At 39.5% G+C, this 288,358-nt stretch overlaps 2 protein-coding genes, 1 long non-coding RNA gene, 1 other non-coding gene and 1 pseudogene across 4 annotated transcripts; 3 read left to right on the forward strand and 2 right to left on the reverse strand.

Moving 5' to 3' along the window:
• Positions 1-9,916: 9,916 nt before the first annotated feature.
• On the forward strand, positions 9,917-13,662 carry LOC131227419 (uncharacterized). Its single transcript, XR_009162255.1, has 2 exons — positions 9,917-10,056; positions 13,425-13,662. It is a non-coding gene; the product is annotated as an uncharacterized LOC131227419 (long non-coding RNA).
• A 22,221-nt stretch (positions 13,663-35,883) lies between these two features.
• Positions 35,884-36,301, reverse strand: LOC131227048 (metallothionein-like protein 2; annotated as a pseudogene).
• Positions 36,302-42,597: 6,296 nt separating this feature from the next.
• Positions 42,598-181,611, forward strand: LOC131227858 (protein LONG AFTER FAR-RED 3). Its single transcript, XM_058223686.1, has 15 exons — positions 42,598-42,860; positions 42,972-43,108; positions 70,228-70,329; positions 73,531-73,603; positions 123,290-123,396; positions 123,656-123,779; positions 151,085-151,279; positions 151,439-151,524; positions 171,264-171,371; positions 175,238-175,333; positions 175,446-175,544; positions 175,666-175,740; positions 178,130-178,261; positions 178,398-178,513; positions 181,173-181,611. Exons 1-15 carry the CDS (start codon positions 42,764-42,766, stop codon positions 181,342-181,344), a joined length of 1,719 nt encoding a protein of 572 aa, XP_058079669.1. The 5' UTR covers positions 42,598-42,763; the 3' UTR covers positions 181,345-181,611.
• A 71,271-nt stretch (positions 181,612-252,882) lies between these two features.
• On the reverse strand, positions 252,883-252,989 carry LOC131228257 (small nucleolar RNA R71). Its single transcript, XR_009162769.1, has one exon. It is a non-coding gene; the product is annotated as a small nucleolar RNA R71 (small nucleolar RNA).
• A 30,839-nt stretch (positions 252,990-283,828) lies between these two features.
• LOC131227211 (uncharacterized) lies at positions 283,829-284,655 on the forward strand. The gene has a single exon (XM_058222957.1). It carries the CDS (start codon positions 283,904-283,906, stop codon positions 284,507-284,509), a length of 606 nt encoding a protein of 201 aa, XP_058078940.1. The 5' UTR covers positions 283,829-283,903; the 3' UTR covers positions 284,510-284,655.
• Positions 284,656-288,358: the final 3,703 nt, after the last annotated feature.

The following is a 288,358-nucleotide window of genomic DNA, read 5'->3' on the forward strand; positions in this document are numbered from 1 at the left end:
ATTTTCCTATTTTAATTTCATTTTTACTACAAATAGTAAGTTTTAGTTTGATTATAACTCTTCATCCGTTGGGCTTTAGGAGTTGCATCCGACGTGAAAAGAGCTTAGAAAAATTAGGAGAATAGCTTGGTAAAACCAAATAGGACACTTACTAGTTTTGGCCGAAAACCTTGCAACTAGTAGACATCACGACCGTCTATAAAAATTAAGTTTACTATTTATAGTAAGTTGCGAATTCTAGGAGTTTTAGATGTAGTTTGATTTTGATTTCTTTCCCATTGCTTAGTACCCCTATTTAAAGGGTTGTGAACTCGTTTTTATTCATTCATTAATCAATTTTGAATTTATTAGATTTTATTTCTATTTTCTGCTTTCTTTCCTTGTGGATTCAAGAAGTCTCTGTAAGGAGTCCAGAGAAGTTCTGTGGATTCGGAATAGTTATCCTCTTGAGGAAGACGGTGCTCGACCTCACGTCCTTCCTTGGGTCAATTTGGTATCAAAGAGAGGTTTTTCCTCGGATAGATGGCTTCTAACGATAAGTCAGGCAACAATCCCATGGGTGGTACTCTAGGGAATTTACCTTTAATGGCGGCAACTTTCGAAGCAACGTAGCAAGAGAATCGGCAAGCCATGCAAGGGCTGCAGGCTTCTATCGACCACATAGCGAATCTCTTTGCGGAAACCCTAGGGCAACTCCGTGTTCCTGGTGGTAATCTTCCACCGCCAATTGCTGAAACTCGTAATCATCATGATCGCAGGATAGTACTGGTAGTGCATCCAAGGGTCATTCCTGAGGAAGGGGATCCAGTGAGGAGGAGATCAACGTTACAATCTTCCAACACCCCAAATAAGGTGGCGATTAAGTAGATCGAACAGATCAAGAATTCAAAATGCAGGTTGATATTCCTAACTTCAATGGCCAACTACACATTGAGGATTTCATCGACTGACTTTCTGAAGTTGAGCGATTTTTCGACTATATGGACATCCCTGGAGCAAAGAAGGTCAAGCTTGTGGCCTACAAGTTGAAAGGAGAAGCTTCAGCTTGGTGGGAACAACTGCTACTCACATGAATCATGTAGATGAAAGCACCAATCCGCACATGACAGTGGATGAAGCAGCTACTACATGTTTGATTCCTCCCTAGCGATTACGATCAGGTATTATTCCAACAATACCAAAATTGTCGACGGGGTAGTCAGTCGGTGAGAGAATACATAAGAATTTTACCGCTTAGTGGCGCATAATGATTTGGTCGAGACTGAATCGTAGTAAGTCGCCCGATTCAACGGTGGATTACATATAGCGATCCAAGATCGGGTCCAGATGCAGTCCGTCTGAACGATGAATGATGTGATCAAGTTGGCTACTCAGGCAAAAGTGTGACTTGAACGTCCTAATACACGGCCCTATCTTACCGCAAGGATCGCTACGGCAAGTCCGCCCCAAGGAGCTCCACAGTCCAAGGGGAAAGAGCCTGTAGGAGCACGCACTCAACCTCCTACGTCTGAGAACCAAGCTTAGGGAAGCAGGTAAGCTAGACCCCAAAGGGGCATATCAACTGCAGCTGGTCCAAGTAGAATCCCAAACCCCTATACTCAACCAAGGCCCAACAACTGCTATCGTTGTGGCCAACCGGGCCACCTATCAAATACTTGTCCCTAATAAAAAGTGGCGAACCTTGCCATCAATGATGGTAGTGCTGATAATGCCTATGAAGATCCAGATGTCAAAGAACAAGAGCATACCATCGAGGACGAGGCAGATGATTCAAGTTGAGTTTAGCAAGATTACGGCGAGTTACTTGTCGTGAGGCGGCTATTATATGTGCTAAGAAAGAAATGCATCCACAGCGGTATAACATCTTTCACACTAGGTATACAGTGAATCGAAAGGTTTGTGACATGATCATTGACAGTGGAAGCAGCGAGAACATCGTCTCCAAGGTCATGGTGGAAAAATTACACTTAAAAACAGAGCGTCATCCCTCTCCATATACAATCATTTGGATCAAGAAGGTCAACGAAACAAAGGTAACTGAACGGTACATCATATCCTTTTCAATTGGCAAGCATTATAAGGATGAAGTAGTATGCGATGTGGTTGACATGGAAGCATGTCACATACTACTCGGTTGACCTTGGCAATTTGACCATGATGCCACTCATAAAGGGCGAGATAACATATATATCTTCGTCAAGGATGGCTGGAAGACCATATTGGCCCCTATGGATCCAGAGAGACCACCTAAAACTTCTAAGTGGAGGGTCATTTTCTCTTAACCAAACAGGACTTCGTGGAAGAATCCAAAGAAACAGGACAGGCTTATGTATTAATTATAAAAGGAGAATAACTCGAGCCTACCATTATCCCTGAAAGTTTAAGGCCCTTGTTACATGAATTCAATGAAATCTGGCCCGATGACTTTCCCGATGGGTTACCCCCCATGCAGGATATCTAACACCATATCGACTTTGTTCCCGAGTCTAGCTTACCCAATCGTCCTCATTATCAAATGAGTCCGAATGAGTGCGAGATTCTGCAGGGGCAAGTGGAGGAGCTAATTCGTAAATGTCTTATTCGAGAAAACATGAGCCCATGTGTCGTACCAACTCTATTAACTCCAAAGAAAGATGGGAGTTGGCGCATGTGTGTCGACCGCCGGGCCATCAACAAAATCACCATAAAATACAGGTTTCCTATACCACGGTTAGACAATATGCTGGACATGTTAGAGGGTATAAAAATATTCTCTAAATTGGACTTAAGGAGCGGCTACAATCAGATTTAAATACGGCCGGGTGATGAGTGAAAAACGGCCTTTAAGACCAAGGAGGGATTGTACGAATGGATGGTCATGCCCTTCGATCTTTTGAATGCGCCTAGCACATTCATGAGATTGATGAACCAAGTTCTGAAACCTTTTATTGAGCGGTTCGTTGTGGATTATTTCGATGATATTTTGATATACAGTCAAGATAAAACCACCCAGATGGAACATCAAGAAGCTCCTTCAAGTGCTCACTGAAAATAAACTGTATCTCAATTTTAAAAAGTGCAGCTTCTTGACTGATAGCTGATTGTTTCTTGGTTTTGTCATAACATCGACGGGTATTCGGGTGGATGAGGAAAAGGTGAAGGCAATCAGAGAATGGCCGGTTCCCACAAATATCCACGAAGTGCGAATTTTTCATGGACTAACGACATTCTATCGTCGGTTCATGAAAAATTTCAGTACAATTGTGTCACCAATCACAGATTGCATGAAAAAAGGGCAGTTTCAGTGGACTAACGAAGCCGACAGGAGCTTTGCCGAAATCAAGTACAGATTATCTATGACCCCGGTTCTTGTACTTCTCAACTTCGACAAACTGTTTGAAGTCGAATATGATGCCTCATATGTCAGGGTTGGAGGAGTTTTGTCTTAAGAAGGTAGGCCGATAGCCTTCTACAGTGAGAAACTTAGCGATGCACGCAAGAAGTGGTTTACGTATGAGATCGAGTTGTACGCGGTGGTTCAGGTACTTCGACACTGACGATATTATTTGATTTAAAGGGAATTCATACTTTACATGGACCATCAAGATCTCAAATTCATTAATAGTCAAGCTAACATTAACCGTGTGCATGCTAGATGGATTTCATTTTTGCAGAAATTCACGTTCGTACTAAAACATAAGTCAGGACAACAGAACAAAGTAGCTGATGCGCTGAGTCACCATGCAACTTTGTTAGTCACTATGAGTAATGAGGTTGTCGGGTTCAAGTGCCTCAAAGACATATATGCCACCGACGACGAGTTCAAGGACGCATGGGTTAGATGCTAAGAAGGTCACCCTGGTGACATACATATGCAAGACGAGTTCCTTTTTAAGGGAAATCGACTGTGCATCCCCAACAGTTCACTAAGGGAACAGACAATCCAAGAGCTACGTAGATGTGGTGTTAGTGGACACCTTGGGCGAGACAAGACGCGAGCTCTTGTGGAAGAACGGTATTACTGGCTGTAATTGGTATGTGATGTGGGAAAGACAGTTCAACGTTGTTATATTTGTCAAACCTCTAAGGGGCATTCTCATAATATGGGCCTTTATACCTTGTTACCCATGCCTAACGGCCCTTGGGATAATTTATATATGGACTTCATACTTGGTCTCCCACGAACACAATGCGGCATGAATTCGGTGTTCGTGATAGTAAATCGTTTCTCCAAGATGGTGCACATTATTCCATGCAAGAAGACTCTCGATGCAACACACGTGGTGAATCTATTCTTCAGAGAAATTGTGCGGCTACAAGGGGTTCCCAAGACTATTACTTTTGACCGTGACATGAAGTTCATAAGCCACTTTTGGCGGACTTTGTGGACTTGATTCGATATACGACTTCAGTTTAGCAGCGCCTACCACCCATAGACTGACGGGCAAACCGAGGGTGTGAATGGCACATTGGGAAACCTCCTTCGATGTATTTTAGGAAAAAAATTGAAGTAGTGGGATTTGGCCTTGTCTCAAGCGAAGTTTGCATTCAACAACATGGTGAACCACTTGACAGGAAAATCCTCGTTCCAGGTTATTTATGGACGAGTACCTCGCCACACACTAGACTTGGTCTCTCTGCCCAAGCTCCTGGCATGAGCATTGCAGCAAAATATATAGTAGACAAGATCACGGGCATTCATGTAGAGGTACAAACTAAGCTAAATGCCTCGAACAAAAAGTATAAGGAGCAAACGGACAAGCATCGGCGACAAAAGGTGTTCGAGGTGGGCGACCAAGTAATGGTCTATCGGCGCTGTAACACCCCGTATCTTTGATACTCGGGTGTTACCCCTGATAAACCCGGTTATAGGAATTAAAGATGATTAAACTTAAACTCTACACGTGTAGGTTGGAGCTCCCACTCAATGATAAAAGCTGGCCACCATGATCTAAATGAGCCAAGTCGAACATAACACCAACCAGGAAGGTAAAACTCAGAAAATCCTTAGATTAAAGCAAGGTTATGGACAAAATTTCTAAGACACAATGACACCATACACCTTTACACGATAAATTATGGCCAACTAGGTACTTGGAACCCCTCAAATATCTATTCCACTGTTAAAACAAAACCTCGTACCCATTTGACCATTGGATCACAACATATGGGAAAATGAGGCCTTAAATGGTATAATATGGCCCACCTGGGCCTAACCTGTTTCCCAAACTGGACCAGGGGCCCTATATAGGGACCCCTACACAAATGATCGGTGTAGATTTATCACAAACATCACAATAAACCCCACACAAGGTGCATGTGCACCTTGAGCTATTGTGCAGGATGTGCACCGAACCAAGCAGCTCGGTCAAATGGCCTTTGACCAAGCCACAAACGAGAGAAGTCCCTCCCGCCATTAGAATTTTGAAATTGGAAGATTTTGAGTCCTAAAGTGGGCCACCATAGCCACTTTCCAGACGATCCAAACCGTCCATTTTAATCACGTGGGTCCGCTGAACAAAATGATATAAGATCTTACACCCATGCATTGAAACTGTGAAGATCAGTCTCAGCCGTCCAAGCCCTTCAAGCGTGGCTAACTTTCAATGCTAGACTTGAGATGCATGCTATGTAAGACCCGTGTCCTAGTCCGTACCATTCCGTTGGCTTCCGCAGTCCTTTCGGTCAAATTTCGGTAACCATCGCACCGTATCCGACGATTGCGCGCGATCCTAAACCAGGTCCCGCACACCGACGTCGACTCGATCCGAAACTTGTATCATAGCGACCGCGTCATCGCTGCGGTTCTAACGCCATGACTTGCGCACCGAACCGATACCCAGGAAAGAAGATGTCGATCTGCGTTTGTTCCGAAGAAATACCTCGCGTTGCGAATTTCGAGAGAATCTCTGTAATTAGTCCTATCAATCAACCATTAATGCAAGCCTTACCTCAAGTACAACAACCCATTCCCTCATTTTTCAAAAGTCTACCCTCTTTCCACCTCACCATTCCTCTTTTTCCAAATTTCAACAACAACGATACCCCTTTTTCAAAATTTTCAACCCAACCCATCACTCATCACACCTCACCCATCTATATCAACTCTCTCTCTCTCTCTCTCTCATTTCTCAAATCTCCAAGCAACTCAAGCCTCTCACGTCCAGGCTTTCCTCTCGCTCCCAAGTGTGGTCCACCTTCTCATCTTCCATCTACACCCTCTCATCTTTCATCTACACCATTAATCTCCCATCATCCACCGTCCAAGGTAAAGGCAAGGAGCATTTGAGGCCAAGGGAGCAAGGAGGAGGCTTAAAGATGGGTGATCCACCGTTGAAATCTTGATCTTTAGGACCCACTTGTTGTGGGACTCATTTTGATGTATGTGTTGTATCAATGGAGGGCCCATAGTGGCGGGGTTTCCTCCTCTCTATCTCACCGTATATTTCTCTCTCTTTCGTTCTGATGGTGTGGATCCCACCAATATGTGTTACATCTACCCCGTCCATTTACATCAGACGGTGTGGCCCACTCTATTACAGGTGATGATCCACACCATCCATTGTTTGGATGGGCCCAATGTATCTTTTTATATATATGTATATATATATGTTATATTTTATATAATATATATAATATAATATGTATTTATATATATATATATGTATAATATAAGATATATATTATGTGTATATGTACATATATTGGTGGGTCACGTCCACGTGGGACCCACCACAATGATGTGAATATGTAAGTCGTCCAGCGTCCCTGGACGCTGGACGTTGCAAACAGTGAAGTGTTAACTGGCATGGGTGTGTACTTTAAAAAAAAGAGAGAGAGAAAGAAGTGGTGGGCCTCTCATGCAAGCCCCACCTTGATGTATAAGTCAAATCTAAGCCGTCCATCCTCTTCCTCAGATCATTTTAGGCGTTGAGCTAAAAAATGATCTCAATCTAAACTTATGGTGGGCCATAGCATAGCGAACAAGTTTCCTACCATTGAAATACACCCCGATGTTGTTGTACATTAGAAATCTATTCAATATTGGTCTCGATAGATTTGTATCGAGCTACAGGGGCCAATGACTGGTGTGGATCTTGCTGATGTGGGCCTCGCCTGTGGAAAACCACAGAAAAACGTTAATTTCATTAAAAAAAAACAACAACAGCAACTGCTGCCGCCACTGACAGCAGGCGCAGGCAGCGCCTGCGCTGGACCGTCTGACGGACGGACGGGCTGGGGCTCACGGCCCTAGTTGTGGGCCCCACCTTGATGCCTTTCGACCATCAACACCGTGCATTTGATGGGTCCCCACGAACCAGCCGTCCATACCAAAAGTCAGCCTTATACGGAACTCATGTGGGCCACACCATTTAAAATCATGTGAAGACATGCCAAAACATATAAAATCACTTGGTGGGTCCTACCTGAGTTATAGATGTTGCTGAAACTTGGTTTGGACCGTCAGCCAGATGGGACCCACATAATGGGTGGGCTGGATTTGTGAACCACATTTCGGTGGGCCCCACGTCCACCCCAAGGTCCAATGACCTTATCAACAGGTTGGACGCCGAAGAGCGTCACGGTGGGCTCCCTGCCCACGTGACCTCATCAACAGGTTGTATGGAAAATAAACATTACGGTGGGCCCCTCCCTGACCGCATGGCCCTGTGAACGCGTTGGGTGCACCTAAACATTCCAGTGGGCCCTTGGTCCACACCACCCTATCAACAGGTTGTATGGAAAATAAACATTACAGTGGGCCCTATCCAGGCCCACCTGACCTTATGAATACATTGGATGATAAATGAATATTACAGTGGGCCCTACCCTGGTCCACGTGGCTTTATGACCAGTTGGGTGGAAAATAAACATTATATTGGGCCCTAGGCTGGGTGGAAAATAAGCATTATGGTGGGCCCCACTTATGTATGTATTGTAAACCACACCCTCCATTAGTGTGGGCTCCATCATGATGCATGTGTTTCATCCAACTGTCCAACCATTTTGGAGATAATTTAAGGCCCATTGTGGAGGCCCATCTTCATGTATTAGTGGTCCTTATTGAGGCCCACCTTGATTTGTATTAGGCCCATATTATGAGGCCTATTTGATGTACTGGAGGCCCATGGGTCAAGGCCCAATAGGAGGTACACAAGGCCCATTGTAGTGTGATTCCACCATGATATATATATTGATTTTATAATGGGTTATACCTTGGGAGCAATGATGGTTTGAGGTCCACATTGTGAGGATGATGTTGGTTAAATGTCCGCATTGCCACTCTCTCCCTAGGGCCCATTAATAGGCCCATACCTGTAGCATATACTCCGTCTAGGCCCATATTCGTTTTGATCAGAGCACATCACCACATAACATGCTTAGCATAGATTCATGATTCATGATCATACGCAACATATGTATGCCTGATATAAGGATTGATTGATCATTACACATGCCTTTAGGTAGATGGTTTATGGGCTCCCTGATAGGCGGAGTTGCCCCATATAAGTACATGGTACACGCAGGACTGTTGCATGACTGATAGTGTGACTCATGCACTTGCATTCGTGTGATTGTAGTTACTGTATGCCCTAGCGACATCAGGGCCATAGCTTCCATAGACACATCGTGGATGGCAAGATTGGATACCGAAAATATTTAGTTTTAGCATACAGGTGCCATAGACGTCCCTGGGTGAAAATCCCTAAACCCGATGGTACTAGAGGATGACTCCAACGTCGAGACCGAGTGGATATATGAGTGCACGAGGGCCGAATACCAGGAGGCCACGTCTCCCACTGTGTCGTGGTCAGTTGGAAAGGAGTGTGGCCTTACTCGCCCGAGGGTAGGGGGCAATACTAGGCTGAGTTTGACCAGCTCGCGAATGGGTCCACTATCGATGTGCCGGATAGGTATTGGAAGACTATTGGCTAGGCAGATAGTGAGATTTCTTATGCTCACTTGGACTATGCGGCTAGGAGAGCGACAGTGTCATTTGGAGTGTATTGAACCCCGGTGATTATCCAGAATGAGAACTGTACTGATATATGATGAGGTTTGGCATGCTTGAGTTACATCTCGCATCGCATGGCCGTGTTATGGCCGATGACATTCATATCTTGCACCGCATAGCCTTGGTACGGCTGATTACATTCATGTACTCATCATCATGATTTCGCATTATTCTGACCTTGCGTTCTGAGCACGCATATATTGTGCACACACTTACACCACCCTCTAAGCTTCCTATAAGCTTATGCATGATTGATGCGTGCAGGTGATACAAGGACGCAGCTGTAGCCTTGTCAGAGTTGGAGCATGCAGTCGAGCTTTGGAGTTTTTATCTTTTGCATTATCTTGTATTTTCCCCTTTCAGATGCATTGTACTCAAAAGTTTTTTATCATTGTGGATTTTGTGGTGGTGTTCTTATGTTTATTGTTCGTGGGTTATGCTTTTGTTATGCTCATTATGAATCAGACTGATGATTATAAATCCTCCTTGTAGTATCCCAGGATCGGAACCTGGTGAATGGGTGCCGGGAGCCGAGAATGGGGTATTACGGAGGCTGTCGATGCCGGATTCGGCGATCAAGAATTTTGTGAGCCGGTTTTTGAGTTCGGGGCGTGACACGCTAGCATGCCGTTATCCATGGGATTTCAGCCGCCTGGTCGCTTGCACGCGAGCTACCAAGTTCCCCTCATGCCTGAAATGGCTAGACAAGGCCAACTGAGGTCTCCTTTTCTAGGTTGGGGAGGGCAGCGACGCAGCTGCTGTCTCCTGGCCGCATTCAAGACCCAACGCCAAGCCTCCTCTCTCTCTACCTATATAAGGAGAGGCCCAGCCCTCTCAAACCTCACACAGAAAGAAAAGTGAGGGAGAAAACAGAGTGAAAGCGTGCGCACCCTTGGTGAGCTTGGAGCACACTACCCCATCTCAGTCCGTGAAAACCGGACCGAGCTGAGTCACTGTAGGACGACAACAGCACCATTTGAGGAAGAAAAGAGAGGAAGAAGGAGAAGGAAGTAGTTATGTGCGTGCCAGCCCAAGCCTGGAGTCGAAACGGACTGTAGCAGGTAAAGGCCTTTCCCTCCACTCCGTTAAAACTCTAAGAGAGCTCACAAACTAAGGCTCTATCACACCCTACTACACACCACATTTAGGACCAAGAGAACCGGCTGTTTTGAAGCTGAAAACGGACCAAATGCAGCCCCTGTTTCGGGCTGAGCATGGCCTGAATGTAGCCTTGTTTGGGGGCCGAATATGGCCAGGGTACAGGCCTTGTTTGGAACCTAACAATGACATATAAATGGCACCATTGGAGGCTGAACCACGGCCCAGAAATGGGCCGCACGGGGATAAAAAATCAGACTCCTAATAGACACAAAAACAGTAAGTTCCTTAGCTGAAAGGCGGCTGAGAAACGACCGATTTTTGGCATGTGAGCGACCTCGTTTTGGGTCATTTTCTTGTTGGGAAAAACGGTAGCCACCATGCCACCAACATGGGTGGAAATGTGGCCAGAGATGGGCCGTTTTGGAGCCAGAACCATGGCAGGAGGTAAGCCCTGTTCAAGTCCTCAACCGCCTGCAAAAAAAAAAGAAAAAAAAAGAAAAAAAGAAGAGCCAACTGGGCTCCACCAAAATGCAGGTGGGCCTCGTCCAAAGCAGATTTATGCACTGACCGTGGACCCCACTAAAAAGTTGGTGGCCTGCTCTGCTAGTGGGTCGCACCATGATCAAACGCCCACGAAGGGATGGTGTGTCTGGGCCGTCCATCAAAGGTCTGGCCTGGACGTAAGCTCCTGCACTTTTTCAAAACAAAGAAAAATAATATATATATATATATATATATATATATATATATATATATATATATATATATATTTATATATATAATACATGCATGCATGCATGCACCTGTACGCGCATGTAAATATTAGATTACATGTACCTTTGATAAATGCAACCTGGAGTATGTAGATTTCATCCAGACCGTCCATCCATTTCCTCCGGCCCTGGACACCACAAAAAAAAAAAAGAAGAAGGAGAAAGTATGTATGAAGAGGCACGGAACACTCATCTGCGAACCAGTCCGCACGGGCTACCTACGAACGTTTTTGAGAACTCATCATATCTTATGATTATCAAAAATCTGAACGGTCCACATGAAGCAGAACCTCATGAAACCCTCCTAGTACCAATTTTTACTTTGAACCAAAATCCGGGTGGGCCATAAAAATGCAAACAATTTCTTCCCTTGATTTGAATTTCTCTTTACTAATGGCCCACCAGAATCTTAGATTAAGGTGAAAACTCACCACCTAAGATTTCATGAGATTCCACATCTTGTGGACCGCTCGGATTCGACACCCATGTCACGTGTGGAAAGGTGTGCATGGGCCTAGGTGCATAGGAGAGCATGCCTCATGTAGATATACTACATGCATGAGAATAAATTATTATATACAACCATGCATGACTAGGGTATCTCCAGTACATGTAATAAGATATTACATGTGGGCCCCACATCCACGTGGGACCCACTAGGTATACATGTTATATAAATATATTACATATATATGTATATGTCCTACGTAGGCCTCAGTACATGGGGAATCCACCACAGATGAGTGTGTTCGATCCTAGCCGTCTATTCATTCAACAAGCTTGTCCTAGCAGTGGGCCTCACCCTGATACATATGATTCATCCAGGCCATCCATCAACACAGTAGGTCCCACCATGGTAGAGTGCTTTATCCGCACCGGTTGTACAGTATATCCCAGCCTAATGTAAGTATTCACGCCACTCATATGACGGTTAGGCCTTCCATTAACCCATGTGCCCTACCTTCATCCACACCATCCAATAGGTGCTGGACAATGTTTAGAACAGTGCCTAACTGCATTTGAGCAGCATTGAACCACCTCCACTGCCATTGGGCGGTGCCAATTCACATAAACAACATTCAAACAACACTGGTTTACATGTGACAATGCTAATCATCATTAATAAGCCATGTGCCCCAAAAGGGTGATAGAGCACAGTGACACACATGGAAACCTCTCTTCGTGTAAACCAACCCTCACCTGAACCCAACCATGGGACCCACCAGGTACATATGGGGTCCATTTGGGAGGACCAATCCAACCCCTGGTAAGGACGAGCTGCAATCCTGTTAGATCACCTTGTTGAAATACATGGCATGCCTAACACAAGCCTAGAAGGCCTTGTGATGTACCCCTTTAAACTTTTGTTAGATGTACAAAGCCATACCCGACAAAGATAAATTGTAATCTTAGGAGATTCCTTGAGCAACCGCGAGCCACAAGAAGACCCGGACTGAGTACGTGGACACTACCATATAGGTGATGATTCTTCCCCTTGAGCTTTCCATCTTCTCATTAGCTTAAGTTATAGTTTTTATTTATATTTAATATCTCTCTCTTATATCACATGTGTTAGCTGGTGGAAATTGAATTGCTATATTGCCTGCTTAATGTTCATCTTGTATAATTGTTCATGGATTATTTGTGGATTGCTTATGGAACTTGAATTGGTACACCAGTGGGAAACCCCCACCTATATGTGTACACCCATACTTGGGATGTAACCCGACTGGTTGTGATAGTAATGGACCTTCGGCTTAGTGGTTATTGAATGATGATTTAAAGTAAGCATTGATGTGGGCCTACCATCCAGGGTTGTTGTGTCCAATGGTTTTCAAGGATGGTCTTTTATCGAGTGGTTTTGATACTCGCCATATGTGGCTTATTTTGACATCTGTCTATGTGGCTTGTTTCAATATCGCCCTATGTGGCTTTATTTTGGTATTTGCCTTATATGGGCTCGATGTTTTATACTACACAACCATGCGATGGTAAGCCCCATATGTTGTAATATGATTGACTACTAGTCGACGGTTTTCCATTAAACATCCTAAGGTGGTAGCCTCATGGGCCGGGGATGGTGGTAATGGGACACTATGCCCGAGCCGTCGGCCTACGCTGGGCCATGTGCTCCCCGTAGTGACCGTGAGCCTATTTAAATTGGCTGATTGTAACTGGACTAATAACGGTTTGGCTAATCATGTATCTATAGCATGTTGACGATGACGGATGGCTAATCTGGATGTTGTAGCACGTGCCCTTAGGATGTTCGGGGTATCGTTTCGCTAGCTCCCAGTCCACCGACTATCGACCCCTGTCCGGCTGGATGATTTTCTCAAGTCGATGATTTGCATGGGTGACGAGCCCAAGTCCGGCTGGATGTGCATTCCCAGGCCGATGTGCATCCATGCATCCATGCATTTAAAAAGATTGCATCATGTATTGTTTGATTACTTTGTTGTTTTATAACTTGCTTACCTAATGCGGCGGTGTGTAATCTTGAGGGGAATTCACACTGAGCTGGCCACTCATCCATCAAATATACAACCATACAGGTAAAGCAGGTGGCCCAGATGATGTATATGATCAGACTTGATGAGGAGTTGTGCAGGTGCCATGGACGCACAGCCATGTTGCTAAGAGGAGCTGCGTGGTCATGCGGCTTACATTTATATGTTTTCTATTAGTTCTTATGTATGCAAATCTTGTAATCGTTAATGTTGAGACATTGGGTTGTATAAGTCATTATGGGCTGCTTGTATAATTGAATGATAATGAAATTTCCCTTATGTTGATTTATTCACTCTACGCTCATCTGCTTACTCTGATAAAGAAAAAAAAATACGTGAATTTGACCATCCTTTAAGGTTAACACTCGTGTTTTTGGGAAACGAGTCATATACTCGGGTCCTGAAAATACGGGGTGTTACAGGCGCAAAGAATGATTTTCGATCGGAACATACAACAAGTTGAAGAATAAAAGGATTGGAACGGTACCAATCATTCGAAAGATCAATGACAATGCTTATGTTGTTGTTCTTCCAGATGACATGGCAATCTCACGGACTTTCAATGTTCCCGACCTGACCGAGTATCATGAACTAGAGCAAGACAAGAACTCGAGGACGAGTTCTTTTGATGTAGAGTGGGTCACGGATAGTTACAAGGCCAAGATGGATTAGAAAAGGCCCGGTCAACGACAGAAGTGATCCAGACCATCGGACCTTAAATCGGGCGTATCTTGCAATCTGAAATGAGTTATCTGACGTAAAATATATGATTTTGGGGTAGAACGAGCTATTTTAGCCAACCAACCTAGCTATGACAGGTTACTCAAGACGGATTTGAGAAATACCGCCAGATCGATGGTCATTTCCCTATTTTAATTTCATTTTTACTACAAATAGTAAGTTTTAGTTTGATTATAACTCTTCATTAGTTGGGCTTTGGGAGTTGCATCCAACGTGAAAAGAGCTTAGAAAAATTAGGAGAATAGCTTGGTAAAACCAACTAGGACACTTACTATTTTTGACCGAAAACCTTGTGCACTAGTAGACATCACAACCGTCTATAAATAGTAAGTTTACTATTTATAGTAAGTCGCAAATTCTAGGAGTTTTAGTTGTAGTTTGATTCTGATTTCTTTCCTATTGCTTGGTACCCCTATTTAAAGGGTTGTGAACTCATTTTTATTCATTCATTAATTAATTTCAAATTTATTAGAATTTATTTCTATTTTCTGCTTTCTTTTCTCGTGGATTCGAGAAGTCTCTGTGAGGAGTCCAGAGAAGTTCCGTGGATTCGGAATAGTTATCCTCTTGAGGAAGATGGTGCTCGACCTGATGTCCTTCCTTGCATCAGCTAGCAAGGGAAACATACAAACATCATTGAGGGCCTTAGGAAGGTTTAAATGGTGGGTGTCCAATTTGGACGAGATGGTACGACCCACTAAGACTTACATTAATTATCCCCTATATCGGGCTCACCTTACTAAAATGATCTTGCAAAACGGATGGCTATCGAGGATAAAACATATACAACATGGTGTGGTCATTATGTGGGGTCCACCTGGGCCACAAATCTGCCTCACTTTTAGGTCCAATCTCTAAAATGAACTGATAAAATAGATGGACAACGTCAATAAAACACATGCATCAAGGTGGGTTCCACCTCTGGCCCAACTGTTGGGTAGTGTGAATAAGACACATACATGTGGTGGGGTCCACTTAGGATGGTAGGGATAAAACACATAGTGCATGGTGGGGTTCACACTGAGCCCCACAGACAGGTTGGATAGCGGAAAAAAAAAAAAAACTTCACAGTGAGCTTTAAGAAGTTTTCAATGATAAATATGCATCCAATCACCACTGTTTCCTGGGTGTGGTCTATCAAAAAATCAGGTCCCACACGCTCCATTGTGCTAACAAGATGGATGGTCAACATGGATATAACAAATACACCAAGGTGGGACCCCATAGTGTGTACAATATGCTTTGTAAATTTCCTTCATCCATGTCTAATTGACCTTTTTAACAAGTTTTACTGTGGATAAACATCATGGCGGGCCACTCAACATGTCCACACTGTCTGGACAACGTGCCCTCGCATGCTGTCTTGACAGTGTGGACCACCGAGGGTGGACCCCACTCGAGTTAGCAAAATAGGACTGGAGAGGGAAAAATGAGAGACGGGGGAGCATGCACATAGTGAGTCCCTGCCACTATGGGCCCACGTAGATTTACACACGTACACCCAGATGGGTCCCATCCTCAACAAAATGGAGGGACAACATGGATATACAACATACATCAAGGTGGGGTCCCACCCTAGTGGGCCCACTTTTAAACAAAAGGATGACAAATTAGGTATATCAACCCGATGCACTCACGTCAACGATCAGATCGAAGGTGGGGTTAACTCGAACGGTTGGATCTGCTCTAAGCTCATCTCCTAATTCCTCTAACTCTCTTTCAACTCTCTTTTAATTCCTCCAATTCTCTCTTAATCTCTCTTTCTTCCTTTCCTTTGTCTTTATCTCATTTCTCTCATTTTCTCTTCTCTCTCTCTTTCTTTTCTTCACTTTTTCCTCTTTCTTGGCTAGAAAATTATGGACAACTAAGGCTATGGCTTGGGGTGTGTGTTTGTAGGATAGAATGAGATAGAGAGGAAAAAAGGAAAAGGCGGGTTAGAATGTGGAGAGGGAAAGGGGGAGAGGTAAGGTTTGGCATGGGAGAGAGTGGGATAGCATGGGCTAGCTTGACTTTGGTGGAGAGATTGATGGGGTGTGTTGACTAGAGTGATGAGAGGGGTATGGGAGGTAGGGGTAGTTTGGGAAAGCAGTGGTTGTCAGCGTAATTTGTAGGGGTGGTTTGGGTCAATTGGCAAAGGAATGGGTGTGGTGGGTGAAAAAGGTGTGAGCAGTATAGTCTTGAAATTATGAAAAGACACCTTTTAGAGATTCCTTGCAAGTGTGCCCACACGCATACACACATCATAGTGCCTACCTGCCTCAATTTACACAGATGCACGGATCTCACACAACGAATATCGAAACGAAGTGTTTAGTGCAAGGTTGAAATTGCAGTGCTCACACGATCGTTAGAGTATAAGTCTCGAGTCATTGTGGTATAAAACACAAGCGCGATCGACGATTGATAATCCAATCGATCCTAACATAAGAAATAGGCGTACGAAAGGTTCTAGCAGAACATGGGTCTCACATTATCAATAGAAACAATAGTTGTGGTTGATTTCTTTTAATTGATCAGGTCTTGGACAACATGCTTCAAGGTAAAGCAACTATCCATTAAATTGCCTGTGATTGGTGGTCCATGCAAAATCAATTTGATTGTAGTTATAAGTCAAAAGATTCAGCACGGAGCTTTGATGGAGAGGGGTGAGGATTTGTTTATGGATTAGTGCGACCAACACATCGTTATAGGGTTGAGCCAACGATCTTGTTAAACCAATTTTGAGATCGGCACACGAAATCCGTGATATTTCAATTCAGGGATTTTCACAATCATTCATGGAATATTCACCAACATAAAGAGGAAAGAGGCAAGAAGACTAAAGGCCATTTTTATTTCTCTGGGTTCGTGTATAATTCGAGTGTGATACAATGCAACTGTAATTGAGTGTGATACAACGCTACCATTAATTACATTTCAGGAGAATAAACCTTGATTCTAAAGTGAAGCTTGATGAGTTGTCATGAGATGTACGAGGCTATGTTTATGTTATGTATTGATAGCCTCGTTGTCAAGGGGATCCCTCTAGCCATTTAAGGTCTAACATCACTAGCTCAAGGCTTTAACATGCTCTCTTAATGGAGTGGATAACAATCGTGGGGCTCGAAATTTAAGTGATCACTCGATGAGCGATATGCCTAGTCTTGATAAACTACAAGAGTCGGCTTACTTCTTGAGTATAGCTAAAGTGATGTGTTTTGACAAGAAACAAATGCATTTTGATTAGGGGATCTTATTCAATAACAACAAAGAATCAATAAAAGAACAATCATCATAAAATATTTTATTGATTTAATAGTTCATTTACATCCTCATATTTCCCTTGATTCCAATACAAAGTATGTCAAATAGATGAAACAATGTAAAACATATAATAATTCAAATAAAGATCTCAGCAGCATTTCGGCTTATAATGCACTCTTTTTTATGGAGGATACATTGTGCGGATCTAGGAATCCTTCAAAGATCCTTTATCTCTGTATTGATTTGTCTAAAGTGACAATCCCGAAAATGATGAATTTCCATCATGAAAGACTACAACAATGTAGAAATGACAAATACATGGGCCTCTTGAAAGGGATTGCGTGTGCAACAGGGTAATTGCATGGTGCGTAAAAGCTCCATGTTATGCACCAGTCACGCAATAGGGGATCTCCTTGTCTTCTTCTTCTTCTTCTCATTTTGCTCCTCTGGAATACCTAAAGCGCTTCTTTAGAATCCTCTGGAGCTTTAGACTTGCAAATGGAATGGAATGAGATGTGTGAAGGGGTATTTACAGGCATCTCACATGTGTGGCTCGATCCATGTGCCACATACTCCCATTGCACGGCCCCATACAAGGGCTTATTGCGTTGTGCAATGGATCGCACAACACATCCATTGCACGCTAGCAATGGGTCTCTCTTTTCTATTCTTTTGAAAATCTTTCTCTTCTCTCTTTCTTTTCTGCTTGGATTCTTTTACTCTTTCTACTTCTTTTCTTTCTGATTTTGTGCCCCAACATGATATTAGCCTCATTGGCTCATCACATAATAGCATAGAGAATGATTGTGTCAATACAATAGACAGGGAGCTTCCTTGCTTTGTTAGACTGGTTAAGCTTGTGGCCATGCAACAGGGAGCCAGGGTTCGTGGGTCGTAGATTCATACCTTTTTTTAGTTAGCCTTTTCTTAGTCCATCATATGAGTAGGCATATGTGTGAGGGCCAATTATATGATAAAGCATGCATGTGTCAAGTGATCACAAACTTTCAGAGGTATGTGTGCTACTGGCCGTAATGGAGGACATAAGGAGTCAGCCAAGGTGATCAGGAGGCCTTGTGCTGTTAGAGGGCAAGGTTGGATGGTCCCGTCTTCAGGCAGCTCGAGGGTCATGAATGGGATGAGATGTGATAGAGTATACATAGTTACAAATGCATGAGATGGTATGGTATGCATGATGATGTATAAGCATAGCTTATAAAGTCGTAAAAAGTGGTGACGGAAGCCGTGTCATGCTCGAAATCCAGGCACCCATGTAAGGCTTTTCAAGACCTGAATCCTAAGTTCGTGAACTTATTTAATTAATATGGACTATAATCTATACCATCCATTTGAGTTCAATAGACATTCAAAGCCATCTAAAAGGAAAATATTGTTGAAATAAATCATATTCACAAACTGTTAATAATTTCAAGTGTCTATTATTAATCAATATTTTTTTATTACATTAAAAATTCAAATCAAACTAAACCTACTGAACAAAAAAAGAAAACTAGTAGTAGAGTCCAACTTGCTCATAGTCTTCTAACACGGTACTTGTAAAATTGTTAAAGTGGGGTGAGCATAACAATCTAGTGGGATCATATATTGGTAACTTCTAAAAACTTTTGGGTTTATATAGTTAACAAAATAAATTGAAGAAAAGTAATATCATGAATCATAATGCAAGAGATGCTATGCATGTAATGCTTTTCATGAATCACATAAATTAAACAATCATCATCATCACTTTACATAATCACTTATCAGTCACTTGTCCATGTGTACCATCAGGGAAACGTTCAAGTCGATGCACTAACCGAGACCTTTTAGGACGATCCTGGGGCATCTAAGGTAGTGCACCGATCAAGACATTTTAGGAGCCCAACATGACATACATCTAAATCGAACATTGTATTGCTTTTGATATTGTTTAACATGAAATTCGGTCGTTGGTACATTTGTATGGTACCGGGTGTGCCAAAGCTTTTTATAGCTAGGTCCAAACCGAACGCCTATGATTCGAAGCGTCGTGATAGACAGAAATCATGAGTAGTCGTCTATGACTGAGAAATGAGATAGTTTGACTATCTATTCAGCCACATGTAAATGAAATTAGCAATTTGCAAATGGGAGTTTTTCCTTCTAATAAGTTCTTTTTGCCTTTTAGTTGAAAGGATTTTTTTCTCACCGTGATAGCAAAAGTAATCAATTTGGGCAATGTGAGAGTAAAAGGAGGTCAGTTGTATTGAATTAACATGAAAATTAAAAACTTATGATAAAATCCATCGGCAATTCAACGTTTATGGTGTAGATGGCGAGGCCTTAAATCTAAGTCTTCATTGGTCCAGTGACTTGGGTGTGTAAGAAGGGAATTATATTACTTAAAGTAAAAGAAAAGAGGTCTTCCTTGTAATCCAACGCTTGATGTCTATGGAAGGAAATCATACTACTGAAAATAAAATAAAAAGGTTTTATTTGTAATCCAATATTGGCATAGATGGAAAGGAATTATATTACTACTAATGTAGGCATGTTCAGCAGAGCAGCATAAATTGCACTACTACTATGCTAAAGTTGGTTAAGCGTACCAACGCAGATGTGTTGTCTTAGTTTAGGATAAATTATGTTAAGATGAAATAAAAGATAAGCAACATTGTGTTGTAAATTTGATTTGATGTATTGGGTTGGCGAGGACCTAGAGCTCTTCAGTGTTTTTCTTATTTATATAATTTTAGGGCAATTGCTAAAGAGAGTTCTTCATAACCCACTTCTCCTATTTTTTGACATGAAAATAATCATCTAGGTTGGAAGAGAGTCATGGCCTATTAAATGATATCAAGTATGTTAATCGTTTATCATGTGTTGACCTTTGGTTGCCTACACATCCTGCTTTTGGTAAGTGGATGAGAGTCTCTCTTAACTTGCCATGTGTTGGTCATAGCTATCCTTTGCTCCGCACAAATGTAAATAATGCATTGTGAAATTCAATGAACTAATGTAGTTATTATTCTATTCCTCAAACATTTTCGACCATAAAGTTTTTATACGGTGCCATGGTGCATCGGTTGAATTTGTAACTTACTGCGACCGTGTTTTGGTTGAAACCCAACTTCAGTCATGAGGCAACTATGATGATTAGTTGCCTTTGCCATGTGAATGAGGTACACAACACATGTGTTATCACTATAGCCATGAAATAAATATTTTGCCCATCTCTCATTGAGATGTCGCTGCCACGTGGCACCATGCGAGTCACTAGATATGAAGTGGTCAGATAAGGGAAAAGCAGATACCTGAGTAGCACATGGTTTTGATGATTCTAATTGAGTGATTTATAATCATAAACAATGGACAACTATAAACAATTGGTCTCATTGGAAGGGTAAGGATCATCGGATTGGAGTGGTTCTTTCTCCATGGCTCTCGTGGTACTATTGAATGAACTAGCTCGATTATTGATTGGGCATTTCACGTGGCATTAAAATTTTTTATGCATCTCATGTGGCATTTAAAAAGTGTGGGGATGTTGTTATCTTGGCCATAAGTTGGAAGACATTAGCAAAACCCATAACTTTATATTGTTGCTATTTACTAATCTAATGGGGACATATGACAACTTTACATGTCGTTGAACGGTTTGTAGGCCCCCTCCTAAAGTCTGTGTGGCATTAAAACCGTGCATCGGGCATGCCCCATTGCGAAGGCAAGACACCAAAAAAATCAAAACTCAGGTGGAAGACACCAAAAGGAAATAATCTATAATTGAGCCCTAAACGTCTAAATGCAATTGGAATGGCCCACCTTAGTTTTTGATATGCATTATTTTTTGGATTTCCTTTCATCTTAGTAACTTAAACCTTATGAATGGTTATATGGTAGGTAAAAGGACACCACCATGCGTGCCTGGCAATAGTCCAATCTTCTTTCTGCAGTGGGTATCCTCCCAATCATTTCGACTACTGTGGGTAGACGCGGATTGCCCGGGACATCCTCCAACAGGAAGTTCCTTTAGTAGAAGCTAGGTGCAATAATCCAAAATTTTTGTACGTAGGCAGGACACACATATACCCTCCTCATAAACAAATAAACTAGTTAAAATATATAATTCTCTCTTTAGAAAACAAAATTACCCAGCTAGTCAAGTAGTAAAAATTTTGTAGTTGATTAATAGGTTGAATGATTGATATTTATTACGACATTAAAATAACCCTTTTTGTAAAATTCTAAAATAAATTAAAATTTTAAACTTAAATTTTAAAAGGAAGAGATGGAATCAGTGGGTCCCAACTTCTTCCCTTATCTTGGAGTCGTTTTAACTTCTTAAGGGAAAAATGACTGAATTCTCTAGATTTATATTAAAAAGAAAAATAGAGGGAGATAATTTTAGGGTAGGAGAAAGGAAAAGCTCCTCTAGGTTAGTATTAGTAATTATGGGTAGTTTAGATTAGCCGTGGAGCCATCACATGCACATATGTAGTGACAAGGGTGTATCTGTTTGGTGTACAATGAAGCACAACACACGTGAAACCCCAAATCTCAATGTAGTTGCTTTTTGGCCTTTTTGGCATGGGAAACCATGTCGGACTCACTCTGACGTTTGGGGTCTGATCCACATAGTCCATCTAATTGTTGAGGTCAACATATGCTAGAACCTCGGAGATCAGGTCGATCTGACTGCAGGTGGACCATATCGATCAAATGGTTCTTGTTAGGAAGTGACATTTAAAACATGTTTAATCAATCTAATATTTAACCATATTCTGTAACCATCATTTGGCAGACCATTGATATAACGCCCTGAAAATCGGGGGTCGAGCAAATCTGAACTCCCGAGGTTCAGAACATCACTTATGCAACATAGATAATGATGTTTGAATGTTGTCCATATTAATGCATTTAAACATAAGTGAGATTATACTAAAACAACTTGTCATACTTCATAGTTAATGTAATTTGGCAAGCAAAAGACTGAGATAGATATATAAAGTATATAAGTGTTTCATAATCTCCAGAGTATGAGTATGTTACCGGGCTGAATATATACATGTATTGGTTCAAAATAGAGAAATTATCAAATGTAAGGTGTTTGACTAAATCATAAGTCTCTGTAAACCTGTCGATCAGTACATGGTTTACATAGACCCGCCTGATAGCTGAGCATAGGAGAACTCCTCCTCCTCGTCTATGTAGTCCTGCTCCATAACATAGACTACCTCAGTACCTGCATCTAAACCAGAGTCTGGTTGGTATTTTAAAACACCATCCTAGGTGAAAATGAGTAGCTAATTCAGTGGAACTATAAAGCAAAGGTTAACATGTTATCAATTTAGTCAAGCAGTAATGATAAAGGAATACATCAAACAATCATAGCTATTATTATTAATGCAGGGATGATATGTATTAATGATGCATGCCCTCGCCTGCACTCCTTCTGCGACATCATCTCACGATTGCGGCATATACCCCTTCCTCTGTGCTCAACTCCAATGCCAAAGGCACATGCAAATGCGGTGTATGTAGGTGATTAGCCAATTTCTTAATTAGACTTATTCATACATCAGGTTTGGGAAGCTAAGGTACCTCCCTTTATATTATTTACCCAAACAATGATCCATCTAGGGTCGTCAGTCCTAATTAATCTCATACATTAGCAGTTCTAGGTCGCTACAGAGAGGCTTGTCACCTCAGCGCAGGCCTAGTTTATACTCGAGGTCACTACGGAAATGCTCATCACCTTAGCGTAGTCCTAGTGTATACTCGAGGTCACTCCACCAACGCCCTACCAACTGGCAGTCTATTTTTGAAGGCTCGTTCCCAACCTGAATGGGGACCACAACCAGGCTGCGCCAATGTAGACCGACAGCTCGAATACAGTGTCCCATACCACTGTATTTGGCTCACAAGTTTGGGTTACTCACTGGTCACTATGGGGAGGCTCGTCACCCCAACGTAGGCCGACAGCTTGACCACGGTGTCCCATACCACCATGCCTGGCTCATGAGTCTTAGCGGATCGTGGTACCAAGGTTAAACGGGCTTTGCTCTGGTAAGTTGGTACCTTAGATTCAAGCAGTAGTGTCCATACATGGTAAACACCCATTAGGCCAATCGGGTTAGTTGACAAGTTCGATTGGTATGAGTATATGTTAAATTAATCGACATGGTACCACTGTCGACAATCATCGTACGACTCGGATTCACCGAACGTATCCAATGTGGCGAAACTAGTTTGGCCACTCAAACGGGAACCGTTACCGATTGCCTGGACTATGTAGTAGTCCCAATCATACTCAATTACAACAGGTATTCATATGTGACAGTCAAACAGCATGCAACAACCAAATCACAAACAAATCTCATTTGAGCATATTGACGAACACATAGTGCACATGTTATTCTACATGCACATGTTATACATAAATCACAAAATAGCAATGCACATTATATGAAGGAATCTATTTATATAGTGAACGTAATTGAGAATCATATCTCAACACCTTTAATAAATACATTTCATCATACGATTACTCATTCAAACATTTTATCAAACACTTAGACTACACACTTCAACATACATATCATAAATTTATCATAACATGTATTATGGCAGATCCTTTCATAACAGAGATGTCACACATACAACAATCAGGTATTCACAATTAGTAATCATAGCAAGCACAAATCATAATTTCATATCCATTCAAATATTTCAACAAACACATGGAATACACAATACTCAACATAATTCATGTAAAGGTATAATACACAGAAAGCACCATATCTAAGCACATGTGATAGCAATCAAGTCAGTCATAAACCATTACTGACATTGAAAGCCTTGAAAACCATAACCTAAACATTTATAGTATGCACCTTTCGTCGGTAGACTCATAACAAGCTTAGTTTGAACACTGTGTCTTTGCCTACGATACAACGACAACCTATAGCATGAAATAGGTAAGCTATTTCATCACTTACGCTATTTGGATCCCTCAAACAAATTAGGGTTAGGATTTTTTACCCAAGAACGGAGTCGAAATCGCCAGAATAGCGATACGGGAAGGATGATTCGGCATGTGGAGTGGTGGGATCGAAGCCCAGCAATGATCTCTAACTCTCTCTCTCTCCTCTCCTCACTTTCTCCTTCTCCTTTTCCTCTCTTTTCTCTCCTAGGGTTTGAAATTCATATGGAATGAGAGAGGGGTGAGTTAAGGCCCTTATATAGGGCCAGAACTGATGCAAATGGCCCCAGGGCCATGCTATACATAGGTGATAGCTAAAGAGTGGTTGTTTCTTTCCAACGGAGCTCGTCTGAAGGCCCCTTTTCTGCATACGATCTGGAGTAAGTTCCCTGACGATGGATCTACGTCAGGTTAAGTTTTCGGTCCTATCAGATTTGTGGATCGACTGCAAGGACCTGTTTCAGTTAAACGGTCATTTTTACTCAATTAGGGCCACAAGTACACTGACATGTGTTGGAAATTTTTCCTGATCCGAGGGTATAGTTTGGTCAGAAACTGACGGTCTGAAACCTTATATTTAGCTTGCAAGCGAACGGCTCAAATCACTTAAGTTTGAGTTCATTTTCTAAAGATATTCACGTTTCTCATACACTTCGCTATGGGCTCAAGTTGTGCGCTTCTGGATGCTTTTAGGACTTGATTTTCGAGATGGTTGTCAAGCCCAGTAAGGCGGTCATAACCGTATAGTTTCGCGGTAATCGAACTTTCGACGCGCGGTTCAGGTCCGATACGGAGTTTCAATGTGCTCCCGAGAGCAACTGGGTTTTGAGATTTATCCTAGGTTTTTAGGTAATGTTGGGTTAGCGATTCTAATGGTTTTGGGTCTTGTAGTTCTTATAGAAAGTGGTTCAAGTAAATTTCATTGATTATTTAGTTTAGTACTTAATTAATTTTCGTCTAATTTCTACATAATTTGACCCTTAGTGATTTCTGCTTGAAGTGGTACTCAGGTCATTGTACGGATTTTTTCGGGATGTTAAAATTGATCGGTTGGGATTTGACCTGTGTATCTCAGTGAATCCTAAATCTAGAATAATAAAAATCTAAAAACTTTGATTTGGTTCGGCAAACCGAAGAAGACTTTCGGAGTTTGTCAGTTCGACCCTCAAAATCGTCGATTCGACCGACAGAGCAATTTTAACAAAAAAAATGAATAGAGTATATACTCCATTGATCTGACAGATAGATAGGTAGTCCGACCGACAAAAGGTAAATCATAATTAATTAGAAATATTAATTAGATCATTTAATTTGTTACTCATAATGAATTATAATTGATAAGTTAGTTAAATATCAATGGAATGGTGTAGATTACTTTGATTGATCAAGTGAGTTTCATATTTCGGAGTTTGTCAGTTCGACCCTCAGAATCGTCAATTCGACCGACAGAACAATTTTAACAAATGAATGGAGTATATACTCCGTTGATCCGATAGATAGATAGGTAGTCCGACCGACAAAGGGTAAATCATAATTAATTAGAAATATTAATTAGATCATTTAATTTGTTACTCATAATGAATTATAATTGATAAGTTAGTTAAATATCAATGGAATGGTATAGATTACTTTGATTGATCAAGTGAGTTTCATATGATATAGTGATGAATACAAACCTTGTGTCAAGGGCTGGATATGAAATGATCCAATTTGATCATGTAGTGGACCTCAATCATGATCTCGATCAGTTAAAGGTGGGCTCCATAATATGAATTAATATAAATTAATTAGAAAAATGATTTTTATTTGCATTCTATATTTTAAGAGTTTATAAATTCTTTTAGTTCAATTATTCTAAAAATTTTCAAGACTTTGAATCAAGATAGTATTTATTTGATATATGATAAATCTCGTTTAATATTTTTGTTTTGATAATTGTTTCGGTTATGTTAAATTGGAGCTGTATTTATTGGTAACACTTGTTCACATGTATAGATGTCTTTAAAAAATAAACTTTGGTATTTATAAGTTCGTTGTCATACATGTACATGCTAGTAAACTTGTTGTAATTGTAAATCTACAAATGAATGGTGGAACGTAAACATGATGCATGCATTACACATTCATAGTTGTTCTTGGGGGGCCTCCCTAGATGAATTGTTGTTTCTGGTAGCTTAACTTCCCGATGCAGGTTTTACCATGCTTACCTTCATGGTGGACGCCTTCCCTAGAGGCAAGTATTTGTTGAAGAAGTTTCGATCCATGCAAGTAGATACATCCCTTACCTAGTGCACACATGTATTTTATGCATTTAATAAGATTAATGGATATTAAATGTGTTTATGTTTCTTTTACTATTTTTGGTTTTAATGTGGATGAACCTTAGTGGGAAATTTCACTGGGCTTGGCCAACTCACCCTTTTATTAATGAAAAACAAATAGATGTAACTAAGTTTGAGCAGTTGGCGCAAGAGCATGAAGATATGGTTGAGCCAATGAACGACCCTCGGGACATGTGGTTGTATTTTAATAAAGAATAACTTGCAGCTCTGGATTGATTATCATGTTATTCATTTTGATTTACTTGGGACATGATGTTTTGTTTTTTGTTTTTCATTTGATTAGGGTAGGCAAGAACTTGTGATTCTTTGAGTTTGAATATTGGATATTACGTTTGCATAATAATCCAAATTAGTTCGTCATTGGATGGTTTATAGATAAGGACAATGGATGGAACTTAGACTTGATATCATTTAGATGATCATTAATGGATGAACCTTAGATTTGATATCATTTATACATGATTGTTGCATGTAATATATATATATATATAATTTGTTTAAGTACACTCAGTGTATGAGTGGCACTGTGGAACTCAGGACAGGGATGCGCTCTTGCTCTCTAAATTTTGGGTAGTGACACTATGTGAGGTCTACCTTATTGTTGAGGAGAAATCCACCCCATCCAGCCGTTTTGCAAGCTCATGTTAGAACATGAGCCTCCTAGTATCCACCTTGATTTTTATGTGCCATCCAAACCATTCAAAGGTCATTCCTATTAGGATGATTGAAAGCAAAAAACTACTAACCTGGTCCAAAACTTCTGTGGCCACTCAAACGTTTCAAGGGTGTATGCTCAATCCTCAATATTTCTGTCGTTGGACTCACTTGAGTTTTGGATATGCTTATTTTTGGGCTCATGTTCTAATATAATCTGGAAAATCTCACAGGCAGAGTAGATTTCTCGCGAACATCACAATGAGCCCTACGTAGCTTTCACAGGAACTTCATGGGACAGGGTGTTGCCGGCAATCCACGTGGATTGGGGTTCACATTGAGTTCTATGTGGGCTGATTTCTGGTCCACGGTCCAAACATTAAACATTGGCAGAAATGATTCCCTCCACACAGCCATTTTCTACAAGTCTGGCCCAGTCCTGAATGGGAGACTCAGGTCCAAAACAAGTACGTATTGGCTACGATTGAATTGGGTGAGGGCCTTGCCGCGGGGCCACCTCAATGTATGCATTGTATGTCGACACTGTTCAGTGAATGAGCCCAAATACGAAGCAGATCCAAATCTTGAGTAAACCATACTTGAAGAAGCAGTCGTGGTTGAACATCCACCGTTAAAAACCTCTTATGGCCAACTGTAATGTTTTGGTAATGTCTATTTTCAATTAAAAAAAAACCTGGTTGAAAGGGAAAAGAAGTATCAGCTTGATCCAAAACTTATTTGGCCTACACAAAAAATTTAATGGTCAATCACCACCCTTTCCTACACTATGGTCCACCTGAGATTTGGATCTACTTATTTTTTGTCTTATGCCCTAAAACAGATCCGTAAAAACTGATCGACAGTGTGGATATACAATATGTACATCAGGTTGGCCCCACGGTAAGGGCCACACCGTCTTTGGTAAGGGAGCGGATCGGATATTGAACGCTTGAGAAGCAAGTGATGTGGCAAAAGGCCATTGGTTAGATACCATTGGTATGTTCCCTTGGTATAAATGCTACTCCGTTAGATTCGTTAACGGATCTTTCTCCGTTTCCGGCGTGCACCCATTCAGCCATGAAATCGGAAATTGGATTGCATACTAAGTTACTCAGTACGCTCTTATGGTACTGAGTAAACTCAGTTGGCCCCACTGTGAATGTATGTCTTATCCACTTTGCCCATCTATTTTTTCAAATCATTTTAGTGGTTGAGCCCAAAATTAAGGTATATCTAAAGCTCAAGTGGACCATACCACAGGAAACCGTGGGAATAATGATTTCCGCCGTTGAAACCTTTCCATGGCCCACATTGATGTTTATTTGTCATCCAACCTGTTCATAATATCACAAAGACATGGATGAAGTGAAAACACAAATATCAGATTGATCTAAAACTTCCGTGGCCCCGACAAAATTTTCAATGGTAGATGTTCAATTCACACTGTTTCATGTGGTGTGGTCCATTTGAGGTTTGAATATTCTTCATTTTTGGGTTAATGACCTAAACTTATCTGCTAAAATGTATGGACGCGCGGAGTGGATAAAATGCATGAATGACTATGGGACCCACAGAGTTTACTCAGTACGCTAAGTCCGCTTCCATGAAATCGGATTGTCGTACTGAGTAAATTTAGTTGGGCCCACCGTGAATTTATGTGATTTATCCACACCTTCCATCAGTTTTCCATCTAATTTTAGGCGTTGAGCCCAAAATTGAAGCTTATGAAAATCTCAAGTGGACCATACCACAAGAAACAATGGAAATAATGATTTCCACAATTGAAACCTTTCCAGGCCCCACAATGATGTTTATTTTTCATCCAAACTGTTTAAAAAACATGGATGAAGGTAAAAAAAACAAATATAATCTTGATCCTAAACTTCTGTGGCCCCCTAGAATTTTTCAACGGTATAAATTTAATTCACACTGTTTCCTCTGGTGTGGTCCATTTTAGCTTTTATATGCTTAGGTTTTGAGCTAAGGCCCTAAAATTATCTTATAAAATGGATGGACAGACCAGATAAAATACATAAATCACAGTGGATCCCACAGAGTTTACTCAGTACACAATCCGCTTCCCTTGGCCACATATAGGTAAACTCCATTTTCAAGTTTTTTTTTTTTCTTCACTCTCTCTCAATTTTCTTACCACCCACCTTGCATCCTAATCTCCATCCACTGATCACTATATTATCTCTCATTTCTTTTATTTCTTTTGATTGAGGCTCTCGACAAAACCCACCTACCATTTGTCTAAATCAGGTTGGTGCGTGTGATACACGAGAGGAGACCCCATTTATGTTGATGATTCAACCCTTGCCAACCAATGATGGGACGCATTAGATCACATTATCTTGGGTATGCAATGTCTGCACCTACACTAAAAACCATTGTTCCTCTTAAGTGGGATCCATTCATTTACAATGTGGTTTTTTTTTTTTTTGGCCCTTTTCTTAATGTAGATACAAGTTGAAGGTAAGCCAATGGAAGCTTTGAAACTAGCGAAATGCCTGCAGTGCAATCTGCACAATATAAAAGGGAGCAATTTCAGCCCTTTCAAACACCTCAATGGCACAAAAACACATCGCAAAATCCAAGTGCAACCTACACAATAGAAAAGGGAGCAATTTCAGCCCTTTCGACCTGCACAATAGAGAATGGAGCAATTTCAGCCCTTTCAAACACGTCAATGGCAGAAGAACACATCACAAAAGCACAAATAAAAGTAGTTGTTCTTTCTTCTGTTTAGACTTAGTTTTCTTTTAGCTTACATTAATTATAAGCTATTGTTTATATTTAGGAAATAATGCCCCTAAATTGTTTCTACTGGCTTTCATCGACAAAGTCATGAAAAAATGTTCCTTGTAGTCTCTCTCTCTCTCTCTCTCTCTCTCTCTCTCTCTCTCTCTCTCTCCCCCTGTTTAGGTCTATTGCAAGTGAAATTGTCTCATTCAAGCTATTCTCATCAAGTAAATGAGACTATGATGACTCTGTTTTGCTGGCTCGAATAATCATGACTGTCTATATTTTTTTCAGGGACTGTGATACCCAACATATAACAAGGCATATACAAGGCCTATAAGAAAAAACTTAATTGTGCGCTCAACTTTTGTTGCATGTGCACCCACCAGATAATATAACTGGACTATCCTTCAGGTTCGCCCTATTTGTAATGAACCCGAAAATAAAAAAAGAAAAAAAAAAGGAAAAAAGAGGCAAGGCAAAGGATGGAAGGATTGACTGTTAAAACAACAAATGATTCATCTTGAATCAAATACCAAACTAGTGGCATTTTCATAAATATGCCGCTGTTGAGAATCAAGATACCACCTACAAGGGTCATTTCATAACTTATATTATTGTACCTTATTATAGAAAAACAAAGTCTTTGCTGCATCCCACTCAGATACGTAAACAATCTATATTCTTCTATATTCAATCCACATGTACAAAAAAATTCATTTCCATTCCACAATTGACACATAGAAAAAAAATAAGAACAATAATATTACTAATAATCCATGTTCTTTCCACACTAGTCTATTTATATATAATACCAACCATTCGAGGCGAGCATTAAAAAATAAAAAAAATAAAAAACCGAGGTCACGCCTATTATATGTATCTAGCAGAAAAAAAATGCAGAAAAAAGAGCAATCTATCCAACCATTTAGACGGGCAAAAAAAAAAAAAGAAAAAAAAAGAAAAGAAAAGAAAAGAAAGAGGAGGAGGCACCATACCTATCATTTATATCTAATTGAAGAAATTGCCTAAAAAGAAACATCTATACAATTATTCGGGTAGGCGCAAAAAAAAAAAGAAGAAGAAGAAGAAGAAAAGAAAACCAGAGCCACACCTTTCATATAATCCAAAAAAAAAAAAAAAAAACGGCACAAAAAGATCCATCCATCCAACGATTTTGATGTACGCCAATAAAAAAACTAGGGCCATGGAAGTTCCATATATATTGCTCATGAATGAATGTCATTGTCCTGCATAACAAAATTCACACTTAAATGAATAAGATATCTTGCAATATCTAAATTGATAAGGTTTATTCAATATCATGGGAGTTAGAAATTTTCAATTTTACCTGGCTAACCACAATGTTTCCTTAAGATGAGTCTTGACATAAATGTAATAATTGCGGGTTGCTTGGGTGAATTTGTTGGTATAAGTTTATGTTTGGTTGGTAGCCAGAAGTTACCAAAGGAACATTCATGAATCCACTAGGTCCAATCTCAGGTATTCTGAGTCCGATAACATTCAAACTCTAGTAAAGTAAAAACATAACAATGGAAATTCCAATAAGCATAAGTGATATGAATGTTAAATGTAATATAGCAAGTCAACTACATTAAAACTCATGTTTACCTGATTCCCAGTTGTCTAAGGGTTATGTTGAAACATGCTAACATGAGGTGGTTGGTACCCGCATTGAGTGTAGCCCACCACCTTATTATGACCATATCCTACATGGGATCCACTTGGTAATTCAAAAGGACTCACCACCGTAACATGTGATCCCTAATAAAGAAAAAAAAGAATAAGGAATTTAAATAATGATAACATATGATATAACAAGCTTTTGTAAATATGTTTTCTATAATACCTTATTAAAATGATGTAATTGGGGGATTGTAAATGTATAATGTGAAGGTTGAAACGAAAAATAGTGCATGATGTTCGGTGCTTGGGCCATTTTCCGTCTCTCTCGATTTTCTTGTAGTTGCACAGATTCATGTCGGGATCTTTTTTTCTTTAATTTATCTAGCAGATTTTTATACACACGGGAGTTGCCCCCAACTCTAAGCTTTACTTTAATTCCACTTATAGTTTGTGAACTCAGACTATCAACAAAAGTAATCTTTTTTTCCATCGACTCATGGCATGCATGCTTATTATGTAGAGATTCAGTCGGCTGAAGGCTTGCACATTCAGTATCTATACTTTCATCAATAAGTTGAACTAACCGTAGTGGAGGTTCCTTGATCCCTTTTATACATTCTATCACTACATCATGAAATTTATCTGCATATCTATCAACCACTTTGAAAACCTCGTCATGTTCTCCAATCATTGCCGCAATTTTAAGAAGCTCGCAAGATAAATATTAGTACCACTTGCCTAAAGTAACATTGAGCTCGACTTATATTCTTGAACCATTAAGATCTCTAGCAACACTTATCTTTGCATCTCTTTGCCATATCTTCATAACATAACGAGGATGAAGCACCTTTATATTATAATAATCTAATACTTTCAATGCATGACTACAAAAGATTCCCACGAACTCAAACCTCTTACAACGACATGTCAAAGAACTGTCTAATGAATTAAATCTAATAGTCCGTCCTTCATCTCTGTTGTTATAAATAACTTGAAACTGTGTAACTGTGTCAGACTTACCACATTTATAAATTGCAGCATTAAGAATTTTCTTATACTCATTTTGAAATATCTCAAATACTTCTGGGGTGTACACTTTTGTCATTTCCTTTAACATATTTGCATCAACAAACGTTAGAGTTGGGCATGTCTGACCCGATCTGAACCGAACCGATGGCCTGGATCGGTGCAAATCAAGTTGGGCCATTCAAATCTGAATGTTTTACGGATCGAGTTCGAATCATGGTCAATCCAAACCGATCCGATCCGAATGAATCTGATCCGACCCGATCCGGAGTGGATAAACCACATGCATTCACGGTGGGCCCCAACAGAGTTTACTCAATACCACACACCAGCTATATAGTTGTTGTAGCCTGTAGGTACGTGTCATGTGAAGACGAGTACTGACGCTCCTCAAGCTCTGAGTTGTACAAATGGTTCAAAGGAGATCAAAGTTATATTGGCCCCACAATGATGTATTTATTATATCTACACCGTTCATATATTTTTAGAGATCATTATAGAGCATTATCCAAAAAATGAATAATATCCAAAGATCATCTGGACCACACCACAAATAGCAGCAGAGATATGATTTTCACCGTTAAACAATTCATGTGGTCCACTTGATAGGTAGATTTGTCTTATTTTTCATCTCAAGCCTTAAGACGAGCTCATCAAAAGGATGAACGGTTTGGATATAACACATACCCCATGATCAGTCCCACAAAACTTGCTAACATCAATACAACAATGCAAACTCAAAGTTCACGTCAACACTCAACACAGCTGCCTTTCGTGATATGCATGTTAACACAGCTATGCGCCTCGAGCTCCGAGTTGTACGAACGGCTCAGATGAGATCAAAATTACATGGGCCCCACAATGATGTATTTATTATATCCATACCGTTGAATCATATCTAAAGCTCAAATGGACCACACTGAAAATAGCAATGAAGATAATGATTTTCACCATTAAAAAATTCGATTTGAATTCGACCCAACTTGATCCGACTCGGTTTCCCTGACCGAGTCAAACTCGGTTTGGGTTAGGCCAATTGTGCATTGCATCGGTTCGAGTCAAATGTCCCGAACTCGGTCCTGGATCGTTTCGAGTTCAGGTCAACCTATATAGATTTCGGACCGAATCAAGTTGGACCCAATCCGATCCTACTCAGTCTGATGCCCAGCTTTAACAAACATTACAAGGGTACTTTGCCTCATTCTGAAATCAGCCATGGATTCATGGTATCGTCGATCAGTCACCACCCGTTCATATTGAGTAAAGAAACACGAGAGATTGTGTTTAGATTTCAAATATTGTTTTAATAAACTATTCATGCTCTTACTTCGTTGAGTGCTCTTCATATCAGCATAAAATGTATTTCGTCCATAAACTAAAGTCCATTTTTCTCTCACTTTAAACAAATCATGTAACCACTTATTTTGTACTAAATCATACTTCTCAAGCATAGCATTCCATGTAGTCATAAATCTTGCTCCCTCTCACAATCATATACACACTTACCGAAATCAATTTCAAAACCTTTTGAACCTTTAAATAGATGATTAAGGTGCTTGGCAATATTTTAGTAAATATGCCATATACACAGACGATGATATGATTCTGGCATCGCTGAAGCTATCATATTAGCCATTGCAGCATCTTGATCTATTAGAATTGTTATTGGTTGTTTTCTAAACATCGATCTTAAAAATGTTTGAAACAACCCTTTGAAAGATTCAATCGTTTCATTATATAGTAAGGCCGCGCCAAATATTATAATTTGCTTATGATGATTTACCCCAATCAATGGGGCAAATGGCCGCCCATAACTATTTACTCTATATGCGGTATCAAAGCAAACCACATCTCCAAAAATGCTCTGTGTATTATTAACTTTACATTTGCCCAGAACATATTCGTAATCTGATCATCTTCATCTACTTGTATTACGTTAAAGAAAGATGGATCCTCTACTTGCATTTTCTGAAAGTATTCTAAAATAGCTCCTGCATCACTCTTTTCTATTGTTTTCATCAACTTTTTCCATAAGTAATTTTTATAATCAATGGGTAGGAAACGTAGATTTTCCCGACCACCATATTGTTTACTTAGATAATCTACAGTTGCTTTAGGTGTTATTCCTAAATCATCCGCCATATCAGCTTCAGCTTTTTGAATGTCAGTCAAGCCTCTTTGTGATCTTAATATATGTACCTTTGATGGTGAAACAACCTCATGGTTATGCAATATTTTTCATTTGCTTAAAGCTTCAAACTCATGCTTGCTTCACATTCAGTTCTTGTAATTAGATGAATAAACTTCGGTTGATTGATTTGTTTCTTTTCATATTTTCGACCTTCTCTAGAACAACAAAATCTTCTTTGAAGTATGACCCTATCATCTGATTTCTTACCCAATCCTTTCGAACACTAAATCCTATCTTCCCAGCATAACTATTGTAATACTTATATGCACTCTATTCAGAAACGAACTCCATTCCTACTTTTGGTTCTTCATCAAACTTTTCATATGCATTGACTAGTACATCTTGTCCTGCTTCTTGATCCTCTATTTGCTGGCTTGCTTTTTGATTATATATTTCAACATCAAATTCTAACCTTTGACATGGTTGAAAAAATAATTGACTTTTAAAAGCGTTATCATCCATTTCACTACGTACAAAAGTAAAAATCACAAAATAGAGTAAACTTAGAATCATTCAAATGCTAACCCAAAGAAATGGAAATAATATTTTTTTAGATTTATCGAACCTTAATTTGGTTAAATTTCAAGAGATGAATATCCATATTTATAAGGCTAATGCAAATACAAGATATCATTGTTGTGTAAGTTTTTGGATAAAGAAATAAAGGAAAATAAAAATGTCTTGACGATAGAGTGAAGTGATAGGTATGTTAATTGGTGTGCCAAGGCCGGCAATGGGCCGGGCATGTAGGATTTAGCCCGTAAACTTGGCCTAAGGACTAATGAGGGTTTTTTATTTTTTATTTTTTTTTAAATTACAAAGAAACTGCTAGTATTGATATTTCATACAAGAAAATGGACAGGACAATAAACAACAACCCCAGTAATGATGATTGAGGGACATGGTCAACATAATGTAAGGCTATGCTTGCATCATGAAAGCCATGACCCACTTATTCTAAGCTTAGCATAAAGTCCTAAGACACTACCATAACAGAGCCACATGAAATTATTTCAAACATTGTTGGAGCTTCTCATTTGTAGGTGCATGGGTCATAGGTGCAGTTAGATCCGCATTTGCAACCTCCATTCTCGGATCCACCATTCATCTCAGACCCTTCAAAGTATCCCTTCTAAGGAGCGACCCCAACAATCATAGTTTCAATGGTGATGGTTTCTCCAGAGAAAGAGAAATCAGGATACATCTTGCATCCTCCACAACCAGAGCCGCACTTGCAAGCAGATACACATCCGCAGTTTCCATCAATGCAAGACATTTTTAATAGGAAATGAAAGAAAAATGCAGCAAATGAATAGAAGGAGAGGATAAGCTTTCAAGACTATAACCAACGCTGTGATCCGACTAGTGCGGGTTTATGATTGTTGGTGTCTAGGCCTAAGTCAGCAGTGAATTGCCCATTCCAACCATCAAGGGACCATTGCAATTGGGGCTTGGCCCTACTTAAAAAAAATAAAAAAAAAATTGTAATTTCTTTGAGGTTATGTTTGGTTGCACCAACTATCATGAAATCGCATGATATTTTGAACCAATTTTGACATATTAATCGCAAAATATCCAAAATTTCATGACAACTTGAAGACAGATTAATGGCATGAGTGATTTCATCTTTTTTTTTATAAAAAAAATAAATTATTTTATTCTTTTAGTTCCATTGAATTTTTGAATGGTTGGTGTAAAGCATGTCATCAGTCCATCACCTTAGATTGAATGGAGATAACATCTTAAGATGAATATTGACACACTAATTAAGCAATTGCAATTGATATGTTATCTTTATGAACCTTTCATATTTCATAAAGATAACAGGGCAACAATTTGAATGGCTTGAAGTATCCTAATGTTGCAAATTTTCAGGCATAATTCACTCACAACAGAGCTTAAATATGTTGCAAATAAACTAAAATATCAAGAAAAATATATGCACATGCAAGGATTATCAACATAAATGGGGTCCCCTCTCAGACCGAGCACACGCACGAACCTGATTTGGACGCACGGCAGAGGTGGGTGGGTGGTGATTAGGATGCAAGGTGGGTTTGCGTTGTCAGGAGACTGGATCAAGAGGAAGATAATGAGGATGTTATGAAGTGGGTAATGTTGATTGTAAGAAGCAGAGAGAGAGAGAGAGAGAGAGAGAGAGAGAGAGAGAGAGAGAGAGAGAGAGAGAGAGAGAGAGATGTTGATGGCAAGAAGTAGAGACAGAAGAAAAAACATGAAAATGAAGTTTACCTATGCGTGGCCGAGTGCGTTAACAGCCTAAACGGAAAAACATCCTCTAACGGATCTCTGTTGGAAGAGCATTTATTGGAAGGAAACAGCCGATTGGTATCCACCAATGCCATTTTGCCATGTTACTTTAATAGCCTTTTAGCTACTGAAGTGTTCAGTATCCTATAGACGACATTATGAACCCTAAGAAGACAACACTATCAGACAAGAACGAACATTTCTTAAGGTTCGCACATAACCTCTCTGCCCTCAGGACACTACAGACCTGCCTCAAGTGGTCAAGATGCAGCTCTTTAGTGGTACTATATATGAGTATGTCATCAAAATAGATCACTAAGAACTTCCCCATAAAGGGTCTCAAAACCTGGGTCATCACATGCATAAAAGTATTGCGTGCATTTGTCAAGCCAAAGGGCATGACCAACCACTCGTACAACCCATCCTTCATCTTGAAGGCTGTCTTCCACTCATCTCCAGGGCGTATATGTATCTAGTGATACCCGCTCTTGAGGTCTATCTTGAAAAAAATGGTGGATCTAGCCATCATGTCTAACATATCATCAAGCCTCGGTATCGAAAACCGATACTTAATCGTGATCTTATTAATAGCCCTACTGTCCACATACATCCACCACGTACCATCTTTCTTAGGCGTTAATAGTGCTGGTACGGCACACAGACTTATGCTATCAAGGATGAAACCCTTTCGCAGGAGCTCATTTATCTGCCTATGCAATTCTGCATGCTCTGCAGGATTCATCCTGTAATGAGAAAGGTTCGGTAAAGTAGACCCCGGGACGAGATCAGTGATATGCTGGATGTCCCGTATAGGTGGAAGCTCATCCGGTAAATCCTTAGGGATGAGATCGAGTTTGGTCCGAAATCTATATAGGCTGACCCGAACTCGATTCGATCCGGGACTGAGTCCGGGACATCTGACTCGAATAGATCCAATGCATGGTTGGCCTGACCTGAACCAAGTCCGACTCGGTCAGGGAAACCCAGTCAAATCGGGTTGGGTACGATTTGGATCGAATTTTTTAACGGTGAAAATCACTGTCCTTACTGCTATTTTCAGTGTGGTCCATTTGAGCTTTAGATATAATTCAAGGCTATGGATAGAATAAATACATCATTGTGGGGCCCATGTAATTTTGATCTCATTTGAGTCGTTCGTAGAACTTGGAGCTCGAGGCGCGTAGCTGTGTTGATGTGCACAACACGAAAGCAGCTGTGTTGAGTGTTGACGTGAACTTTAAGTTTACATTGTTGTATTGATGTTAACAAGTTCCATGGATCTAATCATGGGGTATGTGTTATATCCAAACCATCCATCCATTTGGCGAGCTCGTCTTAAGGCTTGAGACAAAAAATAAGATAGATCTAACTATCAAGTGGACCACACAAATTGTTTAATGGTGAAAATCATTATCTCTGCTGCTATTTGTGGTGTGGTCCAAATGATCTTTGGATATTATTTATTTTTTGGATAATACTCTATAATGATCTCTAAAAATATATGAACAGTGTAGATACAATAAATACATCACCGTGGGGCCCATCTAATTTGATCTTCTTTGAACCATTCGTACAACTCAGAGCTTGAGGAGCGTCAGTACTCGTCTTCGCACGACACGTACCTACAGGCTACAAGAGCTATATAGCTGGTGTGTGGTACTGAGTAAACTCTGTTGGGACCCACCATGAATGCATGTGGTTTATCCACTCCGGATCGAGTCGGATCGGGTTTCGGATCGGATCGGTCCGGATTGACCACGATCTGAACTCGATTCGAAAAACATTCGGATTTGAATGGCCTAACTCGATCCGCACCGATCCAGGCCATGGGTTCGGATCGAGTCGGATCCACCGGATCGGGTTAGACATGCCCAGCTCTAATGTTTGTTGATGTAAATATGTTAAAGGAAGCGGCAAAAGTGTACACCCCAGAAGTGTTTGAAATATTTCCAAATGAGTATAAGAAAACTATGTAACTATAAGAAAATCGAGAGAGACGGGAAATCTATGCAACTACAAGAAAATCGAGAGAGACGGGAAATGGCCCAAGCACCAAACATCATGCACCATTTTTCGTTTCAACCTTCACATTATACATTTACAATCCCTCAATTACATCATTTCAATCAGGTATTATAGAAAACATATTTACTAAAGCTGGTTATATCATATTTTATTATTGTTTAAATTTCTTATTCTTTTTTTTTTTCTTCTTTAATAGGGATCACATGTTACGGTGGCGAGTCCTTTTGAATTACCAAGTGGATCCCATGTAGGACATGGTCATAATACGGTGGTGGGCTACACTCAATGCAGGTACCAACCACCTCATGTTAGCATGTTTCAACATAACCCTTTGACAATTGAGAATCAGGTAAATATGAGTTTTAATGTAGTTGACTTGCTATATTACATTTAACATTCATATCACCCATGCTTATTGGAATTTCCATTGTTATGTTTTTACTTTACTAGAGTTTGAATGTTACCGGACTTAGAGTACCTGAGAGTGGCCCTAGTGTATTCAAGAATGTTCCTTTGGTTACTTCTAGCTACCAACCAAACATAAACTTATACCACCAAATTCACTCAAGCAACCCGCAATTATTACATTTATGTCAAGACTCATTTCAAGGAAACATCATGGTTAGTCTGGTAAAATTGAAAATTTCTAACTCCCATGATATTGAATAAACCTTATTAATTTATATATTGCAAGATATCTTATTCATTTAAGTGTGAATTTTGTTATGCAAGACAATGACATGCATTCATCGGCAATATATATGGAACTTCCGTAGCCCCAGTTTTTTTTTATTAGTGCGCATTGAAATCGTTGGATGGATGGCTCTTTTTGTGCAGTTTTTTTCATTGGATATATATGATAGGTGTGGCTCTTTTTTTTTTTTTTGTTGGCGCCTACCTGAATAATTGGATAGATGTTTCTTTTTGGGTAATTTCTTTAATCGGATATAAATGATAGGCATGGTGCCTCCTCCCTTTTTTTTTTTTTTTTTTAAAATTTTAATTTTTTAATGCTCGTCTAAATGGTTGGATAGATTGCTTTTTTTTTTTGATGCCCGCCTCGAATGGCCGGTATTATATATAGATAGACTAGTATGGAAAGAACATGGATTATTATTTCTATATATTATTGTTCAATTTTTTTCTATGTGTCAATTGTGGAATGGAAGTGAATTTTTTGTACACGTGGATTGAATGTTGAAGAATGTAGATTGTTTACGTATTTGAGTGGGATGCAACAAAGACTTCTTTTATTTATTTATTTATTTATTTAAATTTTCTATAATAAGGTACTATAATATAGGTTACCAAATGACCCTTGTAGGTGGTATCTTGATTCTCGACAGCGGCATTTTTATGAAAATGCCGCTAGTTTAGTTTTTAATTTAAGATGGATCATTTCTTGTTTTAACAGTCAATCCTTCCATCCTTTGCCTTGCCTCTATTTTTTTTTTCGTTTTCAAGTTCATTACAATAGGGTGAACTCGATGGATAGTCTAGTTATATTATTTGGTGGGTCCACATGCTAAAATGGCATGAACAAACAAGTATCCATAAGCCCTTGTGGCAGTTACTTGCACATGGATTTCTTTCTAGCCATTAGGCAAATGGAGAGATTGTCCACTTTGGTGCTTTGAAAAATGTGGACAATCAAATCAGCCATCCAGATAGTATTAAAATCACTTTTGCACGGGTTATCATGAAAAACACACTACTAGAGCTCTCAGATTGTAGTGATCTTTGATTTCTCATTTTTCGTTGGTAGCAACAAAAGTTGAGCACACAATTAAGTTTTTTCTTATAGGCCTTGTCTATGCCTTGTTATATTATGGGTATCACAGTCCCTGAAAAAAATATAGACAATCTTGATTATTCGGGCCAATAAAAACAGAGTCATCCTAGTCTCATTTACTTGATGAGAATAGCTTGAATGGGACAATTTCTCTTGCAACAAACCTAAATAGGAGAGAGAGAGAGAGACTATAAGGAACATTTTTTCGTGAATTTGTCGATGAAAGTCAATAGAAACAATTTAGGGGCATTATTTCCTAAATATAAACAATAGCTTATAACTAATGTAAACTAAAAGAAAGCTAAGTCTAACAGAAGAAAGAACAACTGCCTTTATTTGTGCTTTTGTGATGTGTTCTTGTGCCATTGATGTGTTTGAAAGGGCTGAAATTGCTCCATTCTCTATTGTGCAAGTCGAAAGGGCAGAAATTGCTCCCTTTCGAATTGTGCAGGTTGCACCGCAGGCATTTCGCTAGTTTCAAAGCTTCCATTGGCTTACCTTCAGCCTGTATCTACATTAAGAAAAGGGCAAAAAAAAAAAAAAACCACATTGTAAATGAATGGATCCCACTTAAGAGGAGCAATGTTTTTTAGTGTAGGTGCAGACATTGCATAGGCAATATAATGTGATCTAATGCGTCCCATCATTGGTTGGCAAGGGTTGAATCATCGACATAAATGGGGCCCCCTCTCATGTATCACACGGCACGAACCTGATTTGGGTAGGTGGATATCGTCAAGAGGATCAATTGAAAGAAATAAAAGAAATGAGAGATAATATAGTGATCAGTGGATGTAGATTAGGATGCAAGGTGGGTGGCAAGAAAATTGAGAGAGTGAAGAAAAAAAAAAGACCTGAAAATGGAGTTTACCAGTATGTGGCCGAGGCAAGCGGATTGTGTACTGAGTAAACTCTGTGGGGTCCACCATGATTTATGTATTTTATCCGGTCTGTCCATCCATTTAATAAGATAATTTTAGGACCTTAGCTTAAAACCTTAGCATATAAAAGCTAAAATGGACCACACCAAAGGAAACAGTGTGAATTAAATTTATAAAGTTTAAAAATTATTAAGGCCACAGAAGTCTTGGATCAAGATTATATTTGTTTTTTTTACCGTCATCCATGTTTTTTAATCCTTTGAGCTGTTTGGATGAAAAATAAACATCACTGTGGGGCCTGGAAAGGTTTCAACGGTGGAAATCATTATTTCCACTGTTTCATGTGGTATAGTCCACTTGAGATTTTTATAAGCTTCAATTTTGGGCTCAAGCCTGAAATTAGATGGAAAAACTGATGGAAGGTGTGGATAAATCATATAAATTCACAGTGAGCCCAACTGAATTTACTCGGTATGACAATTTGATTTCGTGGCCGAGTGGGTGCACGGCGGAAACGGAGAAAGATCCGTTAACGGATCTAACGGAGTAGCATTTATACCAACGGAACATACCATTGGTATATAACTAATGGCCTTTTGCCACATCACTTCAGTAGCCTTTTGGCTACTGAAGCGCTCGGTATCCAATCCGCTCCCCTTTGCCAAGGCCGGGGCTGCACGTAATCCTCTCCCGTATCGGCCAAAGGGTGTCCGTCGGACAGTTGTGATTTAAGACATTTCTCAGTGACAGAGCATAAACCAGTAGTCTCTGCCAGAATAAGAACCTGTCCTTGAGTTTTCCTCTTCTCAGCGGCGGCAGCGGCGGCAGCAGCAGCAGCAGCTACTTCCACTTCCCACTGCCAGCGACGATGACTATAATAGGGAAGAAAAATCTCATCATCTTCTTCTCTGCCTCTGTTGCTGCTCTACTTGCCATCGTATTGCTCCCTGCCTTCAACACTCCTCGTATGTATAAAAAAGAATCTCATCCTCTCATGTCATCTTCATTCCTTTATGTTTTCTTTTATGCATGGACAGATTTTAAAATTTCCTTCCCTCTCTCTCCATCAATTACAGGTTCGCCACCTGCTGTGGCTGATTTGGTGGTCACGAATGCCGTCATCTACACCAGCGATTCCTCTCACCCTTTTGCACAAGCCATGGCCGTTCGAAGTGGCAGAATCCTCCATGTTGGGAATCAATCCTCCGTTCGGGTATGCTCTTCTATTTCTTCTCTTTTCCTTTCCATTTTTTTTTGGAAGCCGTCTCCTTGATGAATTCCACCTGAAAGAAACTGTTTCTTTGGTTATACCTACATGAAGTGTGACAAATGTTGCCACGATTTTGAAAATATCGTGACAAATTCACTGAATGATGTTGTTGCGATATTTTCAAAATATTGGCAGATTTTATGAGATCGTGATAATATCACAAAATAAGAACTTTCAAGAATTTGTTTTATAAACATATATTCAAATTTTAATAAATATATTATTAATTTACAATAAATATTTTTAATTTTTGAGAAGAAAAAAACCTGAGAAAAACTTCAAAATTGGAAAATCTCTTGAGAAAATTTTGGGCCAAGAAATTCCCGAGAATGAGTTTGTCAATATGCATACACACATGCATGCGTACAAAGGGGGTAGACTAGTAGCAATTATTCAGATTAGTGAATTAATATAAAACGAGATCTTGACTTGATGCATTCAACAAAACCAAATGTTGTACGGATTGGAGCGCATACCTGGTACAATTAAACTAGATGATGAAGCTTGATGGTGACGAGCCATTGCTTGAATGATTTCAAGGGTCAAGATCTACAGCACGCAACACCTCTAGCCTAACCAACTTGATTTTCTCTCTCCTTAACTCACTATAATCCGTGAATTGAGATATGCAATGTTGAGTTGAAGAGAGGGACCAAGAACCTTAAAATATATAGATGATCTGATTCCAACATATAAAAGATACTAATTAATTTTGTGGCTGTCTCGTCCTATTTATAAGAAAATTCAATGTAATTACGGAATGCCAAGAGTTTTTCTACTAAAAAGGAATCTCCTTAGAATTGTAAAAGACATCCTTAGAATGTGAAAGGACATCCTTGGAATATAAAAAGTCATTTTCGGAGCATGAGGAGTCATTTTTGGAATATGAAGATTGTGGTCAAGTGGGCCACTCCTTATTGTATATATAGTCCAACATTCTCCCACTTGGCCTATATGATCATAGTATGAAGACTTCTCTTGTGATTTTATTTTTTTTTAAAAAAGCAATAGAACTGATTCATTAATCAGAGGAAAATAGATTACAAGGAAAGCGAAAACAGAAAGCAAGAAAAGCGAAAGATACAAGAGGCGCCGATCTGCTGAGATAGCAGAAAGCCCCTAACCGCCTTAAAAAGAAAAATCCACACTAATCAGATCCTTAACATTGACAGCCCATTCTACAACCATCTTTTTAGCCCTAGCCCCCACCGCTTTAACAGTAGAGGATCTATCGTTGAAGTAGTGATTGTTTCTTTCAGTCCAAACTGCCCACCAAATTGCCAGAATAATCATATGCTAGATCATTAATTTGCTTTTTCAAAGATTACCCCGTTCCACACTATCAACAACTCCGCAGTGGACTCCGGGACACACCAAGATAGGGAGAAGAGGTCGCAAACATGAGAGAGAATGAAAGAAGTAAAGGAGCATTGAACCAGCAGATGATTAATCGATTCCGCCTGACGCATGCAGCATAGACAAATGTTAACTATCTGCATGCCACGCTTAGCGAGATTGTTGATAGTAAGAATCCTGTTTTTGGCTGCTAGCCACTGCAAACATCTGGCCTTAGGAGGAACGTGATATTTCCAGACGAAAGGAGTCGCATCACTTGGAGGAGTGCCCGCAGAGTAAAGAACGGTATATAGAGATCTGACAGAAAACGTCGCTGATTTATCAAGCCTCCACTCAATACTATCCGGCTGAGAGGGAGCAATCTTGGAATTGGAAATATAATCGTGAAGTGCCATAAATTCCTCTACCTCGTCGTCATATAGGTTTCTTGTGCAATTAATGTCCCAGACATATTGAGCTGAGGAAGCAAAACCACATTTGTGAATGAGGATATGCCTATCAGGAGAGAGCCGATGAATCCGCGGGAATAAGAATTTGAGGGGTTGTTCTCCAAGCCATAGATCTTCCCAGAAACGAGTTGAGAAACCATTACCCAACATGTACCTACTGTTAGCAATGACGGGGTTTTTGTTCTTAATGATTCCTTTCCAAATGTGAGATGCCTTATAATAAGAACTATCTTTAGGCCACCAATTCCCATGAGTTGCACCGTATTTACCACTAACTAACAAATTCCACAAAGCATCTTTTTCCACAGCAAAATGCCAAGCCCATTTACCCAACAGAGCGGAATTCATTAGCTTCAGGTTTTTCACATTGGCACCGCCGTCATTGAAGACTTTGCAAACTTGGGACCAATCAAGCAGATGAAACTTGCGCTGATTTTCTTCACCAAACCATAGGAACTCCCTTCGAGCTTTCTCCATGGACTTAAGCACCAACCCTGGGCATTTAAACAACGACATGAAATAGAGGGGGAGATTGGATAGGGCAGCTTTGATCAGCGTCAACCGACCACCCAAAGAGAGATACCTGCATTTCCAGGATGCCAGATACTTGTGAAATTTACTGGTGACCCTCTCCCACATGCTCCTTGGCGGGGGACCCATAGAGAGAGGAAGACCTACAAAGTAAGTAGGAAAAGAGTCAATGTGACAACCAAGCGTGGAGGCAAATTTCTGAATGGACTGCTATGGGACATTAATTCCAAGAAGCTTTGATTTGTTCAGATTGATCCTTAGACCTGAGTCTGCTTTGAAACAGTGAAGAGTAATGAGAAGGTTTTCGATTTTATCATCCGAGGCTTCAGAAAATATAAGGGTGTGATCGGCGAACTGAATGTGGCTAAGAGGGTCAGGAATACCGGGCATCGTAATGCCACGTAGGAGGCCTTGATCCTGACCCTTATTTAACATTTGGGATAAAGCCTCGCCCACTATTAGGAAAAGAAAAGGGGAGAGGGGATCCCCCTGACGCAATACTCTGGAACTCTGGAAGAAACCAAAAGGCGATCCGTTTAAAAGGATGGAGAAGTGCGCTGGTCTGATGCAAGTCACGATCCAGCTTCTCCACTTGACCCCGAAGCCCATCCGACCCAGCATGTAGGCCAGGAAATCCCAGTCCACGTGATCACAGGCCTTGGCAATGTCAAGTTTACAGAAAATAGCTTGAAGCTTCCACTTATGACGTGTGTAGGACTTCATTAGCTATGAGAGCACCATCCATGATCTGTCTGCCTCTGATGAAGGCATTTTGAGTGTTTGAAATGATGCTGCCAATGACTTTAGATAAACGAACAGATAAGATCTTCACCAAAATTTTATAGGGGCTTCCTATGAGACTAATAGGCCGAAACTGGGCGAAAGAGGAGGCACCCATCATTTTAGGGATGAGAGAGATGAAAGTGGCACCCAAGCCTTTCGACAGTCTGCCTCTTGTGTGGAATTCGTGAAGAAACTAGAGCACATCCAGGCGAACCATGTCCCAGAATTCATGATAAAAAGAAATCAGGAAGCCATCTGGACCTGGAGACTTATCTCCCCCCCCCCCCCCCAAAAGCATTCACTGCTGCCTTAGCCTCCTCTTCCGTGAATTGAGCTTCCAATAAATTAACGTCCTCAGTCTGCAACTTACTGAAGGAAATATTGTCTAGAGTCGGTCTCACCCAGTTATCGGCGGAGAGAAGATGTTTAAAGTGAGAAATCGCAAGATTTTCTATCTCCTTTCGGTCCTCAATTTTGTTACCTTGATCAGAGATGCTAAGAATTGCCTTAGCCCGAGAATGCACGTTGGCCATATGATGAAAAAATTGTGTTTTTGTCCCCTTCAGCAATCCATTTGGCTCGAGATTTTATCCTCTAAGACGCCTCTTCTTCCAAAGCGTTGTTAGAAAGAATTTGGATAATGGCGATACACCTGGACAAAACCTCTTTCGACATCGGAACGTCTTCAAAATCGACATCAATGCGCTGAAGCTCAAGCAGAAGATCTTCCATATCAACCTCCCTCTTCCGAGATTCCTCCTTATGTCATTCCTTCAACTTCTCCTTGAGGAACCTGAGTTTACAAAGAAGCTTGTGACCCGCAAAACCCTTCAGCTGAAAAGAAGACCACCAGTCTGTAATCTGTTGACGAAGCCCTTCGGAGCGAAGCCAAGAGGAGTTGAAGCGGAAAGGTTTCGGTCCCTAGTTAACTTCATCAGCTGATAACAAAATAGGACGATGGTTCGAAGTGGTTCTCGGCATGGCGATTTGATTTACGGATGGAAATGACTCGAGCCACTCCGCAGAAAGAAGGAATCTATCCAAACGGGATAGAATAGGGGCCGCCCGACCATTTATCCAAGTATACCGCGAACCCAGAAGCTGCAAGTCAATCAGCTGCTCTTGCTCGATCCAACTGGAGAATTGGGCCATAGCAGTAGTGGGTCTTCTGAATCTGTAATGATCCTCCTGAAGGTGAGTGACATTAAAGTCCCCCACCACACACGAAGGTCCAGGAAAGGATTGCCTAGCCTGCGACAACTCATCCCAGAAGGCTTCCCTGGGAGAAGGATTGTTAGGACCATAAATGGCGGTCAACAGACATTGAGAGGAAGAAGACTTATCTTGGAGAGTAACTGTCAAGGAAAAAATGCCCGAAGACGAGGAGATGAGATCCCATTTGGAAGATTTCCAAGCGAGGAGAATACCACCCGAGCTCCCAATAGCGTCGACCGTTAGCCACTTCGCATCATTGGCCTTCCATAAGGAAGCCACGAGATAATCTTTAAAAGTAGAGACCTTAGTTTCCTGAAAACAGAGGACATTAGGATTTTTACTGCTAATTGTTGCCTTGATGAGACTCCTTTTGTGTTTGGAGCCAACCCCCCTCACGTTCTTCATGGATTCACTACGCTTCCCCAATTGCCCTGTCTCCTAGATTTAGAAACCGCAGCTGCGATGAACCCTGGGCTGGCTTCCAGTCGTTGCAGTTCACAAGAAGGAGAGATCTTGACTAAATGTTTCGCTGACGTTGTTCGCTTCTCTATCAGTTTGCCCCTGTCTTCAATACATTGAAATAAAGCGAGATAGTCTTCCAATCTATCCCCAAATGATAGACCTAGAGATCTTCCCACCTTTCCAATAGCCTCATGGATCCACCTTTTGTTCTGAATCTTGGCCAACAGCTCAGATCTGTTGGGTTCGGAGGCCGTAGGGTCGCACAGAGGATCAACTATCATTTGCAACGGTTCCGGCATGAGAAGCTCAGAAGACATATTGTCTTGAAAGCGGGTGATCGGACCCATGTCCAGCGCTTCGACGGATGGGGGATGGGAGACAGAAGGAGAGAGGAAAGAAGAAGACCGGGATTGGGTCTCAGACAGGCTACAAAAGGACTCGGGGCGAGAGTCAGAATGACGGTCAGATCCGGAGAAAAGACTGAGATCGTGTGGGGGCAAAGGTGTGAGGTAGGAAGGAGAGGGAAGGGGTAGGGATAAGAGCTTGGAAGATGAAGTGAAAGAAACTGGAATGGAATGCAGGACTGGATTCGAGTTGGGCCCAACTGACGAGATGAGCGCCAGGGGAGGAGAGAAGAGAGGGGACGCCATCTGTCCCTGTTTCTCCCGAAATTCTGCCGAGTCGCCCTCCACGTGTTCCTCGCGGAGCCATTCATCAGAAAGGATGGCACCCTCTTTGAGTTCCACGCGTCCTTCTCTAACACTCCTGTAATGCGCCACGCGTCCCAAGCTTTCAGACGAGTACGGAGATAACAATAATGCCCCTGACGATGGAGAGGGAGTCTCCTGGATAGAAGGCTGATCTTTGTGAGGGACTGATGGACTGACCGAAGGAACTGTAGGATACTCGGTGCAATGGGAGTCGAAGGACCTTTGAATAGTGCGGATCGTGCCACGCGTCGACCCCCACAGTTTGCTCGCCAGACGAAGGTCTGAATCAGGCAGCTGAGAAATCTGATCAGATCCATGTGTCGACTCCCTCGGCATGCTCTCCAGACGAGGGATTGGAGTAGGCGGCTAGAACGTCAGATCGGGACCACGTTTCGAGGCTAGGGCGATCGCCTGGTCATAGCATCTGCTGGCGGAGATGACGTTGTCAGGCTGAATGGATGGTGCTCCGCCGGAGCATGGGGTCGTCGTGCAAACTTGCCGCGAAACCAGCGAAGCCATCGATTGCTTTGGCGCTGGGCCTTCTCGGATTCTCCAGAGATCGCTCCACCGAGGGAGCGGATCATCTGGAGCCTCCTTAATCACCGAAAAATCGAAGCAACGGTCTTCCACCATGACCTTCACCGACGAAGGCGAATCCGCACCTTTCTTCCTTTTGACTTTGATTCGAATAACACCAAGTTCCTCTCTAAGCTTCGTTTTAGCGTCGAGCTCAACGTAAGAACCCAGAAAATCTGCCACTGCGATGAAGAACTCATCGAACCATAATTCAAGAGGAATTCCTCAAACTTGGAACCACACACATTCCATACTGAACATGGAGAATTCATCCCATCTCAACACTGTCGCTACCGGACCACCAGAGTGGAAGTGAGCGGCCATGATCACCATTTCGGAATTGATCCCCGGACATGGCTTGAGCCATAACTCATTATAACCCAATGGTTTAAGCCTGTAATTTCCTGGGTGAAAATCTGTGGTCTCTGCTAACCAGTCCTTCACCTGGGAGATCGACGCACCTTCTTTGCAGACTAGCACAACCGATTCAACCGATTCCTTTAAATCTTCCTTGGCGCTGTGGAAGAGCGTAGAGTCGATGATAATGGGGACACCCAGAAGGGGGGGGGGGGGGGGGGGATGAAGGGGAGGGGATGGTAGTGGGGGAGATCGATGAAGGACGAGGATGGCAAGGCTGGAGATGCAGGAGAACCTCCTTAAAGGAAGGGTTCGCAGAGATGGGAGAGGGAGGAGGAATAGGAGGTTGAGGGAGAGCAGGGTTGGGAGGAGAGGGCAGAACAGGTTTGGGGCGATAAACCGGTGGAGGAGGTAGGCGAGGTTTGGGAGGATGGGGAATGGGAGGACCAAATCTAGCTCTTTGCACCAGCAACGGACACCTCGCAAATCGAACACCATGCAACATAGTAACAGCCCTTGCAAGCTCCACCTCGGAAGACATGCGGACAAGCGCAAATCCTCGGTAAGCACCGGTTTTACGGTCCCGGGGCATGACTATGTCCATGACTGCCCCCGCCCTGCCAAATATCCTTTCCATGTTGAGGGGGAACCATCCAGACGGGAATCCTTTAACAAATAAAGTAGGGAAGTCGACCCGGTTCGTCGCTGCCGCCGCAAAGGTAGCAGTTTTCCAATGATGAACCTCCTGCCAGCCCGATTCTTCCCGTTCCACCACTTGACCTTCCTTCGCTGAACGTTTTGAGTTTTTTGCATGTTCCTGGTTTCTGTTTTTACCGACTTCGCGATTGCTTTCGTTTGTCGAGGAGTCCCCCCAACGGCGTTTTGAGAAATGTTGACGATTGTCGTGACCGTTCTGATTATTAGAGTCCTCCTGTTTCTTTCGATCTGTCTGCTGTGCATGATTCTGGTCGAGGCCCCTTTCAGAAACGCGTCTTGTCATTCTCACTGTCTCACCGTCCCATTCTCTCACAGGAGTGTTCTCTCACTCCTTTTCATGCATAGTCACAATTTAAGCACATGTCTTGTTGATCGATGCAGTTGACTTCTCCTGTGATTTATTTTTAAAGTTTTGAAAACATTAATTTTGTAAAACACTCTTCTTGGATTCATGCATTTAAAAAATACATTTCTTGTGATGCGACACTTAAAAAAGCCATTCTTATTCATTGAACTTTTCTAATCAAACATTATATATTGATTAAATGAAACTACTAATGTGAATTATGGCTGTCATACGTCATTTAATGACATATATTACAACATCAACAACTGCATCTAACCTGGTGCTTAATGAGGAAACTAATAGCCTAAGTGTTAGGCCGGTTCAACATAATGGTCCAAAAGTTATATCTTATTTATACCCATTTGAATGTATATACACAAAGATCAATAAAAAATTAGATTGGAAATGTGATCACATGTAGGTAGGGTCTATTACATAAGATTAATGACCAAAGTATATCATATTCTAATTAGGCCTATTTAAGCTACATAGCCTTTTAAGTGCTTGGCGGTAAGTCATTGGTCATTAGGTCTACAATTATCTGGTTTGACCCTATATGTTCAATAGACATTAGATGATTTTGACCACTTTCCTTGACAAATTATATTTAACTCTAATATGCTTCCTCGACCAGAATGCTTGTCATTTTTGGAGTAAGATACTGTTATGGAATTATTACAATAAATTCCTAGTGGCTTCGAAATGGAGTTGACAACCCAAAGACTTGAGATGAAGTTCTACAACCATATTGCGTGGGTAGTGGTCTCAAAGCATGCCATAAACTCTGCTTCCATCATAGAAGTATAGACACAAGTCCGTGTTACACTTTTCCACAAATGGATCTGTCAGCAACAAAAAAGACACAATCATATGTCGACGTTTTTCTTTTTACTCACACCCACACACACCACATGGGTAGTCCAACCCTTGACCTTAGTGTTGAAATTCATAGAGTCTACCACTGAGCCATGAATAGGGACCCTACTTTTTTTTTTTGAAAGGTAGGGGACATGACCTTTTGCTTCCAATGTAGGCATAATCAGAGTCAGAATATCCAATCACTTCTAACTAATCAGATACTTTATAGGTGAATGTGTATTTTTTGGTTCTCTGATAGATTTTCAGTGATCCAGCCTAATATTACTCTGATATGCCCAAGATCCCAACAAAAAAGATGATATCAAGTTGAGTGCAAGTCCATGCTTGCATAAGGCTCTCGACTGGAAAAGCATAACGTGTCTTTTATTTGCTCTTTCTCTACATCGTCCTTTGGGCATTGGTCCTAACTAAATTTGTTTCCTTTAACAATGGGTGCATCACAATTCCGACAGTCTTCATATTATATCTTTGGATAATTTTATCAATGTATGCCTTTTGTTATAGTTCAAGTAGTTGGTGATATCTATCTCAATATATTTAGATGCCAATGACGAAAGAGGCTGCACCCATTTCTTTCAATTCGAAGTTCTTAGAGAAAATCTTTCATTTTTCGCAATATGACTAGGTTGTTACTAACAAGCAAAATATCATCAACATATAACACTAAAAATATAAACTTACTGTCACTAACCTTTAGATATATACACAGATCTCCAGTGTTTTCTTGAAAACCCAATGATGGGGACATCACGGGCACACGCGCACTCACGCCGCCACCCCTACGCACGTACGTACGTAGATGGAGGACCCCACCATCGATCTGCCTCGATGACGACGTCCAGGGAGGGCCTCCTAGCTAGAAGTCAAGTTTTGGTTCAGAAAAGTGGCCCGATAGTCAAGAAAAGCCCACCATGGGATCTCATGATCGTGGCCCACTCGTCAGATTGGTTTTATATTTTAGGTTTTGCTTATTGTTATTATTTAGAACATCGTGAACGCTTTAGATTTTCTCGTTTGGTTTTTATTTTAGTTTACTTCATCGCCAAGTAATAGGTGTCGCACATGGTGCGAGTTTTTGGGTATAGGGTTCTCCCTATAAATAGGCACCCCTTGTAGTTCTTTTCATTGATTGAAGTTAATAAAAAAATTCCTGCTTTATTTTTTTGCTCTCTTCATGAGTTGTGGAAGAATTCAAAAGTGGGTGCGAAGCCCTCCCTTTTCGAAGGGCTAACTACCGTGGTGCGAAGCCACATCGATCCCCATTCACCCCCATCTTCCATCATCTTTTTTTTTCCATCTTCCCCCACCATCCGTACTCCGAATTTGTCCTTTTGTTGCATCAGATTTCTTCATTGAAGCAGGTTTCCAGATTTCGGCCCGCAGGCGAGCTGAAACTTCGGCGGAGCACCACACAAACCGTACATCGGATCGAGCTGAAATTTGGAGGTTTTGGAGTCCATCCCTGGCCGACCAGGGTCAAGGTGGCATTTTTCTGAATAGTGGGCCCCACACACGTGCGGCCGGGATCACGCGCACGTCCGTTTGGGCCATTGTTGCTGTCCACACGCGGGATCATCTTTTGGCTCAGGTTTTTATCCTCTTTTATCCTCTCATAGCCATTTTTCATGAATCATAACCCTAGATTACATGATCCCTAATTGATTTGCCCCTTTCTATCACCTTAGGGTTCCTTGAATTGAAATTAGGGAATCCCTTGGATTAGGGACTGATTTTTTATGCATGAGTAGTTGATTTTATTTCCCTTTGATATCGTTTGGTTTCTAATTTTTATTGGTCCAGTCCTAGCCTGTGTCGGCTTGGACCCGCATAGATTCCCCTTTAATTGAATCTTTGGATTTTCATGTGGGATGTGGAATTTGCGTGATTATTTCTGAATTGGTGTGATCTAAGCCTGAAATCTTTCATATCATATTTAATTTTCCATGTCCTGCATCACCCAAGGTAATAATTGTATGGTTAAATTTAAAATACCACTATTTGGAAGCTGGTTTAAGTCTATATATGGATTTATTTAGCTTGCATACTAGTTGGTCATTACCTTGTTCCATAAAGTCCTCTAGGTGGTTAATGTAGACTTATTTATTTAAATTCCCATTCAAAAATGTCGTTTTCACATCTATTTGATGTAGCTCGAGATCATATGAGCTACCAGTGCCAAAATGATTCTAAGTGAATCCTTCTTGGATACAGGAGAGAAGGTCTCTGTGAGTAAAACCCTTGCCAACTAATATGACTTTATCCATTCTATTTTTCCACTTGAGCTGCATTTGGTTGTATACCTATTTAATTGAATGAGATCTCAGACTTTGTTGTCGTTCATAGATTTCAACTCATCTTTCATCGCATTAAGCCATTTATCGGAATCCTTATCATTCACGGCTTGTGAGAACATTAGTGGATCATTCATTACTCCTATATCAAACTCTGATTCCTGAAGGCAAACCATGTAATCATCCATAGTTGTAGATCTCCTTACCTTATGAGATCTCCTTCGCACTTACGGTTGAGGCACTTCATCTGCCGATTCTATAGCGACGTTTTCGTCATGGAGTGGTTCATTTTCCATGATTTGTTCATTCTCGTTATTATGGACAATGTCTTGTGGGACAATAGTACTTTCAAAAGGTGTGGGTAACGAGATTGATACCCGTCTTTCTTCTAATACCACATTGTGTAGTTCATCATCGCCACTTTCATCACCAATTTTAAAGAATCGGTACCACATTCAGACACTTCATCTAGCTGTCCGAGTTTCAACAATCCTGGTGCTATATGTGGGACAATAAAACTTGTAATCCTCTGAGCTCTAATAATATTCGATGAAAAACAACTCATAGTTTTGATATCATTTTTTTTTTTTCTTATGGATTGTACGATTTGGCCTCTAAAGCAAAAGCTTAAGATGTGTAAGTGTCTCAAGCTAGGTTCCCTACTTGTCCGTAACTTGAAAGGAGTTTTAGAGACAACCTTGCTAGGAACCCAGTTCAAGATATACATTGATGTCTTTAGGGCTTCACTTTAAATTAATTTGGGCAATGAGGAATTACTAATCATGCTACGCATCATATCCGTGAGGGTTCGATTATCCCTTTCAGCAACACCATTTTGTTGAGGTTTACCCGATGTTGTATATTTGGGAACTATTTCTTTTGATTTGAGAAAACTAGTAAATGTGCCTTCACTTTGGCACAAGTTAGTGTGCCTACCATTTATTGACCACATCTATTTGATCTCACAACCTTATCTTTCTGTTTAGTTCATTTGTCACTTCATACCAAAACACTGAAAAAATGTTTATGACTTTTGACTTTTCCTTTAGTAGATAGATATTATAGTATCATGAATTGTCATTAATAAATGCGATGAAGCACTTTTTTTTTCCCCAGTATTATAAGGTGAAAATTGTCTACAAATAGAGGGTATGTATTAATGCAAGAGTTTTTACTATGTGTGGCGCCTTTCTTGTTAGTTTTAGGTTGCTTGACTTTTATACAATCTAAATAGATACCGAAGTCCATAAAGTCAAGAGTGGCTAGTAGCACCTTCCTCACTAAGCTTGTAATTTTGTCTTTGGATATGTGACCTAAACTAGGTATCACAACATCGAGGATTTTTATTAGGCGAGTTGTTTTGATCCAACATTTACATGCAGAGTACGGAGAGATTGTACAAATGTGGAATCCAAATTTAGTTGATAAAGACCATCGCTTAAATATCCAATATCAACTAAAACATTATCCTTGTATGAATCAAAATGATTGTTTGCAAAGTGAAAGGTAACGCTTTCTTTGTTGAATTTAACGCGCTTATATTTTTAGAGATAGAAGGTACCAATAAAGTATTGTTCAGGTCTAACTGACAGTTGGTAGCCAAAATGAGTTTATAGGTGTCGATTGTTCGTATTTCGGATCCAATTGGTTTCCTATATAAACGTTCTTCTCTCCATTACTTGAATTCTAGCTTAAAAGGAATCCATGCATTGAATTTGAAACGTGGACAATTGCACTGGAGTCAACTCCAAGTGTTTGAAGGAATGTTGAAAAAATTGATTTTAAAACATACAAAGGTTAGATTATTACCCTTGATTTGAACCAATTGTTTTATTTTTGACAATTTTTCTGGAGGTGTCCCTTCTTTTTATTAAAGAAATATCTCACTTCGTCAGGGTTATTATTGTCCTTCTTTGCATCAGATGCAGGGTTTTTATTCTTCTTTATGGACTCCTCTTTCCTTTTCCAGACTTTCCAGTTTTCATTTTTAAGCTCCTATGATACTAAGTGGATGATGTGTTGTCTCTCCTATTTAAGTCGCGACTGCTCTTGTGCACATATGCTTGTAATTCATTAAGATTCTATTTTTCTTTATTGGTGTTGTAATAGATCTTAAATGGTTCGAATTGTTGACTAAGCGAGCTTAGAATAACTTGCGCGAGGAAAGGATTGTTTACCTTCATGTCTAGGGCATTAAGTTGTGTTGCTATTGTGCCATTTCAAGAATGTGCTCTTACACCATTTAGTCTGTCATATTTCATAGTTGCTAGCTTTGCCGTGAGAGTTCAAGCTAGTGATTTGTCTACTGACACAAAATGTTTTTCAACTGATGCAAGGTATTCTTTTGCTTTTGTGGACAATGGTATGGATCCATGTATATTTTTAGCGATTGGCATCTTTATATACATGAGACTCAACCGTATCGATCACTCTCACTTTTCATATAAAATCTTAACTTTACGGGAACTCCTATTTGCGGGTTGAGCTAGCACATCAATGCATAGAGCCAAGTCAAAATCCATGGTATCCTGTGCGATCGGAATTTGCTCGTTCCAATCTAAATAATTAGGTGCAGTTAACATAGGAACATTATGAGGAATTGGTGTTGGTGTGGAGCCCATTGGAAAATATCAACATGCTCAATAATTACCAAAATTGCTTTAAGATTCATGCTAATTCAATAATCCAGATTGATTTTAAAAGTCATTTATAGACTTTATTGAGTGACCTATTGCATCGATGTCATCTCTTATTTGGATCGAGGCCACAACTTGTTATTGGTTCATTCAATGGATGAGCAACATCACCCATAAGGCTAATTGATCGATCATATCGTAATTGAGAATGGTTTATACCTTTGGATGTTCCAACCCAAACTCAATCAGGATGTTCTTTCTCATTACGCTATTCTGGTCTTTCAATTGCTTGAAAGACGATCGTACATTTGGGCAATTGGTCCTCAATCTCCTAATTGAAAAACCACTGCATTCTGGCTCATGGGCCAAAATATGTACATGGTAAGTCCTATAAGGTGATAATCATAATCCAAACAAGACACTTTTGTATTAGGTGAAAAAAAAACATTCCATGTGTGGACATGAAGATCATCATATATATGTTTGTGCGTAGCAAAAGGTGCAAAATTATGTCATTGAACGTGAGCCCAGATTCATATGTGTAGAATCTTACAGAAAGGGCCTGTTGTTGAGTTCACTGTAATGGTCAAACATTTAACCAATAAACATTCATATATTGGGTTTACAAACAGGAACACTACTTAACGATAAAACTTGAGAAAGAGCTTTACTTTGAATAGGCCCAACAACATAACATTCTAGTTCACATGGAGATCATAAGTAAATGGTTTGTCAAATGCATTAGTCAAAACTTGGCTCTGATACTAAATGATAGCAATTATTTTATTAGTAAAACGATATAAACTGAAAGGATTTTTTTTCTGAGAGATAACTGAAATTATTAGAAAGCCGCATGAAGGCAGAAAGAATACAATGAAACTACAAAAAGAACCAGGAGGATAAATTAGTGTCAATCGCTGATTTAATAAAAGGAACCCATTCCGAAATGGCGAATTTGATAAGGTAAATAGACTCCCTGGCAGAAGATGACTTGTTCTGAAAACATTGGCCATTTCGAGCCCTCCAAATAAACCGAAGGCTTCCTTTGCAACAAGTCTCCAAATTGCCTTTCGGGATTTACCACCCCACTCCTGTGCCAAGCCCATAGAAACTGATCAAATGAACTTGTCATCGCCCATGACATATGGAATATATCGAAGAAGTGGTTCCAAATCGAGTGAGTGAAGGGACAATGGATAAACAGATGATCGATTGACCCCTCATGCACATTAAGCTAGTATTGGGTAAAACCAAAGATCTTCTTTGAAGATTGTTGATCGTTAGAACTTTCTTCCTACCAAAGAGCCACACAAATGTGGCAATCCGTGGGGGTGAGGTTGGTGACCGCGGCTTGGAGATGAGGCTATAAAACAATCTCACTGAAAAAATACAAGATCTATGAACTTTACAAATCATCAAATTTTCCTCTTGAGGGGAAGGCATGTAGAGTGTAACATAATCAAGTAATCTAAGAGATTCCTCGAATTCCTCATCCGAAAGGTTCTGCCAGCATAGAGGAGACCAAACTATGGTGCCACTAGAATTGGAGTAGCAAGAATCCACCGTAACATACCTATTTGGAGCAAGATTAACCAATCTCAGGAAAATCTCCTACAATTGCCTGTCACTCACAAAATATCAATCCAAAAACGGATTCAGTTCCCCCTATCGATAGAGAAAGATGTTCCTTCACGAAATAAATGCTCTATTGCCACCACTGCTTTCCGAACGTTTGGAGAACGACAGAGAGATGGAGATTTTATGCTCTAATCCCCTGATCGGGTACCGTATTTAGTGGCAATGAGATCTCTTCACAATTTACCCACTTCAAAGCCAAATCTCCAGTGCCATTTCCCGAGAAGAGCAACATTCATGGGGCCCAAATCCTTCAAACCAGCCCCTCCTTCCTTGAGAGGTTTACAAACATCCTCCCACTTAAGCGGATTGAATGTTCTTTTTTCTTCCGCCCCTTACCACAAGAAGTCTCTTCTCATTTTATCAAGATGCTCCAATACTGATTTTAGGCACCTAAACAAAGACATAAAATAAATAGGTAAGTTTGAGAGGGCCGCTTTAAGAAGAGTCAACCTAGCTCCCATAGAAAGATATCAACGTTTCCAAGTTGAAAGTCTACTTTCGATCCTTCTTATGACTTTATCCCATAAGTCTTTCGCTTGTTTTCCAATACATAGGTAACCCAAGATAAGAGGGGAAGGAACCTTTCTTGTAGCCAAAGTTGCTTCCCAGTTGTGTGAGAATCTCTCGCTGAACATGTATACCTAGCATTTTGCTTTTAGTGACACTCACATTTAGGCCCAAGGTGTTTCGTAGCGGTAACGGTGGCAGTAACGACCACCACCGTTACCTTTACGATACGGGGCATAACGGCTGTTACAGCCCTATAACGGCCGTGATGGTCTCTCTTTTTATTTATTTATTTATTGAAAAAACCCCTGAAAAACCTATATATGCCCTGTAATGTTGATTAAAAAGTATGAAAAACTTGTATTTGTCTGGTAAAAGGCCATTATCGGGCTATTATGGCCTTTATAGGGGACATAACATGCCGTCAACGGCAATTACGGGCCATTTTTTTCCATAACGGCTGTTACGGTTGTTATGACCCCGTAACGTGTAACGGTTGCCACCGTTACCTTTACGTAATGGCCTTTACGGCACGCCATGTTTAGGCCTGAAACTGCATCGAAGGAGAAAACAAGTTTTTGGAGATTGTCAACGGACTTGTATCTGCATCGCAAAAAAGAATTGTATCATCCACATTGATGGTGAGAAACTTGCACTCCTGCATATATCACTTTGATGCTACGAATAAGATTATTATCTTCAGCTTTATGAAACATCGCTCTGAAAGCTTCCCTATTGACAACAAATAGATATGGTGATAAAGGATCGCCTTGTATAATATTGCGGTAGGCCTTAAAATAGCAGAACGGAGATCCATTGATAAATTAAGGACTGGGAATGAAGGGGATAGAATGTAGGCCCGGATCCAACCTCTCCATCTAATACCACATCCAAGCCTTTGAAGCATATAGTCAAAAAATTTCCAGTCAACATGATCATAGGCTTTCTGAATGTTGAGCTTGCAAACCAACCCAATCTTCACTTCCCCGTGCCTTGAGTCGATACATTCACGGGCTAGTAGGGATGTATACAGAACTCGGCTGCTAGCTATGAATGCGCCTTGATTTTCGGAGATGATCTTGGGTAAGACACCCTTAAACCTCATCAAGAGAGCTTTAGCTATAATCTTGTAAGGACTCTCGATAAGACTTACTAGCCTAAAATCTTTTGGAGACTTTGCCCCTTCTACCTTGGGAATTAGGGGCAATGAAAGTAGCACCAAGGTCATTAGGAAGATGGCTTCTTGCATAGGATTATGAAATGAAATCCATCACATCTTTTCTCGCTATCGACCAAAAATTCTGAAAGAACATTATGGGGAGATCGTCAGGGCCGGGAGCCGTATCACCGCACAACGCATTGTTTGCAAGCTCGATTTCTTCTTCCATACAAGGCTGATCAAGAGACTTAGCCTCTTGTAAAGATAGCGATGAGAACTGAAGATCATCAAGAGTTGGCTTTCTCCAATAATTGCAAGAAAGTCCTTATAATATCGAACAATAGCTTTAGAAATCTTCTCTTTATCCGAAGTTCCGACTCCAGGCTTGAGCATTTGCCATATTGTGAAAAAATGAGTGTTTTTATCCCCATGTTTCAGCCACAAAGCCCTAGATATTTGATGCCATTTAATTTCTTCTTTGGAGAAAGAATTGTACTTTGCTAACAAATCAATCCTTTCAACCCTCTCTTCTTTCGACAAGTTGCTCGCTTCTTCTTTAAGTTCGAGATCATGAATTCTAGCCAAGATCGATTCAAATTCGATCTCCCTAGAGCCCAAGACTTCTTTCTTCTAGATCTTGATATTTTCTTTTAACAATTTGAGCTTGCGACCTAGTTTGAACCCATCAAAACCTATAGCCGAAAAGAAGACCACCATTCCGAGATCAAGTTGTTGAACCCTTTAATTTCCAGCCAAGACAGCTCGAATCTAAAAGGTTTAGGGACCCAATTGTCATTAATAACTAAAATAATTAGCCTATGATTAGATATCACTCTCAGTAAACCGCGTTGGTTGGTAAGGGGGAACTTTTTGATCCAGTTGTGGGAGACAAGGAATCTATCAAGCCTAGAGAGGATTGCATTTGATTGGTTATTAGACCAGGTAAATTTGGCACCCCTAAGTGGAAGGTTTACTAAGTCATGTGAAACAACCCAGTTTGAAAATTTTTGCATGCTACTAGTTACCTTGCCCTCCATTGGATAGGAGAAGCGCACTCCGTTGAAATCACCTCCAATGCACCATGGGAAATCCCATCACTGCCGAATTGACGAGAGCTCATCCCAAATCTAGTCATGTGGAGAGGAAGATAAGGACCATAAACCGTCGTGAAAGTCCAATAAAAAAAATCCTCAATGCAACCCTGAAGAACGACGGAGACATAAAAGGAACCAGGAAAACTATCCACCATCCTCCAAACATCTGTATTCCAAGCGACAAGAATTCCGCCCGCAGTCCCACTAACATCCAGAGTTGCTCGGTTAGAGTTCTGAACACCCCAAATTGACTTTAGCGTACTTCTGTCGAAAGATTGGAGCTTTGTCTCTTGTAAAGCAATAACATCTGCGTTCGGTTTCTTGCATATCTTCTTAATCTGGGCTCTCTTAAGATTTTAGCCCAATCCTCTATCATTGAATACCTACTCTTCCCGTTCCTCACCCTTTTATTGTTTTGCTTGAGTTGCTTGCTGAGTCATAATTGATCGAACATTCCAAACTGAGTAACTCTCTCCAGCCCCTGGGAGATTTTCTGGCTTTCAAAAGATGTTCTTCATGAATCCTTTGAGCCCCTTTACTCTTTGCAAAATAAAGAAAATCATGCACATCTTCCTCCCTGACACCTAAGACATACCCCCATTCCTCTGAATCTCTCGAGAATATCCTTAGACCAATTGAGTTGAGCCTCAGAAAGACTGATGTCACTGGGAATGTTGGGATGAGAAGACAATGAATCAACTACCATTGGTGGAGAGATCACGATGGAGTCATTTGAACCCATCGTGACATATAACGGATTAACGACTAAAGCATCCTCCAATATGTTTCTCTGAGGATACATTGCTTCCATTGTTAAAGGCTCTTCATTTAGGCCTTCTACCATATCATCGAGGATCAATTAACTATTGGTCGGTATTTGTTTGCTCTGAATATGGATCCTCTTCAGAGTCGGATTCATCAGATTGGGTGGAGTATGCTTCTTTGATCTGGGTTGCATCTATCTTCGAAATTAGGTTACTTTTGTCAAGAGGGAGAATCAAAAGTTCTTGTCGCAAGCACGAAGTGTTGTCTACCTTCAGAGCGTTCGAATAGTCGATAAGGGGTGTAGCAACTTGATTAAGAAGGTTGGAAGGGCCCCATGTGCGAGTTTTAATCGCACACATCAGAAAGGAGGAAGCTTCCGCATTGGGGGAAACACACATGAGTGCGGGCAATTTCGTCAAGTTATAGCAGTGAGGACTCACACATGTTGAAAGAAACAGTGCCTCTAGTTGCCTTGGTGTGGAAGTTAGGTTCTGATGAGCTCCGAACCACCTTTTTTTGGTGCGGGATAAGATAAATCCCACCATGTCTCCCAAGCCTTGTGTCCAAGATGCTTGCATTCGACAGCAGAATTCGAGCCTGCTACCTGAACCAGATTTAATATATATGAGCCTTCCTAAGGCTGTTGCATGGGGATAGAGCACGAGAACTTTTCTCTCGCAGTCCATTGAGCCTTTTGTAATGAGATCTTATCCATCTGATGCTCACCTACCACCATCCTACTAATGAGGTTTTGACAAGCTGCTTGCGGATGAGCAGTTGTAGAGGAGCATGGAATAAGTGCACTTTCGTCTGCATCTTGCCAAAACTGCATAGCTGCCAAAGAGTTTTTAGTCTCCCTACTCCTCCAAATTTCCCCCACTGCTACGGAACTCCCCAAAAAGATTCACGTTGAACGTTCAACTTCAATTACTTGTCTTTGGTTATCACTTTAATGGTGTCTGGGTCGGTGATGCTCTTCTTCTTCTTCACACGCAGTTGAAATACACCAATCTCTTCTCCCCCTTCTGTCGCTGGGTCAATAGCGAGAAGCTCACCGGAACACAAACCAATTTCCAGGAACATGTCTTTGAACAGAAGTTCCATCGTGACTTCCCAAACTAAAAACTAGAACTCCTCCCTCCCGAAATGGGTCTTTTCCGACCATCTCATGAGGCTTCTGATAGGACCCTTAAGAGATGAAGTGCCTGTCATGAGAACTTTATGAAGAGGCTCTTCCGTGTCAAAATGAATCCATAGCTTGTTTTCACCGATAGGCCTCACTGAAAAGCTTGAGTAGGAGATGTCGCATTCTTGAATCCAACAATGAACTTCAAAAAGAGTCACACTGGGGATTGTCTCTATGAGAAGGGGCCATTGTAGTTTGACGAGTGCATTGTTGATAACCTTCGGTCTCACATTGACAATTGGTCCTTTAGAAGAAGCTTGGGACCACACCCACTCGGAGGGTTCTGTTTTCTCCGACACCACTTTTTGACGTTCTACTTCCTTTAAATGATGAATGCCTTCCTTGTTTTGTTGAGATTTACTGGGTATTTAGATTGGTATTTTGCAAGTTCCCTACCTACTCCCCTTTAGTCAAAGAGCTTTTGCACAATCTATTGCTTTCACGCTCTTTGTTTTTCACATTTGGCCTAAATCGAGCCCTCCGAACTCGAAGCTTCTTGCTCCCAATACTCTCTCTATCCAGCAACTTGATTGCGCATTCGATCTCCCCTTTCGAGCTCATGCTAACAAAGGCAAAACATCTGTAGCGAGATGTCACGCGGTCCGGTGGAATGTAGACTTCCATGACGATGCTTGATTTCCCGAAAACTCTTGAAAAGTTGATTGAGAGCCATCCCTCCAGGAAGCCATCCACATATAGCGGAGGGTATTTCGGGAGCTTGGAAGTGTGAGAAGTTTTCTTCCCAGAGGATGTCAACTTCTGACGAATATCTTGCCAGCTTCTCTCTTCTCTGTCACCTCGTTCTTCCCATGTCGCAGCATCCCTTTACCTTCACGATCTGAACCTTGTCCTTTGTTTGCCCCCGTGATGGATTTCCACTTATCTTGTTTTTCTCTCCACTCATTTTTCTCCACAATCATTAACTAATGCATTCAACAAAACCAAATGTTGTACAACTTAAAGGGTGTATCTTGGACCATTGAACCAGATGATGAAGCTTGATGCTGATGAGTTACTGCTTGAATGATTTTAACGGTTAAGATCTTCACCATGCAACCCCTCTAGCTTGATCAACACCAGAGATAAACTGGGTTTGATCTCTCTGCTCAACTTGTTATGGTGCATGAATGGAGATGTGTGTATTTCACTGCAATGTTGAGTTGGAGAGAGGGATCAAGAGTCCTAGAGTATATAGATCATTTGGTTCCAACCCATCAAAGGAACCAATTAATCATGTGACTCTTTGTATCCTCCAATTAATTAGAAAATTCAATGTAATTATGGAATTCCAAGAGTTTTTCTACTAAAAAAGGTATCTCTTTGGAATTGGAAAAGTCACCTCATTGGAGTAGGAGAAAACATCTTCGGCATGTGAAAGGACATCCTTGGAATGTGAAGAGTCATCTTCATTCTCGGAATGTAAACTCATCTTCGGAATATGAGGCATATTCGGAGTGGTCATGTAAGCTACTCCTCACACACGCGTGTGTGGGTGGGTTGGAAAGGGTGGCCTATATATATAAACTACTGTTAGAAATTAGCGCTTCACTTGCTTGGCTACATATATATATATATATATATATATATATATATATATATATATATATATATATATATATCAGGCGAGTAGTATTTGGCCAATTTTACCCCTACAATTAATTGTGGGGAGGGGTGTCAATAAGTAGATTTTGGGTGTGGTTGACACTTCAACTGTGGGGTATTTTTTTCTTTTCAAATCATTGATGAGAGTAGCTCGCTTTCACTTCTCTTCCTCTTTACATCTAGTCCACCATAAATGTGGTATGAGGGAGACCATGCAATAAAGGCTTTGTGGGGCCCACCACAATGACTATATGACATGTAAATGTAACTCTCTTGTGTCGGCTCATGTCAGGACGTCAACCCAAAAAAGAGATTCATCTAGAGCTCCAGTGGGCCTTAACCCTAGAAAAAAGTGGGCATTGGTCACCTGCCCATTTAAATCCTTCTCTCTCTCTCTCTCTCTCTCTCTCTCTCTCTCTCTCTCTCTCTCCGTGTAGCTTGCGCTGCATGTAGCCACATCCTTAAGTCAATCTCTCCGTTTTTCTCTCACCTACCCTCTCCATGTGCATTACATGTGCCATGCCCTATTTTTTAATTATCTTATCAAGAGGGATTATAGGATCCTCTACCCAAATATTATGCAAATTATAGTTTGCTTAGGTTTTTCTCTATTTTGTTTTGGTTTCTATTTTTGTTTTGTTTTGGTTCTGCTTGTTTTCTTTGTTGCCTTTGGCGTTTTTCAATAAATTTTGCAGTCTTAAAATAAAAAATAAAAAATAAAAAAGAAAAAGAAAAAGAAAAGGAAAGATCAACTGCTTGCTAGCAAACTCATCTGTTTGATTATTAGTCATTTTGACATTGCATATGCAGTCAGTGTAGTAAGTTTATTCATGCGTGCTCTCCATCAGAATCACTTGGCAGCTTACCGTATTTTAAAGTATATCAAAGGTTCACCTGCACAGGGAATTCTTTATTCTCCACATTCATCTTCATGTTGAGGCCCATGTGATGAAAACTACGCTGGCTCTCCCTTTGTAGCCAATCTACTTCCAGTTATTGCACCTTGGTTGGTGGGAATCTATTGACATGGAAGGGCAAAAAGCAATATGTTGTGGCCTATTCAAGTACTGAAGCAGAGTATCGGGCGATGGCTCCAGGTGTATGCGAGCTACTTTGGCTGAAGATCTTTTTGATTGAAATCGTTTAATTAAGTCTCCATCTTTCTTCTCCCATGATTAATGTTTAGAGTGTTGATATCGTTACATGTATCAATGACTGGGGATGTAGAAACATGTATTGGTTTTGCTGATATTCGAAAAACGTATTGCTATCCAAGGGAAACATTTGGAAAAAGGTGGATTTTTCAATGAAAATTTAGGAGATGTTAAAACACACATGTTTACACATGTAACAAACAAAATATTGCAATATATTATAAGTTTCCATTTTACAGGGGCCTAATGATGTGTTGTTGAAAAAATCACTATAAAATAAAAAACACTCATTAATATCTAAAATTTCCACATTAATTAACAGTGAAGAACACTTATTTTATTTCTAATATTAAAAAAAAATGGATTTCCCCAATTTCCCCTAATTTTCACTTAAATTTAAATTTTCACTGCAACTCTATGTTAACGTATGAGAATCATGCATAAACATGGATTCACATTGTAATCCATGCTAACATTTAGAAAAAAAAAGAATGAAGTTTCTATGGATTTTTCGTTATCTTTGAGTTCTAGCTTGTCTTCATTTCAAGTCAAGATTTCTCCTCAAATCCAAACTTTGACTCAATAAAAACCAAGAATGATCAAAATCACCAAAAGAACAAAATAAAAAACCCAAAAAAATAAAGATTTTTTTTTTGAGTTTTTGGAAAATTTCCTAATTTGTTTTGTCAATTTTCACATATTTACAGATCTTTCTCTAGTATTTGGGATATTATTGCTAGTATCAGGGATATTATGGATGGGCGTCGACACAAATTACATCCGAATTGATGAAATCAACAACAAAATAGTTCTCAAATGAAATGAATCGAATAACGTATTCAACAAACATTAAATTAGATAGTTTCAAATTAGCCAAAACAATAAAATAAAATGAAACGAAACATTAAATTGTATATAACAGATACAGTGAAGCTATCGTAACTCTAATGGAGAGGAAACATGTTGGATCACTCACCTGTAACTCGGTAATGTTGATTCTAATATATTACCTGAATTTGAACGAATTAAAAATCCATAATATAACATATAAGTAAAATCATTTTGCTGATTATATTAATTCATATGGTGGGGCCCACCTTTGATTGATTAGTTCTATATTTGGGGTCCATACATTGTCCAATTGGATTCCTTCAAATCCAACCCTGAACACAAGATTTGTGATCACCCCAACCTAATGTAGGACCCATTAGATCAAAGCAAAGTCATCATCCATCATCTTGCGAAATTTAAATTGTCTGGACATTCATAATATATTTGAATTTATAAGTATAATTGATTCATTAATCCAGATTTTCAATTTTGGATTCGAACAGATCTGATCCATAATTTGTCGATCGGATCAACCGCATTGTCGATCAAATTGAATGTCGAATGTCGAATCGATGGTCTCTGGACTCAATTCGGTTTTGATGAACCGAATTATAAATTGAGGATTTTTCTACATCTTGATTTTAGAATCCAATTATATATGTTGGTTAGATCCAAACCAACCATTGGCCCTCTCATGATTAATTAAGAAAGGTCCATTTATCAGCTCGATCTGAAACCTCCATGGCCCACATAATTCAGGATTACATGATTTATCTAGGATTTTCATTTGATTGGTGTGGCCCATCTGATGGTCGGATCAATATGATATGCGGGGTCCCGGCATATTTCGACCTCGACGATCAAATGATCCGTGTGGATCTATTCCCACACATCAAGGTGGCTCAACTCAATTCCCTACGCCAATTCACAAAAGAAATTGCGCAGAGGTTTGTGTCTCTTCACCTAATATACCGAATACATCAATGCAATGAACGTACGGTTGATCCGAACTGTTCATTACGTTGATTAGGTGGGAATAATCAAAAGTACCAAAAATAAAAGAACACCCAGATCACTGTCCACCTTTACGGTCCATCTAATGATTAGATTAGTCCGTTCCTTGAGGTTCTTGTCTTTTCCAACCTCTGAAAGCAGATAGACCACACGGATCAAATCATCCACATATGCATGGCTAGGACAAATTCCCTATGTAGAAAGCCAAAGGCCACTGTGCAGATATTTGAATCTTCTTGCATATGTCACGTATACATAGATGATGGACGAACGACTAATTCGAGCCATCCATCACTAAGATTTGAGACCATACAACAATTAGCTAAAAAACATTAAAGGTACCAACTTAGATCGAGAGCCTTCTTCCTGTGCTCTCTCTCTCTCTCTCTCTCTCTCTCTCTCTCTCTGCTTTTCTCTTGGGTTTCCTCTGGTTCTCTTTTGGTAGAGGTCTGGAGGAATACTCTGTCTTTAGAAGAGACTTGGAGCAATCCAAATTCCTCTCCTTAAGAAGAGGAATACTCTACGAGATAGGGAAGAGAGATTACAACCAATCATACTCTCTCTACTCTTGTTTAAAAAATTGAATTTAAATTCGAATTTAGAATTTAAAAAAAATTGGGTCGTTATAGCATGTGTATTCTATTGATGTATTCTTGCGAAGCATTATATATTAATGGGTGTGTTTGTTTATTTAAGAGGGATTAATGCAAGTCTTGTATTTCTCTAAAAAGTCTTCTCTTCTTTTCCTTCTTCTCTTGTTCCTCTTCACTCACTCTCCATCTCTCTCCTCTCTCTCTCTCTATCTTATCTCTCTTCTTTCTACTCTTTCTACTTTGATCGAGTTTTAAAGTCAACTTGACTCGATGGACCTTAAAGTCAAGTTTGAGTTCCTGAGTTTTTGAACTATGGTGTGTGGTTTTTACTTTGTTAAGCTGCTCTTGAAAGTCTAAGATTGATTGATTTAAAAGTAAGGCTTGTATACAATGATTATAATGGTTATTTTATTTTATTTTTATTTTTTTGAATGATTTTACATGATGAGGACATCCGAGCACTATACCAGAGGAGGGCTGAGCTAGTCTCCTTATAGCTAGACGACCATTACATGGGGCCCGCTTTGTTAGACAACCATTATATGGGGCCCACTTGGCCCAATTCACATTCGTAGCCACGTTGAAGACCCCACGTGCATGTTCGTGAATCTTTAAAGATCCCACATTGGGAAGATGCATGTGGGTTGCATATAGGAGCTTGATGGACACATAGAATCGTTGGATCGAATGAACACGATGATTGGACTGTTGGATTTCGACCGTAGACCATTCTGGAGGTTGGATCATCATTATTAGACATCTTAGTTGTGGACCCTCGTGGGCCACGAAATTGTTTAGTTTAGTTTGTTTACATGTTTTGTTATTTTTGGTATAACTCATATTTGTGTTGAGATTAGGGAGTTAAGAACAATTTTTAATTCATTAAGTGTCTTTATATGGAGAATCTTATTTGAGTGTGCCTTTTTGTAAAAGTTCTTTTTTGAGACTATAAAGGGTTGGACGTTCCCACCCTAGCCAATATGCATGTTATGAATGAAAGAGATTTCTCTCCTTTCGTTTTGAGATTGAGCAAAAAAATTTCATCCTGTGATTGCATTGGTGGTGCGAAACTACGGGGAACGATTCTGTAATTATCTTTTCTAGTTTTCTCTCTTCTCAACAAGGTATCATCTTCTTCTTTTCATATCTTTTTTTTCCCCTTCTTCTTCTTTGAACCTTCATTCTTCTTTCTATAATACCTAACCCATCCAAACCTAGTTCTCAAAACCCTAAATCCCTAAAACCTTAACCCTAAATCTCTAAAACCCTAATCCTAATCTCTCCAAAATCCTAACCCTAAAATTCCCAAATTCCAAAGTCTTTTGTCCACATCATAAATACCTAGTTCCCTCAACTGAAACCCATATTCTCAATTCTAGAAACCCTAAATCCTAAATCCCTTAAACCCAAAATCTGAAATCCTAATCCGCCATCTCCCAAAGGCCAAAACCTCAACCTTAATGTTCCAACCCCTAATTCCTCTAAGCCTAGATACCCCAAACTCATTTCCCACATTCCCTAGCCTTTAACTAGCCCTAACATGTCAAAACTCTTACAAGGCATGATTTCCACTGAATTCAGATTTATCCCTATGTTAGGATGGGGGTTCTATCTCCCATAGGTCCTGGTTAATCAGTAATTTACGAGATTTGCATTGCAGGACTGTCGTAGGCTTAACTTTGGACATGACATGAATCTGAAATTTCTGAATTTATGGTAAATTAGCTTTATTTTGTCTTTCTATTTCTCTAGTTAATCTGTCTTTTAATTTCATGGTATCATATTATGTTAGATCATTCCGTCCTACATCATTACGCTTTTAGCCCTATGCCGTCATGTCACCCCTACATAGTGTGCAACTGTATAACGGATGACAGCAACTACTATGTTACTTTAGCAGATTCTAAAATGTGTTTCCTGTAAAGGAAAGTTAGCACTGACTTTTAACTACTATATTACTTTAGTAGCTTCTAAAATGTCCCGTGAAGGAAAGTTGGCACTGATTTTTAACATGCAATATATCTTACATGCTACTAAATCGTATCGTTATGATTTATCTACAAAAGGGCATCATTTAGATTTTCGAACTGCTCTATACATCATTCATTGTTCTTATGTTGTAACCACTCTCTCATATTCCATGCCAAATTTGAAATTCTGTTACTGGTTGTAGGGGTTCTTTCATCTCATGCATTCTTCATGTTAATGCAGGAATTAATAGGTCATGGAACTCGAGAGTTGAATCTCGAAGGGAAAGTTGTTGTTCCCGGATTTATTGACTCTCATGTGCACATGATTTTTGGAGGTTTGCAGGTTGTATGATTATGCCATCCTTTGTGTTAATGTTTCTCCAAATATACTTGTTTTTATTATATTGGTTGATTATGGTTTTTAAGCTGCATTATACATTTGCATTAGTTACATTATGCTTGTTGGGTATGAAATCTTAAATAGTGGGACGGGTGCCATATATTGGGTGAATTTTGGGCTGATGTTGGGGGGCATTCGAGTGGTCCCCCAAATGGTGACACTACTCATTCGAATTTAATTTCAATTTTTGTCTTTTTTTTTTTTTTGTTGGGATAATGATGTCAGATGCTTAGGGATATGCTTTAGTGGGATGAGCGCCATTGATGTATGAATTTGTGGTCAATTTGGGGCATTCGTGTGGTTTCCCAAATTGGCGATACTATTGATTCGAATTTAATTTAATTTTTCCTTGGTAGGAATGATGTCAAATGCATAAGGATATGCATTAGTGGGATGAAAGACATAGCTTGTATGAATTTCGAGCCAATTTGGGGTCAATCTAAGCCTATCGAGTTAATAAAATCATCAGACAGGCCGGGACAACATTCTTACCAAGGAGTGGACCGTTACACCATCATAAAGATGTACAAAACCACAAAAGAAAACATATTTCGAATACTCTCAATATTCCAGATTTTTCTGACATATTTTTGTTGAATTTATTTATTTATTATTATTATTAATTATTTTTAATTTTATTTTTACCGTTACGGGGGTATAAAAATCGTTATGCATATCGGTAACGGTAGGGACTGTTACTCCCACCATTATCATTACGGCATACCTTATGTACAATAGATTAGGGACAAGAGAGGGTGAGAAAGATTTCTTCAAACTTGCAAAAGTGAGAGAGGAAGGCTAGGGACGTAGATTGGGTTAGATGTATTAATATCGATAACTAGCGGGTTCTGGTAAAAGACTAAATCAATGGAAGCTCGAGAAGCTATTTTTAGAATTCGTTAAATTTCAAGCACTCTAAGAGCATAGAAATAGTAGGAACCATAAACTCAAATGACATAAGATATCATAGATACTTTCGTAGTATTAGGATATGTAAAGTGAAAAAGCTTTGAGAAAGATGAAAACAAGAAAGGCCCTTGGACCAGATGGTATACTAATAGAGGTTTTGAAGTGTATGGGAGATACTTGGTTATTTTGCTTAGCAAAGTTATTCAACAAGATTGTAAGATAGAAGAAAATGCCTTATGAATGGATGAAAGTACCGTTGTATCTATTTAGAAGAAAAAAGGAGACATACAAAGCTGCACTTACTATTGTGTGATTCAACTTATGAGCCATAGTATGAAACTTTAAGAGAGTGATTGAGTAAATACCAAGGCATGAGACTAATATATTAGAAAATTAGTTTGGTTTCATGCCCAGGAGGTCTGCCACTGAAGCTATTTTCCTAAGCCAATTGATGGAGAAATATAGGGAGAGGAGGAAGGATCTCCACATGGTCTTTATTGACTTGGAGAAAGCATACGATAGGGTACCCAGAGAATTAATGTGGTGGATGCTGGGAAAGAGAGGATTTTCAAGAGGATATATTGAAATGATTAAGGATATTTCTGAGGGAGTGGCAACAAATGTGACGATCACTAGTCGAGAGACAAGTTAGTTCCCAATTACTGTTGGCTTGCACCAGGGATTGCCATTGAGCCTGCACCTTTTTGATTGGTTATGTACGAGTTGATGGGGCATTTGCAGGAAGATCCCATGGTGTATGTTGTTTGTAGATGACAAGCTTTTGATTGAAAATACGAGGGAGGATGTTAACACAAAGCTAGACTTATGGAAGGGCCCTTTAGAATCTAAAGTATTTAAAATTAGTTGGGAGCAGTGACCCTAGTTTGATAAGGAGACTGATTGATTCTTAAGTCTCTTCCTTCATTTGGTAACTACTAATAGAGGAGATTTTGGTTCTATGCTCCTCTCTCCATTCTATTCCTCCTTGGAAAGTAAACTGAAGGGACCTTCAGGAAGCTTCTTGCAGTGGTTAGGGGAATTCCCATATCCTTACCCACTTCATTGAAAATGTGGTAATCGCCTCTAACTTAAGGGGCAATCATCCTTTCTATGTAATAATGATCAATATGGTGCCAACCAAGAACTATGTATTGCAACGAGGGTCTATGGCTTGCAATTTTAGTAACAATACGAGTGAAAATGAGAAATTGGTTAAGATTACTGACCAAGAAGTTTCCAAAGACTACTTTTGATACCTTGGGTCAATAATTCATGAGAGTGGAGAGATTGAGAAGGATCTTTCCATAGAATTTAAGTTGGGTGGAAGAAGTGGAGATGTGCCTCTGTAGTTTTTGTGATTGTTGTGTACCACTCAAACTGATAGGAAAAAATTATACGATGGCTATACGACCAGCCATGCTTTATGGGACATGATGTTGGGTAGTTAAGGAACAACGTGTTCATAGGATGAATATCAAAATGAGGATGTTGAGATGGATGGGTGGTAAGATGAGGAAAGATAGAATTAGAAATGAATACATTTGAGGGAACTTAGTAGTAGTATCAATAGGTAATAAGATGAGGGAACTTAGTAGTAGTAGACTTGGATGGCGTGGTCATGTGCAGTGGAGACTAATAACTGCCCCAGTTAGGAGATGGTATGAGTTGGAGCTCTAAAAGAGCAAGGGAAAGGCCCTAAAGGATGTTGATGGAGGCAGTAAGAAAAGATTTGATGAGTATGGTCTAACTGAAAGTGTGGCCCTTGATAGAGTGGAATGGTGAAGCAGGATTCATGTAGTGCCCCAATTAATTCTAGAAGTAGATGATGATGATGATGCACACACGTTGTATGCCTTGACCTAGCTAATTGTTGAATCATTTTTCCAGTGTTATTTATGGCCTAGGCGATTTCTCTTAGTTTGTGGGAATGGACTGGGAATGCGTGCATATTGCGGAAGGCAGTGACTAACTCCATGATGTTTCCTTCTTTGCCAATGCCACTTGTTATGTGTTCTTGACATGCAATATGTCATCTTCTCTCTTTGCAAAAATTTATGCAATGATTTACTTTCTTAATCTACATATAAGAATCCGCTTGCCTGGTTAATTTCCACTATATTTTTGGTAAATTTTGGTCTAGCTTGTATTTATATGTTTCTGTCTTATTGCTGTATGTGTTCACTTTTTCTTTAGATATAATGTGTTGATTGGGTGTGAATTGGGCACATAAATCAGATGGTACGAGTAGTACTTCGAGATGTGAAAAGCCAAGATGAGTTTGTGAGAAAGGTCAAAGAAGCTGTAAGAGGTAAACTTTGCCTCAAACTTGTTTATAATTAGTGTCTTAAATAGGGAGCAGCTCAACAAATTCATCTCAGTGTAGCATAAGTTCGGCCAGAAGTAAAACAAAAGTATGTTGTTTTGAAGAATGGTTGGGTTGATCTTGGTGTTGGCTAGGTATCTCTTTCAAATAGGAATTTTTCCCTTAAGCTAGTCCTTTTGCAATAAAATTCTATTATCTTCTCAAAAAAAAAAAAAGAAAAAAAAAGAAAAAGGAAAAAGAAAAAAGAAAATAAAAGAAAATAAAAGGAGGAAATAAAAAATTGGGTCAATCCATTGTTCCTTCAAGAAGGAAATATGCTGGAGCACTTGTTTCAATTGTTTCTGTTTTGCCCTAATTAGTTTTTTTTTTTTTTTTTTTTTTTGTTTTTGGCCCGAAATAGTTATGTATAATAGTTTTGAGTGGGAACCTAATGTAATTATGATCACGGATGATTGTACCTCATCACCATCATCATTATCATCATAAACATCATTGTTATAGCCTCCTCTAGCTATAGAGGTTTGGTTTACGCATCCTGTTTTGCCAATTATAACATTTGAAACATGAATTTTTTGTGATTGCTTGCAAAAGTTCAATGATCGGCTGCATACATGACATCAGCCCTTCTCTACCCTAGGTAGGGATTGGTTGGTGCATTGCTACCAGGGGAGTTGAAGAGAATTAGAAACATCATTATAAATTGAGGGCAGGTTATAGATATATCCACGCAAGTAAAAAAAAATTTCCATATATGCATGTACACGTGTGTGAGCGCATGCGGTGCATGCTTGGGTGGGCATTCATGTGTTTGTGTGCGCGCATGTGCGTGCGCTGGCATGTGTTTTCCTCTGTGTGTGTGTTTGCTTGTGCTGTTGCCTAAGCGTGTGCGTGTGTGAAGATTGGCTCCATCACGAGGATCTCCTGGTGCAAAAGTCAGCCCAATCCACTCATCAGGTGGGCCACAAGCTATTGATTCCATTATAGAAGACCATCAAACCACCAGTCGGCCACAGGCTGTCAATTGTAGCCATCCATAATATACATGCAGATATATAAATATATATATATATATATATATATATATATATATATATATATATATATATATATATATATATGTGTGTGTGTGTGTGTGTGTGTGTGTGTGTGTGTGTGAATGTATGTGTATACATATATGCATACAAATGTATGTATGTATGTATACATATACATGTGAATGTGTACAATTGGTAAATAAGTGCGATTCTTATCTACGTCATACATCTCATGCAGAGTCCCAAATCTCCTTGGCAGAGTCCCAAGGCTGAGGGTTTCATACCATTTCACAACCAGGCCACAGGATATGTCGTCTTGAATCCATTAATTATATTTAGTAGCATCTTCAGATTATTTGCAATTAAGTACTTAGGAGTATACATTAGGTAGCTAAGAACAATGTTTTAAATATTGATGATTTGGCCGATATGTCCCACGATATATCTTGTATCCCACCCTTGTGATACAAAACGCACAAGTAGTACCGATATATCCCACATGTTCGATCCGATGAGCATTTTCAATTTCCTATCTCTCTCTCTCTTTATTTTATTTTATTTTATTTTATTTTTGTTGTTGTTGTTGTTGTTGTTGAAATTATGTTGAATCAGTGTCAAATGGTTACAAATCCATTGGTTCTTCATGTTTTGCATGAAAAATCATGGAGTTGTAGCTTTGGTTTCAATATCCATTGGCTCTTCATGTTCTCCATGATTTTTTTTTTGAAAATTTCCTTCAATCAGCTGTCAATTGAAACTAATTTTGAAGTATTTAGGAGTATTTGATGAAACGATCATTACATACACTCTAATTTCGAAATTTGAGTGTAGGTGGTCTGATTCGGGGAAAATTTGAAGTTGCCTTAATTTCTCCCAAATTACTTGTAATGTTGCACTCCAAACATGAAATCAAGCATGTATGAGGGCTAATATGCTGATTTGTTAAGTTCTTGTCAATTTTCGAAAAATAAAAATCATTTTAAAATTAAAAATTAATAAAAAATATTAAAAAAGATATAATTTTGAAATTTCCCTTCAACTAGCTGTCAATTGAGATTAATTTCGAAGTATTTAGGAGTGTTTGATGAAATGATCATCACATACACTCTAAATGTTATGCATTCAATTTGAATATAGTTGCATTAATTCAGTCAGACAGAGCATAGCTTAGGATCCTATACAAAGGCATCCTATTATATGCACTTCTTTTTGGAGATGTTATGATTTAAAAGTGTGTATTAAGGTCTTTTTTAACAATCCTTGAAGTTTCATTGTAAAATTTAGCCATTTTTCTCAATGTTTCCCCATATTTCCAAAGTGCGATAAATTACCTGATACAAATGATATTACCATCCGATACCCGATACTGTTGGAACATAAATTAAAAGGAAATGAAGAAAAATAGAAAGTAAAGAATTTGGGGTTTTGTTGCGCGGCGCGCAATGAAGACTAGAAGAGTGGACTGTGTTACGTAGGGCGCAATATGTACTTGTGACTCATGAAAGAAAGATTGATGGAGTCATTGTGCCCCGCGCAATGACAATCAGTAGCCCGCGCAGTGAGGCTCTGTTGTGCTGAAATAGGGTTTTGCACGTGTGGTTGCCTTTAAATACCCCTTCTCCTTCTTTATTTGATTTATTCAAACTGTTTAGAGGTCCGGAAGAACCAGCAAAGAATCCCAGAATTTTCCTAGGTATTGCGTGGGAAGAACACCAAGGAGGTGATGATTATTGCGCCAGGCGCAATGGAAGAACCATACTCCATCGCGCGCGTGTGCAATAAGGCTCATGCTCTAAAGATCGAGTCAAAGTTGCTTTTGAACAACGATCTCTTAACAATTTATTCAAGAAGATGATCAATCTAAGGATCCTTGAGTTAAAGAGAAAAAAAAAAAGACTCCTAAAGATCCACACAATGACTCTGTTATTAATTAGATCGCATTTCAAGCCAAAACGTTGCCGAAAGTCATATATGAATATATTCTATTTCATTATAATTGTATATTTTACCTAGGAATCAAGAGAAATATGAGGATGTAAACAAACTTTAAATCAATAAAATACCTCATCATGATTGTTCTTCTATTTTTCTTTGTCAATATTGAACAATATTCCCCAATTGCAATACATTCGTTTCTTGTCGAAACAAATTGCTGACTCCACTGGGGACTTATTAACTTATTCAATATCGACTTAAAAATTATCTGGAGAACTTTTATCATCAAACGATGCCATCATGACGCCAAAATGGCAACTCTCAACGGGAACATCCTCCCCTTCATCCCCAAGATCAAATATACAATTGTTAAAGTTCTCGATATTGATATATAACTAAACTATTTTTCCCAGGAACTTGAAACTTTTGAAGCTTTGATTGTAATGGCTTTTGCTTCTGACCAGACAATCTTCTACTTCACACCCATGGGCTTCATTATCGACTACGCCTGTAATAAGCAGATATCATCTTGATCCTTAAATCAGGAAATCCGATCGACCTTGACTAAAGCTGCAGCTGGAGTGATATTTGTGTCACCCGTGCACCAGGATGATAAGGATGAGTGGACTATGGTATCGCCATGAAGATCAAGGGCTCGATCTTGCGCTATTGCTAGCCCAGTCCCGTTACAGATGATTAGAGGGCCGATCACGCGTAATGCTACGAAGTGAAATCCTGCACTTGCCCCACCTTCATTATATCCAGGACAATCCGCCAGCTCCTTCACTCTGCAAGATTTCCTGACTCTTTCTGCCACAGCTACTCGATGAACTAGAACAGAAAACGGAAAGTCTCCCATAGAGAATGAATCATTATCTCCAAAGTTCGCTGCTCTCTCGTCATCACAAACGGTGTCTTCATGAATCATCACGACTAAATCATCAGGATCCTGTGAAAGTATCAAGGGATCTAATGGGAGTTCTTTTTCACCGAACTCTTCTGCAACCCCCACTTCGATAACAACACAATCAAGAAGTATAGAAATTGCTGACAGTATGGCAGATGCGAGCCAAAATCCATTACCGTCTACGGACGAATGTTTTGCTGAAATGGCTCGTGCACAGATGGCTTTATTGGAGGAATGCAGAAGTCTTTGAGAAGCACTAACCACCTTAGCGCACAATGTAGCACATGTCATAACTCCTCTCGTGATGGCCACATGAAACGGCCAGGAACAACAACCGGAAGGATGACAGCTGCCAAGATCACATGGGTCAACTCCAGCCGCAAGAGCAATTACACAATAAGAAATACGGCAGGTGATAACAGAGGTCGTTAGAACTGAAAGTGATCGAGAGCACCCGGGAAGGTTTAGGTTCAGAACGCCATATCCCCGTGAAGTTGAGGACATACCATTTCCTACAAATTTCAAATATCCAGATTTTCAGAAATTTAAAGGAGACGGATCCCCAGAAGAAGACCTCATGCATTTTATCACAACAATGGGCAATTTTTCCACGGTCCCACAGTATTGTTTATGACTGTTTGGGTCCTCTCTGATCGGAAAGGCATTCCGATGGTATTCCAGTTTGGCGGCAGAATCCATACGTACATGGGATCAAATACAAGACACTTTGTAACGTCTCGGAAAAATCCGTAGCTAGTGCTAAACTAGACTACCTGTGAAATTAGCACTAATCACTTTAAATATGATCTGCAAGACCCAAAACGTGCAGAATCATTACCGCTACATTACCGTAAAACTTAGGATCAATCTTTAATCCCAGTTGCTCTCGGGAGTACACTGAAACTCCGTATCGAACCTGGACCGTGCGTCGAAAGTCTGATTACGACGAAACCATACGGTTATGACCGCCTTGTTGGACTTGACTACCACGTCAGAAATCAAGTCCTAATAGTATCCAGAAACGCACAACTTGAGTTCGGAGCAAAGTGTGTGAGAAACGCGAATACCTTTAGAAAGAGAACTGAAACTTAAGTGAATTGAGTCGTCTCACTTGCGGGCCAAATCTAAGGATTTAGACCGTCAGAATCTGACCCAATTACACCCTCGGATCAAGGGAAATTTCCAACCCATGTCAGTGCACTTGTGACCCTGATCGAGTACCGGTGATCGTTGAATTGAAACTGGTCCGCCGCGGTCGATCTGTAAATCCGATCGGACCGAAAACTTAGCCTGACCTAGACCAATATCAGGGAGCTTAAGTCCGACCGCATGCAGAAAAGGGGCCTCCAGAAGTGCTCCGTTGAGCCGAAACAGATGGGTTTTGGCTATAATATAAGTATACCATGGCCCTGGGGCCATTGAGCTCACGTTTGAGCCTATATAAGGGCCTTAAACCCTCTCTCTCCCTTCACATACGAATTTGCAAACCCTAGGGAGAGAAGAGAGAAAAGAGAAGGAAAGAGAGAGAAAGAGAGAGAGAGAGTGTGGGAGATTGTTCTCGGGACTCAATCTCGCCGTTCCACGTGCTTAGTTACCACTACCATATCGCTATTCTGGCGATTCTGATTCCGTTTTTGGGTAAGAAATCCTAACCCTAATCTGTTTTAGGGATTCAGATAGGGTATGTGATGAAATAGCTAACCTATTTCATACTATAGGTTGCCGTTGTGCCGTAGACGAAGGCGGAGTGTTCAAACTGAATCCGTTACGAGTTTACCGGTGAAAGGTGCGGACTATAAACGTATAGGTTATGGTTTTTAAGGCTTTCAATGTCGGTTAATGATTTATAATAGACTAGGTTGCCGTTTCGCATGTTAGATATGCTGCTTTCCTCGCTTTATGATTATATATGAACTATGTTGAATATAGGCTATTCCATGTGTAGGTTGAAATGACGGGATATATCGGGAATTTGGTTTTGTGCTTGCCATGATTATTCACTGTGAACATATGATTGTTGAATTCGTGACAACTCCTTATGAAAGGATGTGCCCTAATATAGCTTATAACTGAGTTGTACTGTGTAGGTTGAAGTGTGTAGTCTAAGTGTTTGTGGAAATGATTGAATGAGTATGGAATTTGAATCCCTGCTTGCCATGATTATCCGTCGTGGATATATGCGTGTTGTATTTATGACAACTCCTTAGTGAAAGGATTTGCCCTAATACATGTTGTGAGCAACATACGTCATGTATGTTGATGTGTGTAGTCTAAGTGTTTGTGAAAATGTCTGGATGAGTAAATATTTAGTAAAGTGTATGTTATATAGGTGTTGAGGTGAGATTCTCAACTACCTTAGCTATGTGTATATATCCCTTCATGTAACTTAGATTAAATTTGTGTGATTTAGCATGAAATGCATTTGTGCGTATGTTTACCTTGTATTTTGTGAAATGTTCAATTAGTTACGTTACTTGAATTAATTGTTTAACTTTGATATGCCTATCACATGTGTTATCCTGTTATATTTACATGCGTTTGGGACTACTACGTAGTCCAGGCTATTGGTAACGGTTCTCGAACGAGTGGCTGAGTTAGCTTCGCCACAACAGATGTGTTCGAGGAATTCGAGTCGTACGGAGTTTGTCGATAGTGGTTAGGCCACACGGAGTGCTTACGCACTTCATGTCGATCATCTTGATGTACGCTCGTACTAGTCGAGCTCGTCAAGTAACCCAATTGACCCGATGTATGTTCATCATGTATGGACGCTATTGCTTGAACCTAAGGTACTAAACTCACCAGTGGAAACCCCGTTAACCTTGGTACCTCGATCCGTTAAGACTCATGAGTTGGACATGATGGTATGGGACACCGTGGTCTAGCTGTCGGCCTACGCTGGGGCAACGAGCCTCCCCGTAATAACCAGTGAGCAACACCGCCTCGTGAGCCAAATACGGTGGTATGGGACACTGTATTCGAGCTATCGGCCTACACTGATCAGGTGACGAACCCTTTGTAGTGACCTTGAGCATACTCTGAGACTGCGTTCAGGCGACGAGCCTTTCCGTAACAGCTAGAGTATAAACTAGGCCTACATTGATTAGGTGATGAGCCCTTTGTAGCGACCTAGAACCGCAACATCGTATGAGACTAGCTAGGACTGACGACCCTAGAATAGATCATTGTTTGGGAAATGATACAAGGGAGGTACCTTAGCTTCCCAAAACTGCTGTATGAATAAATCTAATTAAGTATTGGCTAACATGAGCATGCACCGCATTGCATGTGCTTTGGCGAGGAAGAACACTTTCGGGTGGTTGCCATGCGCGCCGTAAGATGAAGACGCCGATGGAGTGCAGGCGAGGGCATGCATTATTATCGCATGCATTATTATCGCATATCATTCTTGTATTAACAAGAATATCTAGGACATGTTTGCTGTACTGTTTTATCATTACTGCTTGATTAAATTGATAACATGTTAACCTTTGCTTTATAGTTCCATTGAGTTGATCACTCACTCCCACGTTCTGGGACGGTGTTTTAAACACCAACCAGACTATGTCTTAGCTGCAGGTGATGACGATGCCTACGAGGCGGAGCCAGACTTCGAGGATGACGGGGAGGTGTTCTCCTACATGCAGTTATCGGGCGGGTTCATGTGAGCCGTGTCCTGATCACTGGGGCTACAGGGACACTGACTAGATGCCCTTGCACTGTTGTTCTGTATTTTGGGACACACTTGTATATTCATTTTGATCACTTTGGGAGTATACATGTATATGGTTAACCTGGTGACATTTTCACTCTGGAGATCTATAACAACTTATATGTTATATTTATTAATCACAGTCTTCCGCTTGCGTAAATTTATTCATCTCTGGAGTGTGATATGCTGTTTTGGCTTAATCCCATTCATCTTTAATGCACTAACACGGACAACATTAAATCATCATTGTCTATGTTGCATAAGTGATGCGTTGGAACTCGGGAGTTGAGTATATGTTCGACCCCCGATTTTCAGGGTCTTACACACTTTCATAGCAAATTTCTTCTCGTTTGATCGAGATGTTAGCATCACAGAATTGGCTTCCGTACGACAAAGAGAGAACGAGTCGGTGGAGAGGTTTACCGAACGATGGAAGACTCTAGGGGCATCATGCAAACAACTGCCTGAAGAAAAAGAACAAGTGAAAATGTGTCTGAATTCAATGGAAACAGGAATTGCGTTCGGGTTGACAAGCACGGGCATACGAACTTTTCGTGACCTCGCCACGAAACCTCACGCGCTTGAAATAATGACTAAAAGAATGCCCGTGTTTCAGAACGAAACAGGATGAAGAGGATTGAACAGATTAATAGCAAATGTTGTCGACCGAGAGAAGAAAAGTTGAATAAACGACAAACGACCTTGACCGTACGATTCTCATGATGGATACGCATTCGAGAAAGAAGACGTCATTCCCATGACGAACCAATTACTTACTGCCGGGACAATTGAATTGCCCCAGTCCATGCATCCTGAAGAAGCAGAAAAGACGAAAGAAAATAATTACTGTCATTATCATCTCTTGCTAGGACATCCGACAGAAAACTGCTTTATGTTGAAAAATATATTGCAGAGGATGATAAACAGAGGTGAAATCATAATAGGAAAAGAGAAAGGAAGAAACAGAAAAGAAATTGTGAATGCGTTATCTATTCGAGATACTGCGCACGAAGAGACAGAATACGAAAAGAGCAAACATGGACAGCATTTGCTGCCTGAATGCCGCGAAGGGAAGAAGAGAGAAAGTTGCAATATGATTACCATCAAATCTTCTGAGGAATCGACCAAAATACCGCTAGCAGATACATGCAAAGCGGCAGTAGTCACGTTACGTTTAGGGAAGAAAGTAACAAGCCCATTTCAAATACAAAGGCTTGAAGTAATGTGAAGTGAGACGCCCGAAATATCACCTGGTGATGAAAAAGAAGGGAAGAATAAAGTTGAAAAAGTAACCTATGATGTTGTGAGTCATCTGAAATGTATCCCTGCTCGTTTAAGTATATACGACGCGTTACGTCTATCAAAAGACTTCAGGCAAACGTTGATCCAAGCTCTGTCAGATAACAACATCAGAGAAGTGCTACTTATTGAAATGGAAAATGCGGAGTTAGCATGACCGGATATGCCCAGAACGACAGAAGTAAATGACTGTATATCCGTTATTACCTTTTTTGATAGTGATCTGATCTGCGACAAAGAACATAACAGACCGCTGATGATTATTGGCCATATTCGTGACAAGCAAATCAAGCGAATAATGCTAGATAATGGTCCCGCAGTAAATTTATTACCCCTGAAGGTATTAAACAAGTAATGATATTGCTGCTCTCATTTATGTCCTAGCGGGATGATGATACAACGCTTCAATCAAAACGGACGTGCGTTGGGAAAAATCACGTTGACACTGGACATAGGTGAATTGGCTACGAATGTCATATGTCATGTTGTAAATGCAGTGACGACATATAACCTCCTCTTGAGAAGGCCCCTGATGCATTAATATGATATCATACCATCTACTCTGCATTGATGCTTCAAATATTGTCGAAATGGAATTCAGTATAAAGTGATGGCCAATGCGAAACCGTACACGAAAGTAGAATCTTTCTTCGCAGATGTAAGCTACTACAGTGAGTTCACATTAGAGAATAGTAAAGAAGGAAGTGAAGAAAATACGAAATCGAGAGACAACACGGAATCAACAATTGAAAACAGAGTTGCAAAAATGGAATTGTCTGAGAAGATAGATAAGAAGAAGAAATTTTATTTCGTTCAAAAACATCTAAGGCAGCTCGGCCAACCCCCACTAACATTAGTGTCACTGGCACAGATGGAGATTACAATGCCAACACCCCATGCCGAAAGAAGGAAGCCGTTTTCCGTCATGCCAAAACGGTTTTATGTCAAGCCCAATTCAAAGAATCCTGAGCCAATAGAATTCTATGCTCCATCAGAGAAGAGAATAGAAGAAGAAATTAATGACAATGTGACTCGCGACAAATTAACATCAGAAGATTTGAAGAGATATAGTCTAATCAACTGGAAAATTATGCAGAATATGGGTTTCGATTGCGAAGAATCAACGGGGTTAAACAACGGCATGGGTATGCAGATCTCAATTGGTGTAAATGAAAAGAAACAAGACAAATTTCATGGATTGGGAACATCTTCATACGTGCAAGTAAATTTGATTAATACAAACCCGACAATCAGTCAAGAGACAGATTCTGAAATGATTAAGTGTCATGAAGTATCTCCAAAATAGATAGAAGACGGAGGACAACTGATGGTCGACACTATGTGAGAGATAAAGTTGGGAACAGAAGAAGAACCACGACATACATATATAAACGCCAGTTTGTCTGAATAGGAAGCCGATCGATATATCAAGTTGTTGAAAGAAAACAGAGTTGTATTTGCTTGGACATATGCGGAGATGCCAGGTTTGCAACCATCAGCAGCGCTGAACCAGCTTAATATTTATAAAGATAAGAACCCAATCAAACAAGCGCAAAGGCGATTTCATCCAGATCTAATACCTCTAATAGAAGAAGAGGTGAACAAACTAATCAAAGTCAGTTTCATAAGAGAGGTCAAATATCCTAAATGGATATCCAGTATTGTCCCAGTAAAAAAGAAAAGTGGACAAATCACAGTATGTGTCGATTTTAGAGATTTAAATGAAGCATGCCCAAAAGATGACTTTCTGTTGCCTATAACAGAGTTGCTAATCGATAGCACAACAAAGTATGCGATCATGTCCTTTGTGGATGGATACGCTAGATATAATCAGATACGCATGGCACCTGAAGATGAGGAAGCAAAAACATTCAAAACTTCTCTAGGAATCTACTGTTATAAGGTCATGCCATTCGGTCTTAAGAACGTCGGCGGGTGATGCAAAATATCTTTCAAGACATGATGCATAGACACGTAGAATGTTATGTCGATGATTTGGTAGTCAGGTCAAACAATCATGAAGAACATTGTGAACATCTGTCTTCAGTTTTTCGTCAGCTCAGAAAGAAACAATTAAAAATGAATTTGACAAAATGTGCTTTTGGTATGTCGTCTGGTAAATTTCTTAGATTTATCGTCTGACATCGGGGAATTGAAATTGATCCATGAAAGATTAAGACTATACAAGAAATGCCGCCTCCAAGAAATTTGAAAGAACTTGAAAGTTTGTAAGGAAAGTCGGCATATGTACAACGCTTCATCTCTAATCTGGTTGGTAAATGTCAGCCATTTTCTCATCTCATGAAGGAACATAATTTGAATGGGATCAATCATGCCAAAGCGCATTCAACTCTATCAAAGAGTTATTAAAGCAACCCCCAGTACTAGCAACCCCTATAAACGATAAACCCTAGCTTCTATACATCTCTGCATTCGAAAAGTCCTTGGGAGCTCTATTAGCCCAAGCAAATGAACAAGGGAGAGAAATCGCTCTCTATTATCTGAGCCGAACTTTGATAGGTGCAGAGTGTAATTACTCTCCTATTGAGAAGATAATGTTTGGCCTTAGTGTTTGCAGTACAGAAGTTACAACACTATGTCTTTCCCATGACATAATCCTGATCTTACGAGCCGACCCAATAAAGTTCTTAATGACGAGACCAATGTTGTCTGGAAGGTTAGCTAAATGGATGTTCCTCTCGGAGTATACGATATCTTATGAACCGGCAAAAGCAGTGAAAGGACAAGCAGTGGTGGATTTTTTAGCAGCTTATCCCGTTTTAGATGGTGAAGTGATCTCTGATGAACTTCCAGATGAGCAAGTACTGTTGATTGAATCGCCTAATTCATGGCAAATGTACTTCGACGTCGCTTCCCGGATTTTAGGAGTAGGTGCTGGAATAATATTTCTTAGCCCTCAAGGTGATCTGTTATTATATTCCTTCACATTGGGTGCCACATGTACCAATAATGAAGCTGAGTATAATTGTAACAGCCCAACCAACACAGTATGATATCGTCCGCTCTGGGCACAGCCTGCACGGTTTTGTTCTCGGGGTCGCCCCCAAAAGGCCTTATACTATGAAGGTTCTAACTTCACATATAACCATCACAACTTCGGATAGTGCTTCCGATGTGGGACAAGTTCAACCTCCCACTGCGTACACAGTAGCTTGCCAGCACAGTAGCCTGCCAACCACTGGTAGCTCGCCCAAGCCCTTAGGCCCCGCCCACATGTGCCCGCCCACGTGCAACAATGACGGGGCGTCACAATATCCCCCACCGAGGGCAGAGCCGTCTTCGGTTCTGATACCATTTGTAACAGCCCGACCAACACAGTATGATATTGTCCGCTCTGGGCACAGCCCGCACGGTTTTGTTCTCGGGGTTGCCCCCAAAAGGCCTCATACTATGGTGGTTCTAACTCCACATATAACCATCACAACTTTGGACAGCGCTTCCGATGTGGGACAAGTTCAACCTCCCACTGCGTACACAGTAGCCTGCCAGCACAGTAGCCTGCCAACCACTGGTAGCTCGCCTAGGCCCTTAGGCCCCGCCCACATCAGCGTCCGCCCACGTGTGCCCGCCCACATGTGTAACAGTGACGGGGCGTCACAATAATGCTCTCATCATAGGAATGGAAATAGCACAAGAGATGAAAATAAGTCTTATAAATATTTGAGGACTCTAAACTGGTGATAAATCAGTTACCAACAAAGTTTGAAATAAGAAAACAAGAACTGTTACCCTATTGTCGTCAAGCATAACAGTTGTTGGAATGGTTTTATAATGTTGAAATCAGGCATATACCGTGATGTGAGAATGCAAAGGCAGATGCTTTAGCCAGTTTAGCTGCAGCTTTATCCCGCCCCGACCGGAGCCCTCTCCAAGTAACGATTGAAGAGCGAAGATTTTTGCTGTCATCAGAACTTTTAAATGAGAATCTTGAAGCAATACCGGTGTCCTGCTTAGAGATTATTGTAGATGATTGGCGTCAGCCTTTTATCGATTATCTCAAATACAACATTCTTCCAGAAGATCTGTCGCAGAAGTTACAGATCAAATAAAGATAAAAAAGGTTTGTTATACACGATGAAATATTATATAGGAAGTCTTATAATGAAATGTTGTTATGATGTCTGGATACAGAAGAAGCAAGCCGTATACTACAAGAAGGCCATTCTGATGCAAGACATGAAAGTTAAATATGATATGCAAGATTTTAGGCTTTAGATCATACTAATTTAGAAACAATCACAAAAATTCCACATCCCACATAAGATCAAGCATTCAACAAGGGGAATCTACGAGGGTCCAAGCCTATACATGTTAGGGCTGGATCAATTAAAAATTATAGACCAAAAAATGCTCGAAGGAGAGTAGATTCATCCACTCTTGCAAAGGATTATTACGCAATCCAAGGGATTCACCATGTTTCAATTCGGGAAAGCCTAGGGTTTGCAAAAGTGGAATAGAACTTGGAATTTAGGATTATCTAGGGTTAGGGTTAGAGATTTAAGGTGAGAGAGAGGGGAGGATTAAAGGAAAGAGAAGAACCTGAAAATAGTCCACGCGTGTGGATAACAATCTGGCCCAGGCGCACATGTGTGGGGCCCACGAATCCGGGATTAGCCACCTAGGGTGTAGTCAGCCAGGGATGGGCCACCCACACACCAAATTCCAAGCCGATCGGGTGTTCGGTCTATGCACGGTGCTCCGCCGAAGTTTCAGTCCTCTTGGAGGGCCTGATTCTGCAAATCTGCTGTAGAGGAAGGATTGGCTGCAAAAGGGGGTGGATTTGAAGATTGGATGGCTATGGGAGATGATAAATATTGAGGGTAGGAGGTGGGGGCGATTTGGGATGGGTGTGGCTTCGCACCACGGTAGTTAGCCCTTCGAAGAAGGGAGGGTTTCGCACCCAATAAGATTTTCTCAACTCAGAGAATTAGAGAAGCAGGAAAATGCAGAATTTTATTCATAATCTTCAATGAGAAAAACCTACATGGGGCTGCCTATTTATAAGAAAACCCTAAACTCCAAAAGCCGCGCCATGTGCGCACGCTATTATTAGAGACGAAATAACAAAAATAACAACTAATTAATACAATCAAAACCGTTGATGTTCCTAATAACGATAATAACCAAAATTCAAAGTTCTAGATTATCTAGGGTAGTGGGCCACGATCATGAGATCCAATGGTGAGATCCACACGATGATCGGGTCCACTCCAAGGAACCATAGCACAACCCTCTAACTAAGAGGCCGTCCATGGATGTTGTCATCGATCCAGATCGATGGTTGGGCCTTCCTCCTTGCGTACGTGCGTAGGGGGGCATGCCTGTGCGCGTGATGTCCCCATCAACTCTCTTCGGCTGCGAAGATTTCGCCATTAGCGAAACAAAACTCCTGAATTGTTCCAAGATGTCAGGATCAATTCGTTGAAGCTCTTCCTCAGTGAGCCACGTATTATCTGAAGCTGGGCGTGACTTTCACTTAACTAGGTACTTTTGAAACCCGCCGTCCGACGTTGATATTATCTGATGGTCCAGAATATCCTCTATCTCCTCTTTGGGTGTGGAAAGGGTAGGTATGGGAGGTAGAGGCTGGGAAGAAGGGTCGGGAAGAGGTCATGGATCGAAGGAAAGGTTTGGGGAATCAGGATGGTTAGGCGAAAGGCTGGACAATGTATCAGTGGCCCCCTGAAATGCAACTAGATCCTCCACATCGAATGTGGAACTAATTCCCATGGAAGGTGGAAGATCTACCACATACGCATTGAGATTATTTCGTTTTATAATTTTGAATGGTCTAGTGCTACGTACGTGTAATTTACGAACGACTCCCTGAGGGTATCGCTCTGGCCTGATGCTGACCATCACAGAGTCCCCTACGTTGAATTCCTTAAAACGTTTATGCTGGTTTGCAGAAAATTTGTAATGTTCATTACTAGTAGTGATCTTTCGCCTGATTTCTTAATGCAATGAATGAATGTGATGTGCAATGGACTCTGCAGACTCTGATGGCCTATGGGATAGTGACATAGGGACAAGATCAATAGGCTTCCTAGGTTTATAACCAGTAACGACTTCAAAAGGACTTAAACCTATGGACTTATTGATAGAACTATTAAATTCAACCTCGACTATAGGTAGTGTGGTCTCCCACGTCCTGGTGTGCTACCCCACTAAATATCTAAACAAACTCCCTAGGCTCCTATTGACCACCTCAGTCTGACCATCAGTCTGAGGGTGGTAGGCAGAAGAAAATTGGAGCTTAGTATTCATCATATGCCATAGTGTCTTCCAAAAATAACTCATGAATTGCACGTCACGGTCAGATACTATGGTTTTTGGTAACCTGTGAAGTTTGACGACCTTACTGAAGAACAGCTTGGCAACATGAGATGCATCAGAGGTCTTAGAACAAGGAATGAGGTGGGCCATTTTAGAAAAACGGTCCACGATAACAAATATGAAATCGTGTTTCCGAATAGTCTTGGGGAGCCCAAGCACGAAGTCCACACTGATGTCCTGCTAAGGGATGAATGGAACTGGCAAAGGTGTGTATAGTCCCGTATTTTGCTTTTTCTGCTTTGCCAGTTGACAAGTACGACATTGCTGTATAATTTTGGCCACGTCTCGCTTGAGGCTTGGCTAATAGAACCTATCATCCAATAGGGCAATGGTCTTGTCTCGACCAAAATGACCTGTGACCTCTCTTGAATGTAATTCCCAGACAAGAAAATCGCGGAGGGAGGTGCGTGGTATGCATAAGCGATCACTCCTAAACAAATATCCGTCTAAAATCAAGTACTCACTGCTAGCTCCTGATGGACTCTCTAACAATGATGCGTACACAACTCCAAAATCTGGGCATTTAGAATAATCCTCCCCAACACGCTCGAGGCTCGTGACTTTGACACTCATGGAATTGAGTAACGCGACTTGACAACTCAACGCGTCGGCAGACTTATTCTCTACACTGGCCTTGTGCTTAAGTACAAAAGTTTTCTCTTGAAGGAATTGGATCCACTTGGCGTGCCTAGGGTTTAATTTCTTCTGAGAGTTCAGATAGCTCAAGGCATCGTGATCTGAGAACAAGACGATTCTTGCGGCAATAGATAATGACACCAGTGGTGCAGCGATTGCATTACCGCGTAGAATTCTTTGTCATAGGTGGAGTATTTTTGCTTCTCCTTATTCAATTTCTTATTAAAAAAGGCGACACGGTGCCCTTCCTGACTAAGTACTCCTATGCCGACTCATGACGCGTCGCATGCGACTTCAAAAACCGAAAGTCACGTGATTGGAGCTTCGGTAATCTTGACCTTATCTTCTTGAAGGCTTTCGAGGCTGCCTTCGTCCATTGAAACTCTTTTTTTTTTTTTTTTAAATGCAATCTGTGATGGGGGCCATAATGGAACTGAAGCCTTGAATGAACCGCCTATAAAAGGTGTTTAAGTCTTAAAAGCTGCACACCTTGTGAATATTGCGTGGTTCAGGCCAATCGACAATGGCTTTGACCTTCTCGGGATCCGCCGACACACCCTCAACTGACATAACAAAATCTAAGAAGATAACACTACTAGACATAAACGCACACTTCTTTAGGTTGGCGTACAATTTCTCGGCTCTAAGGATCCCACAAACCTGCCTCAAATGGTTGAGGTGATGTTCCTTGGTCATGCTATAAATCAAGATAGCATCAAAGTAGATGACCAGGAATTTCCCCATGAAGGGCCTTGACACTTGGGTCATCACATGCATGAAAGTACTTTGGGCATTAGTCAGCCCAAAAGGTATGACTAGCCACTCGTATAGCCCATCCTTCGTCTTGAAGGTTGTCTTCCACTCATCACCAGGGTGTACATGGATTTGGTGGTAACCACTTTTGAAGTCAATTTTTGAGAAGATAGTAGTATTGGCCATCATATCCAACATGTCATCAAGATGCGGTATGGGAAACTGATACTTGACTGTGATTTTGTTGATGGCGCTACTATCAACACACATCCTCCATGTGCCATCTTTCTTAGGTGTGAGAAGGGTGGGCACGATACACGGGTTCATGCTCTCTTAAATAAAACCCTTTTCTAGGAGCTCATCAATCTGTCTTTTCAACTCTGCATGCTCCTTTGGGTTCATTCTGTAATGTGGGAGGTTTGGTAGAGTCGTCCCAGAGACTAATTCAATGGCATGCTGTATATCTGTAACACCCTGAAAATTGGGGGTCGAGCAAGAGCCCAACTCTCGAGTTCCAACGCATCACTTACGCAACATAGATAATGATGATTAAATGTTGTCCGTATTAGTGCATTAAACATGAGTGAGATTATACCAAATCAACATATCATACTCCAGAGACAGTTAAATTTCGCAAGCGGAAGACTGTGATAAGTACATATAAGCATATAAGTGATTGTAAGCCCCCCAGAGTATGAACGTCACCAGGTCAAATAGTTACATGTACTATACCAAAATTTACAAAATGATCAAGTATAATGTCATCTAGCCCATATCCCTGTAGCCCCAATGGCGCAACTCCAGGTCTACATAGACCAGCCCGAGAGTTGCATATAGGAGAACTCCTCATCATCATTAAAGTCAGGCTCCGCTTCGTCAGCATCGCCATCATCTGCAATTACAATAGTCTGGTTGGTGTTTTAAAACACCGTCCCAGAGTGGGAGTGAGTGATCAACTCAGTGGAGCTATAAGGCAAAGGTTAACATGTTATCAATTCAGTTAAACAGTAATGATAAAGCAATACAACAAGCATTCCTAAGTACTCTGTTTAATGCAAGGATGTGTTAATGATGCATGCCCTCGCCTGCACTCCCTCTGCGACATCATCTCACGATCGCGACATGCATCCCTTCCACTGTGCTCAACTCCTACGCCAAAAGCGGTGCATGATCGTGATTGCCAAGTTCTTAATTAGTCTTATTCATACAGCAGGTTGGGAAGCTAAGTCACCTCCCTTTATATCATTTACCTAAACAATGATCCATCTAGGGTCGTCAATCGTAGTTACTCACATACGATGGCAGTTCCAAGTCGCTACGGAGAGGCTCGTCACCTCAACGCAGGCTTGGTTTATACTCGAAGTTACTACGGAAAGGCTCGTCACCTTAACGTAGTCCTAGTGTACACTCGAGGTCACTAAGAGAGGCTCGTCACTTGATCGTAGGCCGACGGCTCGAATACAGTGTCCCATACTACCGTATTCGGCTCACGAGTTTGGTTTGCTCACTGGACACTACGGGGAGGCTCGTCACCCCAGCGTATAGGCCGACAGCTCGACCACGGTGTCCCATATTACCATGCCCGGCTCATAAGTCTTTGCGGATCATGGTACTAAGGTTAAACGGGCTTTACGCTGGTAAGTGGTACCTTAGATTCAAACAGTAGCGTCCATACATGGTGAACATACGTTAGGTCAATCGGGTTATTTGACAAGCTCGACTGGTACGAGCGTACGTGAATTAATCAACATGGAGCGCATACGCACTCCTCGTGGTCTAAACATTGTTGATAATCACCGTATGACTCGGATCCATTGAACGTATCCGTCGTGGCTAAATAGTTCGGCCGCCGATCGTAAACCGTTACCGATTGCCTGGAGTACATTGTAGCCTCAATCACATTCCAAAACAATAGCATTCACATGTGATAGTCAAAGACAGCATGTGACAACCAATCTAAATATAAACCTCATGTGAGCATTTCAACAAATAAATAGTACACATGTTATCATACATAGGCATTCCATCCATAAATCACATTGTAGTAAGATAGGTTACATAAAGGAAACTGTAACTATAGATAAGGGAATTGAGAATCCTATCTTAACACCCTGATTAAACATATCTCAACAAGCATTCTCTCCTTTAGGCATTTTATCAAACACTTGTACTACACATCACATACATGTAATAATTTAGTTATAACACATATTATAGCAAATCCTTCCACATAGGAGTTGCCACATGTGTAACAATCATGTATGCCCAAACAACAATCATGGCAAGCACAAATCATAATTTCATACTCATACAAAAATTTAAACAAACACCTGGAATGCATTATTTTTCACATAGTTCATATATATGTGTAATATATGGAAGACATTGTATCTTAGCACATGCAATAGCAATCAAGTCAGTCATAAATCATTAACTGACATTGAAAGTCTTGAAAACCATAACCTAAACGTTTATAGTCTGCACCTTTCATTGGTAAACTAGAATCGAATTCAGTTTGAACACTATGCCTTCGTCTACGGCACAACGGCTACCTGAATCACGAAATAGGTTAGCTATTTTGCCATTTACTCTATCTGGATACCTAAAACAGGTTAGGGTTAGGATTTCTTACCCAACAACGGAATCGGAATCGCTGGTGTAGCGACACGGGAATAGGCGATTCAGCACGTAGAGCGGTGGGATCGAATCCCAGCAACTATCTCCCACTTTCTCTCACTTCTCCTCACCTTTTTCTCCTCTTTTCTCTCCTCTCTCCTAGGGTTTAGAAATTTCGTATGGAACGAGAGAGGGGTGGGTAAAGGCCCTTATATAGGCCCAGAACTGGTCTCAATAGCCCCACGGCCATGGTATACTTAGGTTATAGCCAAAAAGTGGCTGTTTCGGGCCAACGAAGCTCATTTGGAGGCCCATTTTCTGCATACGGTCCGATGAAAGTTCCCTTACAATGGATCTATGTCAGGTTAAGTTCTCGGTTCGATCGGATTGACGGATCGACCGCGGAGGACCAGTTTCAGTTCAATGGTCATCGCCACTCGATCAGGGCCATAAGTATACTAACCTGTGTTGGGAAATTTCCCTGATCCGAGGGTGTAGTTGGGTCAGAATCTGACGGTCTGAAGCTTTAACGTTGGCCTGCAAGTGAACGGCCCAATTCACTTAAGTTTGAGTTTGTTTTCTTAAGATTTCGCGTTTTTCACACACTTCGCTCTGGGCACAAGTTTTGCGTTTCTGGATACTATTTGGACTTGATTTCCGAGATGGTTGTCAAGCCCAGTAAGGCAGTCATAACCATATAGTTTCGCGGTAATCGGACTTTCGACGCACGGTCCAGGTCAGATACGGAGTTTCAAAATGCTCCCAAGAGCAACTGGGTTTTGAGATTGATCCTAGGTTTTCAAGTAGAGTTAGTGATTCTACTGGTGTTGAGTCTTGCAGTTCGTATAGAGAGTGATTCGAGCTAATCTACCGATTAATTTAGTTTAATACTTAATTACTCTTCGTCTAATTTCTAAAGGATTCGGTCTTTAGCGATTTCTACCTGAGGTAGTACTCAGGTCTTGTACGGATTTTTCCGAGACGTTACAATATCCCTCATAGGGGGAAGCTCATTTGTTAGATTCGCAAGAAAGACATCACGAAACTCATCCACTACCGGAATAGCCTCAATGGGTAACTCTACACTAGCCTCTGGTGCACTCTCCCTAGCCACAAGGGTGTACACTATCGAGTTCGACTCAGTCTCTCGCTAAAAAGTCTTTGGCATTTAGAATATGGAGAGGCTTAGACTTGGACTTCGATTCCTTCAATTCCTTCGAGCCGTTCATACCTCTTTGTGGTAGACTCCTTTCCAGTCGTGTTCTTGGGTGGAAGTGGATTTAGCTTGACTTTCTTGCCCTAAAACCAGAACGTACACATATTCGAACGACAAAAAATAGTGATATCTCTGTCATAAGAGCCAGGGCCTACCCAAAATAATATGGCCAACATCCGTGGGAACAACATCACACCAAAGTGTCTTTATATGATCCAAACTGAATAGGAACAAGACAGTGATGCGGGACTGGAATGGAAGTCTCATCAACCCAAGAAACTCTATAGGGTTGAGGATGGGCTTTAAGCTTCAAGCCCAAACGACTCACAGTGCAAGTTGATGCCACATTGGCACAATTACCACTATCCACGATCATCTTGGAACTCTTATCATCACATTTTGCATAAGTATAGAAGATCATGTTGCAGCGCCAATCGTCGGTATTCTTTACTTGGGCAAAGGCGCAACACACAACTGATACGGGCGCAAACTCTTGTGCTCCCTCTTCCTCATCACTAGGGGTCTCTGCTGGCTAATACTCTTCCTCCTCATCGTCACTTTTCGGGGGCACTACTTCTACTTGCCCATCAATAAGGAGCACCTTGGTGCCCTCTTTCATTCCACACTAGTGGATAAAGTGACCAGTCCCTTGACATCTAAAACACCTAGTTGCATCACTTCTGTGCGAGCTAGACCCGACAATTACTTTCCCCTTATCATCCTCGGGCCTAGACCGAGAACTACTGGAAGGTTTGTTTTGATATCCAGTGTTGGGCTTAGCCCCAGAAGGGTTGGCCTTAGCGCCAGAATCGCGAAACTCAAACCGTCTTCCCACAGATGCTTTGAGGTGTTGCTCAACCTCCAACACTACTTGATACATCTGTTCAAGAGTGTCTATGTCCTTGGCGAGCAACTCTCTCTTAATGTCAGAATGAAGGCCTGTCTTAAATCAAGCAAGAGTGAGTACGGGATCCTCATCAACTTCACATCGATTAAGTACTCTTCGAACTTCTCAATGTATTCCGCCACACTCTTGGAACCTTGTTGAAGAGACTGCCATACCTTAACTAACCTCAAGTGATAAGAGAAAGGGAGGTACTTTTCCTTAAGAGTTTCTTTCATTTCTTCCCAATGGACTATTGGGGGCTCCCTCAACCTTTCTTTCCTTCGCTCAACAGTAGCCCAAAACCTCTTCGCTTGGCCCACAAGCTTCATCTTGGCGAATCGGACTCGATGAGCATCCGACATGTCATACGACTCAAAATAGTGGTCCATATCCGCCAACCAATCTAGAAAAGCTTTAGGGTCTAAGTGGCAATCAAACGTAGGGGCATCTACTCTAACTCCCTTGAGGAGTTGCGCATTTGGGTTATAATGATCCTGATGTCCCTCGCGTGGTGGGTGCACGGGTGCGCGCTTATGATCTTTTCTTTGGCCACCTCCATTCCTTTGTCTATCCTCTTGACCACCTGCTTGCGATTAGGCTTCTTTCTCAATGGTGGTCTCTAGTTGGGTAACGTGCACATTCAGCTGAACCAAGCGTTGGTCATTATGTTGTTCAAAGTGCCTACCCAAAGACTCAAACTGCCAGGTTAGGTCGTTCATGGATTCTTGCAATTGCTCCATGTTTAGTATAGGGTGCAAACCAAAACCACGACCAGTATGCGTGGGCATACAACCACTCACTCAAAGATCCTCTAATGCAACTATATGCGTCTAAATGGGACTAAATGATCCTATAGGACTATATGTGGGAAACTACACAACGCTACTAAAATTCCAGCAACATAAATGCCCAAATAGTTTGTTAATAGAAAATTCAGCCATGAAAATTGGGGATTTTCTGACAACAAAAAATTCAGCAGTCCATGTTGTGAATGATGGGTCCTAAATAACCCTATATGATGAGACTTGTGGCAAAATAAACATGAATAGACTAAACCCTAAACACGTAATGCATTTCCCTATGAAAAACCTAGGCTTTGATACCAAATTTGATGCAGGACATGAAAGTTAAATATGATATGCAAGATTTCAGGCTTTAGATCGTACCAATTTAGAAATAATCACAAAAATTTCACTTCCCACATAAGATCAAGCATTCAGCAGGGGGAATCTACAATGGTCCAAGCCTAAACATGTTAGGGCTGGATCAATTAAAAATTATAGACCAAACAATGATCAAAGGAGAGTAGATTCATCCACCCTTGCAAAGGATTATTCCCCAATCCAAGGGATTCACCATGTTTCAATTTGGGAAAGCCTAGGTTTTGCAAAAGTAGAATAAAACTTGGAATTTAGGATTATCTAGGGTCAGGGTTAGAGATTTAAGGTGAGAAAGGAGAGGATTAGAGGAGGGAGAAGAACCTGAAAATAATCCACACGTGTGGACAACAATCTGGCCCAGGCGCACGTGCTTGGGTTTCTGCCCGCACGTGTGTGGGGCCTACGAATCCGGGATTGGCCACTTAGGGTGTGGTCGGCCAGGGATGGGCCACCCACACACCAAATTCCAGGCTAATCGGGTGTTCGGTCTGTGCACGGTGCTCCGCCGAAGTTTCAGTCCTCCTGGAATGCCTGATTCTGCAAATCTGCTGTAGAGGAAGGATTGGCTGCGAAAGGGGGTGGATTTGAAGATTGGATGGCTGTGGGAGATGATGAATATTGCGGGTAGGAGGTGGGGGCGATTTGGGATGGGTGCGGCTTCGTACCACGGTAGTTAGCCCTTCGAAAAGGGGAGGGTTTCGCACCCAATTAGATTTCCTCAACTCAGAGAATTAGAGAAGCAGGAAAACGCAGAATTTTATTCATAATCTTCAATGAGAAAAACCTACATGGGGCTTCCTATTTATAAGAAAACCCTAAACCCCAAAAGTAGCACCATGTGCGCGCACTATTACTTAGAGACGAAGTAACAAAAATAACAACTAATCAATGCAATCAAAACCGTTGATGATGTTCCGAATAACGATAATAACCAAAATTCAAAGTCCTAGATTATCTACGGTAGTGGGCCACGATCATGAGATCTAATGGTGGGATCCACATGATGATCGGGTCCACTCGAACTAAGAGGCCGTCCATGGATTTTGTCATCGATCCAGATCGATGGTGGGGCCTTCCTTGCGTACGTGCATAGGGGGGGCGTGTGTGTGCGCGTGATGCCCCCATCACATTCAGGTGAATGTGGAGCCCATCAAGCCGTCGAAATTTGTTTAATCGCGTACATCGTATGGGATATTATTGGCCTTCCATGTTCAAAGACGCGATAGCTTACGCAAAGCGATGTCATTAATGCCAAGTGCATGGCGATATCATACATTTGCCTCTTGAAGATCTACATCAGTCAGTAGCTTCTTGGCCCTTTGCAGCCTGGGGATTGGATGTCGTCGGACCTATCAATCCTTCATCCAAGGGACGACAATATATTTTGGCTGCAACAAATTATTTCTCCGAGTGGGCTGAAGCAATCGTGCTGCGCAATGTTAAAGAGAAAGATGTCATAAAATTTATTCGCCACGCAATCATATACCGTCACGGGATTCCAAGGAAGATCATTACTGATAACGGCACTCCTTTGAAAAATAGGGGCATGGAGAAATTATGCCAATAGTTCGGTATTCAGCATTCATTGTTGATGCTTTATTATCCCCCGGCCAATGGATTGGCATAGGCCTTCAATAAGACGATAGTCAAAATAGTGAAGAAGATTGTCATGGGGAATAAACGTGACTGGGATGAAAAATTGCAAGAAGCCTTGTGAGCTTATCGAATGACCCAATCGGATAGTGAATAAAGCCACGCCGTTTTCGCTCGTTTATGGTGTTGAAACTGTCATTGCCATTGAAATACAAGTCGCGTCACTGAGGGTAGCAATACATGAATCAATCATAGATGATGAAAATGCCAAGATAAGGCTGATGGAGCTGGATACACTTGACGAAAAACGATTAGCGGCGCAGCGATGATTGGAACTGTATCAAGCACGAATATCCACCGCTTTCGACAAGAAAGTCAAATGTCGCTCCTTCAAGAAAGGCGATATAGTATTAATGTTGAAAAGACCTGTCGTGGTCACTCGCAGAACTGGGGTGCAAGTTCGTTCTTAAATGGGACAGGCCATATGTTATAATTGAAGTATACTCGAATGGGGCATATCGTGTTGTAAATCAGAATAGACAGGCCATCAGAATACCTGTCAACGCCCGCTTTATCAAGAAATATCATCCTTAAACGCCGATACAATTTTGATTATGAAGATAGCTCGAGCAATCTGTCCCAATCAAAAGGGGGCAAGACAAGTAGAATGATGAAAAAGCCTCAACAGGCAGCTGGCTAAAAGCCATGTATTCCTCTCTATACATCGAATGAAGAACAAATTCATACAACATATGGTTATTCCTCTAAAAGCCCTCCAAATCAACGATATTGAATATTTATCGCCAAGAATGGTATTATCGTCAAAGCTGATATACCACGCTAATCTCACTACAGATATATATATATATATATATATATATATATATATATATATATATATATATATATATATATATCATTTATGGTAGTAGACCACCCACGAGGCCAACCACACGTGAGCCCTACATTATTAGCGATGGCGATATATCATTTACCGCGGCGGAAAGCACATTAGACCTATTATATCAGCAACTCGCCAAACATTTATATGGGCAATAGTGAAAAGTCAGTCGCCCTAAAAAAGCCGCAAAGGCAATCACATGCTTAGACCCATGCGGGTAGCGGAGAGCGCCCATGGGCCAACCACGCGTAAGACCAATGCCGTCTGCTTAGCTTCTGGCAGCGTTACGAGGGAAGGTGAAAAAATGCCCTCTCATGAATGGGTCAGACCTTGCAGGCAAAGAAAAAGAGGATTGTAGCGTGCGCTCTTTGGCCTGTCCATAGATAGGCCAACCATGCGTAAGACCCCCAAGATTCTTGGCTTGATTTTAGTAGAAACTCATGGAGAAGGGTCGACCTCTAGATGAGCTGCCCCCCATTGATGGAATGGCGACCTTAGATTTGGTACCCCGACAGGTAACCGTGCACACCCCTTGAACTCTAGAGAGTTACTATGGCCAACCTTGTGCGTAAATCCTATCGAGTTCACGGCCCCGGTAGCTTCACTGTGCCCCTCTGATGGGTAGTGGTCTGTGAACTCCTCGGCTGCGGTGGTTCATCAAACTCAGAAGAGTTACAAAGACCATTTGCAAATTACATACCCTGTGAAGCGTGTAATCATAAGTCTTGAACTGATGAATGAAAATTTTAACATGAATATATGTCCATCTTACCATGCTCTTAATTCATAAAGAACATGCTACTTATCATGCTATAATTATAATAAAAGAGAAGTCATTATGAAGAAGGTATTGAAAATTCATTTATGTGGAGCTGTATTACATGATCAAAATAAAAATTATTACAAGTTCTCCGAAACACCTAAAGTTGTTATATATCTTTGCAAATCTTGTTTTAATTGAACTCGAGCGGCATCACTCGTCAGTTCGGCTTCAAGGATAATCTTACCCTGATCAGGTGCATTAGCTAGTTCTTTCTCCAAAGAAATGACCATTTCTTCATTCTTGGCAATCTTTGAGTTCTCAAGCTCAGTGATGCCAACATTAACCTCCATATCCTCGACTTTATGTTCAACTCCTCCTCTTGCTCTCGAATCTCGAGCTGGACAATCTACTCTTTAAGATAGGCTATCTGCTCTCCGATAATCTTCTTGTTTTGTTCAGAAGCCTTCAGATGTTCTTGAAGAGACTTGTATTCATCATTATAGCCAGAAATGACAGTTGTAGCTCGGGAAACTCTTTCCTTAAGAGATAGCGATTCTTTCTGACGCTCCAAAATCTTCGGAGTGACGACCACATTACGTGCTGATACCAGATGATGCAATGAGGAAAAAAATGGGTCAAAGAGTCGTGCAAAGGTAGGATATTTATGTTTGCTACCTTCACCGCATGATCAAGAATGACTAATGTGCTGCTCAGAAAAGGCTACCGTTTAGGATCTTTGAACATACAAACGGCAGCCGAACAAGCATCCTTAATGAAGACTAGCATATAGGGAGGAACCTTTGCCAGTGTGAGCCTGTTTGACATTGTGGCTAGAATTCGAACTTGCTGAACCACTGGAAGAAGGCATAACTGCAATAAAAAAGAGAGGAGGATGTAATAGTAACAAAAGTATAGAGAAGTAAAAGTAAAAAATAATATACTTAAGAAGAAAATATACCAGTTCTGGGGGTAGGATGAGAGATAATTGGTGATATCGCAGCCCCTACTTCTGAGGAATCTGGAACATCTGCAGTAATACCTACGACATTGAAGGATAACTCTCTGACTCCAGTACTAGAGTCTAGAGTTGTCGGCGTCGCCACATCAACAGGATCAGAAGGAAACTGGAGACCTCAAGCGACTGGTTGAAGAATGGAAGATCGTGCAATTGCCAATCTTTCAGTACGAACATGCTCAGTAGTAGTCCTATAACTCTTGATTTCGTCAACAACTGGTGGGATATCTAGAGTATCTTTATTTACCTCCACGTTGCGTGACGAAATCAATGCTTCCGTTGTTGTCCGTACTTCTGGTACAAAGATTTTGGCTTCTCTTGATGACGAAACTTTCGTGATAATAGGTTCATGTTGAGGCATCTCAGTAACGGGCACAGGTGAAGGATAATATAAAGCATCGAAAGATACAAAAATGTTTGCATAAGGAGAACAACTGAGATCTCCATAGTCAAGTTGCTCTTCCTCAACAGGTGTGCTTGTTCGGACAATTGACGAAGGAGCATCCTGAAGTTCTCGTTGAATTTCCATAACTGGAGCATCTCCAATTTCACCCTCTTCACCAATGTCTACTTCTTTGTCCTCTCCTTGATTATCATCTCTCAATGCGTCACCTTCTTCAGTATAGCTTTCGCTAGAAGATGATTTGCTGGTCTCAGTTTCTTCAGAATAGTTAGACGAGCACTCTTCAGAAACCACTTGTTTGCCTTTGGCTGAAAGACTTGTTCCAACCGGAGAAGATCAAATATTCCTTGGAGAAGGAGAAGCACGTTGCTGAGTTTGTACTTGAGGTGAATGAGATCTCGTCTGAGAATGAGTTCTTGGAGAAAGGTGCACTGACCTAGTTGTAGGAGATGCTGTAGTAATAGTCCTATCTTCGATGTCTCCTCTCTCTCTCTCTCTCTCTCTCTCTCTTTAATATTTTAAACACACGCACCCAATGCACACCCACGCACGCCGTAGTGGGATTTCACCACCTATGGGTATTGAACCCAAGACCTCGTGTTGAAACTCCTCAGAGTCTACCACTGAGGTAAGGACTCGAACCCAATACATGGAAGTGGTCGGAACTTTAGAGACTTCTAATGGGTCTGGAATAATAGCCTCAACAAACCGTCTTTCTGACTGCCTTAGAAGGTCCAGGGAAGCCCCCCCAAGCAATCCATCCTTCCAATGTATTGGCAGGCTTTATTTGCCCAATAGGCTCTTCCAATGAAATTTTCAAACAAATTGGGTTGGGTGCAGCAGCATGATCTCTTTCAATTATGTAGCCAATGCCTTGCTTTGGTCTATAGTTCCTTATTCTGGGAGGAGGAATCCAAACAGGCCGACCTACTAGAAAACAATTGTGTACAAGGTGGAATTGATGTGTCCGCCACCGCATCCAAATGAAGCTTGAACTTGATGGTTATAACTGGGGAGGGTGAAACGAGAGCCGAAGTTTCTGGCTAGAAGTTGCTTCCATATTAAAGCTCAATTATAAGGGCCTACTCCATAACTTCTCATTGTCCGGGTAACAACTTCTCCATCTTGTGGCACAGTTTGGTTGTAACCAAGTTGTCGAGCAAATCTGTTTGGGTAGTAGGGTTCGCGCTAGAACTCACTCCCTTCTCTCAAAGGAAGAGTGCTCAATCTGATACATATGAAAAATGTTCGCTCGATCGGTTGCAAATTGTTATCATCTATTGCATCTCTGTCTTCAGCCTGATGGGATAGAGGAATTTGGAAATGGTCGATGGATTTGGTGCTCTCAATCTTGTCGACTATCCAATCATACGTCTTCTTTGTCATTTTACGCTGTTGATAGTGACATAAAGAAAGTCATTGTGGATTGATGTAAGCTTTTTCAGGGTCATCGTATGCCCATGGGAAATATACGCCCAGCCAGCCAGAGAAATAATGCCAGGCCGTATATGCAGACGAAGCTCCAACAGCTGGACTCGAACAGGGCCTCGTTACATCCCCAAATGCTCTATAGAAAGAGCAAAGAACTGGAGGAGCCAATGAATGTTTCGTGCCTTCGGCCATTGCTCCAGCGACTACGAATAGGGTCGGCCGGATGGCATTCGCCCATTTCGAGCTCGACAACACCACTAAGCTGAGCCAGTTGGCTAGGAAAGTAGCTAATTTAGCATTGGAACTATAATCTGTTAGACTTCTTATCTTGCATTTGAGCTTCTCCAGATCTTGTGAATGGCTGCCCGAAAAACTGTAAAAGGATAAGAATATGAAGTAGAATGTAACGTGAAGACGTGTTTTGGGTATATAAATGGAAAAAGAAAAAATAAAATAAAATACCACAAGTTTCTTGTGAAATGCGTGAGCCATTGAAGAGGTGATATCTTTAGAATGTTAGGGAATTTAGACATTTCTAGAAAGAGTTCCATAGTTGTCTCAGAGATTGAGGGCGTTCTTTGGGGAGGCTCGAAGTAAGCAAACTCCTCATTAGTGGGAACAAATTTGTCGAAGAAGCGCTCTGTGATTGGAAGTCCCACCATACGATGGAGATCCCATAAAGTTATGCTCACTTCACCTATGGGAAGGTGAAAAGAGTTTGTCGTTGGAGACCAATATTTCAAGAAAACCTTATATATCATGGTATCTTTGAAAAATTGATCAGAGTTGCCTTCTGTGGCACTGTTCAAGTCGATGTCGGCCAAGACTTGCTTATATCTCTTCAAGATAGCCTTCGCCCATGCGTTATAGTGGACGCGGTGAGATAAGAAGCCGTGCATCCGAAACTCCTCATTACCCCATAAGGAATCCCTGTTACGAAAGTGTTGTTGGATAGTCTCGAAATAATGTGTGGAGTAAAGAGTGTGCGGGTTATAGCGGGGAATAAAAAATCGCATATAAGATATCTTGCCCGGCTTTTGTTGCAGTCCTTTCTCCAAAACAAAGCCTTCTAAGATTTTCGGCTCCTTGATGACCCAATAGGCAGTGAAAAGAAGCCTGTTCTGTGTCATTGGTCGGTCGGCTCGCTATGGAGTATTGATAGATGACGATGAAGACTTATAGGGATTATGATTGTCTCGTCCTCATAAAGATTTCTGAATTTAATTACTTCCTGATGAATCTTCAAGCCATCCCAGGTATTCTGGAAGCGCTTCTTGCTATGTTCTTTGATTTGTTCTTGAAGAATCTCTCCTTTGCTCGTCGGCTTCTTCTTTTTTGAAAATGGAGGGGTGGATTCTGTATTGCCAGGGCGGGAACTATCAGTGCAGAAGTTGGCTGTTGATTTCAACCAAGTCTCCCAATTAGATTCGTGGCCTTCTCTCGACGGCTTTTTAATGTCTCCCATTATAATAGCATTCCGAATCAGACTGGCTAAGAGGAGTATGCGATCGGAGAAATCAAGGGTTGGAAGGATCGATTCTCTTAAAAGGGAAGATCGCTCGCTGGTCACTTGTGTTCTCTTCTTAGGGCGGTCTTCGACAGAGTGAGATTGGGGGTTAAAAGATTCAGAGTGCTGGGAAGGAGTGGTTTGTTCCTTGGGAGGAGTATGACGTTTCTTAGAGCGAGCCATGGAAGAGTTATAAGAAAATTTGGCAGGGTTTGGTGACTTGGAAAATTTCTGCAAAATGCAGAGGTGTTGCGCCCTGGGATTTGTTCCGCGTAGGGATTTGTTGCGCGAGAAGGTAGTAGCGCGCAAGATGGTGCTAGCTCTAGAAATGAAGTGATTGGGTGATCCGCCAACTCCTGCTTGTATGGTTGGCCGGACTCGCAGTCTGTTGCGTGGACTCGATAATGCAATGGACACATCGGGCACACAATAGATTTTATGAAGCAAATTTTGAAACATGGGTTGATCCTCCATTTAACCTAAAATGAGGATTGAACGAAGGACCAAGGGGGCATCTATTGGAGCATAAATTAAAAGGAAATGAAGAAAAATAGAAAGGAAAGAATTTGGGGTTTTGTTGCGCAGCGCGCAATGAAGACTAGAAAGGTGGACTGTTGTGCAGGGCGCAATATGTACTTGTGACTCATGAAAGAAAGATTGATGAAGGAGTCATTGCGGCCCGCACAATGACAATCAGTAGCCCACGCAATGAGGCTCTGTTGTGCGGAAATAGGGTTTTGCACGTGTGGTTGCCTATAAATACCCCTTCTCCTTCTTTATCTGATTCATTCAAACTGTTTAGAGCTCCAGAAGAACCAGCAGAGAATCCCAGAAATTTCCCAGGTATTGCGCGGGAAGAACACCAAGGAGGTGATGATCATTGCACCAGGCGCAATGGAAGAACCATACTCCACTGCACGTGCACAATAGGCCTATTGCACACACAATAAGGCTCAGGCTCAGGCTCTAAAGATTGAGTCAAAGTTGCTTTCGAACAACGATCTCTTAACAATTTATTCAAGAAGACAATCAATCTAAGGATCCTTGAGTTAAAGAGAAAAACATAAGAGTCCTAAAGATCCGCACAATGACTCTGTCATTAATAAGATCACATTTCAAGCCGAAACGCTGCCGAGATTCATATTTGAATGTATTTTATTTCATTATAATTGCATATTTTACCTTGGAATCTAGGGAAATATGAGGATGTAAACGAACTTTAAATCTATAAAATACCTCATGATGATTGTTCTTCTATTTTTCTTTGTCAATATTGAATAATATTCCCCAATTGCAATACATTCGTTTCTTGTCAAAACAGATACTTATCTGTATCCCAAGGATGCGATACGTAACGCGATACCGATAGTTTGAATACTGGATAAGAACACCACCAATCGAAAATGTCATGTCAATGGGCTGCTAGAATGATGCAATCAAATGGGCACACAAGTTGTTTGATATAAGATATGATTAATCCAATTGTTTAGATTGTTTGGATTGATGACTTGACTAAATCAATGGTCTAATTATCAATTGGATGGGATCAATGATCAACTTAAATTGTGGGGCCCATGGGATCAACCACATTGTCATCAATCCATAGGTTTTATTTATTTAGTTATTCGTTAGATGAATTTGAGTCGTGATTTAGTTAATAAATCTCTGTCGTATTTTTGTCTCTTTCTTGGTGGGCCACTTTTGGGTAAGTAATTGATGTCCGAATAATATCATATTGGTCTCGTTTAATCGCCAATTGATTAACTTTCAAATGAGCCCAAGATCATGCAATTCTGAGGCTGTATGAGTGAGTTATGGCCCATTTATAGAAGGTCCGTATGACGGTGATAGAAATCAGGGGCAATTTGGTGCCTTTTTTTTTCTTTTATTATGGCTTCTATTTTTGTTTTATGCGTACATAAGGCTATGCTACGAACATGTAATAGATTATTATGAGCATTATGTTGAGATGAAATACAATTTCTTTGGTTTTGGTGTTTATTTTTTTTGGAAGAAGAATTGGAGAGGGCAAGGGGCTTTGATTTCTAGCATTTGGCTAGAGAATTGTTAGGGTTCTTTACTACAATCTTGTTTTTCTTCCTTTGATCCATTTGCATTCCCTTCGGGGTTTGCATCACAAAAACACAACCTATTGAAGAAGGGCTGTCAATGGGCTATCGTAAGCACTCCCAATCACTTCCCCATCACATCATAGCCGTACAATACACCTAGCGCTCATCAATGGTACATCTGGGAGAATGCTTGGTATTAGTTTGACAATACTCGATTCATCTTTATGTTTGATGTTGAAAAGAGGAAAACATCACTACCATACACCTGCTTCCAAAATAGACAAACGACATGTTTTTTTGACACGAAAAGGAAGGAAAACTCTAGATTTCCTAAAATGGAAACCAATCTTGGGTAGGTCTAAGGTTTCAATAATCGAAAAAAGTAGATGAAAGAAAAGTTTGGGACAAAGAAGAAAGGAAAATATTGGATGACTTGTGCTATGGTACTATGTAAGTTTTAGTTATTGAATGATTGAGGAGTAGAGGACGAGAAAAGATAAAAGAGGAAGAAGAAAGGGAAGAAGAACATGTGGGTTGTCCTCACCTTCCTCTTAGTTTGCTATTTTAACTAAGAAACAAAAATGACTAACATGCCCTGTAACGCCTTGAAAATCGCGGGGTCGAGCAGGTACCCAACTCCTGAGTTCCAACGCATCACTTATGCAACATAGATAATGATAATTTAATGTTGTCCATGTTAGAGCATAAAACATGAATGATATTAAGCTAAGTCAACAAATCATACTCCAGGGACAGTTGAATTTACGCAAGCGAAAGACTGTGATAAGTGTATAAAACGTATAAACCATCGTAGGTCCCCAAAGTATGAATGCATTGCCAGGTCAAATAGTTACAAGTATTGTTTCAAAATACAAAATATCAAAAGTGATGGTCCACTACAAGTATAAGCCCTGAAGCCCCGTCGATCAGAACGGTCTATAGAAATCCGCTTGAATACTGCATATATGGGAATGCCTCCTCATCATCCTCAAAGTCCGGCTCCACCTCGCAGGCTGCACCATCATCTGAAACTACAACAGGGTCTGGTTGGTGTTTAAAATACCATCCCGTAACATGGGAGTGAGTGATCAACTCAGCGGAACAATAAAGCAAAGGTTAACATGTTATCAATTCAGTCAAGCAGTAATGATAACGCAATACAACAATCAGGTCCTAAGTACTCTTGTTAATGCAAGAATGATTTGAAATAATGATGCATGCCCTTGCCTGCACTCCCTCAGCAACTTCATCTCACGATCGCAATATGAAACACTTCCTTAGTGCTTGACCTGCTACGCCAAAGGCACACATACTACGGTGCATGCACGTGTTTAGCCATATTGCTTACTTAGGTTTATTCATACAGCAGGATTGGGAAGCTAAGGTACCTCCCTTATATCAGTTTACTTAAGTTTGGGTTTATTTCTTAAAGGTATTCGCGTTTCTCACACACTTCGCTCCGGGCTCAAGTTGTGCGTTTCTGGATACTATTAGGACTTGATTTCCGGGATGGTTGTCAAGTCCAACGAGGCGGTCATATTCGTATAGTTTCGCAGTTACCGGACTTTCGACGTGTGGTCCAGGTCCGATACGGAGTTTCGATGTGCTCCCAAGAGCAACTGAGACTTGAGAATGATCCTAAGTCTTAAGGTAATGAAGCAGTAATGATTCTGCATGGTTTGGGTCTTGCAGATCATATTTAAAGTGATTAGTGCTAATTTCACAGATAAGCTAGTTTAGCACTTGTTAATTCCCGCCTAATTTCTAAAGGATTTGGTCCTATGTGATTTCTGCCTGAGGTGGTACTCGGGCCTTTGTCCGGATTTTTCCGAGACGTTACATGCCCTTTTTGGGCTTACATCATATGAAAGATGTCCTAGCTTATAGTTTGTGCCATATGGCGCAGATGATGTGTTGTGGCACAAGATATGAATAACAGATGGTTGCACTCCATGATCGGTTAATATAATGTGCCACATGACATATACAATCACAATGGGTTATGCCGCAACCAATGTTCGTATATTGGTATCGTTACTTGCATAATTGGCTGGGGATACGGAAACATCTATCGATATCGCCGATATTATTGCTGATACCCTAAAATGTATCGATGACTGAGGAAACATTGGGGAAACATGAGGGAATGATGGAATTTCTCAATGAAACTTCAGTAGATGCTACAATACACATTTGCATATTTAGGAATCAAATAATTGTAAATAAGACGCATACATAACAAGTTTTTCTTTAATGGGGGCCTAAAAGTGTGTAATGTTGACTTCGGGAAACATTAGAGAAACATGGGGAAAATTGTTAAATTTTTCAATGATACTTCAAGAGATGATAAAATACACATATTTGTATATTTAAGAATCAAATACTTGCAAAAAAGATTCATATTTGCATATTTAGGAATCAAATAATGAGTTTCCCTTTAATGGGGGCCTAAAAGCATGTATCGTTGACTTAGGGAAACAGTGGGGAAAAATGGGGAAAATGGTGGATCCATCCATCCATGATTCATCTGACCATTCCTCCATGCATGCACATAGACACATACATACATACAAACACATGCATGATCCATCCATCCATCCATCCATGCATGCATGCGTGCACATGCACACACAGACACATACACATCCATCCATCCATCCAACCAACCATCCAACCAACCAACCAACCAACCATCTATCCATCCATCCATACATGCGCGCTCGCGCACACACACATAAACATGCATTTCATCATATAACCATGCAACCATAAAAAAAAAAATTTGAAATGGATTTTTTTTTTTAATAAATAGATTTTTGGCAAAATCGATACATTGGTGACATTATTGAAATGTTGCTGATACATTAGTGGTACAAGCAACACCGGGAATTTACATAGTTGAAAATGTTGGAGATACATTGGCAACATCGGTACATTGGCGATATAAGCGACACTTGGAATTTACATAGTTGAAAATATTGGTGATACATTGGCAATACTTGGTGATATCTCTTTGATACCTGGAATTTCTGATACTACTAGTATTATTGGTATCGCCGAGTTGGAGATATGGATAATATCGGGGATATTATCAACCATATCGGGATACTCTGAACAACGCGCACAACCCATCAATTCTTTCTTTCCAAGTTGGCATGAGGGATGTTGAGGTCCCAAAGGAAAATATTGTGGGCTATCCCTTTTGTTAGGTTTGCGGTCGATTTGGTTGAGAGGAATGATAGAGATTTTCACATTCTAACATGTAGTCTTGTTGAGTGTTTGAGAGAGCCAAATTGAAGTAGTTGCCTAGGCTGTCTCTAAAACAGCTCGAGTGTTTTCCTTATGATTATTTTGATGATTGTTTTTATGCTTGCTTTGTTGTTTTGGAGTGATGATTCCTCAACATCTTCCTCTCTGTATAATCCTTTCTGCTTGTTTATATAATTCATTGTTCATCATCATCATCATCATCATCTAGGCCTTATCCCAACTAATTGGGTCAACACATGAATCCTATTTCACCTTTCCACTCTATCATGGACCATATCCTCGGTTAAACCATAGGTCCTTGTGTTGTTCCTTACTACTTCCACCCTAACCGGTGTGGTTCTTAGTCTTTGGTTGTACATGGCTAAACCATCTAAGTATGCTTTCCCTCATCTTATTGCCTATTGGTGCGATGCCGTTCCCACGAACATTCATTTTTAATTCTATCCTTAGTCTTGCCACTCATCTCAATGTCCTCTCAGTTGCGCTCATCCCATGAGCGTGTTGTCCCGTAACTGCCTAAAATTTTGTCCAATAAAGCATGGTTGGTCTTATAGCTATCCTATAAAATCTCCCCTTCAGTTTGATTGGCGATGATGACATGAAACTCTAAAGAACATATCCCCACTTCTATTACGCAAGTTGAATTCTATGAGCAACATCCTTCTCAATCTCTCTGCTCTCATGAATTATTGACACTAGATATTGAAAATGGTCATTCTGGGGTACGTTGTGGTCAACAATCTTTAACGAATTTTTCATTTCCAATCCTTTTGTTGCTAAAAAATGCATTCCATATACACTATTTTACTTGCACAACCTTTAGATTCCAAGGCATCCCTTCATATACACACTCCTTTGTTTTGTAAATTAAAACTATGTTATCTGTTATCAACATACACCACAAGACCTCTTTTAAATGCCTTATTAACTAAGAGCTCAACACTGACCCTTAGTGCAAGCCTAGGAAACTCACTTGTTTCTCCACTAGTGGCTCTCACATTTGTTATTGCTCCCTCATATATATCCTTCTTATGTCAGTGTATCCGCTTAAGATTCTTTTCTTTCCCAACACCCATTATATTATCTCTCTTGGATTCTATAGTATACTTTCTTGAAGTCAATAAAGACAATGTGGAAATTCTTCCTCTTGCCCTATATTTCTCCATTAATTGATTAAGTAGGAAAATATCCTCAATAGTTGGCCTTCCTTGCATCAGTGTTCAGAGTATCGGTATTGTTACATGTATTAAGTGTTCAGAGTATTGGTATCGTTACATGTATCAATGACTGGGGATATAGAAACATGTATTGATGTTGCTAATGTTAGCACCAATACTTGGAAAAATATCGAACATTGGGAAAAAGGTGGAATTTTTCAATGAAACTTTAAGAGATGTTAAAAGACACATGTTTACACGTGTAAGAATCAAAATATTGTAAAAAACAACTATACATAATAAGTTTCCATTTACAGGGGCCTAATCATGTGTTGTTGAAAAAATTAGTATAGAATAAATTATAAAAATTTGTAGCCAATCAATAGATTGGCCAACACATTAATATATAAAATTTCCACATTAATTAACAATAAAGAACACATTTTCCAATATTAAAATGAAACAATTAGGATTTCCCAATTTCCCACAATTTTCCCTTTAATGTTAATTTTTTTCACCACATGTCCAAGTCAATGCATGAGAAACATGCACAGATATGGATTTCCATTGCAGTCTATGCCAACATTTGAAAAAAAAAAAAGTTTCCATGGATTTTCCGTTCCCTTTGAGTTCCAGGCTGTCTTCGTTTCTAGTCAAGATTTCTCCACAAATGCACACTTTTATTTAATAAATACCAGGAGTGAATAATATCACGTAAGGTAAAAAAATTCCCAAAAAAAAAAAACGAAAAAATGAGATTTTTTGGGTTCTTGAAAATTTTTCCCAATTTTGTCAATTTTTGCTTAGTTACATATGTTTCCTTGGTATCGAGGATATTATCGATGATATTAGGGATATTATGATGGTATCACCGATATGAGGGAAATTTTTAAGTGATTTTTCTCAAAGTATATAATATCGTCAAGTATTGCTGATATTATTGAAAAATATCGGTGATATTTGGGAATTTTTATACTGCCAATAGTTTCGATATCCTTGGCCTGGCGTTACCGATAATATCGACAATCTTGTTGATAATATCGGCGATATTTGGATCTGCATGTATTGATGACCGGGGATACCGAAACGTGTATTGTCATTGCCAATATTATTGCTAATGCTTGAAAAATATTGTTGTCTGAGGGAAATATCAGAGAAATATTGGGAAAAAAGGTGGAATTTTTTGGTGATTTGTCAAGGGATGTTAAAAGATACATGTTTACACATGTAGGAATCAAAATATTGCAAAAAACAACTATACATAATAAGTTTCCATTTTATAGGGGCCTAACCATGTGTTGTCGAACAATCGATATAAAATAAATATATATAATTTGTAGCCAATCTATTAATATATGAAAATTCCACTTTAATTAACAATGAAACACATGTTCTAAATAACAATGAAAAAAAAAAAAGGATTTCACCCATTTCCCTCATTTTCACTTAAAAATTAATTTTTTCGCTACAAATCCATGTCAATGCTTGAGAATCATGCAGAGACATGGATTTTCATTGCAATCCATGCTAACATTGAAAAAGAAGGATTTCTTATCACCTTTGAGTGAGTTCCGGCCTGTGTTCATTTCGAGTTAAGACTTCTCTTGATTCAATAAAATCGGCAGTGATCAAATCCAAACTTTGAAAATATTGATGATATTTGGAAACTTTTCAATTTTCAGAGTTTCAGTATTGTTGACCTGACGATACTGATAATATCGTGAGATTATAGATAATATTGTCAATATTTGGAATAACCTAGCACCATTATTTGCAATATCAATAGTATTGTTTGATATATTGTATTGACAATACGAAACATTGACATCATATATCAACCAATACTATTAGTATCAACATTGGCCTATACAAAACAATATGAAAATATCGTTAGATATCGCATTGTATTGACAATATATCAATACAATGTGATATTTCAAAATATTGCCATCACAAGTAATAGTGTATTGTCAATACTTGTGATGCCGATAGCTCTTTCCCTTTTTTTTTTTGGTTAAAAAAAAAAATCTACAAAATTCCCATTTTTTTTCAAATCTTTCCCTTTTAATCCATTCATGAGGTGCATCTGTCCAACCTAATTCGTTTATTTAGAGAAAAAAACGGATTTTTTTATATAGAAATCAAGATTGGGCCGCGAGTGGCACGATAATCAAACAATAAAGTTTTCTTTATTGTTTTAATTTATTCTGTTGTTCTAAATCACTTAGAATCTATAGAATTGAGATGAAAATCTATTTGCATGTTTTGCATCTACTCCATCATGGATTTCAACATCCAATTTGCGAATTTGGGAAAATTTGAAAATTTCCCCATTTTACCCATTTAAATTGCAATTAGAGTATGGAAAAATCACATTGGATACGTTGGAGGCTGATCTATAGATTGATGGAGGTTTTTAGATTTCTTGGAAAAAATGATATTTTTAATTAAAAATATCAACAAATAATTTAAAAAAATTCCATATTGATTAGCAATAATATAGCCTTAGTTTTCAAGTTTTTATGAGTGTTTATTGATCTTTATATCAGTTACACTCTAATCTGTGAGGTTGGGAAAAGTTGGGGAGAATATGAAAATTTCCTCGTTTCACCCATTTAAATTGCAATTAGAGTGTAGGAAAATAACATCAGACCTATTGGGGGTTGAACTACAGATTGACGGAGGTTTTTGAATTTCTTGAAAAAATTATTCTTTAATTAATATTAAAAAAATTGATAGTAAGTGTTTTTAAAAGTACAGATTGATCAACGGTTATTTAGCCTTAATATGTATGTATTTAGCGAATGTGCGAACATTTTCTTTGCTTAATGCTGTTTGTTATTTGCAGGTAGAAAATATATGGAAAATGGAGGCATCTTGACATTTGTTTGCAGTACGGGAGTCTGCTTCTCGACAATCATGGAGCCAAGTCCAATTATTAGGGGCAGGGGCACGTGTTGAATAGTTGTGTGTGTGTGTGGGGGGGGGGGGAGATGGGGATCAGAATGTTGTTGATTGCCAAGGGTTTTGAAGGAGGTAAAAACGAAGATGAAGGAGATGTTGATGAAAGAGGTGAAGATTAGAGATGGTTGTGCTAAGCGTGAGAGGGAGTTTAGGGAGGAGTTAGTGCAACTAGCGCAAGGTGTAGATTATGTAGAGGAGGTGGACAAGTATGAAGATCTTGACCATAGACACGCTGTTGATGAATCATTGTGGAAACAATGGGATATGGATAAGATGAGGCGGTGGGAGGTGAGTAGGCCCACTTTTGACATCTCTACATAGGATGGTTGTGGGAGGGTAGTTTTCACCATAGTGGCTGTAGGCAAATGGCAATTTATTTATTTATTTATGAGCACATGCCAACCAATGTAGTTGTGATGTCACCCCTTAAAGAATATTATCACTATAGCGCAGTGTGGGGACGAGGGTGTGGTGTCACCTATGACATGTGAAATTCTGAAATTATGGGGCAATAGTTTGGAAACGAGGTTGTTGACACTCGTTGCTATATTGATGAGTTATGGCTGTTGTGGGAGACATGGGGTCACGTTCATGTGTAACAGGTGGACAAGACCAACGAGGAAGTCCATCATAAATTTTCTGGTCTATTCATTGTTCGAAATATCGGTATCGCATTATGTGTTGCACCTTTGAGATACAAAAACGTATCGGTTATCGCATGGGATATATCGGTTGTATCGCGTAATGTATCGTTGTTGTTGAAACATGGGGAAATTGGTTGATTTTTTCAATGAAACTTCAGTGATTGTTAAAAACACATCAACACACACTTATAAATCAAAACATTACAAAAAATAAGGGCATATAATAGGTTTTCTTTCTATGGGCTCCTAATCTATGCGTCGTCAAACTGAATTGATGCAAGTATATTCGAAGTTCATTCATATAATTTATAAATATAAGAAGACATGTGGAAACACAAGCAATACATTCAAAAGCAAAAGAAGAATCACTAGATTAGGTTACATACGTGTTTGATTTTATGTTTGGACACAAGGATTGCAATCGATTTGCGAGCAAGTGGGAAATTTTGATTTTTTCAACTTTCCGCAACTCGGGCCATCTCCTCCAAATCTCAAAATTGAAGCTCCCGATCCATGCTTTTTCACGCAAAACATGAAAAACCATGTATTTGTAACAATTTGATGCTTATTTAACATGATTTGCAGAAAAAAAGGATTGAAAATAAAAAATGCTCATCGAATCGAACATGTGAGATATATCGCACTACTTGCGAGTTTCGTATTGCACATGTGGGATATAAGGTATATCGTGGGATTTATTGGCCAATATTGTTGATATTTAAAACACTGGGTCTATTATAGGGGGAGGACTGTATTCCTAAAGTCCATTGATGCGTCGAATGAGACAAAAAACTCAAGTTATATCTATGGGTTGATGAAGGAAGTTGCAGGGAAGAATATGATACTACTTGTCATTGATATTATTGGGAGTGCATTTGTGAAGGCAGGGAAGGAGTTAAGGAAGAAGTATAACCTGTATCGGACCTCGTGCACAACACATTGCATTGATTCGATGCTTGAGGCGATAGGTCAGAGGCCTACGGTTAAGAGTGTGATTGCCGATGCCCGGGAAAATTAAAAATTTCATTTACAGTCACACCTAGCTATTAGCCGAGATATGTGATAGGTGTGGTGATGATTTTGTGTGGCTTGGGGTGACACGGTTCACCAATAATTATATTGCTTAGAAATCTTCCTAAAACACAAGCATGGACTGAGAGAACTCTTAAGCTCTAGGGAGTATCCACAATGGATTCAAAGCGTTAAAAGTGCGGCGTGGAGGATGAAGGAGATTGTTTCGAGCAACTACTTTTGGGACCACATACGTAATGTGGTAGGTATCCTAGAGCTCATATATAAGTGCTAAGGATGTTGGATAAAGAGATGGATATGTAGATGGGTTCCATGTACATGTCCATGCGGTCATGAAAGAAGCCATTAATGGCAAATTCATATCAATGAGTGTACAAAATAATTGATGACTTGATGAGAAAGGACTCTTGAGTAACCACTGCACAAGGCTGGTAATTAATTAGATATAATTTTCTATATGTTTCAATACTTTACTGGTTGCTTCCATAGTGTGTTTCTTTCCTTAGCACTAATATTTGAATACATGCACTATGTAAGGCTTCAACATACTTCTTGAATCCCAATTACCACTATAGTTGTAGATGTAGTGAGGATAGTGACTTAAAGAGGGCGCTACATGAAGTCTATGAGAAGTTATTACCTAATTCTCTAAGGAAAGCTCATTTTGGGAATGAGGTAAATATGTTTTGCATTTAATTCTTGTCTAAGTTATGGCAATGTTTTATACTGATAGTTACCATTAAATGCCATCAACAAGTCACTTTTTGGGATGCAGAGGGCATATTTGGGTGCAAGGCCACGAGAGAGTTGAGGAAGATGATGACGCCATGTGAGTTGTTGCTTAGTTAAAAGTTAGTTTTGATGCTTTAAAATTACATGTGGGGCTAATGAAAAAAAGGATCGATTTCGCAAGCGAATGGTGGGGCCATGTAAGGGAGTGACTATGAGATATTGCAATGACTAGCTATCCGCATACTTGCACAGGTGGTGTCTTTATTATTATGTGAGTGAAATTGGAGCACATTCTCTCTCATTTGTAGGAAGATGCGAAATAAATTGGGTCATGAGAGGCTCTAGAAGTTACTAATTTGCCACTATATGAAACTTCTAGAGAGGCTGCTACTAACAGAAGATGCAAGAAAAGTAGAGGAGGACCCGTTGGATTTAATTATGATTGGTTGTCATTAGAGCTGGACATGGGACGACTCGACTTGTCCAACTCATTCTGACCCGATTCGACCCGATCCGAATGGGTGAGTCGATCCGAATAGAGTATGCTTCACCCAATCCGAACTCAAATAGAGACGAGTCCGAGTTACCCAGTAACTCGACCTAACTTGACCCGAAACTCGATCTGGTCAGACTCGACTTGATTCGAAACCCAACTCGACTTAGATTCGGGTATAAAAAACCCTAATTTCAAAGTATCTCTAACCCTACTGCCGCATCCGACCCCGACCTCGACCCTAACCCGATCCCAAACTCTCTCTCTCTCTCTCCCTCCCTCCCTCGTCCTCCTCTTCCAAGCCTGACATCCACCCACCACCATTACCCCCCCCCCCCCCCCCCCCCCTCTCTACTCCCTCCCTCATCTCTCGATCCGACTCGATGCCAACTCGACCCGACTCGGTACTTTTGACCGGGTCGGACTCGGTCCGGATTAGTCCAGGCTAGATTTGGACTCGGATCGAGTCAGGCATGTTGGACTCGGTAGTAAGTCGGATCGAGTTTGGGTCAGGCCTATTTCAAAATCGGATCAAGTCAGGTCAGCCCTAACTCGGTCTGACTCGACTCGATGTCTAGCTCTAGTTGTCATGCATACGAAAGAAATGAAGATGACCCACTTTACGAGTGGGTTAAGTCAAATAATCAAGATCAAGCAGATGGCCGACCAGAAATGAATATCGTAGAGGAGGTAACATCACGGGGTATCAATGTTGATGAGTTTGTAGAGGAGGATGGTTCTCCCTTTGAAGCTTTCAACCCATTGACGAGTAAGGAGGTAGCCAGTAACAGTCATTATCTCATGGGACACGTGGTGGCCACACCACCAACAACACTAAGAGTGACGAAGGTGTAGGCTTGGTGGTGGTGATGATGATGGCGGTGGTGACAGGAATTGCGGCTATGGCGATGTACGTGACTAGAGTCAAACTCAAGCGTCAAACTCAAACTCAGAGACCTCTCAGCCCGTTCACCGTGGAGATGCATTTTGAACTTGCCACCTAAGACGAAGAGCATGGTTCTCATCCTTGTATTAAGGCTTAGAATCATTGGATAAAGAAACAATTGAGTGGAGCTAGGAGGACTTTAGCATGAAGCTTGGGATCCATGGATGTCGGTAGTAGGTAGTGCAACTCTAGTTCTGTGCTATAGTATGATTATGGATCATATGTTTATGGACCACATGGATATGTGATGAGCGGCTCCAATAGTTATGGTAAACAATTATTCAATCACGGGCATGAGCATGCTTTTGCGTATGGGCAGGGATATCCATATGGGCAACAAATGTATTCAAGAGCTTCATATATACCCACACCGTATCCAGCTCTAGATCCATATCACCCACAAACGGTGATGATTTTGTAGTCCCCACAGATGGGCATACTAATCTAGTTTGGAGTGGAGGAGAATGAATGATATGTTAGATAAATCTTCATTGGTATCATTCTACTAGGACCTAGGCACAATATTATTGGTTCGTGAAGGAGCAATACTATGGTTAGCCTTGTTGAGATGGAAATGATAATTTTGATACCCTGTGAAATTCTGTGGGTCTATGGCATAGCCGCACATTCATGTTGAGGGTTCATTGTAGGTATATTTCTACATCTTCTTTGACTTTTGAATGTATTGGTGGTGTTTTAATAGATGCCTTCTTAGATTTATAAATGATATGAACTGATTTCGAATAAAGTTGCATAATTTCTGTCAGCACATAGTTTGCCCTATACAAAGGAAACTTATTATGTGCACTTATTTTTTGTGATATTTTGATTTCTAAGTGTAACGATGTCTTTTTTAACACATCCTAAAGTTTCATCGGAAAATTCGACCAATTTCCCAATGTTTCTTTAAAAAAAACGATACTTTATTCGACACATGATACACTAAATATTTCCCATGCGATACCTGAGATTTTATTGTATCCCATGGGTGTGATGCATCCATTGATACCAATACTGAAAACATTGCATAGCATAAATTTGAAGTTAGTTTCCGATACATTCATCTCACACTCTAGCCTTTTCTCGATCAAAATCTCTCAAAGTTTCATAGTATGACTTATGAGTTTAATCCTGCAATAGTTAATAAATTTGTATGCTCCTTAATTCTTGTAGATAGGTACAACAATACTTTTCCTCCATTCGTTTGGCATTTTCTTTGATCTTACAATCTTGTTGGACTACTTTGCCAACCAAAATAATCCAGTATCTCCCATGCAATTCTAAATCTCTACCGATATACCATATGTTTGTAGGCCCTTTCCTATCTTAATCTTTCTTAGAGCTTCTTTCACTTAGATATCTTAATCCTATGAAAATGCCTATGGTCTCTGGTGTCATTTGGGTCTGTGATTCCTTATATCCCTATGCTCTGAGTGATCGTCATTTTATAGGTTTTGGAAATAGCTTTCCAACCTCTTATTGATCTCATCTTCCTTAACCAATATCCTTGGTCATCGCCCTTAATGCATCTAACATGATCTAAGTTTCCACCCCCTCTCCCTTTCTCACCTTCTTTTGTTCCCAATCTATTGTAAAGATCATCATATGCCTTAAGTTTGGCCTCACTACTTTCCTAACATTCTTTTCGGCGTTTCTATATTGCTCTAAAGATTTCCTCGTTTCTAGTCCCTTGCTAGGCTTTGAAACATAATCTTTTCTTGCTAATAGCCTTTTGTACTTTGCATTCCACCACCAAGTTTCCTCATACAAGTGTCTTTTCCCTCTAGATACTCCTAGAACTTCTTTTGTCACTTTTCTAATGCACTCAACCACCTCATTCCACATATTATTAACTTCTTCCTCGACATTCCACTATCCTTTATCAATCAATTTGTTACTATATGGCATTGTTTTCCCGGCCCTTTTTAAATTCCACCACCTCATTTTTGAACACCTATTGATTTCACTCCATTTATTCCAATATTAAATCTCATTGTTATCTTATAAAATAAAAAGAAGAACATTGAACAATGATGAGATTTCATATAAAAAGGCTGAAGCCAAAATGTACAAATATACAAACATACAATTGTACCAATAGAAGTTGCCCCCCCAAAAGACCTAAAGAGGAGATTGTAGAACTACACTTCTGCCCACTCCTTCATATTACGAATTGCCCGGTTAAAGACTTGCATTGCTCCACTCATTTTGTTTATGAAGCATAGGTCATTTCTTTCCCACCATTACACCCATAGAGTCGCTAGTAAACTTAATTGCCACATCCCTTTCCCTTCTTTCCCCATCCCCTCGCCGTGCCAAGCAATGAGGAATTCCTCTATCGTATTCGGAAACACCCATAGCACCCCAACAAATTGGAGCAAAAGATCCCACACCTCCCTCGCATATTCGTAGTGAATGAATTAGTGATCCTCAGATTCTGCATCTTTGTAGCACATCAAGTAAACGTTAGGGAAAATCATGTTCCGCTTACACAAATTGTCTACCGTTACCACCTTATTCCTCTCTACTAACCAACCAAAAGCCACCACCATTGAAGGTGCATCATAGTGCGAAAGCCGTTGAAGATACCTCATAGTTTTCGTCACTCCCACTAAAAAACTGATAGAAGGACCTAACTGAGAATGAACCTGACTTAGTTTTTAACCACCTTATGGAGTCCGCCTTTGATAACACTGGAGATATCTTTGCTAACATCTCAAGCAATTGAACCAACTCTTCAATCTCCCCGTCTGACAAATTCCTTCTAAAAGTAGGGGCCCATATTACCTCTTCCCCACTAATTGATAGTTACTTGAATTCTCCCCCATCTATCCTAGATAACCTTGCTAAAGATGGAAACCTCTTACCCAATCTCTCATCTCCCACCCACCTATCATCCCAAAATATGATATTCTTTCCTTCCCCCAGCTAGAAGCCCATTCCCTCCCACGCTCTCTTTTAGGGACGCTACTGATTTCCACCAATAAGAACTTTGGTACAAAGATGATGCATTCGTTCCCCACCCCCTTCCTCTACCCCATATTTTTTTCGATATTATCTCCCTCCGACCCAAATCTTCAAACCCATTTTCCCAACAATGCTAGATTCGTCTCTTCTAACTTTAAGATTCCCGCTCCTCCTTGTCTTGTTGGTTTACAAACTTCATCCCATTTCATAAGATGGAACTTGTGTTTCTCTCCACACCCTTCCCAGAAGTTCCCTCCTTCATCTCTCCAAAGTGTTCAGAATAGATTTATGGCATTTGAAAAGAGACAAAATAAACCGGTACCTCGACTACCACTTTGACATCTTTCTATAACTTTGTCCCACATTTTCTTGGCCGGTCTCCCTATATACAACGGTAAACCCAAATATGTAGTTGGAAAAGAAGCTTCTCTGCAATCAAATACTTTTGTAAAAGCCCAAACTCTTTCGTTGGAAATGCCTACCCTTAAGATCTTGCTTTTGGATATGTTGACTTTCAAACTGGAAACCACCTCGAAACTTACTACAATTGAACAAAGATTTTCCACAAAGAAATCATCTGCCTTACACAACAAAAGGGTATCATTTGCATATTGGATGTGAGAAATCTGAAAGTTCGTGTTATCTATCCCAAAGCCTTTGACTAGTCCAACATGAACACCTCTGTCTATTATTTTATTAAGAGCCTCCATTATTGTGACAAAAAGGATCGCCTTGAAGAAGACCATGAGAAGCAACAAAAAAATCTTTAGGCAATCCATTCACCAATATGGAAAATTTTTGCCGATTTGAAACAAGCCTGAATCTAAAAGCGTCATTTTGGTCCACCTCTTAACCTGCCCAACATATAATCTAGAAATGCCCAGTCAACGTGGTCGTAGGCTTTTTCAACATCCAACTTGCATACCATGCCTCCTCCCCTTTTCTATAACAAGAATCAAATGCATTCATTGGCCAAGAGAGAACAATTGGGGATTTGTCTTCCTTCCACAAAAGCCCCTTGAGATCCTGAGATAACGCCTCCCAACACATTACTGAATCTTGATGCCAACACCCTTGTTAATATCTTATATGGACCCCTAGTAGACCGATCGGCCTAAAGTCTTTCAAACATTCAAGTCCTTCCTTTTTGGGAATCATTGCTATAAATGTATCCCCTAATTGCAACGCGATTAAGCCTTTCTAAAAAAATTATTGCATGAAGCCAATCATGTCTCCCTTCACACACTTCCAAAATTTATGATAAAATGCTATCAGAAAGCCATCTGGCCCGGCGCCTTATCATCACCCAATTCTGCCACTGCTTTCTTAATTTCATATTATGAAAAAGCTGGCTTTAACAAGTCCACCTCTTCGGTCAAAATTGATTCAAACTGCAAATTATTGAGCGACGACCTAATTCCCCCATCCTTATACAACAGTTCTTTGTAGAATTGGACTATAGCTTCGCAGATTTTTGACTTCTCCTCAATCCTTTAATCTTCCACCACTAACGAAGAGATTTTATTTATTCACTCTCTCGCACTAGCCATCGCATGAAAGAATTTGTTATTTTTATCCCCCACTTTCAACCAGGTTTCCTTGGACCTTTGTTGCCATTTGATCTCTTCCTTTTTTAGCCTAGTGTTATATTTTGCTTTGTATGCTTCCTTCCATGCCTTTTCCTCCTCTGATAGTTCATGTATCTCTTCTTTGGAATCTAATCTTTGAATCTTTGAAAGGATATTGGTCTTTTCCTCCTCTCGGCCGTAAAGAACCTCATTTTTCCACTCCCTTATCTTTTGTTTCGACCGCTTTAATTTTTGAAAGAGTGAAGCACTGACGCTCCCTTCAACTGAAAAAGATAACCACTCAACAATTTTTGTGCCAAAACCCTCGATCTCTAAACATCCTCCTCATCCACTTCCAAAAGAACCGGGCAGTGATCTAAAAAAGGTCTAGGAAAACCCCTTTGATTGATCAACCGATATTTATCTTCCCAATCTAATGATATTAGGAATTTGTCTAACCTGTGTTGCTTGCCCGTTCAACCATGTGAATTTTGCACCACCTAATGGGAGGTCCATCATTTCATTTTTGAATATCCAATTGGAGAAGTTTTCATGCTTTTAAAGATTTGATCCGCATTCGACTTCCCATGAAGCACTCTAATAATGTTGAGATCCTCCCATGCACCACGGCAAGTCCCACCTATTACAACATGCATCCAATTCAGTCCAAAATTCGATGCGATATTTCGATTTGCACAGCCCATAAACAGAAATGAAGCACCATCTGAAACCGGACCCCCGTTCCTTTAGTACCACTGACACTGCGTATTTTCCTATCTATCCTCTTTTCTCTAGATCGCCAAATTCCATATCAGAAGAGTAACTCCAGCCGCTACAATTGAATCCACTGCTAATCGTTGACTTTTCTTGCCCCACCAAATCGAGTTAATCAGCCGTTGGCCTGTTTCTGGCTGTTTAGTTTCCTGAAATGCTGCCAGCTGAATTTTGTACCTTTTGCACATATCTTTTAGTTGTCCTCTTTTTTGCGCACACCCCAACCCCCGAACATTCCAATTCATGATCTTCATTTACAAGTTATTTGTCCCCACCTGTTGCCCATGTTCTGTAACGAATGTTACACTATTAACGGTCCTGCCATTATCTTCGAAGCTCACTATTTATCTATCACAATTTTGGACCTGTCTTTGGATGCTCGGTCTGCCCCTTTCTTCAACCCTTTCAAAATAGGACACGTAATTTTCCAGTCTGTCCCCAAAAGCCATTCCCACCATTCGCGCAACCTCCATTGTAACCAACTTTATCCTCTTCATACCTTGGGCCATTGTGATCCTTTTCAAGTGCATCTGCTTTACTTCTGCTGTCGTGGATATACCCTGAACTGTACTCGTAACATTAGCCTCCGTATATTCCGATTTCTGCATGAATCCACCTAGAATCCCATCCACCTGCATCACGTGCGTGAGTAACGATTCCACTTGCAGACGCAATGATTTTTAAAGCTCACGTGAATTACTGCTAAGCAAACATGAACAGTATCAGACAACCATATGTGCTTAGATGTATCTGGTCACCTCAATGTATTTCATGCTTGCTAGCGGGAACTACTTTCAATTGTTTTACTAGCCATTGTTTTGGCAAACCCAGTATCACTCTTTTACATTTTGATTCTAATGTTTCCTTTTATGATTTGTCATTGTAACTTATATTGATGTTCTTGCATTTTTGAAAATAACTTGGTCAGATAAACAAAAAGATTGCTGGGTATTAGGTGGTGGCTGGAACAATGAACAGTGGGGTGGAGACTTGCCAGCTGCTTCTTGGATAGATGACATCACAACCAATAATCCTGTGAGAAGCCTTCATTTGCGCAACCCAGCTTTTGTCCTTTTCACACGCATGCACACCCCCACACACTCACGCACTCATGCACTCACACCCCCACACACTCGTGCACTCGCACCACAATGGATGCTCAAACCCATGACCTCATGTTGAAACTCTTGTGAGTCTACCGCTGAGGCATGACAACAAGTGTACCCAGCTTAAGGATCCATTAGTTGCAAATGCCATGCTTTCTACAATTCTACTTATAATATCTGATATGCAGGTTTGGCTATCCCGAATGGATGGTCATATGGGACTCGCCAACTCGTTAGCACTAAAACTAGTTGGAATTACAAATTGCACGGAAGATCCAGCTGGTGGAACCATAATGAGAACCACTGATGGAGGTATCTTGAGTTGTTGAAATGTTACATGTGAAATGAAATTGGAATATGCATGCTTACTCTGTTTCTATAAATTTTATTTGTCAAAAGATATTTTATTTAGGCCATGATATGTGGTTAGATTAAGATGAAATATTATGGACTGCACATATCTGGTTACTGATCAAGATGGAATGTATGCACTGCATATATATGAACTATATTAGTCAGTATCATACTAAAAATTGAGCTACCTTATTCTTTTCCAATAATTATGTTTTAAATTCTCTAGGGACGTTTGCACGTGTAAAACCCTGCCCATATGTGTGATGCAGGACATGAAATTCAAATATGATGTGCAAGACATTCAGGCTTTAGATCACATTAGTTCAGAAACTATTACACAAAATTCCATATCCTACACAAAAGTTCAAGCATTCAATCAAGGGGAATCTATGCAGGCTCAGGCCTACACAAGCTAGGGTTGGATCAATCAAAATTATAGACCAAACAATAATCAAATGATAGTAGATTCATCCACACATGCAAAAGATTATTTCCCAATTCAAGGATCCAGAAATTTCAATTTGGGGAACCTTAAGGTTGAAGAAAGGGCATAAAATTAGGGATTTGAAAAATTTAGGGTTAGGTTTAGGGATTTTGGGTGAAAAAGGAGTGAAAGAGAGGAGAGAGACAAACCAGAGAAGTACCGCACATGTGAATAGCAGCAACGGCCCAGACGCACGTGCGTGTGATCTCGGCCGCACGTGTGTGGGGCCTACTATTCCGAAAAAGGCCAACTTGGCCTTGGTCGGCCAGGGATGGGCCACCTTCCCTCCAAATTTTAGGCCAAACGGATGATCGATTTGAACACGGTGCTCCGCTGAAGTTTCGGCCCTCCTGTAGGGCCAAATTTTGGAAATCTGCTGTAGAGGAAAGATTAGCTGCAAACGTGGGTGGATTTGATGAGGGGATGGCTGCAGGAGATGAGGAATATGGAGGGTAGGAGATGGGGGTGATTTGGGATGGGTGTGACTTCGCACAATGGTAGTTAGCCCTTCGAAGAAGGGATGGTTTCGCACCCAATTAGGTTTCCACAACTCAAAGAATTAGAGAAGCAGGAAAACATAGAATTTTATTAATCTTCAATGAATAAAAAACCTACAAGGGGGTGTCTATTTATAATAAAAACCTATACCCCAAAATGTGCGCAACCTATTAGTTAGAGATGAAGTAACCACAAATAATAACTAATCAAAGCAATCTAAACCGTCCATGATATTCCTAATAACAAAAATAACCAAAACTCAAAAGTACTAGATCGTTTAGAATAATGGGCCACGATCATGAGAACCCATGGTGGGATTCACATGACGATCGGGTCCACTCCAAGGGACCAAAACGCAGTCCTCTAGCTAGGAGGTCCTCCCTGGACGTCGTCATTGATCCAGATCGATGGTGGGGTCCTCCTTGCGTATGTGCATAGGGGGGCGTGCGTGTGCATGTGATGTCCCCATCAATGTGTCATTGCACATGCCAATATAGCAAATGTGCAAGATTTGAGTAGTTTATGGGCTGCATTGTAGATGTTTTGGCCAGAAATCAAGTTGATCCACACATCGGGTGTGGAAGTGCATGAAACAAATGAACAGCTAAGAAAGTTGTATTTTTATCCATCCATGATGAGCGGATTGGCCTAAATTTTGGGCCAAAACATCTACATTCTACACAGTGTGGCCCACCTTATGGACAGGTTGGATCTTGCACATGTGCCATATTGGCATGTGACCTGACTTGTAGATGGACAGTGCTGTGTAAGAGGAAGTGAGTTTTTCATTTTGGTCAATGGGCTGCTTTTATACATTCTAGTTAGCCTTAGGTAGTGTTCCTCCACACACACGCATAGGAGGGAGTTATTGGTGTGTGCATGTATATATTTTTTTTGTGTATCCATAAGAGTTCTTCTCTGTGCTCCTTTATTTGTTATAAAGTAAGTGTTAGCGCCTTTTGTGGAAGTGTATACATCCAATGACAACCCACGAGATTCTTCCCAGCTGGTAACTCAACCATCTCCCATGTGTGATTATTTTCAAGACACCATCTCCTCCATAGCTTTCAAGGCGTAAAGCCTTCAGCTACAAGGTGGGCTTTATGTCGAGCAATACTTGCATTTGGATTGCACTTGAGTGCATACATCCAACGACAACCCACAAATTCTTCCCAGTTGGTAACACAACCATCTCCCACGTATGATTCTTTTCAAGAGCTACCATCTCCTTCTCCATAGCTTTTAGTCATAGAGGAGAAATAAGAGCCTAAGATATTTAGGAATGGAGGAAGACTACTCGGGAGCATAAATAAAGGACTTGTGCTAAGGAGACAATGTATGAAACAAAGCGTTGAATGGGATGAGAGGTGCACTTTCTTTTTGCTTTTTTAACAACAACATGTAACTTCATGGAAGGGCTGTTTAAATATGGATCAACATGGACACTATCAGTGCTTGTAGCTAAAGAAGCATGCCTCATGGTGTCTTGAGAAAGTGTAGTATTATGAATATTCCTTTGTTCATATACCTTCAAGTTGGACTTAGTGGAATCAATAACAACCTTATCTCTAGCATTATTAGGTTTAGAAGGAACAAACACTATTTCTCAGACTCAAGGACAGGGACATGAAGAACCAAAGAATGGTGCTTACCCTTTTCACCAGGAAAATATGGAGTGTCTTTGACAAGTTTTACATCCATTGAAACACAATTTTTTATAGTAAGAGGATAAAAACATTTATACCTTTTAGTGAAGACAAATATCCCAAGAAAATGAATTTGATAGTTCGATTTGACAATTTATGTTTTAGAGGATCAGTATTATAGCAAAACATACACACTTAAAGACCCACAATGGAATTTTAGGGATCGGATAAAAGGTCGAAAAATATTGGACATGTGAATCCCCAACAAAAACCTTAGTAGGAAGACGATTAATCAGATAACAGGCTGTGAGAACAACATCTGCCAAAAAAGATTTAAGAACATACATACCAATGAGGAAGAGCACGAGTGACTTCTAAAAGATGCCTATTTTTCCTTTTAGCAATTCTTTTTGGTTGCAAGGTTTACGCATATGTGGTCTGAGAATTAATATCATGCTCTTGAAGATAAGATAATATATAGCATAGGAAAGATCCTCTTTTGCATTATCTGTGCGAATAATTCCAATATTCATATTAAATTGATTTTTGACTCAACTATGAATCATTTTAAAATAGAGTTAACCTCATCTCTAGTTTTCATCAAATAAATCCATGTCATATGAGATGCATAATCAATAAACGAGACAAAGTATTTAAATCCATTAGAAATAATAGGAATTTGACTCCATACATTTGAATGAACCAAAGAGAAAATTCTAGTGGATCGTTTCTCCACGGGAGGATAAATTGATTTATGGTGTTTGGCTAAGATAGAAGCCTCACACTTTAAACTTTTTGACATCATTAGACTTGACTGACGCATTTAATAAAGAATGTAAGACTAGACTCGATGGATGGCTAAATCTACAACGCCAGATGTAAAAGTCTTCCTTCCTAACACTAAGATATTAATGACTTAAGTATTTAAATGAAAAATATATCAACCATCCTTCTCATGTCCACCACCAACAAGCTTCTTCGTCTCCAGATTGTGGAAAATACAACTATAAGATGGTATAAAAAAGAGAAAAGTGGAAGAAAAGATGAAAAGAAGAGAAAAAGGAGAGAAGAAACTTGAGAAAAGGGAATTGAGAGTTAGGGCTCACATTCCCACTTTTCTCTTGTATTATTTTATAAATGGATGAAATTACAAAAGGGCCCTCAAGTAAACAAAAGCAAAAATACTGAAAATACCCCTTATACAAAAAACTATGTTCCTAGCACATCCCAAGACTAGGTGGGCCATAGACCCATAACCAATACCATTAACACCCCACTCAAGCTAGAGCATAGATGTCTTGCATGTCCAGCTTGGAGACTAGTTTGTCGATTTGTGATTTTCTAAGACCCTTGGTGAATAAATTTGCAACTTGATCGTGGGAAGAAATATAAGGTTTGTGGATCACTCCTTGAGATATCTTGTCTCGAATGAAATTACAATCAACCTCTGTATGCTTCACTCTCTTAGGAAACACTGGATTATTGGCAATATGTATTGCAACTAGATTGTCGTAGTTTAAAGACATTGGAACTTGAACTCCGGATCCCAATTCTTCGAGAAGAGACTTTAATCATATAAATTCACAAGTTGTATGTGCCATTGCCTTGTATTGGCCATCATCACTTGATCTGGCAACTACATTCTATTTCTTACTTTTCCAAGTAACCGCGTTACCACCTTGGAAGGTGTAGTAACTCGTAGTTGACCTTCTATCACATCTTGACCCTGCATAATCTGCACATGAATAATCAGCTACTTGGAGATGGCTATGAGTTCTATATAAAATACCCTTCCCAAGTGAACATTTCAAATACCTGAGGATTCTCATAATTGTTGCTAGATGTGATGTCATCGGATTTTGCATGAACTGGCTCACCACATTGATGGGGAATGCGATATCAGGTGTGGTGATGGTCAAATAAATGAGCTTGTTAACAAGTCTCCTGTACATACTAGGGTCTTCTAACACTTCTCCTTCTTCAGGTTCAAGTTTGAGGTAAGGATCCATTTGTGTATCAAGTGGTCTGCACCCAATATACTTGTCTCTCCCAACAAGTCACTAACATATTTTCTTTGATATAGATATTTGCCAACTCTAGATTTTGCTACTTCAATGCCCAGAAAATATCGAAGAAGACCAAGATCTTTGATCTGAAACTGAGTGTGAAGATATGACTTCAACTTCTCAATGCCCTCTAAGTAATCACTGGTCACTATCATATCATCCACATACACAGCATGTATTATGTGGCTAGAGGCAGAATGTCTTGAGAAAACTGAGTGATCTACCCAGGCCTGTGGTGATTGTTTCAGCCCATATATAGATTTGTTTAACCTGCATACTTTAGATGAGTCCCCTTGAACAACATACCCAGGAGGTTGCTCCATGTGGACTTCCTCGTGTAAATCTCCATGCAGGAATGCGTTCTTCACATCTAGCTGAAAAAATGGCCAATCATGATTTGTTGCTATTGATGGAAGAACCCGAACTGAATTAAGTTTAGCCACTGGTAAAACATATCAAGATAATCTACTTCATAACTCAGTGTATATCCCTTAGCGACAAATCTACCTTTGTAACGATCAATTGATCCATCTACACTTTACTGGAGTCTTACCTAAGGAAGATTAGTCTGCATCCAGGTATCATTGGAATACATGGCTTCCATCTCTTCATTCATAGCTCTTTTCCATTTTTCATCTGACAATGCCTCATGGCCTGACTTAGGAATGGGTACAACATACAAGGTAAGGGCAAACTTATGATAATTTGTGGACAAATGAGAAAGGGTAACAAAATTGGAGATGGGATGAGTAACACAAGAACGTTTACCTTTTCGAACTGCGATGGGAAGATCATTGGTAACCTCATGAGACTCAGATGAACCAAGAACCTCAATAGGTGTTGTAGTTGATTGTGTGGATTGAAGAGGAATAGTCTGTAATGCCTGGTTGTTTCTCCTTTCCCTATAGTAAGTCTGTGGGAAATCCTTTTGAAGTGGCGGTGGCATCTTAACATCAAATTGTAAAGAAAATAGATTCAGCAAGGGAGCTTCCACGGATGTGACTTCGATAACACGCTAATCTTTAACGTAAAATGGAACATTTTCAAAGAGGGTGACATCAGCAATCACAAAATGTTAAGTGTAGGAGAATAACATTGATAACCCTTTTGAGTACGGAAATATCCTAGAAAAATATACTCAGTGGAACGAGGCGAAAGTTTATCTTGACCTGACCCAAATATATGAGCAAAGCAGGTGCAACCAAACACTTTGGGAGCAATATGAAAAACTAGATGATTAAAAAACAAGGAGAACATAGTTTTGCCATCTAAAATTGATGAAGGCATCTTATTGATCAAATAACACACAGTAAGAACTACACCCCAGTAAAACTGCGGAACATTCATTTATAAAAAGGCTCTAATAACTTCCACCAGATATCTATTCTTGTGCTCAACCATCTCATTTTGTTACAGTGTGTAAGCACAAGTAGTCTAATGAATGATGCCTTGACTTTGTAAATATGTTTGAAAATCTCGAGAAACGAATTCTAAGGCATTATCTGACCTTAACATGCACAATTTCGCACCAAGCTAATTCTTTATTTCATTATGAAAATTCAAAAAATACATGAAAGACTTCAGACCTATGCTTTATTAGATATAATCATGTCATTCTAGAATAATTATCAATGAAGATAATAAAATACCTAAAACCTTCCAAACTAGGGACTTGAGTTGGTCTCCACACATCATCATTATGGACTAATTTAAAAGGAATATCACATTTTGACTCAATTCTAGAAGAGAAGTGGACTCCATGATGTTTACTCAGCTTGCATTCTTCGAACTCCAACGTAGACACCTTAGTAAGAGATGGAATGAGAATCTATAGATTCTGAAGAGTAGGATGTCCCAAGTGACTATGCCATTGAATTGCCGAATTTGCAGGAAGTACTGCTGCACCTAATGGTTCCTTCTTTAAGTAGTCTAAACCATTCCTCTCACGACCTCCACTAATCATCCTGCCTGTCTTAAGGTACTAAAACCAAGGTATTGTGTATCGGTATTAGTGGGCGTAACGGTGCCTGCCATTACCTATACGGATACGGGGGCGTAACAATGATACGTGGGCGTAACGGCCCGTAACGGTACAATTTTTTTTTTTTTTTGCCAAAAAATTATGAAAAATATGGATTAAATCCGAAATATTTTAAGTATTCCAAATAGGCATTCATTAATAAATTGGATCATGTTTATGGTGGTGTAACGGTCCACTCTTTAGTGAGAAGTTGTATTGGACTGTTTGATGAATTTATGAACCAGACAACTTGAATTTGATTGCAAAACTCATATATTTAGTTGTCTATCTATTATCAATGATAGATATATTAGAATGAATGTAATATCAAAATATCTTACATGTGTAGGTGTTTGCAATTATTTTTCATAATTTATTCTATATTAAAGTCTTCCTTCTTCAACATGTCAGAGACTTCTCCTCCTATCCTGTTCCTGTGGCTGTGACTGTGATTCTTGTCCTGTGGCCTGCCATCTTCAAGTCAAGAATATTTAAAAAAAAATTAGTGTCTGATATACTCCCCTGCAACTTGATTAAGGATTACTTGATTGGTTGTTAGGGGAGTTATTTTAAATACAAATTCGGTAGTGTCAAGTGTGTGCTTGCATTGCAATGCCAATAATACTTCTGCAAATACTTACCTTAATACAAATATATACTTACATCGTCATTGTCATCATCATGCTGAGGCTGTCCAATAGGTAGAGGTGCTGCATATCCATAATATCCAGTGCCACAAGGAAATACTAAATCAACAAAACTAGAGGATGACTGATCCTGACTAGGCAACGACTCCGACCCCAAGTAAGGATATCCACCAGTGCCCGTTGAATAGCCATACTGGTGCCCGTACTCAGGCTGTTGAGAATCTTGAGATTGAGAGTGTGTCTGTGATGAGTAACTTGGATTTGGATCTGGATATCTATGACTGTAATCATATGGATATGGATCGGGAGGACTACTCCAACATGAATGTGATGGAACAGGCTCAGTATAACTATAATTATAATCCAATCGGCCATAAGAATATCCATCATAATAACCAGGACCATGAGCCTGCTGATGATCCGGACCTTACAGACCCGGTGCACCACTAGACCTACCCTCCTCCTGCCGGCTGTATCGTGACTCAGTACACTCATAAGTAATGCAGGGGCATTTTCACACTGGGCTCTAGTGGGGTCACCTGTGGGATGCAGGGGCACACTCTGGGTGGGTGACCCATGTGATTTGGGGCCCACGGGGGAGATCTCGTGTTCGACTCCTCACCAGGGGTGATTAATGCGCATTTTACACCGGGCTCGAGTGGGGTAGCCTGTGGCATGCGGGGACACTATCGGGGTGGGCGGCCCATGTGATTTGGGGCCCACGAAGGGGGTTCGGCTGAGGTCCTAAACCCATGAGATGTGGGGCATGTGCTATAAGATAAAGGGATTAATTCGCCATACTCTAACAGTTCGAGCTTTTAGAGCAAGTGGTTAATTGTCCTGCATCAAATTGGTATTAGAGCAGGAGGTCTCGTGTTCGAGACTCCTCACCAGGGGTGATTAATGCGCATTTCATGTCGGGCTCGAGTTGGGTAGCCTATGGGATGCGGGGACACACTCGGGGTGGGTGGCCTATGTGATTTGGGGCCAACGAAGGAGGTTCGGCCGAGGTCCTAAACCCATGAGATGTGGGGCCTGGGCTATGAGATAAATGGATTAATTCGCTATACTCTAACAGTTCGAGCTTTTAGAGCAAGTGGTTAATTGTCTTGCATCAATAAGTTAGACCTCGTGTACTATCTTGTCGATGTTCATCGGTATCGCGATCTGTAGACGGCTGTATGATGTGTTGAGCGACACCATAAGTGCCAGCACTAGGGGCAGGGGCATTATCATTACAATCATCCGACACAGTCACGCTACCACTGCTCGTACTCTTCTGTCGATCTTGAGCCGTACTTGGCATAAAAGTTGCCCCTCTTTCTGGGTCCAACACAGTTACACGACTCTCTTGTTACGCTGTGCGTATTAGTGGGTCATCAATTTCCAACTCTTCACTATCCTCTTCAATTTGCTTTTCTCTTGTTTCCAACCAAGGTAGAAGCGGGTCGTCCTCATCATAAATATTGTCCAAGTTTATTGGACAGTACTCTGTGTCATCGGCGGCTGTAATGCTTTTATGATGTTGTCGCATTCTTAGCTTCATGTTGTAGTGCATGAAGACAAGTCTATCCGACATCCTAGTCTGCAATCTATTCCTATTCTTTCAATGAATAAGTGTAAAACAACTCCAACTCCTTTCGCAACAAGAAGATGTTGTCTGGCTCAAAACTTTTATTGCAATTTTTTTGGAGAGCTTTCGTACTCTCTCCGAAATTCATCTACTATTCGGCCGGTTGCAACTTAGATGCTGCATGCTCAGCAAGAGCATCTCCAAAGCTACTCAGGCGATTTTCAAATGTATCTAATTCATTCAACGCATTTATTTGCATATCCAAGTTAGGCTCTAATCTCTTTATCACATTCTTTAGCCCGACACGAACTTCATTATCCGCGACAAATGATTGGGCATATCTGTACCTAGGATTTAGGTAGTAACCCAGTACATGAAGATTGTGATGGAGTTGTCTTGTCCATCTCTTGTCGATCATCCTCCAATAAGACTCCCAGCTTCTACAATCACGTTGAATTGCTAACTTTGCCTTATCCATGGCATCGTATAGGAAGCCCATGGTAGGTGCTTCGTCGGTTTCAACAAGACGGAGTACCCTCATTAGTGGCTCCATCACCTTTGGGATCGACTTGACCCTCATCTAATATTTATTGTCCCGTATGGTGTTCGCAACTTCAACTGGTGTCTCTGATGTCTTCTGCCCATGTTTTGTGTTGAGCCAATCTCGAGAAGCGAACATCTCATTGAACTCTCCCCTATGTTGGTATAAACTTTCTAATGCTATAAAGTTTGTTGTGAATCTAGTCGCCGCAGGCCTCAACAACTCTTGTCCTTTCGTGAACTTCCTCATTATTGTGACTACTTGATTATGGTTGTAAATAAACGTCGTCACTTCTCTTGCCCTTTCGACTATTTCCTTAACATTCTTCTTCTTCCCAATATCTTCTAATATAAGATCAATATAATGGGCAACACATTGTGACTAAAAAATATATGGTCTCTTTTTCATTAACTTATGTCCTGCAAGCTTATATGATGCTTCATCATCTATCACAATTTTTACTACATTCTCCTCTCCAATCTCATCCACAACTTTACCCATTAGTCCAGTAATATAATCAGAATTTTTTGTTACGGCTGAGGCATCAATTGACTTGTGGTATATAGTTCCCAAGTGGCAGTACACCATGAAGTTGATTATGCTGCGTCTGGTTAGGCCAGTCCAACCATCGCACATGATTGTGCGTCCTTTGTCCTGCCATACAGGTTTAAAGGTAGCCACGTATGCTTTCACATCCACATACTCTGCATCTGTCCATTTCCCCCTAATATCCCTAGCCGTGGGAGCTTTAATTCCTTCACCTGCTTCTGCTGCTGCATCAATTACCACCTGCCAATATGGAGAATTGGCCACGTTAGGAGGTATGTTGGCATGTATAAATAACTTTGCTGCTGCCCTACTTAGCTTCTCAACGGAAGTTCTACTTCACATTTGTTTTATCTTCTTTTGTTTAGTTGATTCTTTCCTAAACAGGATTGGATCAATAGAGGGTCTCTTAGGCTCATTTACTTCTTCATCCAAATGTATAGGGGCATCACGTGAAGATGCCTCTCATCGGCTCCCAAATATACGTCGTAACCTACCAAACCTATTCCCCCCACCCCCACCTGCAGAAGCAGTCGCACTCCCAGCTGCACTCCCACTCCCACTCCCGCTGCCTCTCTTGTATCACGTATTGACCCACTCGCGCCAAACATGCGGCGACGTTCTTCCTCTTCACGAGCTAGACACAAGCTCTCTCTCATAGCTATAGTTAATTCCCGATCTGAATCTTCATCTGAATCAATAATATTTTCATCACGAACGCCCATATATGTAGGACCAAACACCTCCTGTCGAGCCACATCCAAAATCTCATCTTTCTTCTTTTGTCCAGCAGCACGTTTACCCTTCGACTCATCTTGACTGGCTTGCATTAAAGTCATTATCTCTTTCGGTGCTCTAGTACATCCCGCAACTTGACCCTTTCGATGTGCCAAATGTTGTTTGAGACGCGTAATTCCACCAGTTACTAGTCTATCACAATAGTTGCACTTCATTTGGTGCCTAGTACCACCAACCTTCTAACAATGTTGCCATCCAATATCCTCATTTGTTGACCAGACCCAGACGTTTCCTTGGGTAGATATATATTAAATATGACCTATGTCTATGTGAGATTGTGAGTCTACTCGCTATTCTAAATTTATATACAGTTTTCAGAATCTAATTAATAAAGATGATTTTATGTTCTAAGCCCTCACAAGCTTTAAAACCTGTCCAATATAAGAAAATATAAACATAAAGTCACTAATTTGAAAATAGAAAAAAATATAAAAAAATATAAAATCACATTAATAATCTGTAAAATGGACATTAATATGTTCTACTATGATCAACACATCATATTCTGCCATTAAAATAGCAACACATTAAATAAAAAATGATTTTTCGATTTTTTTTTAAAAAAATGGTAGAAACTAGAGCGAAAATAGAAAAAAATAGAAAATCACAACAATAATCTGCAAAATGGACCTTAATATGTTCTACTATGATTAACACATCATATTCTACCATTAAAACAACAACACATTAAATAAAAAATGATTTTTCGAGTTAAAAAAAAGGGTCGAAAATAGTGCATAAATAGAAAAAAATATAAAATCACAACAATAATCTATAAAATGGACATTAATATGTTCTACTATGATTAACACATCATCTTCTACCATTAAAACAGCAACGCATTAAATAAAAATTGATTTTTCAAAAATTTTAAAAAAGGGCCGAAAATAGTGCGTAAATAGAAATAAATATAAAAAAAATATAAAATCATAATAATAATCTGTAAAATGGGCATTAATATGTTCTACTATGATTAATACATCATATTCTACCATTAAAACAACAACACATTAAATAAAAATTGATTTTTCTAATTTTTTAAAAAAGGGTCGAAAATAGTGTGTAAATAGAAAAAAATTATAAAAAAATATAAAATCACAACAATAATCTGTAAAATGGACATTAATATGTTCTACTATGATTAACACATCATATTCTACCATTAAAACAGCAACACATTAAATAAAAATTGATTTTTCAAAAAATTAAAAAAAAGGGTCGAAAATCGTGCGTAAACAGAAAAAAATTATAAAAAAATATAAAATCACAACAATAATCTGTAAAATGGACATTAATATGTTCAATTAGGATTAATACATCATATTCTACCATTAAAACAACAACACATTAAATAAAAATTGAATTTTCGAATTTAAAAAAAAAGGGCTGAAAATAATTCGTAAATAGAAAAAAATATAAAATCATAACAATAATATGTAAAATGGACATTAATATGTTCTACTATGATTAATACATCATATTCTACCATTAAAACAGCAACACAATAAATAAAAATTGATTTTTCGAATTAAAAAAAAGGCTGAAAATAGTGCGTAAATAGAAAAAAATTGTAAAAAATATAAAATCATAACAATAATCTGTAAAACGGACATTAGTATGTTCAATTATGATTAACACATCATATTCTACCATGAAAACAACAACACATTGAATAAAAAGTATAAATACCTATTTTTTAGGAATTTCTGGAAAATGACCCACGGAGCTTTGAATCAAGAAAATCCTTAATATAAGTTGTTTTTATCTTTCATTTCAAGTCAAGGGTGGTCGAAAATTGCAATAGAATGATTTAGGAAGAGTTTGGAAGAAAGAAGTATAAAAAAAAGTGAAAAATCGGAACTTAAAAAGAGAAAAAAAACTAGGTGTTTTATGACCGCCCAGTAACGGCCGTTACGGCTACAAAATCAAGGGGGTGCCCGTTATGACCCCGTATCATGTGACGGGGTCGGCCGTTACGGCCGATACGTAATTGATTCCGAATTCCCTGACTGAAACACACAATAAGAGGAAAAGGACAAAATATTTCAAAGACTTTATTAACTTATAAATAAGAGACAAAATGGAAAATTGGGTGCATACAAAACAGACGATAGGGGTACTGATGCATTAGGTTGCGCAATACCAACACCAATGACATAGATGACATACCATTAGCTAAAAGTAATCAACATTTTTGATGAAACAATATTAAAGGAAAAAAAGAAACCGCGATTATCGGAGATATGGTTGGATGCCCCAAAGTCGATGATCCAAGATGTGGAGGAAGATGACAAAAGGCATGCTTTACCTGATAAAGCATAAGTAGCTGTAGGGGTGAATGCAAGCATTGTTGGATGTAGAGCCATTGGAAGAAGAAAGAAATGTGCATATTCCTCCTACGACAATGAAACACTGATATGAATATGATCACCACCAAGATTAGATGAAGTACGAGTAGTTGATTTACTGTTTGAAGAAACGTCCTCAACTATAAGAACTTGGTTAGTCCTTGGGGGTTTTCCATGAAGATCCTATAAAAAATCCACCATATGATGTACTAGGCCACAATGAGTACTTACGCTCTCCTTTACCACCACAACCACCTCTACCTCCCTATAGGAATCTACCACCTTTGCCACCACGGGGAGGACCATGCCCTACGTGACCATCATGGCCTCCATGAAAGCCAGAATAACCAGATGAAGAGGTCAATGCCATTTTATCAGATGCATTAACCTGAGAGTTGTCAAATTCATTTGCCAGGGAGACTCTTTGAATTCTTGCATATACCTCTGCCACTAAAAAAATGAAAAGTCCCAAAATCTGATCCTTTGTTGATTGATAATCTTTAGGCAATCTAGACAAAAGTTTTACTACCTTCATATCTTCCCACTACTTTACAAGGGTGGCATTTGAGGTAATGGGATGATATATGGCCAACTTTTCCCACATTTTCAGTCAGTTTTGCGAAATATTCACTAAAGAGCTTGTCCCCTTTTGAAAATAAAATATGTCCTCATAGAATTGATACACCCGAGAAACATTCTGTTATGAGGAATACATCTACCTTACAGTATCTCAAACGTCCTTTGTTGTGCTTAAGAAAACCAAATTAGAAGGCACCTCAAACTCCATTCTATTCCATAACCAAGAGCGAATTTGGGCATCCTCACGCATTCATTGCCTTTTTTGGATCAGATTCCGCCGACTTAGGATCTGTGATGGAATCGATTCTTTTTTGCAGGCTAAGATGTCACGCCCCAAACTCGGGAACTGGGTTCAGAAAATTCCTAGCTGCCGAATCCGGTGCTGACAACCTCCGTAATACCCCATTATCGGCCCTCAGCTCTCATACTCTAGGTTCCGATTCTGGGATCCTACAAGGAGGATTTTCGGGGTGATTTTTTTTTTTTTTGGTAAGGGAGCATAACCGCAAGCGTACCCAAGTCACAAAACATCATCACCACATATCAACTAATATAATCTTTGAGTATAGTGCTGAAAGGGAAATACATGATATAACAAAACTCCAAAATATCAGGCACATGCTCCTGCCTCAATGTTGCTACGGTCTTGCATAACTTGCATGTAATGAACGTGCATAAGCTTACTACGAAGCTTAGAGAGTGTGTGCGTGTGTGCGCAATGCATGTGCCAAGCATACAAAAATCATAGTAAGCGGAAATGATGGATGGCTAAATTGGCAAGTCCATAAATGCTATAAGCCATACCCAAGCTATGCGATGCGAAGGCCTACATGGCCAAATGTCACATGCTAAAGATGCAATGCAATGTGCCAATCCTCCACTAGTCCACATGTCAGAATAGTTCTCATTGGATCATCACTGGGGTCTAGTACACTTCCGATACTGGTTGCCGCCCATCGCGCGTAAGACCAAGCGAGTGCAAAAGACCTCACTATCTGCCTTGTTAGTGGTACACAAAAACCACCCGGTTCGTCGATAGCGAACCCTTTTCACGAGCTAGTCAAACTCAACCTAGCATATAACTTTTTGCACCCGAGCAGGTAAGGTCAAACCCCCTTCCAATAAACCCCGACACAGTGGGAGACGTGGCCTACCAGTATCCAGTCATCGTGTACTCATGAATCCACTCGGTCTAGATGTTGGAGCATCCTATTGGTACTACAGAGTTTAGGGACTTTCACCCAGGGACGCCTGTGACGCCCTGTAATCTCAATTGTTTCCGGTGTCCGTCATCCGCTAGCCACAACAAGGCTACAGGTAGGGGTGTACACGAACCGAGCTAGCTCGGTTAGCTCACTTGACTTGACTCGAAAAAGCTCGATTCGACTCGGTTCGAAGCTGAGTTTGAGCCAAGTCGAGCTGATTTTTTGAGCTCGAAAATGAGTTCGAGCCGAGTTTGAGTTGGCCCTAGCTCGACTCGACTCGGATCGAACCTAACTTGAATCGAACTTGGATCGAACCAGTTCGGTGACTTCGGTTACTTTGATATTGATGTTGCTCACTAAGTATTTGATGAAATGACTCAACGAAGTGTGGTTGGTGGCAAGGAAGGTATGTATATGAAACGAATAACCTTTTTTTCTTCATTTTTATGTTACTTAGAAGGTGTTTGATAACATACCTGTAAAAGAACTGCTGTTTTTTTACATACAGTGAGATTTTGAAGGTGCAGTCCATGTGTTTGTGAAAATGCCGCACAGGCGAACTTGGCTCGAACTGGCCCGAGTTGCTGATCGAACTGAGCCGAGCTGGCCAGTCAGGCTCGAGGACCGAGCCGAGCCAAGTTCGAGCTGGGGTCAGCTAGAGGACGAGCCGAGCTGAGTTCGAGCTGGGGTCAGCTAGTGGACGAGCCGAGTCGAGCTGAGGCTAGCTTGACTTGGTTTGACTCGATGTGCGGTGGCTACAGCCCTAGCTATGGGACCACCTCCTTGGTGTCTCTAGGGAGTAGATGTACATGTCACACATAGTGCACAATGCATGAATGACACTATTCAAGGCATGCATATGACCTGCGCATACCACGCGAATCATGCGGGGTGACCCTGTCTCATATACAGCCCCCTAAGTGTTTCAAGCCGAATGACATATACTATGAACAATCGTCACCCACAACAGGCATACAAATGATGTGTATGGGCATATAAATGGGCATGATATCAATTATACTAGACATGTTTTCAGTGTGTCCTATCAGGTCAAATATACCAACATGTTATCAAACATATCAAGAGATAATTGGCCTTAATTGGCACATCATATATAGAAAGTGGGAACCGAATGGCAGGCCCCACTAGAAATATAGGGGTCCATGTGGTGTGGCCTACGTTAGACTAACATCGGCTCCTCATGTATCCTATAAGGCTTGGGTAAAATACATACACCAAGGCGGGGTCCACTAGGAGTGACTTGGATGGACACCCACATGTACAACATGCATGTCACTAGACTACCAATCCATTTGGGCACATGACCCACTAATGATGTCCCAAAATAATCAGATTATCAATGGCATCACTATAATTACTTTAGTAGGATGATCTACATTGTTTGATCATTGTTGATGATTACAGTTCATTGGTTAGTCACTAAGATGTGATCCTATGCATATGGCCATTTGAGTCTTTGGATTTCATCATTTCAGGCAAGGTATATGCTTAAATGAATTTAATATAGCCATAGTGTCAACATTACATAAACATACTAATTAGGGATTTTAAATTGATTTAATAAATAAATTCCAAATCCTGCAAACATCCTGCGTTCTTAACTTGGGATTATAGGGATTCTAAATCCAGGATGCCCAACATAACCAAGGGATTCCAGAAATCCAGGAATCCCAAGTCCAGGAGAGTCCCAAATCCAAGGGATTCCAAATACAAGGGATTCCCAAATCCAAGGGATCCCAAGCCCAAGAGGTTTTTACCCCCACAGTTTCCTGTGGTGCGGCCTACCTAAGATTTGGATTGGCCTAAACTTTGGGCCCCTGGCCCAACATAATCTGAAGAAAATGATGAATGGCGTAGATGGCACATAAACATCAAGGTGGGTCCCATGAGTGGGGCCTAAGTGCTGACAAAATGGGCAGCACTCCCTGCCCATTGATTTCATTAGTGCAGTCCACCTAGGATTCGGATCACCCTCATTTTTGGGCCTGTGGGCTAACATGATCTATCAAAACGGATGAATGACGTGGATGAAACATATACATCATGGATGGTCCCATGAGTGGGCCCCACTCCACGCCCGTGGTTGGGCGTCCGCTCGCCCATTGGGCGCTGGTGGCATATTATATATATACATATATATATATATATATATATATATATATATATACATATATATTGTTTTGTTTATTTTGGTCACACCATCAAATAGGGCCCCACTTGGATAATCTACTCTGTTCATCGCGTAGGCTAGCTCGAGCGGGCCAATGAGATCTGATTTGGACGAACAGGGACTCCACGGTGGGCCTTGGAATGTTTTAACAGTAGGAATTTGTTTCCCTCAGTGCGGCCCACTTAAGACTCGAATCTTTCTCATTTTTCGTCCCATGGCCTAAAATGATCTGGAGAAGTTGGTGGAAGGCTCAGATTAAATATATACATCAATATGGGTCCCATTAAATATATACATCAATATGGTTCCCACTTGTGAGATCCATGCTTAGCTAGGATCGGTTTAACACCCAGCATGCATGGCTACCTTTTGTATTATTATATATGTATTTTTTTTTCTTGGATACACTATCAAGGTGGGCCCCATGTGGATGATCTACTCCGTCCACCGTCTTGGCCAGCTCGAATGGAGCTCAATAGGCCTTGACTTTGGATGGTTTGGATGATCAAGGATCCCATGGAAGGCCTTGGAAGGTTTCAACATAAAGGAATTGTTCCCTTCCGTGCAGTCCACTAAAAAAATCGGATTTGCCTCATCTTTTGGCCCATGGCCTAAAATGATATGAAGAAACTGGTGGACGGCATGGATTTTAAGAATAAATCAAGATGGGTCCCACGAGTGGAAACCCACCCGAACACTCCCATGCAAAGTGTCATTGACGCAGGGGCTTCACAGCTCCCTCGAACCAAATGGTGTGGCGCACTGAAGATTCTGATTGGCTTCAGATTTGGGATCAATGGCCAAACTGAGAGAGGGAATTGGATGGACGGCGAAGATGGAATATATATCATGGTGGGACCAATGATTGGAGGCTACACGGTGACCTTGGGAAGGTGAACACTGCCAGCAGCGTCTCTGGACGTTTTGCGTCCAGCGACACTTGCTGCCGCCCCCCTCTTTGTTTCTTGTGATTTTAATGCCAGTGGGGCCCACCTAAGGAGATCTACTCCATCCATTAGAATGGCCCACTCATGGTGGGTCAAGGAGTTTTTGATCAAGCCGATTCTTGGTGTTTTTCCTTCATCTAGATCCATGTGATCTAAACAATATGCTAGTTGGAAAATAAACATCACAGTGGGTCACACAAGGCGGCCCATGTTGTGATAGCGTGTGGGGCACACCCTTCAATAGCGTGGCCCACTTGTGGGCCCCATAACATCATCAAAGGAGAAAAATGAAGGGAAATGAAATGGCAAAAAGAAGCAAGGGAAGGAGATCTGGCCATTAGGGTGGGCCCCCGCCGTTATGGGGTCCACCATACACATCTACCATATAAACAAGGTGGGTCCCACCCTTGTGGGCCCATGTGAATGAAAGAAAGCAAAGAAAAAGGGAGAGTTTGTCCTCCCTTGCACTCACAATTTTGGATGGACGGTTGGATTGGGCTGGATCATTGATCGGACGGCTCGGATGGTGAAGCTTATCCCTTAAACTCCTCTTACCTTCTCTCAAGCTTTAATCTCTCTTAATCCCTCGCTTAAAACACTTATTTCTCTCAAGCACTCTCTTCTCTCTCTAATATCTCTCTATTTTTTTTTTTCTAATCTTTTCTCTCACTCTCATTTGCTAGGAAGATTTTGGGGAAATGAGAGGGGTTTGGGTGTTTTCTGGTAGAGCTTTTTGGATAGATAGGGAATTATGAAAAGAGGGGTAAAATGGGGAGAAAAAGAAGGAAAGAATGATGGCTAAGCATGGGTTGCATGAGAAGGCATGGACTTGTTTGACTAATGAGGAGAGAGAGTGACATGAACCTTCTCTCAAGCTTTAATCTCTCTTAATCCCTCGCTTAAAACACTTATTTCTCTCAAGCACTCTCTTCTCTCTCGAATATCTCTCTATTTTTTTTTTTTCTAATCTTTTCTCTCTTGTAATCTCTTCTCTCACTCTCATTTGCTAGGAAGATTTTGGGGAAATGAGAGGGGTTTGGGTGTTTTCTGGTAAAAGCTTTTTGGATAGATAGGGAATTATGAAAAGAGGGGTAAAATGGGGAGAAAAAGAAGGAAAGAATGATGGCTAAGCATGGGTTGCATGAGAAGGCATGGACTTGTTTGACTAATGAGGAGAGAGAGTGACATGAGTGATGGATGAGTTGATTGATTGATTTGACAACATTGAGATTTGTGTAAGTAGGGCCCACGCTACGCGTACGTTGCGCGGTCCACCTCGAATTACGCCAAAAACTACAACTTCTAATCCGGGTATCGCAATAGGGCGTGCCGCGTGGTGTTGGAATCGCAACGCCTGCGTGGTCACTAGGGTACAAGTCTTGGGGTATTGTAGTACTGAAATAGGGTTGCTATCAAAACTCGTCGATTTGGTCTGTCGGGAATGTGCCGGCATTGAAAATGAAGTGTACGGTTGGCCTCACAGGATTATGGGTCTTACATAAGAGAAACACCTCGACATATTTTGCACATAGAAGTTAATTCTTTCCATTCAACTTTACAAAAGATATTGATGCATTTAAGGAGGTTTTGTACATTTCCTAAAAGATGAGGAACCAACGACTATACTTTTGTGCTCCATAGACATTCCACAATCAACTTGCTTCAAAGGCAAAAGAAAAAATGCTGACCTAAGAGGAGATCCACGCATAACTATGCTTCCACAATAAAATAAGACGAAAATTTTTGGCCCATTATCACCCTAATCGACATTAATACCAAATCCACATCGTATATGACTTAACGGGAGAATATTCTATGAAAAGAACTACTTCCACATAACTCAACAATCATAAATAAACGATTTTAGCATCACCTTATGAGAACTCAACAAGCCTTCATAATTCGACAAGGCATGTACGCTCATTTTCGTGAGTGTTCCCTTCTAGTTGAGGAACAATGCAGAAAACATGTTTCTAGACAAATGGACTATGAAACGCGTTCCCCTCGTGGTCCAATCAGCCCCTGACGTGTTGGAAGGCCCTCAAGAAAAAAGATCCAGTAACTTGGGTTAGATTGGGAGGAATTACGGAGTTGGTATAGAAAAGAGAAAAGTAGAAGAAAAGATGAAAAAAAAGAAAAAGAAAAAAAGAAGGAGAGAATAAACTTGAGAAAAGGGAATTGAGAACTAGGGCTCACGTTCCCACTTTTCTCTTATATTATTTTATAAATGGATGAAATTACAAAAGTGCCCTTAATTGAACAAAAGCAAAAATACCGAATATACCCTTTATACAAAAAACTATGTTCCCAACACGTACAAAGACTAAGTGGACCATAGGCGCATAACCACTACCATTAACAACAACGATCAGGATAAAAAGTCACACTACAATTCTAGTCTTTTGTAACCTTACTAGTTGATAGCAAATTAAACGCAATAATAGAAACCAATAAGACATATGACAAGGAGAAAGATGGAGAAACAAATGTAGTACCCTTATCCTTAATAGGTTTTAGGGTACCATCTGCTAGTTTCACAGACTTAGATTTGGATTAGCAGTTGATGCAGGGACATATAATGACGTAACCCTAGATGCATGTATAATCTGGTTAAAGAATATTCAAATAAATACACCAATTAACTAACTGTTTCCAATCAAGGGATTAGGTAAATCTTAACACAAAGATGAGGTTATTCCGTCAGGATCATGCCCCATAGCATAAGATCACATAAACAGTAAAAAAGGAGGACTTAGGGATATGAGGATATCTCAGATCTAGCATAAGTCAATCCACGGTCAAGTTTGGATCTGATTTTACTGACTAACCATCCCTCTTTTCCGTTCAAAGTAGAAAGGGAGTATCCAGAGAGGAATGAAAGGGGTGAAGAATGAAGGGTTCAAGATGAAGAAAGTAGGGGTCCTTTTTGTCGTCAAAAGAAAAGAAGGAAGATGATTCTTACCTTTTCCTGCACCTCGAAGATCTAGAAAGAAGGAAACTTGAAATCGGGGTGGAATTCTCAACACCTAAGGGCCAATCCTGAAACCCTAATCTCTTGAATAAAGAGGAAGAAAAAAGACGAATTTGTATTCATTCAATGATAATGAAAATAGGGTTTCTCACAATGTATATATAAGCCATGGAAAAAGTAAAATGCACTAAAGCCCCTGAAAACAAGAAAAATAACGAAAAAAGACGAAAAGTAAAGAAAGTGCAATAAAGCCCCTGAAATAAGGAAAAGAACAAAAAACGCCTAAAACTAAAACACCCGTGTGGTGGGGTGTGAAATCTGACCCATGGATCTATGGTCAGGGTGCGGTCATGCCGCTCCTGCACTCGTAGAACGTCAGAAAATGGGTCCATCCAATGTCCATCCACATCAAATCCTCCGCTCCGGTACTCTGTCGGCAACGCCTCTTCCTCTGGTACACTCTAAATGGTGCACCACTGATGTCCGCATCAGAAGTGAATGAAGAAAAAGAGCTAGATGTACCTGTCATATGATTGGTAACCCTTGAATTAATAATCCAAGGACATGATGCAGAAGTAGTATGAAAGGCAGTAGTGGCTGTGTTACCTGTTTGGGCCAAGGAAGTGGATGAGCAAGCCTTATTCTTAGTGGCATCTCGTAACAAAGTATCATGTTAGGATTTTGAGAGATGAACCACATTACCAAATGATGGAACTACATGTGAAGTTCTGTAAGGTATCACCTCCCCAACAATAATATGAGTCCCTGCCATCCGACGTAGCATAATTGGTCACTCTACCCTAAGGATGACCATGAAGAAGCCATCAATAGTTAACAGTGTGTCTATGCTTGCCATAATGAGTACACAACCAATCTATGCCACGACCATGGCCAGGACTACGTCCACGACCTCTACCACCATCACGACCACCTCTTCCCTTACCATGTCCACGATCAACACCAGTATGATCAAAATTTCTGAATCCTATCACTAGACACTAAGGTAGATTTTTCGATCACAGTTGAACTCATAGTTGTCCGACGCTTCTCATCACGTAATAGTAAAGCATGCATACTATTAAGCAATGGTAAAGAAGGTGACTATGAATGTTAGCACAAACTGGTTCAAAATCAGTATTAAGACCTGCCAATAAGTTAAACATCCGTTTTGTTACAATATTTTATATGCCTCCGCATCTATAAAACACAAATGGAAGAGCATCGAGAAAGGATAATTCCTGCCACAAGCCATGGATCTTGGCATAATAATCAGACACAAGTCTCTCCCCTTGTTGCAAGTAACTAATCTCCTGATAGATATTATAAATGCGGGCCATATTGTTCTGATCAACATACAATTCATAGGTTGTCAAACAAATCTCACAGGCAATGGATAGCAAAAAAAGACCTCGCTAACTTTTGGTTCCATAGAGTTTGAGTGAGGACAACCAACAAATTGCTTGATTTCCATTCAACATATGAGGGATCAGTGGTATAGAGGGTGGCTTTTCATACTAACATCTATATATCCCAACTTTTGTTTACTTCCAATAAACATCTCAATTGCTCTAGACCACTGAAGGTAATTACTTGACTTCAGTTTATGTTTTATAATATGCAGGCTAGGGCTATTAGAATGAACAACTAACTGTTCCATCCTGGAATTGACGAGGTCTGTAGTCTCAGATATGGATGATGAAGCCATATAGAATCTCAAACAACCAATGCTAGAACAATGCTATAAACAACAATAGCAAGGAGAATGAATGACTACAATAAGAAATTCCAACGAATATCCAAACCAATCACACACGGAAGGGAGGCTTGCAAAAAAAAAGAAAAAAGAAAAAAAAGATTCATAACTCAGTTATTGTAAAAAAAATTATGGTTGCTGAAAATTAGGGAAAAAATACCAAAAAAATTACCCCAATAGAAAAAAATCAGCAAACCCTATTCAAAGCAACATAAAAATATACTTCAACAGAAAAAATTCAGTAGGCCCTAGCTAAGGCAACACAAAAATATGCTTCAACAGAAAAAATTCAGCAAACCTTAGCCAAGGCAACACACAAATCTGTTTCAACTGGAAAAATGCAGCAAACCCTAGCTAAGGCAACCCAAAATCTGCTTCAACTTAAACTGGATGTTATAAATCTGTAAAAGAAACAATTAAAAAAAATCTGTCAAACATAAATGTCCAGCAAACCCCTCAACCCTTCAGCAGAAATCAGCGAGTCCAGAAAAAATCTTCAAAAAATAAAAAAATAAAAAATTGAAGAAGAATTTCCAGCAACATCTTCAATTGGATAATAGAAAAAATCAATAAGGGCTTTAAATCTAGCAACCCATGATTTATAAACCTAAGAAAAATTCCAGCTGCAAGCTACCCTCCTTTCGCAAATCACAACAAGTTAGTGAGAAAAAGGCCTCACGATTCTCAAAAATAGAAAAAGAATGAAGGAGAAGAAAAAATGTGAAGGGAAAATGAAGAAAAGAGAAAAGAAGAAGAAGAAGAAGAAGAAGAAGAAAACCTAGGAGCACTTAGGCTCTGATACCATGTTAAGAAAATAGAGATTTTGAGAGAGAGCATATGGGGCTAGGATGTCCAGCCCTTTCTTATTTATAATAATAGAAGAAGAGGTAAAATTACATATATGCCCTTATATGAAGGAAAAACTAAAAGAAGGCTAAGGGGCAAATAAGGAAACCATTAAACAAAGATAAAAGGCTGAAAGATTAAGGACAAAGGCCCATAACATAAAAAGTAATGACGAAGGACCATAACATATAAGACCCAGTTGTATGTATTTGTGGGCCCAATCATAGGCCCACATGCACATACTCCCACAACTTGAGGTGATTTATGGTGATTTTTCGAGAAGTTTTAAATTTTTAAGAAAGTTTTTCCAAATATAGAGGAATGGTTTGACAAGACTTGTTTTGTCTTTTTTGATTGTGTTGTTTAAGGGGGAAGGAGGGGAGAGGGCTTCTTGAGGTCATTGGTTGTTCATTTATTATCTGTATACTTATTTCTTATCTTTTGGTAGTGGAACCACAATGATTCATGGAGATTTGAAGCTTTGATGATGATTATTTGAGTTTCGGCTAGCCAGAAAAGGGGTTTTGTGCACTATGGGAGCTTTTTTCCATTTTTGATTAGTATTGGTGGTTTTTTGTAGTTTGGTGAAGTGTTGGGTGTTTTGATCCTTCTTGAGACCTCATTGGTATGAGAGTGTTCATAGAGACAAGTTAAACCCCATGGTTGTCAAGTTATCTTCTTTGGTTACTCATGTAACCAAAAGTGTTACTCTCCCGAGTCCTGACGTTCCTTGTAGACAGTTTGTATCTATGGAGGTTATGTTTTTTGAAGATATACCATTTTATTTCCCTTAACAGACGTCCAAGTTATTTCGTAACAGTAATGGTGGCCGTAATGGCCACCACCGTTACCTTTACGATACGAGGTGTAAAGGCCTTCACGGGGGCTGTAACGGTTAGCTGTTATGGTCTCTCTCTCTCTCTCTCTCTCTCTCTCTCTCTCTCTCTCTCTCTCTCAATTATTGAAAAAAAAAATCTAAAAACCCAGTATCGGCCTCGCAATGGACTGTTATGAGGCTGTTACGGCCTTTACGGGGGGCGTAACAGGACATTACGAGGGTTGTAATAGCCTTTACGAGTCATTTTTTCTGTAACGACCATTACGGCCTTTACAACCCTGTAACGTGTAATAGTTGCCACTGTTACCTTTACGTAACACCTTTACGACCTTGTTATGGCCTTTACGGCACACCATGCAGACGTCTCTTTTTTCTCCATCCTTGGTGGAATTCTCACCATCTTCTTGTTTGCTCATTTCTACATTTGACACTTCTTGTTCCACCGCTGATGTTAAATATCCCTCCCTTTTCATTTTTTGAGTTAGTTCTTCGTAAGCTGTTGGGAACCCTAGAGACATGTTCGACAAAAGAAACATGATAACTTGCTTTCACTTAATGGCCCATCCTACACCAGGTATGCCTTCGCATTTAGATCCACCGATTCTTCTTATCACTCTCCGCAAAGGGAAGCGGTCATGCACAACTTAACTTATCCTATTGCCAATGTTATATCTTATCATTCTCTTTCACTTTCATATTGTGATTTTCTTTCAAATCTCTCTTTTGCTTCTATCCCTTTGAATGTCAAATCGGCCCTTTGTAATTCGGTGTGGAAAAGTGCCACAGTAGAGGAGATGTATGACCTTGAGAAAAATTAGATATGGGACATTATAGCACTTTGTCCGGGAACAAAATCCAGTTGGATGTACATGGATCTCTAGAATCAAGCATAAACCCAACGGAGAAGTAGATCGCTACAAATCTCGCCTCGTGGTTAAAGGATTTACTCAAATTCACGGGCTTGATTTCCATGAGGCCTTTCCTCCAGTTTGTAAGTGGAACTTCGTGCTTGTGTTGCTCTCCTTTGCTGCAAATCTCTTATGGCCCCTGCACCAACTCCATGTAAAAAATGCCTTTTTGCATGGGGATCTCCAAGAAGAAGTTTATGTCTCCTCTTCCAGGCTCTCTCTCTGATGTTGGGAAAGAGTTCTCCACAAAGCTATTTATGGGTTGAAGTAATCTCCATACATGTGGATTGAGCGTTTCGGTAATGTTCTACTGTAGTTTGGGTACACTTGTGGAGTAATGCTGATCATACCCTTTTCTTCAAATGTACCATTGACTTCTCCATTATGATTGTGTATGTTGATGATATCACGGGTGATGATATTGATGTGATGAAGTCTTTGAAATTGCTTGGAAGAAAGAAGTTTGATATTAAGGATCTTGGTTCCCTTCGCTATTTTTTGGGCATTGACATGGCTAAATCTCAATATGGCAATGTTATTTTGAAATGGAAGTATGCTCTTGATCTTCTACAAGACAGTAGACATCTTGGTGCTTACAGCCTGTGGATACTCCCATCGAGCTGAATCATCATCTTCAGCTTCATAGTGGTGATCCTCTGCCAGATGTTGGAATCATCAATGATTGGTGAATGGTGGGGAAACATATCTATCTTTCCATTACATGCATATTGTTGCATAGGCCGTCAGTGTTGTGAGCCAGTTAATGCATGCTCCTTGAATATGTCATCTTGATGCCATGTATCATATCTTGATATTTCTGAAAGGTTCTCCAGGTCAGGGTGTTCTTTATTCTCAACATGGTCATCTTCAAATTGAGGCCTACACGGACGCGCATTGGGTTAGGTCTCCTTATGTTTGTTGATCTACTTCCGATTAGTGTATGCTAGTTGGTGGCAACCTGGTTACCTGGAAAAGCAAGCAGTTTGTTATGGCTGCGCTAGTGCTGAAGCAGAGTATCAGGCCATGGCTCATGGTGTCTGTGAGTTCTCTGGTTGAAGACCTTGCTAACAACGTTAGGTCTTCCTATCTCTTCTCAAATGGCTCTTCACTTTGACAATTTAGCTGCCATTCACATCTCTTTCTAATATGGTCTATCATGAGCTTACCAAGCATGTCAAGGTTGATTGCCACTTCATCCGATGCAAAAGTGGCATCAAAGGAAGTTTGCATCTCATATCAGAAATCGAATGATCAACTTGTTCAATTTTTAACCAATGTAACTGGTTGTCTTCAAGTACACTGCATGTGCTGCAAGTTGGGAATGATTTATATTCTTGCTCCACCCTGAGGGGGAGTGTAGAGAGACATTTTATTTGTGTGTACACGTGTGGCTGTGTGCAGGTGTATCTTTCTGGTGTATTCATGAGTACCATTCTATGCTCCTTCATTAGTTATAAAGTAAGTGTTAGCCTCTTCTGTGATTAACATCTGAGACTATTGCCCTTAATATCTTTCCTCTCCTCTCCTCTCCTTCCATTCTCGTCTTCTCTTTCCTTCCTTTCCTCTTCTTCCTTCTTCATTTCTCCTTTCCTGATTTTATGCATCTCACATAATCTTTCTTCCAGCTGTCAGATTATTGCTAACACTTTGATGCTCTTGTCTAGTGATTTCTGTGGTCTTTTATGTAGTTGTAATCTTGGAAATGTTTGCTTCTTGTGCATGGTATATTTCATTATAAATAAGATCTTGCAAAGAGAGAAATGTGAGCAATTCAACATGTAGGTTATCAAAAATTTGCTTTGATGAAGGAAAATTACCGATTGACCGTTGAACTAATTTAGACCATCTTGATCTGCAGAACCCACGGGATTGCTGGTCGATTCTGCAATGAAACTTCTTCTGCATTGGCTTCCTGAGGTCTCAGTCGATGAGAGGAGGGAAGCATTAGCAAGAGCAAGCAAGCATGCACTAATGAGGGGGGTGACAACAGTTGTTGATTTTGGTAGATTTTTCCCTGGTGCACCTGTAGAACTTGTTTGGGAAGATTTTTCAGGTTGGGTATATAGCCTTTTTTATCCTGCTGTTCCTAGTTTTATGGTTGCATTTTCCTGTCAGTAGTCTTTTTTCATGCAAAACAGATATCCTCTTCTTTTGCTGAATGTATCTATGCAGTCACACACTGACCAACATCTCTCTTTGATGATATACACAGATATTTACCAATGGGCTGATTCTGCCGGGAAAATGCTTGTAAGAGTCTGCTTATTTTTCCCAATGGAGACATGGTCTCGTCTAATTGTACGTAAGATTTTTGTAAAATCTTTTCAGATGCAATGAACCTGTCATACATTTCTTGTGTGTGTGTGTGTGTGTTTTTTTTTTTTTTTTTTCTAGTTGTGTACTTTATAAATTAAGACTTTTATAAATACATGGCAACTCCATGTATGGTTCTTTGAAGTGTCGGAGCATTTCCATACCGAATGTGTGCATAATTTGTAGATTAATCTGCTTCATGGATTTTAGGGTAGAGTTATTTTGATAGCTAAGCTGGGCTCAAACCCGTGACCTCAATGTCGGAGTGCAGGCTGCTACAATTGATCTGCACACCTGTACCTCAATGTTGAAAACCAAGTTCTTGTAAATGAGATCTCTTAAGCAGTGTTTTGAATCGTTACATTATGTAGTGTGTAGCTTGCGCTACATATCATAGCTTAGCCTTCGTGCCATGTAGCTCATGAAAATAGCTTAAGGCGAGTGTAACCTATGCCACACACTAATTAGCATATGCTACACACTGTAGCTTACACTACAAGTTATTTTTCACTAAAATATTAAACCAATTAATGTTTTCAATATTTTTTACATTTATATATTTTCGATAAAAATTAGTTAATCTTATTAATGATTTTAGTAAAATAATATAAGTAACAATATCAAGGACCTGTGGTTTGCTAGGATGCGTATTAGGAAGAAGAAGCTCTATTTGCATCTAGAGAAGATCATCTTAAGAGTTGATAATGCAAAGGTGATAGTCAAAGTGGTGTAGGAACCAGATGAGAAATTGATAAAGGATGGAGGAGGGGAGCAAGTTGTCAATGGCGGTCGAGCAGAATGGCAAAGAAGGAACACAAGGAAAATACTCCTGCGGAGCACCAATTGTAAAAGACACCTCATGTCTCTTTCCTATTGGCCACCAAAAAGGTGTTATGGATAAAGGGTAGGAATGTATGATGCATGGAGGAGAAAGTGGGATGGAGACAAGAAGTCAGAGTCTTTCGGCCACATTTATGATAGGGAAGAGGTAGGTGTACAAGGTGCTACTACATGTGCGACACGTGGAGATGTATGTGACACTTCAATTAATGAGAGAGAGAGAGAGAGAGAGAGAGAGAGAGAGAGAGAGAGAGAGAGAGAGAGAGAGAGAGAGAGGATGTGATAATGCCGAGTATTGACAATGACACCCAGGCTCTTGCGTTAGGCTTTTCACATGCAAACTTTTCTTTGACACTGGCACATGAGGAAAATGACTCGGCTATTGACACTTGCGTTAGTTTTAAGATTATTGAGCCCAATCTCGAGCCGTATCTCATAGAGGGAGTGAGGAAGTTGTAGGAGGAGAGGGATGCAGATACAGGGCTGGAGCAGGGACCTCGTTTGGAGCATTGGGGTTCTAGCCAGATACCACAGATCTCCATATTGTTCTGAACGGAGATCATTCTGGAGGCTTTTATATAGCAAGGGAAGATGAGCAGGAGGACCAGAGGTAAGAGTGTACTGGGTCGAGGTCTAAAGAGGTCACAAGTCTGCAACAAAGTTCATTCCCAGAGAGGCAGAAGCTCTTAATTGAAAACGCAGCTTCCCAATTAGTGCCCTACAGTGAGATTGGCGAGGATTCCTCTTCAGTGGATGGTGACGAGATCAAAGTCGTGCTTTCCTTGTGTCGACAATGAAAGAGGTTAGTACCCAAGTGCAACGACAGTTGGATAATGGGGGAGAGGGTTATAAAGAGATGGAGGAACCTGAAATGATGACTCCGTTGGCAATCACATTAGGCAACTATCATAGAAGTAATAGAGTTGTCTCCAGGTGTAGTTAATGGGGTTAACGAAGTTTTTAAATTGCGTTGGTTAGAGAGCAGAAAAATATCCATGGCAACAAGTTATGATGCATATAAAGGTGGTTACAATGGAAACACATGCTTAGTGGGGGGTCACGTTTGGTGATAGTTCATAGGTTATGTGGGCTTGTTCAAATTTGTGGAACAAATGGGTACGCAACCAGTTCAACAAGACGTAAATGATCATAACCAAAAGTGGTAGAGAGATGATGCAATTGGAGAATGTCAATTAGAGTGTGGATAATATGTATGTGGGTAATACAAGTGTGGGCTATTAGGGATTAGGAAGTGTCCAATGAAGATAGTAAGCTGGAATGTGAGGGTTTTGGGGTGCTCGCAAAAGCATGGTGAGGTTAAAGACGTGTAAAAGATTTAATGTTCAAATAGCAGCGTTTCAAGAAACCAAGGTGCAAGGGATAGATCAGGGCATTGTTAATTCACTATGGTGGGGTAATAGAAAGAATTGGAAGCTTTAGATACTAGAGGTCAGCAGTGTGGTGATACGTGTAACTGTGTTTGTGTGTGTATGTATGTTTCGTACTCTTGTGGAGCATTCTATGTCTCTTTCAAGTTAATGTGTGTGTCAGCAGACTAACATACATAACAAAAGTTGCCCTAATCTCTCTCTCTCACTCTCTATCCCTTTCTCTCCTGTTTCTTCTATAGATTTCATTGAAAATTAACTTCAACTTGGTATCAGAGCATACGATATTTGGGTCCTGATCACAACCTACGATAGTACGGCCCAATGCTGACGTCATTCATATGTACGGATGACGTTAGCAATGTGCAACCGGGTAGTCCTTTTAAAGCAGAAAAATATGGGGTCTAAAAGAAAATGTTTTTAGAGGTGTTTTTTTTTTTTTCTTTTTTTTCTTTTTTTTTTTTTCAATTTTTGGATACGTTTTTTTCTTGTGGTGTTTTATAAAAAATAGAGAAAAATTAAAAAAAGTTCAGATTTTGGTTTTCTTGCTCAGTTGTTTTTTTCTGAAGGTTTTTTGGGCAGATTTTCCACATGGAGTAGGTGCAATTGATTATATGCAATCACAAGAAGCAAGAATCATGAAGTTTCGTCAAGATTTGCGTGTGCTATGACGTTTTTTGTGTGAGAAATGGGTGTCGTTGGTCCTTGTTTTTGGATTTTTGCTGGAATTTCTTTGTTCCTTCATGTTCTGATGTTATGGGGTTGCGAAATGTGATGTAGAATCATGTTGGTGGTGATTATGTAGTTGATGTTCTGATTCCATGCTCTTTCCTTTTCCGTTCATTATCTCTTCCTTTATTAGGCCCTTGTTGTTAGTTTTGAGCGTAATTCACTCAAATAGTGTTGTACGTGTTGACCACATATCTTCACATATTATTGTGTGTGTATTCTCTCAAGTATTGTGAATGTAGTTCACTCATTAAGCAATCTTCACATATTATTGTGTGTGTATTCTCTCAAGTATTGTGAATGTAGTTCACTCATTAAGCAATCTTGCACATATTTGTGAGAGGATTTTCAATGTGGATGATGAGTTGGTGACTCGATAGTTTTCGAGTTTGGTTATGTCCTCCTATTTGAAGAGAATATTCAACGAACGAAAAAAGTTCAAGCTACATTCTATAGACAACCAACAATCGAAGATCTTGTATCTTGTTATGTTGTGTTTGGGGGGGAGCAACGATCCATGTTGATGATCACCATCTTATTTGTATGTATTCCAAGCTTGGCATGATCGATATCCATACTCTAGCTTGAGGGGGGGTGAAGATACATGTAACCGTGTTTGTGTATGTATATGTATGTTTTGTACTCTTGTAGAGCATTGGACGTTTCTTTCAAGTTTGTGCGTGTGTGTGTGTGTGTGTGTGTGTGAGAGAGAGAGAGAGAGAGAGAGAGAGAGAGAGAGAGAGTTGGTCAACACTCAACAAACTAACATACACAACACAAGTTTCCCTAGCCTCTCTCTCTTTCTATCTAAAATCAACTTCAACTAGCAGGTGGTATTTTGGAACTCAAATATTTGGAGCAAAGAGGTTGTTGGAAGGGGAAATTTTCTTTATCTTTGTTGATTGAAGATGCTTCGTTAGGTTTTAGATGGGTATTTTCAACGGTTTATGGTCCTAGTAGTCCGAGACTACGATTCGAGTTTTGGGTTAAGTTGGATGTGTGTTGAAGCAAATGGTGCTTACCATGGTGTGTAGGGGGTGTGATTTAATGTGGCTAGATTTGTGTACAAGAAATCAAATGGGGGTCATATTATCTAGTAATATGAGAAATTTTTTAGATTGGATACTTAGGAATGAGATAGTTAATTTGCCAATGGAAGAAGTCAAATTTAGATGGTTGAAAGGGCAAGCTAAGGTGATTAAGTCAAAGTTAGTTCGTTTTCTCCTTTCTTCAGAATTTGTGGAAAAACTCCCGTTGGTCTGTCAAAGAGGCCTGCCCAGGCCGATATTTGATCATTGTCCAATATTTTCAGAGATGAATGAGGAGGATTAGGGACCTTGTCTTTTTAGATTTGAGATTGCTTGGCTAGTGGTAGAGGGGTTTACGGAAAAGGTGATTGACCAGTGGTCCTCCTTTTCAGTTCAGGTTTTATTGTAGAAATTAAAGATGTTGAAAAATAAAATGTGTGTGGAAAAAGAGACTTTAGGGGGCTGAGAGGAGGAGACTTAAAAAATCTTGCAAGAGATACAACTTCTTGATTTAAAGAGGTAGAAGAATTGTCGAAATAGGAAATAGCATGGTGGGAGGTGTATTGTGCAAAATGTAATGTTAGATTACGAGAGGATGAAATTAAATGGTGTCAATGATCGCAGGCTCTTTGGTTGAAAGAAGGTGATATATATATATATATATATATATATATATATGGGAAAAGGTACTATGCGCTTGACCTCACGAATCGTGAGGTCGAGCTGTGTGGGCCCCACCGTGATGCGTGTCGACCATCAACACCGTGCATTTGATGGGTCCCCTTTAAATTATGGGATATCCCAAAAATCAGCCGTATACGGAACTCAGGTGGGCCATATCATCTAAAATCATGTGAAGACACCGTTAAAACATATAAAAGCACTTGGTGGGGCCCACTTGAAATTTTCATGCGTCTGAAACTTGGTCTGAACCCTCATCCAAGTGGGACACACATAATGGATGGGCTGGATTTGCAAACCACATCTCGGTGGGCCCAAAAAATGGTTATGAATGTTTTAATGGTGCACGGCCCCTCTCCACTTCTGTATGTGGTGTGGCCCACACAAGTCACGGATTGACTTGATTTTTGAGACATAGGCCCACGATGGAATGGTGCATCTAACTGATGGGGTAGATGTTCGAAACGCATCACGGTGGGGCCCACACAGCTCGACCTCATGGGACGGACTTGTGAGGTCGAGCGCATAGTACCTTTTCCCTATATATATATATATATATATATTTTTTTTTTTTTTTTTCATGTAAGGGCAAGTGCTAGAGTAAGAGCAAACAAGATTAAGTCACTAATGGCAGAGGGAGAAAGAGTCGAGTGCAAGACAAATGTATGCACTTCAATAGTTAATTTCTATAGGAGGCTTCTAGGAGAGAATAATGGAAAAGACTATTACTTGATAATTTGTTATTGGATTCTATCTCATTAGAAGCGACAGACTCGTTGGAAAAGCCTTTTACCGAGGAAGAAATTAAAAAAAGTGGTGGCAGAATTGGGAAACGACAAAGCCCCCGGGCTGGATAGTTTTCTGATCCCGTTTTACCAAAAGTTTTGGGAGTTGGTAAAGAGGGATGTGGTTGGTTTTATTATGAATTTTATGAGAAAGGAATTGTTGCGTCGGAGCTAGGGATTACATTTATTGTGGTAATTCCAAAAAAAGAAGGTGCCGAGTGTCTAGAGATTTTCGACCTATTAGTTTATTGAGAGGTCCATATCGTTCTGTCCCGATTCAGAGGTCATTCCTTTCCTCGAGGGGAAGGATAAATGCGCATCTTTCTCTATAGTACGATGCACTCGTAGCACTTGGTGGGCTCAATTGTTGGATTATTGAGATTCATTTCAATCGATTTTTCCCCGGGAGGCAAATATGCATATCTGTTATGTTACGATGCATTCTTCGCAGTGGGAACATATGAATTCTACATTATTCCCCTCAAAGCAACATCTGAGCAAGTAGTAGAGCCAGTTGATCGAGTGATTGAAGCAGTAATTTTGGCTAAAAGGCTTGCGTCTAGATTTGTGCGCTGTTGGGAGAAGTTATTTCAGCTTCACAAGGAGTCTTCATGGAAGGAAGACAAATTGTGGATAACTCTTTGGTGGCGAATGAATGTATAGATTCTTGCAATTAGAGAAGGGTCGGAAGGTTTTATCTGTAAGTTAGATATTGAAAAAGCATATGATCGTGTGGATTTGGACTTCTTGGATTATATGCAGGGTAGATTAGGCTGTGGGGTAAAATGTTGATCTTGGATCCAGAAATGTGTGAAAACTGCAAAATTCTCAATTTTGGTTAACGGATCTCCGAATGGTTTCTTCTGAACTTTTCCCATATTTTTGTGGTAGTAATGGAGGCTTTGAGTAGATTGATAGATAGAGGGGTAGAGATGGGTTTGGTAAAGGGATTTAGGGTGGATAATTTGGATTTCCAGATTACTCAATTGCAATATGATGATGATTCATTGCTATTTTGTGAGGCAGATGTTATAAAAGTGGAAAATCTTCGATCAATTTTAGTTTGTTTTGAGGTTGTATTAGATGGGGGATTATGTTAAACTATTCGGGTGGGGTGGGGTACTTCGTACTTTGGTCTCCTGTTATGTATTGGAAGATTGGCGAAACACCAATGGGACAGTGATCGAAAGGTTTGAGAGGAAGTTGTCTCAAAGGAAAACTTGAAATTGGTGGGAGAATAACTTTGATCAATGCGGCGATGTCTACTCTCCTTGTTTATTATATGTCATTATCCAAATGCCCGAAGTTGGTATTGAATAAATTGGAAAAAAAAATAGGTGGGGCTTCTAGCGGAAGGGAGTGGGATAAATGCAAATTTCATCTCATGAAGTGGGAGAAGGTATGTAAACTTAGGGACCAAGGGGGAGCTGAGTTTAGGAATATGGAGGATATGAATCTAGCTCTATTAGGGAAATGAGTTTGGAGGTTTGGAGTAGAAGTGGGATCTCAAAGGAGAGAGGTGATAGGTAGGAAATATGGGGTGGAAGAAAGAGGGTGGTGGATTAGGTCGTCATCATTGTACAAATTATCATATCTATGGAAATCTGTAACGTCATTAAAACATAAAGTTTGGGAAGGAGTTGGTTTCTATTTGGGGGATGGAAAGAACATTAGATTTAGGGAGGATACATGGGTGGGGGTAAAAAATTGAGTGAAAATTTTCCACGTTTAGCGGGGATCTTAGTTGAGGCAGACTTGAAGGTGGCTAGTTGCTTCTCCATTCAAGGAGAGGAAGTTGTGTGGGCTCCACCGTGTAGAAGGAATCTAGAGAATGAAGAAATTGAAGAATTTATTTGCTTGCTTGAGTTGTTATCTAACGTGACTCCGGTAATTTCATAATCTGATTCAACTGAATGGTTAAAGGATAAGTCCGACAAGTTTTCAGTGAAATCCTTCTATATGTTTAGTGTGGATGATGTTAGTGACGGGGTTTCTCCGACAAGTTTAGTATGGTGCTACAATGCTCCTCCAAAGGTTGCGATGCTTGCTTGGCTAGTGGGGAGGAAGAAGGTGCTAACAATAGGTAATCTTCTCAAGAGGAAGATGGTTCTTTTGAATGTATGTTTGCTATGCCTTCATGATGAGGACATTGTGGATCATCTTTTTATACGTTGCACGTTTGCAAAAGGATTGTGAGATAAAATTTTCAAGTTTGGAGTTGCATGATTGTTGCTGAGATCTATTGATAATTTCCTTTTGATGTGGCGTGGCGGGGTCATAGGGAAAATTTGGAGAAGAATCTGGCAATTAAGTTTGTTAGTGGATATGGGTTCTATGGTTTGAGAGGAATGACCGATGTTTTAAAGATCGTAAAGGACAGACCATAGAGGTGTTTAGAAGGGTTATATCCCATGTAATGTAATGGGCAATAGGATTAAAGCTTATTTGCTCATTTTCCGGATTGTTGGCGGGAGTTGTAAATCTTTTCTGTTTTGTATACTTGTAAATTGTGGCTTTGGCCATTTATTAATAATATCGTCATCTTTAAAAAAATACAATTTTCAATTAGTTCCATTGCTATTTCTTTATCTTTGCCTTATTTTCCTATAATTTTAGGTTGTGTTTGGTTGCACCAAATATCTTGAATTTTCATGAACCAAGCACATCCTTAATTAAAAATCTAGAGTTTTTCATTTATTCATTGAGTGATAAACCATTACAAGTGAAGGAGATACACGATTTAAATAATTGAAGATCCAGTATTTTAAAATTGTATCTAGAATGACTGAAAAAATGGAAGCAAGACTAGATATAATTTGATCGTTATGAGCAAATCCAAAGTCTTTGTAGACCGAACCAATCATTAGTTCCCAATCATGGGGCTAGTTGAATCTTGCTTGTAGCTTGTTCTACATGCTACGTAGCTTATGCCTCTCACTTTAGAGTGTTGAATGCTACACTATATGCTATTTGCAATTTAAAACACTGATTTTACCATGGAATTCTTAACCTCCTAGCACTGTTGGAAATATATGTTCATTATTCTATTCTTGTTTTTTATTGTAATGGAGAGATTATTTTGAGACTAAAAAGACCATTTTTCACATGGGTAATGTCAAGGCACTGGTACCCAATAGCTTCTCACTTGCTTCTACCAAGGGAATTGGAAAGGAGTCCTCTAGGGAAGGCAGTACTTTGATTTTGTATGTGCATTGGATATTTGGACTGCTGTCTTTTTTTTTCTTTTTTTTCCTTCTTCTCTGTGAGAGGAGGCTTGTGCTTCTCTTTTGTTTGAGTTTGGTGAGATGTCTTCTCATCATCTATGTGCCTCTTGGTTTTTTCCATTTTTTCAGCTTTAATATAATTGCATTACTTTTCATTCATTTTTTGTTTTAAATATTCAACGGGTTTTACGAAAGATGAAATTTTACAAAGCATGAATACAACCTTCATTGCTCTAAGGAGAGGAATATATGGAATTGACAGACCAAAGTCCAATGTCTATTTAGTGGCCTCAATAAACTCATTGCTAAAGTTCTTCCTTCAAGACTTGCAAGAGATGACTAAGAATATCATTTCCTTCCTCCAAAGGAGCATTTCCAAGATACTGGTTGAGTTTTAATCACTAATGAATGTTCGGGCTGTAGCATGAGAATGTTGTGGCAGGTCTCTTTGTAGGATGGACATAGATAAAGCGTACGATTATGTGGTTAGGGCTTCTTAGATTATTTCTGCGGCTGCATGTGATTTAAGAATAAATGGAGAGCTTGTATTCTGCTCAATCTTCCATCATTCTTAATGGTTCTCCTAGGGGATTTTCTAATGATGGTCGTTACCTTAGGGATATCTGCTCTCTGTTATCATCAGAGAAGCTCTTAGTTGAATGATCGCATGAGCGAAAATTTTGGGTTCCTTTCGAGGTTTATGTGCTGGCAATGACAATCTGTTTGCCTAATCTTCCATTTGCTTACCTATGGCATGTCATACTAAATTCACAAGATTATCTTAGTGCATGGCAATGATTTCTAAAATTGTAAGTGTTGGTACGTCTAGGAGGATTTCATGTGATGAATTCTACCCTGATTTTCTGTGCTATTAACATAACAAATGATTTTTGTATCATAATGATTGGGTCGAGAATCTGATATGTAGCAGATGACACATATTGAATTGGACGAGATCGTAAACCATGCCCTTGACATAAAACTCCTATTGACTAGTTGAACCTTTACAACTTTTTTAGTTGTTGTTGTTGTTGTTTCTTTCTATGTTTTGGGGAATCATATTTGATGAAACTGTTTATGTTGTGAGACATCTATTTCTAGAAGAACTTTCCATAACCTTCTAGTTATTTGAAGAAACATTTTATATCATTAAATTCCTGTTTTGTGGAATATTTATTTATTTGTTGATCGATAATCATGGAATATTTATTACTTAAAAGGAAAAAAATCTGATTGGTTGCACAGCAATTTGAACTTTGCGTGGAGTTTTGGGTTATGATTTAGATTGCAAAGAAGTTACTAGATATTCATATTGGTTTATTTATAAGATTGTAGACATAGTTGGATGTAAGGACATCAGATCCAGTATATGGATTTTGGATGTGTGATGGGTTTGATCTAGGGTGTAGGCTTTGTTACTAGCGTCAATAGGTAATTGGAGTGTCAATGGTGACAAGAAGTAGAAAAATAAGTTGCTTGATGATCCATAAAGGCTACAAATCAGAATAATAAGATTTGTAAGTGCGTGAGGCAAAGGTTTGGGGTTTGAGATCTAGATGATTGTAGTTTTTATTAGACTGATCACACGTTTGAAGTGATCACACTTTGATGGGGACATCTGGTGCACATGCACGCCCCACCTACGCACGTACGCAAGGAGGAGGGCCCCACCATCGATTTGGATCGATGACGACGTCCAGGGAGGACCCCCTAGTTAGAGGACTGCGTTTTGGTTCCTTGGAGTGGACCCGATCGTCATGTGAATCCTACCATGGGTTCTCATGATCGTGGCCCACTTTTCCAAATGATCTAGTACTTTGAGTTTTAATTATTATTGTTATTAGGAACATCATGGACGGTTCAGATTATTTTGATTAGTTGTTAATTGTGGTTCATTTCTAAGCAATAAGTTACGTACATGACGCGAGTTTTTGGGTATAAGATTTTATTATAAATAAGCACCCCTTGTAGTCTTTTTCCTCATTGAAGATTGAATAAAATTTCTGCGTTTTCCTGCTCCTCTCTGAGTTGTGAAGCCTAATTGGGTGCGAAACCCTCCCTCCTTAGAAGGGCTAACTACTGTGGTGCAAAGCCACATTCATCCCAAATCGCCCCCATCTCCTACTATCCATATTTCCCATCTCCTACAGCCATCCCCTCATCAAATCCACCCACGTTTGCAGCTAATCTTTCCCCTACAACAGATTTCCAGAATCTGGCCTTGCAGGAGGGTTGAAACTTCGGCGGAGCACTATGCACAAACCAGACATTCGATCGGCGTGAAGGTGGACCTCCCTTGGCCGACCAGCACATAACTAGCTGATTTCAGATTCATGGGCCCCACACATGTGCGGGCAAGATCCCACGCACATGCGTCAGGCCCGGGCTGCTGTCCACACGTGTGGATCATCTTGGGTTTGTTTCTCTCTTCTATTTCACTCCTCTCTCGCCTTATTTTCCTAACCCTAACCCTAGATAATCCTAAATCCCAAGCCCTATTCCACTTTTGCAAATCCTAGGTTTTCCCGATTTGAAACATATGAATCCCTTGGATTGGGAAGTAATCTTTTGCATGTGTGGATGAATTTACTCTCATTTGAGCATTGTTTAGTCTATAATTTTTAATTGATCCAGCCCTAACATGTGTAGGCTTGGACCCGCATAGATTCCCCTTGTTGAATGCTTGACTTTTATGTGGGATGTGGAATTTTTTGTGATTGTTTTAAAATTAGTGTGATCTAAAGCTCGAAATCTTGCATATCATATTTAATTTCCATGTCCTGCATCACACTTGTGGACACGTGATGTGTCCACATGTGTGACGTGATCACATGTGTGATCATCGTGATTGGGTTTAATCTTTATGCATTGGGGTTGTGTGTACATGGGTCTCTAGCTCTTTGATAGTGTGCTTTCTTTCTATTGATGGTATTTTTGTAATTTCACCTTTTAAGTGAAAACCCTAGTATAATAAAACAAAAGGTGGGGCGTGTGGGGCTGAAGAGTATCCCATTTCTCTCACACGTTTTCCTCTTCCTTCCTCTCCTCTTTCTTCTATTCTTTCTTTCTTCTTCTCTAAGATCAACATGGTATCAGAGCGACGTTGATCCATTTGTTCTTCTCAAGGTGTCCCGTATCGGTATCGGTTGGCGTAACGGTGACCTCCAAAACCGATACGGATACGGGGGCGTAACGGTGATACGGGGGCGTAACGGCGCAAAATTTTTTTTTTGCCAAAAAAATATGAAAAAATATGGATTAAATCCGGAATATTCTAAGCATTCCAAATATGCATTCATTTATAAATTGGAACATGTTTATGGTGGTGTAACGGTCCACTCTTTAGTGAGAAGTTGTATCGGACTGTCTGATGAATTTATAAACCAGATAACCTGTATTTGACTACAAAATTCATATATTTAATTTTCTAACTATCTACTATCAATGATAGATATTAGAATGAATGTAATATGAAAATATCTTACATTTAGGTGTTTGCAATTATTTTTGAGGGCCAAAATTCATGCGTAAATAGAAAAAAATATAAAATGGCACCCCAAATATGTAAAATGCACATTAACATGTTCTACTATGATTAACACATCATATGGCATCATTAAAACAGCAAAAGAATCATTAAAAAATGATTTTTCGAATTTTCAAAAAAAGGGCCGAAAAAAATGCGTAAATAGAAAAAAATAAAAAATATATATAAAATAGCACCCCAAATATGTAAAATGCACATTAACATGTTCTACTATGATTAACACATCATATGGCATCATTAAAACAGCAAAAGAATCGTTAAAATATGATTTTTCGAATTTTCAAAAAAAGGGCCGAAATAAATGCGTAAATAGAAAAAAATATAAAAAAAATATAAAATGGAACCCCAAATCTGTAAAATGCATATTAACATGTTCTACTATGATTAACACATCATATGGCATCATTAAAACAGCAAAAGAATCATTAAAATATGATTTTTTGAATTTTCAAAAAAAGGGCCAAAATAAATGCGTAAATAGAAAAAAATATATAAAATATATAAAATGGAACCCCAAATCTGTAAAATGCACATTAACATGTTCTACTATGATTAACACATCATATGACATCATTAAAACAGCAAAAGAATCATTTAAAAATGGTTTTTCGAATTTTCAAAAAAAGGGCCAAAATAAATGCGTAAATAGAAAAAAATATTAAAAAAATATAAAATGGCACCCCAAATCTGTAAAATGCACATTAACATGTTCTACTATGATTAATACATCAAATGACATGATTAAAACAGCAAAACAACCATTAAAAACTGATTTTTCGAATTTTAAAAAAAGGGGCCAAAATTCATGCGTAAATAGAAAAAAATATTAAAAAATTATTAAATGGCACCCCAAATCTGTAAAATGCACATTAACATGTTCTACTATGATTAACACATCATATGACATGATTAAAACAGCAAAATATATTAAAAAAAGTATAAATACCTATTTTTGACGAATTTCTGAAAAATGGCCCACCGACCTTTGATTCAAAAAAATCTATAATATAATGTGTTTTTCTATCAAATACCTAGCTAAGGTTGGTCGAAATTAGTAGTAGAAGGACTTAGAAACAGTTTGGAAGCAAGAGGTTTCAAAAAAAGGGCAAAAACAGAGCTAAAAAAAAAGTTACCGTTTCGGGCCCGTTACACCACCATAAACATGTTTCCAATCACTAGAGGATAATTTAGAAGGTTATGTATCCAATCCTGCCACTCCTGTTGAGCCTGAGTACTATAGGTGACATAGTCACTATGTCCAAGGAAGATTATGCCAAGCTTCTGAAAATCATTCCACTCATGCCTTTTCCTCCACTGCTACCTTACTCAGTTAGGTACATTTTGTCTTACATTTTTTGACTATACTTTATGGATTATTGATTCTGGTGGTTTCGATCATATGACTGGTAAGCATAATTTGCTGTCCGAGTTAGTTTAGTCTTTATCTGTTTCGTCTATCACCCTGGCTGATGACACTTCAACCAGGGTATCCGGTGAAAGCACTCTGTCCTACATCATCTCTCATTGTCTTCAGTTTTGTATATTCGGAAGTTTCCGTTGAGTCTATTATCTGTAAGTAAACTAACCAAATCCCTAAATTGCTCTGTCAAATTTTATCCTTCTTATTATGAATTTTAGGATCTAAAGACATGGATGATGATTGGTGGAGGGCATGAATCTAATGGACTCTGCTGTTTCAAGAGTAGAATGATCGGAGTTGGAGTTGCATTGCAAACTAACATCTCTCCTCATCAACGACATTCCAGGCTTGGGCACCCACCCTTAACTAATTTGAAGAATCTTGTCCCGTCTGTCCTGTGTTTAAGTTATAATGTGAAGCTTGTAAGTTAAGCAAGCATTACAGCTCGTCTTTTCTTTCCTGTGAAGATAAAGTTAGTGATAAATCATTTTATTTGATACATTCAGATATTTGGGGACCTGTTCATATTTCGAGTTTATCTGACTTTAAATATTTTGTCATCTTTACGGATGATTGCTCTAAAATGACATGGTTATTTTTTATGAAAGAATGTTCTGAGGTGTTTATGTGTTTTAAAGAATTTCATGCACAAATCTAAACTCAATTTGATGCTAAAGTTTGTGTTCTAAGATTAGATAATGCCAAGGAGTACACATCAAATCTTTTTCACTCCCATCTCTTATCTCATGGTATCATTCATCAAACATCCCGTGCACACACACTGCAGCGAAATTGAGATACGGAAACCATCATTTACTTGAAGTGGCTAGGGCATTATTGTTGGACATGAAGGTTCGAAGGAATTTTCAGGGTGATGCCATTTTAGCTGCATGTTATCTTATAAATCAGATGCCCTCGTTGGTAATACAAGGTAAAACTCCTTTTTGTCTTGTATCCCTAGCATCCTTCATTTTCTCTTGCTCTTAAAATTTTTGGATTCATATATTTTGTACATCAATTTGATCATGTCTTCGATAAGTTTGAAGTCAAAGCTATAAAGTGTGTGTTTCTGGGGTACTCAAATGCTCAACATGGCTACAAATGCTATAATTCCATCACCTGTAGACGATATGTGTCCATGGATGTCACATTTTTTGAAAATACTCCATATTTCTCAGATAATGGGAAGGCATTTCAACTTTTCAAACACTCTACCACTATTCTTGTGGTGACAGACATGGATTTACCTAGAAAGCAAGCCACAAAGTCACATCCAAATCTACCACCGTTGTAGGTCTACTCTAGACATTCCAAGAGAAGTACTGAAGTTCCTAGTAATGTGCCCTCCACTAGTTCTACCAATCGATCCAAATATCATCCTCTTCAGTCTCCACTAGATCTGTTGAATGAAGTTGATCAACCTATTGCTATTCAAAAGGGTATATGTTCTTGTACTCTACATCTTATTTTCAATATTATTTTCTTGAATGGTTTATCACCTTCATTTCGACAGTTTGGTTTGTCCTTGTCGTTTGTGTCTGTCCCTCGATTGTTTCAGGAGGCTCTTCATATTGATGGGTGGAAAGAGCTATGGAAGAAGAAATAGCTGTGCTTCATCAAAATCAAACTTGGACTTTAGCTAAGTTACCTATAGGGAAACATGTAGTAGGGTGCAGATGGATATATACGGTGGAGTACAAGTTTGATGGCACTGTGGATCGTTTAAAGGCCCGGTTGGTGACGAAATGGTATACTTAGACTTTTGGAGTAGAGTACTCTGAAACCTTCTCCCTGGTGGCTAAGCTTCATTCAGTTTGTGTGGTGATCTTTATTGTTGCAAATTTAGACTGGCCCCAATATCAACTAGATGTGAAGAATACGTTTCTTCATAGTGATTTGCTTGAAGTATACATGGAGCAGCCGCTTGGCTTTGTTGCTAAGGGGGAGTCTGATAAAGTCTGTCGGATAAGAAAATCAAATTATGGTTTAAAGCAATCTCCACGCACGTGGTTTGGCAAATTCAGTAACGTAGTAATTCAGTTTGGGATGAAACATAGTCAGGTTAATCACTCAGTCTTTGTTAGGCAGAGTGAGATTGACACTCTAGTTCTTCTTGTTTACATGGACGACATCATCATTACTGAAAACGATAGTAAATGTATATTTGAGTTAAAGAAATTCTTGTAGCAACACTTCTGTACAAAGTTTTTAGGCTACCTTCGATACTTTCTGGGTATTGAGGTAGCTAGGTCAAAATTGGGAATTAATTTATCGCAAAAGAAATATGTTATGGATTTGTTAGAAAAGACTGGTTTACTGGGGGCTAAGCCAGTTATAATTCACATGGACACAAACTCTAAGTTAAGTGCAAAGGAAGGAGACATGTTTGATGATCCATTCAGATATCGCTAGTTGGTTGGTAAATTGATTTATTTAACCATTACACGATTAGATATCTAGTCATTGTAGTTAGTCAGTTTATGCAAGCTCTTTGTGTATCTCATATGGAAGCTGTGTTCCGCATACTTAAATATTTGAAGGGCACCCTAGGCCGTGGAATTCTCTACCAGCAAAATGGTCACCTTAGAGTGGAAGGATTCTCTAATGTAGACTGGGCTGGATCTCCTTCAGATAGGCAATCCACCACATGTTATTATACCTTTGTAGGATGTATTCTTGTTGCTTGGAGAAGCAAGACGCAACAAGTTGTTGCTCATTCTAGTGCAGAAGTAGAATATAGAGCCATGGCCCATACCACGCGTGAACTTGTGTGGCTGAAGACATTGATGTGTGAGTTGGGTTTTGTGATTGGTACTCCCATGAATCTATATTGTGATAATCAAGTTTCATCAGAGAGAGTCGAGAACAAGGAAATATCAAACCCTTTCATTAAATGTGAAGATCAAGTTGCCAACATTTTCATAAAGGCTTTAAGTCAAGTTCATTTAGACAAGTTTTTTGACAAGCCGGGCATTTATGGTATATATATATATGCTCCAACTTGAGGGGGAGTGGTAGAATGATCACACGTGTGAAGTGATCACATGTGTGGACACATGTGACGTGATCACACGTGTGATCATCTTGATTGGGTTCACTCTTTATGCATTTGGGCTGTGTATACATGGGTCTTTAGCTCTTTGGTAGTGTGCTTTCTTTCTATTGAGGGTATTTTTGTAATTTCACATTTTAAGTGAAAGCCCTAGTATAATAAAACAAAAGGTGGAGCGTGTGGGGCTGAAGAGTATCCCATTTCTATCACATGATTTCCTCTTTCTTCCTCTCTTCTCTTTCTTCCATTCTTTCTTTCTTCTTCTCCAAGATCAACAAATTTGATGTACACAAGCTGAATTCTCCTCGGTAAATTTTCTTGTTCTAGCTGTTGTGTTGTTCTGGGCTTTTTGGCTATTATAAGATACTCTGGGGTAGTGGACAGTTGGGCAGATGGGATCCTTCAAAGTTCGCAATGAAACTTTGAAATTATTTAGAGATGGCGAATCTTAACACCGATAAAACTAAACTTCATGTATGAGAACTATTATAGACAACCATTTATAATTCACAATATCTCTATTATATTATTTTTTTGAGTTCTAGTCATCCATCAGCCCGCCTTTTTGGCTATTGTGGAAAACAAGCCCGCTTTTAAACTTTTGAATACCCGCCTATCATTTTATGATATGGTAAAAAACCTTGTCGTTTAAACTTTGACTAATGTCTTGTTAACGGGTGCAACTGTTATCTCTATAAAAGACGTTTTTACCCCTCCTTTTGAATTAATTCAACCGGTGCATCCTGAGATCGGATTTTTTGCAGAAGCCTTTCGCTGGAAGTTCCTGCGCAAGGATGCTGGGTGGGGCCCACCGAGATGTTTGTGAGAAATCCACCAAGTCTATCCGTTTTGCGAACTCATTTTAGGACATGTGGCAAAAAAATGAGGTCGTCCAAGGCTCACATGAGAGGAAACAGTGAAGAAAGAAATGCCTACCGTCGAAACCTTTCTAGGCTCCACCTTGATGTTTATATGCCATCCAAACTGTTTATAAGGTCATTATCACTTGGATGAAGTGAAAACACAAAAAATTTAGCGTGATACAAAACTTTTTTGGCCATAAGAATGTTTCAACGGTGCTCACTGAATCTCCATTTTTTCCTCTCATGTGGCCCACTTGAGCTTTGGATTCACCTAATTTTTGGTCGCATGTCCCAAAATAAGTTCGAAAAATGGAAGGACAAGGTGGATTTCTCACAAACATCGCAGTAGGCCCCATCCAGCATCCTCACGCAGGAACTTCTTGAGAAAGGCAGGAAATCCACGTCCTGCATTCTGTGTCTTCTGCAAGGGAGTAGATTAGCTGTTACCCGAGTAACACTTCAGTGGGTGTTACCCTAACAGTGCGAGGCCAACATTGATGCATTTTTTGTATATCCACACCATCCCTTTGTTTTTCCATCTCATTTTAGGACGCGATCCCAAGCCTTATGTAGATCCAAATCTCAGGTGGACCAAACCACTAGAAACAGTGATCAATGAACATTAAAAACGTTTTGTGTGCCTCAAGTTTTGAATCAAGCTGATCATTGTATTTTTCCCTCCATCCAAGTCTTTTTGAGATTATCGACAAGTTGGATGACAAATAAACATTACGAAAACTTTACGAAGGGCCCTTTGGAATTTTAAATGGTGAGGCACTCAATCATCGTTGTTTCCTATGGTGTAATTGACCTAAGATTCGGATCTACATAATTTTTTGGACCACAACCTAAAATGGGCTGGACGGCATGGATATACAACACATCATCAAGGTGGGCCCCACGGCAAGGGTGACACCCACTAAGGTGTTAACTGGGTAACACCTAATCCGCTCCCCTTACACAGGGACGAGATGCCAATCCATTTGTACAAGGGATTTTGGTGTGGGCTCTACAATGATCTCTTTGTTTGATCCAAGCCGTTTGTCCTTCTTGGATAATTATTTTAGGGAATGAGCTAAAAATGACATAGATCCAAATTTTAGGTGGACCCCACTATAGAAAAAACATTGATTTATTGAATGTTTACCATCAAAAACTACATGGGGCCCACTATAATGTTTACTTGCCATCCAACCTGTTGATTAGGTCATGCAGACTTGGAAGAAGGGAAAACACAAATATCAGTCTTGATCCTTCGACCGTGAGGTTAAAGGATAAGCTCACTAGCAATTAGGCAGGCATGAGACTAGCAATTACAATTTGGTTGTTTCCACTTTTATGACATTAATAACTATGATTTAATTCCAATAGTGCATCCAAATGGGTACATAGTGTTCTTGGGTTGCTTGGTTTACCTAGAAAAGCTATTGTTACATTTAGGCCAATGCTGTACTAGTTATTTTATGAAGAGGGATCATTTTCAACTTTTGACTTATTATAAGTATTGTTATTGTCATGTGTACTACCTTTTTAAAAAAATGAATGGATAGGGTATTATTAGAAAACCAAATACAAGAGTAATTGTACAGCCAAGAAGGCCTGCAGTTGCATGCAAGGATTTGGTTTCCTCTTTTGATGGGGAGAGGGGCGTGTGTGAGACAGGGTTAGTAAAAAAGCAAAAGTTCTTTTTTTTTTTTTTTTTTTTCATTTTAAAAAATACATTATGATATACTTGACGGTATCTGACAGTGGGCGCCAAAATAGTTAACAGTTGAAGTGGTAGGAATGTATTTGGAAAAAGTTTAAAAGCAACCTTGTTTTTTGCGATAGCCAAAAGGATAGGCTTATGGATGACTACTCTATTTTTTTAATTTTTTTTTTCACAACCTCTCCCATTCCTTTTAGAATATATCATCATTCCAATTAAAGCTAGACCAGCCACTTTGAGAATGCAACTTATGCCTCAATCTGATGTATGGGATAGTAATCTAGTGGGTTACACAGTCGACTTTGTTTTTGTATTTTGTATTTTGTTTTTTTTTTTATTAAATCTCTGCATAAAGGCTAGATCTTGTCTGCTCATCATCATCATTTAATCCTTTATCTTTGTTTCTTTACCTTGTCCACTACTTTTTTGCTTATTATCTTTAATTCTTTATTTTCTTAGGATCTTTTTAAAGAGACAGGTAGGGCCCTAAGCCAATGGATTTACCTTGGTGGTGTTAAAGCTTTTGCTGATGGATCATTGGGTTCTAACAGTGCACTTTTCTATGAGGTGATGTTGTTCCTAGCATATGATTGAATATTGTTCATATGAAATTCACCTTAACTAGTTTCCTTATTATACATTCTTTTCTTTCAGTTATCACTGGTACAAGTGACTTAACTACTTAGTTTTGTGGAGAACTTTCAAAGTGGTGGAAGCTTAATATTGATGCTTGATCTCTTGGTCAATGTTTGAAGCATTGGTATCATCCTTGCATCACATCTTTGTGATATGAAATATCATGGGAAACAGTGGGAAATATCACATGTTTCTTGTATTGTGTCAGAATCTGACAGAAACATTGCAGTCGCTTGAGGAAAATGGTGGAAATTTTCGGGGAAGCTTTGGGAGAAGTTAAAATACAGATGATTACACACTTAGAACTCAAAGCACTACACTGTGTTTAAGGGAGTAAACTGTCTGTCCATGAGTGATGCAATTGTATCCAAAATAAGTTCATATCATTCTAATGTCATATAATACAAGCCATGAAACATAAACAATACAACAAAAAACTAAAAAGAAAAAAAAAAAAGGCCTCGGTCTCAGATACACATGTAGTTACCTAGTTGTGGATATTACCTGTAATGTTTGTTAGCTTCAGGGACAAGTTTACCAAGTTGAGAGGAGGGTAAATGTAATAGCTAGCACCCTTTCTTAATCAATTGCATTGTTGTCCTTGTGATGTCGCACAAAGAGGATTGGACCTTTTCTTCTCTCTTCATTTGATAGTATACATACCAATTGTAGAGTCACCACTCCCTCTTAACTGCCACAAATAGAGAATAAAATATCCAATAATGAACAGTGGAATTAATTTACAGCACCTTCAACTGAAACAAAAGGAAGAAAAGACTTCTATAAAAGGAAGGATTGACGTCTGGGTCCTGGTGTCATGGTCATGGGAAAATTTGCAGATGCATTGTGTATCAATGATATTACTGTAGATGGAAGTCAGCGAAGTTTTTTGGGTGTGGTGTGGGGCCCTTTTTCTCATCTTACCTTGGCCTTCCTCTTTGTATCAGCAAAATGGCAAAGCATCTTTGGGATAGGGTTATTGAAAGGGTTGAAAGGAAGTTGTCGAGGTGGAAGAGCTGCTACCTCTCCTTGGTTGGCGGGATAATGCTCATAAAAGTGGCATTGTCTAACATGTTGCTTCTCGAGTGCCCAAAGGAGGTTGTGGTTAGGTTGGAAAGGTTAAGACGGGAGTTCTTGTGGAGTAGAATTGGGGAGGAACAAAAAGTCCATTTGTTGAGATGGGATGAGGTGTGCAAGCCAATCCGTGAAGGGAGGAAGGGGCAGGAATTGGGGATTTGGAAAGTGTTACTCTTGAACAGAAGAGGGGAATCTATGGAGAGAGGTAGGGGTAGGAAGGCAGTCTCAAGGTTGGTAGGATTTTTTTTTTTTTGGGGGGGGGGAGGGGATGTTTCTCTCTTTGGAATGGGAGGAAGATGTGTGGCTTGGGAAAGTTTCTCTACAAAGTAAGTTCCTAAAGTTGGCCCTCTTTCGAAGTAATTTATTGGATGAGGAAGTGGAGTTTGTGAGGCTTCGGGATTGGCTCCAAAGTTGCAGTCTATCTATAGGATAGGACTCAATGGCATGGCATAAGAATAAGTGGACTCAATTGCTTGCAATGTTGCACTACAAACATGAAATCAAGCATGTATGAGATCTGATCTATTGATTTGTTAAGTCCTTGTCAATTTTTGGAAAATAAAATTTATTTTTTAATTAAAAATTAATAAAAAATATTAAAATATTATTATTATTTTTTTCGAAATTACCCTTCAAGTAGTTGTCAATTGAGACTAATTTTGAAGTATTTAAGAGTGTTTGCTGAAATGATCATCACGTACACTCTAAATGCTATGCATTCAATTTGAATATAGTTGCATTAGTTCAGTCAGACAATGCATAGCTTAGACCCTATACAAAGGAAACCTATTATGTGCACTTCTTTTTTGAGATGTATGATTTAAAAATGTGTATTAAGTTCTTTTTTAACAATCCTTGAGGTTTCATTGAAAAATTCAACCATGTTCCCAATGTTTCCCAAAAAGTGCGATAAATTACCTGATTCAAACAATATATCCTATGCGATAACCAATACGTATCTGTATCTTGAGGATGCGATGCCGATACGTAACGTGATACCGATATTTCGAACATTGGGGAGGTGGACAATAGATAATCTTTAAAAAAGATCTTTGGTGATACCCAATTTTTGCTTCATGTGCATAGAAAATTCAGAATCAATTAAGCTTCGCTTCATCCATTGCCTTTTTGAAATGATTGAAGAGCTTTTCTTAGCATGGCAAGACAAGGGGTTGGTAAACAAGGGAGGTTAGTTTGGTGGTTGGTCTTATAGCCTGTCTTTTGGGCTATGTGGGGGGGAAAGGAATGGTTGGTACCTTCAAAATAAAAGCAATTTGGTGTCTGAGCTGATTAGGAGGGTTAAGTTTGAGGTTTTGGGTTGGGCCTCATGTTTGAAGGCTTCTGATATTTGCCGTTGCATTCCTGGTTTAGGTTGTAGTTTTGCGCCATTTTTCGGCGCCTCTTTAATAAAATTCGTTGCTTAAGAAAAAGAAGAAGAAAGAAAAAGAATGGAAACAAGTAAAATAAAAAATTTCTCACCTTTGCGGTTATGGCTCGATTCCTCCTTTGGATCATGATTTCTCCTCCAAAGTTGTGTTTCAGTGCAAAACAACTTGATTTGAACTGTTAAAAACACACAGGAACAATTTTCCCCCAAAAGTCTGAGCTAAATGGGATTTTATTTTTCAGTATTTTGATTTTTTTTATTTTTCAAATTTCCAGTGATATACGCTGACATTGTTCAATATTTGCAATATTTCGCCGCTAGTTACCTGCTCTATCATGCAAGTATTGATTGATACAGTGTGATCTTATAAACGAGCCTTCTGATATATCACATTATCAATAAGTTCGGAATACCTTAGCATGTATTGACCGATATAAAGTCGATACAAGGGATTTTATGTAATACACTATCATATCATCACCACGCGATATCAACAATTATGGCGAATATTGTTGATACATTGAATGCTACATGTACCTTTGCTATTATACATTTATCCTACCATAAAAGAGGGAGTTCCAAGGCATTTCGGTTTCCATTTTTAACCCATATAGATATTTTAGTAGTACTACTATTTTAGAAGGTCTTTTAGTGAATTCCTAAACACTTTCTACATTTGTTTGCGGCCCAACTGCAATGTGGGGCCCACATCACTCCATCCATAAGGTGTGACCTTTCAAGTTCACCCAATATCCCAAAAATTCAGTCCGATCCAATACATAGGATTGTCACACCATTAGGAACCATTGGCATGGGGACAGCCACCATTAAAACCTCTAGATCGTGTATAGAGCTGTACACAAGTCGAGTTAGCTCGGTCAGCTCGCTTGACTTGACTCAAAAAAGCTCGACTCAACTCAAAAATGTCGAGTTACATTCCTTGTTGCACTAGAGATGGCTCTGGTAAGGAGGGGAACAATGAATGGGGTTGAAAGGCCCGCAAGAGGAGGAAAACCTAGGACTTGGATGAAGATGGAGAGGAGATATGGAGGCATTTTCACTTACTGGGGCTAGGGCTATGACTTTCAATCCATGATTCATAAATCTGACAGAAATAGCTGGGATATGGTTTTGATGATGGTGATAAATAATGAGTTTTTTTGTGATTTATTCTCTAAGGAACTCAGTGCCATGGTTTCTTGTTTTCCTCTCCTTTTATTGACTGTTCTAACCTGTGAATGTTATGGTCTAATATGCTTCCTCAAATACGGCATTCCAGTATGGTATTTTAGATTCATTATCTGATTAAGGAAGTGATAATGTGTTTCTCTAGCCTTACATGGATGAACCTGACAATTATGGTCTACGAGTGACGGACCCCAATTGGCTTCTCAAGATGATGGTGGCATCAGATAAATCAGGGCTTCAGGTGTTACATTTGTAACATGTATTTCCTCAAATATTCTCTTTTTTTCTTTTTCCTGATTCTTGAAATATATTGCCTCTGCTAAAAATGGACATTTTCTGTGAAATCATCCTAGGTTGCTGTTCATGCTATTGGAGATAAAGCAAATGACTTGATACTAGATTTGTGTGATTCTGTTGCTTCATCCAACGGAATGAAGGATAGAAGGTTTAGGGTAAAACCATTTGTTGGTTTGTGAATGGCTTCATCTTTAAAGATAGTTTGAATTAAAATTCTTACGCCACTTGGTAGCTTGATACCTAACCTGGCAATAACGGAAAGTCATTGTTTGTCAGATTGAGCATGCTCAGCATTTGGCACCAGGAGCAGCTGCCCGTTTTGGTCAGCAAGGGGTCATTGCTTCTGTTCAGGTCCAATATGTTCTTTTGCTTGATTACTTTAATTCTTTCTTGAGCCTTTTGTTATTAATTTCTTGATAATTTGCTTTTCATCCAGTGACCTTCCATATTTTCTATTATTAATCCTATGATTTCTGAATTGCAATATGTATGTTCACTATGTTCCATAACTTGTCTTTTGCTTTCTTGTAATAGAAAGTTTTAAATGCAGATAATTGAAATTACAGAAATGTTTATTCCTCTTTCTCACATTATGCAGGTTTATTGCAACAACATGCAGTATTTTCTTTTGATCTGCAAACATATTGTTCTTTCTTGTCTCTTGGGCAACTGATACAGTTCTGTAGAATCTCATAACCTCTAAAATGGTGGTGTTTGAAAGTTGAGATACCCTATCTTCGAAAGAGCCTAATAAAAGGACAAAAGTCAGATGATGCCAATATACGAGTATTAGATGATTTTTTTTTTTTTAGTACATGATAATTTATGTATAGCTATGTTGTCAAATTACAATGATGTCCTTTGTTAGAATTGATTCTTTTCCATTCTTCCTAGCCTAAGCCCAACTCTATGTGGGTAGATAACATCCACAATGCTTCCAACCTAGCCTATTTTGCAGAATGAATAATTGGGATTCTGTGAGGTAGCACAAGGTGGCACTTTTCCAACTGATAGGATGTCTCATTGCCTAGGAATGTGGAAGTCAGTTTCTGAGTAGGAGTGACACTTCCACTTTAAGGTTCCTGTAACTAAGTCATGAATTTAGGATATCCTCCTTTCTTGTTTAGATCATGAAATTACTGCACAATAACCATTTCAATGCCTTCGTTTTCTCCAATAGTTGAATTATTAACCTTGAGTAAAATAGTATTTCTTCCTTCCTGAGCATTTGCTATATGATGAAAGGAGGTATTGTTATTGCCCCCTTTTATTCAGGCTGCCCTTGCTTTTTGATGCCATGTTATCTCGTTAGAGCACAGAACATTGTCTGATTCCTCCTTGAGAACAGTTCTTTGAAGGTGATCCACCTCTCTCGTCAGTTCTCACTATCCGATCCTCTTTGGAAATTGGGCTTTCTTTCTCTCAGATTCCCTATGAGGAATTTATTCCATTCCTTTATGTTATTTCGTTTAGAAAATGGAGTTTCTTCCAGAGTCTATATCGCATTTCCTACCAGACACTGCAAATCACATTGAGACCACCGATACTCGACCTGTTTGATAAAATCATGATATTAAGCCACATTCCTGAAACGGAATGGAGTTGGGCCCAAATTGCCTAAGGAGTTGAGCTATATCGGTTGATGATCTGATACAGCCTGAGGGAGGATGGAAAAAAGAACCCTCCTGAAGTGATTCTCCCAAGAGGTGGACATGAGAAAACCATCCAGCTTGCATTTTACAAACCTTTTGGTTATTATATAAAGTGAAGCAGCCTCCAAGTAGGAATATGAACAAGATTGTTCTGTCTCACAAAGTCATGGAAACCATGCATGCTTGCATTAATTCCACCTCGCACCCCCATACAAAATGGTGGATCACAAAGGATCAAAACTTGATTGAATTTGGCCAAATTTCCCTTTCCTTTGGGGATCAATGGGACCGTAAACATTTGTCATAACCCATTGGAAACCATACATTTTCTGTGAGAATCTGGTAGACACCCAGAAGGCATCTTTCTGATCTTCTTGCATGTCGAGTAGCTCCTTGTTCCAAATCCTTAGAATAACCCTAGGTTTGCTTGCAATTGTTAAAAAAGACCAACAACCTGCCTGACTTCTCCAAATCTCTCCAATCCAGCTACCTGGAACAGTCCCACCCTTGATTTCTTGAAGGAGGACATCCATCTCTCATTTTCTCGTGAAATTCCAACCTCAATCTGCTTTCTGAGCTAGGTTTATTTGTTACTGATGAAATTAAGTAAGTTTGTTTTTCCGACCTGTGGCACCATTTGTTACAAATGCATGATGGGCGTGTGCCACCTGCACTCTGCATACTTGTGGCAATTGCCTTGACAGTCATGGATATGTAATCGGGCTAGTTGACAACTAAGATTGCTAATTTGAATTGCGTGCACCTGGTTGGGCTGTGGAGCCACTTTATCTAGTTATTCATTTTATAATATTGTTTTTCTATACATGCTTTAGAAGGCCAAAGATAGGTAGTTTAGTCCAATGCCACATTTCACTTTCTTTGAAAACCTCATGGAGGCATTTTATTTCATTATTGTCTTGGACTCCAGTAATTCATGAGTGTGCATCTTCAAAGCAATATGGTTGTCATGTTGGAGTACTAAGCCACTGCTTTTGTGAACTTATGATAATATGGTTGTTTGCATATGCTGTCCAAGAGGAGAAGATGCATCTTTTTTGCTGACATGGTAAAATGATACTCGTTTACAGCCACAGCACCTATTGGATGATGCTGATTCTGCTGCGAAGAAGCTTGGGGTGACTAGGTCTCTTGCAGGATCATATTTATTTCAGTCACTTCTTTCTGGCAATGCATGTGTAGCTTTTGGTTCTGATTGGCCGGTGAGCATTTTTTTTTTTTGGCTTTTTAACCATTACCTCTCTGCGTATTTATGACAATTGAAACTTGCATGCTGTATCTCAATTATCACAAAAAACATAATGTCATGGACATTTCCGATGAACCATATTGCTTCAGGTGGCAGACATTAATCCATTAGGAGGGCTCAGAGCTGCAATGAAGAGGATACCTCCTGGCTGGGAAGATGCTTGGATGCCGTGCGAGTGTGTTACACTTACTGATGCTTTGAATGCGTAAGGAAGTTCTAGGAAACCATTTATCTTTCACCGTGTGGATACCATGACTCGACTGATGACAAGTTTGTGTTTTCCACTGTTTTATTTTTATTTTATTTTATTTTATGTTAGGTAGTATCTGATCTGGTTTCTTGTACTATCTTAAAGGCTACACGATTTTGACGAATACATCTGGTTGCATGTATTAAGTTTTTTGTTTAGATGCATCAAGTCCTTACAAGCGGCTTTATGGCTTTGTAATCCAAATTTGGTTATCACGACCTAGATAAGAGAGGCCCGACAGTGGGTGCATCATGCCCAGTAAAACTCTTGTGAAAACCTCATTGGTGACCCACAAAAAGAGAGCTAAGAAAAGAAATATAAGATTGTCAACATGCAAGCTGAAATGGGTCATGGTCTGTCTTCCTTGGGGCCCATCAGATCAATGGCCTGGATCACTAAGCCGTGGCACCTGTACACTAAAATCCTTAGGATAATGCATATCCTCAGCTCTAAGATCATATGATTTCTCTCAATTTTAATGTAAAATAGTTCTATGATATTATTAATGATGATTTATGACCATTAACTGAAAGTCAAGAGTTCATGTCCACCTAATTTGTGTCTGTATTATACTTGTCGGGGAAAAAAGTTCAAAATACTCTATTTTTAAAGTTTTTTAAGCAAACAAATAAGCTATGGAATTTGGACTGATCCCTCATTGGAAAGTTATTTGAGTTTCAAGCATGGTTTAAAAACTTGAAAACTTGACTCGAGTCAACTCGATATCTAGCTGGTTTGGGTTGACTCAAAGACTCAGACAAGTATTTACTTGATTCGATATTTAGTAATTAATATGAAATATTATTTATAAAAATTTTAAATATGTCATATATAGATCAAATATAAAAATAGTGAAAAGCAAATTCAAACAGGTAGTGCCTGGCTTGTTGGTTAGGTTGCTCTCTGCTAGAAGTCTTTGGTTCAAAACCCACCTTTAACAAAAAAAAAAAAAAAAAAAAACACATGCTACCCAAAGTCTAAAATCCACTTTCAAGTTTTGTTGAGTTTATTCAAATCAACCAAGTCATCGAATTGTCTTGATGATCGATATTGAGTCGTGGTTGAGTTTTACTGACAACAGAGTTTCCCAATGACTCGGCTTGGAATCTTGTCGAGTCAACTTGGCTGAGTTTTAAGTTGAGACACCGAGTTTTAGAAGTTTGTTTTTAACTTTCAAGCACTTCGGTATACCTTGTTAATTGTTTAAATGCTCTCTAAAACAATGTCTAAACGATCGTATGTGGTTCTCATGTGCTGTGTGAAGTACTTCTATGATCCTCGGCCTGATCATATGTACAGTACTTGTTTTTTCAGTTCTTAAAAAGTGGGGCCTGTGGCTAGGTGATCCAAATGCTTGGTCTCTTGGGCCCTACCGTCGGCTGCCCATGCCACCAAATCTCCTCAGTAGGATACTCTTAAGTCTTAACCCTTGAACTTGTGACCTTCAAATAGGCAGCTAAGGGCCTCAAACATCCACATTCAACTGAAGACAAGTCACATTGTTGGTTCACGGGTTCTTCCAATTCACCATGGCAGGTCCACCAGACCATTTGTCTAGGTCATTGAACCATGGGCTCAGTTGCAACAAATGAAAACCTGAGTAAAGAGTGGATATCCTCAGTTTGAGAATCACATAATTCCTCTACATCTGAGGCTTGTGGCATGTTCAATTCGAACTTCACACTTATTGTTAAGCTTTATGTTTGTTTCATCAGGCATAAGCAACCCTTTGTTTAAGGTTTTACGTAAAGCATGTAAGCATTGTAGGAACTGTCCATTTTATAGTGTACTGCTCTTGTGAAATCCAGTCATCTTTCATTTCAAGGTTGTTTTGCTGCCAATTTAATGTTCTTTCTTCCAGAATCTTGATGCCTAAAATTTCTCCTAAATTCGGAGGTAGAGCTTTGTGCGAATTATCCACTGTCATACACACTGTTGATTTGATCTTAAAAAGTGATGGATAAGCACGTGTTTGTTTGTTTGTTTTCTTTTTCTTTTTCTTAATTACATAGACAAATCTTTTTCTTTTTTTTTTTTGTTTGTTTGTTTTGTGTGTGTGTGTTGGGGGGGGTGGGTTCGCTTGTTAGTACACACCCCACTGTCAGTACACACTCCACTGTTAGCCACCCCCACTAGGGAATCAATACCAAGACGACAACATATGACTCTCAACTTGTGCATTCCTTAGAATTCTCCCAAAAGTAATATGCTGCGCCCACTCCATCATACAGGTCGCTGTAGATGGAATTCTTTTCTCATTTGGTCTGGTTTACTCAGATTTCTACAATTCATGTAATGGAAAGTTCTTATTCCAATTAGGCCATTAGACAAGTCCTGTCACAGCATTTAGACTTGCAGAATCATTTTTTGGTACTTCTCTTGTTCAGCCTTACTCGCTACCTATATTCTTTATTTTCAGCAAGCTGCATTTCCATGGTAATTATGCACAATATAAGCAGTATCATCCTTTTCTTTCCTTTTTTTCCTGGTAGTTCTTACAGTTATAAGCCTCAATTCTAATGGTGTCAATGAGATGCATGCATAGTCATTGATGCTCTTTTTTGCAGTTTTTGCTCATATCCTTTTGTTGTTGATGTGGACCATGGTTTGGCAGGCACACGATTTCAGCTGCTTATGCGAGCTTTCTCGATGGTGAATTGGGGTCTTTATCTGTTGGAAAATTGGCTGATTTTGTGGTATTGTCTGTGGATTCATGGGAGGAATTAGCGGAAGTACCTGCATCTGTCTTGGCAACATACGTTGGTGGGGTGCAAGCATATCCTTGATATGTTCCGGATTGGACAGATGGGAGAGATGCAATTGACAAAGGAGGTAAATATGGATACATGCAGCTCCTGCACTCATGGCATACATGTGACTTGATCTTATGTCAAAATCGTGGGCCCACCTTAGATGGGGCATTGCCCTGAAATCAGTTTAATAGAACAATCCTAATGGCTGATGAAATAGAAAATTATCTCTCGAATCTGGTCTATTGACTATTTTCTTTTGAACCATTTCATAACACCAATCAAGGAGTGTTTCATGTGTTACCTGTAATTTAAGGGGTTGAGCCCAAAATTGAAGCATATCAAAAGATCAAGTGGATCATACCACGGAAAAAAGTGGGGATAATGATTTCCACCATTGAAACCATACTAGGCCCAACGGTGATGTTTGTTTGTTATCAAACCTGTTCATAAGATCATACAGACATGGATGAATAGAAAACACACTTATAAGCTTGATCCAAAACTTCTGTGGCCCCTAACACCGTAGTGGGTGTTTCCATGACCGTGTGGCCCACCTTGATGTATGTGTTGTATATACACGACGTCCATCAGTTTTTCCTGCTCATTTTAGGGCCATGGTCCCCAAAAAATGAACCAGATCCAAATCTCAGAGTGGACCACACCACAGGAAACAGTGGTCATTGAACACCCACCATTAAAAACTTCCTTGGGCCCACCATAATGTTTATTTGTTATCCAACCTGTGGATAAGGTCACTCGGACCTACATAGAGGGAAAACACAACTATCGGCCTGATCTGTAATCGCCTAACAAAAGTGATTATTTGGAATCATGAGCAATCCATGATGTTCCCTAACAAGTAGATGGATCCAATTGTTGGATTGGATGTATTTTGGTGTAAACAATCCTGACCATCAGAGACTATTGATCAAATGGTTAATATTTCTCAGATCAGGGTGATGTTTTCATGGTAGCCCATGGTGCTGGACCTTTTTTTTTTTTGGAATGTGCTGGACCTATCAAACACCCGTGGATTGGACAGTATCCCAATACACTAGAATAGTGTGTGTGGGAAATGGTACTATGAGGTTCCTATGAGGTGGAGCTGTGGGCTCCACCGTGATGTTTGATGGACATCCATGCCATGCATTTGGTAGGATCGCTCTAGGTAATGAGATGTGCAAAAAATCATGAGAATCTGAAACTCAGGTGGGCCATATCACCTGATACCATGGGAAATCATGCCTAAAACATCTAAATGCACTTGATGGGGCCCACCTGAGTTTTGGCATGCCCTAAAATTTGGTGTTACGCCCTCATCCAAATGGGACACACACAATGGATGGGCTGGATGTCTAAACCACATCTCACTGGGGCCTATATACGATTAAGAACATTTCAATGGACAGGCATCCACTCAACTTTTGTCTATAGTGTGGACCACCTAAGTCATGGATTGGCCTGACTTTTAGGCCCATGGCTTACCATGAAAGGGTGCATCTTGTTAATGGGATGGATGTTCCCCACACATCACAGTGGGGCCCACAAAGCCCGACCTGATATATATATATATGGGAAAAGGTACTATGCGCTCGACCTCACGATAAGCTACCGTGAGGTCGAGCTGTGTTGGCCCCACCGTGATGTGTGTCGACCATCAACACCGTGCATTTGATAGGTCTCCTCTAAATTATGGGATATCCCAAAAATCAGCCATATGCGGAACTCAGGTGGGCCATACCATCTAAATCATGTGAAGACACCGTTAAAACATATAAAAGCACTTGGTGGGGCTCACCTGAGTTTTGAATGCTGCTGAAACTTGGTCTGAACCCTCATCCAAGTGGGACACACATAATTGATGGGCTGGATTTGCAAACCACATCTTGGTGGGCCCAAAAAATGATTATGAATGTTTTAATGGTGCACGGCCCCTCCCCACTTCTGTATGTGGTGTGGCCCACACAAGTAACGGATTGACTTGATTTTTGAGACCTAGGTCCACGATGGAATGGTGCATCTGACTGATGGGGTAGATGTTCGAACCGCAACATGGTGGGGCCCACACAGCTCGACCTCATGGGACGGACTCGTGAGGTCGAGCGCATAGTACCTATATATATATATATATCGGAATTGAAGTCATTATAAAATAACTAAAATAAATAAGACGTTTATAATAATTTTCAAAGTTTCACGTGATTTCACATGCCTGGTTGACTCAGTAGGAGATAACGAAAATCTTCTAACCCATGATATGTGAAAATATCCCTAGCCTTCTAGTTTGCACAAAGTACTGCCGTTGACTGGTCATCGAATCCGTTGATTTGGAACGGTGCAACGTGGACGGGAGATTCTTCAAAAACCACTGATGGAAGAATTCTAACCCTTCGATATGTGGTTTGAGAACGTATACTATTATTCAACTTCGGTGACTTTTGGTAAGCATCATGTCGTTGGGGTCAATATAATTAATGGCCATGATCACGGGGCCATTGATCCAGTACTACAAACTGGAGGCTAGGGACATGGTGCATATTCTCTGTTGGAGCCTCTCAAGTTTCTGCAAGGTGGGCGCACGGTTTCAATTAAGGACATGTTGAAGCATGTATGATTAGGCTTGGCCATTCTCGCCATTCTCAAAGTAATTGAGAATGGTGATAGGTTGTAGGAAAATCACTTCTAGGATACGACGAGCTTGTATGTGGTTTTGCTTTTAATAAACATGAAGAACCACAAATGGAACTTTGTATACACAATTTTGTCTGACAGATAAACAAAAGAAAATTCCATTTTATGAAGAAGATTAGAAAATTGTAGCTGGTTTAGACCACTGCTTTGGTCTCTTTCTTGAGGACTTCTGGCCAAGGTTCGTATGAACCTTACTGACTTGATATTGTTGCTCTTCTTGTTGGGTTGTATGTGAGAGTGGTTCGAGTTGTTGGTGATTGTAGAACCACATATAAGCTCGTCGTATTCTAAAAGCGATTTGCCTGTAACCTATTAGCATTCTCAATTACTTTGAAAAGGGGTGAATAACGTTGTAAGGATAACGTGATCACACGTGCTTTACCTTGTTCTAAAATTTTCAATTTTTATATATATTATTTTACAGAAATTATAAATATGTAATTTGTATTAGCATTTTTAAAGAGTTATTCGATGGAAACCGAAGGCATATCTTCCATCAAGCCGATGAACCAAGATCTGATTTGTCTTAATCGATTCAATGAAACTAACTTTTCAATATGGCAAGATAAGTTAAAATTTCTCTTGACGACCTTAAAGATCTACTACATCTTAGATCAAAATTTGCAACTACTCTTTAAGCAACTGACGAAGACACACCCAAATAGATTGTTGCCTGCAATAAACGAGTTGAAGATGAATTTATGTGTCGTGGACACATACTGAATGCGCACTCCGACCGACTGTACAATCGGTACACACAAATGTTGTCTGCAAAAGAAATTTGGACTGCCTTATAGTTCAAATATAAGGTTGAAGAATAATGTACCAATAAATTCCTGATAACCAGGTACTTCGATTATAACGTGGTAGATAATAAATCGTTATTACCCCAAATCCAAGAATTGTAGCTAATTGTGAATAAAATCAAGGCCATTAAAATTGATTTTCCCGAATCATTCCAAGTCGGGACTATTATTGTAAAATTGCCCCCGATGTGGATTGAAGAAGAGTCTTGGAACAATGGAATTTCCTCGTCCAAAGTACATGTAGTAGAAAATACTAATAACAAGAATTTCAAGAAGGATGATTCTCTGAAACCCAATAAAGGAAAATTCAAGAAAACATAGAAGAACAGAAAGTTCAAAGGCCCTTGTCATGTCTATGGAAAAACCGGGTATTATGCTCATGTTTGCCGATATCACAAATCTAAGAAAGAAGCAAGTGCAATAGAGAGCGATATAGTGACAATGATCACTAAGGTTAACACAGTCCAATGTAAAGTTCCTAGTTTGTGGTACGATACTACAACCACAGTACATGTTTGCTACAACAGATCAACTTTCAAAACCTATGAGGATGTGACCAATGATCAAAAAGTTTAAATGGATAATGAAGTCCGATCAAAGGTCATCGGCAAAGGAACCATTGAATTAGTGTTTACTTTCAGAAAGAATGTAATCTTGACAAATGTACTGCACGTTACAGATATGAGGTGAAACTTAGTTTCTGGGGATCCTCTTAGAAAACCTGAAATACAGGTTATGTATGAGTCAGGCAAACTGATTCTGTCAAGGAATGTGAATTTTGTTGGAAAGGGATATGCTTGTAACAATATAATAAAATTTTCATTAAATGAAAATAAAACTTTTGCATATATGGTTGAATCTGTTGGACTATGATATGAAAGATTAACACATATAGGGTATAGTATCTTACAATTCATGGTTAAGAATTGTCTAATCTCATACACAGATAATGAGAACGATAAATGTGAAGCGTACATACGATTCGAAATGACAAAGAAACCATTTCTTAGTGTTAAGAGATCATATCAAGTATTGGATATTGTGCACAGCGATATCTATGAGTTGAATGATATTCTTACTCGTGAAGGTAAAAGGTACTTTATAACATTTATAGACGATTACTCTATATACGTATATGTATACTATTAAAAAGTAAATATGAAGCACTAAACATGTTTAAAGTATATAAAGCAAAAGTAGAAAATCAAGTAAATAAAAAAATAAAAAATTTTCACAGTAATAGAGGGGGAGAATATTTCTCGAATAAATTCTCTAACTTATGTGAAGAGCATGGATTAATACACTAATGTACTGTACTACACACACCACAACAAAATGGTATAGCAGAAAAGAAGAATAAGATGTCAGTAGAGATTGTCAACTCAATGTTAATACAAGTAAAGTTGCCGCTGAGCTTATAGGGTGAAGCACTACTTGCAATGTGTCATATTTTAAATAGAATTCATTCTAAGAAAAATAAAACATTATCATATGAGATATAAAAAGGTAGAAAACCTAACCTAGGGTATCTTAAAGTGTGGGGGTGTCTCACTCATTGCAGGACTTCTAATCCTAAAAGAAATAAGTTAGGACCTAGAGCTATAAAGTACATCTTCATAGGGTATGCACAAAATAACAAAGTATATAGACTCTTAGACCTAGAGTCTAACACAATTATAGAATCAAGAGACGTTGAGTTCTTTGAGAACTCACTATCTTTTGAGTCAAAGGATAATGAAGTCCAAACTCCTAGTAGAGAACCAGTGAGTATAACTCCACAAGAGGTAGAAGCTCCAAGCGAACCTCGTAGGAACCAGATGGTAAGAATAGAAAAAGATTCTTAACGCTAATTAGATAGACTCTTAACGTATCTTTTTCCATCTTATAAAAGGAGATAGAAAAAATGTCATTAGAAAAATACCTATAGTAATGACTATATAAGATGATCCAAAAAATTCAGTGAGGCTATGTCTTGTAGAGACTCAACTTTTTGGAAGGAAGTCATTAACGATGAAATGGAACCTATAGTGTCAAATCAAACATGAGAATTAATTAACTTATCTCTAGGTTCTATACCCATATGTTGTAAGTGGGTATTTAGGAAGAAATATCATACTGATGGGACTATCCAAACCTTTAAAGTTAGATTTGGTGGACAAGTGTCTTAATAGTAATGGAGACACTGGAATGATTTCACTTATGTGAACGTAGAGATGGTGTCATCTCTCATTAAAGTTGAGGTTTCTCTCATAATCGTTCATGAAATAGGATAAGTACATGTTAATTAATTATGCTGAGCAAGATTGTAGGAACCCTAATAACACAAGTGAATATGTGTGTGGTTTCTCCGACTCTGTTATCTAGAATAACTGGTTTAAACCTGCGGCTACCTGAAATTTCGATAGAGCTTTGAGATACTAAAACTAAGAAAAGATTCAAATAGAAAGATATCTTTCTTTATGCATATAAGTTGTTTATATTATAGCAAATATTTCTTTCGAAAATATTTTTCAATCAAGTGAGGGATTGTTGTGAAAATATTGATTAGTTTTTTTTTATATATAAAATATATATTAATATTAAAAGTTTGTTTCAAAACTTAGGTTTTCCGGTGTTTTGGGAATAGTCCCATATCGGAAAGGAGATAAGAAAATATTGTGTTTATATATGGGGTGTGGAGTACCTTATTATTTGCTTGGTTGATCCATGGAGTATCGGGACTTGCATGTTCGCATTGGAACACCCGCACATGGGCTCGGGCTCGGTGCGAGGGCATGGGCATGTGAGGCAGTGTGGCTGTAGAGGCGAATGGTTTGAATGAGACCAGTGTTTCTTCTATAGAGGCTGAAAATTAGCCGTTTGAGAGAGGTTTAACTGCACATGCAACATTAAATCAGACCATGCAGAAACTGTTGCATGTGACTAGCCCAACGGTCATAAAACACCTAGCCAGTGAGTCTAAATGGCTATCATGCACCAATTGGTTGTCCCACATGCATAACGGTAAAAAACAATCGTCTAGTTTCTCACCAACAACGATAAAATGGTCAGCAACCCTAGCCTATATAAACACTACCTGGGTGGTTCATTGGACCATCACCAACAACTTAAACCACTCTCACATACGACCCAACAAGAAGAGCAGTAGTGTAATCTGATCAAGTCAGCAAGGTTCATACGAACCTTGTCTAGAAGTCCTCAAGAAACAAACCAAAGCAGTGGTCTAAACTAGCTACAATTTTCTAATCTTCTTTCTGATATGGGATTTTCTTTTGTTTATCTGCCAAACAAAATTGTGTATACAGAGTTCCATTCATGGTTCTTTGTGTTTGCTGAATGCAGAACCACATACAGATTCATTGTATCCTAGAAGCGATTTGCTTGTGGCCTATTAGCATTCTTAATTATTTTGAGAAGGGGCGAATAATGCTTTAAGGATAGCGTGATCACACGTGCTTCAGCCTGTCCTTAATTTTTTGGTTTCTTTATTATTTTACAGAAATTATAAATCTGTAATTTGTATTAACATCCATCAATATGAATGAGAATTGCTCAATATTTCCTTTAATGGAACAAATCCAATCCTGATTGCAGGTTTGAAATACACAGTCAATAAAGAAAGCGCATTAACATTGAGGCCACGTTTGGAAACCATGGATTCTATGCCAAATAATGGAAAAGGAAAACAGTTTTCCTTTTATGTGATTAATAATATTATTTTGTTTTAAAAGAAAATGTCCTAATAATCACTACCCTTATCCATATTTTGGATTCTTTGTTAGGTGAGTATTATGAGAGGAACATGAGATTTTCATCTACTCAAACATAACTTAAAATTCAATTTCATATTTTAGTTGTTCTTAAGGAAATTATTATTGGAAATTCGAGCATCTTTAACTGTAATAGTAGAGATTGTTGAGCTGTAATGATAGAGTGACAATAAATTTTTTTTTTTTTTTTGAAAAGCTAGATATTAGATGCTTATGATCATCCAATCTTGCATAATTTTGAAACACTCCCCATTCATGTTTTTATTGTTGGGCCTGTGGGGACGCCAATCATGTTTTTACTGTTAGGCCTGTGGGGCTCAATCGTGGAGAATTACTTGTGGGTCGGTCCTACTCCTATTGCCCTCATTTAATTCCATGTGCATATCCACGGATGATATTTTATTTTAACCGACTCAAATCCTCTTTGGAATGTTGAGAAAAAAAAAATGAAGGAGAGAGTCAACCAATTTTCTCCATTGGCTCTGATTGCATTATCAGAATCATTAATTGTATTCGGTGGGACATCCTAACTATGAATCGGATGGGTAAAATAACTCCTCGCTCTTGTACTACTTTGGTGGACCGCTGGAAGAAAAACGTCCATCTTTAGCTTCGTGAAGGTCTATTGGAAATTAGATTGCGCAAATCTGTTTATTTGCCACCAAAAAGTTTATTTGCCATCCATCCTATTGACAAGTTCAAATAGACTTGAATGAAGGGACCACACAAATTTCAGCTTGATCCAAAACTTTTGTGGCCCACAAAAAGTTTTTAATGGTTATTCACCACTGTTTCTTATGATCTGGTCCGCTTGAGATTTATAGTCGTTGAATGTTTGTTCTAATGTCCTAAAATGCGCTAGTTAAATGTATGGACGACATGGATACAACGTACACATCAAGGTGGGCCCCACAACCCACCTTGGTGGATCCTCGAATCCATCGACGCCACGTGCGAAAAATTCTCCTCAGGAGGGGAGTGGATTAGGGTCGGCCCAGCCTCATCCAAGACAGTGCCGCTCTTATTGTGGGGCTCACCTTGACATATGTATTATATATCCATGCTGCCCATCCATGTTTTCAAATCAATTTAGGGCATGAGCCCAAAAATGAAGCAAATCAATTCTCAGGAGGACCATACCATAGGAAATAGTGATGATTGAAAATTAATGGGCAACAAAAGTTTTATATTAAGCTGATATTTGTTTTCTCCCTTCGTTTAAGTTTATTTGAACTTATCCAATAGGTTAGTGATCGAACCAAAAAGTTGACAACTCCAAGTGCAAGGTTGCGATGTAGTTTTAACTTGGTGAGACCGAGATCGAATCCTCAGAGGCTTATATTAGCACATTCTCAAAACAATTTAAAACTAGAATTAGAACTAGAACTAGAACTAGCCACAAAATTTGAATTAGAAGAGGTAATAATGAAAATATAAGTAATGTAGAGAGAAAATCAATAAAATAAAACACTAGATCGCCAAGGTTCTACTTCTAGCTATTCTCAATGCCTAATTCACTTGATTCAATTAGATAACTCAACTAGAATCAAAGTCATATACTATCTAGTCGTATAATGGAGTGGTTTTTTTCATTATTCATAATCAAATACAAATTTGAACTTCAATTGATTCAATTCCCTCATGAAGCACCAAGTTATTGATCGTAAGGAATCTAAAGTATTTAACGTGCCCGTAGTTTACAATAAATCCATGAATTTTATAAATCAATCCCTTGCAAAATAGATAAGCTAACAATCTTAGCCTTCCTAAGCATCCAAAGTGCTTAAAGCCAACGATGGATCAAAGTAGACTAAAACTAAAGTTTTATTCACACTAAATGCAATGAACCATTCAACAGTCAATCCATCAAACTTGAATCAAAGTAAACTAGAAATTAAAAATAACTACAAGCTTTACTTCTTAGTCATATCTAAGAGATTTAGCCAACCATTGTCATGGTTGAAGTTAACTCAAACAAAAACATGGAAAACAACTTAGAATCAAAAGATTGAAAAAGAAGAAGAATGGCTCCATAGAAGCTCCGTAATCTCTTGCTCTCTCTCTCTCTCTCTCAAACCCTAATTCGTGTTTATAATAACCTAAATCACACCTTTACACAGGACAATTCTGCACTGAATTTGCATCGACTTCAAATTTTCACACTTTTGTTATGCTTCGGTTGCATCGATAAGCACCTTCGGTCACATCGAAGTCGAGCCAAATTAACTTTCGCTTGTAACCAAATTTCTTCAAAACATGTCTGAACTCTTTGTCTTCTTTCATTCACACAGAATATACCTTCAGTGGCACCGAATATCACTTCGGTTGCACCTAACAATTGAGCCAAATTAACTCTGAAAATCACTGTTTTTTGCTTGACCATCTTTGGCATTTTTGGCTGAACCAAACCTACATTCGATGGGGATTGAATAGTTTGTTATTTGATCTGTTACTTGACTGTGTATTTTTTCAAACTTTTTCTTCATCTTTAACACGTGATTTTCTTGGATCTTTAACACTTGAATTATTCAATATTATCCTCCAAACATCCAATCATTCATTTGATAATTCTTTGAGCTTTAAATCATTACTTTAATCTTCATTGTCATATTTACTCTCCAAATCACTTCGCATATTAAAATGCACGTAATTAGATCAACTTAACACATCTATGCATACAAAATCAATGCACAATTGAGGGTAAATATGCTACATTTCACACTTAACACACCCCAATTAGCATTTTCCTAGTCCCAAGTAAAACAAGTGAAAACTAAATTCATATCCCAAACTTCAAACGTCTTTCAAAAGAACAACGTTTCGTGTAATCCAAGGCATATGTATGATAGAATTCAGAGACATAAAGATAAGATGTTGTCAGTTTAAAACCTAATATGACTAGCAAACAATTAAATTAAGTTCTCATTCATCAATTAACTAATAGAATGCATTGAAACATCAAGTTCCTGGTGTGTTCAGTGAATTCTACCTCATCATCAATAAAAGTCAACTTTCCTACCACAGGGTTAACTGTGACGATTACCCAAAAGCGGCCAGATTGACACAAGTCACTGATTCTGAACCCAGTTCCTTTCCACTTATTTTTTCAGCTTTTGATATTTCACTGACGACTTTCACACTATCGCCTTTCTTCTTTTATTTCTTTCTTTCTATCTTTATTTCTCTCTCTCTCTCTCTCTCTCTCTCTCTCTCTCTCTCTCTCTTATTTAAGCATATGTAAAAGGTAGCCATTTTTTTCCAATATTTTTTAGTTAGCCCTTCTCTTTTATTTGTATTAGGCTAGATAAGGATCTCCAGGCTTGATTCCTAACATTTCTGAGTCATAATCATGCTAAGTGCTACGGGTTCAAGTTGGCCTTAAAGACTATGATTCAGATGTGAATTGTGAACTAGACTTAATTGATATTTAGAACTTCATATCAATCGGTTCATTAAAGGAACTATTCAAAAATCTACTAATCAACTAGAATCTAAGCTTTCAAAAATTACATTGTATCTCATTATCCCATACCTAAACACATTCAGGTACCCAAAAAATCAATTTTCTAAAAGAGTTTTACAATATGAGAATTGATTTTATTTTTTTTTTAATTTTGCTCAAAAACCACAAAGATGTTGATAATTCCACTTGAATTTCACCCCAACCTAAAATCTACATTATCCTCAATGTAAAAGGATATGCAATGAATTATAACATGAGACAATGAAAATAAAAGAGGAGTGGGTAAGAGAGAGTACCTGAGAAGGATGAAAGTAATTGCATGAATTCTCCCATTTACTAAGGGAGTTTTCCAGGTCACCAAACAAACAAAAGGAAACTAACAAAAGAAAAAAAAAACTACTTTAACCTAACCTAGGAAAATAGTAAATAGGGAGAGGGACCTCCATTAGATTAGAAGGTCAGTCCTAGTAAACATGATCTTTTAGATGAATAAACATGTCCTTTATGTTAAGATGTGGAGCCACATCTGGGACCGTCCTCGACCGGTCGTGAGCCATGCTCGACCGGTCATAGGGTCCGGCTCGACCGGTCATGGACCGGATCGACTCAAAGTCTAGCGAGCACTGTTTTTTGATCCCGAGGTGTTCGACCGGTCGTGGGGTCCTCTCGACCGGTCGTGCAGGCTGCACGACCGGTCGAGGTTACACAAATTCGTTTTGCGATTTCGTGCGGATTTCGTGTCGCAAGTCTTTTTGCAACTGGGATGCAGAAAGATGAGTTTCTTAAACTATAAACAGGGGTTCTTAGGATTTTTCATATAGAGAAAAGTAAGGAAAAATTATTCTAAGGTGTGGGCAAAGGGTTTTCTATGTGCTTCCAAGGGAGAGGTTAGTATATTGCTTTATAATCTTCGTTCTTCATAGTGAAAGTTTGCATCCGTGGTTTTTTACCCTAGTTTGGGGTTTTTTCACGTATATCTTGTCTTGTGGTTTGTTTTGAATGCTTTGATCTATTTCTAGTTTATATTTCTTTCTGTTTATCGTTTGTGGGTGAGGCCTAAGATTGGATCTAGGCTCACTGCGTTGTTGGCGTGCTGCGCAACAACTGGCATCAAAGCTATTGGGAGCAATGACGGAAGAAGGGAAAACTAGAATTAAGAAGTTTGATGGTTCAAACTTTGCCTTCTGGAAGATGCAGATGGAAGATTATCTGTATCAGAAGGACCTCTATATTCCTCTAGGAGGAAAAGAGAAGAAATCAGAAAAGATGACAGATGATGAATGATTTTTACTGGATAGGAAGGCTTTAGGAACAATCCGACTCTCTTTGTCTAAGAGCGTCGCCTTCAATATATCCAAGGTAAAAATGATAAAAGAATTAATGAAAGCCCTAGCCACCATGTATGAAAAATCCTCAGCATCTAACAAGGTTCATCTTATGAAACAGTTATTCAACATGAAGATGTCAGATGGTGGGAGAGTGGCTAAACATCTAAACGAGTTCAATACAGTCACGAGCCAGTTGGAATCCGTTGGCATTATTTTTGAGGATGAGGTAAGGGCATTATTGATCTTATCCAGTTTACCAGACAGATGGGATGGTTTATTGATTGCTGTGAGCAATTCTTCAGGGTCGATAAAATTAAAATTTGATGATGTGGCCAGTCTAATTCTCAGCGAAGAATCTAGAAGAAAGGCATCAGGAGTTTCAAGGGATTCAGGGAATGCTCTAAATGTTGAAGGAAGAGGAAGATCACTGAACAAATGAGGCAATAAACACAGGCGTTCTAAGTCGAGGAAGAAGTCCAAGGGACCGAAAGACAAAGACGGGTGTTGGCATTGCAGCAAGAAGGGACACATGAAACGTGATTGCAGGACCCTCAAGAAACAAGAAGGAAGCTCTCAAGGCGGGAAGTATTCAATGAATCTATCTGAGGAAAATAACACAGAGGTCTTAATCTTGTCTCTTGATGCGAGGAATGAGTCTTGGGTTATAGACTCGAGTGCTTCGTTTCATGCCACTTCATGTAAGGAAGTTCTGCATGATTATGTGTTAGGTGACTTTGGGAGAGTCTACCTGGGTAATGATGAGCCGTGCAGTATTGTTGGAAAGGGAGACGTTCATGTCAATTAGAAAGATGGAACGATTTTGAAATTGAAGGATGTCAGACATATACCGAGTTTGAAACGTAAGTTGATCTCCGTGGGGCAATTGACCGATACCGGTTATGTGATGACATTCACTAGTGATTCCTGGAAGATTACAAAAGGTGTCTTGGTGATATCTCGAGAGAAAAAGGAAGGTACTTTATACGTTACTTCAGGATCGTATTGTTCACTCTCAGTCGTATCAACTGGAGTGAATGGGCAGTTATGACATCAGAGGTTGGGACATATGAGTGAGAAATGGATGAAAGTGCTATTGTCAAAAGAGAAGCTACCAGGGTTGAAGTTTATTGACTTGGAATCTGTGAGGACTGCGTATATGGCAAGCAGAAGAGGGTAAGTTTTAAGAAGACAAGACGCACTCCAAAGATGCATCTGTTGGAGCTTGTATACACTTATGTGTGGGGATCGGCACAGGTATCATCTCTTGGTGGCTCACGTTATTTTGTTTCCTTTATTGATGATGCTAGTAGAAAACTGTGGGTCTATTTCTTAAAGTACAAATCTGATGTATTTGACGTATTTAAGAAGTGAAAAGTTATGGTAGAAAATGAGACAGGTAGAACAGTAAAATGTCTCAGATCTGATAATAGGGGAGAGTACTGTGATAAGAGATTTGAGGAGTATTGTACAACAAATGGAATCAAACATCAGAAAATGATTCCAGGGACACCACAGCAGAATGGTGTGGCTGAGCGCATTAACAGGACCATCCTTGAGCGCGCCAGGAGCATGAGGCTACATGCAGGGTTGCCCAAGACCTTTTGGGTAGATGCTGTGAATACTGCCGCATATCTCATCAATAGAAGTCCCTCAGCACCATTGGATGGTGGGCTACCATAAGAAACGTGGACTGAGAAAGAAGTGAACCTTGCACATCTTAAAGTGTTCGGTTGCACTTCATATGTTCACATTGATGTAGAGTACAGAAACAAGCTGGATGTGAAGTCCAGGAGGTGCACGTTTATAAGGTACGGGAAGCATGATTTTGGCTACAGGTTTTGGGATGCAGAAAACAAGATAATCATCAGAAGCAAGGATGTAGTCTTCAATGAAAAAGTGATGTATAAGGACAGTGTGCAGGAAAATAAGGCCAAGGAGAAAGAATTCGTAGAGATGGAAGAGTTACAGGACACGGGTGTTACAGCGCCATAGGATGATCATGTACAGGAGCATTATGAGGCAGAGCCGCATACACCGGTTGTGAGGAGGTCTACTAGGGAGAAGAGACCCAAGGTCCAATACTCACCCTCCTTACATTATCTACTGCTGACAGATAATGGTGAACCAGAATGTTTTGAAGAGGCATTAAAGACAGATACACGGGTTAAGTGAGAGCAGGCCATGGATAAGGAGATGAACTCTCTTGAGTCCAATCGTATATGGGAGCTAGTCACCCTACCTATGGGTAAAAAAGCTCCTCATAACAAGTGGGTTTACAAATTGAAGGAGGAGCACGATGGTTCGAAATGGTACAAGGCTAGACTGGTTGTGAAAGGGTTTCAACAAAAGGCATGTATCGATTTCACTGAAATATTTTCACCTGTGGTGAAAATGTCTATGATTCATATGGTCTTGAGTATAGTGGCTATAGAGGACTTACATCTAGAGCAGCTAGATGTTAAGATAACCTTTCTTAATGGGGACCTTGAACAAGAGATATATATGCATCAGCCGACAGGATATGTGGCACCAGGAAAGGAGAACAAAGTGTACATACTGAAGAAGAGTCTATATGGCTTGAAGCAGGCCCCGAGGCAGTGGTACAAGAAATTCGACAGTTTCATATCCGAAAACGGTTATACGAGATGTCATGCAGACCATTGTTGCTATTTGAAGAAGTTTAATACGTCATACATTATCCTTCTTCTGTACGTTGATGATATGCTTATGGCTGGTTCAAGCATAAAGGACATCTCAGATCTCAAAAGACAACTGTTTAGAGAATTTTCCATGAAGGATTTAGGAGCTGTAAAACAAATCTTAGGCATGAGGATAAAGCGTGAGAGGGAAAATAACAAACTGATGTTGTCACAGGCAGAGTATATAGCCAAGGTACTTGATCGATTCAATGTGGGAGGTGCTAAGCCGGTTAGCACTCCATTAGCCAACCACTTCAAGCTATCTAAGGAGCAAGGTGCAAAGACGCAGGAGGAACGAGACTACATGGTTAAAGTCCCATACGCATCAACTATTGGGAGTCTCATGTATGCTATGGTGAGCACGAGGCCAGACATTGCTCAAGCAGTGGGAGTTGTTAGCAGGTTCATGAACAACCCCGGGAAGGAACATTGGGAAGCTGTGAAGTGGATTTTTAGATACCTGGTACGTACTAAGGATGTAGGGCTGTGCTATGGTGGATCAGAAATCAACCTACAGGGCTATGTGGATTCAGATTTGGCAGGAGACATCGACAGCAGAAGAAGCACTACAGGTTATGTCTTTACTCTAGGTAGTGCTGCAGTCAGTTAGGTCTCTCAGTTACAGAAGATAGTATCTATCAGTACGACAGAAGCAGAATATGTTACGGCTACAGAAGCGTGCAAGGAGATGGTGTGGATGCAAGGTTTCATGGAAGAGTTGGGTAAGAAGCAAGCAGATTGCAAGATGTACAGTGATAGTTAAAGTACAATATACTTAGCTAAGAATTCAGCCTTTCATTCAAGAACTAAGCATATTGCCATCAGATATCACTTCATTCGTTCGTTACTGGAAGATGGATCGATTTCTCTGGAGAAGATTCATATAAGTGAGAATCCTGCGGATATGCTGACCAAGGCGGTCACACAGGAGAAGCTGAAGCTCTATTCAACTTTGATTGGTCTTCAGGCTTGAAGACAGGAAGGTGATGCACTCCAGATGAAGAAGACGAAGGTTTAAGGCAATGTTTATTCAAGTGGGAGATTGTTAAGATGTGGAGCCACATCTGGGACCATCCTCGCCCTGTTGTGAGCCATGCTTGACCGGTCATAGGGTCCGGTTCGACCGGTCGTGGACCGGCTCGACTCAAAGTCCAGCGAGCACTGTTTTTTAATCCCGAGGTGTTCGACTGGTCATGGGGTCCTCTCGACCGGTCGTGCAGGGTGTACGACTAGTCGAGGTTATGTAGATTCGTTCCGTAATTTTGCACGAATTTCGTGTTGCAAGTCCTTTCGCAACTGGAATGCGGAAAGGGGAGTTTTCTAAACTATAAACATGGGTTCCTAGGGTTTTTCATATAGAGAAAAAGTAAGAAAAAATTATTCTAAGGTGTGGGCAAAGGGTTTTCTATGTGCTTCCAAGGGAGAGGTTAGTATATTACTTTGTAATCTTCGTTCTTCATAGTGGAAGTTTACATCCGTGGTTTTTTACTTTAGTTTGGAGTTTTTCCACATATATCTTGTCTTGTGGTTTGTTTTGAATGCTTTGATCTATTTCTAGTTTATATTTCTTCCTGTTTATCATTTGTGGGTGAGGCCTATGATTGGATCTAGGCTCACCGTGTTGTTGGCGTGCTGCGCAACACTTTAAATCAAAGTTCTCTAGAAATGTCTTAAGGTATTGACCGTTCACTTTAAAGATGTTGTCAATCGCCAGATTCTCTATCTTGACAATACCATGAGGATAAACTATTTTGAACATAAAGGGGCCAGTCCAATGAGAACTTAATTTTTCAAAAAAAAAAAAAGAAAAAAGATGAAGTCTCGAATTGTATAGGACTTTCTGATGTGGTTTAAATTTTTTTCGAAAGATGTTCTTGTCATGGAACACATTCATCCTGTTCTTGTATATTCGAGAGTTCTCATAACCCTCATTCTGGATTTCTTCAAGTTCATTCAATTGGAATTTACGTAACGAGCTATTTTTTTCGAGATTGAAATTGAAAGTCTTTATAGCCTAATATGCCTTATGCTCCAATTCCATAGACAAGTGATAAGCCTTACTATAGACAAGTCTATATGGCGATACACCAATATGGGTTTTATAGGTCCTATGGTAAGCCTACAGTGCATTGGTTAGACGAAGTGACCAATTATTACAATTCACTGTTTTCTCCAAGACTTGTTTAATCTCCATATTTGATATTTCAACTTGGCCGCTCGTCTGTGGGTGATATGGGGTGCTCAATTTATGGGGAATACCATATTTCTTCATTAACGTTTCAAATTGCTTATTGCAAAAGTGAGATCCTCCATCAATCTAGATAAGATATTTTCTTTCAAAAACTTAATGATTATTCAATGATTATTATTTTAGCATAGAATTGCCTCAATCCATTTGGAAACATAATCGACGAGAAGGAGAATATAAAGCTTTCCGAATGATGAGATAAATGGTCTCATGAATCAATGCCCTAGTAATCGTATGCCTCAATGATATAAAAATAAGATTCAATAGCATCATATTTCAATGGATATTCCTCCCAATTTCTAATATCACTCACATGCTTTATAAAATCCATTGGTACCCTTGAACATAGTGCGCTAATAAAAGCCGTATTGTATAATTTTCATGGTGGTCTTTTTAGCCGAGAAGTAGCCACCACACGCATATGAGTGATAAAAGGAGATAACACTATGGTTCTCATGATTAGGAATGCATCTCCTTATAATCTGATCTAGGCAATATTTGAAAAGATAATGATAATCTCAGAAGAACTTGCTTACCTTAGTAAAAAATTTCTTCTTGTATTGTGCAATCCAAAGATTAAGAATCACATATATAGTAAGATAGTTAGTAATCTCAGTGTATCAAGGTAATTGAAAAACTTTAAAGAGTTGTTCATCAAGGAACATGTTATTAATGAGTGTCGTATCTATGGAATCAGATAGAAGAAGCCGTGAGAGATGGTCAACCAATACATTTTCTACTCATTTCTTATATCAAATTTCTAAATCAAACTCTTGGAGTAGAAGGATCCATCTCAGTAAACGGGGCTTAACATCCTTTTTGGAAAGAAGATATTATAGCGCAACATGGTCAATGAAGATGATTATCTTGAATTTGATCAAGTAGGACTTAAACTTGTCCAAAGAGAACACTACGGGTAAGAGTTCCTTTTCTATAGTGGAGTAGTTTACCTGGGCAGGGTTTAGAGTTCTACTTCTATAGTAAATAACATAGGGCTTATTCTCTTTTCTCTAGCCTAACACTACCCCAATTGCATAATTGCTTGCATTGCACATGATTTCAAAAGAATACTCTAATCGGGTGGTTGCATGATGGGGTGCTGATCAACATGCCTTTGAGCTTGGCGAAAGCTTTTTGGTATTCATCACTCAACTCGAAAGGAGTTTCCTTTTAAAAAAGGTTACACGAAGGACGGGAGATGAGGCTAAAGTCCTTTATGAACCTTTGGTAGAACCCAATGTGTCCTAAGAAGGATCGCACGTTGCGTATGCTCTTGGGTGGTAGTAGGTTAAAGATTAAGTCAATTTTGGCTTTATCCACCTCAATTCCATTGAACGATATGATGTGTCCAAGGACTATTCCCTTTTCAACCATAAAGTGGCATTTTTTCCAATTCAGTTCAAGGTTCTTTTCTTCACATCTTTTCAGTACCAATCTTAAGTGCTTAAGGCACTCATTAAAAGAATAATCAAAGACATAGAAGTCATCCATGAAGGCCTCTAAAAATTGCCCCACCATGTTGAAAAAAGACTAACATATATCACTGAAATATGGCAGGAGCATTACATAATCCGAATGACATTCTTCGATAAGTGAAAGTATGAAAGGGATATGTTAATGTAGTTTTTTATCTTGGTCCTTGAGGGCTATCTCTATCTGGTTGTAGCCTGAGTACCTATTCAGGAAGCAATAGTAGGAGTGACTCACTAACCTTTTCAAAATTTGATAAACAAATGGCAAAGGAAAGTGGTCATTCCTTGTGATGGTATTCAACTTTCTGTCGTCAATGCACATTCTCCAACTGGTGATAATTCCAGTTGGCATGAGTTCATTGTTTGCATTGGCTACAATGATAATTTCAAACTTCTTGGGCATCACCTGAGTTGGACTTACCCATTGGCTATTGGATATATGGTCAATAATACTCACATTCAAAAGTTTTAACATCTCAGCCTTAACCACGTCTTTTATGTTTGAATTTAGATGACATTGTGGTTGTCTAGATGTTTTTTGTATTATCTTCGAGGTAAATGCAACGAGTACAAATCAAGGGGTTGATTCCCTTGAGGTCCATAATAGTCCATCCAAGAGCTCTCTTATGCTCCTTAAGAGTAGAAATCAACCTGCTCTCTTGCTCGTTATCTAAGTGGGAAGAAATCACCACTAGACATATCTCATCTTGACCCAAATGTGCATATTTTAGTTTAACGAGCAAAGATTTTAGGTTAAGCTTCGATGCCTTGATACTAGACGGTAGAGACTTTGAGTTAGTTAAGGGTAATGGTTCAAATTGAGGCTTCCACTGGTTAGTTTTAAGTACCGGCATCGCATTAAGAAAGGCATACATCTCCTAACTCATATCATCATCAAGATTAGTGGAGTGGGCCAAGGAAACCTCTACAGTGTCAAAGTATAAAGTCAGAAGAGATTTGTCTTTCACGAATGAATCAAATAAATTAATTTCATAGACCTCATCACCATCTTCTTGTTACTTGCACATATTAAACACATTCAACTCAAGTGTCATATTCCCAAAGGACAACTTCATGATCCCGTTCCTATAATTGATTATGACATTTGATGTACGTAGGAATGGGCAAACAAGGATGACAGGAATTTGAGTGCTAGTATCAATAACCGATTATGTGTCCAAAACAATAAAGTTGATTGGGTAGTAGAACTTATCGACTTAGACAAGCACATCTTCTATCATCTATCTCGATATATGAATTGAATGATCAGCTAATTGGAGTGTAGTCTTGGCGATTTTAATTAACTTAGACCAAGTTGTTCGTAGACCGAATAGGAAATCAGATTTACACTCGCCCCCCAAATCAAGTAAAACAAGCTCAATCCAATAATTTCCAATCACACATGAGATGGTTGAGCTGTCAGGATCTTTATATTTTTAGGACACATCCTGTTTGATGATGACACTTACTTTCTCTGTAAAAAATATCTTCTTTTGAATATTGTGTCGTCTTTTAATCATTAGAAATTTAGCATATGATGAAATTTATTTTATGGCATCCAACAAATGAATGTTGATTTTCACTTATTTGAGAACCTCTAAGTTATCCTGAGTATTGGGTAGAGGTTTAGGTGAGATCAACTGTGTGGGAATGAAGGCATAAGCTTATACTTTTGTTTCGGTTCCTTCTCACGTGAGGTATTGCTAGGCCTATCATTACCTTTAGATTCTTCCAAGTCCTTAGCTTATTTACCCTTGTTGGGATACTCTTGTCAATTATTTTTTCCACTTTTAAGAGTGGTGATAGACTTGGCTTACTCCACATGTTAAGTAAAGGAGTTAGGGTCACTTATCTTACATTGAGGTTTTGGATTAGATAGAGGTTAGGCTAGAAGGGTCTCCTTCTCCCTAATAATTAGTTGTGACTCTAATCTTTGAATGGAGAATGTAAACATCCCTAATGATGTTTTGATGTCTTAAAATGTTTGCATGTCATTCTGATTAAATTGCTATTGATCATTCATGAACCGTTGAACTGGATCCTCCTGGGTCTTCTTCGATGTTAAAAATGGGATAAGGATCGAAGGAAGAGGCCCTTGAGAATTCTTATCAGTGTTAATCATTGGTCAGTTCCTCCAACTAAGATTTGTGTGGTTTTGCCAATTGGAATTGTATGTGTTTGAAATTGGAACACTAAAAGGCTGCTGATAATTGTTTATGGTATTGGATTGCTCATGTAACAATTCTTGGAATGCATGAATTATGGAACACTCCCGTATCAAGTGCACATTACTTGCATAAATACCGAAACAGTTTCAATGGTCTCATTGGGTTTCTACATTCTTCAACTTCATGGCCTCGACTTTTCTTATAAGGCTAGCTACCCTAGCATTAACATCGTCTTCTTCCCTTAAGATGTAAATTCCTCTTTTTTCTTTAGGGTGAGTCGACTTGGGATTAATTGATGAGAATGATGTGCACAATGGTCCACCAGCTAGAACTTCACATGACTATTTACAAATAGCTAGGACTAGCACCCCTTCTTACATGATTTTTCTACATAATGCCGGAAACATGGATTTTAAATTGGGAGTGATCCAAGTACTTTTAAAAGTCCATAGACTAGACTCTGAAACTCCATATCTATATCTCAAAGAGTTTGATGAGATTGTAGTCACCCTACACTTTAACAATGTGTCTGATGATACCTTGAGACTAAAATTGTTCTATTTTTATTTAAAGGAGAAGGTTATGTCATGGCTCCACTCTTTAAGGCCAATATCAATTTAGACATGGACTAAAATGACCTGGGAGTTCCTTAAAAAGTTCTTCTCGGATCATAAGACTAACACCCTCAGATACTTGAATGGCATTTCTATTATAGTCTATGTGATTGGACCTCTATTGGCTTGGAAGCCTTAAAGTTAATTGTTGTACTTAGTTTAAATTGGCATATTAGTTTAAGTAAGCAATTGTAAGTTAATTGGTAAAAAAATTATTTGATCCTTATCACCCCCCTTTAGGACATAACTGTTCATCCAATAACTCCGTTAAGCTTTGGTGTATAACTGTGGTATCCTATTCCATGCAATTTCAATTGGTATCAGAGCAGGTGGCTCTTTAAAGGCTTAACTGCCTTGAGTTAATCTAATGAGCTTAAGAATGATGTCTACCCATATTTAAATGGGTCTAACTATGCCTATTGGAAGGCTAGGATGATGGTCTTTATAAGATCCCTTGATCCTATGGTTTGGGCAATTGTTGAACAAAATAGAACATGCCTGTATAACAAGTTGTGGTTAATGGTAGAACCATTAGCGCTCACAAAGATAAATTTAAATGGAACGTCGATGAGAGAGCGTGGTATACCTATAATAATAAAGCTCTCAATATTATTTACTTTGAGATTTTTCCTGATGAATTTAAGCATATTTACACATGTAAAATAGGTAAGGAAACATGGGACATACTGGAAGTCTCCCACAAGGGAACTAGCACAATAAAGAGATCGAAACTTCAGCTCTTAAAGATCAAATTCAAAAACATTAGAATGGAAGAATCCGAAACTTTTATGGAGTTTTATTATTAACTTAATGATATTTGCAACTCCATATGGGGTTTAGGAGAGAGAATTCTGAATGGTTTGTATATGTAGGAAAATATTTAAATCCCTTTTGAATATGTTCACTCCCAAAATAACTTTGATAGAAGAGTATAAGAATATATACAAAATGAATGTAAAAGAACTCTTATGATCTTTACAAATATATGAACTACACTTTAAGCCCCCCTCTAGAATGAAGAAACTAAACATCTTTAAAACATCTCATAGTTATTCATATAGGCATAGAATTATTGAATCCAAAAGTGATAGTGATGATAAGGATGTGGATAAGGATTTTGAAAGAAAATTCAAGAAATTCCTCACATTGAATAGAAGAAAGTGTTATTACAAGAGGGACAAGACGATTGAGAATTGTAAAGGTAAATCTATTAAACAATATAAACAAGTCCAATGTTACAACTGTGAGTGTTATGAACATCTTGTCACCGATTGCCCTAGAAAATTTAGAACTAAAAGTAAGGTTATGATGACAAAATGGGATGATATAGAAGAGTCTGAATCCGATTTAGGAGACTCCTCTAGTGTCGAAGACCTTAGGCACTTACGTGTCTTAAGGGCATCCACCACCGATTCCCTCACCAAAGAATTGAAAGACCATAACACCTTAAATAGGTGACCCTATAAAGTCTATTTGGGCTTAAATTATAATTCAGAGGATTAAGCCTCAATTGTAGGAGCATTATAGTTAAATATGAAGATTTTAGCCTCATTTGTGAACTTTTTGAAAAATCAGAGGATTTCAGCCTCTTTAGTGAGCATAATAGGTATATTAGAGGATTTTTAACCTCTTTAAAAAAAAAAATTTATTTTGTAAGTTTTAGCTCTAAAGTTTCTTAATTTTAAGTATCATATGTTTATTGCTAGACAATCATTGGTCATTCTTATTTCGATTGATATATATTTTGAATAGCCATAGTAAGCATGCTCTATTTTTTTAATGTTTATATGCACCCTATTCCGTTGTTAGTATATGTGCTTTATGTTCACAACCCCAAGTATAAGTTTGTGATGTAGTAATAACTAGGTGAGACCGATGTCGAATTCACAGGGACTAAACTTGTACGTATTCTGAAAGTAACTAGAACTAGAACTAGAAAAAGATTTAAATCTAAATTTGAAATAGAAGAGAGTAATTGTGAATAATGTTGATTAAAACTATCAATTGAAAAGTGGGAATTAGGGTGCCAAGGATCCACTTTTAGCTATCAGGATGCTACCTCACTTTGATTCAAGAGACAATTGGAATTGGAGTTCTAGCCAATTGGAAGATGAAGTAATTAAACCAAATCTGAACTTTTAATTGACCTAGCCATACATGAAGGAGTATTATGATGATTGGAAGGGAATCTATCATCCTACCATGTCGAAGAGATGATGGTGAACAATAGGATTTACCAATCTCATAATCTCAAAACAGAAAAAGAAAATATTCAAAACTATCACAACATCTATTGTAATTTAAGTCATAATAAATCATAGAAAACTGAAAATATTCCTTAAATTCAAACTAAAAATCAATGAGGTTCAAGAAAAACAAAAATTAAAGCAAGAAAATCATCCCAACACGCTCGAGCTTCACCTCTTAACCCTAGCTAAGAGGTTTAGCCAACCATAGACATTATTGGAACTAAATCTCCTAAAGACAATAATAAAAATAAATAAGGAAGAAAAACTTTTAGGAGGCTGCTCAAACCTTTGACTTTGCTTTTGAAAACCTAATTCATGTTTAGAACTCCTCAAGGAACCCATATTTATAACCTTTGTCCGACCGTCTTTGAAAATCACCTCAAATTTATGCATTTACGTAATGCATTCGATGTCATCGAACAACCTTCGATGTCATCGAACGTAACTTGAATCCAGAAGTCATGCCTTTTCACACTATGTAACACCTTTCGCACTGCGTAACTCTTCATGTCATCGAACATACCTTCAATGTCGTCTAACAGTCCTTCATCGAAGGGTGTTCGAGTAATCAAGAATGTGTCTAGAGTGTTCTAGCGAGTTGTTCCAGAAATTCGTAAAAATATCGATGTCATCGAACTGCCTTCGATGTCATCAAGTAGGTCTTTGAGCAATCGAATAGGGCTTCGATGTCATTGAGAACTGCATCTAATTTATCTAGCAACCAAACTTGATTTTCATGTAATTCTTCGATGTCATCGAACATTGGCTTTGATGTCGTCGATTGGCTGTCGATGACATAGACAGTGAAGTTCAGATTCTGTAAATTTTCGCACTTCGCACTTTCAACTTCCTTCCTTCTCCACTTGGTTTTCTTGAATCTTGGGGTCTTGAACTCTTCAATCTTAGTCTCCTAAGATCCATCCATTGTCTTGGTGATTCTTGAGCATCAAATCTATGCTTTTAACATTCTTTTCAATTCAAGCTCTTAAACTCATCTCGCAATACAAACATGTATAAATATACCCATTAAACATTATCATGTTCATAAAACCAAGATATAAACAAGGAGAAATATGTAATATTTGACACTCAACACCTTATAACTGGTAAATCCATGATTTATAGAATTATTCCATGCTATATTTTTATAGGTATATCTATTGAAATTAAGTTTTTGTCAAATATTCACAAAAAAAGGGGAGAAAGATTAAGTCCCACTCAAATAAAGAATTCCGTTTTGTAGGATTTGTTTGCTATATATAGGGATTGTTGAAGATAGGGGGAACAATGTAGGTATTACATATTTTGTTTGTATTGAGTTGTAAATCTTTTATAATTTGATGTGTAATATTTATAGTTGTTCTGGTATGAACCATGAGATTGTCTAGCTTAGGTTTTTGTCATGTAATTAATAAAGTAGGAGATTATTAATGCACTAATTTGTGCACCTTTTTTGTCAATCACGTGAATCCATGTGTCATGTAATCGATTGAGCCCTTCGAAGCTAAAGACCAAAGACACAAGAGGACTTGAGCATCAATGAGCAAAGAACGGGTATATTAAGTGCTTTGGTGACCCTAACATTGACCCAAAACAAGCCTTGAACCTCTACATGATCCTAACTCTATAAGTAAACCTTGTTAATCATTCCTTAGCCTTAAAAGCTAAATTGTAATATGCTAAGTAAGGCCAAAAGAGGTGCAAAGCTGATGTGAAATCATATGAAAAAATAATAGATTTCGAGTGGTCCTCGATCCCATCGACAGGATGTCGATGGGACTCGATGGAATCAAAGGACCACTCGATTCAATTAAAGAATGATTCTAGCAACCCAACAAATATGTATTTGAATTTTTCGATGGGATCGACATATTGTTCAATCCTATCGAAGGACATTTGATCCTATCGAAGGGCCCTTCGATCAAATCGACAGAGTCATTAACTAAGCATTTTATAGTCGTTGCAAATTATTTTTATTTTTATTTTTATTTATTTATTTATAAAAGGGCATTTAGTTCTTGGGAAAATAGAAGGGGTTTTTGGTGTCATAGAAGCCTAGGTGATTCCATGTTTATATCCTTCATCTTAAGCCTATAAATTAATGAGTTTCATGCCATCTTCCTTGAAATTAACACTCCAATGAGGATTCCAACCTCCACCTTGAAGATGAGCTTGAACTCCACAATTTTCTTGAGATTGGACCCATCAAGGTGTCCCCTAGGATTACAACATTTTCATATGTTGTTGGAGATTCAACTAACCTCCATCACCTTGGTCACCTTAATGGAGGATCGTATGTAAGGTGTTTGATCATGTAGTTAAAGCATTGACAAAACATCGACATTAACAATCATGGGAGAAAAATGGAGTTGATTGAAGTACGAGAGAGTATTGATTAGGTAACCCGAGACGACGCATCATAGGGGATCAATTCGACAAGTGTCAATTAGTGAGTCCAAACTCTCTTTCCTTGTGTGGGATTGAGGGTAAGAGTTTGTAATTCAAACTTAATATGTTCATGTGTAGGATCTAGGATCTTGTATAGGTCCAAATTCACCAGATATGGGTATATATGTGTCAGTCTCTGTGGATGCCTCCAATGAGATTAAATGTAGGTCCTTAGATTAAGACTGGTGTTGTTGGTTAGTCGATAGAAAACCAAATAAAGTCTTTTGTGGGAGCCTCTGATGGGAGTGTATGTTAGATATGTTCTTGTATAGGGCTATAAAGGTTAGAGGTAAACTTGATTTAAAACCTCCGATAGTGAAACCCGATGCACTCATGGAGAGTGAGTCCATCGAGAGTGAAGTAGGAAAATCGAACCACTATACATGCTTGTGTTTGGGATTGTCATTTGAGCACTTGTTTAATTATACTTATATAATTAATTAGTGAATTATATGTATACATGATTAGATGAATGTTAAGATTTGAATATTTAGCACATCCTACACACATATATACTATCGTATATTGACTAATTACTTGAATATCGTATCTATTGTAGTCTATGTGATTCGACCCTCTATTGGCTTGGAAGTTTTAAAGTTAATTGACTTATTTAATTTAAATTGGCATATTAGTTTAAGTAAGCAATTATGTGTTAATTGGACAAAAAATTATTTGGTTTTAATCACCCTCCTAAGACATAGTCATTCATTCCATACCTCCATCAAGCTTCTGCATATAGCCGTGGTATCCTATTCAACGCAATTTCAGCTTATATTATTGCGTCTATTGTAGTCTATGTGATTAAACCCACTTGGCTTGGAAGCCTAAGTTTTATTTACCTTATTAGTTTAAATTGATAAAATATTTTAATTAGGCAATGATTTTAAGTGGTCCTATTCCCCCCTTTATGACTTTGCCATAATTCTAAGCTCCGTTAAGTTTTCGTGTGCCATGGTAGATATATAATCCACATAATTTCAATTAGTATTAGAGCGAGATACTCTTCAAGGATTTAACTGTATAGATTAAGATCTGTAAGGGGCTTTAGAATTATTTCTACCCATTTGGGGAATGCAGTCTCACGACCACTATATTTTGATGGGTCTAATTATGCCTATTGAAATGCTAGGATGAGGATATTCTTGAGATCCCTTGACCCTATCATTTGGGCTATTGTCGAATAAGGATGGATTATGCTCATAAAACAAGTTGTGGTTAACGGTAGAACCATTAGTGCTCCCTAAGATTAATACACTATCCTAAATCTTCACATTGGCACTTACATAGGCAAAAGAAACATGAATCTGAGGATAGTTGGATGAGGAAGAGGAAATGACTACAAAATTTAAGAAATTCCTCAAATTAAATAGAGGGAAATGTTACAACAAGAATGGCAAATCAGTTGAGAAGAGTATAAGTAAATCTATTAAACAATATAAAGATATCAATGTTACAACTGTGAAGGATATGGTCATGTTACCTTGGAATGTACAAGAAAATCTAGAGTAAAAGGAAAGGCTATGATAGTAACATGGAATTATACAAAGGAGTTCGAATGGAATGCAAAAGACTCTTCTAGTGATGAAGACCTTGGACACTTACATGTGTTAATGGCCTCCACAACTTTTACTCTCCCTATGGACATAAGAGAAGATCCTGACCATATCAAAGCTAAGGTTGCCCAAAAAGACCAAATAGATAAAGCATCTAATATGCGCAAACAATCTTTTGGGGACAATAAATGATTTGAACTAAACAGGAAAACCATTACTACAACTTCTATACCTCCGGAGCGTTAAATTTGTAAAGAGACATAAAAGTAAATATGAAGGTTAGAGAGGGCCAATTTGATAAGACCGATATGACCCATGAATAGATACCAACTCTTCCACTTTGGTTACTTCCTTTGAAATCTTTCAATAACCTTATTCTATAAATATTTGAGAGGCTTGCTTAAGAAAAGTGGGAGACCAAGATTTGGGGATGGAAATGATCCAGCCTTTCACCCAAAGATAACCATGAAGATAAAGACCTCTTTGTTAGGTAAAACAATTGCACGCATTTATGAAATTTAGGCTATTGTATATATTAATTTTCATCTTTATTATTATTATTATTATTATTATTTTGAAAAAACAAAAAATATCCCTAGGGCTCATTTGTTTGGAAAGGATAGGATTTCTCATTTTGATTGTGGACCTCAGGATATGCTTTAGGGCTTTGGTTGTTATTAATAGTTGATCTTAACATGGACAATATTGTGTAAAGCCCACGTTCTCCTAGGACCTTTTATACACTTGTTTTTGACATTGACATACACAAGATTGACTTATTTGTTCAAGCACCACACATACCCCAAGAACTTAAGTCTGATTGGCTTAAAACCAATGTCACAATGACTGTGCCAGTGCTGTGATCGTAACACGGAATAACACACCCCAAGATGACACATGGTTAGGAAGATATGGACCTAAACATAAATCAAAGAGATGCACACATCCCAATGCACAAACATGATTACTGAGGCACATATCAAAAATCACCTTTTGCTAGGAATCTCTAAAAGAGAGGATATTCCCCCTACCCATGTGGAATTATCCTCATGCCTCTATCACATTGGAAAAGACCAAATGTACCCTTATAGCCTTTTCCATTCTCCCGTACACCCTTAATTGCAAAGCCCTTACCTAATGGCCTAAATGCCCTCTCTAATTACCAATCTACTTCTCCCAAGTTACCAAAATAGTCATCATTTCTTATTCCCCCATGTAAGAACAAGAAAAAGTTAACAAAATTTTAATACCCCATACCCCCATGCTTAAATTATCCCTAATCCACCCCACCTTTTTGTACTCCCAATGCGACACAAGCCTCAGTACCCAAGTGAAATACCCCTAATGCCCTTAAAATTCATACAACCCTCTCTTCCTTCTCTCATTCTCTCACATTGCATTCTCTCTAAGAGTTGTAAAGAAATTCAAAGAAAAATAAGAAAGAAAAAGAGAATGAAAAGAAAGGAAAATAAAGAAAAAGAGAGATGTATGAGGTGAAGAGGAAGTGGTTGTGAGAAACTTAAGCCCCCCATTAATGGTGGGCCAAACCTCTACTTTTAGCATTGTAGGAGCACCTTATCTTTAGACTTTAGACTTTTAAGACCTTGTTTTAAAATAGGGTGAGTGCTTTAGATTAATGTACACTTATGGTAATTGTCACACCCCAAACTCAGAAATCGGGCTTACAAAATTTTCGATCACCGAATCCGGTGCTGACAGCCTCCGTAGTACCCCATTCTCGGCTCCCAGTGCCCATACGCCAAATTTCGATCCTAGGATCTTACAAGGAGAATTTTTCAATGTACATTTATCTTGTAAGAAGCATAACGACAAGTTTACCCAAATCACAAAGGCAACATCACCATCATATATCCACTAATATAAATATTTGAATACAGTGCTGAAAGCGAAATACATATATCGAAAATCAAAGCTCCAAAAGACAGCTGCATGCTTCAAGCTCAACGCTACTGTAACTTAACACCACTTGCATGCATCTATCGTGCATAAGCTTATAGAAAGCTTAGAGGGTGGTGTAAGTATATGCGCAAGGTAAGTGCCAAGTATGTAATATCAGAGCAATACGGAAACATGTCGGTAAGTCCATAAGTACCATCAGCCTTATCTGGGCTATGCGATGCAAAAACATAATAAATTAATATCATATACTGAAGAAGCAATGTAGATCAGCTATACAATACGAAGACATAGTGAGCCAAATATCATATCTTGAAGATACAATGTAATATGCAAATCTTAACGAGTCCACGAATACCGTCAACCTCATCTAGGCCATACAAATGCAGAAACATACCAACTCAAAATTTCCTATGCTGTGGATGTAATGCAATATGCGGTGTGAATGAAATGACCAAGCTGGAGTATGAAGTCGGGATGATAGTACGTAATATCGCAGGCTATGGGGTCCATCACAAGGGACTTCTATCCAAACTAATCCCATACCTAAATTTGGATAGCCAGACTCAATGTGATAGACTCCCGATCTCAGGTTAGTCACGCGTCCCAACCGAAATCCTAGCCATTGCAAAGGTACACATAATAATTAGTTGTGCAATACCAGCTCAAGTGGATAGTGAATGTATGAATGAATGTGTAAATGATGAGTATGCAACTCCTACTCAACAAGTCCACATATCAGTACCGTACATCTTTGTGATCATCATCGGGGTCTAGTATACTCTATGTCAGCTTGTCACCCCTATCCAAGTGCATAACTGGGTAAGTGGAAGATGCAGACCCATTCCTCAAGCTGGTTAATATCGGGCCCGGCTCATCGATAGTGGACCCATTCCTCAAGTCGGTCAAACTCAACTTAGATATTGCCCCCTTACTCAGGCGGGTCAGGTCACACCCCCTCCCAACCGACACGACACAGTGGGAGACGTGGCCTACTAGTATACGACCCTCATGTGCTCATAAATATCCACTCGGTCTAGATGTTGGGGTGTCCCCTGGCCTCGGAGGTTTAAAATTTTTTACCCAAGGACATCTATCATGTCCGTATGCTAGAACCAAATATTTTTGGTGTCCCATCTGGCATCCACGATATGCCTGTGGAGGTCACGACCCTAATGTCGCTAGGGTGTATAGTGGTCATATCACAAAATGTGAGATGTATGAGTCATACTATCTAGTCATGCATCAACCTGCGCGTACCACGCGCTCATATGGGGCAACTCCATCTCTCAGGGAGTCCCATAATAATCTGTCCAATGGCATGTGCTGTGATTAATTACTCCTCATATCAAGCATACATATGATTCACATGGGCATGGATCGTGGAGCTATATTAAGCATGTTATATGATGATAATGTACTCTCCTCAAATCAAGGATGGGCCTAAACGACTTACTCATATAAAAAATGGGCCTAATGAGGCCTAAGGGAAAGTCACAATGTGGATATTTAACCATCATTGCCCATCAATGTGGACATTCAACCAACATTGCTCCCAAGGAGTGGCCCTCATGGGGCTAAACATATATTGGGGCCCATGGCCTCACATAAGGGCCTTACATACAATGTAATAGGCCTCACACAAGAGCCCAATATACATCATAATGGGCCTCACATAAGGGCCTAATATACTTCTAAACAGGCTTCATCATAAGGGCCTCATATACATTATAATGGGTCGCATCACATGAGCCTAATACACATTACAATGGGCTGCATCACATGGACCTCAAATACATTACAATGGGTCGCATCTCATGGGCCTAATACATACCGTAATGGGCCTCATACAAGGACCTCATATACATCGCATTGGGCCACATCCTATGGGCCTCGAATACATCAAAATGGGTCTCGCCAAATGGGCCACAAATACATAATCAAGTGAATTACCGCATCACATGGGCCTCATATACATCAAGTGGACCCATTGCATCATAAGGTGGGCCTAGTAGGGAAACTCTTCACCCAGGAAAAATGGATGGGTAGCCTGAATCATACATCACGGTGGGCCACACAAGTGGACGACATAGATGAAACACGTACAACAAGGTGGGCCCTGCGATTACACAACAGTGGGCCCACCGTCCATGGTCGGATGGTGAGGATTATACAACACATGCATAACAGTGGCCCCACACCTCTCATGGCCGGATGGAGTAGATACAACACGTATATCATGTTGGGCCCACGTTCCATGGACGGTGCAGATAAAACGTGTACATCATAATGAGCCCACATCCAGCACATCGGAACAGACAGGATGGATGAAACACATACATTGCATGGAGTCCCACTGAGGGACGGTGTGGTTGCAAAGCATGCACACCATGGTTGGCCCACACAACATCGTCAAGATGGAAGGTGGGGCTGTAAAACACATGCATCACGGTGGCATCTCATTGTCCCAATTAAGCGGATGGTGGCTTCACATGGGACCCATGGATGCACGGAGTGGATACAACACTACATCACGGTGGGCCCTACCAGCAATGGATAAATAGTGTGTATATAATACAAACATCAGAGGTGGGATCCATCGTCCTGCCTAATGGACGGGTGGAATAACAGATACATAATGGCTTGGCTCCACACAGCACACCGTCCAGATGGACGGTGTGGATATAAAATTCATATAACAAGGTGGGTCCCACCCCCACATGTGCCACACGTGTGGGGTGGGCCCATGTCCAAAACTAATGGATGGAGTGTATAGAACACATACATAACAAGGGCCCCGCACCACTCGTCCAGATGGATGGGTGTGAATATAGAATAGATACATCAAGGTGGGTCCCACCTGCTCACATGTGTCACATGTGTCGGGTGGGCCCACACCTTAATCAGATGGAAGGTGTGTATAAAACACATACATCATGGCAATGGGGTCCACGTCCCCAAACGGACGGACGGTGTTGGATATAATGTATACCTCATGATCCGGGCCCATAGAACTTCTAACGTCAATGCAACAACCATTTGGCTGGGCTGCTAGCCCACCAGCAGATGGACGGTCTGGATTTAACACATACCGCATGATTAAACCCGTTGTTGCGTCCCTAGATGGATGATCTGGATGCAACACATGCTTCTCGGTGGGGCCCACACAACTTCTAACGTCAGCTACATCAGATATATGGCTGTTCAGGTACACCAGCCAACCTGTTCCCACAGCTTGGTGGGTCCCACGTGGGCCCACCATAATATTATATATGTATATATATATATATATACATATACTATGAGGTGGGTCATACCGTCTAAGAGACTGGACGGTGTGGAGTGAGGTACGCTAGCCAATCAGCTTCCATCTCACCGTCCACAGATGAATGGTGAGGATAAAAATAATTAAATATATCGGGGTGGGTCCATGTCAGCGTGGCCCACTAGAGTTCTGAATCAAGCTAGTATTTGTTTTCCCTTTCATGCGGTCCAGCAACAGTTGCTACTGGATGCCTGAGCCTGGATGGTCAGGATCATGTGGGCCCGTTGTCTAAAGAAAATGGATGGATGTGTGGATGTGGGACACACATCATGGTGCATCTAGCACACACACATCAAGGTGGGTCCACGCAGTGGCCCACTGGAGTTTGGATTAAACTGATATTTATGTTTTTCCTTCATCTAGGCCTGTCTAAACGGACGGGCAGCAAGGTGAGTCCCGCAATCGGATGACATAAATCATACATCAAGGTGGGCCATCATTCATGGAGAGAGAGAGAGAGAGAGAGAGAGAGAGAGAGATCGGTGAGATGGAGGGACCCCACCATTATGGGCCCCTCTAAGTTACAAAACATACATTAAAGGGGGTCCCAAATAAGATTCACACCATCAATCGGTGGGCCCCACTTGGTCCATCACAAAAAGCACAATTTAAACCTATAAACACCCACCGTTTACTCTTCTTCTTGGATCCATGGCAAGCAAAACTCCTTGGCTTCTTCTTTGATGGTAGATGATGAAGGTTGAAGGGTTGAGATGAGGGTTTTGGGGGGTAGAAAGTGGGCCACACTTGGCTCTCTTCTCTCATTGAGAATGTCTTGGACAATCTTTCCTCTTTGCTTGCTTGAAAAATGGGTAGGAAAGAGAGAGAGAGAGAGAGAGATTGTAAGGGAGAGGAATGGGTGTGATGGGTGTACTTGACTTAAGAGTTGACTTTGGTTGAGAGAGGGATGGGTGAGTGATGGATGCGTATTTGAGTTATACATTTATTGATTGATTTGATGGATTGTAAAGATTCTCTTAGGTTTACAAATGCACGGTGTTTCTTTGAAATAAACACGGGTCCACAACTCCTGGCCTGGGTGTCGCATCGGCGTGCGAGACGTGGTGTTAGAACCGCGGCGACGGTGTGGTTGTAAGGGTACAAGTCTCGGGTTGAGTTGACTCAGATCTACGGGATACGACTTAGGGTCGCATGCAATCGCCAATTATAGGTCATGGGTTGTTGAAATTCAATGAGAAGGATCGCGAGTGTCTACGGATCAGTATAATCTAGGATACGGGCCTTACAGTAATAGTAGGATTCTTTTTTCTTCTTTATTTTGTTTAGGAGACAAGGAGGTGGATCCCACCTCTGAATTATGGGGTTTAGGGGCACCATCTAGCCATCATTTTGGCCGTCAGAGGTAGGTCCCATGGTCCAACAATCTGGACCATGTCGACAATAGGGTGACGCTCTGGTTGAGGTAGATTTTTTGGCCATGTTGGACCCAACCATGATGTTTATGTGAGGTCCTAAGTGTTAGTGCACTTATTTATCCACTTATTTGTCAATCACGTGGGTCAGTGTGTTAGTAAGTCGACTGAGCCCTTGGAAGCTGAAGATAGAAGACAAATGAAGACATGAAGCATCGAGAAGTAAATGAATAGGTAAATTGGGTTTTTGGTACAAATAGAACTTGTGTGATTCCCTACTTTTATTCTCTCTTCAAGAATCTATACCAGAGAGGTTCATGTCAATCTTCTAGTGATTAATCACTCTAATGAGCATTCCATGCTCCATTGTGAATATATGGATGAACTCTCTCCTTTCTAGAGATTAGATACTAAGCATACATGTAGATATTCATCTAAATTTTTTAGAACACCAATCTAGGTGAATACCTACTAGGAACCTACCCATATAATTAGTTGTAGCAGATTCAACCCAACTCCTATGGCCTTGGTCACCTCATTGGAGCATCAAATGCAAGGCAATTGATCGTATGACCTAAAGAAATTGCATTAACGATTATGGGAGGAATTGAGAAGCTGATTGAACTATGGGAGAGCATCGATCAAGCATCTTAAGCAAGATGCATCAACAAGGCTCAATCCGATAAGTAAGGTTGTCAATTTATAGTCTATATACTCTTTTCTTGTGTAAGATTGAGTATAGAGTTTGTAACCCAAACTCAAATAGGTTCTTTTGTAAGACCTAGGTTTTTGTGTAGAAACGAATTCATCGGACATAGGTGTCAACATGTTAGTCTCCATGGGATCCTTCAACGGGAGTAAATATAGGTCATTAGATTAAGACCATTAGTGGTTATTGGTTAGCCAATAAAAAACCATCTACATCTCCGTGGAAGCCATTGACATGGGTGGAAACGTGTTCCTCCAACATGAGAGAGTAGTTATAGTTTATTGTGTAGGACTATCACCGCATGGGTGTGTATGATTTTCTCCGACACGGGAGTGTACGTGCATCAAGTCATTGTGTAGGCCTTCGGCATGAGTATAAGCTTGTAAAGGTTAGAGGTGAACTTGATTAAAAACCTCCAAGATAGAAAAATTCGGTACACTTGAGGAGAGTGCGTCCGTTGGGAGTGGAGTAGGCAAGTAACTGAACTACTATATATGTTTGTGCTTGTGATTGTCATTTTGTGCACATTTCTATTCATACTCATGAGTTAAATTGGTTGAATTATTTGAATGCTTGAATGGATTGTATGCTAGGCATGTAATTGACTGCACACACACACACACACACACACACACACACACACACACAAGATATCTATTTCACTTATAGACTAGTTATTTATATTGTTGCATCTATTGTAGTTTATGTGATTAGACCCATTTGGCTTGAAAGCATAAGTGTTATTTACCTTATTAGTTTAAATTGATAAATTATTTTAATTAGATTTTTTTGAAAGTGGTCCTATTCTCCCCACCTTTAGGACTTAACTATAATTTTAAGCTCCACTAAGCTGCCGAGTGTTGTGGTTGATAATCCACATAATTTTACTAAGGTGGCAGGCCCACTAATGTGGGACCCAACTTGATGTATGTGTTTTATTTCCATTCCATCCATCCATTTCAGGGGTTGGGACGTAAGTGTGGCCCATCTTGATGTGTGTAGTGTAACTGATGGGTCCTATTAGTGCCAAGGGCCATCCATTAATGATGGATGAAGGTTGTTGTCTAATGTAGTGGTCAGCACTAATACCCTTTGAATGACCTAAATTTGTGGGGTTCGTAGATATGTGATTAGTCCCAAAAATTGTGAGGATATTAGACTTGATAGAGTATATATGTACCAAATTTTGGGTCAATCCAATCTATTTAACACTTTCATCCGATATATGTAATTCAGACAATGTATGTTGTCTAGTGCAATGGCGAGCATTACACCCTTCTGAATGGTCCTGATTTGTGGGGTCCTCAGCTATAATTTCGGTCCCAAATTTTGTATGATGATATTAGACTTGATAGAGCACTTGTGTACCAAAATTGGGATCAATCCGATCTTGTTAACCCCTTCATCCGATTTGTTTAACCTATTCATCTGATCTATACAATTCGGATTAGGTTTACTATCCCAACGCATGAGGCCCATCGTTCTATGTATCTTCTCAACACTGCTATCCAGTGGAACCCACTATTATGTTTGATTTTATCCACACCGTTCATCTAGTAGGCTAATTATAGTGTTTATTTGTCACCTAAACCTGTTCAAATGTGGGGCTTGCTGTAAACCCCATTTTATGTGTGCTTTGACCAACCGGGACCTGTAGTTGTAACCTTTTAGCACTTTGGTTAAGGGAGAACTAGATTAATCATCTTTATTGTTGCTAGAGGGATGGTCGAAGTAGTCGAGTTTGTTCTTTCCGACCATGTCTTTCTCTAACTAGGAGACAACTGATTTTAGTGTCGATGGCTTGTTGTTGTCTTCGGTCGATTTTTTCTTTTCGACCACATGTTTCTGTGCTATTGGTTGATAGGAAAAGTTGAGCAGTGAGGAGATTAATGGACTCAGTGACTAATCTCACATATTACTTCTTTTACCAGTCGAAGAAAGAAAGCATCTAGCGGGGACAACTAGGGAAGAAGGGAACATTGAAAGTAGCACACTTTAAAATTGCTGTGAAGGATTTGGAAGGTGATGACTAAATTCATTATCAGGCGTTGGTTTAGGGGCTGATTACAGGTTCTGTGAATGAAGGGGCATGGAATGCATTGAGCTAATTCGAATTGGCGAGCAAGTAGATTGGGACATTACTGCTCGACCCCAGCCTTAACATTCACGCTTATCTCCATCGTGCCGCCATAAGAGAGATCTCTGCAGATGAGATAGGTCTCCCAAGCTATCTCTGAGACCAATTATCTCAACATTGCTTGTATTGTAGTCCTCTATGAACCAGTCCGAACCAAACTCTTGTTTGTTAAAAGGACAATAAGAATGGTTGGGTTTTTCTAAGTTAAGCGAGAGGAAGAAATTCATATATTCAACAAAAGAATGGGTGGTTATAGAGAAAAAGATATTTCGGTGGCCGAAAGAAGTGAAAGAATATAGATGAGGAATATGATTTACAAAGGTAGATTTAAAGTATTCAAAAAGCCACATTTGAAGAACCCACAAAGACCCTCTGCTGTGGTAAAAACCTTTGGTGGTTGCCTCAAACATGCCTCGATAGAGGTGACCGAGCAAAAATGGGGCAAGGGCTAGTTGTCAACCCTACGCGAGCGCTTCAACCAGATGAACATACTCTTTTGTGATTTGCATGATGCTTACACAAAGTAGATAACAATAGATCCACATCAACGAAAATGTCATATATTTTTTATCATCAATAATGGCATGTGTTTTGGAATGGAGCAACATGAAGTTAGAAAAAGCCTTGTCGCTCTTGTTTGGAAGGGAGAAGTAGTGCTGCTTGCCCTATGTAAAGTTGGGGTAGACTAGATTGCTGAAAGGAAGAAGGTGAGTGAACACGCAAATGTCCACGATCATGGGATTCATGAGACTACATCCAAAGTGAAAGGTGTTGGTCGAATGGCTTCATAAGGCCGAAGCCACAACAAGAAGAAATGTGTCTATTGCATATTCATGTAAAGAAAAACTGATATATTCATAAATGCCAATTTGTCTCCATGTATTTTCATGTTGTTGGGATATATGGGCAAACCATTCTGGCCATTCTTTTAATGCTTTTGGTAAGGATCTTGAAGTTTTGAAGATATTTATAAGGTTAAGAAGAGAGTCAGACTGGATAAGGAGTTGTTCTCCTAAACAACAAGAGAAGAATTGATCCAACAATTGTAGCCGATCGAGGGACATTTTAGATTGAAATGTCGGATTGAGCGTGAGAAATGGTCTATCTACAATAATGGGGGTGGAGAAGATAATTTCGTCCAAAACTTCAGATGAAAAACCCTCCAACTCTCTTATTACATCTTCTTATGGAAGGTTGTATGGCCAGAAGAAGAGGATGCAAACATGATAGTAACAATCTCGACTGGAAACAGCTTATGAAGAAGAAGATCAAGATTCATGTAAAAAGAAAAATTAGTTTGAAATAATGTATATATCGGTTAGAAACATGCGCATTAATGAGAGGATAATTATAGCTCATTGGACGATATGATTGTGCATTAATGGGGAGTTGCCACTTGGAATGAGGGGCCAAACACATTTATTGCAAAGGAAGATGAGCTAATGTCGCTCTCACCTTTTTACCCAGAGGCGAAGCGACATGGGGGGCAATATTATACCCCATTTTTAGCCGATCCTCAAAATAGCCAATCAGGAAGTGACACATGTCATTGCATGAGGAAGAAATATCATGCATTTGGAGCACTTTTTATGGAAACACAGTTGGCACTAAGCTGGATAGTACACGTCATTTGATGATAGGGCGCGACCGAGAAGTTCAAGGGATGAAAAGTGGTTGAGACGAAAGGAACGATTAGAAGAATATAGAGAGGTAAAAGGATCTAAAAGACTGACGTGGCAATGATTTAGCTGTCATAACGGCTGAAGTAAAGAATAGAAATGGATGCAGAGTATCTGCATAACAGAGAAGCTTGTAAATAGAAGGGGAAATCATTAGAACAAATCATCACATACCAACTAAACAAACCAATCACTTTATCTTTCCTTATCATTGCTTTATCTCTATCTTAGGAGTAACGATAATCTTTAGTTATAATCTTTAGATGTAATCTAAGTTTAAACTCTCATGTTGGAGTATTTTCATTTCAATACAAACAATTCTTCATTTAAAAAGGCTCCTACGGTCTTGCCTTGTGGTCGATTGTAAGTATTCCTTTTCTATGTAATTGTCTTTAATCGCCTGGTATATCAAAATTCCATTCATATAGAAGGCAAAGTGTAATTTATCTTCGAAGAAAGAACCCCACCCTTCAATAGTTACCTGATCATCTTGTAATAATCTTATGCGAGTGGCTTAATAGGAGACTAATCTTCTTAGGTCTCGGTCATATATGATCGCATTCGACGTATCTACCTATCCCGATGCTCGGGCTCAAAGTTATTCGATTTGAATCGAGCCACACAATCAATTCTGGCTCTCCTACACACACTATACATGACCAAAATCAAGCCGAGAGCCACACACCAGCTATGACATAATGAGCATCAATGTCGTGCTATTGCATATATATGTATAAGAGTGATGTTATACTTGTGTCCTTGCAATGTAAGTATGGGCAGCATGGCATGAATAGCCATATGTAAAAGTGATGTAAAACTTCTTTGGCTCCCACCCACCGACCTCATGACCTTTGATCTTGTATCATTAACACCACCCACCCCACCTCATTCGCCACTAACTAGACCGTAAACTTCTTTGGGTCGAACACCATCCATTTGGAGACAAGCACTACCTTATTAATCCTTGTTTATAATAACATCACAATATGCCATCTTCTTTAAATTTAAAGACATGTGAGCTTTCTTGACCACTACCACTTTTGGTGGAATACAACTAATTTTACTTTTTGGTCTTTACAAAGTAAAATCCTACCCAGATCAATAGCCTCTAAAGGCTAAGGATTTGGGTACTAATGTCACTATCCTATAAATAATCTAGCCACTTTATCAGGCTATGGATCCTTAGTAAACATATGGGTACAATTATAAATGCTATTTTATCTAGCTCCTATGATTGTCATGATTGTTAAATTTTGTAGTGTCAAAATCTCTTGGAATCTGTATCTTGTGTAGCTCATCTTCATATTCAAGATCATGCAATTCAAGTACAAGTTCAAGATGCTCCAATTCAAGATTCAAGCAACACATGTATAAGAACAAGAGATTTTTACACAGGTTCAAGTACAACATCAAGTGATAGATTAAGCTTTCAAGCTTCAACTATGTTAAGACAATGTGCATTACTCAAAACTCAATGTGAAATACAAGTCACAAGTACTTCAAGTTCAAGCTTCAAAGTACGTCAAGATATCAAGCTTCATGTACTTCAAGATCAACTATCAACCGAAGCGAATGATGATTCAATGTTCAAATATCACTTATATGGTATGAATGACCCTAGATTGACCATAGATTATGTCATATTGATTACATACTTAAATTGGGTCACTATATAATTTTATAAGCTTTTTCTCAACTAGTCTTAGCTTATGTTCGACTAGTCCTAGTACTGGCTCGACCGGTCCAAGGTTTGTTACTAATTTTTAGAATTTTTTGTTACACTCTCGACCAGTCCTGGAGACTGCTCGACCAGTCGAGTGAACAGTACTCGACTAGTCGAGCAGACTCGAATTAAAGTCCAGCAACCATTTTTGGTCCCACTTGACCAGTCGAGTGCAGGGCTCGACCAGTCGTGAAGGCCACTCGACCAGACGAGCGAGCCACTCGACCAGTGGAACAGTCTTATCTTATCGCGCCTGAAATTTTGAATTCTTGTTGGTCCTTCGACTAGTCGAGCTGACTTCTGGGCCAGTCGAGTGAACAGTTTCTGCACTTATAAATAGAGCACAATTTTTAGAGTTTAATAAGTCATTAAAGAAAAATCAAGACACCACTCTGAGAGATAAGTTTGTGATATTCTTAAGATATTTAGTGCTCATTTAATATTCTCTTTAATTTAGCTTTTTGCATTTGATTTTGAGTTCTATATTCCAATCTTATTTGAAGAAGGGATTTAAGTTTTTCCCTTTCTTAGAATCAAAATCAAATCAAGCTAGCCCAAAGTGATTTAATCTAAAAATCATTTAGAACTTAGAACATTTTCATAAGTGAGTGTGAATATTGAACATCTACGTTAAACATCTACTTTGAATTGGTTCTACCGGGCTTCATCAAAAGAGACTATCCAAATAAGTATATTTACATTTCTTGTAAATCTCTTTTTGGTTTTTGAGGTTGTGCCAGAAAAATCTCTCTTTCCTTTTTGGTTTGTCTGAGGTGATCCAAAAAACTCAGAGTGTGGAGTTTTTTGAATTGTGTAAGCTCACTTAAAAGACACAATTGTAAAGGTTTTAGGTGAACCTTGAAAAACCTATTTCATAGTGAACGCTAATATCCACTGTGTGAGGATATTGGGAGTGGAGTAGTTGTGTGGTTGTTTTTTCTAAATAGTTGTTGTACACACAAGCGAACCACTATAATTCCTGGTGTTGTGATGGATGGTTGATTGTGACATTATGTGAATGTTGTAATTTCTTTTTAAGCCTTTGTGGAGAATGTTGTAATCTTATGCAAGTGTGGGAATGTTGTAATAGCTTAGTTTATTTTCTTTGCTATTGTTATTTTCCTCTATATTGGTTTGGGATTTTGATACACAGACCGTTCTAGAAATCGGGTTGTCCTACCATAAGCCATTCATTTTTGGTTTAAGGTTGTCCTTAGAATAACATATGTATCAACCTCTCAATACTCGTACATTTGAGGTTGTTATTCATTTCTACTTTATGGGATTGTTAACTGCTATCTTTGTTTATATTTGTTTAATTCTGCATTTAATTTTTTAATTTGGCACTGTCCTGTTCACCCCTCCCCCCCCCCCCCTCTCCTCTACGACTCTTAGCTCGGCCTTTTCAACAATGCCTAGGTTTTCTCCAATTTTAATGTTTAAGGTAGGTTAATTAGGCTTGCCTAACCAATAACATGAGTAAAGGCCTTACAGTGGATTAACCTTATTAACATACAAACTATGAGCCGAGTTAAATCTATGCATCATATCACATTTGAACATCTTCAACGCTAAAAAATAAAATTAAAAATAAATAATAATAATTTAAAAAAGTCTTAAACACAATGATATGATTATCAAGCTTTGTAACTGTATGCATGACCTTACATGAGATTGAAATCTCATCACTATTGGGAGCGTTGCACAAAAACCTTAACATCTCGCCTCTCAAAAACACCAGAATTATGGGATATAATAAAGCAATGAAATAAATCAAAGCATAAACCACACGATACAAGGGATTTTACGTGAAAAACCCTTAAAGAGGTAAAAACCACATGACCTCGTCCAGAGCAACAATTCACTATGAAGTAGAAAGTTACAACCGATCACAAGCACACACCGCTTGGATCAAACCTTCTTCACTCACACAGGAGTAAATGAATAATAAGAGAATAATAAAAATGAAGAGATCTCACTGATCACGAGAACATAGAAGTGTTGAAACGTCAACTGCGAAGTAGATCACCTCTACGAGCAGAACCTCCCTTCCATAAGCTTCTTCTCTTTCTTTTTTCTCTCTCACCTTTTGATAGCCCTAAACCCTCTAGCAAAACCTTGTAAAGCTTTAGAAAATTCTCTTGCATGACCTTAAAATAACCCTAGGACCCCTATTTATATTTTAAGAAACTCCTTTTTGCACCTCTGCGAAAACTGCCTCAAATTTACGCATTCCGCACCAAATCCAGACTGAATCTGCGTAACCCTCGACTAGTCGAGCATTATGAAATTCTAAAACAAGTAGCTCGCTGGACTTTGAGTCGAGCACCGCTCGATTGGTCGAGCAGTGCCGTCGATTGGTTGAGCAGCGCGGTAATGCCAAGATTTGTAGCATTCGATCCACATCACATCTCCTCTGAACTAAGGAGGAAAACTCCATCAAATCTCTTCCTTTCTAACTCAGGAGGAATTCGTCTTCTTCAAGTCAGCTAGGCTTCTACAAACCTCTAACTTGCCCTCGAGCAATGCCTTGATCATCATGTCTGACCTATTATTGTTTGTGTGGACCTTCTCAAGCTGTAACACATTTTATTTCAAAGTATGCTTGATCCAGTGATACCGAATCTCTATGTGCTTCGACTTAGAATGCTGACTTAGATTCTTGCTTAAGTGTATAGCACTTTGACTATCTCAATAGACCATGTGCTGCTCTTGCTTTAGACTAAGTTCTTATAAGAACTTTTTCATCCAAAACATCTCTTTACATGCCTCTATGGCTGCAATGTACTCGACATCTGTCGTCGATAATGTTTTGACCTTCTATAGCTTGCTCTGCCAAGAGACCGTTCCCCATGCAAATGTGAACATGAACCCCGATGTAGACTTCCTGGAATCTATGCTACCTGCCATATCTGCATCTGTGTAGCCTTCAACACATGTTTTCCATCATCATAGCATAGGCTCAACCTGGATGAGCCTCTTAGATATCGCAGTATCCATTTCACCGCTACCCAATGTTCTTTGCGAGGATTGAAAAGATACCAGATGACAATACCAACCGCATATGCTATGTCTGTGCGCGTACACACCATAACATACATCAAACTTCCTACCGCTGACGCGTAGGGGTATCTTTCTCATCTCATCCACCTCTACCTTGGTCTTGGGACACTACTTGTCGCTTAATTTGAAGTGACCATCTAGTGGAGTACTGACCAACTTCACCGTATTCATATTGAACCGCTCTAGGACTTTCTCAATATACCGCTCTTGTGACAACCAAAGCTTTCTGCTGCTTCTGTCACGGGTTATCTCTATTTCTAGGATCTGTTTAGCTGGGCCCAAGTCTTTCATCGCAAACGACTTACCTAACTCATATTTCAGCCTGTCAATCTTCTTGATGTCTTTACCTATGATGAACATGTCATCAACATATAACAACAGAACTAAAAAATCACCATTTGAGAAGTTGCGCGTGAACACACAATGGTCCGACTTCGTTCTGTCATATCCATGCTTTAACATGAACGAGTCAAACTTTTTGTACCATTGCCTTGGAGCTTGTTTCAGCCCATACAAGCTCTTCCTTAGCCTACACACCACATGCTCTTTGCCCTTGACTTCGAATCCCTTTGGTTGGTGCATGTAGATCTCTTCTTCCAGGTCACCATGGAGAAAGGCAGTTTTAACGTCTAACTGCTCTATCTCCATATTCATGCTAGCCGCCAACCCAAGCAACACTCGTATGGATGTCATCTTTACCACTGGTGAGAATATTTTCTCGAAGTCTATACCTTTCCTCTGACCAAACCCTTTCACCACAAGTTTGGCCTTGAACCTCGTTTGTGAATTCTTCTACTCACTCTTCTTTCTAAACACTCACTTGTTGCTTAGAGCTTTTTTACCCTTAGAAAATTTCACCATATCATAGGTGTAGTTCTTATACAAGGATTTCATCTCCTCTTGCATAGCTTTCAACTACTCCCCCTTATGCTCGTTGGCTAGATCCTTAGAATAATCTTCTGGCTCTCCCCCATTAGTGAGCATAATGTACTCATGCGATGAGTACCTCTTGGACGGATGCCTGCCCCTAAATGACCTCCTCACTTGTGGCTCAACAGGTGGATCAAGTGGGGGCTGCTCCCCCGGTCCATCTTCTATAGGAACTCCCTCGTCCTTTGCACTTTGTTGTACTCACGCGTTATCAGGCATCATAGGAGGAGTAACCAGATCCATGTCTTCTAGCTCACCTGAACTAGGTTGAGTCTTCTTTAGCTTACAAATGTCTTCTATACATTGATCTTCAAATAAAACCACATCTCTGCTCTTGACGAGCTTCTTCTCAGTCGAATCCCACAATCTGTAGCCGAACTTTTCATCACCATATCCTAAGAACACACATTGCCTGATCTTCATATCAAGCTTGGACTTCTCGTCTTTTGGTATATGAATAGATGCCCTGCATCCAAACACCTTAAGATGACTGTACGATGGATCTTATCCAGTCCACACCTTCTCAGGTACTTCTCTATTTAGTGGGGCTGATGAAGACTTATTTATCAAATACATTGTCGTATGCATTACTTCTCCCCAGAACGTCTTTGGCAATTTTGCATGGGATAACATGCATCTGATTCTATCTAAAATGGTGCGATTCATTCTTGCAGCCACACCATTATGGTGGGAAGTCTTGGGAACCGTCTGTTCATGCCATATACCCAGGGACTTACAATACTCATGGAAGTTACCAATATATTCATCACCATTGTCAGTGCAGATGCACTTTAATGATCTACCCGTCTCTCTCTCGACCATAGTATAAAACATTTTAAGCACACCAAAGACCCCGTCCTTGGATTTCAAAGCATAAACTCAAACCCTTATAGATGCATCATCTATAAAAGTAACAAAATACATTGCCCCACCCAAGGTTTTTATCCTCATAGGACCACAAACATCAGAACAAATCAAATCTAATGCACACAATTTATTAATACGGAAAACAAATTTAACAAATGAAATTTTGTGCTGTTTCCCTGATAAACAGTCAACATAGGTTTTGAGAGGTATACCTGTCATGTCTGGAAGGAGCCGCTTCTTTGCTAATAGCTGAAGTCTTTTTTCACTCATGTGGCTTAGACGCCTGTGCCACATGTCAGTATTTAAATCTTCCACTGCATTTAACCTACCCTTGCACATACTGACACTTGTCTTATAAAAGGTGTAATACTTATTTCCTCTGGCTGCGATCCATGAACCCTTGATGAGGTTCTAGCGCTTACCAACAAATCGGCTTTCATAGCCATCATCATCCAACCTTCCCGTCGACATCAAGTTGAGGCGAAGGTCAGGAATGTGCCTGACATCCCTAAGAACCAATGTGCAGCCCACATTGGTCTTCACACAAATATCATCGACTTCTACGATCTTCGATATGCCAGAATTTTCCATCTTCACGGTCCAAAAGTCACCTGACTTGTAGCTTGTGAAGAAATCCCTACATGGGGTCGCATAAAACGAGGCTCCCGAGCCTATCACCTAGTCGGTGTCCTGATTCGTAACCGTGAGACAAACATCATGATCTGCCAAAAGAATAACTACAACTTCGCCATCTGAAGCGACCGTAGTGGAGTCTGATTCATCTTCCTTCTCATTTTCTTTTCCTTTCTTATCATTCTTCTTCTTATGACATTCATGCTTGTAGTGACCCTTCTTGCCAAAATTTTAGTATTCAATATCCTTCCTAGTACTCAACTTTTCTTTTGATTTATCTCGAGCCTTCCCACCCTTTCTGTTCTTTCCTCTCCCCTGATCTTATCTCATAAGGGCCTCTTGTTGAGTAGACCCTTGAGACTTCCTCCTTATCTCTTTATTCAAGAGACAACTGGTTACCTGTTCTATAGACACCTTTCCATTTGGCGCGGAGTTACTCAGAGACACCACCAATGTCTCCCAACTGTCAGGCAATGCGCTAAGCAATAGCAAAGCCTATAATTCATCATCCAGGACCATTTTCATAACGAAGAGTTGGTTCAATATATTGCTGACCTCATTCATGTGCTTAGTCACAGAACCATCATCTTTGTACTTGAGATTCACAAGTCTTCTTATCAGAAAAATCTTATTGCTGCCTGTCTTCCTCCCATATAAACCCTTATAATTTTAGTCATAGGTTAACGACTGAGGTTTCCGTAGACACATGGTGGAATTCAGAATCGTCCAGCCATTGTCTAATAAACCCAACTACCTTCCGGTCCAACTTCTTCCAATTATTATCTGACATATCCTTAGACTTTGCTGATATGCCTAAAATTGGAGCATACAAGTTCTTGCAATAAAGCAAGTCCTCCATCTTAGCCTTTCATATGGTCTAGTTAGAACTATTGAGACTGATCATCCTTGATGAACCACCTTTCATAATTCAGAAATTATCTCACTCCGTTCAACCAACCTGAACGCTCTGATACCACTTTGTTGGAAGTGTTACACAAAAACCTTAGGATCTCGCCTCCCAAAAATACTAGAATTATGGGATATAATAAAGTAATGAAATAAATTAAAGCATAAACCACATGACACAATGAATTTTACATGGAAAACCCTCAAAGAGGTAAAAACCACAGGACCTCGTCTAGAACAACAATTCACTGTGAAGTAGAACGTTACAACCAATCACAAGCATACACCGCTTGGATCAAACCTTCTTCACTCATGCAAGAGTGGATGAACAATGAGAGAATAATAAAAATGGAGAGATCTCACCGATCACGAGGACGTAGAAGTGCTGAGACGTCGACTGCGAAGTAGATCACCTCTACGAGCACAACCTCCCTTCCACAAGCTTCCTCTCTCTCTTTTCTCTCTCACTCACCTTTTGATAGCCCTAAACCCTTTAACAAGCCCTTGTAAAACTTTAGAAAACTCTCTTGCATGATCCTAGAATAACCCCAGGACCCCTATTTATAGTTTAAGAAACTCCTTTCCGCACTTTTGCGAAAACCGTCTCAAATTTACTCAGTTTGCACCAAATCTGGATTGAATCTGTCTCAAATTAGTCGAGCGGCCCACTCGATCAGTAGAGCCTGACCCTCGACTGGTCGAGCACCACAGAATTCCAAAATAAATAGTTTGCTTGACTTTGAGTCGAGCACCACTCGAGTAGTCGAGCGGCCCACTCAACCGGTCGAGCAGTACCCTCGACTGGTCGAGTAGCATGGTAATGCTAAGATTTGTGACATCCAATCCGCACCACATCTCCTCTTAACTGAGGTGGAAAACCCTATCAATTACATCTTAAATATTCTCAACCAATGAAAAACCCTTAACTACTCCAAAAGAATCCTCATTAAGCTGAATATCCATGGTCCCGGGCATTAGCATTTATGGGAAGTCATACAAAGGAAAAAATCTAGATGCCAATGGCCGTGACTATTTGACCATTTGAACTTTTAAATCGGAGTACTTGACTATTTGACTATTTCCATCTAAAACATGCAGTCTCCTAACCTTTCAATAATCAAATGATTAATATATTTCGCTCTAAGAGATTTTTCTTTTTTTTTTAATATCATCCACGTGGTTTGGATCATCAAAGAAGGCCCAAACCCAATGGCTGAAGTATGTGTGTATATTTGGAAATGCATTCTATAATACCTAGAAGAGAGACCGTGTAGACCGGCCTAGAAACTTTCGTACCTCTTCTAATATATTGTGTTGAGGCCGTGTCATATGCCAGTAACGGCTTCGAGTGCAGGTAATGTTCCAGAAGATTAGACAATCCTAACGTGACTATGTCCGGCCGTGCTTGATTTATAGGAGACGCGGATTGCCTTTCGCAGAAAGTTCCTTAGCTGCGAAGCTAGGTTGGGCCCTCCATGTTTATCAGAAATCCACTCTATCTATTTGTTTTGTCAGCTTATTTCAGGACATAGAGACAAAAAATCAGGATAATATAAAACTCAAGTAGGTCACAGGAGAGGAAACAGTGGGGATTGAATGAACACTGTTGAAACATTCTCATGGCCACATAAGTTTTGTATCAGGCTAAGTTTTCTGGTGTTTTGTGTTCATTGCACTGGGAATGATCTTATAAATGGTTTAGATGGCATGTAAACATCAAAGTGGACTTAGGAAGGTTTCAACGGTGAGCATTTCTTTCATCACTCTTCCCTATCATGTGGCCAAATTGAGTTTTGGATTCGCCTGATTTTTGGCCCCCTATCCTAAAATGAGCTGAAAAAAAGCATGGACGGGATGGATTTCTAAATAATAATAATAAAAATAATATGGGCCCACAAGCTTCCCAATGCAGGAGCTTCCAGCGAAAGCGCAGGCAGGCCGCGTCAACTCACGGGTGATTGACTGATTGCGCGGATTTCCTGCGAAAGAATTCCCTGAATCGAGAAGTTAGGTGTGCCCACTGTGATGTCATGGAAAATCCACCACGTTCATCAGTTTTGCAAGATCATGTTAGAACCCGCTCAAAACAGATGGAAATCCGCAACTCACATACGCCACAGGAGAGGGGATTGAACATACACCGTTGAAACATTTGTCTAGCCACAGAAGTTTCGAATCAGGCTAATTTTTATGTTTTCACTTCATCCTAGTATGAATGTACTTATGAACGGTATGGATGGTATATAAGCATCACGGTGGACCCAAGAAGGTTTCAATGGTAGGAATTTACCTACACATGTTTTCCTGATATATGGATCACTTGAGCTTTGGATTTAGATCACTTTTGGGCACATCACTTAAAATGATCTTGCAAAACCGATGGACGTGGTGGATTTCCACTAAACATCACGGTGAACCTCACCTAACTTCCGGTCGCAAAAAGTTCCACTAAATGCGGAATCCGCGTCCGGGTAGAAGCGGTCCATGCACGTGTTTTCCACCCGTTAATCGCAAGGTTTTATATGCTAATAAACATTAAAAGAGTCGGGCACGGATTAGAGGCTCCAAGGGCCACCGAGGGCCAACATGATTTATAAATTTTAACCACACAGTCCATCAAATTTAACCTATCATTTTAGATCATAAACCTAAAAATATAGAAGATCCAAAGCTCAAATGGACCACAAAGTTGAGATTAAATTTCTTAGGAGCCACAGGTGTTTTGGATCAAGATGATATTTGTTTTTTTTTTTACTTCATCCAGTTTTATATGAACATATCAACAGATTGGATGGAAAATAAACAACACGGTGGACCTAAAAATGTTTCAATGGTGGCCATCCTTATCACTGCTGCTTCATGTGGTGTCTTCCTTATTTTTGTCACATAATTTAAAATAATATGAAAAACTGGATGGACAGTATGGATAAAATTAATACATCACGGTAGCCCATCAGTTGCCCTCGGAGCCTCCGCCTGTCCGGAGTTCCGAACAGGCGGGGTTAGTACCTAATCCACGCGCAAAAGAGTCTTTCTTAAGCATTTATGTGGAAATATCGTTGGCTGATTCTTTCTAAGACAATTTCTCGATGAATTCGCCAAAGGCACCCTAAACAAGCGCTTTTTACGCTCCTTTTATGGCAATCCTGAAATTCCAAGTAAAAAGGAGGGCAGTTCGTGACAATATATGGTGGGTGCATCTCACCGTGACAAATACCTCCGATATGGAGAAAATTATCACTGTAGACGCCACCTTTTATCCGGCTTCTTTTTGGGAAGGTAAGTTCCTCTCATTTTGAAGATATCACGTGGAATTGATTAGGCAATAGTTTTAAATTTCTGACCTTCTTTATTGCAAAATTCTTGTGTTTCTGACACGAGTACACACACTACGATGTATACCTCCCCCGGTAAATGTGTCCAACATCAACACTGTGCATTTAATGAGTTGCCGTTAGGTCACATGATATCTTAAAAATCAGCTCTACCCGGAAATTAGGTGAGCCATATCATATAAAATCATATATAGACATACGGAAAACATATAAAAACACTTGGTGGTGCTGTCTAAGTTTTGGATGGGGTTGAAACTTGGTCTGACCCCTTGTACAAGTGGGACACACACAATAAAATGGCTGAATTTATGAATCACATCTCAGTAGCCCAATAAATGATTATAAATACTTTAATGGGAGTGTAACCCCTCTCAACTTTTTTATGTGGTGTGGCCTACCCAAGTCATGGATGGACTTGATTTTTAACATCGTCGCCCACCATGAAATGGTGCATCTGGCTGATGGGGTAGATGTTGGACACACATCATGGTGGGGCCCACATAGCTTGACTTCATAGTGCCATTTCCCACACACACACATATATATATAGGCGCGCGCGCACACACACACACTAATTTATAAATAAATATTTTTAATATTTTATTTTCAACTAGATTTTTCTAATATTTTTGTGAGAGAAATGTCAAAATATATAGGAAATTCTCACGAGAAATTTCTAAGCCGAGAAGTGGCCGAGAAGGAGATAGAATGTGCGCTCGAGTTAGGATAGGGTGTTTCCACATGCTGACTTTTGGATTTGCCTCACCTGTACCCCAACCGTCACTTAATTGTACATTAATTAATGTCACGAGTCATCAAGGGGCTCTGTACAAGGAACACCTGCTGCAATCCATCATACGTGCCAGTTTGGCCGACAGGAACAGCATCCAAGCCGTCCTTCAAATGGGTTTGACCTTGTAGATGTTCTCGCCCAAACGTGAATCTGGTCCACTCAGCAGGTGGGCCACAATATTACAAACAGTTGGACGGATAAAGAGACTTCAACCAAGTATTTCTCATGTATTCATTTGCTATGTATACTTTGGCCACCTGATGGGTTTGCTGGGCTCTAATTCTGTCATGGGGCCACAAATCTGGTGAATGGCTTCATTTTAATTGTGTATGCGAGTATGTGTATGCCCCACATGTTAGAGTTGTATTTGACTGTTTTTGAACTAAACACCTTATGACTGACGGCACCAAAATAGCTTAATTAAGACCACATTTATGGATATTGGCTTGACGACTCAACCACCAGTAAGCAAGGAGCCGGTCAATCTGTAAAGGATAGGGTTAATCGTAATAACTTCTTTTTTTACTTAAAATTAATATTTTTTATTACAATGGTGATAGGTTGGTCATGTTCGTAAACAAAAAAAACGTTTAGAAAGAAAACAAGAAATATAATGCCTAGTGCTGATTTTATTAATTTGAATATGGAAGCATTATGATTGATGAAAATAAATAAATAAATAAAGTAGAAGCAATTATCAATGATGGTTTGAGCAGGCGAAACGCCGTGGACAATTGACAATTTTCTGAACTTGAGCGGTTGTAAGATGGTCATCAATACTTAGACCGTCTTAATTTGACCAGCAGGCTATGACCAGGGTATCACTAAGGACTTCAAGATTTATGAATTTCCAATGACAAGGTCATAAATAAAACTCTAAATCTGATTTATTGTAGTGAGGAGCTGGATAGAAGGGGATAGAGTAAAATAAAGTTACGTTAGTTAATCGTTAGTTAATCTGATTGATACAATTTGGTGTCGGACAAAAGTGGAGAGGTAAAACCAAAGCTAGATAAAAGTCGAGAGGTAAAACCAAAGCTAAGGTAAAATAAGATAGGTATCTATGTAGTGAAAAACTACAGTGGTGTGAGTGCGTGGGTGTATGTAGAGTGTAATTGCATGTGTAGAAAAAAAGAAAAAAGAAAAAAGAAAGAAAATGAGATAAATGTCCATGTAGGATGGAAGATTTGATACGAAAGGTGAGCTTAAAAAGGTTTGTTGTACTTGGATTGATAAGGGCTTGGAGCTATTCATTTTCTATTGTTTTTTATAAACCTAAATTACGTAGTGTCCTTGCACATGGTCACTTGACTTTTGGGGTTGATGGTCGGATTGCTTAGTGGCCTTAGCTCAATGTGCTTTTAATTTGAGGACGAGCCAACCATCTTGCCATGTGTGGTTGTGTTTCTTATCTCCTTGGTGCACCACTTAAGGTTACATCCGTGCGTTGCCAATTAAATCCGACTATTTGTCACTGAATGTCACCACCTTCCTGTTGTGCTAAGTTACATACGCTCTTTGAGTGTTTTATGTATGTGCAACCTGTATATTCTTGCCACTCGTCATCGGCAATCACTGCCTCTAGGATTTTAGTCACACTTATATCTCATGTATTATGGCATTTTTATTTGACATATGGCTATGGTAAAAGTGTAATCTCGAATTCTCACAATCTTACTAATGCATTCCATTGATACCTTTTCTATCTTTTATACAAATGTGTCCCAACACGTGGCAGCAGTTTATTTATTGAATTTGACCATGATAAGTCGGCTGTAAACACACTGCACCGGTCATGAAGTTCCTGCCTAAGGATGTTGGGTGGGGCCACCGCCATGTTTGTGAGGAATCTACTCCGTCAATCCGTTTCAATAGCTCATTTTAGGACATGTGACAAAAAATGAAGTGGATCCAAAACTAAAGTGAGACACATGGGAGGAAACAGTGGGGATTCAGTGAGAATGGTTGAAACATTCTTGTGGCCATAAAAGTTGTGTCAGGATAATTTTTTTATATTTTAATACTGACATTATAAACGGTTTGGATGGCATATAAACATCAAGGTGGAGCTCAGGAAGGATTCAACTCTACGAATTTTTTTCCCCAAATTTCCCTCTCGTGTGACCTACTTGAGTTTTGGATCCACGTCAGTTTTGGTCACATGTCCTAAAATGAGCTCACAGAATGGATGGACGAGGTGGATTTCTCACAGACATCACGGTTGGCCCCACCCAGCATCCTTGCGCAGAAAACTTCCTGCCAAAGGCAGGAAATCCGCGTCTTAGGTGCCCGGTACAGGCGCGTGGATTAGCAAGTTCCCTTACCAAAGCTTGAATATATCACAGGTATTACTACTCTGGCAGTTGGATTGGAGTTTTTCAATGACACAAACCAAAACCGTTTATGACACGGCCTTCTCTCGACAGCACATGCCAAAAAAGATTAAAAAGGAAAAAAAAATAATAATCTGAAATTGAATATTTCAATTCATTGATAATACAAAATTAGTTACAATGACATGTTTAAAGCAAAAGAGCTAAATCGCCAAAGAGTTTAAATAATTTAATGGGGAGTTTTTATTTATTGTTTTTTCTAAATACAAAGTCAAAATGGATGGCGGGAGTTTAATCACCATTGTTTCCTGTGGCTTAGTTGACCCGAGATTTGGATCTGCTTCATTTTTGGGCCCATGCCTTAAAATTAGCTGGAGAAACGGATGAATGGCATGGATATAAGACGAATACATCAAGGTGGGCCCCAAAGTCAGGGATTCACCCACCTCGGTGCATCCCTGGATCCAGGAAGTTGCGTCCTTTACGTTTCAATCATCTCTAGCTTTAGAATGTTTTAGATAAAAATATTGCAAAGAGTGCATCTAGAGGCATGAGAAGTGCCATGGCTCCACGTCATTGTTACACGGCGTGCATGGGATAGATTGAAACAGCTCATGTGATGAGTCAAAAAGTAAATGTGTTACAAAGTGCAGACTATTAGAAAAATCATACACTTCAGTACAAATTCACCAATGCCTTTGGTTCAATGAAAATGAGTTGGATTTATTAGATGGAAAGTCCAATCAAAGTAGACTTTAGAGCCCATTCAGATGCACTTCCTTTAAGAGAGTTTTTGTACTCTATATATATATATATATATATATATATTATCAACTCAACAAAATTAGATCTGATTGATTTTCATCAAGTCAACTTTTGGTGCAAGGAGGGACATCATGATGTTGATCAATCTTCCTCGGGGGGTAATAACTCCGAATCCACGGAGCTCTCTGGACTCCTCACATAGCTTCCTCTAATACATGAGCGATATAAAAGTAGGAATAATTAATAATAAATTTAACATAATTTAATTGATCCTAAAAAAATGAAATTACAACTCTTTAAATAAGGATAACCAACTTAGAATGGAGTTTTAAGCTTACACTCCAACTCAAACACCCTAACAATATTATTTATAAACTTACTATTTATAGATGACCTCTATTCCTATTAGACTCCATGGTTTTCGGCAAAAAATAATAAGTATCCAATTTGGCAACACGTTGTTCTCCTAACTTTTCTAAGCCCTTTACATATTGGGCGCGACTTAGTTATACCACTCAAAAGATCAAAAGTTATATTCAAACTAAACCTTACTATTTATATTAAAAATTATACTCAAAGGGCCTTTTGAGTTGATGCGATTGAATCTCACAAAACAGTTATAGGTAACCCGGCTTAGCGGGGTTAGTTGGCTTAAGTAGGTCAGTTTATCTCAAATTCATATATAATATATTGAAAAACTCATCCTAATTTGCAAGATACAACTAATTTAAGGTTTTGACCATCTAAACTGTTTCCGCCTCAGATCAGGCCTTCTCTTATCCATCTTTGCCATGAAAGTGTCTGTGACCTGCTCTACATCAATTTTATAGTTATTTTGCCAAGTGAGAGATGACATGAGGCTTGCATAAGTGCATTTAAGTGGACAATAATAATGAGTTAAGCCTAAAACATTACTTTTAAGAGTGCAACAAAAAAAAACAAAAAATTAAAGCCACTCAATTTTAATTGTGTAATTGTCAAACGTATTGCAGTCAAGGCTAGCAATGGGCCTAACCAGATGGTCGGTTTACAACGTGGGTCCAGGCTTGAGCCTTTAACATAAACCTCGCATTGCCATTCTTTTTGTTTTTTATGAATTATCATTATTTTGTGGATTGTATAATGTGATGTTATTAATTATATTTTAAAAAATGATGTATGGCAGATATGCAAGTCATATTAAGGGTATTCAGTGTATAAATAGAGGTCATTGTTCAGTGATGTAGACTACTGATCTACTGTGACCTACCGTAACCAAGCCCTAACTCTCCCAAATGGAAAGATTCTAGCCGCCCATATCTGATCTTCTTAGAATTTAACGTGAAGCGTTATTGTACTAATTTTCTTTTTTATGTTTACTACACGTGTCACTTGCAGGTGCTCCAAGCTCGATGTAACTTGGACTTTGCAAAGTTCACACAGTGCATGTAGTCTAAAAGGGTATCGCTTACTATAAGTCTAAGTCTGGCTCATATCTAATCAAATATACATAAGAGGGGAATTAAGGTTTTCAGATATATGAATTTGCATGCATGGCAGTTTCTCTGCCTTCGTAGTTGTGTCTGAAATAATTTTCATGTGGGGCCTGTTTTGATACAGTACCACACTTATATGGTGGACCGGAGTTGAACACGAACGACCGACAATATTTGGAACAACAAGAAATGTTTACACCTATGCCGATTTCGCTGGGGTTCTTCATAGTCAATCAAATAAGTGTAATGCATAGACAATCGATCTTATGCTTGGTGATTGTATAACATTAGATGGAATCTATGATACCACTGTTATCATTGATATAAGTCTATTCATAACTGTTAGTTCGTTACGATCTTCCAAAAACTCGTAAGCCGGGCATGGTGGTATGTGATACTGTGTTCAAGTTATGACGTATGTTGAGGTGATGAGCCTCCCCATAGTGTCCGTTGAGCACCAATGGAAGTGATCTCATATCACAATAGGATACTTTGTTGTTGCTAATTAATTTTGCTCACGAGCCATATTACATTAGGATATTTAGTTATTGGTGACAACCTACCATACTATTATAAGAATTAGGTGGCGAGCTCATTCTGCATTAACTTGTGTTGGCTGAAGAGCCTTTACTTTATTTGTGATGTCCTTGGGTGACAAACCCTTACCGTTTGATTGATTGTACAATTTGGACTCTTAGGTGGTGGAACCAAAATTGGATCAAGTAACGCTGGTGAGGAGCCACTACGTGCCACAACGAGCCACGTGATCTAGTTAGTGACTCGTGGTATAATGGCGATATCCTAGTTTCGTTAAATTGTTGTTTGAACATGGATAAATAAGTATTTGAAAAATCATGCATATCCTGGCATTTGTTGATTATGTTGGTGGTGAGACATAGTTCAGTTGGATGGTTGTGTTGCTAATTTATTATGTTGATGAGGAAGTGCTACAATTGTTGTTATTTCTGTGACATGCATTCGCATATCATATCATCCATGCATTTAATAAATTAGTCTAGAAACTTATTTGTTTTGTTATACTGTCATTAACTGTGCTTGATTGTGTTGATGACATGTGTAACTTAGAATAATGGAACCATTGAGTTGACCACTCACTCCCATATGTGACTATGTTTTAAGACACTAGCTATAAGATTTTGTCAATGCATGTACACTCAAGGTCGACACACTAAAGGAGTCGTATGTGGATATTATTGAGAAGTTCTCGTACATCTAGATGTTAGATAGGCAGTTGTAGTCTGGCTTATTTCCTTGTCGGGATGTTGTGGATTGTTTTAGGCAAGAACACTTTATTCTTATATATATATATTGAGTCCTCAACTGAGTGGACTCTGTGATTGGATGGATGTGTCTTGTATATTTTTGGATTCTTAACTTATGTGCACTTATACTCAGATTCCTATACAATATTTAATTTACGTCTTATGATTATTTAAATGCCAATATAACTATAAATGGATATCACACTTCCGCAAAGTAAAAATAACACTTGGAATATCAGGGATCGAGTTCATGCTCAACCTTTGAAATTCAGGGCGTTACAAGTTATGAGTAACTTTTTTACTTAAATTTACTTAATAATTTTCAATTTTTTAATTTTTTTTTAATTTTTTAATTTTAATTTTTAAATTTGTCATAAGTTACTGAAGAGAGGCATCGGAAGAGATGTAAATGCTATCTTATCTAGCTCCTAGGTTTGTCAAATTTTGTTATGCCAAAACTTCTTGGATTCTGTATCTTGTTTAGTGGTTATTGTAAGATCAACTTCATGTTATCCTTGCCAATCTTGTCTACATTCTAGTACAAGATCAAGTCATGCAAGTACAAGATCAAGAACTTCACTTTCAAGAACAAGAAGTTCAAGTACAAGATCAAGAGGTTCAAGAAAAAGAAGTTCAAGTACTATATCAAGTTTTCAAGCTTCAACTACTTCAAGAGAATAATATGTGATAAATCAATCTCACAAGGTTTGTTTGACCTTAGACTGACCTTAGGATAGGTCATACAATATCATAAGTCATTTGATAATTTTATAGGTCATTTTTTGACCAGTCCTAGTCATGGTTCAACCAGTTTTAACACTAGCTCGACTAGTTTAAGAATTCCCTTGACTAGTCTAAGGTTTGTTGTGAATTTTCGAGATTTTCTATTGGACCCTCGACCAGTCCTGGAGACTGCTTGACTAGTCGAACAGGCTCGACTCAAAGTCCAGCAACATTTCTGGGTCCCACTCGACCAGTCGAGCAAGCCGCTTGACCAGTCGAGTGGTGATCTTATCTTATCGCGCTAGAAATTTTGAAAAGTTGTTGGTCCTTCAACCAGTCAAGCTGACCACTAGGCCAGTCAAATGAACAGTATTTTTGCCTATAAATTGAGGACAATTTTCAAAGTTTTTTAATTCATTCAAAGTTATTCAAGTCACAACTCTGAGAAACTTGTTCCCACATTCTAAAAGCTAATTGGTTAGTATTTAAGATTCTTTTAATAAATTTTTTACATTTGATTTTGAGATCTCATTTCTTTTAAAAAGGGAATATTGATTTTACCTTTTAAGAGATCAAAATCAAATCAAGCTAGCCCAGGATTGTTTTAATCTAAAAATCATTTAGACCTAAGAACCCTTTCATATGTGAGATTGGACATTGAACATCTACATCGAATTGGTTCTATCGGGCTTCATCAGAAGGAGAATCTTCAGATAAGTACATTTCAATTTTTTGTATTTGGTTTGTAACATTACCAGAAAATCTTTCATTTTGGTTTTAACTAAGATAGCCAGAAAATCTCAGTGAGTGGGGTTTTTAATTGTGGCAGCCATTTGAAAACACAATTGTGAAGGTTTTGGGTGAACCTTGGAAAACCTATTTCATAGTGAAAGCTGATATCTCGTGGGTGAGGATATTGAGAGTGGAGTAGTTGTGTGGCTGTTTTCTAACAGTTGGTGTACACACAAGCGAACCACTATAACTGTTGGATTTGTAGTGAATGTTTATTTTTGTACATTTGTGGTAAATGATTATAATTTTCTTTCTGCACATGTGGTGAAGGTTGTAATAACAGTAGAAATTAATTTCTAATTTATTATTTTTTTTCTCTGTATTAGTTTGGGATTTTGATACACAGACCGTTCTAGAAATTAGGTTGTCTTACCATAAGCCATTGGTTTTTAGTGTAAGGTTGTTCTTAGAACAATATTTGTATCAACCTCTCAAAACTTGTGCATTTGAGGTTGTTATTTATTTATGCTATTTGAGATTGATAAGTGCTATCTTATTCTAGTTCCTTCTTTATTCTGCATTTAAATTTTAATTTGGCATAGTCGTAATCCCCCCCCCCTCTCCCTAAGGACTGTTAGCTCGGCCTTTTCAAGAGACAAAAGAGAGGAGAAGCTGATAAGTTTGTTGTTTACCAAACATACTTATCTACTTAATAAGTAGAAACTAAGATAAGCTATTTAAAGCATAAATAGCTCATCTTAAGTAACTTACGATCTAAACGTCCCCCTTAGAACCCTTTTCTAAACCGATTTTCATGATAGCACAACGTAAATAAAGTATTAATAGTATTTCACGATGTTTGTTTAAATAAGTATTAAAATACACAACTTAATATTTAAATCTAAATACAATAAGAGACATTGTTAGAAAAATGTGCTGGAAATACCGAAAAATTAAAAAAAAAATTTAATTATTTTCATTTCACTAGGCTAAATCACGTAAAATTACGTTGTTCTTAAAGCGTGATTCGTCCCCTTATTAATTACTGATGGGTTACAAGCGAATTGCTTCCAGGATAAGATAAGCTTGTCTTTTATTTTATTTTATTTTATTTTAAAGATGGAACAATTCAACGCAGCAATCATGAAGGGTCCACTTAGGAACAAGTCAACGCACCAGATCTTTTGGTAGAATCAAATAGTGGATGTGTTAATAATATTCTAAGATGGAGATGCTATTTGGAGGATCTGATGGATGAGGAGAGATGTGTTTTTAAGCTGATGGAATTTGGATCGGAATGGTCCAGTTTATATATGCACCAGGGAGTGGGTCGTTGCTGAGTGGCTATCAATGGTTCAGAACATTTGAAAATCATTTCTGACTGTTGATTATTAATTTGAGTAGTTTCTAGTCGTCGGATCGAAAGATTTGACCGTTGGATCATTATGGCTCGTTCGTTTTCAGTCCGTTGTTGCTTTTAAGACTATTAGCCATTTTCAGAAACGGCTGACCGTTTCGGATTAATAATTTAATCGTTTTCAGTCATCTATAAAACTCGGGCTCATTTTAGACCCATCATACCTAGGCTTATACTAAATCACTTGCACCGCGATCGTACTGTCTCACGGTGGTTCGTGTGACGTCACGAGGGAGCAACCACTCTGTGCATGAAGTGCAAAGTGTGTCAACTAGCACCACTACAGCCACACTACTCACACCCTTGCCTATGCCCATGCCCGAGTGTGTGGGTGTGCGTTTCAGTAGCACTGGAACATCCAACCTGAGCATCTCAATCTCCAAAGCTCCAAGTAAGAATACTACACACACTTCCACGGATAAACCATAAATTTCTCCTATTCATTTCTGATGTGGGACAAAAGCACAACGCACTTTTCATTTGAAATTTTCCAAAAAAGCATTTTGGCGGCAAAATGAAATCCTGAAAATTTCAAATTTTGATTTTTTCAAAAAACCACCATACAAATAAATTTGTAATCACCACAATCTAACATGATAAAATTACCATCTTTACAATTTTAGGTTAATAAAACAAATAATATAAGGAATACTGTTATTGTACTAAAATACAACTGATATCATCAGACAAATAAATACTATTATTATACTAAAATACAACTGATATCATCAATAAAACAATTTGTAATCGGTACTCATTTTATCCTTCCTCCTACCAAATGAACGGCTATTCAATGCAAAACACATGGTTCACACAATGCCGACACAATATGCGAGCTACACATGGGGTCCCCCGTGTTGCTGGTTACACATCCAATCTGTCCAATATCAAAAGCACCTTTTTTGTTTACCGTACAAATAAGATTCATATAAATTTAGAGCCTCCCACCAAATGAACGGCTATTCAATGCAAAACACATGGTTCACACAATGCTGACACAATATGCGAGCTACACATGGGGTCCCCTGTGTTGCTGGTTACACATCCAATCTGTCCAATATCAAAAGCACCTTCTTTTGTTTACCGTACAAATAAAATTCATATAAATTTAAAAGCTCTAGTGGCCCACTATATATGAAACAATGTAAATCATGCCCAAGGCATCTTAGTTCACATTGTGTGGCCCAACATAGTTTTGGATCGTGCTGATTTTTGTAATGTCTGTTTATCCCTGTGAGGCCCATCTGATAAACAGCTGGATGGAATATAACACCATGTTAGGGTCTATACAAAGGCCAGCCTGAGCCTGGATACCTTCCGTCCCTATTCAAAATTTTGAAATTGCTGCGCCCAGGCTCACTTCTAGCCTTATTCATGCATAAACCTAAGATTGGCATCCACTCTTCACGATTCCATGTGATTTGACCCACCTGAATTATGAAGCATGCATGCTACGTTTCTCCCAAGGCTCTAACTTCGATTGTCACACCTTATGGATGGTGTGGATGTCCCATGTAACGCTTGGTGGGCCACCCGGATCTTGGGTGCTCTACCGTACAACCACCTTCCAAGGATGGCATTTTTCAAGGATTTTGAATATTTTTCCTCTACTTCCCCTTTTGTCACATGCACAACCCCATGGAATCCTCCACAGCACGTTGTCCGCATGCACTACGATGTGAGCACAACACTTGAGATCTGAGAGGTGGGTCCACCGTATTAATGCATGCGTGAGGGAAATTTACTCCGTTCATTAGGAAATTGAGTGAGGCTAACATTAAATTCAACAAACCTCAAAGGAAATTGGGCAAGACAAACATGAAATTCAATGAGCCTCAAGGGAAATTGGGCAAGACAAACATGAAATTCAATGAACCTCAAAGGAAATTGAGCAAGACAAACATGAAATTCAACAAGCCTTAAAGGAAATTGAGCAAGGCAGACATGAAATTCAATGAGACTCAAAGGGAAATTGAGCGAGACTAACATGAAATTCAATGAGCCTCAAAGGAGATTGAGCGAGGGTAACATGAAATTAGGCGAGCATAACATGAAATTGAGCGAGGCAAACATGAAATTGAGCGAGTTTCAAATGACATTAAACGAGCCTAGAATGAAATTGAGTGAGGCAAGCATGAAATCGAGCGAGCTTCAAATGAAATTAACGAGCCTAGCATGAAATTGAGCAAGGCAAACGTGAAATTGAGCAAGCTTCAAATGAAATTGAACGAGCCTAACATGAATTGAGCAACGCTAACTTGAAAATGAGCGACCTTCAAATGAAATTGAATAAGCCTAACTTGAAATCGAGCAAGGCTAACATGAAATTGAGCGAGTCTAACATAAAAATGAGCGAGCTTCAAATGAAATTGAGCGAGACAAACATGAAATTGAGCGAGCTTCAAATGAAATTGAGTGAGGCTAACATCAATTTGAGTGAGCTTCAAATGAAATTGAACAAGCCTAACTTGAAATTGAGTGAGGCTAACATGATATTGAACGAGGCTAACTTGAAATTGAGCGAGCTTCAAAAGAAATTAAACGAGCCTAACATGAAATTGAACGAGCCTAATATGAAATTGAATTTCATGTTAGCCTCGCTCAATTTTCTATTAAGCTCATTCAATTTCATTTGAAGCTAGCTCAATTTCATGTTTGACTCACTCAATTTCATGTTAGCGTTGCTCGATTTCATGTTAGGCTCATTCAATTTTAAGTTAAGTTCGTTCAATTTCAAGTTAGCCTTGCTCAATTTCATGTTAGTCTTGCTCAATTTCTTTTGAGGCTCATTGAATTTCATGTTAGCCTCGCTCTATTTTCTTTGAGGCTCGTTGAATTTCATGTTTTTCTCGCTCAATTTCCTTTGAGGCTCGTTGAATTTCATGTTTGCTTCGCTCAATTTCATGTTTGCCTCGCTCAATTTCCCTTGAGGCTCGTTGAATTTCATGTTAGCCTTGCTCAATTTCCTTTGAGGCTCATTGAATTCATCTTTGCCTTGCTCAATTACATGTTAGCCTTGCTGAATTTCATGTTTGCCTCGCTCAATTTCCCTTGAGGGTCATTGAATTTCATGTTAGCCTCGCTTAATCTCCTTTGAGGCTCATTGAATTTCATGTTTGCCTAGCTCAATTTCCCTTGCGGCTTGTTGAATTTCATGTTTGCCTCGCTCAATTTCCTTTGAGGCTCGTTGAATTTCAGGTTTGCCTCGCTCAATTTCACATTAGGCTCACTCAATTATCCGTAATTGTATATACTTTTCGCTATAGAAGCAATGACTACAATTATAATCCATAGCCATAGAGCTAATGACTACGAATCTAATGAAGCAATGGCTACACTACCAATGGCTACGATTATAATCCGTAGCCAGAGGTCTTTAACTATGGCCTTTGGTCCTTTTTCTAGTATTGGACGGTGCCACCGTGGACAAGATAAAGTTCATATCACAGTGCCACCGTGAATGCAAGGGTATTTTTGTTCGCAAATAATGTGCTAGAATGGTTTAGTTTTGGAAAGTAAAGTTTGCGGGCATTCAGAAAAGACGGTGGGAAAAAGGTGGGATTCACAGTAGGAAAAAACCTAAAATATTTTAGACATTATTTGACATTTTCATCGTATTGTGGCGCACCTGAGTTTTGGATTAAGACAAGTTTTTCTCTGGTTGGCAGATAGAGGGTTGCAAGTGATTGATGGAGTGGATTTTACGGGTGTGGATTAGGTGTTACCATTACTGTGTGGCCCACCTTGATGATGTGTTGTATATCCACGCCATCCATCCGTTTCTGCAGCTCAATTTAGGAGGTGGTTCCAAAAAATAAGTAGATCAAATTTCAGATGGACCACACCACATGAAACAACATGATTGAATGCCTCACCATTAAAAATTCAAAAGGGCTCATCATAAGATTTTCATAATGTTTATTTTCAATCCAACCCGTTGATAATGTCAAGATAACATGGATGAAGGAAAAATTCAAAGATTAGCTTGTGGCCCACAAAAAGTTTTTAATGGTCATTCAACATTGTTTCTAGTGGTATGATCTATATCTTCTTGAGATTTGGGATGATCTCATCCTAAAATGAGATGAAAAACAGATAAACATCGTGGATATACAAAAATAATAATATAACAAGGTGGGCCCCGTGTGGTTAAGATAACACCCACTACTGTGCTACTTGGGTAAGAGCTAATCCACTCTTGGATTTTACATATAGAATATAGTGGGTACCACGAAAACTACATTAAGGAGACGTTTGGATCTTAAGTTACTTAAGATAAGCAACTGATGCTGTGAGTAGCTTATATTGATTTTTTATTTTTTACTTATTAAGTAATAAGTATATTTGGTAAATAATATATTTATTAGCCAAAAAGTAGAAAAAGTATGTTTGGCTTCCAACATCATCCCTAATTATCCCTCAAGTTTGTTTGGTCTTCCTCACATCCACCATCCATCATTTGGGGCCAACCTTTGAAGTGGACCATTCATTATATGGGCCCCACCTTTGATGTGGGCTATCCATCATGCAAGCCCACCTTAGATGTGGGCCGTTCATCATTAGGGACTGACCTTCTATGTGTACCATTCATTATGTAGGACCCATATTTGATGTTGGTCATCCGTCATGGGGACCCACCATTAATGTTATTTTCTATCATGTGGGACCCACCTTCAATATCCATCGCCATCATGTGGAGCCCACCTTTGATATGGACTATCCGTCATGTGGGCTCCACTTTTGATGTGGGCCGTGATCATAGGGAGCTTGCCTTGGACATGGGCCACTCATGGTTAGTGCCAACCTTTGTTGTGGACCGTCCATCATGTGGGGCCCACATTGATGGGGATCATCCATCATGTGAGGCCCACCATTATTTATTGCCCATCATGTAGAGTCCCACTTTGATGGAGACTATCTATGATGTGTGCCAGCCCCACCTTCAATGTAAGTTACCCATCATGCAGGGTGGCTCGCCTTGGATGTGGGTCATTCATTATTAGGAGCTGACCTTTGATGTGGACCATCCATCATGTGGATCCACCTCAATATGGGCCATCCATCATGTGGGGCTCAACTTCAATCTCCACTACTGATGTAGATCAGGTCGCGTACAATTTCATGGCCAAGATGGACCAGAAAAGGCTCGACCAGAGGCGAAAGTGATCCAGACCGCCAGAACCTTAAAATGGGCGTATCTTGCAAATTGGAATGAGTTATCCGACATGCCATATATGATTTTGGGGTAGGAGAAGCTACTTTAGCCATCGAACCCGGATATGCCAGGTTACCCACGTTGAATTTGGAAGATTCCTTCAGATCGACGGTTGAAATCTCATTTTATTTTCATTTTTACTATTTATAGTAAGTTTTAGTTTGATTGCAATCTTCATCCACTGGGCTTTAGGAGTTGTGTCCAACATGAAAAGTACTTAGAAAAATTAGTAAAATACCATGGTTGAGCCAATTAGGACACTTGCTATTTCTGGCCGAAAACCATGAGGTCTAGTAGAAATCATGACCGTCTATAAATAGTAAGTTTACTATGTAAGTTTACTCTGTAAGTTTACTATTTATAGTAAGTCATGATTTTAGGGAGTTTTAGTTGTAGTTTGATTCCGAAACTTCTTCCTAGGGTTCATGTCACTATTTAAGAGGTTGTAAACTCTTATTTATTTATTTATTTATCATCAATCAATTTATTTGGATATTCTAGAAATTATATATATATATATATATATATATATATATATATATATATATAAAATTTATTTTTCTTTTCCTCGTGGATTCGAGGTATCTCTATGAAGAGTCCAGAGAAGCTCCATGGATTCAGAGTAATTATCCTCCCGAGGAAGACGATGCTCAACCTTAAGACATCCTTCCCTACATCAAATACCCATCTTGTGGAGCCCACTTTTGATGTAGATCATCGATCATGTATGCCCCAAATTTAAGTGGGTCATCCACCATATCAGCTTGCTTTGGATGTGGACTTTTTATCATTATGGGCTGACCTGTGATGTGGACCCACATTAATATGGCGTCATCCATCATGTGGGGCTCACGTTTTATGTGGATCGTCCACTGTGTGAGCTCCACCTCAAATATGGACAGTCCAACGTGTGGGGCCTCCTTTGATATGGACATTGAGAGAGAGCCCGCTTTTGCATGGATTGTAAGAGAGAGAGAGAGGGAAGTAGAAAAAGACACAAATTGAAAAGCTTAAAAAAGAGAACCAAAAAAAAAAAAAAAAACCTATCAAGATTAGTAGCTTTTAGCACATAAGCTACTTTTAACATAAGTGAAAAATGTAACTTAATTACTTAACATAAGTTAAAAAGTAACTTATTCAGTGGCATCAAACGGGCCTTAAATGTTTGTAAATAGAGCGTTTCCTCCACATGTGCTATATCTAATATGCAATTACAAAAAGAATTCACATTTCTCTCCATTTGGTTTATTAATTCTAATAAATCTCATAGAATGCCCTAAAAACACATCTTTGTTTTCTCTTCTCCTCTCACAAAGAAGAAAAGTAGAAGATGAGACGTGAAATAAGTAAATATATATTTCATTAAAAAAAATCTTAGTATCTTTCTTTTTTTCCTTGATTTTTTTTATATATAAATCTATGTTGTATAATGGTTTTTTTTTTTTTTTTAAATGATGAAGGCATACATGCTTCTCTATTTGCTAATTTGTATCATTTTAATTTCTAGATTTCATTTTTTTTTTACATCTAATTAACAATTTGGACCACCTATTGTTTTAATATCAACCATTCATTTTTCAATCATCAATTAGATGTATGTTATGTATTCCCATTGCGATAATCTTAAATTTTATACTTAATATATCTAAATTACATATTTGAATGGGAAGCCATATCGGATGTGGACAATGAGGATAAAGTTTTATCTTCTTCACCTTATGCTGAGGTGTCTCCACACTATAAACTTCATGCACATATGAAATATAGTATACATGTAGTACAACTCAAGCACACCACTCCTTGCACATATGAACTAATCACAAGTATTATAAAGGTTACCGGTATGCTTAGTCCAAATAATTCAACAATCATATCTAAACCATCGATCATGTGGGGCCTATCTAATAAAAGTATTATATTAAATAATTAAATTACTTTACATTATTATTTTTGAGATATGATCTATCCACAATTTGTCCCTTTAATTAGATGGTGTGGCTCGGTGATGTAGAGCAGGTCATGGATGCTTTCATGGCCAAGATGGACCAGAGAAGGCTCGATCGGAGGCAGAAGTGATCAGGAGCATCAGAACACTAATGCAGGTGTATCTCGCAAACCAGAATGAGTCATTCGAAATTTTGGGGTAGGAGAAGCTACTTTAGCCAACCAACCCTACTACACTGGGTTTCCCATGCTAGATTTGTGAGATTTCATCAAATTGACGGTCGAAAGTCCATTTTAATTTCATTTTTACTATTTATAGTAAGTTTTAGTTCGATCTAAACGCTTGATCCTTTGAGCTTTAGGAGTCGTGGCTAACATGAAAAGGCTTAAAAATTTTAGGAGAGTAACGTGGTTAGGCCAAATTAGACACTTACTATTTTTGGCTGAAAATCATGAAGTCTAGTAGAAATCATGACCGTCTATAAATAATAACTTTACTATTTATAGTAAGTCACATTTTTAGGGAGTTTGAGTTGGAGTTTCATTCTGAAACTTATTCGTAGGTTTGATACCACTATATAAAGAATTATAAATTTGTTTTTATAATCAATTAATTAATTTTCAAATTTCTTAGAATTTATTTCTATTTTTCCTCATAGATTTGAGGAATCTATATGACGAGTCCAGATAAACTCTGTGGATTTGGAATAATTATCCCCTTAGAAAGACGGTGTTCAACCTCATCACGTCCATCCATGCGTCACTTAGGCAGTGCCTGAGTTCCACTCATAAGGGTTTTATTGTACCATGTATCAGAGTGACTGACTAACAATAAGAGTATTGTTAGTATTTGGAGTTTCAAGGCCTAGGTAGGTAATATCAAAGTCGCATCATTTGGTCTAAGCATGCAGCTTGTGTTGGGGGTCGTTGCACAAAAACTTTAGGATCTAGCCTCCCAAAAACACTAGAATTATGGGATAATAAAGCAGTAAAATAAATCAAAGCACAAACCACACGACACAAGAAATTTTTACGTGAAAAACCCTCAAAGAGGTAAAAAACTACGGGACCTCGTCCCGAGCAACAATTCACTCTGAAGTAAAATGTTACAACTGATCACAAGCACACACTGCTTGGATCAAACCTTCTTCACTCATGCAGGAGTGGATAAATAATAAGAGAATAAAGAAAACTGAGAGATCTCACCAATCACGAGGACGTAGAAGCGCTAAGACGTCGACTGCGAAGTAGATCACCTCTACGAGCAGAACCTCCCTTCCACAACTTCCTCTCTCTCACCTTTGATAGCCCTAAACCCTTTATCAAACCCTTGCAAAGCTTTAGGAACTCTCTTACATGCCCTAGAATAGCCCTAGGGACCCCTATTTATAGTTTAGGCAACTCCCTTTCACACCTCTTGCGAAACCGCCTCAAATTTATGCAGTCTACACCAAATCTGGACTAAATCTGCATAACCTCGACTGGTCGAGTGGGGTCCTCGACCGGTCGAGCAGCCCACTCGACCGGTTGAGCCTGACCCTCGACTGGTTGAGCACCATGGGATTCCAAAATTAAAAACTCGTTGGACTTTGAGTCGAGCACCACTCGACTAGTCTAGCAGCTCACTCAATCGATCAAGCAGCTCAGATTGAGGAGAAAAAATCTCATCAAATCTCTCCCTTTCTGACTCAGGAGGAATTCACCTTCTTTAAGCCAGCCAGGTTTCTACAAACCTCAAACTTGCTATTGAGCAATGTGATCAGGGTCAAATATTGCATATCAGACCCCAGTAATTACCAGATTTTACGTATATGATAATGCTTAATGGAGTATTTTAATTGTATTTTTGTTACAGGATGAAGTCAGGAGCGTTAACTGAAAGATGATGTTAAGAACATGGATTTGGCACTCCAAAATTACCAGAGCACAGGATGGACTCCAGAAAACCAATAGTGAAGATTTTACACGCCTGGGATTGAGGAAAGCAAGGCAAAAGGGGTTCGAAAAGGGTCCAGAATGCAAGATCACATGTTTCCCGCCATCCGATCAACTCGAAACTTCATACACGTGATGGGGACCATAATTTAACCGTACATATTAAATTTCAGCCATTGAAGATCTCGGGAAGTGGTCTAACGGCCAGATCAGCCCCTTAATTCATTAAGTGGGGCCCGCTGAATATCTGGATATACATCAATTTTGGTCCTGACGGTGGAAATAATATGATAAAAAGGATGGACGGTGCAGATTTCTCAAAAGTATCACAGTGGACCCCACCTTGGGTGACATGTGCATGGTGCACATGTGCACTGCATGTGCACCGAACGAGCATAAGTCGATCAGCAGCGCTGACCCGACTTCATCCCTTCAAAAAATAGAATTTTCCGTTTCCAGCGCCGCAACGGGCGGAAAGGCGTTTTTTACGGACCGCTGTGGGCCCCACCGGTAACACGTACGGCCGATCCGAGCCGTCCATCGTGTAGATGGGTTCGAGAACTACAAAACCATGCTGATGTTCCACTCCCATACGTGCACACGTGTTCGGTACAGAGGCCAAAAGTAGACTGCCCCGGGACGTTCAAAACTGAGTTTTTTTGAGATTTCTTCTGTGGGCCGCACTAATGGATCTTCAAAACCACCCATTCTTGACTGAAATTTCGTCCTGAATCCAATAGACGGGGTGGATTTTCCAGAAAATACCTCTGTGGGGCCCACCGATCACGGCTGCGAAAATTTATACTCCGAGTCCTTCTACGACTCTGCCACCGACCCCAGCCATCCAGCAGCTATAAAAGGGGAGTTTTGGACGTGGGAAAGGCATTCAGAACCAGGGGATTCCAGATCTGGAGCAAGGAAGAGAAGAAAGAGAAGAAAGAGAAGAAAGAAGAGAGAGAGAGAGATTGTTTGGTTTGATGTTTTTTCCTGAATTTTATTTAATATTTTTTATGGATTTTATGGGTCACTAATCTCTCAGCTAGGGCTGAGATGAAGCCCTTAATTTGATCAGCTCTTGTGTTGGTTGATTTACTTTGAAGTTCAATTAATTTGTTTCTTTCTCTAAGTGGGCTTTATGGGTTTAAATTCTATACTTCTCCATCTATGAACTTGATTAAAGTATATATATGGATGTTGTTTGGATGCTTATTATAGGTGCTTGTGTCTGATCAAGAACAAGTTTCCTATAGAGGAAAAAACAGGGTGCTTTAATGAATGTACATTCCATGTACCCGACCAAGGATATGGGATATGTCATTCATGGCATTGCTTAAAGGAATTAGACAGTTTGTATGCCCGATTAAGGACACAGATTGTGCTTTCTCTATTTAAGTGGTATCAATCTAGATCAAGGTGAATCAATAGACAAAACAAGGGTTAGGATAATTAGGGGTGGATTCGAAAGTCCTAGTGCTCTCTCTCTGATTGAATTTTCTTCCCTGTTCTTAATTAATTGATTTTCATAAAATTGTGCTTAGTAATTTATTCCATTATTTGTTGGATTAGTTAAGGAGAATCATAGATTTGAATTGTGACGACCAGTCCTCGTGGGAACGATCTCGTAATACGTACCGTATCTGTATCTGATTCGTATACTTGCGAGTTTAAAAATCATTTAAATCATGTTGGTTTAAATAAAACATCAAGTTTTTGGCGCCGTTGTCGGGGACTGTTTCGGTCCAATTAGATTTAAGATTCTCTCTTATCATAATTCATAGTCTTAGGTTTTTTTTTTTTTTTTTTACTAACTTTAGGTTAAATTTTTATTTTTAGAAACTAACCTATTTCCTGTTTTGTAGGGACCTGACATAAACTACTAATTTGGTAATCTCTTTCCAAATTTTCTATTTTCTATTTTTTTTCTAATTTCTATTTTTAGAATTAAGGTTTTATTTTTTTAGAAAGTTTCTACTTCTAGGCTATTTTATTTTATTTTTAGAAATTTCCTATTTTCTAATTCTAGATTCTGATTCTTCTTTCAAGTAACTTTCTATTTTCTAGTTTTAGAAATATTTTTTTCCCTTTTTGGAAACTAACTTAGTTTTTATTTCTAAGATTAGAAACCTTCTTTTTTTTAGAAATTAACCGTTGCTTAGGATTTTTTTTTTTTTTTTTTTCTAGCATTATTTTAGTAAATTTAATTTATTTTTGTTTTCGTTTTGTTTACAGGAATTAAGGAAGGAAGCTGCTAAATAACATTGTCTTCAAAAGGAGGAGCTCTCAAATCTACAGACATTCATCATCTCCTTTACCGGGTTCTTCTTTCCAATTCTCATTTACATAGCTTTTTCTTGTTTTAAAATCTCATAGTTTATGCTAGGACGTAGATCTCTGAATATAGAACTAGCACCGTTTGATCCTGAGATTGAAAGAACAATTCGTGAAAGATTGAGAAATAATCCTGTTGAAATGGCGAATGAGACTGAAGTTAAAGCTCTCAAAGATTATTCAGCTCCTGTCCAATTTAATGCGCCTTCATGCATAGTGTTGCCAACCACTACGGCAGCACACTTTGAACTTAAACCTGGAGTCATACAATTGTTGCCATCCTTTTATGGATTGGACAAGGAGGACCCATATCATCATGTGAAAGAATTCTTAAACATTTGCTCCACCTTTAAGTTCCAAAACTTCTCAGACGATTCGATCCGCCTACGCATGTTTCCTTTTTCTTTGAAGGATAAGGCGAAAGCATGGTTGAATTCTCTAGAAGTTGGATCTATCACTACATGGGACCAACTGTCTAAGAAGTTCTTAAACAAGTTCTTCCCCGTTCACAAAACCAATGCCCTCCGTAGAGAAATTACTAACTTCACACAAAAAGAGGGCGAGCACTTTCATGAATGTTGGGAAAGATGGAAGGACTTGCTTCTTAAATGTCCTCACCATGGTTTTGAGAAGTGGCAACAAGTTCAATACTTCTATGACGGTCTGACACCACAGAACCGTCGCATGGTTGATGCCACCAGTGGAGGGTCATTCATGACCAAAAGTGATGTCGAAGCGTGGAACTTTTTTAAAACCTTGTGCGAAAATTCCCAGCAATGGGATTATTCAAATAGAGGTGACAGAAGTCCCCAACCACAAAAGAGAGGTGGTATATATGAGATAGGAGTCATGCCAGAGCTGAGCGCCAAGCTTGATAACCTGACAAAGAAAGTTGATGCTCTGGTATTAAATAATGGACCACCACAAACAGCTCAAGTCGAGGCATATGCCACATGTTCTAGCCCTGCCCATCCTATGCAGTCTTGTCCATCTGGTGCAGCATTCCCAGAACTTCTCTCTGAACAAGTTCATGCTATGAACACTTTTCACAAATCTGGGAATGATCCTTACTCGAACACATACAACCCAGGGTGGGCTAGACATCCAAATTTTTCTTGGGCAAAAGGACCACAACAAGGAGGACCATCTAGAAATCCTCCTATGCAACCTTACTCCCAAGTCAACAACCTCAACAGTTTCCACAATATCAACAATTGCCTACACAATCAAGGAAACCATCTCTTGAGGATACACTCCATCTTTTCATGCAGTTCTCTCCAATTCCAAAAGACACCCAACAAACCTTACTAACCAGGAAAGCTTACATGCAAATGCACAATCCATTGCCAAGCTGGAAGTACAATTGGGTCAACTAGCTGCCACATTGAGTGAGAGAGAGAAGGGCAAGCTCCCTAGCCAACCTGAGGCTAATCCAAAGGGACAGTATGAGATTGGCTCTAATTCCAACCAAGGGCAATATCATGAACAGGCCAAATCGATCACTACCCTTAGGTCAGGCAAGCAGATTGATAACAGAATAGATATGCCTGGGGATGAATCAAATTCTAAAACAGAAGATCAAGATGAAGCAGAGAACCATACCAATGCATCTAAAGTCCAAAAATTCTCTGACTCTCCAAGAGCCACTAATGTGCCACCTTATATGCCCAAAGCACCCTTTCCTCAACGTCTGGCACCAATAAAGAAAAGAAATAACTTTGATGAAATCTTGGATGTGTTTCAAAAAGTGCAAGTCAACATCCCGTTGCTTGACGCTATCAAGCAAGTCCCTGCTTACGCTAAGTTTCTTAAAGATTTATGCACTCAAAAGCGTAAGCAGAATGTTCACAAGAAAGTCTTCCTTGCAGAGCAGCTCAGCTCCATGATTCAACATAACACCCCTCCTAAATTTAGGGATCCAGGAGCTCCCACCATTTCTTGCGGCATAGGAGATCATAAGATCGGGAAGGCATTACTTGATTTAGGGGCGAGTGTCAATTTGTTACCATATTCGGTTTATGAGCAGCTAGGACTTGGTGAGTTGAAACCGACTAAGGTAACATTACAACTAGCCGATAGATCTGTCAAGGTGCCCCGGGGTGTTATTGAAGATGTGTTAATCCAGGTTGATAAATTTTATTTTCCAGTGGATTTCATAGTTATAGATACTCAGCCTGTCCAGAATCTTCATAGTCAGATCCCAGTCATTTTGGGTCGTCCATTTTTGGCCACATCTAATGCTATTATCAATTGCAGGAATGGAGTTATGAAATTGTCCTTTGGTAACATGAATATTAAACTCAATGTTTTTAATGCAGGACAACAACCCTCAGATTTGGATGACATATTTGAAGTGGACATGATCGAGAGCCTTGTGCAGGACTCCTTCCGTACATCTTTCGAAGATCCTCTTGAGACCTGCTTAGCACAATCGGGCATGGATTTTGACATTGATAGTCCCATCCATGAAGTCAATGCATTGCTCGACTCTACTCCTATATTGGAGACTGAAAAATGGAGAGCGAAAGTGGAACCTCTTCATCCCTCTGAGACTCTTCCTGACAGCACAGTTTGTAACTCTGAGAAGACAAAGGCGAGCAGGCTGCTTAATGTTCTTAGAGCATATAAGGCAGCAATTGAACGGAAGATAGTGGAAATACAGGGAGTATGCCCCACGATATGTATGGATCATGCTGTGGAAATGTCGCATAACATGCAAAGGAAGCGTGATCCTAACATAGAAGAAGTCGTTCGAGCAGAAATCCTTAAATTATTTGACGACAGTGTCAGTTGCCTTATTTCAGATAGCACAGTTCATGGGAACTCACGTCACTTATCTGGGATCGGTTAATGAAAGTGTTGAGGTAATTTCTTTGGCGGACCCTGGTTATAAAGATTATTTCATTCATGGTCCGTTCTTGTCTGGCTGAAGACGTTAAACTTATTGTATTGCTTTTTATTTCATTCATTTTCATTTTTCTGAGTTAGTTACTTCAATGTTTGTGGGTAACATTACTGCAAACCCTCACGAGACTACAACTCGTCCACTAGGGGTAACCTAGGGGTTTAAAGGCTTGTTGCATGCGCTAAATGCAATCGAGAGCACCTGCGAAAGTGGTATAGGTAGGATCTTCTTTTCTTTTTCTTTTTGTTATTTTCGCTTCTGTTAATTTCTCTCTTGCCCTAACTTGCTCTTACATTGATAATTTTGGGAAGCCTCTTAATTCTCCGTCCAGGTACTATCTTTCCCTCATTTCTCTTTTATTATTCATTGTCCCATGTGCATCGCATGATTATTTCTTTTACATTGAGGACAATGTAGATTTTAGGTTGGGGGTGGGAGATTAGGTTACCTAATCAGTATTTTCTTGGTCTTGAGCAAAATTTGTGAAAATTTTTAAATTTTTTTTTTCTGAAATTTCTATTGAATTCAAAGTGATTTTGAAGGATAGTTGTGATTTTACCATTATAAGCTACATGATGTTGGTAACTAATGACTCTTGGATTCGGCCATCTGCTTGATTTCACAGTCCATTTTGATTTGTTAATCCATGATTAGACGTTGTAAACATTGATTGAGTCATGATTTCACATATCACATCTCGCACACATTAAGCTTTCGGCTCGATAACTGAATGATTAACTTGGTAAAAAGAAGAATTAAAAGGCTAAGTCACATAATCTTCACCATAGGTTTGCTCCCTATAGGTATAGATTTGATTCTCCATAGTTGACTTATAAAAAAATGAGGCGACGAGTTTTCGCCATCGGTTTGCTCCCTATAGGTAAGAATTTGATTCCCCTCATTTGCGTTAATGCTCATAAAGAAAATCAAAGGCTGGTAAAATTAAAAATTAATCTGTGAGATAAGTGTTGGTTTCAAGCTTGGTTGTCACAAATTACCAATGATATCATGAGATTGACAATTGGATCTCTTAATGTTTGTAAGTCGAGACTACACTTTACATTCATGGAGCTCGATGTTCAGAAATGTTCTAATTAATGGATTAATATGTTGAACTCGATTATGAAGTTTACTGTGAGCTTGATTTCAGGAGAAAATTCTACTTACCATTCATGAATCTTAGAATTTTCACATCTCAGCTGTCTGTTCACAAGTTACTTGAGTTACAGGAATCATTTTTTATTTCTAAAATTATTTTTCGCATACTTTGCTCGGGACTAGCAAAATGCTGGTTGGGGGTTGTGATCAGGGTCAAATATTGCATATCAGACCCCAGTAATTACCAGATTTTACGTATATGATAATGCTTAATGGAGTATTTTAATTGTATTTTTGTTACAGGATGAAGTCAGGAGCGTTAACTGAAAGATGATGTTAAGAACATGGATTTGGCACTCCAAAATTACCAGAGCACGGGATGGACTCCAGAAAACCAATAGTGAAGATTTTACACGCCTGGGATTGAGGAAAGCAAGGCAAAGGGGTTCGAAAAGGGTCCAGAATGCAAGATCACATGTTTCCCGCCATCCGATCAACTCAAAACTTCATACACGTGATGGGGACCATAATTTAACCGTACATATTAAATTTCAGCCATTGAAGATCTCGGGAAGTGGTCTAACGGCCAGATCAGCCCCTTAATTCATTAAGTGGGGCCCGCTGGATATCTGGATATACATCAATTTTGGTCCTGACGGTGGAAATAATATGATAAAAAGGATGGACGGTGCAGATTTCTCAAAAGTATCACAGTGGACCCCACCTTGGGTGACATGTGCATGGTGCACATGTGCACTGCATGTGCACCGAACGAGCATAAGTTTAGCGTCTTCCGCTGGCCATTTTTGCGAAGGATTGTGGGCCCTGTACGTCACACGTACGGCCGATCCGAGCCGTCCATCGTGTAGATGGGTTCGAGAACTACAAAACCATGCTGATGTTCCACTCCCATACGTGCACACGTGTTCGGTACAGAGGACACAAGCAAGCTGCCCCATGACGTCCAGAACGAAAACAGCATGATTCCTTCTTTGGGCCGCGTCCACGCAAGTTCAAAACCATCCATCTTTGAACGAAATCTCGTCCTCTATCCAATGGACGGGGTGGATTTCCCCGAAAACGCTTATGTGGCGCCCACCGAGCATCGCAGCGCCGGACGTGCTAAGGCTTACGCACGTCCGCGAAGAGCTGACTTCCGGGCGGTTGTGGCCCACCATCTTCGATCAGATGGAAGATCTGATCCGTCCATCGTGTAGAAGGCTTCAAGAACTTCAAAACCATGTTGATATTCCTCGCCCATGCGTACACACGTGTGCGGTACAGAGGCCACAGGACGTTCAAAACTGAGTTTTTTGAGATTTCTTCTTTGGGCCGCGACAACGGATGTTCAAAACCATCCATTCTTGACTGAAATTTCGTCCTGAATCCAATCGACGGGGTGGATTTTCCAAAATACCTGTGGGGCCCACCGATCACGGCTGCGAAAATTTTACTCCGAGTCCTTCTACGACTCGCCCACCGATCCCACGGCTATAAAAAGGGAGTTTTGGACGTGGGAAAGGCATTCGGAACCAGATTCCAGATCTGGAGCAAGGAAGAGAAGAAAGAGAAGAAAGAAAGAAAGAAGAGAGAGAAATTGTTTGGTTTGATGTTTTTTGAATTTTATTTAATATTTTTATGGATTTTATGGGTCACTAATCTCTCGGCGGCTGAGATGAAGCCCTTAATTTGATCAGCTCTTGTGTTGGTTGATTTACTTTAAAGTTCAATTAATTTGTTTCTTTCTCTAAGTGGGCTTTATGGGTTTAAATTCTATACTTCTCCATCTATGAACTTGATTAAAGTATATATATGGATGTTGTTTGGATGCTTATTATAGGTGCTTGTGTCTGATCAAGAACAAGTTTCCTATAGAGGAAAAAACAGGGTGCTTTAATGAATGTACATTCCATGTACCCGACCAAGGATATGGGATATGTCATTCATGGCATTGCTTAAAGGAATTAGACAGTTTGTATGCCCGATTAAGGACACAGATTGTGCTTTCTCTATTTAAGTGGTATCAATCTAGATCAAGGTGAATCAATAGACAAAACAAGGGTTAGGATAATTAGGGGTGGATTCGAAAGTCCTAGTGCTCTCTCTCTGATTGAATTTTCTTCCCTGTTCTTAATTAATTGATTTTCATAAAATTGTGCTTAGTAATTTATTCCATTATTTGTTGGATTAGTTAAGGAGAATCATAGATTTGAATTGTGACGACCAGTCCTCGTGGGAACGATCTCGTAATACGTACCGTATCTGCATCTGATTCGTATACTTGCGAGTTTAAAAATCATTTAAATCATGTTGGTTTAAATAAAACATCAATCAGAGAGAGAGCACTAGGACTTTCGAATCCACCCCTAATTATCCTAACCCTTGTTTTGTCTATTGATTCACCTTGATCTAGATTGATACCACTTAAATAGAGAAAGCACAATCTGTGTCCTTAATCGGGCATACAAACTGTCTAATTCCTTTAAGCAATGCCATGAATGACATATCCCATATCCTTGGTCGGGTACATGGAATGTACATTCATTAAAGCACCCTGTTTTTTCCTCTATAGGAAACTTGTTCTTGATCAGACACAAGCACCTATAATAAGCATCCAAACAACATCCATATATATACTTTAATCAAGTTCATAGATGGAGAAGTATAGAATTTAAACCCATAAAGCCCACTTAGAGAAAGAAACAAATTAATTGAACTTCAAAGTAAATCAACCAACACAAGAGCTGATCAAATTAAGGGCTTCATCTCAGCCCTAGCTGAGAGATTAGTGACCCATAAAATCCATAAAAAATATTAAATAAAATTCAGGAAAAAACATCAAACCAAACAATCTCTCTCTCTCTTCTTTCTTCTCTTTCTTCTCTTTCTTCTCTTCCTTGCTCCAGATCTGGAATCCCCTGGTTCTGAATGCCTTTCCCACGTCCAAAACTCCCCTTTTATAGCTGCTGGATGGCTGGGGTCGGTGGCAGAGTCGTAGAAGGACTCGGAGTACAAATTTTCACAGCCGTGATCGGTGGGCCCCACAGAGGTATTTTCTGGAAAATCCACACCGTCTATTGGATTCAGGACGAAATTTCAGTCAAGAATGGGTGGTTTTGAAGATCCATTAGCGCGGCCCACAGAAGAAATCTCAAAAAAACTCAGCCTTGATCATCATGTCTGACCCATTATCATCCGTGTGGACATTCTCAAGCTATAACACCTTTTGTTCCAAAGTATCCCTGATCTAGTGATACCGAATCTCTATGTGCTTTGACTTGGAGTGCTGACTTGGATTCTTGCTCAAGTGTATAACACTTTAACTATCGTAATAGACCATATGCTGCTCCTACTTCAGTCTAAGTTTCTATAGGAACCTCTTCATCTAAAGCATTTCTTTACATGCCTTTGTCACTACAATGTACTCGACCTCTATCGTCAACAATATTACGACCTTCTATAGCTTGCTCTGCAAAGAGACCACTCCCCCTACAAACGTGAACATGAACCCCGATGTAAACTTCCTGGAGTCTATGTCACCTGCCACAACTGTCATATCTGCATCTGTGTAGCCCTCTAACACAAGTTTTCCGTCACCATAACATAGGCTCAACTTGGATGAGCCTCTTAGATACCGCAGTATCCATTTCACCGCTACCCAATGTTCTTTACTAGGATTGATAAGATACCGACTGACAACACCAACCGCATATGCTATGTCTGGGCGCGTACACACCATAACATACATCAAACTTCCTACCGCTGACGCGTAGGGTATCTTCCTCATCTCATCCACCTCTGCCTTCGTCTCTGGACACTGCTTGTCTCTCAATTTGAAGTGACCATCCAGTGGAGTACTGACCGGCTTCGCTGCATTCATATTGAACCACTCTAGGACTTTCTCAATATACCACTCTTGTAACAACTAAAGCTTCATGGTGCTTCTGTCATGGGTTATCTCCATTCCTAGGATCTGTTTAGCCGGGCCCAAGTCTTTCATCGCAAACACTTGTCCAACTCCTGTTTCAACCAGTCAATCTTCTTGATGTCTTTTCCCATGATGAACATGTCATCAATGTATAACAGCAGAACTAATAAATCACCATCTAAGAACTTGCGCGTGAACACACAGTGGTCCGACTCTGTTCTGTTATATCCATTCTTTAACATAAACGAGTTAAACTTCTTTTACCATTGCCTTGGAGCTTGGTTCAGCCCATACAAGCTCTTCCTTAGCCTACACATCATATGTTTTTTGCCCTTGACTTCGAACCCCTCTGGTTAGTGCATGTAGATATCTTTTTTCAAGTCACCATGGAGAAAGGTAGTTTTAACATCTAACTGCTCTATCTCTAGATCCATGCTAGCTGCCAACCTAAGCAACACCTGTATGGATGTCAACTTTACCACTGTTGAGAATATCTCCTCGAAATCTGTTCCTTTCCTCTGACCAAACCCTTTCACCGCAAGTTTGGCCTGAAACCTCATTTGTGAATTCTTTTGCTTAACCTTCTTTCTGAACACCCACTTGTTGCTCAAAGCTTTCTTGCGCTTAAGTAATTTCACCATATCATAGGTGTGGTTCTTAAACAAGGATTCCATCTCCTCTTGTATAACTTTTAACCACTCCCCATTATGCTCATTGGCTAGGGCCTCAGAATAATCTTCTAGCTCTCCCTCATCAATGAGCATAATATACTCATGCGGCGAGTACCTCTTAAACGGATGTCTGTCCCTAGATGACCTCCTCACCTGTGGCTCAACAGGTGGATCAAGTGGGGGCTGCTCCCCCGATCCATCTTCTGTAGGAACTCCCTCATCTTCTGCACTTTGCTGTACTCCCCCGTCATCAGGCACCACAGGAAGAATAACTAGATCCATGTCCTCTAGCTCACATGAACTAGGCTAATTCTTTTCTAGCTTATGAATGTCTTCAATACATTAATCTTCAAATAAGACCACATTTATGCTCCTGACGAGCTTCTTCTTTGTCGAATCCCATAATCTGTAGCCGAACTTTTCATCACCGTACCCCAAGAACACACATTGCATGATCTTCGTATCGAGCTTGAACCTCTCATCCTTTGGTACTTCAATGGATGCCCTATATCCAAACACCCTGAGATAACTATACGATGGATCTTGTCCAGTCCAAACCTTTTCAGGTACTTCTCCATTTAACGGGGCTGATGGAGACCTGTTTATCAAATACACCGCTATGTGCATTGCTTCTCCCCAGAACATCTTGAGCAATTTTGCATGGGATAACATGCATCTGATTCTCTCTACAATGGTGCGATTCATTTGCTCAGTCACACCATTATGAGGGGGGTCTTGGGAACCGTCTGTTCATGCCGTATACCTAGGGACTTACTCATGGAAGTCACCAATATATTGATCACCACCATTGTCAGTGCGGATGCACTTTAATGATCTACCTGTCTCTCTCTCGACCATAACATGAAACAATTTAAATACACCAAAGACCCCATCCTTGGATTTCTAAGCATAAACCCAAACCCTTCAAGATGCATCATCTATAAAAGTGATAAAATACAATGTCCAACCTAAGGTTTTTGTCCTCATAGGATCACAAATATCAGAATAAACTAAATCTGATGTATGCACTTTATTAATATGAGAAACATATTTAACGAATGAAACTCTATGTTGTTTTCCTGATAAACAATCAATACAGGTTTTAAGAGGTATACCTGTCACGTTTAGAAGGAGCTGCTTCTTTGCTAGTAGCTGAAACCCTTTTTCACTCTGTGGCCTAGACACCAGTGGCACATGTTAGTAGCTAAATCTTCTGCTGCGTTCAACTCACCCATGCACATACCGACACTTGTCTTGTAAATGGTACAACACTTCTTTCCTTTGGTTGTGATCAACGAATCCTTGATGAACTTCTAGTGTTCACCAAAAAATCGTCTTTCATAGCCATCATCATCCAACCTTTCCGTTGACATCAAGTTGAGGCGAAGGTCTAAAATTTGCCTCATATCCCTGAGAACCAATGTGCAACCCACATCAGTCTTTACACAAATATCACCAACCTTTACGATCTTCTATACACCAGAATTTTCCATCTTCACAGTCCCAAAGTCACTTGACTTGTAGCTTGTGAAGAATTTCCCACGTGGAGTTGCATGAAACGAAGCTCTCGAGTCTATCACTTAGTCGGTGTCCTGACTCGTAGCCGTGAGACAAATATCGTGATCTACTAAAAGAATAATTACAACATCGCCATCTGAAGCTACCATAGTAGAATCTAATTCATCTTCCTTCTCCTTTCCTTTTCCTTTATTGTCATTCTTCTTCTTATGACATTCATGCATGTAGTAGCCCTTCTTGCCACACTTCCAGCATTTAACATCCTTCCTGGTACTCGACTTGCCTCTTGATTTATTTCGGGTCTTCCCGCCTCTTTTGTTCTTTCCTCTAGACCCCTGAGACGTCATCCTTGTCTCCTCATTGAAGAGGCAACTAGTTACCTATTCCATGGATACCTTTTCGGCTAGCGCGGAGTTACTCAGAGACACCACCAATGTCTCCCAACTATCAGGTAATGATCTAAGCAATAGTAAAGTCTGTTGTTTATCATCCAGGACCATCTTTATAGTGGAGAGCTAGTTCAATATATTGCAGACTTTATTCATGTGCTCAACCATAGAACCACCATTTTTGAACTTGAGATTCACAAGTCGTCTTACCAGAAATTTTTTATTATTGACTATCTTCCTTTCATATAGCCCTTGCAGTTTTAGCCATAGCCTAGCGGCTGAGGTCTCCGTAGACACATGGTGGAATACGGAATCGTTCAGCCGTTGTCTAATAAACCCTACTGCCTTCTTGTCCAATTTCTTTCAATCATCATCTGACATATCTTTAGACTTTGCTAATATGCCTTGAATTGGAGAATATAAGTCCTTGCAATAAAGCAAGTCCTCCATCTTAGCCTTCCATATGGTCCAGTTAGAACCATTAAGACTAATCAGCCTTCTATATGCGTAATGTGGAAAACCCTCCCCACATTATGCATTTACAAAAACCCCAACTTTGCCTACATTTCGTATTTTGGCATTTTCAAAGCCCTGATTCCTTCGAAAGCAACAGAATTCACCACTGCAAAAATACAGAGCTACTGAACAAACTTGCAAATCTCTTCTGCTTTTTCTATTCTCTTCCCCCAAATCTCTTCCATATGCTTGCATTCAAACTTGCGATTGACTTTTCAAAAATTCCGCTATTGCCCTCCTTGTCTACTCAAAAGACGGTCCAAATACATACACCTACATTTCATTAATGCCACCGCTCGCTCGCTCTCTCTCCTTCTAGTTTTGTGGCTGTCGAATGCTCTTTTTTCAATAAGACAACCGCTTTTTGTTGTATCTTTTCTGTTTTTCGGCTGTAAAAATAGCTAGAGCTTTCTCTTGCTGATTTTCTCAGCCGGCGTGGCCAATGAATCGTCCTCCAGCTTCCTGAGCACTGCGACCGAGTTGACTATTGTGAATGGGACGCACTCCAGTGGGCAGACGACGACCATGGATCAGAAGACAGACAGCGGATCCACATCTCCATCATCATCCAATGGCTTCTTATCACTGTCAAATCGGCAGGGTTGCTGAGGCGGATCGAATGAGGGTTTGGCAGCAAGGGACTAGAGTTTTAGATCGCGGCGAGGGGTGAAAGTTTGGTTTTTAAAGCCACTTATAAGATTAGGGTTAGAGTTAGGGTTTGGAGTGTAGGATCGGTCGTTGAAGGAAGAGATGAGCTGGAGGGAGAGATCGAGGGAGGAGACGAGGTTGGGGACGAGTGGAGGGAGGAGATGAGGTGGTGCTGGTGGAGCCTTCGATTTTCGATCCGGTCCTGGATCTGCTGACCCGTGTCCTTAAGGGAGAGGAATCATCCTGAAGCTGCTGCCGCAAGTTTTAGAGTTGCTGAAATGACTCCATCGCGTCGTGGAGTTGCAGAGAGACAGAGAGAGAGAGAGAGAGAGAGAGAGAGTGTGTGTGTCAGGGGTGGGGAGAAGGAGAGAGTTGGGGCTGGGATTCTGATGGGTAGGGTTTTTTTTTTTGTATTTATAGATCCGCTGAGGAGCGCCCGGTTTTGCTTAGCGCCGGAAAAAGACCACTCCGAAATTGCCGACTAAACCCATTTTTGTTGTAGTGAAACTTATATATAAATCCTTACCAAAAGGAAAGTGTGTAAGTGTGATTGGCATACTAACTTGAGAGAATAAAATGTTCAAAATAAGTGATCTAATGCCCCAAAGCTTATTAAGCCTCAGTTGACCATTGATCTTCACACTAGCTATTTTGAACCGTCGATCTCCACCAATCAATAAACCCATTGTTAGCCCTAATCCCAAACCCCTGGGCATGTCTGAGTTTTGGTGAACACCGGCCTTCCCAACCCGGTACGCTTACAAGGAGACTCTTTGACGGGGGAAGAAGCTTCTTAAATCCTAACTGGCCTTGTATGGACCATGTTGCATGGTTCCCATGATGGAGTGCGGATCCTCTGTGTACTGTGTACAGTACGCTCTTATTGTGCTGAGTAAACTCAGTTGGGCCCACCTTGTATGTAGGTGGTCTATCCACACCGTCCATCCATTTTTCCGTCTAATTTAATGAGTTGAGCCCAAAATTGAAGTATATCCAAATATTAAGTGGATCATACCACAGTAAACAGCGGGGATAATGATTTCCACCGTTGAAACCTTGCTAGGCCCCATAGTGATGTTTATTTGTCATCCAACCTGTTCATAAGATCATACAGACATGGATGAAGGGAAAACACAAATATAAGATTGATCCAAAACTTTTGTAGCCCCGAAGAAAGTTCCAACGGTTAACATTTAATTCAACTGCTTCCTATGGTGTGGTCCATTTGAACATTGTATATGCTTCATTTTTTGTCTCAAGCCCTAAAATTATCTGGTAAAATTGATGGACAAAGCAGATAAAACATATAAATTATGGTGGACCCACACAGAATTTACTCAGTACGTTGAGCGTAGTGAGCTACTCACGGCAATCCGCTTCCTTCCATTCGAGGATTTAGCGCACGAGTTGAATAGCAAGACTGGCTACTAAAGTGACGTCACCTAGTTATGTGGGTCCCACCATGATGTATGTTTTGTATCCACACCATCCATCCATTTGGAGAGATCATTTTAGGGCATGAGCCAAAGAATGAATCAGATCCAAAACTCGAGTGGACCCCACCACAGAAAATAGTGGAGAGAGTCACGCCCACCATTAAAAACTTCTAAGGTCACAAAAGTTTTTGATCAAGCTGATATTTGTGTTCTCCCTTCTTTAATGTTTGTGTTAACTTAAGGTCCACCATGATTTTTATTTAAGTTTCCATTTGGGGATTTAGCGCACAGGTTGAGTGGCGAGACTCGCTGCTAAAGTGACGTCACCTAGTTATGTCAGTCCCACCATAATGTATGTTTTGTATCTACATCATCCATCCATTTGTAGAGATCATTTTAAGGCATGAGACAAAGAATGAACCAAATCCAAAACTCAAGTGGACCCCACCACAGAAAACGGTGAAGAGAGTATGCTCACCATTAAAAACTTCTAAGGGCCACAAAAATTTTCGATCAAGATGATATTTGTGTTTCTGCTTATTTAATGGTTGTGTTAACTTATGAACAGGTTGGATCTCAAATAAAAATCACGGTGGACCTTAGGAAGGCTTTAACGGTGGAGGTCACTCTCCTCACTATTTTCTGTGGTGGGGTCCACTCCAGCTTTGGACCTACCTCATTCTTTGGATCATGCCCTAAAATGATCTCTCCAAATGGATGGACAATGTGGACACAACACATACATCATGGTGGGCCCCACAGAACTTGGTGGCGTCACTTCAGTAGTGAGTCTAGCTACTCAACCTCATGTCAGTAGCTAATCTGCCTCCAATTTCTTTCTTCTAAAATTTAATTAGGTCATGTTATCTCACGATAATTTTATAAGATAAAAAATGTATATATTTATAAAATTTGCTTGATTAGCAAGGAATATTAGCTACGACCCAGGATGAGTGATGTCGGTAGAATCCTCACCATGGGCCCACCTTTATCTATGTGTTGTATATTTACTCCATCCATCCATTTTCTCATATTATTTTAAGACTCGACCCAAATCAGTACTTATGATCGGGTCAGACTCAATCCGGATTAGTCCAGGCCAGTCTCGGACTCTGATCGGGTTAGGCACGCTGGACTCGGTATCGAGTCAGGTCGAGTTCGGGTCAAGCCCATTTCAAAACCAAATCAAGTCGGGTCAACCCTAACTCGGTTTGAATCGACTCGATGCTTACCTCTAACCATGGTGGTTGTTATTTTATCCACGCTGTTTATCAATTTTTCTCACTTACATCAGGGCATGAGTCTAAAAATAGATAGATCGATATCTCAAGTGGGCCACACCATAAGAAAAGTGGTGATTGAACACATACCATTATAAACTTTGTAGAGCCCAATGTAATGTTTATTTTCCATCCAACCAACTGATAACGTCACAAAGACATAGATGAAGAGAAAATACAAATATCAGCTTGATCCAAAACTTTTGTAGCCCCTAATAAGTTTTTAATCTTCTAGTCATTCATGTTTCTTGTGGTGTAGTCGACCTGAGATTTGAATCTTACTCAATTTTGTGCTCATAAACTACAATGATCTCTAAAAATGGATGGACGGCTTGGATAAAATACATACATCATGGTGGAGCCTATAGAGCTTTTCCAATAACACATAGTACTGCAGTTGGTGGTATATGCTACCAGTGTCCCCTTTGTCAAAACCACTTGTATGAGCAAATAGTTAGTGGCTCAGGTGGGCCATATTATGATGTTTTCTGAAAAATCAACCTGGACTACAAGGTGCCTCACGCCATTTTAGACCAGAGGCCAAAAAATCAGTTCTATCCATAATTCAAGTTGACCACATGATTGTAGACAATATATAAACAATCATCGCCTTCCAAATTGTTTCCATTAGTCTGGCCCAAGTGATTCATGTATCGGTATGATTATTGGCAAAATCCTTTTTAAAAAAAATAATAATAATAATCCAATTGTTGCAGTGGAATTTGATGTAAGTATAATGTGTGACCCTTTAAAATAAAGGGTGGACATCTCTCTCCCAACTTTTTTTTTAGTGCATATCTCTGGGTTCAATATGAGACTTAATAGCCAATGGTTATAGTGGATATTATATAAACATTGCAGTGGGCCTCGAAAATATCAAGAGTCACGTCACATACAAATATATATATATATATATATATATATATATAAACACTCTTTACAATCTGAGATGTATGGGGGATTGAATTTTTGGCGGGGGCCCACCATGATACATATACAAAATCTATTTTGACAATTAAATACGTAATCATTTAAGCTCGAATCCAACAAAAAAAATTAGGTTAACACAAGATTCATTTGAGCCACACCAAAGAAAATATTTGGAAGAGAGACATCCACCCTTGAAATTTATAGGACCCACCATGATGATTATATAAAATGGACACATTGGTTTATCTAATGGAACCCATCATTTTGTCTAATGGAACCCTATCACTTTATCAAATGAACTTGTTACTTTGTCTGTTGAAACCCTATCATTTTATTTGACAAGCCGCTACTTTATCTAGTGAAATCATGTCACTTTGCACAGTAATATCGTCACTTTGTCTAGTAGAACCAAATCACTTTATTCGAAAATTCGTCATTTTATCAAGTAAAACCCTATCAATTTGTCTAGCAACCCCATTACTTTATTTAGTGGAACATCGTCACTTTATCTAATAGAACCCTGTTATTCTGTCCAATAATCACGTCACTTTATCTAGTAGAACCTTGTTACTTTATCTAGCACCCCTTTCAATTTATCTAGTGAAATCCTGTTACTTTGTCTAACAACCTCGTCACTCTCTGTCTAGCAGAACCCTGTCACTTGATATAGTAGAGATTTGTCACTTTGTCCTATTATATAGTCTCTTTGTCTAGTAGAACATCATCACTTTATCTAGTGAACATCATCACTTCATCCAATAGCCTCGTCACTTTGTCTAGGTCTAGGGGAACTTAGTCACTGTCTTCCAATCTCGTCACTTCGTTTAGTGGAAGTGGGTTACTTTGTCCAGCAACCCATCACTTTTTTTGACAATCTATAACTTTATTTAATGCAACCCTATTTGCTTTATCTCGTTTAATCTTATTACTTTGTTTAGTGGAATCATGTTACTTTGTTGGACAACCTCGTCACTATGTTTAGTATAACTATGTCACTTCATCTAATAACCTTGTCGCTTTGTCCAATGAACCCCATCACTTTGTTTAATGACTAAGAAAAAAATTATCGGCAATGGATAGTTTATATTGTCGGTGACCCCACATGATTTAAGGCTCACGTTGAATTGTGCCCTATATAATGTAGGGTCCACATCAAAGGTTCCCCTCACATAAATAGAGGTTGGGGCTCCAAATCATAGATATTGTATTGCTAACTAGTATAATGTGTTGAGTAAACTCTGCGGGAAAGTAGATTACATCTTGACCCCACATATACCATATTCCCTCTAGGTAGGGGCTATGTTGGGCCCACCGTAATGTATGGGTTTTATCCATGCTGCCCATCCAATTTTTTTTTCAAATCATTTTAGGGTTTTAACTCAAAAATAAGTAAATCTGAAGCTCAAATGGGTGACACTAGAAGTAGTAGTGATATGACAATCATAATTATCACCACTACTTCTAGTGTGGCCCAAGGAGTTTGGAAAAAGAAGAGAGAGAGAGAGAGAGAGAGAGAGAGAGAGAGAAGATGAAAGGGATTTCCAGTCTACCAAGTCGACTCAATCATCCATTTTGGCACCGAATTTCCAGCATTGTTATTGGATTGTTTAGGCTAAAGCATTTTAATCTAGAAGAGGAAGGAAGAAAAATGAAGAAGGATAGATGTCAATCTTAAAGTGCGAACATCCAACTCTAACAACATTGAGAGATAATTCAACTCTAAGGTGAGGTTCACCCTTCAAGCTTTCTTGCATCATGATAACTATCTTTGTTTATTCATCTTCGTTCATTACCTCATTACTTGCTTAATATGGTTGTTTTCTCTTATTGATTTTGATTCTTTATAAATGATTGATGGATTGAATTTAAATTCAAATATTTAAACATGCGATGAAATTAATACCTCTATTATGGTTTTAAATGAATGCTTTAGATATGCATGTGTTATCGATATTATACGTAATCTAATTTGTTAAAGTAATGGGGTTCCATTAGACAAAGTGATGATATTCTACCAAATAAAGTGATGGGATTGCCAGACAGATTGATAGGGTTTTGCTTGATAAAATGACGAATTTTCGAATAAAGTGACTTGGTTTCACTAAACAAAGTGATGATGTTATTCGGCAATGTGATAAGATTTCACTAGATAAAGTGGCGACTTGTCAAATAAAATGATGGGGTTTCAATAGACAAAGTGACAACTGGTTCATTTGACAAGGTGATAGGGTTCCATTTGGGTTTCATTAGATAAACCAATGTGTCAATTTTATATAATCATCATGGTAGGTCCTATAAGTTTCAAGGATGAATGTCTTTCTTTCAAATATTTTCTTTGTTGTGGCTCACATGAATCTTATGTTAACCGATTTTATTTTTTTTTGGATTTGGGCCTAAATGATTACACATGTGTTAACCTAGATCAAGGTGGGCCCATGATGAGGATCCTACGGACATCACTCATCCTAGGTCGCAGCTAATATTCCTTGCTAATTATGTAGATTTTGTAAATATTTGTTTTCTTATAAAATTAACGTGAGATGACGTGACCTAATTAAATTTTAAAAGAAAGAAATTGGAGGTCGATTAGCTACTTAGCTACCGATATGAGGTTGAGTAGCTAGACTCGCTACTGAAGTGACGTCACCAAGTTATGTGGGGCCCACCATGATGTATGTGTTGTATCCACACTGTCCATCCATTTGGAGAGATCATTTTAGGATATGATCAAAAGAATGAGGCAGATCCAAAGCTCGAGTGGACCTCGTCACGGAAAATAGTGAGGAGAGTGACGTCCACCGTTGAAGCCTTCCTAAGGTCCACCCTGATTTTTATTTGAGATACAATCTGTTCATAAGTTAACACAGATATTAAAGAAGGGAAACACAAATATAAGCTTGATCGAAAACGTTTGTGACCCTTGGAAGTTTTTAATGGTGGGCATGACTCTCTCCACTGATTTCTATGGTGGGGTCCACTTGAGTTTTGGATCTGATTCATTCTTTGGCTTATGCCCCAAAATGATCTCTCGAAATGGATAGAGGGGGTAGAGACAAAACATATATCATGGTGGGACCCACATAACCAGGCGACATCACTTAAGTGCAAGTCTTGCTACTCAACCCGTGTGCTGAATCCTCATATGAAAAAGGAAGCGGACTGCGTAGCGAGTAATTTGGCGTACTGAGTAAACTCCGTGGGGTCCACCATGATTTATGTATTTTATCTGGTCTGTCCATCAATTTTACTGGATAATTTTACAGCTTGAGACAAAAAATGAAGCATATACAATGTTCAAATGGACCACACCATAGGAAACAGTTGAATTGAACGTTTACCATTGAAACTTTCATGGCCGCTACAAAAGTTTTGAATCAATCTTATATTTGTGTTTTCCCTTCATCCACGTCTGCATGATCTTATGAACAGGTTGGATGACAAATAAACATCACTACGGGGCCTAGCAAGGTTTCAACGGTGGAAATAATTATCCCCACTGTTTACCGTGCTATGATCCACTTGATATTTGGATATACTTCAATTTTGGGTTCAAACCCTTAAATTAGATGGAAAAACGGATGGACGGCGTGGATAGCCCACATACATACAAGGTGGGCCCAACTGAGTTTTCTCAGCACAATAAGAGCGCACCGTACACAGTACGCAATCCGATTTCCAAATGGAAACCGTCTACTGTTTCCGTAGACTTTACGTGAAATGTAATTGTTTTAATATATTTAATAAAACTGGTGACGTGGCACCTACAGTGACGTGGACCAATAATAAAGCTGGATTCAGCCGCTCACTGTATCCACGAAACAGAGGATCCGCGCATGCTATCCTGGTTATTTCCCGTTTGGAAAATACAGTTTTCGACTTCTGCACCCACTCTCTCTGCTAAAACACCCCATCCATCCCCACTTTAATTTGGTAATACAAATTGTAAACGGATTGTACTAGTTCTGTAGTCAAATGTGAACAGAATGGGTGTATTTAGAAGGCAGAAGGGTGCAAATATCATTTCCCTTCTAAACATTATTGCATCATGAAGGTCGTTTTCCGTCCACTGCATATGATATAATAATATCAACATTTCGCTTCGTGTCCACTACACATGTAGTGTCATGCACCGTGATCTGAACCATCAATAATGTAGGCCACACTACAGATCGGTCAGGGTCCAAAAATCACATGAATTGGACAGTCCAAAAGGTCCAATCGTTAGAATTTTTACTCATGTACATATGGACCATTACATGTCAATTGATTGATTATATTTTCTATGGTTCCCTTGCAGGTTACTGATGACGCTTTGGATTGTCAGATCGGTGCGTTATGGGCCATGTCCAAACCGTAGTGGCCAACTAGATCTATTCAGATCTCATACAATAACGTGGGTGCGTGGCCTCCATACTACCATAGTTTCCAGCATTTGACAATGAATGTGGCTTAAAAGTCTCGATAAAACAGCTTACCAGAAGGAAATAAACGCGTTCGTTTCCAAACTAGTGTAAATTTTCTGCATTTGGTCATACGAGGTATCATACATACCGTCCGTCGATATGCATAATATCCTTGAGCCTTCAGTTTGGGCGAGAAGATCACATGTTTCGCTGATCGAGACCGTCAATATGATGGGTTTCAATGTAGATGGAGGATGGAAGATGTTGTGTTTCTTCTCTTAACCATTCATTTGTGCTCCAATAAGGGCATGTTAGGGATGCAGATTGCCTGCGATACTCAACCACTGGAAGTAGGGCCTACCATGATGTTTGTAAGAAATTCATACCATGATGTTTGTAAGAAATCCAACCTGTTCATCCGTTTTCTCAGGTCATGTTAAGGTATGAGGCAGATTCAAAGCTCAAGTAGGCCACACGACAGGAAATAGTGGGGATTGAACACCTACCATTGAAAAAATTGTAGGGCTACAAAACTTTTGGTTTAAGCTAATGTTTATTATTTATTTATTTCAGCTCACCCAGTGGGAATAACCTCATGAATAATTTCGATGGCATATGAACATCACCTGGACCTTGGGAGGGTTTCAATGGTAGGCATTCCCTCCCCCACAGTTTGGATGGCATATAAACATCAGGTTTTTGGATTAGCTTTTTTGGGCTCATGTCCTAACATAAGCTGGAAAAATAGATGGACATGTGGATTCTCACAAACAACAGGCACACTAAGCGTCACCCAGCTTCTAACTGCAAGGCCTCCATGTGTTGGACGTGGATTTCGTGGTGACTCAACACCACAACGGTAGGATGTGGCAGAATTTCATTGGGCTATATGTTGTTGGATTTCTCACAAACAACACAATAAGCCCTAACTAGCTTCCAACTACGAGGCCTCCATGTGTTAGTTGCGGATTTCCTGGTGACCCAATACCACATTGGTGGGATGTGGCAGGATTTGATTAGGCTACGTGCTGCTGAATTTCTCAGTAATAATAGAACGAGCCCAACCTAAATTTTGACCACAAGGCCTCCACATGTTAGATGTGGATTTTTTGGTGATCCAACATAACGTTGGTGGGAGGTGGCAGGATTTGATTAGGCTATGTAGCGTTGTTAGAGATGCTCACTGTATTTGAACATGTTTGCATGGCCATCTCTGACACAGGTGCCCAATCAAATTCCGCCATGTTGTGACAGACGCAAAGGAATCCACGGTTCGGGTGTGTTTGGATACGTGGGTTGTGTAGATAACATAATAATGATCTAATAATACATGTAACCCACTTGAAACCCTAATTAAGAAAATTAATCATTTGAATTTTCTTTTATTAATAAAACCAAACACTTAACCTAGTTAATAGAAGCACTCTTAATAAACAAATAGGCCATGGGATTGACTCCCAATATAACCCAATTATATAATTGATGAACATGGTGAGTCAATACTACGCTCATCGTTTTGATCTATGGGAAGGTTTTGGATGTAGAGAATTGAAATTTAGAGTAAGAATCTGTATTATGAGAGATTGACTCTAGCATATTCAGTTGTATCAGTCTAAGAAAATTCGAATATACAGATTTTAAGGACAAATCGTGTTAGAACCTCAAATCCTAAATTGAATTAATGAAAAGATTCCCCATAGCAATCTGCGAAGTTGTATAGTTAATAATAGCTTTTGTTGAAAACAGTTTTCAATTTTCAGTTGTTGATGCCAAATAATCAGATCTGAGAAATTCTTTGGTTTTTCTGAATTCGACTATGAGAATAACCATTGAATGGGTTGGACCCAATTTTGAATTCAATAAAATCTATCAAGGATGGAAAAAATGTCCAGAGACTTCAAATGTTAATTCCGTAATTCATCAATCCTATTGTTAATCGATCAGACGATTGATCGAAGGCCATCGAGATCGACAACCTCTATGGATTTTTAAAATTAATTGAAATGGTTAGTGATGGGTCATATTGCTTTAATCAAAGGTGAACTCTACTTGTTGGTATAATGTAATTAAAATTATTGTATGTTAAGTGATTTTAATAGGGATTCGAAGTGTAGATTCCAAAACGTCTAATTACTTAAAGGATTTGACACTACCGTAAATAGGTGAGTGAATCTCAACATGTCTCATATTTGTATGATTAAGATAGATGAATTGATAGTTGTGATTATTTGGATTGATATGATTGTCATATTATATTGCTAGTATGATTCTTGTCATATGATTTATGATTTCAAAATATAAACATGCTATTCATTGATATTCTGGAATTTGTTGTTTCCTCTCAGAGAGAGATGTATTTATTAACATACACATGCTGATGCATAGTCATTAAGTATGCATTACATGCATCTATTATGACTGCATGCACACCTTGTGCTTGTATTTTTGGGGGATCTTCCTGAATGGTTACCCTTAGTAGATTTATTATCAGATACCCACGATAGTGGAAGCATACTAACAGAGTAATTGTATGATTACCCATGCCTACCTAGGTGGATGTATGATGTGAACAAATTGTCCATACCTACCTATGGTAGATGTCAGAAGGGTACGATTTTCGGGTTGACGGATATCCAACCTAAGGAAGTTGATGACCATCTCACTGGACATGCACCTTATGATATTTGTGCATTCATGCTTATACTGCATACGCACTATTTCAGTTATATTGTGCTACTTATAAAATATTGTGCTACTTATGAACCATGTTGGGTTCACTCACTAGCCTGGCCAGCTAACGTTGTGGATTAACAATCGTATTAAGGTGGACGATACAAGACGACCTAATCAGTTACTGAAAATGGGGTCAGGTTGGTAGATGAAACTCAAGATTGATGGTCATATTTGGTGGATTCACGTTTGCGGGTGTATTGTATGGTATCAAAGGGATTAATGTGACATGTATGGTGTTTGGTTCGGAGTAACCGACCGTGAAAATCCATGCACGCGAATACAACGTGGAGCCAAAAAATCAGATTGTTTGTAATGTACTGTCAAATGGCTCGATTGCCATCTGTAGTCTCTTCAATGCATTGTATTCGCGTGTGAGCGACTTTCAAAACGTTGCAGAGAATTATCTCTATGAGGAGAATGAGTGATTTTCTACACCAGCTCCTCCATAGATCATCTCTGATCTTCTGCATGTCGCCATCCAATTGAGAAGGGGCCCTTCCGAAGACTGATTTCAAGATACAGTGGGCAAGATAACCTTCCTACCACGTTGCTCATCGCAAATCAGGCATCCGTGCATCTCATTCGTGTTGCAGAAAGCCGATCCTTCAGGTATGATCATCTCCCTTCTGAAAAGCGGATTGGCTATATCCAACGACCTGTAACCATGAGCAGATTCAGGTTTGATCTTACATGGCTATCTTCAATGCAAGAGGCCCCTCCTTATTGGTATATATACGGTCTGGCGTATACACTCCTGTCTGTCTACACCCTATTCCCTTTCCCTCCATGCCTATACTACTGATGGGAGGAAAATCTTATGTGGTCGAATCCAACTTGGGATTTCACAATATCTTGCTGGTAAGTGTGCAAGATTAGAAAGGATGGATGCATGTTATCCTGAATCAGGGTGACAAGGTGTCTGTAGGGTGGAAGATTTCAAATTTTGGAAAGCTTCTCTTTATATAAAACCCTCCCTCATATAATCTCTTCAAAACTATTTGTTTTTGGAAAGTTTTCTGTTCTCACACTGCATCATCCGGGTTGATCTCTAATAGAGGTATTACTCTTTCAAAACCCTTTTATATGCAAAATGTACTTCTTCTTTTTTTTGCCCAAATCGATTTACAAGGGCCCATTAAAGATGATTCTCTCTTGATATTATATTATTCATTTTCAGCATCATATTCCCTGTTATCTGAGTGGGTTAATCACTGTATGATGTTCCCTGATTACATTTAAAAATGCATTTGTTAAAGTAAGGCTGCAAGGTTATATGTGGCGTTATCTAGGTTATTTAGTGCCACCTTCATGCATTCCAGCTTTGAACATATATTGGTCAGTGGTGGTAGCTTCATCCCTTTCCATTGTTGTCTCTTAACAGATCGAGACTCATGGCTTTCCACCTTTGAACTTATAAGCTTCTAAAGTAACTTCATGTCTTTAATGAATGATGTGTGTACGAAATTTGTAAATGGAACTTCTAATTAATGCATGTTAATAGGTTTGTTGTATCAATTTGTTAACCAACAAGTTAAAAAATTATCTGCTAAAAAAATAACTGATAGAAGAATTGCTATTAACAGAGCTCCATTCAAATTCCCATAATTACACGTTCGTGGTCTGATGTTCATACTTAACTTTTATGTATTCATTTTAACTTTTTGTACATCATCAACGTTTACAGACTATCAATGCTTATAATATCTCGACCATAATGGAAGTGTTTGTGAGCAATTTAAATAGATAAATGATTCACAAAGGCTTTAAGGATATTGATTTAGATATGTAAATGTTTGCTGTAGTATCATTTCATATTTTTATAGATATAAAATTTACTATTTATTCTAATTCCCATTTAGATCAATTTTGAATTCCATTAAACTGCAATGGCTTCCGATAGTATGGAAAATTCTGATGAAAGGTCCTCTGGCAGTGAATGGACTGAGAATGAAATAGCTGCTGCAATAACAGCCATTACAGCTTCAGTATATGTACTGGGAGTGGCTGAATATTATCGTCGTTACTGTATAAAGGCAAAACCCAATAATTGTCACATTGAGCGGGATAGATTCATCAACCAAATAATACGTAAAAGCGCTACTGAGTGTCTTGCGCAGCTGAGGATAGGCAAGGACAATTTTTTTAATTATTTTCGCTATTGAGGGATCGGAAACTACTTTATGATAGCAGGAGATGCAGTATGGAGGAGCAGGTTATAATGTTTCTTCATACTGTCGGACATAATATACGTAATCGTGTGATTGGTCATCATTTTACATGATATGGTGAGATTGTAAGTAGACATTTTACTAGAGTGTTGAATGCTATAATCGGTCTATATCCAGAGTACATGAAGTCTCCTGGATTACACACACCCAAAACAAATATTCGACAATCCTTTGTGGAGCCCATACTTTCATATAATATTGTAGATATATTGGAGCAATTTCTAAATTTTAACTTAAGAGTTAATGAATGAATTGATCATGTGGCACACTTTTGATTGTAGGATTGCATTGGGGCTCTAGATGGTACCCATATCCCGGCTTATTTGCTAAAAGAATTAAGCTCGACTTTCAGAAATAGGAAAAGATTTTTGTCACAGAATGTTTTGGCCGCATGTACTTTTGATATGAAATTTCTATATGTGCTTACTGGTTGAGATGGATCCGCATCTGATGCTCGTATGTTACAAAATGCACTAACACGTCACCCTGACTGTTTTCTTATTCCACGTGGTAATTGCGTATAGGGGTGATTGTTTACATTATAGGTGTTTATGTTTGAAAGATAACTGAAACATATCTTGCAATGTGTAAGAAAATATTATATTGTTGATGCTGGATATGCACATTCGCTTAGATTTATGGCACCCTATCGAAGTGTGCGATATCACCTGAACGAGTTTCGTACTGGAAGGAAGCCTGCCATTAAAAATAAACTTTTCAATTATTTCATTTTTTAATTATCGCCACGCACAATTGCGAAATGTTATAGAGCGTTCATTTAGACTTTTAAAAAGCCACTTTCCTATTCTACGTACTCCTCTTCAGTTCAAGTTTTTAACGCAAGTGAAAATTGTTATAGCTTTCATAATTTCATCCGTATTAGTAGTGATGATGGACTGGCTGAGGTAGTTGAGGACAGTGGAGACAGTATAGAGGATGTTTCGTCATTCCATGTAAATGTAACTACTATAGAAGAAGGACAAGCATTAGCTCGGGTGACTAATCACACACGTGATGAGTGGACAAGGAAAAGAGATGAGATGGCTGAAAGAATGTGGAATGACAGTCTTCCATGCATAAGACAACGTGCTTAGATTTCCTAGTTTATGTAATGATCTGCTTCGTTGAAAACCGGAATATTTTAACATATATTCACAATCTTCAGGAGACTACTATTATTATTTGTGTTGAATGTCATTATGTCTGGCTATGACTCATTACTTTGATGCATTACTTGGCTGTAGCTGTCATATTTCTATTAACATTTTCTTCTTGTAGGTTCAATGAATTTCCTAAGGAGCACCTTCAAGGACCCAAGGAGGAAAGATATAGAGTCATCACCTTCAAAGAAGGGTATTGCTTCAAACCAGTGCCCGAGTTCACCGACTAAAAAAATTAGAACTCCTAAAAAAAGTAGACACCCTCGTGCAAAGGGCCATCCCCAAAAAGTGTATCTCAGCAGAGGCGTAGTTTAGGTTGTTCAAGTAAAGTTAGTAGAGTTCAATGGTTAGACAGCATGGATAACGCCTTGGTTAATGCGTTGGTGGAACAGGTGAACCTTGGACTTAAGAGTGACTTCGGTTTAAATCTAAAGCATACAAGGCCACGATTAAAGAAATATACAATAATTGTGGCATTTTGCTAGAAAACTGTCATATTTCTAATCGCTTGTGGACCCTGAAGAGGCTCTATTGGGCAATAAAGGACATGCTCAATGCCTCCAGTTTTGGATGGGACGAAGACCATAAGATGGTTATTGCTATAGAAGATGTTTGAGATGGATACTTCGTGGTAATATTTAAACATATATTTGCTTTTCAAGTTTATACGATCGATCTAATTTTATATAATTGATAAAAGTATTTTGTCTTTGTGTGTACAGACACACCCCTACGCTGAACAGGTGCGAGGAAAACATATTGAAAGATGGGACGACCTCGCGTTCATGTTTGGCAATGCCTATGCCCGCGGTGAATTTACAAGTACGGTATATTCTTCTCCAATATCAGGGAAACGGCGTGGCCATGACGAAATGAACTCCGATGATGACGCAGGGGAGGAGGCTTCCCAGACTGTACGTCTCTCATCCTCTAATGAGGATGATCAGAGGCCAGCTCCTCGAGTTCGCGGTGGTCAGGGTTTGTTAAATCGTGCAAAGTGATATAACAAAAGCCCAATGGAAGGCACTTCATATTCTTGTCATAGTTGCATAGATGGGACTAAGATAAGCCGTATAAGGAAGTGTAAGTCGAGTGAACATATAGGGGACGGGATGGGGGAAGTGGCAAAAGCCGTGAAGAACCTGACCATTATAATGGCGCAGGGGAAGAGCATGTCGCGTGTGTAGCAGCTATTGGGTATTCTTGAGGTGGATGGTCTTTCCTATGAAGACCAAATTCGTGCTATAAGGGTATTGCAGACTGATTTAGTCAGTGCAAAGTTTTTTATGAAGATAAGACATGAAAAGAGAAAGGAGTGGATAGACAAAGTTATCTTTCCTTGTAGTGGCCTGGAATGAAAATTGGTCACTCCTTATATCTATTGACTATTTACTTTTGGATCATACTTTTTTTTGGCTGGTTTGTTATGAATACTGTTTTATTCGAGTCTATGAAGGCTCGGTTTGGGGGTTTAACTTTAATACTCTGTGGATGATCTATTTGCCGCTGGAGTAGCAATTCTAACTTTAAAATGTTGGAGTGCTATATATTGATTCTGCTATAATCGGATCTGGTAATGTTTGATTATGTTAGAGGTTTTGACTTTCACTGATACCGAAATTCTGATTCAATTCACTGATACAGTTTTGATTATGGAGTAGTAATTCTGTCTGGTTATTATGTTGCAGCTTTCAGACTTTCACTGATACAGATATCATTTTGTCTCTTTTTGATATATATAAGTTGAAATATTTAGTGTTGACAGATTAATATTATTTCTATTATAACTCTTTTGTATGGCCTAATCTTGATAGATTAATTTTAAAATACTTGTTCTGATTCCAGGTTTTACTGATACTGTCCTATATTTGATATTTTGAAATGTAATCTTGCGATGATATCACTGAAGTAGATATATTTGATTTAGCCAATTTTAATGATACACTTCAGACCTCGATCATCTATTCCTGGATTATACATTAATATTGCTATTTATGATTCAATGTTGTACTGATACACGTTTGTCCTATGTAAATGACATGGATTACTTCGGCTTCATGTTTGAAAATTCGAATTATTACTGGTACTGTTCCTGCTTTTGAGAAAGTTATGTTCTCTGAATGTCAATACGATGATTTAATTTTGAACTAATACACTTTTGTCTTAAATTAATCTTGACAGATTAATTTTGAAATACTATCTTTGATATCTGGGTTTTATTGATGCTCTCTTATATTTGGATATATAGATAGGTAGTATGGAGATTTTCCAAGTTGGTTGACGTGATCAATTTATTCCTCTTCTTTGCAAGGTTGGCTGAGGTGATTAATTTCTAACCTGTTCGCCAAAGAATCGAAATTTGGTGCCCACATCTTTAAAAGATAGGTAATATGGAGATTATATAGTAGAATTAGAGGCAAATTTTCAAATTAATTTTTTTTACTGATATACTTCTAATTAAGGCATTGATTACTGGTTGCAGCGAAATGAAGTAAAAGTAATATGTGGTGTTTGTGGGGAGGAATCCCGGAATATATGCGACATGGGATGATTGCAATGCTTAGGTTCATTGTTTTAGTGGTTGCAAACACAAGTCGTTCACGACTTTCAAAGATGCCATGAATGCCTAGAATCAGCACTAGGTTGGTTGATACTATTTTTATCATACATAAATAGATTTCATACGCAAAGCATTGAGTATTACATAATATTAGTATTGTGATTAGCAGAATTTTTGAATGTTTACTATATCATTTAGGCCACTTTCCCCGATCAAACGACGCGAAAGACAACTCGATCGATGTGTCGCTATTCGTGCATCTCATCGTCCCTCGATAATGGACAGTACCAACTATGTAGGTGTTCTCATAGATCGAACCCCAATCGGCACCAGGTCTAGTGGGGAAGATGGCAGCCCTGAGAGGGTGCTAGTTACTGTTGTTGGAGACGAGCCATGCATCCATCCGCTACTTCATTTTCTGCTTGAATTGTTGACTTTATATGCGGGTGTCAAGTTGTTCTTTGGGTTGTAGTCTTTGTGAGTGTGAGGAGAATGACTGCCTTTTTTTTTGTTTTTTTATAAACATCATGGTTGGGATTGATCCATGTATCATGGACTGTTTTTGTGAGACATTCAGATTGGGTGGATAATCCGATCACACATGCTTTGATGATGTAGGGGAATTTTCGGTAATTTATTTTTTTTATTTTAATTTTTCCGTAATGTATTCTTATTTAATGGACGGCGTGGATGAGCGGTTATATCGATGTGGGACCCACATCGCCTCTTCGTCTTTCTCACGTCCAACATGTGTGGACCACTTTTGGAAGCAATTTCATTAAGGAATAACCCAAGTGGGGCCCACAAACATGGTAGTGAACGATTCTCCTCGTCCATCTATGCTGTGAGTTGCGATTTTGATCATCTGTTACGTGAGAAAGATTTTAAGACGGTGGGCCATTTGAGATGACATCCATGCCATTAAACACGTCAATCCAACAGGGTAACAATGGATGAACAATCAGGATTATTCAATCAGAATATGATGGATAGGTAGGATTAATCATAAACATGACACTGGGCCCCGCCTGGGATACAAGGTATGAGAGATTGGAAGTAGTGACACTATGTGGCTCTTATACGTCGTTTCCAAACATTGATCTGTACAAGAAACTGTATACTTGCCCGAATAATACCTCATATCCAAACATTGGTTAATGACATATAAAGTTGGATGTATTCTAAAAATCATTGAACGTATACATGAACAGTAACCGGATACAATACAATACACCCTCAAACGCGAATCCAAACAGGCCCTATGATATTTTTGCATTTATGCTCATACTGCATACGCACTATTTCAGTTATATTGTGCTACTTATGAACCATGTTGGGTTCACTCACTAGCCTAGCCAGCTAACGTTGTGGATTAATAATTGTATTGAGGTGGACGATACAAAAATACCTAATCGATTACTGAAAAATGAGGTCAGGTTGGTAGATGAAACTCAAGACTAATGGTCATATTTAGTGGAGGACGAGCTCACTGCATTAGACGGCTGAATTGATTATGAGATTAATTCTAGGGATTTTAGTTTCCATTCAGTATAGTTATTGCTGATTTGATTAAAATTTGAAATATGTTTATAGTCGTAACTTTGTTAGATGATGAATGATTAATTTTGTTGAATAAATTCTCAAATGAATAGACTGAGAGTGGTTTTAATCATTTATTTTATGAATGAAAATGTTATGAATGAGTTATTATTAAATGAAATGAGAATAGTTAAGTATATGAGTACTAATATGATAATGATATAAAATTCATGTAATTATGCTTCATAATGATTGTATGCTAGGTTGATTTATATATACCTATTGTACAAGTCATGGACAGTTACTCAAGTTGGAGGGTTCACATTCTGCATTCAAAGTGTGGCATGACAATATAGCTCCTAGGAATTCAGATCCTCCGCTTGCAATAACCAGGAAAATCCAGATTTCCTTGTATTGTGATGCGTCCACGTCAGCACTTCTGCATTAAATTTCGCCGGGATGCTAGATGGAGCCCACCGTGATGTTTTTGAGAAATCCACTCCGTCCATCCGTTGTTCCAGATCATTTTAGGATTATATGATAAAAATCATGTGGATATAGAATTCAAATAGGCCATACGGGAGGGAAATCTGGATAAAGGGTTTTACTACCGTTGAAACCATCTTGGGCTCCACTTTGATGTTTATATTCCATCCAAGCCGTTTATAGTGTCATTATCAATGGGATGAAGTGAAAACACTTAAAAATTATTCTGATATGAAACAATGTGGCCTTACTAATGTTTCAAACGGTGGTCACTGAATATCCACTGTTTCTTGTAGTGTGGCCAACCTGAGGTCTGGATCAATCTCATTTTTTTCATTATACTGAAATGATCTCTAAAACCGTATGGACGGTGTGGATTTCTCAAAATCATCATTGTGGGCTCCATCTATAATCCCAGCGCAGGAACTTTGTGCGGAAGGCTTTCGCAGGGAATCCCTTGTATTGTGATGCGTCCACGTCAGCACTTCTGCATTAAATGTAGTGTGTGATGATGTGGTCCAATTAGATCGCGGTATTTTCCAGCTTGTGGCAAGCAGAGGATCCGGATTCATAGCTTCCATGGCCGGTCCGTGTACAAAATAAGAATCTGAAAACCTACTGCCTTTGGATCCTTGATGATTCATTAGAAAATTTTCTTATGCCATTTGATTTTGACCGTGATACATATCTAACCGGCCCAATCATCATGTCAGTGAAAAATGATTTTCATTGCTGCATCCAAATACACACTGAATGAAGAGTTAGGTTTGCGCTCTGAAGGTGAATATCTGAGATGCCGACGGTTGGATTATGGTCTAGAGTTCCAACCACGGTTCCACTTGCACACACTTAAAACCGTGTATACTGCGGACATTGTCAGGGGAGATGACTCCGTAAATCGGACGCCTGAAAAAAGAAAAATATTCAACGGCCGACCTCCGCGACCACCGACCATATAACGCTTTTAAGAAGCTAAAACGTTGGACTTTTCCAAAGTCAAAAGCCCCCCATAATCTAAATAAAACCCAGAGATCGCCTCATCATCCACAGCCAAACCAATATCTCTCTCTCTCTCTCTCTCTCTCTCTCTCTCTCTCTCTCAAACAGCTCAAATGGGCAATGGACTCTCTCCTTGTTGCACCAGCACCTCTAAGTCCTCCGTTAATCTAGTCTTCTGGGAAGGCACAACAAAGACCCTCACAGGGAAGCGGCTCGCTGGGGAGGTCATGTTCCAGTTCCCAGACAAGATCGTCTGCCACGCCGACTCCTTCTACATCGGCCACCCCATCCCGTCCCTCTCCATCGATGATGAGCTCATGAAGGGCCAGACATACTTCGTTCTTCCAATTGACCGCTTCGCATGCCAGGTCCTTTCAGCCGCATCGCTCGCCGCCTTAGCTTCCACTCCCAAAAGGACACCTCTTTGCTTTGGGGAATGCCCATTTGAGTACGTCAAAGGCACTGATGGTCGAGTCTTGATCAAAGTATTGCCAGAGTTTATAATCCGGATCTTATCAAGAAGCAGCGAGCAAGGATCCAATCCTACCACAAGCCCATTAATTAGTACGCCGGAGTTGCAGAAGCATTACGCGCAGCTGGTGGGGTCGAAAGGGCAGGTGTGGTCGCCGAAGCTAGAGACGATCAAGGAGTGTAAGACTCGGTCATCTTCACGCACGTTGCTATGGTTGGAGCGGAGATCAGGAAAGTTTGAAGGCTGATTTATCTTTTTATTTTTATTTTTAAAAAAAAAAAAGATTTATATAAATGGTTGAGGATACCTAAATTTGGGATTCTCATTTTTCATCATCCTGTAAAAATTATACCAATAATCTTATGGCCTGATTGGTTGCCACTTAAAAATTAATTCATTTCATTTTATGTTAATATGAATGTGTATTAGATATCATAGCTTAGGTTGCTACTAAAGGCACCCTTACATAAATTGCTGGTTATACAGGGCATGCGCGAGAACGAAGGAATAAAACTGCAAAATACATCCATCCATCAGGTTGTTTTTTTTTTTTTTTCTTGCAAACTGTGGCCCACCTGACCAGTGGATCAACCTGATTCTTGTGATAGGTCACCCATACGGTGGTGCCGTTGCAATAGATGAATTGGATCTCAGACCTATCACGAGATGATGCCAAATGTGTGGTGTGCACGAGTTTTATTGCAGACATTCGTAGCGTTACCAAATCTGGATATTTTAATCCATTATTGATATCTAATACATAATTGTTATGATTTAAAAAAATGAGATGAACTTATTTTTCTAAGTGGCAACCAAACAGCTCCGAAGACGTGTGCTCATTAAATATCATGGTAGTGTGGAGCTAGACTGCTTTAGTTGCAATCTTTTCATGTCTATGATTGTTGAGTTTAGGCTGTATTGATAATTATGCGTTACTGGGATCAGGTTGCCAGCATGTATCCCTCGTCACGTTATCCCACCTGGAATTTTCAGCTCCACCGTGAGATTATTATTATGCGACGGGTAAACTTATTTATATAAGACTGTCATGTCTCTCTTTGGCAACGATGGGAAGAGTTGGATTTGTTGAATGGATATCTTCAATCCATATAGAATTAGGGGACACGGGTCGATCGACAACCATGCTCGATCGATCGAACCTCTCCAGAATTAGACAAATGGCTTGTTGGATAGTTTTAGCACATGCTCGATTGATCTAACTTTCAGGTCGATCGAATGACAATAATTTGAATAAATTCTTTTTTACTCCATGGATAGTTGATCACTTGAGCTTTGATATGCTCAATTGGTTGAATGGTGCTTGATTAGTGTAGATCGATCGGCACTTAGATCAACGGAGTGCATGGAACCGCGTAAGTGCTCAATTTGTTTCCCATTCCGGTTATGAGATATATATATATATATATATATATATATATATATATATATATATATATATATATATATATATATATATATATATATATATATATATATATATATATATATCGGGGGTCATCTGGATTAGGGTAATAAAAATGATTTACTAAGACGTTGTAAATGGTTCTAGAGAAGAAAATGTAGGATTTTGGGAGATTCGAAGGGAGTTGTCATCATTATAAGTGCATTATCTCTTCTAATATTGTTTCATAGTGGATTGTTTGTCTCTCCGTGCGGTGGTTTTTTCTTGTGAGGGTTTTTCCACTTAAGATTCATATGTTTTCTGCGTGTTTGGTTTACGTTTGATTTTGTTTTGTTTAATTTAATTTGGGTTTGCTTCCTTGTGATTCCCAACAAAGTGGTATCAGAGCTAACGTTAGGATTTCGAGTTTTAATCTAAAACATGTTAATGAAAGGGTCTAACATGAAGTACGAAACGGAGAAATTCACTGGTAAAAGTAATTTTAAAGTATGGAAGGTGAAGCTGGGAGGTCTTTTAGTTCAACAAGAATTGGAACACGCTCTCCTTTGTAAGGAAAAGCTGAGTGATGAAGAATAGAATGAACTTAATGAGAGGGCTACAACCTCAATCCAATCGTATCTAGCGAACAACATTCCCTACAATGTCTTGGATCAAAAGATTATCGTAGAGATATGAGCAAAATTTGATAGTTCGTAGATGAAGAAATTCTTGGACAGTCATTTGTATCTTAAGAAACAGTTCTACAATTTTAAGATGACGGATGGATCTGATATCAACAAACACATGAGCACGTTCAAAGAATTTTTCTTTACTATTTCACAAGATAGAGTGGCCACACCTACATCACAGATCACATAATAATTAGTTATATATACATCCCTGTGGTTAGATGCACGTGGTCGAGTGGACTCACCAAGCATCACAGTTTATGAATCATCTGATTGAAGAGTATTAGAACAACGCACTTATGATCAACTCGAGAGGTTAGTTAATAGCCAACCAAGCAATTACCATCCCCTAAACCCCCATTTAACCGTTAAAACAAAGTCTCATACCAATCCAGCCATTGGATCGAGGTGTATTGGCCAACTAAGGCCTGGGACGTGTGATACAGCCCACTTGGGCCTCACATCTGCCCCAAACTGGGCCAGGACCCCTGGGTAGGGCTCCCAAGATGAATGGACGAAGTGGATTTATCACAAACATCATGGTGGACCCCACACAAGGTGCGAGTGCACCCAGTGCACCCATGCACGAAGTTTACCGGACGGGTCGAGCGGGTCAAACCGGCTTTGAACGAGCCTCTTCGCAAAAAAAATGGAAAAATCCTCCCGCCCGTTAAAAATTCAAAACTGACGGACGTCAGTTTCCTAGGTGACCCACCTCGGCCACTATCTGGTTGATCTGAACCGTCCATCGGATTTTTGGGGCCCAGCTGACCAAAACCTTATAACCTGACCGAACCCATGCATCGGGACGTCGATTCAAGATCAAGAACAGCCAAAATGATGTGAATGGCCAAGATCATCTGATGGTGGGCCAACTTATGGCCATACAAGCGATCTAAGATCAGTTTGGCCAGGCAATCCCAGCCATCCACTCACCCATTAGAGAACATGCCCTCCCATTGCCAAAAACGGCCGGCCAGCCGTCTGCAGCAAGAAAGGAAAAAAGGGGTTTTTCCCTTTCGAGAAATGGGAGCTGGTGCAGTTCTAGTCGTTCCCTAGGCCATGTGGAGCAATCCCAACCCTTCCCTGTAGGGCGGTACGAGATGAAGAAGAGAAACGCCTCATCTCACGAGAAAACTACGAGAATTGGAATATCTTGTGAGATATTCTGAAACTCACCTGAATGACCCAAAAAGTGGGCCCCATAGTGATCAGCAGTCCCATCTGGTCCACTCAAATGGACTAGATCATGTTGAAATACCCTAGATAGTGATTTGTCATTGATGGCCACTTCATCTTCTCTGTTAACACATCCAACCTATGATCACGAGATGAGCCTCACCAGGGCTAAAAATGTGCTTTTCTAGTGGGCCATGGCAGCAAAAATCCATCCCCAGGGTCAGATGGACTTCATGCATAACGGGTCGTTGATAACGGCCGTTGCAAACGGCGTTTTCTTCCCAACCGTTGGACGTCTCTTCCCATGTCTATAAAAGGGCCACTATTGCCCTCGAGATTCACACCAGAGCTAAGAAAGAGAGGGGGAGAGAGGGAGAGAGAGAGAGAGAGAGGGAGAGAGAGAGAGAGAGAGAGAGAGAGAAGGAGAGGAAGGAGGGAGAAGGAGATTGAAATAAATTAAGAGAGAGGCGAGTGAGTGGACTCGGTGCCGCACTGCACCAACTCAGCCCGTACAAGATCGAACTGAGTCGAGTCAGTGTAGACCTGTAGCACCACGAGTAGAGAGGAAGTAAGGGAAATCCAAAAAAAAAGAGAGAAAAAAGAAAGAAGTAGAGAGAGAGAGAGAAGTGAGGGTGGGTGCGTGCGTTACTACGTTCCCTTCTGAGTCCAAATCGAGCTCGACCGAGTTCGCAGAACTCAAGTCACGTTCGAGTCAAGCCCAAGTAAAGCCCTACTACCTTACTCTTCCATTTTCATCCAACCAAAGCTACCGCGACCAAGACCATTGTCATTCTCCAGGCCGTGGCAACAACTATGTCCCAGAGCC

Source organism: Magnolia sinica, chromosome 15 (assembly GCF_029962835.1).
Source record: "Magnolia sinica isolate HGM2019 chromosome 15, MsV1, whole genome shotgun sequence".
Lineage (NCBI taxonomy): Eukaryota > Viridiplantae > Streptophyta > Magnoliopsida > Magnoliales > Magnoliaceae > Magnolia > Magnolia sinica.

Excerpts from the sequence above, each read along its gene's own strand:
- LOC131227858 (XM_058223686.1), top strand. The coding sequence starts at position 42,764 with ATGACTATAATAGGGAAGAAAAATCTCATCATCTTCTTCTCTGCCTCT. Across the intron at positions 70,330-73,530 it reads TGATTTTTGGAGGTTTGCAG|ATGGTACGAGTAGTACTTCG; the intron begins GTTGTATGATTA and ends CACATAAATCAG. Across the intron at positions 73,604-123,289 it reads GGTCAAAGAAGCTGTAAGAG|ATAAACAAAAAGATTGCTGG; the intron begins GTAAACTTTGCC and ends TAACTTGGTCAG.
- LOC131227211 (XM_058222957.1), top strand. The coding sequence starts at position 283,904 with ATGGGCAATGGACTCTCTCCTTGTTGCACCAGCACCTCTAAGTCCTCC.